This window comes from Arabidopsis thaliana, chromosome 4, assembly GCF_000001735.4.
Source record: "Arabidopsis thaliana chromosome 4, partial sequence".
Taxonomy (NCBI): domain Eukaryota; kingdom Viridiplantae; phylum Streptophyta; class Magnoliopsida; order Brassicales; family Brassicaceae; genus Arabidopsis; species Arabidopsis thaliana.
The window spans coordinates 3,984,071-4,216,197 of NC_003075.7; the positions used below are offsets into that span (position 1 = coordinate 3,984,071).

General features: G+C 36.5%; 9 protein-coding genes and 39 pseudogenes across 52 annotated transcripts; 18 read left to right on the forward strand and 30 right to left on the reverse strand.

Moving 5' to 3' along the window:
- Nucleotides 1-4,778: 4,778 nt before the first annotated feature.
- Nucleotides 4,779-5,189, reverse strand: AT4G06710 (annotated as a pseudogene; the record flags this gene model as incomplete). Its single annotated transcript has 1 exon — nucleotides 4,779-5,189.
- A 1,685-nt stretch (nucleotides 5,190-6,874) lies between these two features.
- Nucleotides 6,875-8,743, reverse strand: AT4G06712 (annotated as a pseudogene; the record flags this gene model as incomplete). Its single annotated transcript has 1 exon — nucleotides 6,875-8,743.
- A 917-nt stretch (nucleotides 8,744-9,660) lies between these two features.
- On the reverse strand, nucleotides 9,661-12,141 carry AT4G06714 (annotated as a pseudogene; the record flags this gene model as incomplete). Its single annotated transcript has 1 exon — nucleotides 9,661-12,141.
- Nucleotides 12,142-13,421: 1,280 nt separating this feature from the next.
- On the reverse strand, nucleotides 13,422-13,685 carry AT4G06716 (annotated as a pseudogene; the record flags this gene model as incomplete). Its single annotated transcript has 1 exon — nucleotides 13,422-13,685.
- A 19,492-nt stretch (nucleotides 13,686-33,177) lies between these two features.
- On the reverse strand, nucleotides 33,178-34,296 carry AT4G06718 (annotated as a pseudogene; the record flags this gene model as incomplete). Its single annotated transcript has 1 exon — nucleotides 33,178-34,296.
- Nucleotides 34,297-35,555: 1,259 nt separating this feature from the next.
- Nucleotides 35,556-37,406, reverse strand: AT4G06720 (annotated as a pseudogene; the record flags this gene model as incomplete). Its single annotated transcript has 1 exon — nucleotides 35,556-37,406.
- A 1,348-nt stretch (nucleotides 37,407-38,754) lies between these two features.
- Nucleotides 38,755-40,929, reverse strand: AT4G06722 (annotated as a pseudogene; the record flags this gene model as incomplete). Its single annotated transcript has 1 exon — nucleotides 38,755-40,929.
- A 1,264-nt stretch (nucleotides 40,930-42,193) lies between these two features.
- On the reverse strand, nucleotides 42,194-42,532 carry AT4G06724 (annotated as a pseudogene; the record flags this gene model as incomplete). The annotated part of the gene is made up of 1 exon: nucleotides 42,194-42,532.
- Nucleotides 42,533-45,050: 2,518 nt separating this feature from the next.
- AT4G06726 lies at nucleotides 45,051-48,041 on the reverse strand (annotated as a pseudogene; the record flags this gene model as incomplete). The annotated part of the gene is made up of 1 exon: nucleotides 45,051-48,041.
- A 1,245-nt stretch (nucleotides 48,042-49,286) lies between these two features.
- Nucleotides 49,287-49,634, reverse strand: AT4G06728 (annotated as a pseudogene; the record flags this gene model as incomplete). Its single annotated transcript has 1 exon — nucleotides 49,287-49,634.
- Nucleotides 49,635-50,605: 971 nt separating this feature from the next.
- AT4G06730 lies at nucleotides 50,606-51,241 on the reverse strand (annotated as a pseudogene; the record flags this gene model as incomplete). The annotated part of the gene is made up of 1 exon: nucleotides 50,606-51,241.
- Nucleotides 51,242-51,244: 3 nt separating this feature from the next.
- AT4G06732 lies at nucleotides 51,245-51,634 on the forward strand (annotated as a pseudogene; the record flags this gene model as incomplete). Its single annotated transcript has 1 exon — nucleotides 51,245-51,634.
- Nucleotides 51,635-52,911: 1,277 nt separating this feature from the next.
- AT4G06734 lies at nucleotides 52,912-55,629 on the forward strand (annotated as a pseudogene; the record flags this gene model as incomplete). Its single annotated transcript has 1 exon — nucleotides 52,912-55,629.
- Nucleotides 55,630-56,038: 409 nt separating this feature from the next.
- Nucleotides 56,039-56,629, forward strand: AT4G06735 (annotated as a pseudogene; the record flags this gene model as incomplete). The annotated part of the gene is made up of 1 exon: nucleotides 56,039-56,629.
- A 430-nt stretch (nucleotides 56,630-57,059) lies between these two features.
- Nucleotides 57,060-59,024, forward strand: AT4G06736 (annotated as a pseudogene; the record flags this gene model as incomplete). Its single annotated transcript has 1 exon — nucleotides 57,060-59,024.
- A 1,741-nt stretch (nucleotides 59,025-60,765) lies between these two features.
- On the forward strand, nucleotides 60,766-61,293 carry AT4G06738 (annotated as a pseudogene; the record flags this gene model as incomplete). The annotated part of the gene is made up of 1 exon: nucleotides 60,766-61,293.
- A 4,539-nt stretch (nucleotides 61,294-65,832) lies between these two features.
- Nucleotides 65,833-67,680, forward strand: AT4G06742 (annotated as a pseudogene; the record flags this gene model as incomplete). Its single annotated transcript has 1 exon — nucleotides 65,833-67,680.
- Nucleotides 67,681-86,478: 18,798 nt separating this feature from the next.
- On the reverse strand, nucleotides 86,479-88,400 carry AT4G06744 (Leucine-rich repeat (LRR) family protein). Its single transcript, NM_179008.2, has one exon. It carries the CDS (start codon nucleotides 88,012-88,014, stop codon nucleotides 86,800-86,802), a length of 1,215 nt encoding a protein of 404 aa, NP_849339.1. The 5' UTR covers nucleotides 88,015-88,400; the 3' UTR covers nucleotides 86,479-86,799.
- A 1,246-nt stretch (nucleotides 88,401-89,646) lies between these two features.
- RAP2.9 (uncharacterized protein) lies at nucleotides 89,647-90,665 on the reverse strand. The gene has a single exon (NM_179009.2). The coding sequence runs from the start codon at nucleotides 90,473-90,475 to the stop codon at nucleotides 90,023-90,025; it is 453 nt and encodes a 150-aa protein (NP_849340.1). The 5' UTR covers nucleotides 90,476-90,665; the 3' UTR covers nucleotides 89,647-90,022.
- A 3,263-nt stretch (nucleotides 90,666-93,928) lies between these two features.
- Nucleotides 93,929-96,438, forward strand: AT4G06748 (annotated as a pseudogene). Of its 2 annotated transcripts, one of them has the most exons (11): nucleotides 93,929-94,036; nucleotides 94,238-94,321; nucleotides 94,421-94,491; nucleotides 94,700-94,730; nucleotides 94,819-94,864; nucleotides 94,974-95,166; nucleotides 95,251-95,337; nucleotides 95,422-95,470; nucleotides 95,592-95,660; nucleotides 95,817-95,885; nucleotides 96,169-96,438. The 2 variants fall into 2 exon arrangements; another variant differs by lacking the exon at nucleotides 95,251-95,337.
- A 4,132-nt stretch (nucleotides 96,439-100,570) lies between these two features.
- On the reverse strand, nucleotides 100,571-102,345 carry AT4G06750 (annotated as a pseudogene; the record flags this gene model as incomplete). Its single annotated transcript has 1 exon — nucleotides 100,571-102,345.
- A 13,145-nt stretch (nucleotides 102,346-115,490) lies between these two features.
- On the reverse strand, nucleotides 115,491-119,018 carry AT4G06752 (annotated as a pseudogene; the record flags this gene model as incomplete). Its single annotated transcript has 1 exon — nucleotides 115,491-119,018.
- A 3,453-nt stretch (nucleotides 119,019-122,471) lies between these two features.
- Nucleotides 122,472-123,421, forward strand: AT4G07031 (annotated as a pseudogene; the record flags this gene model as incomplete). The annotated part of the gene is made up of 5 exons: nucleotides 122,472-122,568; nucleotides 122,658-122,772; nucleotides 122,915-123,015; nucleotides 123,179-123,263; nucleotides 123,361-123,421.
- A 985-nt stretch (nucleotides 123,422-124,406) lies between these two features.
- Nucleotides 124,407-125,419, forward strand: AT4G07310 (annotated as a pseudogene; the record flags this gene model as incomplete). Its single annotated transcript has 4 exons — nucleotides 124,407-124,544; nucleotides 124,622-124,886; nucleotides 125,019-125,121; nucleotides 125,197-125,419.
- A 775-nt stretch (nucleotides 125,420-126,194) lies between these two features.
- On the forward strand, nucleotides 126,195-131,383 carry AT4G07315 (annotated as a pseudogene; the record flags this gene model as incomplete). Its single annotated transcript has 1 exon — nucleotides 126,195-131,383.
- An 850-nt stretch (nucleotides 131,384-132,233) lies between these two features.
- Nucleotides 132,234-135,401, reverse strand: AT4G07320 (annotated as a pseudogene). 2 transcript variants are annotated; one of them is made up of 7 exons: nucleotides 134,793-135,401; nucleotides 134,583-134,710; nucleotides 134,286-134,498; nucleotides 133,827-134,208; nucleotides 133,576-133,749; nucleotides 132,743-132,816; nucleotides 132,234-132,678 (listed from the first exon to the last, which is right to left on the reverse strand). The 2 variants fall into 2 exon arrangements; another variant differs by having other exon boundaries at nucleotides 133,827-134,498.
- Nucleotides 135,402-137,817: 2,416 nt separating this feature from the next.
- On the forward strand, nucleotides 137,818-139,980 carry AT4G07324 (annotated as a pseudogene; the record flags this gene model as incomplete). The annotated part of the gene is made up of 1 exon: nucleotides 137,818-139,980.
- Nucleotides 139,981-140,142: 162 nt separating this feature from the next.
- On the reverse strand, nucleotides 140,143-141,978 carry AT4G07327 (annotated as a pseudogene; the record flags this gene model as incomplete). Its single annotated transcript has 1 exon — nucleotides 140,143-141,978.
- Nucleotides 141,979-143,470: 1,492 nt separating this feature from the next.
- AT4G07330 lies at nucleotides 143,471-144,800 on the forward strand (annotated as a pseudogene; the record flags this gene model as incomplete). The annotated part of the gene is made up of 1 exon: nucleotides 143,471-144,800.
- An 818-nt stretch (nucleotides 144,801-145,618) lies between these two features.
- Nucleotides 145,619-146,878, reverse strand: AT4G07331 (annotated as a pseudogene; the record flags this gene model as incomplete). Its single annotated transcript has 1 exon — nucleotides 145,619-146,878.
- Nucleotides 146,879-148,230: 1,352 nt separating this feature from the next.
- On the forward strand, nucleotides 148,231-148,743 carry AT4G07332 (annotated as a pseudogene; the record flags this gene model as incomplete). The annotated part of the gene is made up of 1 exon: nucleotides 148,231-148,743.
- A 2,653-nt stretch (nucleotides 148,744-151,396) lies between these two features.
- AT4G07334 lies at nucleotides 151,397-155,452 on the forward strand (annotated as a pseudogene; the record flags this gene model as incomplete). The annotated part of the gene is made up of 1 exon: nucleotides 151,397-155,452.
- A 3,442-nt stretch (nucleotides 155,453-158,894) lies between these two features.
- On the reverse strand, nucleotides 158,895-159,770 carry AT4G07336 (annotated as a pseudogene; the record flags this gene model as incomplete). The annotated part of the gene is made up of 1 exon: nucleotides 158,895-159,770.
- Nucleotides 159,771-165,004: 5,234 nt separating this feature from the next.
- On the reverse strand, nucleotides 165,005-169,747 carry AT4G07338 (annotated as a pseudogene; the record flags this gene model as incomplete). Its single annotated transcript has 1 exon — nucleotides 165,005-169,747.
- A 4,062-nt stretch (nucleotides 169,748-173,809) lies between these two features.
- AT4G07339 lies at nucleotides 173,810-176,805 on the reverse strand (annotated as a pseudogene; the record flags this gene model as incomplete). Its single annotated transcript has 1 exon — nucleotides 173,810-176,805.
- A 4,078-nt stretch (nucleotides 176,806-180,883) lies between these two features.
- On the reverse strand, nucleotides 180,884-181,500 carry AT4G07325 (replication-like protein; the record flags this gene model as incomplete). Its single annotated transcript, NM_001340562.1, has 3 exons — nucleotides 180,884-181,002; nucleotides 181,102-181,363; nucleotides 181,462-181,500. The coding sequence occupies 3 exons, from the start codon at nucleotides 181,498-181,500 to the stop codon at nucleotides 180,884-180,886; spliced, it is 420 nt and encodes a 139-aa protein (NP_001327997.1).
- Nucleotides 181,501-184,110: 2,610 nt separating this feature from the next.
- Nucleotides 184,111-186,575, reverse strand: AT4G07340 (annotated as a pseudogene; the record flags this gene model as incomplete). Its single annotated transcript has 9 exons — nucleotides 184,111-184,359; nucleotides 184,531-184,737; nucleotides 184,826-184,949; nucleotides 185,179-185,277; nucleotides 185,565-185,652; nucleotides 185,749-185,876; nucleotides 185,969-186,065; nucleotides 186,160-186,424; nucleotides 186,528-186,575.
- Nucleotides 186,576-188,538: 1,963 nt separating this feature from the next.
- Nucleotides 188,539-191,157, reverse strand: AT4G07350 (uncharacterized protein; the record flags this gene model as incomplete). The annotated part of the gene is made up of 4 exons (NM_116807.1): nucleotides 188,539-188,720; nucleotides 188,778-188,927; nucleotides 189,186-189,304; nucleotides 190,616-191,157. 4 exons carry the CDS (start codon nucleotides 191,155-191,157, stop codon nucleotides 188,539-188,541), a joined length of 993 nt encoding a protein of 330 aa, NP_567311.1.
- Nucleotides 191,158-194,420: 3,263 nt separating this feature from the next.
- AT4G07355 lies at nucleotides 194,421-196,291 on the reverse strand (annotated as a pseudogene; the record flags this gene model as incomplete). Its single annotated transcript has 1 exon — nucleotides 194,421-196,291.
- Nucleotides 196,292-197,390: 1,099 nt separating this feature from the next.
- AT4G07360 lies at nucleotides 197,391-200,113 on the reverse strand (annotated as a pseudogene; the record flags this gene model as incomplete). The annotated part of the gene is made up of 1 exon: nucleotides 197,391-200,113.
- Nucleotides 200,114-201,970: 1,857 nt separating this feature from the next.
- On the forward strand, nucleotides 201,971-204,265 carry AT4G07370 (annotated as a pseudogene; the record flags this gene model as incomplete). Its single annotated transcript has 1 exon — nucleotides 201,971-204,265.
- Nucleotides 204,266-208,358: 4,093 nt separating this feature from the next.
- Nucleotides 208,359-208,946, reverse strand: AT4G07380 (uncharacterized protein; the record flags this gene model as incomplete). Its single annotated transcript, NM_116810.1, has 2 exons — nucleotides 208,359-208,736; nucleotides 208,818-208,946. 2 exons carry the CDS (start codon nucleotides 208,944-208,946, stop codon nucleotides 208,359-208,361), a joined length of 507 nt encoding a protein of 168 aa, NP_567314.1.
- A 2,547-nt stretch (nucleotides 208,947-211,493) lies between these two features.
- On the forward strand, nucleotides 211,494-213,501 carry AT4G07390 (Mannose-P-dolichol utilization defect 1 protein). 2 transcript variants are annotated; one of them, NM_001340563.1, is made up of 9 exons: nucleotides 211,494-211,826; nucleotides 211,902-212,055; nucleotides 212,136-212,208; nucleotides 212,292-212,358; nucleotides 212,455-212,514; nucleotides 212,847-212,907; nucleotides 213,001-213,042; nucleotides 213,144-213,250; nucleotides 213,348-213,501. In NM_001340563.1, exons 1-8 carry the CDS (start codon nucleotides 211,680-211,682, stop codon nucleotides 213,245-213,247), a joined length of 708 nt encoding a protein of 235 aa, NP_001328799.1. In that variant the 5' UTR covers nucleotides 211,494-211,679; the 3' UTR covers nucleotides 213,248-213,250; nucleotides 213,348-213,501. The 2 variants fall into 2 exon arrangements, with proteins under 2 accessions (NP_001328799.1, NP_567315.1); NM_116811.3 differs by having other exon boundaries at nucleotides 213,144-213,501.
- Nucleotides 213,502-213,595: 94 nt separating this feature from the next.
- On the reverse strand, nucleotides 213,596-215,441 carry VFB3 (VIER F-box protein 3; the record flags this gene model as incomplete). The annotated part of the gene is made up of 1 exon (NM_116812.2): nucleotides 213,596-215,441. The coding sequence occupies one exon, from the start codon at nucleotides 215,439-215,441 to the stop codon at nucleotides 213,777-213,779; it is 1,665 nt and encodes a 554-aa protein (NP_567316.1). The 3' UTR covers nucleotides 213,596-213,776.
- A 994-nt stretch (nucleotides 215,442-216,435) lies between these two features.
- PCN (Transducin family protein / WD-40 repeat family protein) lies at nucleotides 216,436-221,286 on the reverse strand. Of its 2 annotated transcripts, NM_116813.4 has the most exons (11): nucleotides 220,908-221,160; nucleotides 220,622-220,765; nucleotides 220,251-220,542; nucleotides 220,094-220,157; nucleotides 219,890-220,003; nucleotides 219,648-219,810; nucleotides 219,207-219,354; nucleotides 218,426-219,009; nucleotides 218,149-218,333; nucleotides 217,817-218,077; nucleotides 216,436-217,728 (listed from the first exon to the last, which is right to left on the reverse strand). In NM_116813.4, exons 1-11 carry the CDS (start codon nucleotides 221,064-221,066, stop codon nucleotides 217,395-217,397), a joined length of 2,448 nt encoding a protein of 815 aa, NP_567317.2. In that variant the 5' UTR covers nucleotides 221,067-221,160; the 3' UTR covers nucleotides 216,436-217,394. The 2 variants fall into 2 exon arrangements, with proteins under 2 accessions (NP_567317.2, NP_001078355.1); NM_001084886.2 differs by having other exon boundaries at nucleotides 217,174-217,728; nucleotides 220,622-221,286.
- Nucleotides 216,525-217,156, forward strand: AT4G07408 (uncharacterized protein). Its single transcript, NM_001340564.1, has one exon. The coding sequence runs from the start codon at nucleotides 216,935-216,937 to the stop codon at nucleotides 217,121-217,123; it is 189 nt and encodes a 62-aa protein (NP_001319877.1). The 5' UTR covers nucleotides 216,525-216,934; the 3' UTR covers nucleotides 217,124-217,156.
- Nucleotides 221,287-226,969: 5,683 nt separating the features above from the next.
- Nucleotides 226,970-229,942, reverse strand: AT4G07415 (annotated as a pseudogene; the record flags this gene model as incomplete). The annotated part of the gene is made up of 1 exon: nucleotides 226,970-229,942.
- A 455-nt stretch (nucleotides 229,943-230,397) lies between these two features.
- On the forward strand, nucleotides 230,398-231,688 carry AT4G07420 (annotated as a pseudogene; the record flags this gene model as incomplete). Its single annotated transcript has 1 exon — nucleotides 230,398-231,688.
- Between the last annotated feature and the right edge of the window lie 439 nt (nucleotides 231,689-232,127).

Sequence of the window (232,127 nt, forward strand, 5' to 3'; positions counted from 1 at the left end):
AAACACTAATCAAGCTTCTTCGTGCTTCTCAAAGCCTTGATGGTCTAGCTGAAGTCCATATGAGTCTTTGTCTGTGTATCTTCTAACAAGGAAACACTACTTAGGGTTTTAGGATAAGGTTGCGGTTTAAGTTCTTATACTCACTCATACACATGACATCAAGTCATATTCGACTCCAAAACACTAACCAAGCTTCTTCTTGCTTCTCAAAGCTTTGATGGATAAGCGGAAGTCCATATGAGTCTTTGTCTTTGTATCTTCTAACAAGGAAACACTACTTAGGCTCTTAGGATAAGATTGCGGTTTAAGTTCTTATACTCAATCATACACATGACATCAAGTTATATTCGACTCCAAAACACTAACCAAGCTTCTTCTTGCTTCTCAAAGCTTTGATGGTTTAGCCAAAGTCCATATGAGTCTTTATCTTTGTATCTTCTAACAAGGAAACACTACTTAGGCCTTTAGGATAAGGTTGCGGTTTAAGTTCTTATACTCAATCATACACATGACATCAAGTTATATTCGACTCCAAAACACTAACCAAGCTTCTTCTTGCTTCTCAAAGCTTTGATGGTTTAGCCAAAGTCCATATGAGTCTTTATCTTTGTATCTTCTAACAAGGAAACACTACTTAGGCCTTTAGGATAAGGTTGCGGTTTAAGTTCTTATACTCACTCATACACATGACATCAAGTCATATTCGACTCCAAAACACTAACCAAGCTTCTTCTTGCTTCTCAAAGCTTTGATGGATAAGCGGAAGTCCATATGAGTCTTTGTCTTTGTATCTTCTAACAAGGAAACACTACTTAGGCTCTTAGGATAAGATTGCGGTTTAAGTTCTTATACTCAATCATACACATGACATCAAGTTATATTCGACTCCAAAACAATAACCAAGCTTCTTCTTGCTTCTCAAAGCTTTGATGGTTTAGCCAAAGTCCATATGAGTCTTTATCTTTGTATCTTCTAACAAGGAAACACTACTTAGGCCTTTAGGATAAGGTTGTGGTTTAAGTTATTATACTCAATCATACACATGACATCAAGTCATATTTGACTCCAAAACAATAACCAAGCTTCTTCTTGCTTCTCAAAGCTTTGATGGTTTAGCCGAAGTCCATATGAGTCTTTGTCTTTGTATCTTCTAACAAGGAAACACCACTTAGGCCTTTAGGATATGGTTGTTGTTTAAGTTCTTATACTCAATCATACACATGACATCAAGTCATATTCGACTCCAAAACACTAATCAAGCTTCTTCGTGCTTCTCAAAGCTTTGATGGTCTAGCCGAAGTCCATATGAGTCTTTGTCTTTGTATCTTCTAACAAGGAAACACTACTTAGGGTTTTAGGATAAGGTTGCGGTTTAAGTTCTTATACTCACTCATACACATGACATCAAGTCATATTCGACTCCAAAACACTAACCAAGCTTCTTCCTGCTTCTCAAAGCTTTGATGGATAAGCGGAAGTCCATATGAGTCTTTGTCTTTGTATCTTCTAACAAGGAAACACTACTTAGGCTCTTAGGTTAAGATTGCGGTTTAAGTTCTTATACTCAATCATACACATGACATCAAGTTATATTCGACTCCAAAACACTAACCAAGCTTCTTCTTGCTTCTCAAAGCTTTGATGGTTTAGCCAAAGTCCATATGAGTCGTTGTGTTTGTATCTTCTAACAAGGAAACACTACTTAGGCTTTCAGGATAAGATTGTTGTTTAAGTTCTTATACGCAATCATACACATGACATAAAGTCATATTCGACTCCAAAACACTAATCAAGCTTCTTCTTGCTTCTCAAAGCTTTGTTAGTTTAGCCGAAGTCCATATGAGTATTTATCTTTGTATCTTCTAACAAGGAAACACCACTTAGGCCTTTAGGATAAGGTTGCGGTTTAAGTTCTTATACTCCATCATACACATGACATCAAGTCATATTCGACTCCAAAACACTAACCAAGCTTCTTCTTGCTTCTCAAAGCTTTGTTGGTTTAGCCGAAGTCCATATGAGTCTTTATCTTTGTATCTTCTAACAAGGAAACACTACTTAGGCTTTTAGGATAAGGTTGCGGTTTAAGTTCTTATACTCACTCATACACATGACATCAAGTCATATTCGACTCCAAAACACTAACCAAGCTTCTTCTTGCTTCTCAAAGCTTTGATGGATAAGCGGAAGTCCATATGAGTCTTTGTCTTTGTATCTTCTAACAAGGAAACACTACTTAGGCTCTTAGGATAAGATTGCGGTTTAAGTTCTTATACTCAATCATACACATGACATCAAGTTATATTCGACTCCAAAACACTAACCAAGCTTCTTCTTGCTTCTCTAAGCTTTGATGGTTTAGCCAAAGTCCATATGAGTCTTTATCTTTGTATCTTCTAACAAGGAAACACTACTTAGGCCTTTAGGATAAGGTTGCGGTTTAAGTTCTTATACTCAATCATACACATGACATCAATTTATATTCGACTCCAAAACACAAACCAAGCTTCTTCTTGCTTCTCAAAGCTTTAATGGTTTAGCCGAAGTCCATGTGAGTCTTTGTGTTTGTATCTTCTAACAAGGAAACACTACTTAGGCTTTTAGGATAAGATTGCGGTTTAAGTTCATATACTCAATCATACACATGACATCAAGTCATATTCGACTCCAAAACACTAACCAAACTTTTTCTTGCTTTTCAAAGCTTTGATGGTTTAGCAAAATTCCATATGAGTCTTTATCTTTGTATCTTCTAACAAGGAAACACTACTTAGGCTTTTAGGATAAGGTTGCGGGTTAAGTTCTTATACTCAATCATACACATGATATCAAGTCATATTCGACTCCAAAACACTAACCAAGCTTCTTCTTGCTTCTTAAAAGCTTTGAAGTCCATATGAGTCTTTGTCCATATGAAGTCCATATTAGGATAAGGTTGCGGTTTAAGTTCTTATACTCAATCATACACATGACATCAATTTATATTCGACTCCAAAACACTAACCAAGCGTCTTCGTGCTTCTCAAAGCTTTGATGGTTTAGCCAAAGTCCATATGAGTCTTTATCTTTGTATCTTCTACGAAGGAAACACTACTTAGGCCTTTAGGATAAGGTTGCGGTTTAAGTTCTTATAATCAATCATACACATGACATCAAGTCATATTTGACTCCAAAACAATAACCAAGCTTCTTCGTGCTTCTCAAAGCTTTGATAGTTTAGCCAAAGTCCATATGAGTCTTTGTCTTTGTATCTTCTAACAAGGAAACACTACTTAGGCTTTTAGGATATGGTTATTGTTTAAGTTCTTATACTCAATCATACACATGACATCAAGTCATATTCGACTCCAAAACACTAATCAAGCTTCTTCTTGCTTCTCAAAGCTTTGATGATTTAGCTGAAGTCCATATGAGTCTTTATCTTTGTATCTTCTAACAAGGACACACTACTTAGGCTTTTACGATAAGGTTGCAGTTTAAGTTCTTATACTCAATCATACACATCACATCAAGTCATATTCGACTCCAAAACACTAACCAAGCTTCTTTGCTTCTCAAAGCTTTGATGGTTTAGCCGAAGTCCATATGAGTCGTTGTATTTGTATCTTCTAACAAGGAAACACTACTTAGGCTTTCAGGATAAGATTGTTGTTTAAGTTCTTATACTCAATCATACACATGACATAAAGTCATATTGATAGTAGGATTTTTGTCAATTAATCCCTAAAACACTATCTTGTTGTTGTAGTATTTTAGGATGTCAATCCAATCCGGTGTGATGCAAACTGATGAGATATGATCAGAAAGCTCTAAGTCAAGCCAAGCAGAAAGTTGGTTGGTTCTAACAGTCCTAGTATGCAATAACAGAAATGAAGTGAAACTAAAAGCAGGAATGGCAATAGCAGGCAAGTGAATGACAAAGCAGAAATGATAACAGGCAATCAAATGGATAAACGATTCCTAAGGATGGGGTAATCGAATAGTGTGGTCTACTTAATCTATTCAGGCGGCTGACAAAACTTCACAGAAGCTATCCCTAGACAACAAGTTCAACAACAGATTAATTCACTCCCGTGATAGAAATCCTCAAGCAAAGCTAGACACTGACCTAAATCCCTTTAGCGATCTCTAACTAAGCAGGCATTATCGAATCAACATGTTAAAGTCAATACCCTCTCTACAGCCAATCCCTTGGGGTAGAGTCAGATATCTCTGGAATTAATAGGATCCAACGCCCATTAAACGCCTTCTGAGCGCTGGACGTCTGGACTCATACTCCACATTAGCCAGTGAAATAAGCAATAAGCGCAACTAATCCAGAAGGGATTCTAGTATTCTAAACTCAACCACCTAAAACGACCAAGTAAACCACAACTATTCTATCCCATCCTCAGAAATACAGTTCACTACTCAGACATAATCAAAGACAATAACAAAGCAACAATTGAAAACATGATAACAGAAATGACGAAAGACTTAAACGAAAACTGAATATCAAATACTTGAAAACGAAACTACAAAGTCGCAGGAGAAACACTGCGGCTATCAAAGTTGCGAAAATGTAAAAGCGAAATAAAAAGGGATAATAGCGGATCCTAGCCGACGCCCTAGGAAAACCCTAAGAGGTAGTTTATATAAGCGAAAAAATGAAACAAATAAGGAAACTAAATATATAGCGAATCTTCACGTCATGATCCTGCGACCGAATGTGTCATTGGCATCTGATGGGCTGAAATGAGCTTCCTAGTGATCGAGTATGTCATTGATCAAACTGGGCTTCAGGGGCTCCGTCTTGCGATCGAGTGAAATGCAGTGAAGTCGAGATTGAATGGTCCAGCGACCTTGTGATCGAGTGCGATCGAGTGGATGTCATGAGGGTGTGATCGAGTGGTTTTGATGGGGTGATTCCTCCGGCTTCGCGATTGAGTGAAACTGAGCTGTTTGCTTCTCCGGGGTTGCGATAGAGTGATTTGCCCTGGCAGGGCTCCGAGGCTGCGATAGAGTACTTTTGCTGAAGGCGTCATTGGGCATTCTGACTTCATGTTCTGTTTTTCCTCTGCTTGAACTCCAAAAGCATCCAAAGTACCTGAAAACACCCAAATATGCCATGCACATGCAATCCTAATGCAAAATCGTCCAAAGTATGTAAAACACACTAAAACGACTCCTAATGAGATGAAATGTGGATGAAACAATGACAAAGTGGTGAAGAATGAATGCCTAAATCATGCAAATTATAGACATATCAACTCCCCCAAACTTAGTCTTTGCTTGCCCTCAAGCAAACAAGAAGACATAAGCAGAAGGAGAGGTTTGAAGTTGGGGATTCAGAACCAAAGCATGAGATATGACAATTAAGATCAATGTACCAGCTAACAGTTCTAAGATGCGAGGTGATCGACTTCTACTCAAAAACTTTAGCCATGCTCTGTTATGATCCAAACCTACACTCAAATGCACAATGCGTCAAGATCAACCAATCCCTTTAACATTCATTAAGTTCAAAAACATGAATCAAGATATGCATCGCTAGTGAACTCATTTGGCTAATGACAGGTTATGAGACAAAGATGGTCCCTTTTTAGTGGTTCAGATTTTAATAGCAGGGGACTCTCAATAAAAAGGATTGAGCTTTAGAAGAATGCTAAAGGTAAGTGCCAACCTATGCATACAAGAATAGCACCCCATCTACCCAATGACATAAACCGTGAATAACAAGTAGATGGTCCTATCTCTAAACCCAATGATGATCCTAAGTCTACCCTTTTGCACTAAAGGCATATTTCGATTTTTTCTTGGATCAACGTTTCCTTTTCTTTTCTTTGGCTCTTGTTCTTAAGGAGAAGCTTTTCTTAAACTCTATGAGTCTAGTCTAGTGAGTTGGGTTTTTCTTAAACTCTTATGGCTCTTATCATTTCTTTTCTGTTTTTTTTTTTTTTTTTTTTTTTTTTTTTTTTTTTATTGCCATCTATTTCTTTAGAGCATATCTTAACAATTCTATGCTTCCCAAACATTCACTAGACCACAATATGATTTTCAGCTTCCTTCTCCTAAAGACTCTAACCCATTTTTTTCTTTCTTTTTCTTTTCACACTCAATCTCAATCCCCAAATAAGTTCCCACCTAGTCCTACCAAGTCCGAAAACGCGGATTGGAACTACATGAGATACTACTCTTGTCGGCTCAAACCTAACACGTTCTACCAAGCTCAATCCTGAAAATAGGCCTCACATGCTCTCACAAAATAACATGGCTTGAAAGAAGGGTTGGTTAAGGGTGGGGGAACTACTCCAATAATAGAAGCAGCTACTTGGATTAACAAGAGTGGTGAATAAGTGAAAGAAAATCCAAATATGTATTCTATCCACGAGTTCAAAAACGATGCAAACATGATAATTATAAGTCAGATTCAAGTTCAAATTGACAGGGAAAGGTGTCATGACATGCATCGAGTGGTTTCTATAGAACATGGTGCGGTTTTACTTCAAAGTCATTCAAATGCCTCAGAGAACTAATAATTCATTTTAGTGAATCATCATGCTTACAAGGCTATTTCCTCATTATCCCCTATGCATATGCAACAATCCTATATGAAACACTCTAGACTCGATTCTAAATGTAATGCAACTAAATGATCACTCTGTTTTTGTGGAATTCATTTTCAAAAATTTTCAAATTTTTTTGTTTTTTTCTATGACTTAGATGATATGCAGACTCAAATGATATTCACAAAAAACAAGTCAAATACGTCTTGAACCCTCCCCCAAACTTAAATTACACAGTCCCTTGTGTAATCAAAATTTGTGAAAGAATTCAAGATAAACACAGAAACAAAAACAAAAGCGATATTTACAAAGGGTTTTGGTGTGTTACCTCAGTAGAATGTCCTGGAGATGTAGTCATCCATATCTGCTTGAGTGTACTCAGCAGGCATGACCGGTTCTTGATGTGGCTCCGCCATCTCCTCGTCATTGTGCTCGATCGCAACCCCAGCAGGTTGTTCAGCACGACGCTCACGTGTTCTCCGCCCCGACATTATCCGACCCTTGCTTGATGATCGAACCATCCTAGCGCTCTTCCGCCTCTTGTGCTCCCTGACCTCATGAGACGAGTGTCGTGCGGGTTCTTGCGGGACAGCGCGTTCTCTCTATTGATAAGCAGATTGCCTTGGCGGGGCAATGTCATGACGCCTGGATGGCATGTCTTCTGGCGGGTTGTCCCTGGTGATCGCACTGGTGGATGTGGTGCAACTGATTGCCTTCTGCATGTTGTCAATGGCCTTGACACACTTATGGATGATCTTGTCTTGAAACTTGCACCACCTTTGGGTTAGACTGAGCTTCCGGTGTGCTTCAGCGAGACTCTTGCTTTCTCGTGAAGGGGGCTTGTGTTCTTCAAAGTGGTAGCGGCTCGTGTCATAGTTCTCCCAATTGGTCTCCTCATTGTCACTCTGACCTTCTACTTCTTCAGCATTCCGGGACGCGGATCCTCCAATCACAGCATGGAGGATTTCTTGTGGTGGCGAGAAGTCGATGTTGTCTCTCACCGTGATGGTTGTCATTTCACTGAATGGGAGAAGAAAAGTTGCTTCGCCTGTTGACGGGTGATCAAACTTGAAAGCGTACCTCCCGTCATAGACCTTATGTTCGATCACATGGGCAAGCTTGAGATGGGCGATATCCATCCAACGTGGTTGGATTGGATCCGGTCGCAGCGGGACGTCGCACGATAGGAGAATTGGTGTGACCACTCCTCCAATGCAAAGGGCTCCTTTCGCGTTCTTCTTGTCATTGGCCATTGCCCACCCTCTATAGCTGCATAAGTGATTGAGAAGATACATTGACGGTGGTGTGTCATTGGTATCTCCCTTCATCGTTTTCCCGTCCTTGGTGTAACGGAGGAAACTTAGCAGCGCCAGGTCTAACGTCTCCATGTCTTGGTTCGTCACAGTGGCAGATATCTCCCTAGCGTAAGGGACATTGGCCATGGCTCTTTGGAAATAGCGAATGGCGGGATTGCGGATGGAGTTGCTCTTGGATCTTGCGGAGTTGAAGCTGGTGGTGTCTCCGATTGTGTTCCACAAAGATTTCAATTCCTCTCGGGCAAACTTCGGTTTCATTCCCGTGCCACTGGGAAACCCAAACATGGATTCCAGCGTCTTGATCGCCATGATATAGTCGCGGTCGTCGATGGTGAAGCTTAAGTAACCAAGCCCTTCTTCTCTTAACTCAACAGCTGACAACCCCTCAAACAATTCCACTTGAAGTGATGAAAGGAATTGAAGTGTCTCATCCTCATAGGTAGGATAGGGATGAGACATGAGTGTTGTCATGTGGCATTTCTCGAACAAGAGCTGAACGTCTTCCAAGATGCCTAACTCCGCCATTGTCTCCGGGTGAGGATATCTTGTTCCCCAAAACGGATTTCTTTTGAGAGCCTTGTAGTAGTCTCCCGGGGTCAGCTTGTCTTCTTTCATTAGGGACTTGGTGGTCTTGCGGGTTTGCTCTGGAATGTACTCAGCATCATCTTCCATCTCTTCATCAATTAGCTCATAATTTTCCGTCATTGACCTCTTCCCTCTGGCTATCTCTTCTCTTCTCCTGTCATTGGCGACTGCTCGCTCTGTTTCCTCCACAAATCGCCTATACTCATCTGCTTCTCTCTCTGGCCTAGTTGACCAAGATTCAGCATCATCAACATTGTAGTCGGCATCCATAGATGATTCGTAGCTGTGTGAACTCATCTTGAAGCTGAAATCGATTTGAAACTCACAACTAAAGCTCAGTAAGTTAGTGAGAAACAAACAAAGACAATGAAAGAAATGACTTCCCAGAGTTGTGATCGAGTAGAATTTGATAGTGACAGCTCAGGTCGCGATCGAGTGAAGCAAGCAAATGAGAGACAGGGTTGCGATAGAGTAGTTTCTGAGGTTCTGTTTTAGTCAATAACAGCTAGCAACAACGAAAGAATTGAGAGCGTTTTTGGTAGTGAAGTAGAGAGATAAACAAGAGAGATGTTTTGAAATCACAAGTGATGAAGAAAAGTGAAGAGTAGTGACACTTATCTCCCTTTGCGATTTGAATGAGTGGAGGAGGTGTGTTGCTTTTAAACGGACGGATGGGATGCAATGCCCGTTATGATGTCGGCAACGTGATAAGGTGACAAAACATGGTGCTTTATGTCGGCAGGATGGGCTTCCTTCAAGTCACGCGCCTTGTGATCGAGTATGGGTTGTTGATCCTTTAATTTCGTGTCATGGGCTACAATTGGACACAGCATGGGCTTTTTGGAGTTTTGGTGGAGATTGAAATCCAGTAGGCTTAATGGGACTGAGGTTTGTCATTGACGTTCTGTGGACACTTTCACTCCTCCTTGCGATCTAGTAGAAAATTGTTATCCCGAATTTACTATATCGCACTCCTGAGCTTTCACTCCTATGTTGTGATCGAGTATTTGAAAAAAAAATTTGGAAAATTTTCATTTTAACACTCGATCACATCCTTGTTGATCACTCCAGCTGTTATTCATTTCCTGAGAATCAAAGACATAACCAAAACGAATCAAAAGTAACAAATAAATAAAAAGTATATACAGGGATAGTCATGGGACTTCCTCCCAAGTGAGCTTGTTTAGAGTCTCTAGCTTGACTCCTCACACTAATCAAGTGGAGAAAATGTGACAGAGGGAACTTGAGAAGTCCTCCTCTTTACTGATATCATCATCATAGTAGGCTGCTTCCTCCTCTGGAGGGTAGTCTTTCTCTTCTGACCAATCCCAGGTGATCTCCTTTCTTGAAATCGTGTCATGGTTGAGCTGGGGCTGAACCTCCTTTTGCATTCGACTTAGTTTGTCTCTAAGCTTTTCAACAGTGTAGCTCAGCTTCTGAATGGTTCTGTTCTGTAGATCAGTCTTCCTTTTGAGTTCCAGCCAATCAAGTGAGGAGGGTATACTCGATCGAGTAGTCGAGTTCGATGGCGGAGTTTGAACCGAAATTTGCTCCTTCCCTCTTTTGATCTCAAGGCCTTCACTTGGAACCGCTCTCTGGACCTCTAAGGTTTTTCCTTCTGTTGGTGACCTTGTCTGAAATTTGTTGATGTCAAACTGTAACTTGACATGCCTCCCAAGGTTGAGATCAATCTTGCCATATCTGACATCTATTACTGCTCCCACTGAGGCTAAGAAAGGTCTTCCTAAGATCAAAGGATCCTTAGACTCTTCATCCATTTCAAGCACGACAAAATCAGTGGGTACCTCAACTCCATCTATCATTACTGGCACGTTCTCTAGAATGCTGAAAGGTCTCCTTGAAGTTCTATCAGCAAGGATCAAGGTGATGTCACAGGGCTTGTACTGAACGAATCCCAGCTTCTTTGCCACAGAGAGTGGCATTAAACTGACTGAGGCTCCTAGATCACATAGACAATTGTTGAAAGTCAATTGCCTAATGGAACATGGCAGAGTGAAAGATCCAAGATCTTCCAGCTTCTCTTGAATAATCCTCTTACCAGCGGTTTGATGCATAATGACATCGTCTTCGTCATCTGAATCCTGACATATGTTGAGCCTTTCTAGTATCAGGTTTCTCACATCTTTGTGAGGGTCTGAAATCAACTTTAGGACTTCTACTAAGGGCATCACAGCTTCCATCTCATCAAGTTGTTTTTCTGTCAGAGATTCATATCTGCTTTTCCAAGCTTTCCTGAACGTCCATGGAAGAGCAAGTGAGGGTGATGGAGCTGGCTTGAATCGTTTTACCATCCTCTCGATTATAGCAGCCTTCTCCTCCAAGTCAGACTGAGCCTGATTGAAAGGTTGAGCTGAATAGTCGATCTCAGCAACAGAGACTTCAATCTGAGTGGAAGCCTCCCCTTCTTGAATTACGCTGTCCTCAGTGTTTGATGTAGAGACATGTTGAGTTGGCAGCTCTCGCTCATGTCTGATAGTGATTGCGTGTGCAGTGGCGTACTCCTTAGGGTTTTGGATTGCTTTTCCTGGAAGCTGGCCTGGGTTGTTTGTAACAGGTGGTGAAGTAGTGACGCCGTCCAGATACCGTACCCTTGTGTTCAATGATTCCAACCTGCTACTCAGTTCATTGAACTGTCTGTCAACTTTGTTGTTTAAGTCAGCTATCTTCTTAGCAGATTCCATTACCCCTGCGGCTTGACCTTGCATGATCTGTTGGAGCATATTCTTGATGTCTGATTCCTGGGGTGCAGAGGCCTGATGTTGTTGTGGTGTGAAACCAGGTGGTGGTTGTTGCTGTTGATACCCTCCTTGGAACTGTTGCTTAGGACCGAACCCTTGGCTTTGGTTGTAAGTAACAAACGGTTTGGGTTGGTTCTGCTGCAGCTGCTGTTGAGGGTAAACTTGGTCCTGAGGATTGGCGACATTTGTGCTTCTGTATGACAGATTTGGGTTGGGTCTGTAATTGTTGTACCCTTTGTTGTAGCCGCCTTGGTTCTGAACATAACTGATTTCAGCGCCCTGATCATTCTCCCCCTCTTGGATTTGGAATACTTCGTCTTCAGAGGCGAAGTGAACATGCTTCTGCTGCACTTGGAGGAGTTTATCGATTTTGTCATGGAGAGCTTTAATCTCTCGGCGGTGCTTGTCATCAGATTCAGTACTGGTGCGGATGCTTCTGTCATAATCCTCGTTGTAATTACCATCCGACTGAGCCAAGTTTTCAACTATCTCCCATCCGTCTTCGACATCCTTGTTCAGGAAATTCCCGTTGGAGGCGGTGTCAAGGAGCATACGTATCTTAGGCAGGACGCCTCTGTAAAGTGTGCTGAGAAGAGATGCTTCCTTAAATCCGTGATGAGGGCATTTGGTTTGATAACCCTTAAAGCGCTCCCAAGCTTCACAGAAGCTTTCATTTTGCTTCTGAGTGAATCCGGATATCTCGTTCCGGAGTCTTGCAGTCCTGGAGTTGGAGAAGAATTTTGCCAAGAAGGCCTTTTTGCAGTCATCCCAGGTCGTGATTGATCCCTGGGGTAGCGTTTTTTCCCACAGATGGGCTTTATCTCCAAGTGAAAATGGGAACAAGCAAAGCTTGAAACCATCTAGCGGATCCTCCATTGGTAGGCCATGAAACTTGTTCCCCTGAACCATAGCAATGAGACCGCTTTTGACCGTGTATGCATGCAACAGATAGCAGCCGTGCTATAACAGACGAATCAGAGATGCGTCTGGAAAGCAGGTTGCAAGGTACCTGAAACACAAAGACAGAAAAGGCACAATGTTAGTAACTTGTGTAACAAAAACGAACTTGATCTTAATGTTTCTAATGATCTCAAATATAGCAAACAAACATCAAACTGGCAACGGCGCCAAATTGATAGTAGGATTTTTGTCAATTAATCCCTAAAACACTATCTTGTCGTTGTAGTATTTTAGGATGTCAATCCAATCCGGTGTGATGCAAACAGATTAGATATGATCAGAAAGCTCTAAGTCAAGCCAAGCAGAAAGTTGGTTGGTTCTAACAGTCCTGGTATGCAATAACAGAAATGAAGTGAAACTAAAAGCAGGAATGGCAATAGCAGGCAAGTGAATGACAAAGCAGAAATGATAACAGGCAATCAAATGGATAAACGATTCCTAAGGATGGGGTAATCGAATAGTGTGGTCTACTTAATCTATTCAGGCGGTTGACAAAACTTCACAGAAGCTATCCCTAGACAACAAGTTCAACAACAGATTAATTCACTCCCGTGATAGAAATCCTCAAGCAAAGCTAGACACTGACCTAAATCCCTTTAGCGATCTCTAACTAAGCAGGCATTATCGAATCAACATGTTAAAGTCAATACCCTCTCTACAGCCAATCCCTTGGGGTAGAGTCAGATATCTCTGGAATTAATAGGATCCAACGCCCATTAAACGCCTTCTGAGCGCTGGACGTCTGGACTCATACTCCACATTAGCTAGTGAAATAAGCAATAAGCGCAACTAATCCAGAAGGGATTCTAGTATTCTAAACTCAACCACCTAAAACGACCAAGTAAACCACAACTATTCTATCCCATCCTCAGAAATACAGTTCACTACTCAGACATAATCAAAGACAATAACAAAGCAACAATTGAAAACATGATAACAGAAATGACGAAAGACTTAAACGAAAACTGAATATCAAATACTTGAAAACGAAACTACAAAGTCGCAGGAGAAACACTGCGGCTATCAAAGTTGCGAAAATGTAAAAGCGAAATAAAAAGGGATAATAGCGGACCCTAGCCGACGCCCTAGGAAAACCCTAAGATGTAGTTTATATAAGCAAAAAAATGAAACAAATAAGGAAACTAAATATATAGCGAATCTTCACGTCATGATCCTGCGACCGAATGTGTCATTGGCATCTGACGGGCTGAAATGAGCTTCCTAGTGATCGAGTATGTCATTGATCAAACTGGGCTTCAGGGGCTCCGTCTTGCGATCGAGTGAAATGCAGTGAAGTCGAGATTGAATGGTCCAGCGACCTTGTGATCGAGTGCGATCGAGTGGATGTCATGAGGGTGTGATCGAGTGGTTTCGATGGGGTGATTCCTCCGGCTTCGCGATTGAGTGAAACTGAGCTGTTTGCTTCTCCGGGGTTGCGATAGAGTGATTTGCCCTGGCAGGGCTCCGAGGCTGCGATAGAGTACTTTTGCTGAAGGCGTCATTGGGCATTCTGACTTCATGTTCTGTTTTTCCTCTGTTTGAACTCCAAAAGCATCCAAAGTACCTGAAAACAACCAAATATGCCATGCACATGCAATCCTAATGCAAAATCGTCCAAAGTATGTAAAACACACTAAAACGACTCCTAATGAGATGAAATGTGGATGAAACAATGACAAAGTGGTGAAGAATGAATGCCTAAATCATGCAAATTATAGACATATCACATATTCGACTCCAAAACACTAATCAAGCTTCTTCTTGCTTTTCAAAGCTTTGTTAGTTTAGCCGAAGTCCATATGAGTATTTATCTTTGTATCTTCTAACAAGGAAACACCACTTAGGCTTTTAGGATAAGGTTGCGGTTTAAGTTCTTATACTCCATCATACACATGACATCAAGTCATATTCGACTCCAAAACACTAACCAAGCTTCTTCTTGCTTCTCAAAGCTTTGTTGGTTTAGCCGAAGTCCATATGAGTCTTTGTCTTTGTATCTTCTAACAAGGAAACACTACTTAGGCTTTTAGGATATGGTTGCTGTTTAAGTTCTTATACTCAATCATACACATGACTTCAAGTCATATTCGACTCCAAAACACTAACCAAGCTTCTTCTTGCTTCTCAAAGCTTTGATGGTTTGGCCAAAGTCCATATGAGTTCTTATCTTTGTATCTTCTAACAAGGAAACACTACTTAGGCTTTTACGATAAGGTAGTGGTTTAAGTTCTTATACTCAATCATACACATGACATCAAGTCATAGTCGACTCCAAAAAAATAACGAAGCTTCTTCTTGCTTCTCAAAGCATTGATGGTTTAGCCGAAGTCCATATGACTCTTTATCTTTATATCTTCTAACAAGGAAACACAACTTAGGCCTTTACGATAAGGTTGCGGTTTAAGTTCTTATACTCAATCATACACATGACATCAAGTCATATTCGACTCCAAAACTATAATCAAGCTTCTTCTTGCTTCTCAAAGCTTTGATGGTTTAGCCGAAGTCCATATGAGTCTTTGTCTTTCTATCTTCTAACAAGGAAACACTACTTAGGCTTTTAGGATAAGCAAGCGGTTTAAGTTCTTATACTCAATCATACACATGACATCAAGTCATATTCGACTCCAAAACACTAACCAAGATTCTTCTTGCTTCTAAAAGCTTTGATGGTTTAGCCGAAGTCCATATGAGTCTTTGTCTTTGTATCTTCTAACAAGGAAACACTACTTAGGCTTTTAGGATAAGATTGAAGTTTAAGTTCTTATACTAATCATACACATGACACCAAGTTATATTCGACTCAAAAACACTAACCAAGCTTCTTCTTGCTTCTCAAAGCTTTGATGGTTTAGCCAAAGTCCATATGAGTCTTTGTCTTTGTATCTTCTAACAAGGAAACACTACTTAGGCCTTTAGGATAAGGTTGCGGTTTAAGTTTTTATACTCAATCATACACATAACATCAAGTCATATTCGAGTCAAAAACACTAACCAAGCTTCTTCTTTCTTCTCAAAGCTTTGATGGTTTAGCCGAAGTCCATATGAGTCTTTGTATTTTTACCTTCTAACAAGGAAACACTACTTAGGCTTTTAGGATAAGATTGCGGTTTAAGTTCTTATACTCAATCATACACATGACATCAAGTCATATTCGATTCCAAAACACTAACCAAGCTTCTTCTTGCTTCTCAAAGCTTTGATGGATTAGCCGAAGTCCATATGAGTCTTTGTCTTTGTATCTTCTAACAAGGAAACACTACTTAGGCTTTTAGGATATGGTTGCGGTTTAAGTTCTTATACTCAATCATACACATGACTTCAAGTCATATTCGACTCCAAAACACTAACCAAGCTTCTTCAGGCTTCTCAAAGCTTTGATGGTTTGGCCAAAGTCCATATGAGTTCTTATCTTTGTATCTTCTAACAATGAAACACTACTTAGGCCTTTAGGATAAGGTTGCGGTATAAGTTCTTATACTCAATCATACACATGACATCAAGTCATATTCGACTCCAAAACACTAACCAAGCTTCTTCTTGCTTCTCAAAGCTTTGATGGTTTAGCCGAAGTCCATATGAGTCTTTGTATTTGTATCTTCTAACAAGGAAACACTACTTAGGCTTTTAGGATAAGATTGTGGTTTAAGTTCTTATACTCAATCATACACATGACATCAAGTCATAGTCGACTCCAAAACAATAACCAAGCTTCTTCTTGCTTCTCAAAGCTTTGATGGTTTAGCCGAAGTCCATATGAGTCTTTGTGTTTGTATCTTCTAACAAGAAAACACAACTTAGGCTTTTAGGATATGGTTGCGGTTTAAGTTCTTATACTCAATCATACACATGACATCATGTCATATTCGACTCCAAAACACTAATCAAGCTTCTTCTTGCTTCTCAAACCTTTGATGGTTTAGCCGAAGTCCTTATGAGTCTTTGTGTTTGTATCTTCTAACAAGGAAACACTACTTAGGCTTTTAGGATAAGATTGCGGTTTAAGTTCTTATACTCAATCATACACATGACATCAAGTTATATTCGACTCCAAAACACTAACCAAGCTTCTTCTTGCTTCTCAAAGCTTTGATGGTTAAGCCAAATTCCAAATGAGTCTTTAGTTTTGTATCTTCTAACAAGGAAACACTACTTAGGCTTTTAGGATAAGGTTGCGGTTTAAGTTCTTATACTCAATCATACACATGACATCAACTCATATTCGACTCCAAAACAATAATCAAGCTTCTTCTTGCTTCTAAAAGCTTTGATGGTTTAGCCAAAGTCCATATGAGTCTTTGTCTTTGTATCTTCTAACAAGGAAATACTACATAGGCTTTTAGGATAAGGTTGCGGTTTAAGTTCTTATACTCAATCATACATATGACATCAAGTCATATTCGACTCCAAACCACTAACCAAGCTTCTTCTTGCTTCTCAAAGCTTTGATGGTTTAGCCGAAGTCCATATGAGTCTTTGTCTTTGTATCTTCTAACAAGGAAACACTACTTAGGCTTTTAGGATAAGATTGCGGTTTAAGTTCTTATACTCAATCATACACATGACATCAAGTTATATTCGACTCCAAAACACTAACCAAGCTTCTTCTTGCTTCTCAAAGCTTTGATGGTTTACCAAAAGTCCATATGACTCTTTATCTTTGTATCTTCTAACAAGGAAACACTACTGAGGCCTTTAGGATAAGGTTGAGGTTCAAGTTCTTATACTCAATCATACACATGACATACAGTCATATTCGACTCCAAAACAATAACCAAGCCTCTTCTTGCTTCTAAAAGCTTTGATGGTTTAGCCAAAGTCCATATGAGTCTTTGTCTTTGTATCTTCTAACAAGGAAACATTACTTACGCTTTTAGGATAATGTTGCGGTTTAAGTTCTTATACTCAATCATACACATGACATCAAGTCATATTCGACTCCAAAACACTAACCAAGCTTCTTCTTGCTTCTCAAAGCTTTGATGGTTTAGCCGAAGTCCATATGAGTCTTTGTCTTTGTATCTTCTAACAAGGAAACACTACTTAGGCTTTTAGGATAAGATTGCAGTTTAAGTTCTTTTACTCAATCATACACATGACATCAAGTTATATTCGACTCCAAAACACTAACCAAGCTTCTTCTTGCTTCTCAAAGCTTTGATGGTTTGCCAAAACTCCATATGACTCTTTATCTTTGTATCTTCTAACAAGGAAACACTACTTAGGCCTTTAGGATAAGGTTGAGGTTTACGTTCTTATACTCAATCATACACATGACATACAGTCATATTCGACTCCAAAACAATAACCAAGCCTCTTCTTGCTTCTCAAAGCTTTGATGGTTTAGCCGAAGTCCATATGAGTCTTTGTGTTTGTATCTTCTAACAAGGAAATACAACTTAGGCTTTTAGGATATGGTTGCGGTTTAAGTTCTTATACTCAATCATACACATGACATCATGTCATATTCGACTCCAAAACACTAATCAAGCTTCTTCTTGCTTCTCAAACCTTTGATGGTTTAGCCGAAGTCCTTATGAGTCTTTGTGTTTGTATCTTCTAACAACGAAACACTACTTAGGCTTTTAGGATAAGATTGCGGTTTAAGTTCTTATACTCAATCATACACTTGACATCAAGTCATATTCGACTCCAAAACTCTAACCAAGCTTCTTCTTGCTTCTCAACGCTTTGATGGTTTAGCCGAAGTCCATATGTCTTTGTCTTTGTATCTTCTAAGAAGGAAACACTACTTAGGCTTTTAGGATAAGGTTGCGATTTAAGTTCTTATACTCAATCATACACATGACATCAAGTTATATTCGACTCCAAAACACTAACCAAGCTTCTTTTTGCTTCTAAAAGCTTTGATGGTTTAGCCAAAGTCCATATGAGTCTTTGTCTTTGTATCTTCTAACAAGGAAACATTACTTACGCTTTTAGGATAATGTTGCGGTTTAAGTTCTTATACTCAATCATACACATGACATCAAGTCATATTCGACTCCAAAACACTAACCAAGCTTCTTCTTGCTTCTCAAAGCTTTGATGGTTTAGCCGAAGTCCATATGAGTCTTTGTCTTTGTATCTTCTAACAAGGAAACACTACTTAGGCTTTTAGGATAAGATTGCAGTTTAAGTTCTTTTACTCAATCATACACATGACATCAAGTTATATTCGACTCCAAAACACTAACCAAGCTTCTTCTTGCTTCTCAAAGCTTTGATGGTTTGCCAAAACTCCATATGACTCTTTATCTTTGTATCTTCTAACAAGGAAACACTACTTAGGCCTTTAGGATAAGGTTGAGGTTTACGTTCTTATACTCAATCATACACATGACATACAGTCATATTCGACTCCAAAACAATAACCAAGCCTCTTCTTGCTTCTCAAAGCTTTGATGGTTTAGCCGAAGTCCATATGAGTCTTTGTGTTTGTATCTTCTAACAAGGAAACACAACTTAGGCTTTTAGGATATGGTTGCGGTTTAAGTTCTTATACTCAATCATACACATGACATCATGTCATATTCGACTCCAAAACACTAATCAAGCTTCTTCTTGCTTCTCAAACCTTTGATGGTTTAGCCGAAGTCCTTATGAGTCTTTGTGTTTGTATCTTCTAACAACGAAACACTACTTAGGCTTTTAGGATAAGATTGCGGTTTAAGTTCTTATACTCAATCATACACTTGACATCAAGTCATATTCGACTCCAAAACTCTAACCAAGCTTCTTCTTGCTTCTCAACGCTTTGATGGTTTAGCCGAAGTCCATATGTCTTTGTCTTTGTATCTTCTAAGAAGGAAACACTACTTAGGCTTTTAGGATAAGGTTGCGATTTAAGTTCTTATACTCAATCATACACATGACATCAAGTTATATTCGACTCCAAAACACTAACCAAGCTTCTTTTTGCTTCTCAAAGCTTTGATGGTTTAGCCAAAGTCTATATGAGTCTTTAGCTTTGTATCTTCTAACAAGGAAACACTACTTATGCCTTTAGGATAAGGTTGCGGTTTAAGATCTTATACTCAATCATACACATGATATCAAGTCATATTCGACTCCAAAACAATAACCAAGCTTCTTCTTGCTTCTCAAAGCTTTGATGGTTTAGCCGAAGTCCATATGAGTCTTTGTCTTTGTATCTTCTAACAAGGAAACACTACTTAGGCTTTTAAGATAACATTGCGGTTTTAAGTTCTTATACTCAATAATACACATGACATCAAGTCATATTCGACTCCAAAACACTAACCAAGCTTCTTCTTGCTTCTCAAAGCTTTGATGGTTAAGCCAAATTCCAAATGAGTCTTTGTTTTTGTATCTTCTAACAAGGAAACACTACTTAGGCTTTTAAGATAAGGTTGCAGTTTAAGTTCTTATACTCAATCATACACATGACATCAAGTTATATTCGACTCCAAAACACTAATCAAGCTTCTTCTTCTTGCTTCTCAAGGCTTTGATGGTTTAGCCAAAGTCCATATGAGTCTTTGTCTTTGTATCTTCGAACAACGGAACAGTACTTAGGCTTTTAGGATAAGATTGTGGTTTAAGTTCTTATACTCAATCATACACATGAGATCAAGTCATATTCGAGTCCAAAACACTAACCAAGCTTCTTCTTGCTTCTCAAAGCTTTGTTGGTTTAGCCAAAGTCCAGATGAGTCTTTATCTTTGTATCTTCTAACAAGAAAACACTACTTACGCTTTTAGGATAATGTTGCGGTTTAAGTTCTTATACTCAATCATACACATGACATCAAGTCATATTCGACTCCAAAACACTAACCAAGCTTCTTCTTGCTTCTCAAAGCTTTGATGGTTTAGCCGAAGTCCATATGAGTCTTTGTCTTTGTATCTTCTAACAAGGAAACACTACTTAGGCTTTTAGGATAAGATTGCAGTTTAAGTTCTTTTACTCAATCATACACATGACATCAAGTTATATTCGACTCCAAAACACTAACCAAGCTTCTTCTTGCTTCTCAAAGCTTTGATGGTTTAGCCAAAACACCATATGACTCTTTATGTTTGTATCTTCTAACAAGGAAACACTACTTAGGCCTTTAGGATAAGGTTGAGGTTTACGTTCTTATACTCAATCATACACATGACATACAGTCATATTCGACTCCAAAACAATAACCAAGCCTCTTCTTGCTTCTCAAAGCTTTGATGGTTTAGCCGAAGTCCATATGAGTCTTTGTGTTTGTATCTTCTAACAAGGAAACACAACTTAGGCTTTTAGGATATGGTTGCGGTTTAAGTTCTTATACTCAATCATACACATGACATCATGTCATATTCGACTCCAAAACACTAATCAAGCTTCTTCTTGCTTCTCAAACCTTTGATGGTTTAGCCGAAGTCCTTATGAGTCTTTGTGTTTGTATCTTCTAACAACGAAACACTACTTAGGCTTTTAGGATAAGATTGCGGTTTAAGTTCTTATACTCAATCATACACTTGACATCAAGTCATATTCGACTCCAAAACTCTAACCAAGCTTCTTCTTGCTTCTCAACGCTTTGATGGTTTAGCCGAAGTCCATATGTCTTTGTCTTTGTATCTTCTAAGAAGGAAACACTACTTAGGCTTTTAGGATAAGGTTGCGATTTAAGTTCTTATACTCAATCATACACATGACATCAAGTTATATTCGACTCCAAAACACTAACCAAGCTTCTTTTTGCTTCTCAAAGCTTTGATGGTTTAGCCAAAGTCTATATGAGTCTTTAGCTTTGTATCTTCTAACAAGGAAACACTACTTATGCCTTTAGGATAAGGTTGCGGTTTAAGATCTTATACTCAATCATACACATGACATCAAGTCATATTCGACTCCAAAACAATCACCAAGCTTCTTCTTGCTTCTCAAAGCTTTGATGGTTTAGCCGAAGTCCATATGAGTCTTTGTCTTTGTATCTTCTAACAAGGAAACACTACTTAGGCTTTTAAGATAACATTGCGGTTTTAAGTTCTTATACTCAATAATACACATGACATCAAGTCATATTCGACTCCAAAACACTAACCAAGCTTCTTCTTGCTTCTCAAAGCTTTGATGGTTAAGCCAAATTCCAAATGAGTCTTTATCTTTGTATCTTCTAACAAGGAAACACTACTTAGGCTTTTAAGATAAGGTTGCAGTTTAAGTTCTTATACTCAATCATACACATGACATCAAGTTATATTCGACTCCAAAACACTAATCAAGCTTCTTCTTCTTGCTTCTCAAAGCTTTGATGGTTTAGCCAAAGTCCATATGAGTCTTTGTCTTTGTATCTTCGAACAACGGAACAGTACTTAGGCTTTTAGGATAAGATTGTGGTTTAAGTTCTTATACTCAATCATACACATGAGATCAAGTCATATTCGAGTCCAAAACACTAACCAAGCTTCTTCTTGCTTCTCAAAGCTTTGTTGGTTTAGCCAAAGTCCAGATGAGTCTTTATCTTTGTATCTTCTAACAAGAAAACACTACTTAGGCTTTTAGGATAAGCTTGCGGTTTAAGTTCGTATACTCAATCATACACATGACATCAAGTCATATTCGACTCCAAAACACTAACCAAGCTTCTTCTTGCACCTCAAAGCTTTGTTGGTTTAGCCAAAGTCCATATAAGTCTTTGTCTTTGTATCTACTAACAAGGAAACATTACTTAGGCTTTTATGATAAGATTGCGGTTTAAGTTCTTATACTCAATCATACACATGAGATCAAGTCATATTCGACTCCAAAACAATAACCAAGCTTCTTTTTGCTTCTCAAAGCTTTGATGGTAGCCAAAGTCCATATGAATCTTTGTCTTTGTATCTTCTAACAAGGAAACACTACTTAGGCATTTAGGATAAGGTTGCGGTTTAAGTTCTTATAGTCAATCATACATATGACATCAAGTCATATTCGACTCCAAACCACTAACCAAGCTTCTTCTTGCTTCTCAAAGCTTTGATGGTTTAGCCGAAGTCCATATGAGTCTTTGTCTTTGTATCTTCTAACAAGGAAACACTACTTAGGCTTTTAGGATAAGATTGCGGTTTAAGTTCTTATACTCAATCATACACATGACATCAAGTTATATTCGACTCCAAAACACTAACCAAGTTTCTTCTTGCTTCTCAAAGCTTTGATGGTTTGCCAAAACTCCATATGACTCTTTATCTTTGTATCTTCTAACAAGGAAACACTACTTAGGCCTTTAGGATAAGGTTGAGGTTTACGTTCTTATACTCAATCATACACATGACATACAGTCATATTCGACTCCAAAACAATAACCAAGCCTCTTCTTGCTTCTCAAAGCTTTGATGGTTTAGCCGAAGTCCATATGAGTCTTTGTGTTTGTATCTTCTAACAAGGAAACACAACTTAGGCTTTTAGGATATGGTTGCGGTTTAAGTTCTTATACTCAATCATACACATGACATCATGTCATATTCGACTCCAAAACACTAATCAAGCTTCTTCTTGCTTCTCAAACCTTTGATGGTTTAGCCGAAGTCCTTATGAGTCTTTGTGTTTGTATCTTCTAACAAGGAAACACTACTTAGGCTTTTAGGATAAGGTTGCGGTTTAAGTTCTTATACTCAATCATACACATGACATCAGGTTATATTCGACTCCAAAACACTAACCAAGCTTCTTCTTGCTTCTCAAAGCTTTGATGGTTTGCCAAAACTCCATATGACTCTTTATCTTTGTATCTTCTAACAAGGAAACACTACTTAGGCCTTTAGGATAAGATTGAGGTTTACGTTCTTATACTCAATCATACACATGACATACAGTCATATTCGACTCCAAAACAATAACCAAGCCTCTTCTTGCTTCTCAAAGCTTTGATGGTTTAGCCGAAGTCCATATGAGTCTTTGTGTTTGTATCTTCTAACAAGGAAACACTACTTAGGCTTTTAGGATAAGATTGCGGTTTAAGTTCTTATACTCAATCATACATATGACATCAAGTCATATTCGACTCCAAACCACTAACCAAGCTTCTTCTTGCTTCTCAAAGCTTTGATGGTTTAGCCGAAGTCCATATGAGTCTTTGTCTTTGTATCTTCTAACAAGGAAACACTACTTAGGCTTTTAGGATAAGATTGCGGTTTAAGTTCTTATACTCAATCATACACATGACATCAAGTTATATTCGACTCCAAAACACTAACCAAGCTTCTTCTTGCTTCTCAAAGCTTTGATGGTTCGCCAAAAGTCCATATGACTCTTTATCTTTGTATCTTCTAACAAGGAAACACTACTGAGGCCTTTAGGATAAGGTTGAGGTTTAAGTTCTTATACTCAATCAAACACATGACATACAGTCATATTCGACTCCAAAACAATAACCAAGCCTCTTCTTGCTTCTAAAAGCTTTGATGGTTTAGCCAAAGTCCATATGAGTCTTTGTCTTTGTATCTTCTAACAAGGAAACATTACTTACGCTTTTAGGATAATGTTGCGGTTTAAGTTCTTATACTCAATCATACACATGACATCAAGTCATATTCGACTCCAAAACACTAACCAAGCTTCTTCTTGCTTCTCAAAGCTTTGATGGTTTAGCCGAAGTCCGTATGAGTCTTTGTCTTTGTATCTTCTAACAAGGAAACACTACTTAGGCTTTTAGGATAAGATTGCAGTTTAAGTTCTTTTACTCAATCATACACATGACATCAAGTTATATTCGACTCCAAAACACTAACCAAGCTTCTTCTTGCTTCTCAAAGCTTTGATGGTTTGCCAAAACTCCATATGAATCTTTATCTTTGTATCTTCTAACAAGGAAACACTACTTAGGCCTTTAGGATAAGGTTGAGGTTTACGTTCTTATACTCAATCATACACATGACATACAGTCATATTCGACTCCAAAACAATAACCAAGCCTCTTCTTGCTTCTCAAAGCTTTGATGGTTTAGCCGAAGTCCATATGAGTCTTTGTGTTTGTATCTTCTAACAAGGAAACACAACTTAGGCTTTTAGGATATGGTTGCGGTTTAAGTTCTTATACTCAATCATACACATGACATCATGTCATATTCGACTCCAAAACACTAATCAAGCTTCTTCTTGCTTCTCAAACCTTTGATGGTTTAGCCGAAGTCCTTATGAGTCTTTGTGTTTGTATCTTCTAACAAGGAAACACTACTTAGGCTTTTAGGATAAGATTGCGGTTTAAGTTCTTATACTCAATCATACACTTGACATCAAGTCATATTCGACTCCAAAACTCTAACCAAGCTTCTTCTTGCTTCTCAACGCTTTGATGGTTTAGCCGAAGTCCATATGTCTTTGTCTTTGTATCTTCTAAGAAGGAAACACTACTTAGGCTTTTAGGATAAGGTTGCGATTTAAGTTCTTATACTCAATCATACACATGACATCAAGTTATATTCGACTCCAAAACACTAACCAAGCTTCTTCTTGCTTCTCAAAGCTTTGATGGTTTAGCCAAAGTCTATATGAGTCTTTAGCTTTGTATCTTCTAACAAGGAAACACTACTTATGCCTTTAGGATAAGGTTGCGGTTTAAGATCTTATACTCAATCATACACATGACATCAAGTCATATTCGACTCCAAAACAATCACCAAGCTTCTTCTTGCTTCTCAAAGCTTTGATGGTTTAGCCGAAGTCCATATGAGTCTTTGTCTTTGTATCTTCTAACAAGGAAACACTACTTAGGCTTTTAAGATAACATTGCGGTTTTAAGTTCTTATACTCAATAATACACATGACATCAAGTCATATTCGACTCCAAAACACTAACCAAGCTTCTTCTTGCTTCTCAAAGCTTTGATGGTTTAGCCAAAGTCTATATGAGTCTTTAGCTTTGTATCTTCTAACAAGGAAACACTACTTATGCCTTTAGGATAAGGTTGCGGTTTAAGATCTTATACTCAATCATACACATGACATCAAGTCATATTCGACTCCAAAACAATCACCAAGCTTCTTCTTGCTTCTCAAAGCTTTGATGGTTTAGCCGAAGTCCATATGAGTCTTTGTCTTTGTATCTTCTAACAAGGAAACACTACTTAGGCTTTTAAGATAACATTGCGGTTTTAAGTTCTTATACTCAATAATACACATGACATCAAGTCATATTCGACTCCAAAACACTAACCAAGCTTCTTCTTGCTTCTCAAAGCTTTGATGGTTAAGCCAAATTCCAAATGAGTCTTTATCTTTGTATCTTCTAACAAGGAAACACTACTTAGGCTTTTAGGATAAGGTTGCAGTTTAAGTTCTTATACTCAATCATACACATGACATCAAGTTATATTCGACTCCAAAACACTAATCAAGCTTCTTCTTCTTGCTTCTCAAAGCTTTGATGGTTTAGCCAAAGTCCATATGAGTCTTTGTCTTTGTATCTCCGAACAACAGAACACTACTTAGGCTTTTAGGATAAGATTGTGGTTTAAGTTCTTATACTCAATCATACACATGAGATCAAGTCATATTCGAGTCCAAAACACTAACCAAGCTTCTTCTTGCTTCTCAAAGCTTTGTTGGTTTAGCCAAAGTCCAGATGAGTCTTTATCTTTGTATCTTCTAACAAGGAAACACTACTTAGGCTTTTAGGATAAGCTTGCGGTTTAAGTTTGTATACTCAATCATACACATGACATCAAGTCATATTCGACTCCAAAACACTAACCAAGCTTCTTCTTGCACCTCAAAGCTTTGTTGGTTTAGCCAAAGTCCATATAAGTCTTTGTCTTTGTATCTTCTAACAAGGAAACATTACTTAGGCTTTTATGATAAGATTGCGGTTTAAGTTCTTATACTCAATCATACACATGACATCAAGTTATATTCGACTCCACAACACTAACAAAGCTTCTTTTTGCTTCTCAAAGCTTTGATGGTTTAGCCAAAGTCCATATAAGTCTTTATCTTTTTATCTTCTAACAAGGAAACACTACTTAGGCCTTTAGGATAAGGTTGCGGTTTAAGTTCTTATACTCAATCATACACATGACATCAAGTCATATTCGACTCCAAAACACTAACCAAGCTTCTTCTTGCTTCTCAAAGCTTGGATGGTTTAGCCGAAGTCCATATGAGTCTTTGTCTTTGTATCTTCTAACAAGGAAACACTACATAGGCTTTTAGGATAAGATTGCGGTTTAAGTTCTTATACTCAATCATACACATGACATCAAGTTATATTCGACTCCAAAACACTAACCAAGCTTCTTCTTGCTTCTCAAAGCTTTGATGGTTTGCCAAAAGTCCATATGACTCTTTATCTTTGTATCTTCTAACAAGGAAACACTACTGAGGCCTTTTTAGGATACAGTTGAGGTTTAAGTTCTTATACTCAATCATACACATGACATACAGTCATATTCGACTCCAAAACAATAACCAAGCCTCTTCTTGCTTCTCAAAGCTTTGATGGTTTAGCCGAAGTCCATATGAGTCTTTGTGTTTGTATCTTCTAACAAGGAAACACAACTTAGGCTTTTAGGATATGGTTGCGGTTTAAGTTCTTATACTCAATCATACACATGACATCAAGTCATATTCGACTCCAAAACACTAATCAAGCTTTTTCTTGCTTCTCAAACCTTTAATGGTTTAGATGAAGTCCTTATGAGTCTTTGTGTTTGTATCTTCTTACAAGGAAACACTACTTAGGCTTTTAGGATAAGCTTGCGGTTTAAGTTCTTATACTCAATCATACACTTGACATCAAGTCATATTCGACTCCAAAACTCTAACCAAGCTTCTTCTTGCTTCTCAACGCTTTGATGGTTTAGCCGAAGTCCATATGTCTTTGTCTTTGTATCTTCTAACAAGGAAACACTACTTAGGCTTTTAGGATAAGGTTGCCATTTAAGTTCTTATACTCAATCATACACATGACATCAAGTCATATTCGACTCCAAAACACTAACCAAGCTTCTTATTGCTTCTCAAAGCTTTGATGGTTTAGCCGAAGTCCATATGAGTATTTGTCTTTGTATCTGCTAACAAGGAAACACTACTTAGGCTTTTAGGATAAGATTGCGGTTTAAGTTCTTATACTCAATCATACACATGACATCAAGTTATATGCGACTCCAAAACACTAACCAAGCTTCTTCTTGCTTCTCAAAGCTTTGATGGTTGAGCCAAAGTCCATATGAGTCTTTATCTTTGTATCTTCTAACAAGGAAACACTACTTCGACCTTTAGGATAAGGTTGCCGTTTAAGTTCTTATACTCAATCATACACATGACATCAAGTCATATCGACTCCAAAACAATAACCAAGCTTCTTCTTGCTTCTCAAAGCTTTGATGGTTTTTGCCAAAGTCCATATGAGTCTTTGTATTTGTATCTTCTAACAAGGAAACACTACTTAGGCTTTTAGGATAAGATTGCGGTTTAAGTTCTTATACTCAATCATACACATGACATCAAGTCATATTCGACTCCAAAACACTAACCAAGCTTCTTCATATTCTTAATCCATGTCTAACTCTTATAATTAGTCAAAAGCATTAGATTGTGACACATTTTGACCATAGAAACACTAACAAAGCTATTTAGTGCTTCTAAGCAATGTTTTGTTAGTTTTAACCTCTTTTGGAACAAATTAGATATAAGTGTTGTTTAAACACTCATAATCCATCTCCAACCCTTATTATTAGTCAAATGCATTGGATTGTGATAGATTTTGACCATAGAAACACTAAGAAAGCTTTTTGCTGCTTCTAAGCAATGTTTTGGGTTTTTATCCTCTTTTGGGATAAAATGGGTATAAGTGTTGTCTAAACACTTTTACTCCATCCCTAACTCTTATGATTAGTCCAATGCATTGGATTATGACATATTTTGAGCATAGAAACAGTAATAAAGCTATTGACTGCTTCTAAGAAATGTTTTGTTAGTTTTAGCCTCTTTTGGGACAAAATGGGTATAAGTGTTGTATAAACACTCCTAATTCATCTCTAATTCTGATAATTAGTCGAATGCATTGGATTGTGACACATTTTGACCATAGAAACGCTAACAAAGCTGTTTATTGCTTCTAAGCAATTTTTCGTTGGTTTTATCCTCTTTTGGGATAAAATGGGTATAAGTGTTGTCTAACCACTCCGAATCCATCTTTAACTCTTATAATTAGTCAAATGCATTGGATTGTGACATATTTTGACCAAATAAACCCTAACAAAGCTATTGACTGCTTCTAAGCATTTTTTTGTTGGTTTTAGCCTCTTTTGAGAGGAAATGAGTATAAATGTTGTCTAAACACTCCTAATCCTTCTTTGACTCTTCTAATTATTCATGTGCATTGGATTCTTACACATTTTAACCAAAGAAACACTAACAAAGCTATTCACTGCTTCTAAGCAAATTTTTTGTTGGTTTTAGCCTCTTTTGAGAGAAAATGGGTGTAAATGTTGTCTGAACACTCTTAATCCATCTCTAACTCAAATAATTTTTCCAATGCATTGGATTGTAACACATTTTGACTAAAGAAACACTAACAAAGATATTGAGTGCTTCTAAGCAATGTTTTGTTGGTTTTAGCCTCTTTTGGAAGAAAATGGGTGTAAGTGTTGTCTGAACACTCCTAATCCATCTCTAACTCATATAATTATTCAAATGCATTGGATTGTGACACATTTCGACCAAAGAAACACTAACAAAGCTATCGACTGCTTCTAAGTAATGTTTTGTTGGTTTTAGCCTCTTTTGTGACAAAATGAGTGTAAGTGTTGTCTGAACACTCTTAATCCATCTCGAACTCTTATAATTATTCAAATGCATTGGATTGAGACACAGTTTGACCATATAAACACTAACAAAGCTGTTTACTGTTTCTAAGCAAAATTTTTGTTTGTTTTATCCTCTTTTGGGACAATTTTGGGTATAAGTGTTGTCTAAACACTGCTAATCCATCTTTAACTCGTATAATTAGTTAAATACATTGGATTGTAACGTATTTTGACCAAAGAAACACTAACAAAGCTATTGACTGCTTCTATGCAATGTTTTGTTGGTTTTATCATCTTTTGGGAGAAAATGGGTATAAGTGTTGTCTAAACACTCCTAATCCATCTCTAACTCATATAATTATTCAAATGCATTGGATTATGACACATTCTAACCAAAGAAACACTAACAACGCTATTGACTGCTTCTAAGCAATGTTTTGTTGGTTTTAGCCTCTTTTTGGACAAAATAGGTATAAGTGTTGTCTAAACACTCCTAATCCATCTTTAAGTCTTATAATTAGTTAAATGCATTAGATTGTGACACATTTTGACCATAGAAACACTAACAAGGCTATTGACTACTTCTCACCAATTTTTTATTGGTTTTAGCCTCTTTTGAGAGAAATGGGTGTAAGTGTTGTCTGAACACTCCTAATCCATCTCTTATTCTTTTAATTAGTCAAATGCATTGGATTCTGACACATTTTAACCATAGAAACACTAACAAGGCTATTGAATGCTTCTCAGCAATTTTTTTGTTGGTTTTAACCTCTTTTGGGAGAAATGGGTGTAAGTATTGTCTAAACACTTCTAATCCATCTCTAACTCTTATAATTAGTCAAATGCATTAGACTGTGACACATTTTGACCATAGAAACACTAACAAAGCTATTTAGTGCTTCTAAGCAATGTTTTGTTGGTTTTAACCTCTTTTGGGACAAATTGGATATAAGTGTTGTCTAAACACTCCTAATCCATCTCTAACTCTTATAATTAGTCAAATGCATTGGATTGTAACATAAAAACTAACAAAGTTCTTTGCTGCTTCTAAGCAATTTTTTGTTGGTTTTATCCTCTTTTGGGACAAAATGGGTATAAGTGTTGTCTAAACACTTTTACACCATCTCTAACTCTTATGATTAGTCCAATGCATTGGATTGTGACACATTTTGACCATAGAAACAGTAACAAAGCTATTGACTGCTTCTAAGAAATGTTTTGTTGGTTTTAGCCTCTTTTGGGACAAAATGGGTATAAATGTTCTCTAAACACTCCTAATTTATCTCTAACTCTTATAATTAGTCAAATGCATTGGATTGTGACACATTTTGACCATAGAAACACTAACAAAGCTGTTTAGTGCTTCTAAGCAATGTTTTGTTGGTTTTATCCTCCTTTGGGACAAAATGGGTATAAGTGTTGTTTAAACAGTCCGAATTCATCTTTAACTCTTATAATTAGTTAAATCCATTGGATTTTGACATATTTTGACCATAGAAACACTAACAAAGCTGTTTACTGCTTCTAAGCAAGTTTTTGTTGGTTTTAGCCTCATTTGGGAGAAATGGGTGTAAGTGTTGTCTAAACACTCCTAATCCATCTCAAAGTCATATAATTAGTCCAATGCATTGGATTGTAATATATTTTGACCTTTGAAACACTTACAAAGTTATTTACTGCTTCCAAACAATTTTTGTTGGTTTTAGCCTCTTTTGGGACAAATTGGATATAAGTGTTGTCTAAACACTCCTAATCCATCTCTAACTCTTATAATTAGTCAAATGCATTGGATTGTGATACATTTTGACTATTGAATAACTAACAAAGCTATTTCTGCTTCTAAGGAATTTGTTTGTTGGTTTTAGCCTCTTTTGGGTGAAAATGGGTGTAAGTGTTGTTTGAACACTCCTAATCATCCTCTAACTCTTATAATTAGTCAAATGCATTGGATTGTGACACATTTTGACCATAGAAACACTAACAAAACTATTTACTGTTTCTAACCAATTTTTTGTTGGTTTTAGCCTCTGTTGGGACAAAATGGGTGTAAGTGTTGTCTAAACACTGCTACTCCATCTCTAACTCATATAATTAGTCAAATGCATTGGATTGTGACACATTTTGACCATAGAAACACAGAGCTATTTATTGCTTCTAAGCAATTTTTTGTTGGTTTTAGTCTCTTTCGGGAGAAAATGGGTATAAGTGTTGTCTAAACACTCCTAATCCGTTTTTATCTCTTCTAATTAGTCAAATGCATTGGATTCTGACACATTTTAACCATAGAAATACTAACAAGGCTATTGACTGCTTCTCAGCAATTTTTTTGTTTGTTTTAGCCTCTTTTGGGAGAAATGGGTGTAAGTGTTGTCTAAACATTCTTAATCGATGTCTAACTCTTATAATTAGTCAAATGCATTAGATTGTGACATATTTTGACCATAGAAACACTAACAAAGCTATTTAGTGTTTCTAAGCAATGTTTTGTTGGTTTTAACCTCTTTTGGAACAAATTGGATATAAGTGTTGTCTAAACACTCCTAATTCATCTCTAACTCTTACAATTAGTCAAATGCATTGGACTGTGACATATTTGTACCATAGAAACACTAACAAAGCTCTTTGCTGCTTCTAAGCAATTTTTTGTTGGTTTTATCCTCTTTTGGGACAAAATGGGTATAAGTGTTCTCTAAACACTTTTACTCCATCTCTAACTCTTATGATTAGTTTAATGCATTGGATTATGACATATTTTGACCATAGAAACAGTAACAAAGCTACTGACTGCTTCTAAGAAATGTTTTGTTAGTTTTAGCCTCTTTTGGGACAAAATGGGTATAAGTGTTGATAAGTGTGTATTTTGCATGTTTCGAGCATCCATTTGTCATCACTTTAGCATCATATCATCACTGTTTTATACCATTTCTCATCATTTGTCATCACTTTACATGTTTAGGATAGATTTGCATGCATGTTGCATATTTGCGTTGATTTCAGGTGATTTGGAGTTGTTGACGAGCTATCTGGAAGAAGCGGACTTGATCATGTCAAACCACTTGACCCCGAGGTCGAGTAGGAGTTTCAAGATCTCAACAGATCACTCTGATAATAGGTTTTTATTCAATTATCCTAAAACACCAATCATGTCATTGTAGTATTTTAGGTGTCAATCCAAATGAGTGTGATGCAAACAGATGAGATGTGATCAGAAGTCACTAAGTCAAGCCAAGAAATAAGAGTTTTGGGGTTTCTAACAGTCCTAAGTGAACATGCAGAAAACAGAAACAATAACACTAAAATCACTCGACCACAACAGGCTGATGCCAGAAGTAGGATGCGGTCGAGTAACAGGCAGGATATGAAACAGATATACTCGATTGCACAGTCTGTTGCCAGACACTGCTGTGATCGAGTATACTGGTCGAGTAACAGACAGGAAATGAGACAACTGTACTCGACTGCACAGTCTGTTGCCAGACACTGGGTGTGGTCGAGTAAGTTGGTCGAGTAATTGTAAAAACTAAGAAACAGGCAATGAGAACGATTAAGCGATAACGATAAAAGAGAGAAATAATATAGACGAGAAATTCCTAAGGATGGGGTAATCGAATAGAGTGGTATCCTAGCCTATCCGAATGGTTAACAAGCGCAATCAAGCTATCCCTAGACAACAGGTTCAACAACAGATCAATTCACTCCCGTGATAGAAATCCTCAAGCAAAGCTAGCCCAGACTAATTCCCATTAACGGAATTTAACTATGCAGGCAATAAGAACAGACTGATAAAGTCAATAAACGGTCTAAATGGCCAATCCCTTGGGATAGAGACGAGTATCTCAGGAACTAGTGGATCAAGCATTCCATCGAACACCTTCTGGGTGCGGGAATGCTTGGGATCGAATTCCAGTTGATCAGAAAGAAATAAGCAGTAAACGCAACTAGTCCTGAAGGGATTCAATTAATTCTAAAACTTAACCATTTTACAGACTACGGATTCCACAACTACTCTATCCAATCCCTAAGAATTCTAAATCACTACTCAGACAACATGCTCAAAGATATAAACGCAGATAAATGATAATATTGCATAAGTAAAGAGATAAAAAGTAGAGAAACAAGATGACAGATGAAATCAAATGTGGAATCTGAATAACTTGGAAAAATCTCGAATTACAGGTTGCAGAAGCAAAAGCGGCGCAGCAGAGTAAAACAGAAAATAAAACTGAAGCAAAAACTCAATGTCGACTAGATGTCAGGACAGAATCCTAAGAAATCTATTTATACAAAACGAAATAAAATGATAGTAGACGGGCCAATAACCTAATCGCTCGGCTCATAGAGTGATAATGGGCCGAGATGGGCTTCGTGATCCGATGGAGGTCCAGGCCGCTTCCAAACACTTTGTCTTCTCCTATTCTCTTTCTTGTGCTCAGCTTGTCTGGTTGAGTGCGGATTTGAGTAGACTGTGAAGACGTGATCGAGTGTCCGGTCGAGTGACGGTGATGGTGGTGAGTGATGATACTCGACCAGGGGGTTGAGTAACATGGTAGAGTAAATGGCCGAGTGTGGTCAGGTGGTGTGGCGAAGTGATACTCGACCAGGGGGTCGAGTGGCGTCATCGAGTGGCCTGAGCTGAGGATACTCGACCAGGGGGTCGAGTAGATGGGAAGAATGGCTCCAAAGTCACTCGACCTGGGGGTCGAGTATGGTGCTGGATGCACACGACCAGGTGGTCGAGTATGTCTTCTGGTTCTGGCTCGTTTCTTCCAATTTGCTCGCAAACAGCTCCAAATCACCTGAAAACAACTCAGAAATGCAATATGTATGCAAAGTTATCCTAATCATGCAAAGTATGCAACAATGATGAGAAATGATATAAAACAGTGATGAATGATACGAAACTGGACTCAAAACGATGATGAATGGACACTGAAAACATGCAAATTATAGACATATCAACTCTCCCAAACTTAGTCTTTACTTGCCCTCAAGCAAATAAGAAGACATAGTTGAAGGAGAGGTTTGAAGGCGGGGACTCAGAACCAAAGCATATGATAGAGCTAATAAAATCAATGTCCAAGTTGGTAGTTCTAAGATGTGATATGATTGAATTTTACTCAAAAACGTTAGCCATGCCTTGTTATCAATCAATCCGTCTCTTATACTCGACCTACACATGCTTTCAAATCTACCAATCCCTTTAACATTCATCAGTTCTGGAACGTGAATCAAGCTATGCATCATCAATAAACTCATTTGGCTAAGGTGAAGCTCAAGAGACAAAGATGGTCCCTTACAGAATAGGCTTAAGTAACAGGGGATCTCTCAAGAATGATTGAGCTTTAGTAGAATGCTAAAGGTAAGTCCCAAGTTATGCATACAGAGATAAGATCCCATCTACCCAGAGTATAACAATGAAGGTCTAATGGTAATCCCAACTCCAGTCCCAATACAAGAACTTAACTCTACCCTTTGCACTCATGAATCTTTCAAACTCTTTTTCATATCATTCATTTCTTTTCTCTTAACTCTAGGAGAAGCTTTCTCAACACTCTGATACACCTAGCGGATTTGGATTTCTTTAACAAATAAGGTTCCTGTTTTTAATCTTTAAAACCAAAGGCTTTAACCCTTCTTCTTTAGCTAACAAGAACCTCATTCTTTTCTTTAACATTCTCAAAACCTTTACTAGATTTTTTCCAACTTCTTTAGCTTACTTCTCCTAGAATTCTTTCCCTTTCCTTATCAACAATGAATTCACCCTTTTCTTTTAAACACATCCCAACCCATGATATAAGCGCCCACCTAGTCCTATCCAGTCCGAAAAATGTGAACTAGAACTACATGAGACACTATCTCTGTCGTTACGAACCTAACACTTTCTACCAAGCTCTATCGAAATAAGACCTCACAAACACTCACAAGTGATATAGGGTTTGAAAGAAAGTTTAGGTTTGGGTTCGGGTTAACTACTCTAATAAGGAGAGTCAGCTACTTGGACTAACAAGAGTGTTTAAAATGAGTAAGAAAATCCAAGTATTTTAGGGTATCCATGAGTTCAAATTCGATGCCAAGACATGATAATTCTAAATCAGATTCAAGTTCAAATTGATAGGGAATGGTATCAGATCCTAATAGTGTGGTCGAGTAGAGCAATCTAGGCATGGTGCAGTTTTACTTCAATTTCAATGGCTACGCATCAGACAACTAACAACGAGGGCACTGAGCTTATCTGGTGAACCAAAATGCTTACAAGGCTATCTCATCATTATCCCCTATGCAAATGCAAAAATCCTACATGAAACACTCTAGACTCGATCCTAAATGCTTACAACTACATGAGCACTCTATTTTTGTGAAATCATTTTCTGAAATTTTTCATTTTTTTTGTTTTTTCTATGCCTTAGATGAATGCAGACTCAAAATTATATACAATGCAACACACACTTCCTGAGCCCTCCCCCAAACTTAAATCACACAGTCCATTGTGTGACCAAATTTGGAAGAGAGTACTCAGGACAAAACACATCACAAAAACAAAATAAAAACAAGAGATGGTATATTACAAAATAAAAACAAGAGATGGTATATTACAATGGTGGAGTGAGGTGCATACCTAAGTGGAAGAAGGAGCGGAGTTGGTCGTCAATAGCTGCCTATGATTGCTCCCAGGCCATCGAAGAATCTCCCTGTTGTGTCTCAGCTTCCCCCTGGGGGTACTCGACCTCTGCTCCTTCGTCGCGGCCAGCACCGCTCAGATGATACTCGACCTCTCTTCTTCTGCTGCGGCCAGCACCGCGGTCGCGTAAGCTACGCGACAGGAGAAGTCGTGTACTCCTACTGCCAGACCGAGCGAGTGCAGCCTTCTTTTTTCTCCCGAGCTCCCGAGGCTCGAATGATGAATGCCTCGCACGGACTGGTGGGACTGCTCGATCACTAGGCTCAGGCCTGTGGTGACTTGGCTCAGGCCTGTGGCGACTTGGCTCTGGCGCATCATATCTCCTCGAGGGCATGTCCTGAGGAGGCTCTCCCTGCGGAATAGCTGTGGTAGAAGAGGAGCAGCTTAGCTTGTCTGTCAGAAACTTGATGGCCTTGAAGCACTTGATGAGTAGCCTATCTTGTTTCTTGCACCACCTCTGCAACTTACTGTTGTTTCTGTGAGCTTCGCTCAAGCTCTTGCTCTCCCGCGCTGGAGGTACGTGCTCTCTGAAATGATATATGCTCGTATCGTACTCCTTCTCCCTATCCTCATCTGTCTCAGCAATCTCATCCTCTGTAGCTTCCGTCGTTTGTCATCAGTCGGATGAGCGCTCTCAATGTAGAGGTAATCACGCGCAGGTTTGAAGTCAATGTTTTCACTCTGAAGTATGGTTGTGGCCTCGATGCAGGGAAGCCGAATGTTGGCTGTTCGGGTCAAGGAGTGCTCGAATTTGTAGCGATAGAAATCGCCAACCATGTCGTGCTCCAGAAACTCACAACGACGCAAATGATCTAAATCCATCATCCTCGGATCAAACCCCGGAGACGTGAGAGGTACACCACATGCAATCAGAATCGGTGTCACAACACCTCCTACACAAAGGGCTCCTCGCGCCCTCTTCTTCCCTTTGGTGTGCGCCCACTTCCTGTATCCACACAGGTGGGTCAACAGAAGCATAACCGGTGGTGCATCATTGAGGTCGCCCTTCAGGACCTTCTTCACCTTTGTTCTGCGGAGAATGCCCTTGAGTGCAGATTCAATCATCTCCATGTCTGTGTTAGACACGGTGCCTGTAGATTCCCTAGAGTACAGAACATTCGCTACAGAGCGCTGATAGTAGCGGATCACAGTGCTTCAAATCTGGTTGCTCTTAGACCTCGCTGAGTTGAGCGCCATATCGTTCCCAAAGGTTAACCACAAATCCTTCAACTCTTCCCTCTCGAACTTGGGTTTAGTTCCCTTTCCACTGGGGAAACCAAACAATCCTTCCAAGCTCTTGATAGATAGCTGGTAACGCTGCTCGTTCACTGAAAAGGTCAAGAACTCCAACCCTTCACTCTCCAGCTCATCTGATGTAAGTCCCTGATACATCTCCACTTGTAGAGTGGAGAGAAACTCTATTGTTTCCTTCTTGGAAGCTATGTACGTCCTCCGGTAGCCCCAGCTGGGCTAAAGTCTCATAACAGAGGTACCTCGTTCCCCAGAAGTCGTTTAGATCGAAAAGTCTTATGTACTCCTCCACTGTAACTTCATCAGGCCTGTTCAACAGCTTCGTCTCTCTGTGCCATGACTCGGGCTCATACTTGACGTCAATATCTTCGTCGATCAACTCATATCTGATGGTCATTGCTCTCTTTCCTCTAGCAATCTCAGCTCTCCTCTCATTGCGTCGAGCTACTGAGCGTTGGGTCTCAGCTCTGAAGCTCTCATAAGCTTGTCGCTCTCTCTCTGGTCCAGTTGACCAAGATTCAGCTTCATCGACGTTGTAATCCCCATCCATGGAGGATTCGCCGCTGTAGTTACTCATATTGATTTCCTGAAAAAGAATGTAACTCAAAGCCAAATATCAATATGTTAGTCCGAATAAAACGCAAACACTAAACCGGTCAAGTACGCGGTCGAGTAAAACGGTCGAGTACAGTGAGATTGTGGCTTCGAGTATAGCGGTCGAGTGAAAGTCAATGAGAGACGGTAATAGCGTGGTCGAGTGAATGGTGGCGAGGCTTGTTCGGTTGATTGCAACGGCGGTTTGAGGAGCGGTCGAGTGAAGAGATGAACGGAGGCGAAGTGAATGGCAAGGTCGAGTGAACGGTGGATAGTTGAGAGATCGTGAAGCCAGTCCGGTGGCTGAGTGAACGGAGGCGACGGAAGCACGGTGAATGGCGAGAAACTCCGGCGAAGATGTTGAGGCGAAGCGTAAAGTGGTCGAGTGAAGGAGAGACGGTGAGAGAGTACGCGAAGCTGGAACGGCGAGGAGCTCCGGCGAAGTCGAGTAAATGAAGATGAAGATGAAGCACGGAGAGGTCGAGTTGCGGTCAAGTGAGAAGGATACAACGGTGAGACGGTGAAGCTTCCGGCGAAGGGAAGGGCGGAGTGGTCGAGTGAACGGCGAGTGGTGAGAAGGAAGAGATGGCAAAATCGAGTACCGTCTTCGAGTGAAGGAGAGAGTGAAGGCGGTGGCGCGAACGACGACGGTTGTTTTGTGGTCGAGTGAAGGAGGGAGACGAAGCCGGAGGGGTGAGATCGAGTGTCTTTGTGTGGTCGAGTGTTTGGAGAGGAAGAGAGATGGTGAGGTTTGGTCGAGTGAGTGTTGTGAGGAATAGATGGCGTCGGTGGGAAGAGATGAGGTTGGATCGAGTGGCTGTGATGAAGCCTTGGGATTTCCTTATCACTAAAAACGCGTGGGGGGGACAAAGAAGAGAGAAGGTGGGCCACACTTGGTCTGTTTGTCCTAAAGCACTGTTCCCTGTTGACTAGAACCTTCTATAATCCTTTGTAAACTTGTTAAACTCCCTGCAACTCTCTGTAGCTTCTGTTGGTCGAGTATAAGTATAATTTCAAAATTTTGGTTTTTTAAAATCATCACTAATACTCGACCAACTTACTCGACCTCATGGCCTCTGAGTGCAACAGAAGTTTTTCAAATTCTTGAATTCTGACATACTCGATCCCCTGTTGCTCTGTAGAGTAAGATTTTTAAATTTTTACTCTACCTCCACGTTGTTTCTCTGTTCCTGAGAATCACAAACACAACCAAAAACAAATCAAAAAGAACAAGAAAATAAAAGTTTTATTTACAGAAACAGTCTTGGGAATTCCTCCCAAGTGAGCTTGTTTAAAGTCTCTAGCTTGACTCCTCACACTCATTAAGAAGAAAATGGGTGATAGAGAACATCTGCATAGTCTTCTCTGATCTCATCATCATATTCAGCATCCTCTCTTGAGAGATGTATAGCAGAATACTCAATTCTTTTCCTCGAAATAGGCCTCTTTCTCTTCTGGTGGATAATTTATCTCCTCAGACCATCTTGAAGTAATCTTTTTTCTTAGGATAGTGTTATTCCCGCATTTTGATTGAGCTATCTCTTGCATCTGATCCAGTTTACTCTTAAGTTCCTCAACCATCTGAGCTAGCTTCTCTATGGTTTCTTCTTGCTCATCAGATTTCTTTTTGAGATCTCGCAAATCAGGTGTAGAGGTTGTGCTTGGTCTGGTGATTGAATTCGAAGGTTGAGGTTGAGCCATCATCTTTTCTTCTACAGCTGTCCTTTGCAAAGTTTCGTTGATGTCAAACTGCAACTTGATGTGCTTCCCAAGGTTAAGATTTATTCTCCCGTCTTTGACATCTATCATCGCTCCCACGGAGGCTAAGAAAGGTCTCCCTAGGATTAGAGGATCCTTAGGTTCTGCTTCCATCTCAAGCACAACGAAATATGTAGGTACTTCCACTCCATTAATCATTACTGGCAGATCTTGTAGAAGGCCAAAGGGTTTTCTTGAAGACCTATCAGCAAGGATCAAAGTCAGGTCGCAAGGCCTGTACTGAGTGAATTCCAGCTTCCTTGCCACGGAGAGTGGCATTAAGCTTACTGAAGCTCCCAAATCACAAAGACATTTGCTGAAAACCAATTGACCAATGGAACATGGTAGAGTGAAAGTTCCTGGTTCTTCCAGTTTTTCTTGAACACTCCTCTTAACAGTGGTCCTAGACGGAATAGCATCACATTCGTCTTCTGAATCTTGATGAATCTTGATCCTTTTCAGAATTGACTTTCTCACATCTTTGTGAGGATCCGGGATTAGGTTGAGAACTTCAATTAGAGGCATCACCGCTTCCATCTCATCAAGCTGCTTCTCTGCAAAAGAGAATTGTATCTTTCTATCCATGCTTTCCTGAATTTCCATGGAAGAGCACGTGAAGGTAATGGTGCTGGCTTGAATCGTTTTACCATCCTCTCAATGATGGCTGCTTTCTCGTCTAGGTTGGACTAGGTTTGAAAACGGGATCCAGCTGAATGGTCGAGTTCAACAACTGAAATTTCAATCTGAGTAGAAGCCTCCCCGTCCTGAACATCACTGTCCTCGGTGATTGATGTGGAGACATGTCGAGTAGGCAGCTCTCGATCATGACAGATGGTGATAGTGTGAGCGGTGTCGTATTCCTTCGGGTTCTGTATGGACTTTCCTGGAAGTCCTGTTACTTTTGGAGCAGAAGTTGACGCTGTTTGTCCTTCCATGTATCTGACCTTAGAGGTAAGTGCCTCAAGTTTGATATTCAGATCGTTGAAAGTGCAATCAACCTTGTTGTGGATTTCTGCCATCTTTTAGGCGAGATTTCTGCCTTCTTCAACGTCTTTGTTGAGGAAGTTCCCATTAGAAGCGGTATCAAGAAGCATCCTTATCTTGGGAGGGACACCTCTGTAGAGGGTGCTAAGAAGTGAAGCTTTGGAGAAACCATGATGAGGACATTGTGTCTGGTAACCTTTGAAGCGCTCCCATGCTTCGCAGAAAGTCTCATTGTTTGTCTGTATGAAACCGGAGATATCATTCCTTAGTCTCGCAATCCTGGAGTTTGAGAAAAACTTAGCCAAGAAGGCTTTCTTGCAGTCATTCCAGGAGGTGATAGAGCCTTGAGGAAGCGACTTTTCCCACTGATGGGCTTTGTCTCCAAGAGAGAATGGAAACAAACTGAGCTTGAAGCCATCCTCACTAACTCCATTGATCTTTGTTAGGCTGTAGAGCCTATCAAACTCGTCCAGGTGATCGAGTGGATCCTCCATAGGGAGCCCGTGGAACTTGTTGCTCTGAACCATGGCAATGAGACCGCTCTTGATCTCAAAGTTGTTGTTCTGCACAGGTGGAGGCACGATGCCATTACGCTGATTGTGGTTGCGTGGTGCATCGCCTGCATTTATGTTGTTCGGTTGCACTTGCTCATCTACAACTACAGCCATTGTGTCTGTTTCTGTCTGTGTTCTGAGTTGGCATGCAATACGGTCGATGTTATCGTTGAACAAGAGATTCTGATTTCCTCGTGACCGTGTTTGCATACAACGAGTACCAACTGGTGAAGCTGGTGATTCGTAGTACCTGAATCAAAATAGACAAACAGAAAAAACACAAAGTTAGTAACTTTCAGAAAAATTGAAAAAGAACTTGATCTTAAGTATTCCGAAATCTCAAATATAGCAAACAAACACCCAATTGGCAACGGCGCCAAATTGATAATAGGTTTTTAGTCAATTATCCTAAAACACCAATCATGTCATTGTAGTTGATAGTAGGATTTTACTCAATTAATCCCTAAAACACTATCTTGTCGTTGTATTATTTTAGGATGTCAATCCAATCCGGTGTGATGCAAACAGATGAGATATGATCAGAAAGCTCTAAGTCAAGCCAAACAGAAAGTTGGTTGGTTCTAACAGTCCTAGTATGCAATAACAGAAATGAAATGAAACTAAAAGCAGGAATGGCAATAGCAGGCAAGTGAATGACAAAGCATAAATGATAACAGGCAATCAAATGGATAAACGATTCCTAAGGATAGGGGTAATCGAATAGTGTGGTCTACTTAATTTATTCAGGCGGTTGACAAAACTTCACAGAAGCTATCCCTAGACAACAAGTTCAACAACAGATTAATTCACTCCCGTGATAGAAATCCTCAAGCAAAGCTAGACACTGACCTAAATCCCTTTAACGATCTCTAACTAAGCAGGCATTATCGAATCAACATGTTAAAGTCAATACCCTCTCTACAGCCAATCCCTTGGGGTAGAGTCAGATATCTCTGGAATTAATAGGATCCAACGCCCATTAAACGCCTTCTGAGCGCTGGACGTCTGGACTCATACTCCACATTAGCCAGTGAAATAAGCAATAAGCGCAACTAATCCAGAAGGGATTCTAGAATTCTAAACTCAACCACCTAAAACGACCAAGTAAACCACAACTATTTTATCCCATCCTCAGAAATACAGTTCACTACTCAGACATAATCAAAGACAATAACAAAGCAACAATTGAAAACATGATAACAGAAATGACGAAAGACTTAAACGAAAACTGAATATCAAATACTTGAAAGCGAAACTAGAAAGTCGCAGGAGAAACAGTGCGACTATCAAAGTTGCGAAAATGTAAAAGCGAGATAAAAACGGATAATAGCGGATGCCCTAGGGAAAACCCTAAGGGGCAGTTTATATAAGCGAGAAATGAAACAAATAAGGAAACTAAATATATAGCGAATCTTCACGTCATGATCCTGCGACCGAATGTGTCATTGGCATTTGACGGGCTGAAATGAGCTTCCTAGTGATCGAGTATGTCATTGATCAAATTGGGCTTTAGGGGCTCCGTCTTGCGATCGAGTGAGATGCAGTGAAGTCGAGATTGAATGGTCCAGCGACCCTGTGATCGGGTGGTTTCTTCGGCTTCTCTTCTCTTCTTTGTTCTTAGCTTGTCTGGTTGAGTGCAGAATGAGCAGATAGGCTTCCTGGTGATCGAGTGGTTCCGATGGGGTGATTCCTCCGGTTTCGCGATTGAGTGAAACTGAGCTGCTTGCTTCTCCGGGGTTGCGATAGAGTGATTTGCCCTGGCAGGGCTCCGAGGATGCGATAGAGTACTTTTGCTGAAGGCGTCATTGGGCATTCTGACTTCATGTTCTGTTTTTCCTCTGTTTGAACTCCAAAAGCATCCAAAGTACCTGAAAACAAACAAATATGCCATGCACATGCAATCCTAATGCAAAATCGTCCTAAGTATGTAAAACACACTAAAACGACTCCTAATGAGATGAAATGTGGATGAAACAATGACAAAGTGGTGAAGAATGAATGCCTAAATCATGCAAATTATAGAGATATCAACTCCCCCGAACTTAGTCTTTGCTTGCCCTCAAGCAAACAAGAAGACATAAGCGGAAAGAGAGGTTTGAAGTTGGGGATTCAGAACCAAAGCATGAGATATGACAATTAAGATCAATGTACCAGTTAACAGTTCTAAGATGCAGGTGATCGACTTCTACTCAAAAACTTTAGCCATGCTCTGTTATGATCCAAACCTACACTCAAATGCACAATGCGTCAAGATCAACCAATCCCTTTAACATTCTCAAAAACATGAATCAAGATATGCATCGCTAGTGAACTCATTTGGCTAATGACAGGTTATGAGACAAAGATGGTCCCTTTTTAGTGCTTCAGATTTTAATAGCAGGGGACTCTCAATGAAAAAGGACTGAGCTTTAGAGAATGCTAAAGGTAAGTGCCAACCTATGCATACAAGAATAGCACCTCATCTACCTAATGACATAAACCGTGAATAACAAGTAGATGGTCCTATCTCTAAACCCAATGATGATCCTAAGTCTACCCTTTTGCACTAAAGGCATATTTTGATTTTTTCTTGGATCAATGTTTCCTTTTCTTTTCTTTGGCTCTTGTTCTTAAGGAGAAGCTTTTCTTAAACTCTATGAGTATAGTCTAGTGAATTGGGTTTTTTTTAAACTCTAATGGCTTTTATCATATTTTTTTTCTTTTTTTGTTTTTTTTGCCATCTATTTTTTTAGAGCATATCTTAACAATTTTATGCTTCCCAAACATTCACTTGACCACAATATGATTTTCAGCTTCCTTCTCCTAAAGACTCTAACCCATTTTTATTTTTTTTTTATTTTTCTTTTCACACTCAATCTCAATCCCCAAATAAGTTCCCACCTAGTCCTACCAAGTCCGAAAACGTGGATTGGAACTACATGAGATACTACTCTTGTCGGCTCAAACCTAACACGTTCTACCAAGCTCAATCCTGAAAATAGGCCTCACATGCTCTCACAAAATAACTTGGCTTGAAAGAAGGGTTGGTTAAGGGTGGGGAAACTACTCCAATAATAGAAGCAGCTACTTGGATTAACAAGAGTGGTGAATAAGTGAAAGAAAATCCAAATATGTATTCTATCCACGAGTTCAAAAACGATGCAAACATGATAATTATAAGTCAGGTTCAAGTTCAAATTGACAGGAAAAGGTGTCATGAAATGCATCGAGTGGTTTCTATAGAACATGGTACGGTTTTACTTCAAAGTCATTCAAATGCCTCAGAGAACTAATAACTCATTTTAGTGAATCATCATGCTTACAAGGCTATTTCCTCATTATCCCCTATGCATATGCAACAATCCTATATGAAACACTCTAGACTCGATTCTAAATGTAATGCAACTAAATGATCACCCTGTTTTTGTGGAATTCATTTTCAAAAAAATTCAAATTTTTTTGTTTTTTTCTATGACTTAGATGATATGCAGACTCAAATGATATTCACAAAAAACAAGTCAAATATGTCTTGAACCCTCCCCAAACTTAAATTACATAGTCCCTTGTGTAATCAAAATTTATGAAAGAATTCAAGATAAATACAGAAACAAAAACAAAAGGGGTATTTACAAAGGGTTTTGTTGTGTTACCTCAGTAGAATGTCCTGGAGATGTAGTCATCCATATTCGCTTGAGTGTACTCCGCATGCATGGCCGGTTCTTGATGTGGCTCCACCATCTCCTCGTCATTGTGCTCGATCGCAACCCCAGCAGGTTGTGGAGCACGACGCTCATGTGTTCTCCTGCCCGACATTATCCGGCCTTTGCTTGATGAATGTACAGTTCTAGCACTCTTCCTCCTCTTGTTTTCCATTGGCTCATGAGACGGGGAACTTGTAGAACGGTGTGATCCCTATGTTTATAGTAAATTGCCTTGGCGGAGCAATGTCATGGTGGGTGGATGACATGTCTTCAGGCGGGTTGTCATTGAAGTCATGTCGGGCATTTTCACTTCTCCTTGCGATTGAGTGGTTTGGGCAATTCCACTAGGAGACCACTTGATCACACCATTGCCATGTTGCGATCGAGTGGTATGACATTGTCGGTTAGAAAGATGTTGTCCCAAAACCACTAGATCGCACTCTCGAGCTTTTACTCTCGTCTTGCGATAGAGTGATTCATCAAAAATTTGAAATTTTTTATTTGAACACTCGGTTGCATCCTTGTTGTTGCTCCAGCTGTTATTCATTTCCTGAGAATCAAAAACAAAACCAAAATAAATCAAAAGTACCAAAAATAAAAACTATATACAAGGATAGGAATGGGACTTCCTCCCAAGTGAGCTTGTTTTAAGTCTCTAGCTTGACTCCTCACACTCATTAGGATCAAGGAGGGTGATAGAGTAGAATTAACGTCTCCTCTCCTTCCTTAAAAATATAACATCTAATTCAGCATGCTCTCGTGACAAGTCTGTAATTGAGTACTCAATGACCCTTTCTTGGTAAGCTCCTTTTTCATCATCTGGATAGTCGTCTTTTCTAGACTGTTTTGATGTGAATTCACATCCTTCTTCTCTAACCATAGGAATAACTTCATCATTTGGGACGTCCTTGATGTCGAGTGGAGCTTGGTTGGCTTTCCCATGGAACTCTTTAACTTGATCCTTCAGCTCTTTCACAGTGTGTGTTAGCTCTCTTATAGCTCTATCGTGCCATTTTGACCTCTCCTTGAATTCTAACCAATCATTTGATGCCCTCACGCTTGACTCTAGCTGTTTGGTTGAGCATTCTAGTCGAGTATTAGTTGAGCCTTCCTCGTTCAATGTAACATCCTCTGTTTCTGACGCAATGACACCTTTAAAGATCTCTGATCCTGGTACTTCGTTGTGTGAGTCTAATGACATCTCATAGCTCAAGGTCTCACTGGAGAGAAATTCAGCTTCACTACTTTTAGTTAAAGTAGTTTGAAGGTGATCTCTGTCAACAATCTCCTCTAGCAGTTCATTACCTAGCTGATCCATTTCCTCAACTAAGAAGGTTTGTCCTTCTATTGTTGGCTTCTTCATAGCGTCCCTGATGTCAAACTTTATTTTGACATCCTTTCCCAGATTAAGATTAATTTTTCCTTGCTTAACATCTATTACTGCTCCAACTAAAGCCAAGAAAGGTCTTCCTAAGATCAGAGGATCCTTAGATTCTTCATCCATCTCAAGCACAACAAAATCAGTAGGCACCTCTACTCCATTAATCATTACTGGCACATCCTCTAAAAGGCCAAAAGGTGTCTTTGAAGTCCTATCAGCAAGAATCAAGGTTAGATCACAAGGCTTATAATGAACGAATCCCAGCTTCTTTACAACAGAGAGTGGCATTAAGCTGACTGAGGCTCCTAGATCACATAGACAATTATTGAAAGTCAATTGCCTAATGGAGCATGGTAGAGTAAAAGATCCTGGATCTTCCAACTTTTCTTGAACAATCTTCTTCTAAGTGATTGCACTGCACTCATGACTTAACACCACCATTCCTTGGACATGTTTGATCCTTTCTGTAATCAGATCTTTCACGTACTTGTGCTCGTCAGGTATTAGCGCGAGATAGTCCACTAAAGGGATATCCTTTATGTGCTTTTCCAGGAGGGCTCTGTATTTTGCAACCAGAACTTTCTTGAAACGACAAGGGAATGGAAGCAGAGGTTTGTAAGGCGGTGGCACGAAGTCTATGTCTTTGGTCTTTGCAGCTTCCGGTTTTTCAACAAAGGGAGTAGCTGGGGGAGCTTGTGGTCGAGTGGGTTGACTGGTGAGTATGGGCTCTTCGATTGGGTTGTCAGCCAACACATCATCTTGATAAAAATTCTCCCCCTCTAGAATTACATTGTCCTCAGTGTTTGATGTAGGGACATATCGAGTTGGCAGCTCTCGATCATGTGTGATAGTGATTGCATGGGCAGTGGCATACTCCTTTGGATTCTGGATTGCTTTCCCTGGAAGCAGGCATGGGTTGTTGTTAACAGATGGTGAAGCGAGGATGCCTTCCACATATCTCATCCTATTGCTCATTGATTCGAACTTGCTGTTAAGTTTGACGCCTTGTCGGTCGACTTTGTTGTTTACTTCAGACAGCTTCTTAGCGATTTCCATTGCTCCTGTGGCTTGTCCTTGAATGAGCTGCTGGAGCACAGTCATTATGTCTGAATTCTGAGGTGCAGGTGCTTGTTGATGATGTGGTGTGAAACAAGGTGGTGGTTGTTGTTGTTGATATCCTCCTTGAAATTGCTGCTTTGGAGCGAACCCTTGGCTTTGGTTGTAAGGAACAAACGGTTTGGGTTGGTTCTGCTGCTGCTGCTGCTGCTGCTGAGGGTAGACTAGATCTTGAGGGTTGGCGACATTGGTGCTTCTGTATGACAGATTTGGGTTGGGTCTGTAGTTATTGTACCCCTTGTTGTAGCCACCTTGATTATGAACATATCTGATTTCAGCACACTGATCGTTCTCCCCCTCTTGTACTTGGAATGGTTCATCTTGAGAGATGAAGTGAACATGTTTCTGTTGCATTTGGATGATTTTGTCTAGTTTGTCATTGAGAGCTTTCATCTCTCTGTGGTGCTTGTCATCAGTGTCAGAACTGGTGCAGATGCTTCTGTCATAGTCTTCATTGTAATTGCCATCCGATTGAGCAAAGTTTTCAACTAGCTCCCATCCTTCTTCAGAAAATTCCCATTTGAAGCGGTGTCAAGGAGCATACGTATCTTAAGTAGGACGCCTCTGTAAAGTGTGTTGAGAAGAGAATCTTGGGTAAATCTGTGATGAGGGCATTTGGTTTGATAACCCTTAAAGCGCTCCCAAGCTTCATAGAAGCTTTCATTTTGCTTCTGAGTGAATCCGGATATCTCATTCCGGAGTCTTGCAGTCCTGGAGTTGGAGAAGAATTTTGCCAAGAAGACCTTTTTGCAGTCATCCCAGGTCGTGATTGAATTCTGGGGTAGCGTCTTTTCTCACAAATGGGCTTTATCTCCAAGTGAGAATGGAAACAAGCGAAGCTTGAAACCATCTTCACTAACTCCATTGATTTTAGTAAGGCCATAGAGCCTTTCAAACTCGTCAAGATGATCTAGCGGATCCTCCATTGGCAGGCCATGAAACTTGTTCCCCTGAACCATAGCAATTCCATGACGCTGGTTATGGTTATGAGGGAAGTCACCAGCACCAATGTTGGTAGGTTGCTCTTGCTCATCTACAACGTCAGCCATTGTGTCGGTTTCTGTTTGTTCTCTTAGTTGACGAGCAATACGGTCGATGTTATCGTTGAATAGGAGGTTTTGATTTCCTTGTGACCGTGTATGCATGCAACAGATAGCAGTCGGGCTATAACAGACGAATCAGGTACGTCTGGAAAGCGGGTTGCAAGGTACCTGAAACACAAAGACAGAAAAGGCACAATGTTAGTTACTTGTGTAACAAAAACGAACTTGATCTTAACGTTTCTAATGATCTCAAATATAGCAAACAAACACCAAACTGGTAACGGTGCCAAATTGATAGTAGGATTTTACTCAATTAATCCCTAAAACACTATCTTGTCGTCGTAGTATTTTAGGATGTCAATCCAATCCGGTGTGATGCAAACAGATGAGATATGATCAGAAAGCTCTAAGTCAAGCCAAGCAGAAAGTTGGTTGGTTCTAACAGTCCTAGTATGCAATAACAGAAATGAAATGAAACTAAAAGCAGGAATGGCAATAGCAGGCAAGTGAATGACAAAGCAGAAATGATAAAGGGCAATCAAATGGATAAACGATTCCTAAGGATGGGGGTAATCGAATAGTGTGGTCTACTTAATCTATTCAGGCGGTTGACAAAACTTCACAGAAGCTATCCCTAGACAACAAGTTCAACAACAGATTAATTCACTCCCGTGATAGAAATCCTCAAGCAAAGCTAGACACTAACCTAAATCCCTTTAGCGATCTCTAACTAAGCAGGCATTATCGAATCAACATGTTAAAGTCAATACCCTCTCTATAGCCAATCCCTTGGGGTAGAGTCAAATATCTCTGGAATTAATAGGATCCAACGCCCATTAAACGCCTTCTGAGTGCTAGACGTCTGGACTCATACTCCACATTAGCCAGTGAAATAAGCAATAAGCACAACTAATCCAGAAGGGATTCTAGAATTCTAAACTCAACCACCTAAAAGGACCAAGTAAACCACAACTATTCTATCCTATCCTCAGAAATACAGTTCACTACTCAGACATAATCAAAGACAATAACAAAGCAACAATTGAAAACATAATAACAGAAATGACGAAAGACTTAAACGAAAACTGAATATCAAATACTTGAAAGCGAAACTACAAAGTCGCGGGAGAAACACTGCGGCTATCAAAGTTGCGAAAATGTAAAAGCGAGATAAAAACGGATAATAGCGGATGCCCTAGGGAAAACCCTAAGGGGCAGTTTATATAAGCGAGAAATGAAACAAATAAGGAAACTAAATATATAGGGAATCTTCACGTCATGATCCTGCGACCGAATGTGTCATTGGCATTTGACGGGCTGAAATGAGCTTCCTAGTGATCGAGTATGTCATTGATCAAACTGGGCTTTAGGGGCTCCGTCTTGCGATTGAGTGAGATGCAGTGAAGTCGAGATTGAATGGTCCAACAACCCTGTGATCGAGTGGATGTCATGAGGTGGTGATCGAGTGGTTTCTTCGGCTTCTCTTCTCTTCTTTGTTCTTAGCTTGTCTGGTTGAGTGCAGAATGAGCAGATAGGTTTCCTGGTGATCGAGTGGTTCCGATGGGGTGATTCCTCCGGCTTCTCGATTGAGTGAAACTGAGCTGCTTGCTTCTCCGGGGTTGCGATAGAGTGATTTGCCCTGGCAGGGCTCCGAGGATGCGATAGAGTACTTTTGTTGAAGGCGTCATTGGGCATTCTGACTTCATGTTCTGTTTTTCCTCTGTTTAAACTCCAAAAGCATCCAAAGTACCTGAAAACAACCAAATATGCCATGCACATGCAATCCTAATGCAAAATCGTCCTAAGTATGTAAAACACACTAAAACGACTCCTAATGAGATGAAATGTGGATGAAACAATGACAAAGTGGTGAAGAATGAATGCCTAAATCATGCAAATTATAGACATATCAGTAGTAAGTTGGTCGAGTAATTGTAAAAACTAAGAAACAGGCAATGAGAACGATTAAGCGATAACGATAAAACAGAGAAATAATATAGACGAGAAATTCCTAAGGATGGGGTAATCGAATAGAGTGGTATCCTAGCCTATCCGAATGGTTAACTAACGCAATCAAGCTATCCGTAGACAACAGGTTCAACAACAGATCAATTCACTCCCGTGATAGAAATCCTCAAGCAAAGCTAGCCCAGACTAATTCCCATTAACGGAATCTAACTATGCAAGCAATAAGAATAGACTGATAAAGTCAATAAACGCTCTAAACGGCCAATCCCTTGGGATAGAGACGAGTATCTCAGGAACTAGTGGATCAAGCATTCCATCGAACACCTTCTGGGTGCGGGAATGCTTGGGATCGAATTCCAGTTGATTAGAAAGAAATAAGCAGTAAACGCAACTAGTCTTGAAGGGATTCAATCAATTCTAAAACTTGACCATTCTACAAACTAAGGATTCCACAACTACTCTATCCCATCCCTAAGAATTCTAAGTCACTACTCAGACAACATGCTCAAAGATATAAACGCAGATAAATGATAATATTGCATAAGTAAAGAGATAAAGAGTAGAGAAAAAGGATGACAGATGAAATCAAATGCGGAATCTGAATAACTTGGAAAAATCTCGAATTACAGGTTGCAGAAGCAAAAGCGGCGCAGTAGAGTAAAACAGAAAATAAAACTGAAGCAAAAACTCAATGTCGACTAGATGTCAGGACAGAACCCTAAGACATCTATTTATACAAAACGAAATAAAATGATAGTAGACGGGCCAATAACCTAATCGTTTGGCCCATAGAGTGATAATGGGCCAGATGGGCTTCGTGATCCGATGGAGATCCAGTTTGTCTGGTTGAGTGCAGATTTGAGTAGACTGTGAAGATGTGATCGAGTGTCCGGTCGAGTGATGGTGATGGTGGTGAGTAATGATACTCGACCAGGGGGTCGAGTAACATGGTAGAGTAAATGGCCTAGTGTGGTCAGGTGGTGTGGCGAAGTGATACTCGACCAGGGGGTCGAGTGGCGTCATCGAGTGGCCTGAGCTGAGGATACTCGATCAGGGGGTCGAGTAGATGGGAAGAATGGCTCCAAAGTCACTTGACCTGGGGGTCGAGTATGGTGCTGGATGCACACGACCTGGTGGTCGAGTATGTCTTCGGGTTCTCGCTCGTTTCTTCCAATTTGCTCGCAAACAGCTCCAAATTACCTGAAAACAACTCAAAAATGCAATATGTATGCAAAGCTATCCGAATCATGCAAAGTATGCAAGAATTATGAGAAATGATATAAAACAATGATGAATAATACGAAATTGGACTCAAAACGATGATGAATGGACATTGAAAACATGCAAATTATAGACATATCACACTCGACCCCCTGGTCGGTTAGAGGACATCACTACTTCACCACATCACTCGACCCCGATGTCGAGTGTCTTCATCTCATCACCTGACCATCACTCGATCACATCACTCGACCCCGAGGTCGAGTGTCTTCACCTTCATCGCCAGACCACTACTCGATCTCGCTACTCTAGCTTGAAGTCAAGTATCTCCATCACAACCACTCGACTACAAACTCGATGGCAAGCTTCAGAGTCTTCTTCATCCCGCACTCAACCAGACACTCGAGCACAAGGAAGAAAAGAAGACTCCAGCTATTCACTCGACCTCCCACTCGACCACTTAGGTCGAGTACAGTTATTAATCCGTCCTAATACTTCGTCGTTTTGAGTATTAGGATTTCAGAATATTTGGCTATAAGTAGCATGTACTTCACATTTTCGCAAACAAGTTTTTATCTAGTTTTATTCCGCAGACACTGTGTTCTAGACCTTTTGTAATCCGGATTTCTCTTTATCTATTCAGTATTCAGTATTTAGCATTTGTTCTTGATTTCGTTTACTGTTGTTCATTCTGTTATCATCCTGCTGTTACACTGTTGTTATCATGTTTTCAACTTGTTCAACGTTTATGGTTTCTGTTATGATGTCTGAGTAGTGAATAGGTTTCTGAGGATGGGTTAGAGTAGTGTAGAATTCTCGGTATGCTAGGTGATTGAGTATTGATTGATAGATCCCTTCTGGATTAGTTGTTCTTAATGCCTATTGCTTTCTAATCAACTGGAATTTGAGCTGAGACATTTCCGCGCCCAAAAGGTGTTCGATGAAATGTCTCAACCACTAATTCCAGAGATTCGTGACCCTGTACCAAGGTATTGATTGCAGGGAGCATTTTGGCTTTAACTTGTTGATTCGTAATGCCTGTTAGGTTAGCTCTCGTCAATGGTGATTGAGTCTGGGACTAGGTTAACTTGAGGGTCTCTGTTGCGGTGGCACTTAGATTTGGTTAATGAACTTGTTATCTAGGGTCAATTTATTGAGCATGTCAATCACCTGTAAACTGAGGAAACGAAACTACTCAATTACCCCATCCTCGGGAATTCTTTATCTGATTGAATTCTTTGTTTACTCTACTGTTGTTTACTGCATCTTGTTATCTGTCGCTTAATTTCTGAAGTTCTTTCTTGTTACTCGACCTCATACTCGACCACCCAGTTGTCTGGCAACAGACTGTGCAGTCGAGTATCTGTGTTTTATTTTCTGTCTTTTACTCAACCTCACTCAGTGCTCTGCAAGGAGCTGTGTTGGTCGAGTGTTTTATTGTTTCTGCTTGAATTTCTATTTTCTGCATGTTCACTTAGGACTGCTAGAACACACCAAAACCTGTTATTGCTTGGCTTGACTTAGTGACTTCTGATCACATCTTGATTGTTAGCATCACACCCATTTGGATTGACAACTTTCAGTACTACAACGACATGATAGTGCTTTAGGTTTAATTGACTAAAAAACCGATTATCAATTTGGCGTCGTTGCCAATTGGGTGTTTGTTTGTTACATTTGAGATTTCAGACTTGCTTAGATCAAGTTCTTTTTCAATTTTCAAATCGGTTGCTAACTGTGTGTTTTTTTTGTTGTCTTCTTGATCCAGCTACACCTCTGCTGTATGCGAACTCAATCAACAGGCAATCAGAACCTCCTTTTCAACGACAATATCGACCGCATAGCTCGCGAACTGAGAGAAAGGAGAAACACAGTCAACCTTGTACCTCAGCAACCACTCGAAATGGCTGACGAACAGAATCTACAAAATGGCCCTGCAAACATTGGTGCTGGAGATGCACCACGTGATCACCGTCAAAGGAAAGGAATTGCACCTCCTGCTATCCAAAACAACAACTTCGAGATTAAGAGTGGTCTCATCTCGATGATTCAGGGGAACAAATTCCATGGTCTACCAATGGAGGATCCACTCGATCACCTTGATGAATTCGAGAGGCTCTGCAACCTAACAAAGATTAATGGTGTCAGTGAAGACGCATTCAAGCTCCGTTTGTTTCCATTCTCCTTGGGCGACTAAGCACACATCTGGGAGAAGAATTTGAACTACCTGGGATGATTGTAAGAAGGCTTTTCTATCAAAGTTCTTGTCCTATGCCAGAACTGCAAGACTAAGAAATGAGATTTCTGGTTTCTCACAAAAGACTGGTGAAAGCTTCTATGAAGCATGGGAGCGTTTCAAGGGTTACACCAACCAATGCCCTCATCATGGCTTTACTAAAGCCTCTCTGCTCAGCACTCTTTACAGAGGAGTCCTACCACGCATAAGAATGCTTCTGGATACCGCCAGCAATGGAAATTTCCAGAACAAAGATGTTGAAGAAGGCTGGGATTGGTTGAGAACCTTGCTCAATCAGATGGTAATTACAACGAGGACTGCGATAGGACCGTCGGAGGCACATCTGACTCTGATGACAAACACAGGAAGGAGATCAAAGCGCTGAATGACAAGCTGGACAGGATTCTTCTTAGCCGGAAAAGCATGTGCACTTCCTTGTTGATGACGAGCAGTTTCAAGTCCAAGATGGGGAGGGTAACCAGTTGGAAGAAGTCAGCTACATCAACAACAACCAGTGTGGCTACAAAGGATACAACAACTTCAAAACCAACAACCCCAACCTCTCCTACCGCACCACCAACGTCGCTAATCCTCAGGATCAGGTGTATCCACCATAGCAACAACAAGGTCAGAACAAACCTTTTGTTCCCTATAACCAAGGTTTCGTTCCAAAGCAGCAATTCCAGGGGAACTACCAGCCGCTACCACCACCTGGGTTTGCAACTCATCAAAACCAAGGTCCTGCTGCTCCTGATACTGAAATGAAACAGATGGTACAACAGCTGCTATAGGGACAAACATCTAGCTCAATGGAAATTGCTAGGAAATTATCTGAATTGCACCATAAGCTGGACTGCAGCTACAATGACCTGAATGCCAAAGTGGAGGCATTGAATACCAAAGTCAGATACTTGGAAGGCCAATCAGCATCTACCTCTGCACCTAAAGTTATAGGACTTCCTGGGAAGTCGATATAGAATCCCAAGGAGTATGCAACTGCTCACGCCATCACCATCTGCTAGGACCGAGAGCTTCCAACACGACTTGTCCCTGATTTCATCACTGAGGACAGTGATGTTCAAGATGGGGAGGCTTCTACTCAGGTTATAGTCTCTGTTGTTGAATTCAACCATTCTGCTGGTTCTCGCCATCTCATTCAATCCACCTCGGAAGAGAAGGCCACCATAATCGAGAGAATGGTGAAACGATTCAAACCTACTCCATTACCCTCACGTGCTCTTCCGTGGACATTCATGAAGGCGTGGATGGAGAGATACAAGTCTGTTGCAGCGAAGCAGCTGGACGAGAATGAAGCGGTGATGCCACTGATGGAAGTTCTCAACCTGATTCCTGATCCTCACAAAGATATGAGAAATTTGATACTGGAAAGGATCAAGATGTATCACGATTCAGATGATGAAAGTGATGCCACTCCATCTTGAGCTGTTGATAAGAGGATTGTTCAAGAGAAGTTAGAAGATCCTGGATCTTTCACTCTACCATGTTCCATTGGGGAATTTGCTTTTAGCGACTGTCTGTGCGATCTCGGAGCCTCTGTCAGCTTGATGCCACTCTCTGTGGCAAGAAGGTTAGAGTTTATTCACTATAAACCTTGTGACCTAACTTTGATCCTTGCGGATAGGTCTTCCAGAAAACCCTTATGCATGTTGAAAGATCTACCAGTCGTGATTAATGGAGTAGAAGTGCCTACAGACTTCGTGGTGCTGGATATGGAAGTAGAGCATAAGGATCCCTTAATCCTGGGAAGACCCTTCTTAGCTTCAGTGGGAGCAGTGATAGATGTCAGGGAAGGGAAAATAAGTCTCAACCTTGGAAAGCACATCAAGTTGCAGTTTGACATCAACAGAACTCCACAAGGGTTAACACAAGATGGAAAAACTTCTGGAAATAATAGAGTGATCTCAGAAGAAGGATATGAGACTAAAAGAGTGAAAGAACTTAAAAAGAGGTCTGATAAGCAAGATGAAACTATAGAGAAGCTAGCCCACACTGTTGAGGAACTTAGAAGTAAGCTGAATCAGTTGCAGAAGGAAGCTCAACCTAAAGGCGGGATTGACACTATCCCGAGAAAGAAGTTCACTTCAAGATGGTCTGAAGAGATAGATTACCCTCCCGAAGAGAAAGAAGCATATTTTGAAGAGAGGAAAATTGAGTATTCTGTTGCAGACCTCTCCAGGGAGAACGCTGAGTATGATGATGATATCAGAGAGGATTATGCAGACCCTCTCTATAGTTCATTTTCTTCTTGATAAGTGTGAGGAGTCAAGCTAGAGACTTTAAACAAGCTCACTTGGGAGGAAGTCCCATGATTATCCTTGTAAATAATTTTTACTTTCTTGTCATTTTTGATTTGTTTTAGTTGTGTTTGTGGTTCTCAGGAAAAAAGAGAAACGTGAAGGCAGAGTAAAAATTCAAAACTTTTACTCTACTGATGGCCTATAGATCGAGTACATTGGTCGAGTATGAGTGATGTTTTAAAATCTGGATTTTTTTTTTTAAATCATCATTTTACTCGACCAACAGAAGCTGCAGAGTCTTACAAAGAGTTTATCAAGTTTACAGAAGATTGCGGGATTTCCTGGGTTTTTTTTACAGTAAACAGAGAGCACAGAAGAAAGACAAGAAAACACAGCGGAACCCACCACTGACGCCCATGTCCTCCATGAAGCAGACCAAGAGACATGGAATCTCTTCACACCCACTCGATCTCCACGCAACCCCATCTTCACTCGATTTCTCCTCCATCACTCGACCTTGTTTTCTCCTCCATAACCCAATAAACTCGAGCCCATTCCTCCCCTTATTCATCACCACCAACAAACCCATCCTCATCAAAGCCACAAAGAACTCGACCTCTTCACCACTTGACCGAGCTCCCCGTTCGCATAAACACTCGACCATCGCTTCTCTCTCATCTATCCAGTCAAAAAATCACTCGACCTCGCCTCCCACTTCACCATCTCCACATCAGCTCTTGTTCTTCGTTTACTCGACCACTACACAGCCTTCTCTAGCTCACGAATCCACTCGACTTCACGCAAGAGCGCCTCCGCTTCTCCACCACCGATTCAATCACTCGAATCACCGCTCCTCTAACAACACTCGACCTCCGCCATCAATTCGCCTTCAACACTTCTCGCTCAAAATCACTCGGCCACAGCTCTCATCACCTCTCCACTACCACAACCACTCGACCCCTTCACACCACCGTCTTCTCTTCTTCCGCGAGCTCCACTTTACTTGATCCCCAATCACCATCTTCTTCATCGTTTCATCACTCGATCGCATCTACCAACTGTCTACAATCACTCGACTTCTTCTCACATCATCTCATCACCAATTCGTGTCTCTACACTCGTCATTCACTACTCGACCGCCTGCTCTCTCCAAGGACACTACTCGACCTTGTCGTTCGGTTTACTAGACCGAAGCTCCTGCATAGCCTCGTCGTTTTCACCACTCAAGCTCCATCGCTTCACTCGGCCTTCCATAATCACTCGATCAACTACCCATAAAACGAAAAAAAAAATAAAAAAAAAATTTCAAAACCGGCTTTGGTATACTCGACCGGTTTACTCGACCTGTTTTTGCTTTGTGTGGTTTGTGTTTTTGGTTTTGTTGGAACTAACGTATTAACGTTTATTTTTGAGTTACATTTGCTTTCAAGTTTCGTAATGAGTAACTACAGTGGAGAATCCTCTATGGACCCTGATTACAATGTGGATGAAGCTAAGTCCTGGTGCGCTAGACCGAGAAAGCAACATGTTTACCAGAGCTTCAGGGATGAATTCGAACGCTCTGCAGCCCGACGTAATCAGAGAAGAGCTGAAATCGCTAGAGGAAAGAGGGCGATGTCAAGTAGATATGAGCTGATTGATGAGGATATCGAAACTGAGTATGAGCCAGAGTCATGGCGCAAGGAGACGAAGCTGCTGAACAAACCCGACGAGGTTACAGTGGAGGAGTATATCAGGTTCTTTGAGATGAATGACTTCTGGGGAACGCGGTATCCGTGCTATGAGACTTTAGCCCAGCTGGGGTTACTGGAGGACGTGCAGCATCTGTTCGAGAAGTGTCATCTGGAGACACTCATGTCTTACCCTTACGCTGCTTATAAGGAGGAGACAATCGAGTTTCTTTCCACGCTGCAAGTGGAGATGTAGGAGGCATTCACAGACTTTGAGCTGGATACCATGGGGTTAGGCTTCTTGACGTTTTCAGTGGATGAACAGCGGTATCAGCTTTCGATCAAGAAGTTGGAAGAACTGTTTGGTTTCCCTAGTGGAAAGGGAACCAAACCCAGATTTGACAGAGAGGAGCTTAAGGATTTGTGGGCCACTATAGGGAACAATCTACCGCTAAACTCGGCGCGGTCCAAGAGCAACCAAATCCGGAATCCTGTGATCCACTACTTTCAGAGATCGGTTGCCAATGTCTTTTACTCCAGGGAGTCTACAGGCATCGTGTCTAACAAGGACATGGAGATGATAGATTCTACGCTTACAGGGATTCTCCGCCGGACGAAGGGAAAGAATGTCTTGAGAGGCGATCTCAACAACGCACCACCAGTAATGCCTCTGTTGATCCATCTGTGTGGATACAGGAAGTGGGCGTTGACGAACGGAAAGAAGAAGGTGAGAGGAGCACTATGCGTGGGTGGCGTTGTGACGCCAATTCTGGAAGCTTGTGGAGTACCGCTCAAGGAACCAGGGTTAGCACTGAGGATGATGAACTTGGATCATTTACGCATATGTGAGTTCTTGGAGTTTGACATGGCTGGCGACTTTCACCGCTACAGGTTCGAGCAATCATCGATTAGAATCGCCAACATTCTTCTCCCCTGCATTGACGCTACTAGGATTCTCGAGGGCAGGAACATTGACTTCAAGTGCTGCGCTTGAAGATCTTTATTTCGAGGGCAGTCCGCCAACTAAGGAGATCAGTCACACAGAAGGAGCTAGAACAGAAGATGTTGATGAGACGGATGAAATAGATGAGGCGGAGTTTGACACGAGTATGTATCATTTCAGTGAGCATATACCTCCTGCGAGGGAAAGCAAGAGTTTGAGCGAAGCTCACAGGAACAACAGCAAGCTGCAGAAGTGGTGCAAGAAACAGGATAAGTTACTCGCCAAGTGCCTCAGGGCTATCAAGTTTCTGGAGGACAAGATCAGCTGCTCCTCTTCCACTACAGCAATTCTGTAGGGACAGCTCCCTCATGACATGCCTTCGAGGAGATATGACGCGCCCGAGCCAAGTCAGCGCAGGCCTGAGCCTAGAGAGCAGGAGATTCGGCATGTCCCTGCGAGGCATTCATCATTCGAGCCTCGTGAATCTGGGAGGAAGAGGAGGACCACACTCACTCGATCTAGCAGCAGGAGCAGACCACTTCTGCAGTCTAGTAGTTTACTCGACCGCGGTGCTGGCCACAGCAGAAGGAGAGAGGTCGAGTATCCTCAGAGCGGTGTTGGCCGCCACAGAGCTGATGAGGTCGAGTACCCACCTGCTGGAGCTGATACAGAACAAGGCGGTTCGTCTATGGCCTGGGAGCAATCACAAGCAGCCATTGACGAGCAACTACGTTCATTCTTCGACTGGGGTAAGCGCCTCAATTTACCATTGTATTATATCATCTGTTGTGATTTGTTTCTTCATTTTGTTTCTGTGATTGGATTTGTCCTGAGTACTCTCTTCCAAGTTTATTCGCACAGTGGACTGTGTGATTTAAGTTTGGGGGAGGGCTCAGGAAGTGTGTGTTGCATTGTGTATATTTTTGAGTCTGCATTCATCTAAGGCATAGAAAAACCAAAAAAATTTGAAAAATTTCAAAAAATGATTTCACAAAAAAAAGAGTGTTCATGTAGTTGTATTACATTTAGGATCGATTCTACAGTGTTTTATTTAGGATTGTTGCATATACATAGGGGATAATGATGAGATAGCCTTGTAAGCATTTTGGTTCACCGGATAAACTCAGTGCCCTCGTTGCTAGTTGTCTGTTGCGTAGTCAATGAATTTGAAATAAAATTCATTTTGTACCACACTGTCATGATCTTATACCATTCCCTATCAATTTGATCTGAATCTGATCTTTACTTATCATGTCTGCATCAAATTTGAACTCATGGATACCCTAAAATACTTGGATTTTCTTATTCATTTTGATCACTCTTGTTAATCCAAGTAGGTGACTCTCCTTATTAGAGCAGTTAACCCAAACCCAAACCTAGACTTTCTTTCAAGCCCTATATCACTTGTGAGTGTTTGTGAGGTCTTATTCCGATTAAGCTTGGTAGAAAGTGTTAGGTTCGCAACGACAGAGATAGTGTCTCATGTAGTTCTAGTTTGCATTTTTCGGACTAGATAGGACTAGGTGGGCGCTTATACTTTGGGTTGGGATGTGTTTAAAAGAAAAAAAGGGTTGATTCATTGATAAGAAAAGGTAAAAGACTCTAGGTGAAGTAAGCTAAAGAAGCAAAAAAAGTATAGTAAAGGTTTTGGGATTTGTAAAGAAAAGAAAGAGTTCTTGTTAGCTATTGAAGATGGGCAAAAGCCCTTGGTTTTGAAATGTTAAAAACAGGAACCTTAGTTGTTAAAGAAATCCAAATCCGCTAGATGTATCAAAGTGTTGAGAAAGCTTCTCCTAGAGTTAAGAGAAAAGAAAAGAATGATTAGAAAAAGGGCTTAAAAGATTCTTGAATGCAAAGGGTAGAGTTAAGTTCTTATATTGGGATTGGAGAAGGGATTACCATTAGAGCTTCATTTGATGTACTCTGGGTAGATGGAAACTTATCTCTGTATGCATAGCTTGGGACTTACCTTTAGCATTATACTAAAGCTTAATCATTTTTTGAGAGATCCCCTGTTACTGAAGCCTATTTTGTAAGGGACCATCTTTGTCTCTTGACCTTTTACCTTAGCCAAATGAGTTCGTTGATGATGTATTGCTTGATTCATGTTCCAGAACTAATGAATGTTAAAGGGATTGGTAGATTTGAAAACTTGTGTAGGTCGAGCATATGAGTCGGATTGATTGATGATGAGGCATGGCTAACGTTTTTAAGTAGAATTCGATCTTGCAGCTTAGAACTTTCCACTTGGACATTGATTTCATCTGGTTTATCTGGTGCTTTGGCTCTGAGTCCCCGCTTTCAAACCTCACCTCCAGCTTGTTCTTCATTGTTTGCTTGAGGGCAAGCAAAGACTAAGTTTGGGGGAGTTGATAAGTGTGTATTTTGCATGTTTTGAGCATCCATTTGTCATCACTTTAGCATCATATCATCACTGTTTTATACCATTTCTCATCATTTGTCATCACTTTACATGTTTAGGATAGATTTGCATGCATGTTGCATATTTGCGTTGATTTCAGGTGATTTGGAGCTGTTGACGAGCTATCTGGAAGAAGCGGACCTGATCATGTCAAACCACTCGACCCCGAGGTCGAGTAGGAGCTTCAAGATCTCAACAGATCACTCGACCCCCTGGTCGAGTAGAGGACATCACTACTTCACCACATCACTCGACCCCGAGGTCGAGTGTCTTCATCCCATCACCTGACCATCACTCGATCACATCACTCGACCCCGAGGTCGAGTGTCTTCACCTTCATCGCCAGACCACTACTCGATCTCGCCACTCTACCTTGAAGTCGAGTATCTCCATCACAACCACTCGACTACATACTCGATGGCAAGCTCCAGAGTCTTCTTCATCCTGCACTCAACCAGACACTCGAGCACAAGGAAGAAAAGAAGACTCCAACTATTCACTCGACCTCCCACTTGACCACTTAGGTCGAGTACAGTTCTTAATCCGTCCCAATACTTCGTCGTTTTGAGTATTAGGGTTTTGGAATATTTTTTTTTTTTGAAAGTAATGTTAAATTAGATTCAAAAGAAAATTGCGTTTTTACAACAAGTGCAACTTATAATTTATACGAGAGAGATTAAAAACAGGAAGTAGAAAGAGTAAGCTTTGCGATTAACTTCGACTTTGAAGCCATCGTTGGAAGGTGGCCTCATATCGATGGTCCTTGTGGCGTTGAATGGAGGTGATTCTGTTGCGCATTTGTTTGTCGATCCATTGAATAAGAATGAGAGCAGATTTTGGAGCTTCATTATGACGTCTTCGATTCCTCTCATGCCAGATGGTATAAACGGAGGTTTGGAATATTTGGCTATAAGTAGCATGTACTTCACATTTTCGCAAACAAGTTTTTATTTAGTTTTATTCCACAGACACTGTGTTCTAGACCTTTTGTAATCCGGATTTCTCTTTATCTATTCAGTATTTGTATTCAGCATTTGTTTATTGATTTCGTTTACTGTTGTTCATTCTGTTATCATCCTGCTGTTACACTGTTGTTATCATGTTTTCAAGTTGTTCAACGTTTATGCTTTCTATTATGATGTCTGAGTAGTGAATATGTTTCTGAGGATGGGTTAGAGTAGTGTAGAATTCTCAGTATGCTAGGTTATTGAGTATTGATTAATAGATCCCTTCTTGATTAGTTTTTCTTAATGCCTATTGCTTTCTGATCAAGTGGAATTTGAGCCTAGACATTTTTGCGCCCAAAAGGTGTTCGATGAAATGTCTGAACCACTAATACCAGAGATTCGTGACCCTGTTCCAAGGTATTGGTTGTAGGGAGCGTTTTAGCTTTAACTTGTTGATTTGTAATGGCTGTTAGGTTAGCTCTCGTCAATGGTGATTGAGTCTGGGACTAGGTTAACTTGAGGGTCTCTGTTGCGGTGGTACTTAGATTTGGTTAATGAACTTGTTATCTAAGGTCAATTTATTAAGCATGTCAATCACCTGTAAACTGAGGAAACGAAACTATTCAATTACCCCATCCTCGAGAATTCTTTATCTGATTGAATTCTTTGTTTACTCTACTATTGTTTACTGCATCTTGTTATCTGTCGCTTAATTTCTGCAGTTCTTTCTTGTTACTCGACCTCATACTCGACCACTCAGTTGTCTCGCAACAGACTGTGCAGTCGAGTATCTGTGTTTTATTTTCTGTCTTTTACTCGACCTGTCACTCGACCTCACCCAGTGCTCTGCAAGGAGCTGTGTTGGTCGAGTGTTTTATTGTTTCTGCTTGAATTTCTATTTTCTGCATGTTCACTTAGGACTGCTAGAACACACCAAAACCTGTTATTGCTTGGCTTGACTTAGTGATTTCAGATCACATCTTGATTGTTAGCATCACACCCATTTGGATTGACAACCTTCAGTACTACAACGACATGATAGTGCTTTAGGTTTAATTGACTAAAAAACCGATCATCAACTGTTGTCTAAACACTCCTAATTCATCTCTAACTCTGATAATTAGTCATAAGCATTGGATTGTGACACATTTTGACCATAGAAACACTAACAAAGCTGTTTACTGCTTCTAAGCAATTTTTCGTTGGTTTTATCCTCTTTTAGGACAAAATGGGTATAAGTGTTGTCTAACAACTCTGAATCCATCTTTAACTCTTATAATTAGTCAAATGCATTGGATTGTGACACATTTTGATCAAAGAAACATTAACAAAGCTATTGACTGTTTCTAAGCAATTTTTTGTTGGTTTTAGCCTCTTTTGGGAGGAAATGAGTATAAATATTGTCTAAATACTCCTTATCCTTCTTTAACTCTTCTAATTATTCATGTGCATTGGATTTTGACACATTTTAACCAAGAAACACTAACAAAGCTATTGACTGCTTCTAAGCAATTATTTTGTTGGTTTTAGCCTCTTTTGAAAGAAAATGGGTGTAAATGTTGTCTGAACACTCTTAATCCATCTCCAACTCCTATAATTAGTCAAATGCATTGGATAGTGACACATTTTGACCATAGAAATACTAACAAAGCTATTTAATGCTTCTAAGTAATTTTTTGTTGGTTTTATCATCTTTTGGAAGAAAATGGGTATAAGTGTTGTTTAAACACTCCTATTCCATCTCTAACTCTTATAATTATTCAAATGCATTGGATTGTGACACATTTTGACCATAGAAACACTAACAAAGCTGTTTATTGTTTCTAAGCAAAAATTTTGTTTGTTTTATCCTCTTTTGGGACAATTTTGGGTATAAGTGTTGTCTATACACGCCTAATCCATCTTTAACTCGTATAATTAGTCAAATGCATTGGATTGTAACTTATTTTGACCAAAGAAACACTAACAAAGCTATTGACTGCTTCTATGCAATTTTTTGTTGGTTTTATCATCTTTTGGGAGAAAATGGGTATAAGTGTTGTCTAAACACTCCTTATCTATCTCTAACTCATATAATTATTCAAATGCATTGGATTGTGACACATTCTGACCAAAGAAACACTAACAACGCTATTGACTGCTTCTAAGCAATGTTTTGTTGGTTTTAGCCTCTTTTGGGAGAAAAGTGGTGTAAGTGTTGTTAGAACACTCCTAATCCATCTCTAACTCTTATAATTATTCAAATGCATTGGATTGTGACATATTTTGACCATAGAAACACTAACAAAGCTGTTTAGTGCTTCTAAGCAATTTTTGCTGGTTTTATCCTCTTTTGGGACAAAATGGGTATAAGTGTTGTCTAAACACTCCTACCCCATCTCTAACTCTTATGTTAGTCCAATGCATTGGATTATGACACATTTTGACCATAGAAACACTAACAAAGCTATTGACTGCTTCTAAGAAATGTTTTGTTGGTTTTAGCCTCTTTTGGGAGAAAATGGATATAAGTGTTGCCTAAACACTCCTAATCCGTCTTTAACTCTTCTAATTAGTCAAATGCATTGGATATCCTGGCACATTTTAACCATAGAAACACTAACAAGGCTACTGACTGCTTCTAAGCCATTTTTTGTTGGTTTTAGCCTCTTTTGGGAGAAATTGGTGTAAGTGTTGTCTAAACACTCCTAATCTATCTCTAACTCTTATAATTAGTCAAATGCATTGAATTGTAACATATTTTGACCATAGAAACGCTAACAAAGCTATTTTTTACTTCTAAACAATGTTTTGGAAGTTTTAGCCTCTTTTGGGACAAAATGGGTATAAGTGTTGTCTAAACACTCCTAATCCATCTCTAAGTCATATAATTAGTCCAATGCATTGGATTGTAATATATTTTGACCTTTGAAACACTAAAAAAGTTATTTACTGCTTCGAAGCAATATTTTGTTGGTTTTAGCCTCTTTTGGGACAAATTGGATATAAGTGTTGTCTAAACACTCCTAATCCATCTCTAACTCTTATAATTAGTCAAATGCATTGGATTGTGATACATTTTGACTATTGAATAACTAACAAAGCTATTTACTGCTTCTAAGGAATTTTTTTGTTGGTTTTAGCCTCTTTTAGGAGAAAATAGGTGTAAGTGTTGTTTGAACACTCCTAATCCATCTCTAACTCTTATAATTAGTCAAATGCATTGGATTGTGACACATTTTGACCATAGAAACAATAACAAAACCATTTACTGTTTCTAACCAATTTTTTGTTGGTTTTAGCCTCTGTTGGGACAAAATGGGCGTAAGTGTTGTCTAAACACTACTACTTCATCTCTAACTCATATAATTAGTCAAATGCATTGGATTGTGACACATTTTGAGCATAGAAACACAAAGCTATTTATTGCTACTAAGCAATTTTTTGTTGGTTTTAGTATCTTTCGGGAGGAAATGGGTATAAGTGTTGTCTAAACACTCGTAATCCGTCTTTAACTCTTTTAATTAGTCAAATGCATTGGATTCTGATACATTTTAACCAAAGAAATCTTAACAAGGCTATTAACTGCTTCTCAGGAATGTTTTGTGCGTTTTAATCTCTTTTGGGAGAAATGGGTGTAAGTGTTGTCTCAACACTTTAGGTGGATAATTTCTTGGCTTTTCCGGTTAGTATTAGCTATAGATATAGGGAGTTTCGCGGCATGCCCACCGGTTATTCTATAATTAGTGTTTGTGTTTAAGAATGGTTCGATAACAACCTAGCTTTCATTAGATCTACTAACTAATAGTTTCCTGAGAATACCCTGTTCCTAGCTCTTTATTAAATCGTTCACAACACAATCATCTTGCTGTTTTCTTACTTTGTTTTCTAACTATTTCACTCATACCCTGCTAGCTTAATCTCAACATTTAACTCACTGTTTGAACAAAAGAACTCCGTGAATTCGATCCTAAAATACTGCAATTAATCTCTTATTTGAGAGAGTAGTTCTAGGTAATTTAAACCATATCAAATTTGGTGCCGTTGCCGAAGTTCTTGGGAATCATCATTGAGTTTAGTTTAGAGATTTCGTCTAGTTTCTACTTTTATTTTGTTAGTCACGCGTTTCTTGTTTTCTTCTTTTCTGTGTTTCAGGTGTATGCCTAGGCAAACAAGGAGCACAAAACAGAAGGAGCTTATCAACTTGGGAAAACTTGAACGCACCAACCGAAAAACTCAAAAATTAGCAATGGCTGACAGAGTCATCAGAGCTGATGCAGAAGAAGTTTTGAGAGATGAGGATGGGCAAGCCTACAATGAGGCTGGTCAGAGATTGGATGATCATGGACTCATCCTACCTGATGACGTCGATGAGAATCAGGCGCGCCTCAACGCGCAAATAGCTGCCAGAGACACAGCAGGGCTCGCTGTCGATCGACATAATAGAGGTGTCGATCGACACCATCGGGAGTAGAATGACGATGGTGATGGTGTCGAACGACACAACAGAGGTGCACAGCAATAATGGAGAAGATGCTCCACACTTTTCCCTAAGGATGCTTCAGAGACATCTTCTGCTTCACTCAACAAGTATGTCAAATGACTTGTTGACAATGAAATTAGCTCAGATGAAGCTAAGTTGCTTACCAGAGACATCAGTGCAATCATGCTGCCTAATGCCAAGAAGGAGAAGGCACAAAGAGTAGACATTGCTGAGTACATCCGCACCATCACTCCTGGTCAGACCACTGAGAAGCTTCCCGATCCAGGTAGCTTTGTTCTTGATTGCTCTATCTCCACAAGCAGGTTCAGCCGTTCTTTGTGTGATTTGGGATCAAGCATCAATCTCATGCCTAAGTCTGTTGCTGAGAGACTAGGCATGACTCACTACATGCCTACTCGCATCACTCTCCTCTTCGCGGATCGTTCCAAGCGAATCCCTGAAGGAATCCTTGAAGATGTTCCTGTTAAAGTTGGTAACTCTATTATCCCATCTGATTTTGTGGTCCTGGATTATGAGAAGGAACCCAAGGATCCTCTTATCCTTGGGAGAGCGTTCCTAGCTACAGCTGGTGCTAGGTTTAATGTGAAAAGAGTGAGAATCTCTCTCAAGGTTTGTGATTTGGAGATGGAGTTTGGCATGGATGGTTCAGAGCTTACTAAGCCTATCAGTTGCATTGCTTCCAGCACAGACACACCTCCTCAGACTGCTGAAAATCCCACCACATAACCACACACAACGCTCCCATTCGCTCAGCTCACAAATGAGAGTTGCAGAGCAACAATATCGATCGACACCCCTACCCCTGTCGTTCAACACCCTCGGGTTTCACAGATGATTCTGCACATTTTCTTCAGCCCACACCACTTGAAGATCTTTGTGATAAGTTCTCTTCTCTCGATTCTCCTGCTTTACCTTTGATTAATTCTTTAGATTATTCGAAGACTTCTTCAGAAGATAACAAGCCTAGAGTTCCTCGAAAGCTTGTTTCTCTTGTTGTTCTTGCAGGTGACGAGAAGAGCGTCAATCGACACACCCCTAAGTGTCGATAGACACCTGCAGCTGCCCCAACCAGATCCGTTTACACACCGCCTTGGAAGGCGAGGAGGCAGCAGCAATCCTCCACCATTCCACCCACATCCTGAACTCCGCCAAGTCAAGCTATTGACTCAAAACAAGCGCTTAGTGGGAGGCAACCCACTGGTTTGATTTTTCTTACCCTTTCTTTTATTTTCTTTCGTTTTGGATTTAGTTTTCCCGCTTTCTCTAGATTTCAATGCCACTGGGAACAGTGTCGTTTAAGTCTTGGGAGGTTCTTACTAATGATGCTTTTATTTTTGATTTTTATTATTTTTCGTTTTTCAGTTTATTAAGTAAAAAAAAAAAAAAAAAAAAAAAACCGTTTTGTTTAGTTTAGTTAGGAATCATGATCTATATTTCTCTTTTTATTGTCTGATTGATGAGTGCAGCAGGTTCGAGTCAATCCGACTAATGGAAAACCTAGATGGCAAACCAACAGACTTGAGGATATCCTAGTTTCCAACTCAACCACTAAGGCTAGAGCTAATCTCACTGCTCTTCCTTTTACCTCTTCAAATGGTTAGTATTCATAGATTTTGACTCCTACTTCATACCTGATATTGAGACCAGTGTGATATAAAGAATATGTTTCTCTCCCCTTATAAAAAAAATATATATATATATATATATAATGAGAGATTGAGACAACTTTCAGATAGTGTATAGGGGTAGGAATGTTTTTTATGACCCCATTATTATACATTATTTGGAATGATCAATTACAAAGGTTGGAAAATGTCGAGGGTGTCGATCCAGTATGCAAGTTCCCCTTTGTTTACTCTCTAAAAAGAATAAGTCTGGGGGAGAGAAAGAACACCGAAAAAGAAAAAAAAAAGAAAAATATATAAAGAATGGTCAATTTATCATGGTAGAGTACAGGAATGAGTTTAGAAGGGATGTTGGCTTGTTTGATGAGACCCAACGATGAAAGCCTGGTGGACATAATTGTGGAACTTAGGTATGGAATCTAGAAATGTTGTGTAAGCTTGCAGAGAAGTACATGTTGGTTAGGATTTGATTAGACTTGTTAGGTATATGGACTTAGTTTGAATGATCATGGCAATAGGCTAGAGAATGTTGGGAGTTCCTTTGTTTTCAAAACCTTTTCCACGGGTTCGGCTTTTGTGTTTTGCTTGAGGGCAAGCAAAAGCTAAGTTTGGGGAGTTGATATAACCCGATTTTCATTGATTTTATCTACGTTTTAGGTATATGATCTTGAGTCTTTATAATATTTCTCGAGTCTTTCTAGTGTCTTTTCAGGTATACTATGCAATGGGACAACAATGGAGATAAGGAGACATTTTGGAGTAAGAGCTAAAGAAAAGGAAGCTAAGGACGATTTTGGATTCAGGAATCAGCGAGGAGTGTCGATCGACACACTCTTGGTGTCGATCGACACCAGTTTCAGCCCAGCAAAATTCTTAGATGCTTTCGAGTTTACAGAAGAGGAATTTACCTCAGAAGACTTCCCTATTTGCATTATTAGTCCGTAGACGTTTTTAGGGTCTTTATATTGTTTTTAGACCTAGTTTTCATTATCAAGTCTTTCATCTAGTTTTTAATCATTAAGTTTTCTACAAACCCTGTTACTGAAAGACATAAGTTATTCATCGATTGTTTTCAGAGTTTCATTCAGATCTTACTACAGTGAAGAGATCCCTTCTTTTCCCTTCTCTATTTACTGTGTTTATGTTTTCACACTCAAATATGTTGCTTCTTTCAATCATTATGTCTGAGTAATCTTCTTGTAAGGAATAGGGTTTCTCATTAGGGATTCATATGGTTTAGTATATTGCCCCCTTGCTAGGTTATCTGTAGAATTCTTCATCTTTAATTATGATTAATGTTAGATGAACAGTAATTAACTAGATTTTGAATCCAGACAATAGATATGTCCGCCATAGGTATCTGTAGTTGGATCTATTATTTGATGAGTCTGGTTTATAGGTGTGTAATAGAATCGGCCTATCTACTAAGATGAACAATTGAACTCGTTAAGAATGCATATTTAGGTTGATAGTTTCTCGGCTTCTCCGGTTAGTATTAGCTATAGATATAGGGAGTTTCGCGGCACACCCACCAGTTATTCCATAATTAGAGTTTGAGTTTAAGAATGGTTCGATAACAATCTAGCTTTCAAGAGATCTATTAACCAATAGTTTCCTGAGAATACCCTGTTCCTAGCTCTTTATTAAATCGTTCACAACACAATCATCTTGCTGTTTTCTTACTTTGTTTTCGTACTATTTCACTCATACCCTTCTAGCTTAATCTCGACATCTTAACTCACTATTTGAACAAAAGAACTCCGTGATTTTGATCCTGAATACTGTAATTTGTCTCTTATTTGAGAGAGTAGTTCTAGGTAATTTGAACCATATACTTATGATTAGTCAAATGCATTAGATTGTGACACATTTAGACCATAGAAACACTAACAAAGCTATTTACTGCTTCTAAGCAATGTTTTGTTGGTTTTAGCCTCTTTTGGGACAAATTTGGTATAAGTGTTGTCTAAATACTCCTACTCCATCTCTAACTCATATAATTAGTCAAATACATTGGATTGTGACACATTTTGACCATAGAAACACTAACAAGGCTATTGACTACTACTCAGCAATTTTTTATTGGTTTTAGCCTCTTTTGAGAGAAATGGGTGTAAGTGTTATCTGAACACTCCTAATCCATCTCTAACTCTTATAATTAGTCAAATACATTGGATTGTGACACATTTGATCATAGAAACACTAACAAGGCTATTGACTACTTCTCATCAATTGTTTGTTGGTTTTAGCCTCTTTTGGGACAAAATGGGTATAACTGTTGCCTAAACACTCCTAATCTATCTTTAACTCTTATAATTAGTCAAATGCATTGAATTGTGGCATATTTTGACCATAGAAACGCTAACAAAGCTATTTACTACTTCTAAGCAATTTTTTGTTGGTTTTACCCTCTTTTGGAACAAAATGCGTATAAGTGTTGTCTAAACACTCCTAATCCATCTCTAACTCATATAATTAGTCAATTGCATTAGATTGTGATACATTTTGAGCATTGAAACATTAACAAAGCTATTTATTGCTTCCAAGCAATTTTTTGTTGGTTTTAGTCTTTTCTAGGACAAAATGGGTATAAGTGTTGTCTAAACACTCTAATCTATCTCTAACTCATATAATTAGTCAAATGCTTTGGATTGTGACACCTCTTTACCATAGAAACACTAACAAATCTATATACTGCTTCTAAGCAATTTTTTGTTTGTCTTAACCTCTTTTGGGAGAAAATGGGTGTAAGTGTTGTCTGAACACTCCTAATCCATCTCTAACTCTTATAATTAATCAAATTCATTGGATTGTGACACGTTTTGACCATAGAAACACTAACAAAGCTATTTATTGCTTCGAAGCAATTTTTTGTTGGTTTTAGCTTCTTCTAGGACAAAATGGGTATAAGTAAAAAATAAACACTCTAATCTATCTCTAACTCATAGAATTAGTCAAATGCTTTGGATTGTGACACATTTTTACCATAGAAACACTAACAAAGCTATTTACTGCTTATAAACAATTTTTTGTTTGTTTTAGCCTCTTTTTGGAGAAAATGGTTGTAAGTTTTGTCTGAACACTACTAATCCATCTCTAACTCTTATAATTAGTCAAATGCATTGGATTGTGACACATTTTGACCATTGAAACACTAACAAGGTTATTGACTACTTCTCAGCAATTGTTTGTTGGTTTTAGCCTCTTTTGGTAGAAAATGGGTATAAGTGTTGTCTAAACACTCCTAATTCATCTATAACTTTTCTAATTAGTCAAATGCATTGGACTCTGAAATATATTAACCATAGAAACACTAAGAAAGCTATTTACTGCTTTTAAGCAATTTTTTGTTTGTTTTACCCTCTTTTGGGAGAAAATGGGTATAAGTGTTGTCTAAATATTCCTACTCCATCTCTAACTCTTATGATTAGTCAAATGCATTGGATTGTGACACATTTTGAACATAGAAACACTAACTAAGCTATTTACTGCTTCTTAGCAATTTTTTGTTGGTTTTAACCTCTTTTGGGAGAAAATGTGTATAAGTTTTGTCTAAACACTCCTAATCTATCTCTAACTCTTATAATTATTCAAATGCATTGGATTGTGATAAATTTTGACCATTGAAACGCTAACAAAGCTGATTATTGCTTCCACATTTTGATGGTTTTAGCCTCTTCTAGGAGAAAATGGGTATAAGTGTTGTTAAAACACTCCTAATGTATCTCTAACTCATATAATTAATCAAATGCTTTGGATTGTGACAAATTTTGACCATAACAACACTAACAAAGCTATATACTGTTTCTAAGCAATTTTTTGTTGGTTTTAGCCTCTTTTGGGACAAAATGGGTAACTGTTTTCTAAACACTACTAATCCATCTTTAACTCGCCTCATTAGTCAAATGCATTGGATTCTGACACATATTAACCATCGAAACACTAACAAACCTATTGACTGCTTCTAAGCAATGTTTTGTTGGTTTTAGCCTCTTTTGGGACAAAATGGGTAAGTGTTTTCTAAACACTCCTAATCCATCTTTAACTTGCCTAATTAGTCAAATGCATTGGATTGTGACACATTTTAACCATCGAAACACTAACAAACCTATTGATTGCTTCTAAGCAATATTTTGTTGGTTTTAGCCTCTTTTGGGAGAAAATGAGTGTAAATGTTGTCTGAATACTCCTAATAAATCTCTACCTTTTATAATTAGTCTAATACATTGGATTCTGACACATATTAACCATAGAAACACTAAGAAAGCTATTAACTGATTTTAAGCAATTTTTTGTTGGTTTTACCCTCTTTTGGGAGAAAATGGTTATAAGTGTTGTCTAAACATTCATACTCCATCTATAACTCTTAAAATTAGTCAAATACATTAGATTGTGACACAATTTGTCCATAGAAACACTAACAAGGCTACTGACTACTTCTCAGCAATTTTTAATTGGTTTTAGCCTCTTTTTAGAGAAATAGGTGTAAGTGTTGTCTGAAAACTCCTAATCAATCTCTAACTCTTATAATTAGTCAAATGCATTGGATTGTAACACATTTTGACCATAGAAACACTAACAAACCTGTTTACTGGTTCTAAGCAATTTTTCGTTGGTTTTAACCTCTTTTTGGAGAAAATGGGTATAAGTGTTGTCCAAACACTCCTAATTCATCTCTAACTCTTCTAACTAGTAAAATGCATTGGATTTTGACATATTTTAACCATAGAAATACTAATAAAGCTATTGACTAATTTTAACTCTTATAATTAGTCAAATTCATTGGATTGTGACATATTTTTACCATACAAACACTAACAAAGCTATTTACTACTTCTAAGCAATTGTTTGTTGGTTTTAGCCTCTTTTGAGACAAAATGGGTATAAGTATTGTCTATACACTCTTAATATATCTTTAACTCTTAGAATTAGTCAAATGCATTGGATTGTGACACATTTTGACACATTTTTTTACCCTCGTTTGGGACAAAATGGGCATAAGTGTTGTCTAAACACTCCTAATCAATCTCTAACTCATATAATTATTCAAATGCATTGGATTGTGATACATTTTGACCATTGAAACACTAACAAGGCTATTTACTGCTTCTAAGCAATTTATTGTTGGTTTTGGCCTCTTCTAGGAGAACATGGATATAATTGTTGTCTAAACACTCTAATCTATCTCTAACTCATATAATTAGTCAAATACTTTAGATTGTTACAAATTTTCACCATAGAAACACTAACAAAGCTATTAGTGCTTCTAAGCAATTTTTTGTTGGTTTTAGTTTCTTTTGGGAGAAAATAGGTATAAATGTTGTCTAAACACTCCTAATCCATCTTTAACTCTTCTTATTAGTCAAATGCAATGGATTCTGACACATTTTAACTATAGAAACACTAACAAAGATATTGACTACTTCTAAGCAATTTTTTGTTGGTTTTAGCATCTTTTGGGAGAAAATGGGTATAAGTGTTGTCTAAACACACCTAATCCATATTTTAATCTTATAATTAGTCAAATGCATTAGATTGTAACACATTTTGACCATAGAAACCCTAACAAAGCTATTTAGTGCTTCTACGCAATTTTTTGGTTGTTTTAGCCTCTTTTGGGATAAAATGGGTATAAGTGATGTCTAAACACTCCTAATCCATCTTTATCTCTTCTAATTAGTCAAATGCATTGGATTCTGACACAATTAACCGTAGAAACACTAACAAAGCTATTGGCTGCTTTTAAGCAATGTTTTGTTGGTTTTAGCCTCTTTTGGGAGAAAATGGTTGTAAGTGTTATCTGAACACTCCTAATCTATCTCTACCTCATATAATTAGTCAAATGCATTGGATTCTGACACAATTAACCATAGAAACACTAACAAAGTTATTTAGTGCTTCTAAGCAATGTTTTGTTGGTTTTAGCCTCTTTTGGGAGAAAATAGGTATAAGTGTTGTCTAAACACCCTTAATCCATCTGTAACTCATATAATTAGTCAAATGCATTGTATTGTGATAAATGTTGACCATTGAAAAAGTAACAAAGCTATTCACTGCTTCCAAGCAATTTTTTGTTGGTTTTAGCCTCTTCTAGGGGAAAATGGGTATAAGTGTTGTCTAAATACTCATAATCCATTTCTAACTCATATAATTAGTCAAATGCATCAGATTGTGTTACATTTTGACTATAAAAACATTAAGAAAGCTATTTACAGCTTCTAAGCAATTTTCTCTTGGTTTTAGTCTCTTCTAAGAGAAAATGGGTATAAGCGTTGTCTAAACACTCCTAATCTATCTCTAACTCATAGAATTAGTCAAATGCTTAGGATTGTGATAAAATTTGACCATAGAAACAATAACAAAGCTATTTAGTGTTTTTAAGCAATTTTTTGTTGGTTTTAGACTCTATTGGGAGAAAATAGGTATGAGTATTGTCTAAACACTCCTAATCCATCTTTAACTCTTCTAAGTAGTCAAATGCAATGGATTCTGACACATTTTAACCATAGAAACACTAACGAAGATATTGACTACCTCTAAGCAATTTTTTGTTGGTTTTAGCATCTTCTGGGAGAAAATGGGTATAAGTGTTGTCTAAACACACCTTATCCATCTCTAACTCTTATAATTAGTCAAATGCATTGGATTGTAACCCATTTTGACCAAAGAAACACTAACAAAACTATTGACTGCTTCTAAGCAATTTTTTGTTGGTTTTAGCCTCTTTTGGGAGAAAATAGGTATAAATGTTGTCTAAACACTCCTAATAAATCTTTAACTCTTTTAATTAGTCAAATGCATTGGATTCTTTCATATTTAAACCAACGAAGTATTATCTAAACACTCAGAATCCATCTCTAACTCATATAATTAGTCAAATGCATTAGATTGTGATACATTTTGACCATTAAAACACTAACAAAGCTATTTACTGCTTCTAACCAATTTTTTGTTGGTTTTGCCCTCTTCTAGGAGAAAATGGGTATAATTGTTGTCTAAACACTCTGATCTATCTCTAACTCATATAATTAGTCAAATACTTTAGATTGTTACAAAATTTCACCATAGAAACACTAACAAAGCTATTTAGTGCTTCTAAGCAATTTTTTGTTGGTTTTAGCTTGTTTTGAGACAAAATGGGAATAAGTGTTGCCTAAACACTCCTAATCCATATTTAACTCATCTAATTAGTCAAATGCATCGGATTGTAACACATTTTGACCATAAAAACACTAACAAAGCTATTTACTGCTTCTAACAATTATTTGTTGGTTTTATCCTCTTCTAGGAGAAAATGGTTATAAGTGTTTGCTAAACGCTCCTAATCTATCTCTAACTCATATAATTAGTTAAAAGTTTTGGATTGTGACAAAATTTGACCATAGAAACACTAACAAAGCTAATTAGTGTTTCTAAGCAATTTTTTGTTTGTTTTAGCTTCTTTTGAGACAAAATGTGTATAATTGTTGTCTAAACACTCCTAATCCATCTCTAACTCAACTAATTAGTCAAATGCATTGGATACTAACATATTTTAACAATAGAAACATTAACAAAGCTATTGACTGCTTGTAAGCAATTTTTGTTGGTTTTAGCGTTTTTTGGGACAAAATGGGTATAAGTGATGTTAAAACACTCCTAATACATCTCTAACTCATATAATTAGTCAAATGCATTAGATTGTGACACATTTAGACCATTGAAACACTAACAAAGCTATTTACTGCTTCTAAGCAATGTTTTGTTGGTTTTAGTCTCTTTTGGGACAAAATGGGTATAAGTACTGTCTAAACAGTCCTAATCCATCTCTAACTTTTGTAATTAGTCAAATGCATTGGATTATGACACATTTTGACCATAGAAACACTAACAAAGCTGTTTACTGCATCTGAGCAATTTTTTGTCTGTTTTATTTACTTTTGGGACAAAATGGGTATAAGTGTTGTCTAAACACTCCTAATCCATCTTTAACTTTTATAATTAGTCAAATGCATTGGATTGTAACACATTTTGACCAAAGAAACACTAACAAAGCTATTGACTGCTTCTAAGCAATTTGTTTTTGGTTTTAGACTCTCTTGGGAGAAAATAGGTATGAATGTTGTCTAAACACTCCTAATCCATCTTTAACTTTCCTAATTAGTCAAATGCAATGGATTCTGACACATTTTAACCATAGAAACACTAACAAAGATATTGACTACTTCTAAGCAATTTTTTGTTGGTTTTAGCATCTTTTGGGAGAAAATGGGTATAAGTGTTGTCTAAACACACCTAATCCATATTTAAATCTTATAATTAGTCAAATGCATTAGATTGTAACACATTTTGACCATAGAAACCCTAACAAAGCTATTTAGTGCTTCTAAGCAATTTTTTGGTTGTTTTAGCCTCTTTTGGGATAAAATGGGTATAAGTGTTGTCTAAACACTCCTAATCCATCTTTAACTCTTCTAATTAGTCAAATGCATTGGATTCTGACACAATTAACCGTAGAAACACTAACAAAGCTATTGGCTGCTTTTAAGCAATGTTTTGTTGGTTTTAGCCTCTTTTGGGAGAAAATGGTTGTAAGTGTTATCTGAACACTCCTAATCTATCTCTACCTCATATAATTAGTCAAATGCATTGGATTCTGACACAATTAACCATAGAAACACTAACAAAGTTATTTAGTGCTTCTAAGCAATGTTTTGTTGGTTTTAGCCTCTTTTGGGAGAAAATAGGTATAAGTGTTGTCTAAACACCCTTAATCCAACTGTAACTCATATAATTAGTCAAATGCATTGTATTGTGATAAATGTTGACCATTGAAAAAGTAACAAAGCTATTCACTGCTTCCAAGCAATTTTTTGTTGGTTTTAGCCTCTTCTAGGTGAAAATGGGTATAAGTGTTGTCTAAATACTCATAATCCATCTCTAACTCATATAATTAGTCAAATGCATCAGATTGTGTTACATTTTGACCATAAAAACATTAAGAAAGCTATTTACAGCTTTTAAGCAATTTTCTGTTGGTTTTAGTCTCTTCTAAGAGAAAATGGGTATAAGTGTTGTCTAAACACTCCTAATCTATCTCTAACTCATAGAATTAGTCAAATGCTTTGGATTGTGATAAAATTTGACCATAGAAACAATAACAAAGCTATTTAGTGTTTTTAAGCAATTTTTTATTGGTTTTATACTCTATTGGGAGAAAATAGGTATGAGTATTGTCTAAACACTCCTAATCCATCTTTAACTCTTCTAATTAGTCAAATGCAATGGATTCTGACACATTTTCACCATAGAAACACTAACAAAGATATTGACTACTTCTAAGCAATTTTTTGTTGGTTTTAGCATCTTCTGGGAGAAAATAGGTATAAGTGTTGTCTAAACACTCCTAATCCATATTTAACGCTTATAATTAGTCAAATACATTAGATTGTAACACATTTTGACCATAGAAATACTAACAAAGCTATTGACCGCTTCTAAGCAATTTTTTGTTGGTTTTAGTCTCTTTTGGGAGAAAATGGGTGTAAGTATTGTCTGAACACTCCTAATCTATCTCTAACTCTTATAATTAGTCAAATGCTTTGGATTATGACAAACTTTGACCATAGAAACCCTAACAAAGCTATTGACTGTTTCTAAGCAATTTTTTGTTGGTTTTAGCCTCTTTTGGGAGAAAATGAGTGTAAGTGTTGTCTGAACACTCCTAATCTATCTCTATCTCATATAATTAGTCAAATGCTTTGGATTCTGACAAAATTTGACCATAGAAACAATAACAAAGCTATTTAGTACTTCTAAGCAATATTTTGTTGGTTTTAGCCTCTTCTGGGTGAAAATAGGTATAAGTATTGTCTAAACACTCCTAATCCATCTCTAACTCTTATTATTATTCAAATACATATGATTATGACACATTTTGACCATAGAAACACTAACAAAGCTGTTTACTGCTTCTAAACAAATTTTTGTTGGTTTTATCCTCTTTTGGGACAAAATGGGTATAAGTGTTGTCTAAACACTCCTAAGAAATCTTTAACTCTTCTAATTAGTCAAATGCATTGGATTCTGACACATTTGACCATAGAACACTAACAAAGCTATTGACTGCTTCTAAGCAATATTTTGTTGGTTTTACCATCTTTTGGGAGGAAATGGGTATTAGTATTGTCTAAACACAACTTATCCATCTCTAACTCTTATAATTAGTCAAATGCATTAGATTGTAACTCATTTTGACCAAAGAAACACTAACAAAACTATTGACTGCTTCTAAGCAATTGTTTGTTGGTTTTAGCCTCTTTTGGGAGAAAATAGGTATAAATGTTATCTAAACACTCCTAATAAATCTTTAACTCTTTTAATTAGTCAAATACATTGGATTCTTTCATATTTAAACCATCGAACCACTACCAACGCTATTGACTGCTTCTAAGCAATGTTTTGTTGGTTTTAGCCTTTTTTGGGAGAAAATGGGTGTAAGTGTTGTCTAAACATTCTTAATCTATCTCTAACTCATATAATTAGTCAAATGCTTTGGATTGTGACAAAATTTGACCATAGAAACCCTAACAAAGCTATTTAGTGCTTCTAAGCAATTTTTTGTTGGTTTTAGCCTCTTTTGGGATAAAATGGGTATAAGTCTTGTCTAAACACTCCTAATCCATCTTTAACTCTTCTAATTAGTCAAATGCATTGGATTCTGACACAATTAACCGTAGAAACACTAACAAAGCTATTGACTGCTTTTAAGCAATGTTTTGTTGGTTTTAGCCACTTTTGGGAGAAAAAGGGTGTAAGTGTTGTCTGAACACTCCTAATCTATCTCTACCTCATATAATTAGTCAAATGCTTTGGATTGTGACAAAATTTGATGATAGAAACACTAACAAAGTTATTTAGTGCTTCTAAGCAATGTTTTGTTGGTTTTAGCCTCTTTTGGGAGAAAATAGGTATAAATGTTGTCTAAACACCCCCCTAATCCATCTTTAACTCATATAATTAGTCAAATGCATTGTATTGTGATACATTTTGACCATTGAAAAAGTAACAAATCTATTTAGTGCTTCAAAACAACCTTTTGTTGGGTATAAGTGTTGTCTAAACACTCTTAATCCATATCTAACGCATATAATTAGTGAAATGCATCAGATTGTGACACATTTTGACCATAAAAATCTAACAAGCTATTTACAGCTTCTAAACAATTTTCTGTTGGTTTTAGTCTCTTCTAGGAGAAAATGGGTATAAGTGTTCTCTAAACGCTCCTAATCTATCTCTAACTCATAGAATTAGTCAAATGCTTTGGATTTTAACAAAATTTGACCATAGGTATGAGTGTTGTCTAAACGCTCCTATTTAGTGTTTCTAAACAATTTTTTGTTGGTTTTAGCTTCTTTTGGGACAAAATGGGTATAAGTGTTGTCTAAACACTCCTAATAAATCTTTAACTCTTCTAATTAGTCAAATGCATTGGATTCTGACACATTTAACCATAGAAACACTAACAAAGCTATTGACTGCTTCTAAGCAATATTTTGTTGGTTTTAGCATCTTTTGGAAGGAAATGGGTATAAGTGTTGTCTAAACACACCTTATCCATCTCTAACTCTTATAATTAGTCAAATGCATTATATTGTAACTCATTTTGACCAAGGAAACACTAACAAAACTATTGACTGCTTCTAAGCAATTTTTTGTTTGTTTTAGCCTCTTTTGTGACAAAATGGGTCCAAATGTTGTCTAAACACTCCTAATATATCTCTAACTTTTATACTTATTCAAATGCATTGGATTGTGACACATTTTGACCATTGAAACACTAACAAAGCTATATACTGCTTCTAAGCAATTTTTTGTTGGTTTTGCCCTCTTTTAGGATAAAATGGTTATAAGTGTTATCTAAACACTCAGAATCCATCTCTAACTCATATAATTAGTCAAATGCATTAGATTGTGATACATTTTGACCATTGAAACACTAACAAAGCTATTTACTCCTTCTAAGCAATATTTTGTTGGTTTTGCCCTCTTCTAGGAGAAAATGGGTATAATTGTTGTCTAAACACTCTGATCTATCTCTAACTCATATAATTAGTCAAATACTTTAGATTGTTACAAAATTTCACCATAGAAACACTAACAAAGCTATTTAGTGCTTCTAAGCAATTTTTTGTTGGTTTTAGCTTGTTTTGAGACAAAATGGGAATAAGTGTTGCCTTAACACTCCTAATCCATATTTAACTCATCTAATTAGTCAAATGCATCGGACTGTAATACATTTTGACCATAGAAACACTAACAAAGCTACTTACTGCTTCTAACAATTATTTGTTGGTTTTATCCTCTTCTAGGAGAAAATGATTATAAGTGTTTGCTAAACGCTCCTAATCTATCTCTAACTCATATAATTAGTTAAATATTTTGGATTGTGACAAAATTTGACCATAGAAACACTTACAAAGCTATTTAGTGTTTCTAAGCAATTTTTTGTTTGTTTTAGCTTCTTTTGAGACAAAATGTGTATAACTGTTGTCTAAACACTCCTAATCCATCTCTAACTCAACTAATTAGTCAAATGCATTGGATACTAACACATTTTAACAATAGAAATATTAACAAAGCTATTGACTGCTTCTAAGCAATTTTTGTTGGTTTTAGCGTTTTTTGGGACAAAATGGGTATAAGTGATGTTAAAACACTCCTAATACATCTCTAACTCATATAATTAGTCAAATGCATTAGATTGTGACACATTTAGACCATTGAAACACTAACAAAGCTATTTATAGCTTCTAAGCAATTTTTTGTTGGTTTTAGTCTCTTTTGGGACAAAATGGGTATAAGTACTGTCTAAACAGTCCTAATCTATCTCTAACTTTTGTAATTAGTCAAATGCATTGGATTGTGACACATTTTGACCATAGAAACACTAACAAAGCTGTTTACTGCTACTGAGCAATTTTTTGTCTGTTTTATCTACTTTTGGGACAAAATGGGTATAAGTGTTGTCTAAACACTCCTAAACCATCTTTAACTTTTATAATTAGTCAAATGCATTGGATTGTAACACATTTTAACCAAAGAAACACTAACAAAGCTATTGACTGCTTCTAAGCAATTTTGTTTTGGTTTTAGACTCTCTTGGGAGAAAATAGGTATGAATGTTGTTTAAACACTCCTAATCCATCTTTAACTCTTCTAATTAGTCAAATGCAATGGATTCTGACACATTTTAACCATAGAAACACTAACAAAGATATTGACTACTTCTAAGCAATTTTTTGTTGGTTTTAGCATCTTTTGGGAGAAAATGGGTATAAGTGTTGTCTAAACACACCTAATCCATATTTAAATCTTATAATTAGTCAAATGCATTAGATTGTAACACATTTTGACCATAGAAACCCTAACAAAGCTATTTAGTGCTTCTAAGCGATTTTTTGTTGGTTTTAGCCTCTTTTGGGATAAAATGGGTATAAGTGTTGTCTAAACACTCCTAATCCATCTTTAACTCTTCTAATTAGTCAAATGCATTGGATTCTGACACAATTAACCGTAGAAACACTAACAAAGCTATTGGCTGCTTTTAAGCAATGTTTTGTTGGTTTTAGCCTCTTTTGGGAGAAAATGGGTGTAAGTGTTGTCTGAACACTCCTAATCTATCTCTACCTCATATAATTAGTCAAATGCATTGGATTCTGACACAATTAACCATAGAAACACTAACAAAGTTATTTAGTGCTTCTAAGCAATGTTTTGTTGGTTTTAGCTTCTTTTGGGAGAAAATAGGTATAAGTGTTGTCTAAACACCCTTAATCCATCTGTAACTCATATAATTAGTCAAATGCATTGTATTGTGATAAATGTTGACCATTGAAAAAGTAAAAAAGCTATTCACTGCTTCCAAGCAATTTTTTGTTGGTTTTAGCCTCTTCTAGGGGAAAATGGGTATAAGTGTTGTCTAAACACTCTTAATCCATCTCTAACTCATATAATTAGTCAAATGCATCAGATTGTATTACATTTTGACCATAAAACATTAAGAAAGCTATTTACAGCTTCTAAGCATTTTTCTGTTGGTTTTAGTCTCTTCTAAGAGAAAATGGGTATAAGTGCTGTCTAAACACTCCTAATCTATCTCTAACTCATAGAATTAGTCAAATGCTTTGGACTGTGATAAAATTTGACCATAGAAACAATAACAAAGATATTTAGTGTTTTTAAGCAATTTTTTGTTGGTTTTAGACTCTCTTGGGAGAAAATAGGTATGAGTATTGTCTAAACACTCCTAATCCATCTTTAACTCTTCTAATTAGTCAAATGCAATGGATTCTGACACATTTTAACCATAGAAACACTAACAAAGATATTGACTACTTCTAAGCAATTTTTTGTTGGTTTTAGCATCTTCTGGGAGAAAATGGGTAGAAGTGTTGTCTAAACACACCTAATCCATATTTAACGCTTATAATTAGTCAAATACATTAGATTGTAACACATTTTGACCATAGAAATACTAACAAAGCTATTGACTGCTTTTAAACAATTTTTTGTTGGTTTTAGTGTCTTTTGGGAGAAAATGGGTGTAAGTATTGTCTGAACACTCCTAATCTATCTCTAACTCTTATAATTAGTCAAATGCTTTGGATTGTGACAAACTTTGACCATAGAAACCCTAACAATGCTATTTAATGCTTCTAAGCAAATTTTTTGTTGGTTTTAGCCTCTCTTGGGACAAAATGGGTATAAGTGTTGTCTAAACACTCCTAATCTATCTTTAACTAATCTATTTAGTCAAATGCATTGGATTCTCACACAATTAACCGTAGAAACACTAACAAAGCAATTGATTGTTTCTATCAATTTTTTGTTGGTTTTAGCCTTTTTTGGGAGAAAATGAGTGTAAGTGTTGTCTGAACAGTCCTAATTTATCTCTATCTCATATAATTAGTCAAATGCTTTGGATTCTGACAAAATTTGACCATAAAAACAATAACAAAGCTATTTAGTACTTCTAAGCAATATTTTGTTGGTTTTAGCCTCTTTTGGGTGAAAATAGGTATAAGTATTGTCTAAACACTCCTAATCCATCTGTAACTCTTATTATTATTCAAATGCATATGATTGTGACACATTTTGACCATAGAAACACTAACAAAGCTGTTTACTGCTTCTAAACAAATGTTTGTTGGTTTTATCCTCTTTTGGGGCAAAATGGGTATAAGTGTTGTCTAAACACTCCTAAGAAATCTTTAACTCTTCTAATTAGTCAAATGCATTTGAGTCTGACACATTTAACCATAGAACACTAACAAAGCTATTGACTGCTTCTAAGCAATATTTTGTTGGTTTTACCATCTTTTGGGAGGAAATGGGTATAAGTGTTGTCTAAACACACCTTATCCATCTCTAACTCTTATAATTAGAAAAATGCATTAGATTGTAACTCATTTTGACCAAAGAAACACTAACAAAACTATTGAGTGCTTCTAAGCAATTTTTTATTGGTTTTAGCCTCTTTTGGGAGAAAATAGGTAAAAATGTATCTAAACACTCCTAATAAATCTTTAACTCTTTTAATTAGTCAAATGCATTGGATTCTTTCATCTTTAAACCATCGAACTACTACCAACGCTATTGACTGCTTCTAAGCAATTTTTTGTTGGTTTTAGCCTTTTTTGGGAGAAAATGGGTGTAAGTGTTGTCTAAACATTCTTAATCTATCTCTAACTCATATAATTAGTCAAATGCTTTGGATTGTGACAAAATTTGACCATAGAAACTCTAACGAAGCTATTTAGTGCTTCTAAGCAATTTTTTGTTGGTTTTAGCCTTTTTTGGGATAAAATGGGTATAAGTGTTGTCTAAACACTCCTAATCCATCTTTAACTCTTCTAATTAGTCAAATGCATTGGATTCTGACACAATTAACCGTAGAAACACTAACAAAGCTATTGACTGCTTTTAAGCAATGTTTTGTTGGTTTTAGCCTCTTTTGGGAGAAAAAGGGTGTAAGCGTTGTCTGAACACTCCTAATCTATCTCTACCTCATATAATTAGTCAAATGCTTTGGATTGTGACAAAATTTGATGATAGAAACACTAACAAAGTTATTTAGTGCTTCTAAGCAATGTTTTGTTGGTTTTAGCCTCTTTTGGGAGAAAATAGGTATAAATGTTGTCTAAACACCCCTAATCCATCTGTAACTCATATAATTAGTCAAATGCATTGTATTGTGATAAATTTTGACCATTGAAAAAGTAACAAAGCTATTTAGTGCTTCAAAGCAATCTTTTGTTGGTTTTAGCCTCTTCTAGAGGAAAATGGGTATAAGTATTGTCTAAATACTCTTAATCCATCTCTAACTCATATAATTAGTGAAATGCATCAGATTGTGACATATTTTGACCATAAAAACACTAACAAAGCTATTTACAGCTTCTAAACAATTTTCTGTTGGTTTTAGTCTCTTCTAGGAGAAAATGGGTATAAGTGTTGTCTAAACGCTCCTAATCTATCTCTAACTCATAGAATTAGTCAAATGCTTTGGAGTTTGACAAAATTTGACCATAGGTATGAGTGTTGTCTAAACGCTCCTATTTAGTGTTTCTAAGCAATTTTTTGTTGGTTTTAGCTTCTTTTGGGACAAAATGGGTATAAGTGTTGTCTAAACACTCCTAATAAATTTTTACCTCTTTTAATTAGTCAAATGCATTGGATTCTGACACATTTAACCATAGAAACACTAACAAAGCTATTGACTGCTTCTAAGCAATATTTTGTTGGTTTTAGCATCTTTTGGGAGGAAATGGGTATAAGTGTTGTCTAAACACACCTTATCCATCTCTAACTCTTATAATTAGTCAAATGCATTAGATTGTAACTCATTTTGACCAAGGAAACACTAACAAAACTATTGACTGCTTGTAAGCAATTTTTTGTTGGTTTTGGCCTCTTTTGTGACAAAATGGGTACAAATGTTGTCTAAACACTCCTAATATATCTCTAACTCTTATACTTATTCAAATGCATTGGATTGTGACACATTTTGACCATGGAAACACTAACAAAGCTATTGACTGCTTCTAAGCAATTTTTAGTTGGTTTTAGCCTCTTTTGGGAGAAAATGGGTGTAAGTGTTGTATGAACACTCCTAATCTATCTCTACCTCATATAATTAGTCAAATGGTTTGAATTGTTACAAAATTTGACCATAGAAACACTAAAAAAACTATGTAGTGCTTTTAAGCAATGTTTGGTTGGTTTTATCCTCTTTTGGGACAAAATGGGTATAAGTGTTGTCTAAACACTCCTAATCCATCTCTAACTCAGATAATTAGTCAAATGCATTGGATTATGACACATTTTGACCAAAGAAATACTAACAAATCTATTGACTGCTTCTAAGCAATTTTTTGTTGGTTTTAGCCTCTTTTGGGTGAAAATGGGTATAAGTGTTTTCTAAACACTCTTAATTTATCTCTAACTCAAAATAACGAGTCAAATGCTTTGAATGTGACAAAATTTTACCATAGAAACCCTAACAAAGCTATTCAGTGCTTCTAAGCAATTTTTTATTGGTTTTACCCTCTTTTGGAACAAAATGGGTATAAGTGTTGTCTAAACACTTTTAATGCTTCTTTAACTCTTCTAATTAGTAAAATGCATTGGATTGTGACACAATTAACCATAGAAACATTAACAATATAAATAACAATATTTTTAAAAATATGAGTTGTTAAAAAGAAAGTATAGATAAGCTTATGAATATAATTCTGTATATAATTTTATTTTTATAAGAGTTATACTAACTAATGAATCAAAAATAAAAGAAACAAAATAGTGAATTTTTGAATACCAATATGAGAAAGTCATCAAAGTTTTTCTCCATAAAACAATTTATTTCATGAGATTCAATTAAAATGTCTTATGTAAAAAGACGCGGTCATCCAATATATCTAAAACTATAGAGAAAGTTATTAACCAAAACAAATTCTCTTGATAAATGTTGTAAAACCTAAAAGTTCTATTAGAGTTATTTTTATTTATGTATTTCAATTATTAATAATAAGTAGATATATAAAATATATATCTCAAAATTTTCAATATATATTTTTATTCACATCAAAATTTATTAAAAATTATAAAAATAGATCACGCGTAGCGTTGCTTCGTAATCTATAAAAGTAAAAATAAAGATGGGATGGAAATGCTCTACATAATACATTAAAAAAATATAGCAATTTAATCGATGAAAACCTCCCAAAAAAAACATAAGTTTTAATAAAAAAATGCCTCAAATAGTTTTTTGCCTTAAGGTATTGAATATTGTTGGGCCGGGGCTGGCTGGATGCAGTGTATATATATGATTGGAAAAAATCGGTTTTGTTTATACTACTAAGTCTTTTTAAAAGTTTTAATAAGATAGTCGATAAAAAATGTCAATGGGTTTGGTAGGAATGGGGTCATCCTCTGCTCATCTCTCTTTATCTTTTTAGTACATTTAATGATATTAACCCATCAAATGCAGTGGACGTGGAGGAATGGTGCCCACTCCACATAATTTATATGATGGTCCCTCCGTGGTTCTACTTACATTAGCACTCAATATAATAACAAATCATCATTAAGATTTTACACTGTTTCTTATAAAACTAATTATGTTTGTTTGTATCCCTTTGTTGAAAGTTTCACAATTATTTCACATTCAACAAATGAAATCATAGGAAAGATTTGAAGAAGCTTGTAGTGATCCTAAGATCATGATAGAAACGTGTGTTACATTAGAGACGTATCCCTAGTGACATTGCTTTTATACTTATAACATTGACCTTATCTTTTCATCATGAGTCATGAGTATGTCATGAATGTATAGGACATGACTCAAGATGGTATTAGTTTACTCATTAATGGACATGTAAACAATACTAGCTACCAAAACAAAAAAAACTTTATACTCCTTATACATGTATTTTGCAACACAATCACCATTATGGCCCTTCCGTTAGCATAATTTTCTTGGTCGAAACATAATCCGATTATTTTTCCTTACAATAAAAGTGATCAAACACGTTTATGATGATGAACATTAAGGAGAGGGAGCCACCATGGGCATGAAAGCACTAGAAGAGGAAGAAGATATGTGAGAATATCTACAAGAGAAAAAACTATGGAACCACATGTGAGGACAGTAGTACTTCTTAGGTTTTACAAAGAACTCCGCACATTCTTGCATCGATCTTTGTCCTGGGAAGAAAGGAATGCAATTGTTACCAACGTCAAGAACACCTTTTTCAAGTAAACCCCTACACCAAGGCCCTACGTGCGTGAAATAGTTATCCGACAACGACAAGTTGACAAGATTGTCCCGGAGCAGCATGCATACTGCCTCCGGGACGGCACCAAACAATAGATTCCCAGCAAAGTTGAGCTGCTCTACTTTCTCTAAACACATTAGGGAAAGCGGCAAAGGACCCGTGAGCTTGTTTCCACCGATATCGATCACTGATGCTCCGGTGAGGAACCCGATCTCGTGAGGGATACAACCCGTAAAATCGTTATTGAGGAAGAGTACTTCGGTTAAAGTTGACATTGATCTTAAGATGCTTCTTGGGAGAGGACCGTTGAACTTGTTGTTTGCTAAAGTCAAGAAGAGAATGTGTGTTGTACCATCACCAGGTATCTCCGGGAGGCTCGCAGTGAAGCCGTTGTCATTGATGAAGAGAACTTCGAGGTTCTGACCGAGGATTTGTGGTGGGATTGAACCAGAGAAAGAGTTGAACCGGATGTCAATAAACGTCAAACCGGACATTCCAACAACAGCTGTCGGAAACTGACCGGTGAATCTATTGTTGCTGATGTCGAGTTCATAGAGATACCGGAGGTTGACTATCTTGGAAGGCACCGTACCTCCAAAATTGTTTGAGTTAACATGAAACAGAGCTAGGTCAGCGAATTGATCGATAAATCCTTCGATGGATGGAGCAGAGAGCTGAAAGCCATTGAAATCGATGGAAGCAACAGTAACTGCGGTTTTGTTGTGAGGAGGATTGTCACAGTGGAAGCCTCTATAACTGCAGATGTCTGAACCAATCCATGTCTTGGTCACGTTATAAGGGTCGAGAGTGATGAGTGACTTGAATCTCTGGATCACTGGGTACACCACTGCAAGTCTTTGGTCTAAGAAAGAGAGTATCTCTCGCCTCGCGCCGGTGAGGCCATCGTTGGTCAATTGTTGAGTTCCTCTATCTGGTAAGGCGATGGTTCCAACAAGGAAAAGAGCCAAAAGCAAATGATTCATCATCTTTGCCACTGAACAAAGCTTTGTCGGCGATACAAGAGAAGTGGTAGTTTTAGTGTTTAGTGCCTTACTATTCTTTTGTTTTGTTTTTCTCTCTTTTTAGGTGGGTAGGTTTCTTGAGAGTATCATATCACTAGCCACTAGGTTTATGAAATTCAAAACGTTATAAAAATTGAGAAATCATTGGGAAGTAAAATACAAAATGATAACTCCCACTTTATATCAAAACCTGCCCAAGATTTTACATGTCACTTTCTCAAAACAAAGTATCAAACACATCTAATTTTTATAACATCAACGAATAAATATTATGCAACGGAATTTTGACATATCCCTTATAGTGTACTTAATTGATAATCATCTAGTTATGTTCATATTATGAATAAAACCTATTACAATTTTTTCATTTACTCTCCATCTTAAGTTTCATTCTGTTTTGCTTTTATAATTTTAAATTAACTTTAATATTTCACTTCTTAAAAAAGAATCATAATATGTTAAAATATATATATATATATATATATATATATATATATATATATATGAATAAGAATAGCATATTTAAAAAATATATATATAGTCTTTAAATTTTTTGCCAATTATTTTTTCTATTTGATCTTTTTTAAGGTTAATCATTTTCTTTCACATAAACAAGTGATAAACACTAGAGATCAAACTGTATTATGTATTTTAAAATTCATTTGTTTTATATATCGTACTATGATCTTTTGGTTCAAACAGAAATTTTGGGTTTGCAAATTGCGATGATCTATGTAACCTTGGGGTGGGCGTACAGTTTTTCGGTTTGATTTCGGTTCTTTTTTTTTTTACGATTTTACAGTTTTACCAAAACTATAACAATGTAAAAACCGTATGTAATTCGGTTTGGTTACGATTTGGTTTTTACGGTTTTACGGTTTCATAAATATTGAAACCATATGTAAACAATGTGTATCTTCGTTCGGTTTGGTTCCAGTTTAGGCCCGCTTTTCTTTTGATAATTTCATATTTTTACCAAGGATAAATAAATTTGATGATGCATAAATAAAAATAAACTTAAAATAAAAATACTATATCAACCAATAAGTAAAATGTAATGGATTTTTTTCTTATATAATTATTTGTTATTTTCTAAAATTACTAAAAGGACAATAATACTAAGCCTGGTGAAATTAATTTTAATAAACAAAAAAGCAAAAAAAAACATTCGGTTTTACGTTTTTTTAACCAAACCAAACCTAAATCGAAATCTTAATAAAATTATAAATGGATTTTTATATAAAACTATAACCAAACCAAACTATTTATTTCGTTTCTATATGGTTCGGTTTTCGGTTTTTGGCTTTTTTCCCACCTGATCGAACCGACAAGAAGTTAATTGTTGGGAGATTAAACTTTGCCAAGAAAGGAATTTTAAGTGCCTCGGAGAGCATCTAAATTAACTTTGCCAACAAACATTTTTCTTTTAATAATTAAACAAGCTAAGCCCAGAATAGGCCTAAAGGCTAAAGGGATTGAACCTTTTTGAATCGTTTATTTCACAAAAGTTTTCGATAAACGGATCACATAATTAAATTTACATCACATGCCCGTTTAGGCCACCAGCTATGGGCCCATGCAAATCCAATTTGGTATCTCATGGATAAAACCCCAATCAATATGTGGAGCTGCCTTTGCTGTTCCATTAGAAGACAAGACTTTACGGTCATGAAACGAAGACAATGGTTTCACTTCTCCCTATTCTAACAAAGTCGGGAAGACAGTTTCATACAACTGTTACACATCATTGGTTATAACAAACCAAATTGTACTTAATCATCCGTTATAATCATTGGTTCTTAGCATTTGTTTCGTTATTTGTTTGTTTTTTCAGGATCCATGTTATGACATAATTACTATGCTCAAAACAAAAATTACTATATTAACTATATTATGCCTCATATGAGTCAGAGAACCTCTGTTTGACTCTGTCTCCGGGCAATCTCCAACCTATAAACTACCAAACTATAAATTACAATCCATATGCCTCCGGCAACTTATTCATGTCTAAGTTCTCAACCATCCTATTCTCTAACCGCAACTCTGCGTCGACTCTAGCTCCCACCTCAGCCGCCTTCTTCCGTATCAACGTCGGAGACATATCTCCTCCTAAGCCTTCACCGCCGTTTCCATCCTTAAAGACCTCTTCAGGGAAATTGAGTCTCGCCGAAGGACCACGTAAGTAAAACACAGCGGTATCGTAGGCCCGTGCCGCGGCAACGGCGGTTTTGTATGAACCAAGCCAGATCCGTGATCGTTTATTAGGCTCTCTTATCTCAGCCACCCACTTGCCCCACTTCCTCATCCTTATTCCTTTGTATCGCTTCTCATTAGAGCTTATGAGATTCCTCTTTGGCTTCTCGGTCATGACCATTCCTTCTTTCACCATAGGAAACTCTTGTTTTCGTTTGTATTGAATCACCATCAAACCCTAACCAAACGTGACATGTCTACGTGTGTAATATATAAAGAGAGGATTACATGAGGGAGAAGATATGTGTCACGTTAGGCGGCTAGAGATATGCGTTATGTGGCTGCGCCGTCACTTTTTTCTTTCCCAAATTTTTTATATTAATTAAAATTAAAATATAGCCGACATAGACAAGAACCGCCTCTCTTTCCAATTTTACTATTGAACCTAAGAACTCTTGTTTGACTTTTAGTGTTGAAGACATCTGACTGTTTGGCAGTGCGGTTTAATAAACGGCTGAGAAAGTCTCTGTGAAGGCTGTCGACATTTGGACACCCGACGTGGCAGCACATTCTTTAGGCTACCACAATGCAACACATTGTATTCTATCAGTTTTGTCTTAACTATATAAATATATTAGGTCCGAACATAATTTTTTAATAACATTTACAGCAATTCACATATTTATATATCTATTTTTGTAATATTTTTCCATTTTTATATATATTTACAAAGAATATTATTAGCATTAAATGTTTTTTTTTTTTAAATATTTAATTTTACTTTCAATTTTTGATTTAAAATATCAATCACATTATCATTCAAATTTAATCCAAACAACAAACTTCAAATCAATTTTTTAAAATTAGCTACACATAATCGTACACAACAATCTAAAACAACTTAGAAGATATTTATTTCTAAAACATTTTCAAGTAAAATATTTGAAATTAATCAAACTTTCCAAAATCAAACTCAATTCAAGAATTTAAAGCAAGATTTACGCTAACAACATTTTCCCCAAATTTCTCCGTATTGACTCCACTAATTTTATTCAAATTTTACATACAAAATTCCAAATCTCATTTACTAACTACAAATTTGTATTTGCGATAATATTACTATCCACATATAAAACACTTCTCCAATTAGATTCATTCTGAGATTTTGTATTATATGTGACGAGATGTTTATTAATTTTAAACACTCTGCATTAACTAAAATAATTCTTTCCTTCAATATACCTAAAAAAATTTAGATTATGAAGATAAATTAAATACTCGAATACACGATTGATCCTAACATATTCCGATCATAAACTAATCAAAATAATTTGTTCCCTAAAATCTTGCATGATATTATATTTTTTCGATCGGTTGCTATGTATTAATGAAACCTATCTAGCTTTCCTATAAATACTATACACATAAATCTCATTTCCCATCACTAAACACAAATATCACAAACGTATTACTTTAGATTGGATTCATGTCTCTTTCCTTTTAGAAAGAGAAGCAAAGTTTGAAGAGAAAAAACATTCACAAGACAGGAAGATGACAAACAATTTAACAGAAAAGTAGTGTGGGGATTTTTTTTTTTTTTTTTAAATACCAATGTGATATATTTTGTATAGTTTTGCATAACATGAATATTCATAACATCGTCACGAAAATACCAATATTATTTCTTTTGTCTTTTCATTTTTTCATATTATTTTTATTTTATTTTTCAAATTATGTTTTATAGTTGGGATGTTCTTGGTAATTCTTGATCATTTTAAAAATATGTTAAGAAGAACAGATTTAGTATTTAGATATATTTAAGAAGAACATATATACAATGTCTTTTAAATAAAAGTATTATTTTAAAAAATAAATAATAATTTTTAATTTCATGGGACAGAGTATTATAATAGGACGGGGTTGGTCGATATTAAAACGAGATTGTACACTACGGGTGAGAGCCTAGAACTAACATTTAAAATAAAATTACAGATATAATTTAAAACATATAACAAAACAAACTATCTTAACAAAATATATCTAATTTAAAATTTAAGTTATAAAAAATCGACTTATGGTGTACCGCATGACAAAATCAAGGGATTGTACACAAATAATATATAGAAATTGGGGTTGTATATTTATAAAATACAAAACAGTATATTACATATAGATAATATATAAACAAATTAAACTTTTAGTTTTTATTAAAAAAATAGTCTCTTAGTGTACCGCAGGTTAAAAATATAGTATCCTATTAGTGAATAAAAAGAAATTCTATATATTATATCTCATTATTTTATTTTATTTTGATGATATTTAGTTTTTAAATAGTAATCCACACTTTTTCAGTATCTAGTATTCTAACTTTTTATTTATTTATCTATTTTTGAATAAATAATGACTTAAGTTATTTTTATTGTTCACTATATAACTACTATTATATGACATAATTTAATATTATTAAAATAGTCCTTAATATTTTACTTAAACAAAACTATATTTAGTTTTCATTTGTCTCCAACACTAATGAGTTTTTCTATTATAATCTTTATCTATGCATTTTACCATTTTATTTGTTTTGTTGACATCTATATTTTAAAGTTATCTTAATAAAACAAAAACAAAAAGATAAATAATTTGACAAAATATACAAACACATATTTGAACGTAGGCTATTTTTTTCTAAAAACCTATTATATTTTGAATTATCTTATTATCTAATATATAATTAAAAACTATGAATATATAATTCCCGATAGGGTTAGTAAATTTTCTATTTTATGTTTTTAAAATATATTCACAAAATTAGATTTGACATATGTCGATATCTCATCAATGTATTTGATATTTGTCGTGATCACGTGAGTTAGCAACTTTGAAAACTCTATTTTATATAGTAAAACTAGATTTTGGCCTGCGGTAAACCGCGAGCCTAATTTGTTTACATAATTTATATATTGAGGATATTTCGTATAGTTAAATAATATATTTTATAATTGGGTTTAATTGTATAATATGTATTTTTTAGTATGTTACGTGGGATTACGGTTGAAATTTACAGTTTATTTACAAAATATATATAATTTGTATTTTGTAAAATACAATTTTCTTTCTATTCGGAATGTAGACAAAATTGGAATGTTGAAGAGTTGTGTATATATGTCGACTTTATGACATTTTTGTAAAATATAATTTAATTTGTTTTCTATTGAATTTTCGAATATCGTAAGAGTGTTTTATAAATAGTGCCTAAATTTTAAAATTTTGGCAGACTAAAAAACTTTAGTAAAAAAAAAATTCAAAATGGTTTTCTAAAAAATTTAGAGAAGATATGTGTTTAGAAAAGAAACAAATTAGTGATCTTCGGCACAAAACAAATTAGTGATCTTAAGCCCAATAATAAAAAAATCCCATATATAGTTTTTTGATTATAAATGATAGTTTTTTGATTATAAATGATATTCTGTTTTGGGCTGGAAGCATGCCTGATATGCATAAAAGGTAATTAATCGGCCCAAACGGAAAAAAACACACACCTTACCTTCCTGAAATTTGTTGTCGGTAAGAGAGATTAAGGAATCTTATCTGAGATCCTGAAAATTCCGCCTTCTTCTTTGTTTCAATTCCAAAAATTCCGACTGACAATTCTGTTGTAATTAGTTATTTCTTGATGTGCTTCCCGCGAGTATAAATCAATACAAAAGACCTTCATTAGATGCTAAAACTCTGTCTGCTTGTTTTCGGATTAGGAACTACAGTTTCCAGCTCCATCAAATCGGGCTAAATTCAGGTGAACATATTAATAAATGTATATTTCTTTTAAATCTCACATGTTGTGACTTAAATCTGGTTATTGAACCGCTTATTATTGTTGTTAATCTGCATTTTGAAGGACGTTTTTTAAGTCCATTAACACGGTTCAGATTCTGAATTTTGATTTTATAAGATTTTGCTTTGTTTATGTAATTGTGTTTTGTTTCTGGGTTTTCAGTAAACCGTGCACCTTCTCTAGCAACAGCTCAGCCTAGTATATGTGGTTCTTTCTAAGGATTTATTGGTGCATCCATAAGTGATGGTTTGTGCTTTTTATCTGTTTCTTTTGGTGATTTTCTAAAGCATTTGTGTTTGTGCCATTGCATTGTAAAACAATTCTGTCTTTTTTGTGTTTGTTTAGGTCGGATCTGTTAGTGATGAATTTTATTAAACATTCGACTTTGTTGGATCAAATCGAACTTGAATTCGAAGGTATCTCAAGATCTTGATCTTATTGATTGTGTTTATGGTGTGAAACATGGAAGCTAAGGCCATTTAAATAAAAACATGACAAATTTTTTTTCACTATATAGTTAATCAGAATTTGGTGTTTAGTAAAGCGTGTGTATACAATTGTCTATCATGATTAATTGTAGCTCATCACAATATTCTTAACTAAGCTGGATCTGATGTTGTAAAGGCTAAATCGAAGAATGATGATGAAGAATTATGTAAGATTTTCTATTTATGAAATTTTCAGATTCTTCAAGAGTTATTTATCATCTGTTGAGGTTGTTGATATATTGTGTCTTGTTTCAGCTGCTCATAGACATCAAATGTTGGAAGAAATCGAACGAATTTGAAGGTTGTCTCATAGATTATATTTATCTAGCAAACGCTATTATTTTCAAGTATTTCACTTATAAAAAAAGGTTTGTTAATCTGACTTCTTTTGCTACTCCTACTTGTTGCAGCTGCTTCAAATAGTCTTAAACGCTAAAGAGTGATGAAATAAACTCCAAAACTGATCAAGAACATTAAAAGACTCTTTCTCTTGAATCCATTTTCTCCTTGCCATAGTATGATACATTGAAACAGGATCCGTGTCACTTGTTACAGGTATAAAGAGGCAATGTTTGTTGGCAGTTATTGAACGTGAGTTTGAAGGTATATATTCTTACACCATTTTTCTTAAATGGTTACTCGGTTTAGAGATTAGCTCTTGAATGTAAGAGTCTGCTTTGTCTTTAGTTCATATCCTACCTTAGCCGCTACACAAGAGCTCGAACAACTAAAGGTTAATGACTTCACCGGGGACAAAGAAAGAAGAAAACTGTAGTAAACATCTTCAATTTCAGATTTCTCTGCTCACTTTGTCTCTATTTGAGTATTTGTGTTACTGATTTTGTGTATTTGTTACAGATGCAAAGAGGAAAAAGTATCTTTGAAGCTATTGAAAGCGAGTTTGAAGGTATCTTGGAATACCTTAGTAGTTTCAATATGTTCTAAGAAAAATGCAGAAACCATTATAAATCAATCTGAGTATCATGAGTTTTTTTGTGTGATTTTCTATTTCAATCTCCTACTTGAAGCTGCTATGGAAGGTATTGAAGAACTTAAGGTTTCTGATTCCATAGGAAGCGGAGACGATGAAGAACAATGTAAAGTCTCATATAGTCTTTTTCGTTTTCTCTTATCCATTTTCACAGAAGTTGCTATCTTGTTACTGCTACAAAGAATTAGCTCTTTTGAAGTAGTACTCATTATACTATATACTAATTGTCATATTTCTACAAATTTTTATCTCTTTCCTTTAGGTGCAAGTGGATTATTGTAAGGAAACTGAATTACACACAGAAGCTGAAATCAAGTTGTAACATCATATGGTTAGGATTCCTACACAATCTATATAGCGTCATTTAGATTAATAATTGAATTTCAGATTGAAATCTAATTGCAATGCTCATTCTCTGAAGTAATGAATATAGTTGTTTTAACCAAATGCTGAAGCTGTAAACCGAATGTATGACATGTTTGCTTAAAACTAAGAGTTGTGATTAAACTTTAAGTGGAGAAAGAGACGTTTTTGAATATAGAACGTATTGCTGCGTTCATTAGAGAAAATGAGCTCAAGTGTTTCACCAGTTTTTTTGTGTATATTGTTTCCAGGAATGGAAAACTTTGACTTGAACTCTCCATGCTGTGGTGTAGCGGCGGACGTCTTTGAGATATGCAAAGGTTGCAGCTATTTTCTGTGGATGGTTTTTTTGTTCTTGCTTTAAAGCTAATGGTAATGTGGGTGGTGATGAGAGAATGCTCGTTGGTTCTTTATATAGTGGAAAGGAAAATAGGTTAAAATCGTGTATGGGGAGTAAAGTAGTCGCTGGACTTTTTGTGGATATTCCTTTATTTGAAGGTTTTGATTTGATTTGATTTGTTGTGATTTATATTTTATGCTGAAAAATTTATAGTATTTAATTCGTATGATTATATAAACGAAGATATGGAATGTATTTAGGTGTGATTAGCTCATTTTAAGGGATTTTACGATACCACCGATTTCTCCTTATAATTTTTGTTTTAAATTCTATCTGAAACTCTAGTTCAAATTTTGGATAAATAAGATTTAGCGAATAGATTAGAAATGTTTTGTTGTGCGTTTGCTCGTTTTAAGGGATTGTAATTGTATTTTGGTTTGAGTTAATAGCGAAGGAATGTTTTGTTGTGTGTTTTGCACATTTTAAGGGATTCGACTTTAATTACGTAATATAGGCATTGGCGCTGTTCTTTTGAAATATAAGTCGTTGTCGCAAATAATTTAGTCGTTGGGACTTCTTTTTTTAAAGCCCAATAGCATTTCGTTTGGCCCAAAAGATTGATATGGCAATCAAAGCATGTATTAAAAACAAATGGCCCAAATGACCGAAAATATCGAACGTATGGAGTTGGTTAAACAAAATATTGCCGAAAAATAATAATTAATTAAATGCTAATGGCAGCCACTGTAAATATGTCCCAATTCTAGGATTTATTTCACAAAGTGGCTGCCAAAATGTATATCTAGATACTAAAATTTAATTTTATATATATAAAAAAAAATTAACAAAATCAGAAATCAAAAATTAATATAATTAGAAATAGTAATTATCGTTTAAAAGTAAATTTTATTTTTAAAAAGTATTAATTTGATATTCTTTCTTTTGGTTTAATATATTAATTTGAATTTCTATACTTTACGACAAAAAGACGAAATGTTTTTTAAATTTCTATACTTTAAATTTTTTGTAACGTGTATTATAATAATTTAGTAAAACAAATTATCAATCACCAAAATTTTAAATTATTTGTCATAATTATTATTGCCACAAAGTAATTTTACGTTCTTGCCAAAAGCTAATTTAACAACTTTCTTAAAAAATAATTTAGATGCAAAACTATATGTTAAATCCTGTCTTCTTGACATTTATTAACAAAAAAAATTATTTTACTTTACAAATAAATTTTTTTATCAAATTTTTTAAAATAATGAAATATGTTTTTAATCCAAAAAAAGACATTTCTTGTTATTGCAAACGATTTATTTCTCTCTCGTTTTTCAATTCCAAAATCCTTAAAAACTAATTTGATATGTATATCCAATTCACGGCTCTTTTCGCCAGTGACCGGAGAAGCTATACACGACTCGGTTGTAAGCCTTGTATCTGATAAAGATGGTCGCTTCACAAGCTGGCGGTCGTTTCTCTCTTGTGAAGGGATGATGGTTGATGATGTAGATCTGACACGATGGCGATCACTTCTCTCGTGTGGGATCGAAAGGAGGGGGAAGTGCTGGCGGATTGAGGTACACCACAGAAATGTGATAAGTCTCTGATACAGTACAAGAACTTAGCCTTGCTGAATCGCACACATAAGACAAAGAACAAGCTTATTCTCTCAAGAACACTTAAACAGAAGAAGTAAGAAAATTTGGTTCTTTATTGATAATCAAGTGTGAAAAATCGTACAACTGCTGCTGGGGGAGTTTATAAGAGTCCTTCAACTATCCCTAGGGCTGAAAATAAATGCAAAAAACGCAACAAGGAAACAAATAAAATCAAAACACAAAAATCATTGTTTTTAGAGAGAAAAATAAACTAAAAAGGAAACTAATTAAATTCTCTTGAGGAGCACGTTTGATGACACGTCTAGCCGTTGTGTGGGCTGCGTGAACCTGCAAAGATAGTATAAATTGAATAAACCTTACCTGCATGCGCTTTAGGCCCAATAGATGTTGCATGAGTTACTTTCTGTAGTACTTCTTGAGGTACTTATGGAATCACGTCTTGTGCTAGTTTCCTGGCTGGTTCCTTGAAGTAGGAGTCTTTCTGGAGTTCCTCTTGAGTAGCTTGATCAGTGTCTTCGAGCTCTTCCATGTCCTTGATGTCTTGGTCTTGATCTTGACTCTCTTGATCACTTTTAGATGTGACAATTGGATCGTCCCCTCTTGCAGCTCCAAAGTCTTCTCTTGGATTCTAAGGGTTCTTGAACCTGTCAAATGAGATTTCATATATGGGGGAGTTGTTCGTTCAAGCATCATTTGGGTGAATGCTTCAACAAACTCTTCTTCGGCAATTAGATCATATCCGATATGGGGTGCTACGGACCAGTTTACTCCTTCTAGCTCTAGAGAGCTCATAATATATTGCACAACTAAGTTAAACCTTTTCTTGAGTTATTTAGCTTTTGAACGTGTCCTGATACCTTCTGGGACTTCTGGTACATGATGTAATTTAGGACGTGGTACATGATGTAGTTAAGCAATTTGTGAAGTAAGGTTGATATCCGCATCAAGAAGACTCCTCTTCCTTTAGTCTTTACCGATGTGATCTCATTTCAATTTTCTTCGTGGGAAAGACCGTAGCATTTGGCATTTCTCCATCAACTTCATCAACATGAGTTTTAGCTTAACTATATTTTAGAGGTTGTGGTGTGAGGAGGTTCATGTCCCTGGCGGTCTGAGTTTCTGCTCGATAAAACTTTCTTCACCTATTAAGCTCAAAATTTTCAATATGTACGTAGCCTTCAATTCTATTTTTGGTTTTGTTTGAAATAAATTAAAATTTAGATAAATAAGTATAGGATTAGGTTTAAGAAAAATAGTTTTTTCATCAAGTAAGAGAAAATTTATTCATGTAAGCTATTTTTTAAAAACAAATTTCTCATGTCCCACTTTCTTCTACCGTTCGATGATAAACGTTTTTGGTTAGCTGAGCTAGAGTTATAAATTCTTTGTTTGTATTTTGAACTTTTATTCACATGTTTTATTTGATAGTAGATATTCTAAAAATTAAAAGAAAACAAATAAAATTAGAGGTAATTAAATTTAAAGAACAACCAAGAATATACGTACAATTCGTAAAAATATGGTCTTAGTTACGTAAACATATGAACAATTATGTATTGACAAAGACTAGTTATGTAAACAAATAAACACTTACAAGAATATATTGACAAAGATTGGCCTCTTAATACCGTTATGACAAATAGATATCAATATATCATCTTCTAGGATTGGCCTCTTAATACCGTTATGAGAAAATATGATACTATCTATTTGTTTATATAGAGGTGAGTATTTATAATCATTTTTCTTTTAGGATTAATAATAAAAATGTATAATTTCCTTAATTATAGTATTTTATTAATTGATTGTATAATTTCATAAATCCCTTCTTAATGTTAAAGGCAAAAATATTAATTTCTTTTAGAATGGTAACTTTAAATTTGAATAAGTAAATGATTATATATTTTTATATTTTATATAAAAGAATAATATCTGAAAATATAACGGATTGGACCTGTCAGTAGTCATCGTTTCTGCAGCTTTTTTAGTAACAGATCCAACAAAGTTTGTTGTTGCAAGGGTCATGCATATTTATGGTGAAATTGGACTTGGCTCAATGTCTTTTGGATCTTTCAATCACTACAGGAAAATTGATTATTCTTAGCGTCTCAAAAATGCTATTTAACGAAACGAGAGCGAAGTATAAAGCGCTATGTCTGCCACCATGATAATAGGTCAACGTCTTATGATAACGGTTTGGAGTGCTGTTATTGTTTGTCTATATAGTATAGCGTTTTTCGTGATGCAATGTCATTAGTTTTTATAGTGTGTATTGTTTGCTATTAATTATCAAATAACAGCGGTTACTTATTGTTATTTTAACTTGTATAATAGTAGTTATGGCACGCTATAACTTATATAGAAAATAGCCGATAAACTATGCAATTATTTGCACTAAAATAGCGTTTGTAATTTGTAATCAATCCAATTATAATAACGTTTATTAGTATGCAATGTGTTTAATCTAATTATAATAACATTTATTAGTATATAATTTATTCAACTAAAATGGCAATTGTATTATGCAATAATTTTTCCTTTTTTGGTCTTTTGCTCTTTACGTGATACCCAATATAGGAGTGAATAGATGAAGACTAACACAATTTTCTTATTAGCCACATTAGGTTCGATACAAAACCAATACTAGTGTAAAAAAAAAAAAAAGTTTCAACTTAAACTACCTAACGTATAGTGACTTGTTTCGGAGAAGGCCTCTTCAATACTTTTCCAGCACCCACCTGCAACTTCCTCTCGCCAATTTTCTTTAACGTCTTGATGTCAAACTCTGCACGAGAGAAAAGAACAATGTAAAAACCCATACCGAGTCAAACAAACATGCTAAACTCAAGTAAGACTAAAGAAAAGAAAACGTACGTACCTTATTTTAATGTACTATTATTCAGCTACTATGACACCTTCACAATCCTCTCTAACACAAAGATTCTCATCATCAGAAGATTGATCCTCCAAATCACCAAAGTCTCGGATTGACACTGATTCAACAACAAACTTCTCTTCTGTCTCTAGCTCGTGATACCCTCTAGGAAGCGCCCTCATAACTACTGACCAAGGTGAAGAGTCATCTTCTACTGAATAGAAAACTTGTCCTGCTTCAGATGCCAAAATATATGGATCTTTAAGGAATACAGATTGGTTTAGATGGAGATTAACAAGAGTGAACCCATCTTCTTCTTTTACTCCATTTCCTTTGTTGGCCCAATTACACATGAATATTGGAATCTGGAACATGTGATAATCTAGTAGAATTATCTGCGTTATTACTTCATAGTATGTAACAATGTCAACCATATGGTTGGTATCACGAGCACTAGACCGACCCATACTAAAAGCTTTACAGACGACTCCACTATTTTGTTTCTTCCGCTTCACGTCATTCGTTAAAAATCGATGACCTTTTATGACATATCTCTTATACGATTGTGCAATATTTCTGGTCCAAATGCCAACCATCTCAACTGTGTGCAATACTCTTTTGAGTTAGTCGGAATTATGTACATGAAAGACGAATATAAAGCAAATTAATAAAATAAATAGCTAAGTAATCAGAAAAACACTTTGAGGACATAATTAAAGTCAGACCTTATCCTTAACCCACTCCGGGAACTTTTCCAAATGAATTTTCCATAAGAAAGTTTGATTCCTTCGCAATCTAACATCATTGTCGTGAAGCTCTTCTAAATGCAACCTAGTTTCATAATTCCAGAAAATTAGTTAAAATTCAGTTACAGTAAATAGTGAATTACACTCCGGCAATTATATATGGATTTATAATTGCCATGTTCATTAAAACATACCCATACGCTATATCATCTCTTTAATACTAAGTGTAACTTTAGTTGCCTTTTGCAAAGGTCGGCCTTTAAGTATGAGTGGATCTACCTCAACATCTTCATTTTGGTTGGTCGGTTCTTCAATTGGTAGACAATCTTTCAAAAACTCTAAACAAAAGGCCATACATTCTCCAACCAAGTATCCTTCTACCATGCATGCTTCTGGCCTTACATAGTTTTTCACATATGCCTTTAGTGTTTTCATGTACCTGCATGTGAATAAAGAAAAATAATTGTAAATACTTATTTAGAAAAGAAAAAAAATATGTAAACACATATACGAGAGTACCTCTCAAATGGATACATCCATCTAAAATGAACCGGTCCACCCAACCGAGCCTCCCTAGCCAGATGTAGTGGAAGATGAAACATGATGTCAAAAAGCAATGGAGGAAAGAACCTCTCCAGTTGACACAATGTCTCTACAAGCTCAGACTCTAAGGTTATCAGCTTTTCAACGTCAATAACACGCTGATACAATCTGTTAAAGAAGTTGCATAATCTACTTACTGCAAACCTAGGTCTTTTTGGAAGCAAACCTCTCAAAACAACATGTAGTAGATTCTGAAGAAGCACTTGGTTGTTAGGAGACAAAAGGTTTATAGAATTAAAAAAAAAATAAAAAATTCCCACCTAATATTTGTTTTCGGTACGCGGGTTTTTAATTTTAGGCGGTATAGCGTTTATTGGGTTGTAATGCAATAAAATCTAGTGTTATTAAAATAATTCAAAATGAAAAAACAGATTCCGCGAAATATTTTCCCACCGAAACAAAGCATAGCGTTTGTAAATTGCCAAATGTTATATTTAGTACATGCTTAAAGCTAATATAGCAGAACCATACAAATTGCTATCTTCTAATGCTATGAATAATACCTATTCTTGTAGTGAGTTGTATATATTCTCCCGAGCCGCATTTACAATAATGAAGTTACCATATTAAACCAAGAGATTATATTGTATATATTCCATATCTTTTCAATTAAGAAATATGAAATTTTATACACAATCTAAGAGAATAATATAACTATTATCTATACTATTATTATTTGAGACGTACGTTAAGTGATTCTGAGTTAAAAAAATTTTACCTTTAAATCTTAAGTTTAAAATGTTAATGTCATGAAAATAACCCGTGTAAAAACACGCAGATCCTTTTGACTCGGATTTAAACTTTTGGGTCATACGTTATAATCTTGGTCATTCGATTGAATTAATTGTAGCCATTGATTTTTTTCAATAAATCCTACAACAAGATTTTTGGAGAGAGAATTTTTATTTATTTCCAATTAATATATTCTCTTATTCAATACTATTCATAATTATGTGGGTTTAAAATTGGAAAACTAATTATACTCATATATCAAAAGGATTTACAATATTTGTTATATTCTAAAATATTACTAATCCAATTAATTTTTTAAAAACATTTTCTATTCAAATCTGCTTTATTTATAGATATAACATTATAAATATCGAATAAATATGTTTGAATTCGAAATTAGGTTAAATATTCTAAATTTATTTAAATAACTGGAAAAATAATTTTAACTAAATTATTTTTTATGTTTGATAATTAAAATAGAAAATATATGTTTAAACATTTAAAAATAAGATTAATTACATTTTTGGTTTATATTAATTTTTGTTAATTATATTAATTGAATTCCTTTTGCAGCAACTGAATCATATTAATTTAAAATATTCAATGCGTATATTCCTTTCTTAAATTTAAATATATCACTTCTCCATAATTATAGCTAATCAAATATTCAGTTGGATATTCATTTTTGAAGTTAACATAAAGTTTCCGGACAATTTCCATAATTAAATAACTACTTATAAGATAATTGCTAAACATTCTCTTATAATTATGAGATTTATTATAATCATTAAACTTGACTTCCACGATTTAATATTTTATTCATATTTTTTACCTAAAAATTTATATCTTATAAATACTGTACGTCCCATTTCAAGAACTCACTCAGCAGTTCCTATTTTCTTTTACTCTCTCGCCTCTTTTTTTATTCAAGCAGAAAAAAACGAGACCATGAAGAAAACTGAGGTTGTGGATCGACTAGACCATGGAGAAAGCAATATATCGAGGTGTCCTCTCACACTCTCTGTTTTTCTCTATTTTTTTCATGTTTTTCTCACATCTTTTTTTTATAATATTTATGCAGGTAATGTGGAAGATTAAAATGTAGACGCACACATGATTTTGTTAAAGTATGTCTTGCTTTCTAATTATTTATCTTTTATGCAAAGTAATATGTTAACCTTTTTTTACCTCTCTATATATTTATAAGATGAGTAATTCTGATTGAATTTTTTGATAGGGATTACGGTCTTTTTCCTGTTAATTTGCAGATACACGATGATGATTTATAATTTGACTACTATCTTCCAATGAACAACAAAATTATAAGGTATGCAATATTTTTTCTTAAATCTGATTGATAAATTCTCCAATTATTTTCCAATTTATAAAGTATGAAGAAAGACATTTTCCAATTATTATTTGTCAAATTTTATAATTCACTTACATGTTAATGACATACACGAAAATGTACAAATCTTCTATGTATACAACTACATATACAAAATATACAATTATGTATCCAAACGTACATACCAACTATAGACATATATTTTTTATGCTACAAACCGAGGAAACTACATATACTAAACAAAATATGGTTTGACCAGACTAAATATATTTAGTTGGTACCAATAATACATGATAAACAACTACATGTTTAAAGATAATGAAAATATAGTAGAGTTTCTGTGGAATACACAGAACTGAGATTTGATGATTGATTAAACCAAAGATACCGTGCGTAGCACGGGTACTGACCTAGTTCCATATTATAACCAACATATTTCCATAGTAAAATTCTAATCTATAACCAATCAGATCTTTCAATCGAATCATAAAACTTGTTTCAGGAAAAAGCTATTGTATCAGCAATAAAATCTTCAATTTAAACCTTAGCAATACAAGAAAAAGCAAGTTGTCAAATTCTTTTGTTGTTACACTTGAATATAAGATATCTTATTTAAAAATTATGTAATTTTTTTTTGTTCTAAATCTTTTGGACACTTGAATAACAAAACAAATTCAAAATGACCAAATAGCAGAATAATAAGAGAGGAAAATCACAAGAATCTAATCCAGCAAGCTTACTATGTACCTAGCGGACACTTTCTCTATTGATGCCGGAACCACCACCTCTTCGTCATTGCCTTATCTGAATCGAAAAAACTACAAAAAAATAAGCTGATATTGCTCATTGAGTATGCTACACTTACAAAATCAAATTCAAATCAAATTATATGTTTATCTCGAGAAAATGATAATTTAGAGTTTTTATCGTTCAATGTATTTATAGTTATCTTTTTATATTTTTAAAATTAATAAAAAAGGTTTTTTTGTTTTACACATGTCAATATATGATTTTAGTTTCTCAAAATTTGCCATTAACATAATTATGGTACATTTTGATTTATTTCCTATATTATCATATTATCCCATATATTAAAAAATCAAAATTTCTTTATTTAATGAAAGAATATTTTTTTCTCATAAAACTAATTTGCATGTATTTTTTTAAAGACTTTTTTTAATATATACTTAGTTACATTTTATATATCGAAAAGTTTTTTTAAAATCTTAACCTATAAGAAAAACTAACAAATGTCTAAAATATGATATTAATGGTTATTATTTTGTTAAAAATAATATAATCAATACTAAAATAAAAATAAAATATTATTGTTATAGTTTTAAAGTGTAAGATATCGTGCAACCTCTTTTCACAAATAGAATGTATAATTTCAAGTAACACATAAATAGAATGAAACAAAATTGGTTCATGCATGGAGTCTAGTTCTATTTTCCACCACCTCCAAGTAATTTTGAATTTGAAAATTTTGTTTTTATTTTGTTTTTAACTAGAAAAATTTGTTTTAAACTAGTAGCTGAATCATTGAGAAAAAAATGCTAAAACCCTATTGAGGTAGGTTCTCTATCTTCTCTCTCTTCAATTTTTCAGAGCGAGGCCGACTAACTTATTTTCGTCTGAATTTTTTCCGATTATCAAATCCTATTTAGGGGGCTCTCTTCCAACATGCACTAGATCCTTTGTAGTATTTCGTTGACTTTTATCTGATATCAATTTGACCTTCAAAGTCAAGATGACTGGCGTGGCCATCGGCAATGCCGCTTTGCTCTCGGTTGTTCATGACTCAATAAAGTTTATGTCGTGGTGGTCATTGATGTGGTCAAGCCATAGACTTTTGAAATCAAATTTGATCCCTAGCTCTTAAGCTTCTTCAAATCCGTCAAATTACTTTCTCTTGCCTTCAACCGATTGATCCCAATCCCTAATCTCTGAGATGGGAGATGTTGTGGTTAGGCGGCTCCTTCACCTTCTTCAAACAAGAATTCACAAACTGGTCAAGATCTAAAAGGTCTACTTTCGCTTATCCGGTTTTCTGTCCAGTGAATCTCAACTTAACGGTGTCAACATATATTTGATGGTTCCAAAGCTTCATCAGCGAAGCCTCATCAAGCTGGGTTTTCAATTAGGTGCTTTAATTTCTTAAGTCTGTTTAACAACAAGAGAAGGCAAGTAGTTCTGAGTTTTCCGGTGGTTGTGGCATTTTTCGTCATCAACAGCAAAATTTAGTTCTTGGAAAAGAAGTAATTGTCTTTCAGATGCTTCTCAAAAGAATTAACTAGATATTAAATATTAGATTTTGTTTGTTTGATTGTGGTTTTGTGCCTATAATTTGTTTATGTTATTGTACTTTTGGTTTGTGTTTTAGCTTCAGGGAATTCTTGTACTAAGGCAAACATAAAATCACCATTCGTACTATTTATCTATGACATCTCTTATATATGTGAAACTAGTGTATTTAAACAAGCATTCCATGTACTTCACATTTTAAAAGAATCAAATATATTTTTAGAAAGAAATTTGCGTAAGGCGTTGATGACTCTACTCACCTCACATGATCTTTATGTGGTGTTATCGAACATGTCTAGATGCAATGTGTATCCATGGGCAAAACTATAGATTTAAATGCTTTACATGGATATGATGAACAATTGAGAGTGGAACTAGAGAAACTCTTTGATCTCAACAGTGAATTACAAATCCCACAATCAATAGAAAATTGTCTTCAAAGACAATGAAGGAGATATGATGCTTGTTGGGGTGATCCATGGTTTTATAATTCCTCTTTATTTCTATATATTGAAAATATGTGAAGGCATTAAAAGAAAATGTTTGAAGTTGAGGGTTGTGCTAATGTAGTTAATTTTGCAACATGGCGAATAAAATAGTCATATGATCAAAGGAGGAAGTGTAGAAAATGAAATTTGGAAACTCGGAGACAGAGATTAGAAAGCGACATGCCACATGCAAGATCATGGTGTGTTAAACACACTACGGTTAATAATACAGGGAGATACAAATAGTCACTATCAAGAGATCATGTGACATTGAAAAGAATTCATTAGTCTCAAGGATCGCTGACACGAACCATGAAAAGTAGTTATGAGTATGCAACAGATTCTTACCTTACGAGTAGGAATCCATGGATAGCTTGGTAAAAGACTTCTCTCCATAATAGAGGAGAGTGGCGAAAGTTTCTCCAAGTAGTAGCATTGTTGTAACAACAGTTTCTTGTATCAAAAGTAAATATGATTATTTTGACCCTCAAGGTCAGGTCAAATAGGTATTGCGATGTTGTGTTAAGTTGTAGCTTGGACTTCCTCAGGAAGATGATTTGAGGGAGTTGGATTTGTAACTGAGAAGAGAAGGCGACTAAAAACATGGTTAACATGGGATCACAGAATGTACAAGCCAAAATATAAACATTTAAGCCGAGAATATTGGTCCCATCCTAAACGAAAGGAGCTTGGGGCAGTTGAACTGATATCCTTCGTGCTAAAGAGTTCTTCAAACAAAAGCCAAGATGAGCTTGCAAACAGGAACCGAGATAAGAAAGATTCAATACCAAACTAGACTCAATGATTTAAGGATATAGTGATGTCATAAGTCAATCAACATATGGAATAGAGAAATCCAATCAAATAATTAAGAATACAAAGGAACTAAATCGGAGATGTGCAAAGTAATCGGAGAGAGTGATGGGGCACAAAAAAAAAGAGAAAGCTTTCTTTGAGGAACAGAAAGGCCATAGTTCTACAGATGAGAATGTGGATCAAACTCATTAAGGACCATCTCTAGAGAGATTAGGGTTTCGTCGAGCCAACTAGTGATCTACTCATTACAAAACTTGGCCAAAACCTAAATAATGGGCCACAACTGGGGAACATGCCAGCTCACTAAAAACTTGGCTTCTTTTTGTAAGTGTGAATGGTGGTCGTTGCTTGGCGGTTGCACTGTAACAAATCAAAGGTCCTAGATGGTTTCATCGATGCTGGAAAGGAAGGCAGTTTTGGGGTTTTAAAACCCTCAGAAAGAGGGACGAAGGAGATGAAAATAAGGATCACATATTGAAACATGCAGTAGCTCTCTAGACAGATTTGGTGGTAACAGCTTTGCGAGGAGGGATGTGAACAGAGGGAGGAAAGAGAGAGGAGTCACTGGGTATCTTCTTTGTCTTCTATAACTGTTGTTTGAGCTTTGTTTGAAGCTTTCCAGGAGAACAAAATATTGAAATGATTGAGATATGGACCAAAACGAGACTAAAGGGGTAATACAATTACAAAAGTTGTGAGCAAGAAGAGACAAATTCTTATGTTGGCGAGCCAAAGCTTCATTGGGTTCAGAAATCAAGGCTAGGGTAGCTTTCTCAATATAAGAGCATGGGAGCGGTTTCTATTTTTTCCTAAAATCTCAATTATTATCTTAAATTTGTTGTTATTTGGACAAAAATTAGAGTTAAATTACCATCATTTTAATGACCAAATTTGTTATTTCGTTCGAATATTTTACTAATTGATTGTTAGCGATTATGATGAATAAACGATAAATTTAATTATTTGAAAATAATATGTCCTATTTACCTGGAATGTAGATTTATTTAAATCAATCTACGACAAATTGATTTTTGTTGTTATATTGATGTAAACCCCATTTATGACGAATTAACAACAAACTGGATCGTTATTATCCATGTATTTCTTGTAGTCCAGAAAGAAAGATAATTCAATCCAAATTTTGAAGCAAAGTTTTATTTAAAAACAGACCGAAATTTGTCGGTTAAGCAGGGAAGATATAAGCATTGTAAGATAACCATGTAGGTTGATTGGTCAATGCATTATCCAGTATCTTCTTTGCCTCATATTTCTCCATATTAATTGTTTTTGCTCTTATAGTTTCCTTTTTGATGATTTCCGCTGTATGAGGTATAAAAATATTGATGAAGAAACAAACAAAACAATACTATAACACATCAAAAGCTGATTAACGAATTTCCAAATATTACTTAAACTCTTGACTTGAAACAGATTTTGAGAAAGTTTTTTTATCCAAATTAAAAACCTCAAAGATTTATTTCCTAATCAGATAACAATTTAAAATTTTCTGAAAACATATTTTGAATAGAGGATATCAAAAAATTTCAATGAAGAAAATAATTATAAATCAACATAAATAAATATTTGAATAGATGGATTGACAGCAAAAGTTTGTTAAGATCTAAAGATATTGTTCCTCCAAATTATATGCTTGCATAAGAAATAATCTATCAAAAGTTAGAAAAATACATAGCATATCTAAAAAATTGTAGTAATACATTGATGATTTAGAAACGAAAAGTTGTTGCAAAAACTGATCTAAAGAGTTTTTAGGCACAAAAACTCATTACATATTAAAAACAAATTATAATTTGATGGACAAAATTTGTTAAAATACAAGAAACTTGAAAAATTATGAAACAAATTTGGGTTTTAAAAACAATTTTATTTATATTCTAAAAAATTGATGCATTTCAAATTGAATATAGTTGTGAACCAAAAGAATTCAAGATACATATATGTAAAAAAGCAATATTATACCAATTCGTGCAACAAAACAAGGATTAATTAATTAGATGGTTTCACGCCATAATTCGTTAAAAACAAATCTCCAACAGACAGTTTACCCATGAAAAAACCGTTGGAAAACTTATAAAACATTTCAGGATAAAGTAATTAAGAAATTTACAATGAATTAAACATGCATGATCTGTTTCTGCTGCCCCAAAATATATTATATACTAATAAATTTAAAAATGGTCAAGGTAACATAATGGCAAGTTGGTCAAAGTAAAATGATCTAATATCCATATTATCTTGGATAATTAATAATATAGAGATTTAGAAGATTTTGGTTGAGATTTAAAATTATGTCTTTTCTATAATTATTGTTTACTTATCTTTTAAAAACGATTGTATACCATGCAAACCTTTTTAAAAATCTCTTGTAAATCATTCTTTGACACTTACTTATGCTTTAAAAACGATTGTAAATCATGTTAACCCCTTTTAAAATCCCTTGTAAATCATTCAAAGCCACTTACTTATGCTTTAAAACGATTGTAAACCAAACAAACACTTTTAAAATCTCTTGTAAATCATTCTATGCCACTTACTTATCTTTAAAAACGATTGTAAATCATGTTTTACCCTTTTATAAGCTTTTAAAATCCCTTGTAAATCATTCCAATACCACTTACTTACACTTAAAGAAACATTGTAAACCATGCTAACCCTTTTTAAAAATCCTTGTAAATCATTCTATGCCACTTACTTATGCTTTAAAAACGATGATAAATCATGTTTTACCCTTTTATAAGCTTTGAAAATCCCTTGTAAATCATTCAAAGCCACTTACTTATGCTAAAAAACGATTGTAAACCATGTTAACCCTTTTTAAATCCCTTGTAAATCATTCTATGCCACTTACTTATGCTTTAAAACGATTGTAAATTATGTTTTACACTTTTATAAGCTTTTAAAATCTCTTGTAAATCATTCAATGTCACTTACTTATGCAAATCTCCCTTAATCTAAAGCGTAAATGTATAAATATACTTGATTAAAATTCGTTCACAAATCAAAACCAAAACCAAAACCAAAGCCTTTAAAAGGTTTATGTAAATTATTTTTCACTCTTTACTAAGGAAAACCCCCAAAAATATGATGTTTAACTAAACCAAAAATCGCATTAACCTTAAACATATTAGGGAAATTTGCAAAACTACCCTTTTTTTACTACCCTTTTGCAACAATACCCTTTTATATTGTTCATTTTTAAAAATATCGCTTTCTTTGAACAGAATGACCAAATTACCCTCATCTAATAAGAACATGTAATTGGAAACTGAATGTTTTCCGCCAATTTTTTGGCGCCAAAATTTATTTTTCCCGCCAAAAAAGAATTTCCGCCAAACTTTTTTTCCCGCCAAAAAAAAATTTCCCGCCAAAAAAAAAATTTCCCGCCAAACTTTTTTCTCGTAAGTTATTTTTTCCAGCCAAAAAAATTGTTTTAAAAAACCTTGTAAATTTTTTAAAAACTCTTTTAAAAAACCTTGTAAAGTTTTTTAAAAACTCTTTTAAAAAACCTTGTAAAGTTTTTTAAAAGCTTTGGTAGTTGCTAAAAACCTTTGTAAATCATTTTAAAACTTCTTAAAATCTTTATAAAGTCTTTAAAAACATAGGTAAATACTTTGAAACCCCTTTTTAAACTTTTGTAAATCATTTTAAAACTTTTTACAATAGTTTTACAAGATTTACAATCGTTTTTTAAGCATAAGTAAGTGGCATTGAATTATTTACAAGAGATTTTAAAGCTTATAAAAGGGTAAAACATGATTTACAATCGTTTTAAAGCATAAGTAAGTGGCATAAAATGATTTACAAGGGATTTAAAAAGGGTTAACATGGTTTACAATCGTTTTTTAGCATAAGTAAGTGACATTGAATGATTTACAAGGGATTTTAAAAGCTTATAAAAGGGTAAAACATGATTTACAATCGTTTTTAAAGCATAAGTAAGTGGCATAAAATGATTTACAAGAATTTTTAAAAAGCGTTAGCATGGTTTACAATGTTTCTTTAAGTATAAGTAAGTGGTATTGGAATGATTTACAAGGGATTTTAAAAGCTTATAAAAGGGTAAAACATGATTTACAATCGTTTTTAAAGCATAAATAAGTGGCATAGAATGATTTACAAGAGATTTTAAAAGTGTTTGTATGGTTTACAATCGTTTTTAAGCATAAGTAAGTGGCTTTGAATGATTTACAAGGGATTTTAAAAGGGGTTAACATGATTTATAATCGTTTTTAAAGAATAAGTAAGTGTCAAGAATGATTTACAAGGGATTTTTAAAAAGGTTTGCATGGTCTACAATCGTTTTTAAAAGATAAGTAAGTGGTATAGAATGATTTACAAGGATTTTAAAAGCTTATAAAAGGGTAAAACATGATTTACAAGAGTTTTTAAAGAGTTTTAAAAGGATTTACAAGGATTTTAAACCTTTGTAAATCCTTTTAAAACTCTTATAAAGTCTTTACAAGCATTTTTTAACTCTTAGAAAAAGAATTGTAAGTATTTAAAACATTTACAACTCTTTTAAAACTATTTTAAAACTGTTGTAAACCTTTACAAAAGGTTTTAAAAAGATTTACATGAGTTTTTAAAGGGTGTAAATCTTTAAAAACTCTTGTAAGTCTTTTAAAGCCCTTTAAAATACCTTGGAAATCTTTTAAAACCCTTTTAAAATCGCTTGTAAATCTTTTAAAACCCTTTTAAAATCTCTTGAAAATCTTTTAAACCCTTTTAAAATCTCTTGTAACTCTTTTAAAATATTTTTAAACCCTTTTAAAATCCCTTGTAAATCTATTTCCCGCTAAAAAAAATTTTTTTTACGGGAAAAATGTTTTCGAATTTTTTTTTTGCGGGATTTTTTTTTTCTAAATTCTTTGGCGGGCAATTTTTTTCCGAAATTTTTTGGCGGGAAAAATGTTTTTGAAATTTTTTTTGGCGGGAAATTGTTTTTCGAAATTTTTTGGCGGGAAATTTTATTTTGAAATATTTTAGGCGAAAAATATTAATATTTTATTTTGTTAACCTAAATCAATTTACAAATATGGGTAAAATGGTCATTAAAAAATTAAATAGGATATAAATAAAAATGGTAAACAGAAAAGGGTAGAATTGAAAAGGGGTAGTGTGAAAAGGACATTAGAAAGAATTTTTCAACATATTATCCATTTTCATCCAACAAAAATATATAAATAAAACAAAAGATTAAAATTTTAAATTTTGAATTGATTTTCTATATGATTCGGATAGATTAGATCAATTTAATTATTATCTATATATAGAGAGACAAAAAGAAAATGTGTTTACAAACTTACATAAATATCTTGCTTGCACATAATCAACACAATAAACACACTACAAGTCTTTCATGTGCTAATACCTCAACTTTTTCAGTTAACCATAACTTGACACCTCTGTAAAATGAATAGTCAATCAGAACATTTCGATTAATACACCTCATTTACATTGACCAATAAGAACTTATTATTTTTCCATGTCATCCCATCAACTAAACTAAAATTAGACATTGGCCTAGCCCAACCAAACTACTTCCAAAACTAAAATCTATATAAAAACATGGGCCTAAACTTCTTTATTTAGAAAATTTAAACCTAGGCAAATAAACTAAACCGAATGTACAAAACCAAAACTGAAACAACCTGACCCGTTTTATTTTTAAACATAAATAAATATTTCCATAAATATTTAATTAAACCAACCAATAAAACAATAATTAAACCGTAAGTCAAAAATACTATTTTATGAATAAATAAATAATTCAACCAACAAAACCAAGAATGACTAACAATCCTAACACAATACTAACCGGTTCTAATAACCAAAACACAAAAATAAACCAAACGAGTTCCTAGATCATCCTCTCTTCCTTGCCATGATTTCACGATCACACTTTATCTTTACCTGCATCAACAATACAATGAGATGCGTAAGTATTATCACAAATACTTAGTGAGGCGATCCTCCCATCTACGAGCTATACACACAAGCAATTAAAAAAGTATAATCACAAATACATCATAAACAAACCTGTCATTGAACGATTCACCAAAAACACATTCACCACACCTACATACCATCACACAAAACAAAACATACAACCCAATCGCTCAGATAAGCTCATGGTCATGCACTCACCTTAACAAATTGATTCTAACAATAATTAAACCCAGAAGAGACTCTCTTTGCGTCTGAAACAGTGCAGAAACGTCATACAACAAGTCACAACCAAAAGCAACCTTGAAACAAACTGGACATGAAAAACAGAAACTACCAGTCTCAAAGACGAAACCCTAAAATACAAACTAACCGTTAACTATTAAATCACTCTGGTAAAACTCTAGCCCTAGACGTCACAAAGCTTCCCACAAAAACGCGTGCCAATCGGAAACCAGATGAGACTACAATCGCAGTTGCAATCCCCGCTGGTCCTAATTCGCGTCTGAGAAAACGGGTCTCAAGAAACTGCGAATAACTCCACCAATTTTAATTCAAAACTAATTTTGTAAACTGGAGAATAACGATAAAAGACTTGGGAATAACCCTACTAAATGTCGTTACCTTTGACCACGATTTGATATGTCGAAACCGTTTCCTTCCAAACCCTAACGATTCTAGTTCTTCTCCTTCTTTCTCTTTTTCTCCTTTATAAAACGAAAAGTGGCTAACTAAAGCCCTAATTTTGAGTTTCCTTCTCATATAGGCACACTCTTCGGTTTCCAATTAACCCAACCGATTAGACCGGACGATTTAAATACAAACCCTAACCGATTTTCCGGTTCACGGGCGTTACAATTCTCCCCCACTAAAATAGATTCGTCCTCGAATCTAGCTTCACCCTTCCACTCCGAGTAACTCCGTGCAACCATCACTACGGTCCGCACTCCCTCCAACCAGCCCCCCTCTAGGTCTCTCTATCTAATCGATATACTCAAGATTTACTAGTCATTGTTGCTCACAACTCACTCTCCACTCTCAGACCGCAATCTTCGAGTATCAACCGTCACTCTCAGGCCTCGGCCTACGGTATCTCGGGTATCATACGTATTATCTTCCCCACTCAAAGTCAAACCCTGAGTTGTGTCGGCTCACTCTCAGCCAAAAAGTCATCGAGTTACGACACTTGGAGAAAATAATACCACAAAACTCGCTCTCGGGTCGTCACCCTAAAGCGTGCTATCGGATTGTCACCCGAAGCCACCGTACCCCTCGCACTCTAAAGACATCAAGTCCCTCGAGTTATCGGTACCTCAGGAGCATACTCCGCTCTTCACGAGTCGTTGGGACCCTCATGTCCCTCGAGCAAACAATACTAAACGCTTCCGAGCATATCTCCAAACTCTCTCATGGATTCGCGTAAGACACCTCTATGCCTCACCATCCATCATATCCCCTCGAGAACATCCTTATGACCAACTCCCGACCATCTCGTAAACACACCTCTCTCTTAGGTTGTTTACTCAAACTTTCCAAAAATAGATAAGTCCTTTTTGGGAAACTTTCCATTTTTGGAAACCACACAACACATTCTTAAATAAGACAGCTCAAGTCAAATCTAAGAAAAAAAATACTCATCTTATAAATCATCGAACGTCATGATCGTTACAACTCCAAACGAAAATACAAATGAAAGAGAAAATAAGAATAACAACTCAAAATCTCAAAAACTCAACAACACTGAAACTGGAAACAAAGGAAAGACAAACTCATGCAGCAACCTGCTTCTCGAACCATTTCTTGAACCTTGCCTTCATCCTCGCCTCTGGCTCCCAAGTCCCCTCTGTCACACCATCGAAGTCCCACAGGACTTTGATCAAAGGAATCTTCTTCCCCTGAAGTTCCTTTATCCTCCTCTCGAGAACCCTCACTGGTCTCGCCTCCAAAGTCATGTTGGGCTGAAGATCCTCTGGAATCTTAGCCAACACCTCATCATCCTTGTGAAGACACTTCCTCAGCATCGACACATGAAAGACCTTGTGAAACGCACGCATAACATCAGGCAACACTAACATGTATGCCACTGGTCCCACCCTGTCAACAATCCTGAATGGACCCATGTACCTCGGACTCAACTTAGTCTCTGAGATAGACCTGTTCGGACCTCGCAACATGGCCATCTTGAGATACACTCTGTCCCAACCTCAAACTCAAACTCTCTCCTCCTCTTGTCAGCATAACTCCGCTGTCGATCATGAGCTTCCTTCATGTTCAGCTTAAGAACCCGGATCCTTTCGGTGGTCTCCTGAACATAATCTGCACCATATATGCTCCTTTCCCCCACTTGGGTCCAGCATAACGGTGTCCTGCATGGCCTCCCATACAACGCCTCGAAAGGAGCCATCCCAATACTCGTTTGATAGCTGTTGTTATAAGCAAACTCTACCAGACTCAAGTGATCCGCCCAATGACCTCCCCAATCCAAGACACACATCCGCAACATATCCTCAAGTGTTGAATAGTCCTCTCAGATTGCCCATCTGTATGAGGATGATAAGCCGTGCTCATCTGCACCTTAGTGCCCATCTCAGCCTGAAAGGATCTCCAAAATGCAGAAGTAAACTTGGAATCCCTGTCTGACACAATACTCACATGTACTCCATGCAACTTCACGATCTCGCCCACATTTTGCTTAGCCAACACCGCCGTTCCATCGGTTTTTCTGATGGCCAGAAAATGTGCTGACTTAGTCAGACGGTCCACGATCACCCAAATAGCATCTTTGGTTCGCGACACATGCAATCCAACCACGAAATCCATTGTGATAAAATCCCACTTCCACTCAGGAATGGATAAACTTTGCAAGAGGCCACCCGGCACCTGATGCTCAGCCTTAATTAACTGGCAAACATCGCATTGTACGACCCAATTAGCTACATCCCTCTTCATCCTGACCCACTGATAGTACCGCTTGAGGTCTCAGTACATCTTAGTCGCTCCTGGATGAATGGAAAACATGCTCGCATGAGCCTCACTCAAGATCTCCCGTCGCAACTCCTCATCCTTAGGCATACAACCTCGCCCATGCACAAGGATAGTCCCATTAGCTGCGAACTGATACTCAGAGCCCTCTGCCTTAGAAGCTGCAATCAACCCCTCATCCTTCTCCTGAGCCAACCGAACCCTACTCGGAAGATCTGCTCGATCCACAGCTTCCAATTTCAATGACTCCCGTGCTACAGCACACAATCACAAAGCACCAATCTCACTCACCAAGGCCTCAACACTCTGCCTTGGAGCCGCACTCACGCGCTTATGGCTCAACGCATCTGCAACCACATTAGCCTTACCAGGATGGTAGGCTATCTCCAGATCATAATCAGCCACCAGCTCCATCCATCGCCTCTGCCTTAGGTTCAGCTCTGGCTGAGTGGAGATATACTTTAGACTCTTATGATCCGTGAACACCTGCACTTTCCTGCCATAAAGATAAGACCTCCAAATCTTCAAGGCAAAGATTACCTCAGCCATCTCCAAATCATGAGTAGGATAGTTGCCCTCATGCTTCCTCAACTGTCGCGATGCATAGGCAATAACCTTCCCACGCTACATCAAAACACAATCCAAACCAACTCTCGAGGCATCAATATACACCATGTAAGGCTCTCCATGCTCTGGCAATGCTAACCCTGGTGTACTCGTCAACATCTCCTTTACGCTCACGAAACCCTCTTTGCACTCCGGTGACCACACAAAAGGAACATCCTTCCCTGTCAGCTTAGTCATCGGCTGTGCCATACTCGCAAACCCCTTGACGAACCTCCTGTAATACCCTGCCAACCCAAGAAAACTCCTGATCTCAGTGGCATTCGTCGGTCTAGGCCAGTCTCTGATAGCCTCAATCTTCTCTGGATCCACTGAAACTCCCTCTGCAGAAACAATGTGACCCCAAAAACCCATCTCTATCTGCCAGAACTTGCACTTGCTCAACTTAGCGAACAGCTTTTGTTCTCGAAGCTTCTCCATCACTCTTCTAAGATGTACCTCATGCTTCTCCGGACTTTTAGAATACGGCAGAATGTCATCAATAAAGATGATCACAAACTCATCCAAAAACTCTTGGAACACGCTGTTCATCAACCTCATGAACGCTGCAGGTGCATTAGTCAACCCGAAAGGCATCACCACGAACTCAAAATGTCCATATCTCGTCCTGAAAGCAGTCTTGCGAACATCTGCCTCCGCTATCGGGATCTGGTGATAACCCGACGTCAAATCGATTTTGGAGAAACAAGTAGCACCCCTCAACTGATCCAACAACTCATCGATCCTTGGCAAAGGGTACTTGTTCTTCACAGTGACCCGGTTCAATCCCCGGTAGTCAATACATCCATTCCCAGAATAACATCATACAACTTTACAGGGCTGATAATCAAATCTGCTGGCATCGACTCCCCTACAATCTGAATATCCACACCCTTCGCTCTCCCAGAAGCGCTAGAAACTGCCCTCCAGCAACCTTGACGGCTCCAAACTGCTCACCAGGATCCCCACAGATATTGCCGCACGAGGCACTCTCTAGGGTAATGAAGCAATGCGATGCTCTAGAGTCAAACAACACATGGGCCTCTCCACCGCCCACTAATAAGGTCCCTACACAAATCTCATGTGCTAAGAACCCTAACATTCGGTTGTACCGCTGGACTCACTGCAACCACCTGCCTCTGAAGGTCCTCCTCTACCTCAGCAACTGTCTCAACCAGTGCCGCCTTCGTGGCCTACTGCGACACTCTACACCGCACCCTCAAATCCGGTCGAAGTCCCCTCAAGAACCTCCTCAATCCGGCCTGGTCATCCTCCATGCCCTAACCCGCATATACCAAGAGTCGGTTAAACTCCCGATTATACTTCCGAACCGACCGTTCACCCTGTGTCAGCTCAAGAAAACGCGCTTCGATACGGTCGAACGCCTCCTGCGGAAAGAACTTGGCATTAAACTCAGCCACGAAATCTGCCCAAGCCATATCCGCCTGCCTCCTCCTGACATTCACACTCTGCCACCACAAATGTACATCCCCCTCTAGAAAATATACTATCATATCCACCTGATACTCCACCGGGCATCTGCTCGAACCGAAGTTCCGCTCAACCTACGACTGCCAACTATCGGCCTCCTCAGGACTAGTACCACCAGAAAAAAATATCCGGTGCCAATATGTATTACTCAATTATAAAAGAAATATATATGTTCTCACATCGACTAAAATGTTTACACAATGGATGAAAATCATATTATAAATAAAACCAATTGAATTCAAAATCCGAGTGCATATGAAGCTTAACTTGACAAGCATCCAAATTTTAAAAGTTTTTGTTAGTTTAGTTTGGTTCTTTAGTCAAATCGTTAATTATACTAGATATAATAAATTTTAAATTCTTAAAAAGTTAAAAATATAATTATTGTAATATTTTTAAAAAATATTACAAGACTCAGGTTGTATGGTAAAATGAGTTTAATTGACATTAATACGGTGTCATAAGATGAAAAATAATTATTTTATTGTTTTGTTAACACCACCGATTTTCAAATATTAGATATGTAGAATTAAGCTGATTCACGTATGGTTGTGTAAGAAATTATATATTGCTCTTTTTCATAACCAAACATACTTTGTATCGTTTTTTTTTATTACCAACCAATCTAATATCAGCTTAAACCGTGTAGTGAGAAACTATCTTTTTATCACAAATACTACTATCATGTGTACTTTGATATTTGTAGAATTATATATTTTAAATACATTCTTTATTAGTAGTAACATATATAACTGAATCTAAATTTGAATAACAGATATCTCTCACTTGAATTTGTTTTTCAGCTTGTAAAGAGACATAGTTTTCAGTATTGAACTCAACTTGAGCTAGGTGCCACAAATGAGCCTCTTTTTCTGCTAGACATAACACATATAACTGATCTTTCTCGACATTTTCAAATATGTTTTCATTACTTGCTTTCCAAATATACCAAATTATCCATGGATATGCGAATGAATCAAATTCTAAAGGGATTCTTGAGAATAAGTGATCCAAATTTGCATAAATAGAATACGTGGGAAAAATCCCTGGGACCATAGGGATCTTTGGTTAAGCTAGCAATGGTTGTTTGGTATGTAATGTTTCATAGTTTTTCTTTATTTGTTGAAGAAAAACAAAATCCTTTATTTTATTATTTTGAATGTGTGCAACTAATCTTCTATCTCATATTTTGATCAAATTCTAATAAACAATTAGAATTGTTTTAAACTCTTTTAGGACATATAAATCCCAAAAAGTTTTCTTTTTTCGGTAAAGGAAGGCGACATTGTCCCCTACTATTTATTCGAACAAAATAAAACAAAAACTAATTTCAAAAACTACGTGAAAACAGAGTTCCACTTGTGTCCTTTAATATCACCGAGCTAACACTCTCTAGACAACGATCAAAAGAATGAGGGTCTACTGCCAACGAAAAAGCATAGTTTGCTAACTCATCTGCAAGACGATTAACTTTCCTATACATATGAGTAACTCGGACTATCCAATCCTTTATGATAAATCTTAAGAAATTGATTATATAAAAAAAACATATAAACTAAGGTTGCTGAATTGTTTTAACCTCTTTTAATTAATTATTGAACTGTCGATTTGACCTCCTAAACACCCTATCTACAGCTCTCTTTTTTTGTTAAGAAGAAAGGTATAAAAGAATATATTCTAAAAGTTCATGTAACGATAATATATAAAGGGTTCTGGAGTTTGGTGTGATTACCAAAGGAAATATATATATATATATATATATATATATATATATATATTTATATGTACTTAAGAATTAAGATTTAAAGGAGAAAGAGGAAATAAATGAGGATATATATACATGCAACAACGTCAACATCATTTTTAACAAAAAAAAGCACAACGCCAACATCTAGCTAACTCTCCTCTTAGTGTATTACTTTCATGATTCGTCAGCAGTTTTGTTTTTATCTGATTTTCGTCTATCAAAATGTAATAAAGTTCTAATTGCAATATGGATGATTGCACAGACATTTTAGCTTAGCCGGCATTCCGTCATCCTCTCCTCAAAGATCATAATGTTTTTGGTTTTATGAATACGCATATAATACAGGAAAGTCAAAGAATCTTCCTAATCTAGCCAAAAAATGGAGATGAACTTACCTGACAGACGTGGCTTTGTATAGGATTGACATGTCTCGAAGCAACTATTGCGATACGGAGGGAGGTTTCTCACGAGAACGGGACTACAAATTCTGGGGCTGGACCAGAATCACCCATGGACACAAGTATCCGACTATATTTTTTCCATTTTACTAAAGTATATGAATTGAACCAATTCATCATTCTGAATTACTCTCTATGTCACGATGGTATTCTAAACTTGAAAGTGCATATTTTTCTTGTTATTTCTAAAATACCAAAATAATAAATTTAAAATTAACCTTTCAATTTTTCTGTAGTTTCAATTTTGATGTAAGTGGCTATTTTATAAATACATATATCTATATATATTTAAGCAAAACATAAGATGAAAAATAAGCAAAAATTAAGCAAAACATAAGAAGAAAAATAAGCAAAAGTTAAGCAAACATAACAAAAAAATGTAACTTGACTAAATGCAAAGCTTTTTAACCAAAAGATAAAACTTTGACACAATGACTTTAATGAAAACGTCTTTTTTAAAACAATATCTATAGAACATATTATTTTACTTTATTTTTGGCTCAACTTCTACTATTCATAATCCAAAGTTCTTACATAACCTGTTCTAAATCACAGAATGTTTTATGTATTGTTCACACAATTTGGTGTATTCAGTACTATTATGCTAAACTACATCTTCAAAATGCATATCAGAGACGATCACATTATTCTTTTGTCTAATAAGGGTTTTGGATTTGTTAAAGTAAAATTTAATTGTGACAAACGGAAAACCCCACGTCTACCAAGTAATTTTTTTCTAGAAAGACCGCCATCAAAGAAAATGCCATTTGGATTACCTTTTTAGCATCATGATTTTGGTGAAAAAATGTATTTCTATAGAATCGTCATATTAAACTTTGATAGATTTGCATTAAGTTACAGACTACTTTTGGTAAGCTACATCTTCTAAACTTAAGTAAGCTACATTATTCTTTGCGTCTAATTATTATTATAAATGAAAATAATTTTGTAGATCTATGATGTTAAATCCACTGATCATTCCATGACAAATGAAATATTTCTTTATTTTTCATTGTATATTTTATAGTTTATAGACATATTGAAAAGGGGTAGTGTTGAAAGAGTATTCATAGCAATTATTCTAGAATTTTGGGTAGAAAATCTTTATTTATTTCTAATTAATTTATTTTCTTATTCAATATTATTCAATATTATTCATAATTAGATGGGTTTAAAACTAATTATACTCTTACATTATAGGATTTACAATATTTATTATATACTAAAAGATTACTAATCCAATAAGATAATTACAATATTTTAATGAGGCTGTTTTAGTACATTAATGTATTAAAAATAATTGTTTAAAAATGAAAAAAAAAGGATAGGGTATTTTTCAAATGAAAACTCAACAACAGGGCATTTTTCCAAATTTACTCTTAAAAATAACTGTAACAAATTTACTCTCAAGTTCCTTCAGACTACCAAAATGACTCTTGTGCCTAATAGAGAACCAAGTAATTTTTTCCGATCTGCTGCCTTCTCTATGATCGAAAACAAGACTATTAATTCTCCAACTGTTCATGGTAACTTTCTTATTTAGATTTTTCACTAATATATAGTCTATTTTTTTGAAAATATTAATCTTTCATATTATCGTTTTTTTTGTTTGTAGATGCTTATGGTATTGTCGTGAGAGTGGGGAATATAACAAGACCGGACTTTGTCCCTCAAGCTTCAGAAAATCCTATACTTTCTCAATTTCTCGAATTTGAGATTAAAAATTCTTGGTTAGTATTTTCCACTATATAGTTCGTCATCTATTTGGTTATATATCTGAATGCACAAACATAGTAAATATTGTTATCTTTATAGTTGGTTTAATTCATAGAACTTAGATGTTTTGGTGAAATAATTTGATATTGTTATTAGGGGTAAATCTCTGATATGTGTTGCAAGCGGATATACTTGTGAGTTGTTTATGCAATTATGGAGGGGACTTGGTCTAGAACTTGGTTATTACTGGAACTTTGGTATGAATCCTACAATCTGTGTGCTACGATTTTGGAATGTTTTTTTTTTTTGGTGATTTACGATTTTGGAATGTTGATGATTATGAAGGTATATTTAAGACTCATTTTATCTTATCTATAATTTATATAGCTACTTCATATAATAAAAACATTAATATTTTAGGTCGTCAATGTCTAATCTCACATAATGGTGCTTCAAGAATTACATTCAATCAAAGTTATCCAGAGATTAACATGGATCGCGTCAGGTAAGAACATATTTACATTATCCCTTAACTGTTTATTATTTTTTAAAAAATTTTGGTCTTGGTTATTTTTAATTTTTCTATTTTCCTACTGTTTCAGAACTCAATTCCTTCAACGAATGCAAACACCTGAGCTACATGAAGTTGTGGACGAGAACTGAAAATGCAACACCAGACCCCTATCTATCGTTTTGTTTAAAAACTTATCTACATATGTTTTAAAGTTGTACTTTTAAAGACTTTGTTTATGTTTTTATTGACTTTCTTATGATTATATCTGTTAAACTTTAACTTTATTATAACTCCTTTTATTTAATGCTTACTAAATAACTATATAAACTTAGATCAAATTATAACTGCTTTTAGATTGGCCAATTATTAGGTTATTTTGATTTAAATAATGTTGATCTTTTATTGATTTTAATAAAATGTATTTGGATTGCAAATTTTGATTACAATGTAATCTAAAATATGAGTTAGATATCTATATTATTAAACAAAGAAAAATAAAAACCAAACCTTAGAGTTTATTAGAAGATTTGTCCAAAGAAATATGTCGTTAAAATTAACATCGTTAGAGAATCTTCTAAGTTGAAAACATTTATTATTTCAACTCTTATATATAAGTGCCATAATAGAATTAAATTATAGATTCTGTTGTAAACAATATATTTCCATATATATTGTTTCCTAATTTGTAATCACTTCCATTATTAAAAATATTTTAAAATTTTGTTACTTATTTCTCTCCATTATTATTAACTTTTATGGAAATTTTGTTATTATATGTCTCAAACATTATAGGATCCTGTGATTATTAGTAATTTATCCACGCAGTTAAGACAATTGGTATTTATATAAGAACTCCAATTAATAATAACGATACAATATTTATATTATTTCCTAAAATATAAGACTCGCCAAATTTTTAATTTTCTTAATAATTGAGTTATTCAAAATATATTTACAGAATCTTCAAGATTACGAAGTGACTTGAAACGTCATGACTGTTATTACTTTTTAAAAAAGTTGCGTCTAAAGCATGCCTCTACGGTGTATTTGTCTCTTATATATATATATATATCGGTATCATTAGCATCTCATAAAACGAATACAAAAAAATAACTAAGAAATTTCTGCCAAAAGATGGAATCGTTTCATCCTCTTTCACTGTTGAAACCGTCTATTAGAGGATGGTGTATTCGTGGGAGAGTTGTGAGGACATTCTTAGTTTCGTTGGTTCCATCTTCAAAGGTTATGGGTTTGATTCTCGCCGAGGAACATGTAAGTATTGACTGTCTTGTAATGATAATTCTAGGTTTGCATGTTTTAGAATTTTGATTAATATGTTTGATCCGTAGGGTATGACTATTGAAGCTACTGTTGGGTATAAGATGTCGGATCACTATAAAGATTTTATTAATGAAGGAGAATGGGTAACGATAACAAATTTTGGAGTTGTTGAGAACTCGGGTTCTGTCAGGGCAACAACTCATAGCTTCAAAATTGGATTTTTTGTTGACATTGTCGTCAGATTAACAAGTCCGCTACCCGCTATTCCTCACTATCGTCTAGCATCCTTCTCTTCGATTATTGATGATGAAATCGATAAATCTGTTTTAGTCGGTGAGATTTTTATGAATTTGTTGTGTTCCTTATTTTATATCATGCATCTAAGTGTTCATTAGTTTTGTCATTTTCAATATCATATATATTTGACTCTGATTTATTTTAATTAATTTATATAATTTTTTGGAGACTTGGTGGGAGCGATCTATGATGTTGGAGAATTGATTAACACAAGACCTAAGCAAAATAACGTCGATGATTTGACGCTAATATTCAAAATAAGTGACAATGAGTAAGTTTCCTTCATAGTTTAATTCGAATTATCTAAATTATACTATTCTAATAATATTTTTGATTTTATGTTTAGAAACCGTGTTTTGGAATGTCTAGCTACTAAGAAGGAAGCTCTTGACTTTGATCATAACTATCGTCGATATGGTGGTGGAGTTATTGTCGCTGTTCTTGGTTGGTGGAAGATTGACCGTTATTTTGATGGTCCAAAGAACGTACGTGTTTGCACAGCAGGCACGATATCAACCGTCTTTCCGGATCCTGATATTCCCGAGTCTAACGAGATCCATGAGATATAAGTTTTTATCTATCATCAAATATTCTTACATTTCGTTATTAGTAATTATATAAACGGAATATCTATACTATTATTTATAATTGCATGCCACATTTGTTTGTTTTTTAGGCTCCGTGATGAAGGTGCAAGGAATGGCGGTTGAACATCTACTTAAAATTTTTTTTTACATGTAGCCTATTGAACTCGGTCTATTATTATTTTTATTTCTGTATGAACAAGTTTCCATTTTTATTTCTCTACGAACAAGTTTACATATTTCGAATTTAGATTACCTTCTAAAACTTGATATCTTACAATATCGCATCGCTATTATTTGATGATTGATTTAACCAAAGATACCGTGCGTAGCACGGGTACTGACCTAGTTCACATAGTAAAAAAAGAAACCAAACTAAGATTTAGTATTCATTTTGGAAATTTTTTTTGTAATGCCCTTTTCATGATGGCCTTTTTTAACTCTACCCTTTTTTTTTAGCCATTTTTATTTCTATCCTCTTTAAATTTTTAATGACCATTTTACCTTTATTTGAAAATTTTTTTATGTTAACAAAATGAAATATTAATAACTTTCGCCCAAATATTTCAAAATAAATTTCCGGCCAAAATTTTTTGAAAAAATATTTTCGCGCCAAATTTTTTTTTCAAAAATATTTTTCCCGCAAAAAATACTTGAGTGTGTGAATCCGTCTTCCACATTTTGGCGCCGTCTGTGGGGAGCGGAGGATTCTTGAGTCGTCAGATTTCTTCCGTGTATTACATACCCGAAGTAAGCCGCAATGTCTGGAGAGGATGCTACCAACGCTTCAATAGCCGAAACCCTCAAGACCATGCAACAAACTATGGCCGATATGGCGCAGAAGTTTTCAAACGTGGAAAAAATCGTCGAAACACTGTAAACAATCCAGGTATCACTTAGCCAAAATGTTAGTACCATTCAGTCTCGTGTCCGTTCTTTAAATGCAGGAAATTCTACTAGAGTTCGAAGAACTATCTTCGGATCCCCAAATTCCCTTCCACGAAATGCAACAAGCGATCAAACGACCCTGGATGGTACAAACGCGAATAGTCAACCGGAAGATGGAGAAACGCATCCTGAAGATGATAACCAGTTCGATGATCAGCACGAGCAAGAAAACTTTGACCAGCTCGAAACCATGAGAGAAGTAAGTCGGGAACTGAAAGAAATGAGGTCGAAGTTCCATCAAGTTACAAGTTCGGAGCCAGACATCAACCGAGTTATCCAGGAGGCTAGGCGAACACCGTTCACCCCACAAATTGCAAGTTTGAGAATCAGAGATTCTCAAAAACTCAACTTAGAACCATATAATTGTTTGGAAGACCCGAAAGGCTATCTCGCAGCTTTTCTAATAGCCGCTGGGCGAGTTGATCTGAACGAAGCCGATGAAGACGCAGGGTATTGCAAGCTTTTCTCTGAAAATCTGTGTGGGCAACCCCTGATGTGGTTCATTCAGTTGGAGCCAGGATCGATTAGCAATTTCAACGAACTATCGAAAGTATTTTTAAAACAATACTCTATTTTGATGGATAAGAGCATTTTGGACACCAACCTCTGAAATCTATCTCAAGGGCCGAATGAGACACTTCAGGCTTTTATCACCAAATTTTAAAACGTGCTTTTAAAACTCCCAAGGATCTCACAATAGTCGGCTCTATCGGCTTTGTGAAAAGGATTATGGCATGATTCGAGGTTTAAGGAAGATCTAATACTTCACAAACCTGATACTATTCAAGATGCATTATTTTTAGCGAACAGTTGGATGGAAGTCGAAGATGAAAAAGAGAGTTTCGCGAAAAGAAATAAGCAAGCAAAACCAGCGGTCACTTTTCCACCCAAGAAGTTCGAACCTCGGGAAAATCAGGGACCAAGGAAGTTTGGTTCGCAACCATTCAATAACAACGTCGGAAAGCAGTTTCAGGGGAAAGGAAGGTCAAATACTTGTGTCCGAGATGAAAGCTCGTATTGCGATATACATAGAGTCACAAGACATCTGACCAAAGACTGCAGTGTCCTTAAAAGGCATCTCGCAAAATTATGGGCCAGTGGAGACCTCTCAAAATTCAACATGGAGAACTTCGTCAAACAATATTATGAATCAAGGGATAACTCAGAGGCTCAAAACTCTAAAAGACCAAGAGCGGCTGGCGAAGAGGAACCAAGAACTTCAAAGGGTAAAATCAATGTAATTCTTGGAGGATCTAAACTTTGCCGTGATTCCGTCAGCGCAATCAAGAAACATAGACGCAATGTTCATCTGAAATCAAGCTTAAGTGAAGAAGTAGACTTTCAAGGCACTTCGATATTATTCGAAGAAAAGGAGACACATCATCTCGAAATACCTCATGATGATGCACTTGTAATTACGTTGGATGTAGCCAACTTCGAAGTATCGAGGATCCTCATTGATACCGGTAGTTCGGTAGATCTAATTTTTCTTAGCACTTTGGAAAGGATGGGGATAAGCAGGGCCGACGTGGTAGGACCGCCATCCCCCTTAGTGGCTTTTACAAGCGAATCGACAATGTCTCTCAAAACAATCAAGCTACCAGTTTTGGCTGGAAAGATCTCGAAGATTGTGGATTTTGTCGTTTTTGATAAACCAGCAGCCTACAACATCATTCTTGGAACTCCATTGATCTACCAAATGAAAGCGCTCCCCTCTACTTATCACCAATGCCTCAAATTCCCAACTCCGAGCGGAGTGGAAACAATTCGGGGAGATCAAGAAGCTTCGAGAACTTGTTATTTAGCTAGCCACCGATTAAAAATTCAATAGCAATTAACGAAGCCCGCAAAGAAAGGAATAATCCCGAGATTCCCTAGCGGACAGAAAGTGGATGATGTCGTGGTCGAAGTAATTCTGGAAGCAGACAAACCGGATCAGAAAGTTCGAATCAGAGCTACCTTATCAGGCGAAGTGAAGGAAGCCTTAGTTGAATTGTTAAAAAGGAACAAGAAGTCATTGCTTGGTCGGCAGCAGATATGCCCGGCATAGATCCAAATATAATATGTCACGAGTTGAACGTGGATCCAAGCTTTAAACCGGTAAAACAAAAAAGAAGAAAACTCGGAGTAGAGAGAGCAAAAGCAGTAAACGACGAAGTGGTTAAAAAGAAGAATGGAAAAGATAGAGTGTGCATTTATTTTACAGATCTCAACAAAGCTTGTCTAAAAGATAGTTTCCCACTTCCACATATAGATCGTCTTGTGGATTCAACCGCCGGAAATGAGTTGCTTTTCTTTATGGATGCTTTCTCGGGATATAATCAAATCATGATGAATCCGGAAGATCAGGAGAAAACCTCATTTATCACGGATAGGGGCATCTATTGTTACAAAGTTATGCCATTCGGGTTGAAGAACGGAGGAGCAACTTATCAACGGCTAGTTAACAAGATGTTCAACGAACATCTCGGAAAAACAATGGAAGTTTACATCGATGATATGCTAGTTAAATCGTTGAAAAAAGAAGACCACGTAAAACATTTAGAAGAATGTTTCGCGATTCTTAACCAATATCAAATGAAGTTGAATCCGGCGAAGTGTACATTTGGAGTCCCATCCGGGGAGTTTCTCGGCTACATTGTCACAAACCGGAGGTAGACGAAAAGCTCTATCTATATGTCTCAGTTTCGAACCATGCGGTTAGCGGAGTCTTAATCCGAGAAGACCGGGGAGAGCAAAAACCAATTTACTACATAAGTAAATCCATGACAGATCCTGAAACCAGGTATACGATGATGGAAAGCTTGCACTTGCAGTAGTAACTTCAGCTCGGAAGCTTCGACCATATTTTCAATCCCATCCAATCAAAGTGTTATCAAATCAACCACTTCGAACTATTCTCCATAGCCCGAACCAGTCCGGTAGATTGGCGAAATGGGCGGTGGAATTAAGTGAGTATGATATAGAGTACAAGAGACGAGTCGCCATGAAAGCTCAAGTCCTTGCCGATTTTTTAACAGAGTTACCGGTACTCGGAGGACAGGAGCAGCCGCCAAATCAGACTTGGAAGTTGCATGTTGATGGGTCGTCATCAAAAAACGGATTCGGGGTGGGAATCAAATTAGAATCTCCCACTTCGGAAATCCTTGAGCAGTCATTTCGATTGTTATTTGCTGCATCTAACAATTAAGCAGAGTACGAAGCATTGAATGCTGGACTTAGGTTGGCACAAGGAGTTGGGGCCGATGAGGTGGTCGCCTACTGTGACTCACAACTGGTTGTTAACCAGTTCAATGGTGACTATGAAGCAAAGGACTCACGAATGGAAGCATATCTTGAGGTGGTCAAAGACTTGGCTAAAAACTTTAAGAAGTTCGAACTCATTTGCATACCACAGGGAGAAAACACTACTGCAGATGCACTCGCAGCCATGGCATCAACATCTGATCCCGAAGTCAAAAGAATCATTCCAGTAGAGTGTATTTCAGAAAGGAGCATTAAGGACGAAAATGAGGCATTCGTCGTCACAAGGTCCCGAGCTGCAGCCCGAGATCGCGGCGAACCTGTTATTGAACCGTACCTAAGCCGACTGTACAAGAAGATACTGGGCTCGAAGAAACTATCGAACCAATAGAAGAAATCACCCCGGACACCACAGCCGAAGCTGGAACCGAACCGTGGGTTGACGAAGACATATTAGCGCCAAATGAGCATCCGAACGAGAAGCTCGGATATTTCACGAAATCGACCAAATTCCGGCTAAAGATTGGGGGGCTGATTGGAGGGAGCCAATAAAGCATTATATCGTTACAGGCGAGCTCCCAAAGAATAGATGGCAAGCTAGGAAAATGAGAATCGTTAGCGCGAAATTTTGTCTATCGAAGAATTCTTTGTATAGACGAGGTGAAAGTGATCCCTACTTACTTTGCATCTTTGGGCCCGAAGTCGAGATCGTTATGAGTGAAGTACATGAAGGTTTGTGTGGAAGTCATTCCTCAGGAAGGACTATGACTTTCAAGATTAAGAGGATGGGATACTACTGGCCTACTATGATCACGGACTGCGTTAAATATGCTCAACGATGCAACCGTTGCCAACTCCACGCGCCACTCATCCACCAACCTTCGGAGTTATTCTCTTTGATCTATGCCCCATACCCATTCATGAGATGGTCAATGGATATCATTGGACCATTACATAGGTCGACCCGAGGTGTACAGTATCTACTGGTTCTAACTGACTACTTTTCAAGTGTACGTAAACATTAAAGAATCGGCGGTAAAGACGTTCATTTGGAAGAATATCATATGCAGGCATGGCGTCCCATACGAGATAGTTACTGACAACGGACCACAATTTATCTCACACGAGTTTGAAGCATTTTGTTCGGATTGGGGGATTAAGGTTAGTTATTCTACTCCGCGGTATCCACAAGGGAACGGTCAGGCTGAAGCTGCAAACAAGACAATTCTAAGCAATCTTAAGAAACGTCTAAGTTATTTAAAAGGGGGCTGGTATGACGAACTTCAACCAGTTTTATGGGCATATCGCACAACTCCTAGGCGCTCGACCGGAGAAACCCCGTTTTCATTGGTGTACGGGATGGAGGCAGTTGTCCCAGCCGAGCTCAATGTACCAGGACTTCGTCGAACAGAAGCTCCTCTAAATGAAGAAGAAAATTTTGCGATGCTCGACGACTCGCTGGATACCATCAACGAGAAGCGAGATCAAGCCTTAATCCGAATTCAGAACTATCAACATGCAACAGCTCGGTACTACAACTCGAAAGTCAAAATCAGACCTTTCTTTGTGGGCGATTATGTTTTGAAACGTGTGTTCGATAACAAGAAAGAGGAAGGAGCAGGCAAACTTGGCAATAATTGGAAAGGTCCTTATATTGTTACCGAGGTGGTCCGGAATGGTGTTTACAGATTGAAAGATTTGGAAGACAGACCAGTCCAACGTCCTTGGAATGTGGTGAACTTGAAGAAATTTTATGTTTTAAAAAAAAAAGGGACACACATTTTTTGATCCCGAAATGGGTACATAGGCAGCTCGGAAACGAGTTCAGCTATTAATAAAATTTGTTTTATTCATGTTGAAAAAGAGTTCGATTATACGAATGAATGGAAACAAGAAGTTCGACTATGCGAACATACAAAGCGGGAAGCAAGGATAAATTTGTTTAAAAAAGAAAAACAAAGAAAAGACGCCGAAATCTTAGAAATACTTCGGATTAGGAAATCCTTCTCGTCTTGCAGAACACTTCGACCCCTTGACTAGGGAGATCAAGAATGGGCATCATACAATCCGGGATGCGGGCAAATTCAGCAATTCCAAGTTCGATCTAATCTCCGGGGTGAGAGTTGAGGGTGTGTAACTCCCTTGATATCACGGTAACCCTCCGCAGCATTTTGTTGATCTTCTTTCGAAGTTTCTTCTTTTCTGTTGAGCGTTTTTTGTGTTGAGCCGCGAGGGCTTTGATAATGGCCATCGCGATATCTTGGTCTCTGCTCGAAAGGTCCTTGGATCTGGGATCTAAAGTTGCGAAGTGGGGAGCGCCCTCTGTCTGGTACATTCGGGATGTCCTTGTCGATCATCCCGATCCTCGAAAAGTCTGGCATGGATTCCGAGCATCGGAGGTTGAAGGCCATAATTGCACAAGAAAAATAAACGATATTGTTAGTGAGGTATGAAGAAAAACCTAGAGAGGTAATTTATAAGGAGGGTTCTTAGCTTTCAAAGATGCGATTCCATTTAAAGCCGGAGTGATTCGCGGAAGCATTCACGTCGTCTTGTTCGCCCTGCATTCAAAGAGTATCTCCAAAACGAATATTTGATGAATCAAGGAAAGCCCAATAAGTAAGTCCATACGAAAAAAAAAAAGTTTAAGTCTCAGGGAACATTTAGGGAAGGGGCTCAGGAACAGGCTCCTTCATCGCCGGTTCAGAGTTCGAGGTGGACGTCTCGTTCTTAGCATCCACATCGGGTTTGTTCTTCACGCGCTTCCAGGGGTTGCTATCGTCCTCTTCGTCATCACCGTCCTCACTGTCAGACAGGATCACTTGGACCGGAGCGTTTACAGGACCAGGGACTTGGCCTCGAGCACGAAGGTACATCCGGAGCATGTGCGGGATTTTTGCCATGTAGTCGAAGTTCCTCCACTCCCATTGATAAGGGTCGCTCTCCATAGCCCTCACCTTTCTTTCGATACGGGCAATTCGGGCCTCGAGCGTTTGCCTCTTGAGGCCCAAACGCTGTCTCTCATCGCATAAGCGGCGATGCTTGTCAACGACCTAGAATACGAACTGGTTAAATACGAATCAAATTTGTTCTGGAAAAGAGAGATGGGCGATTTACCTTATCCATAAAATCATACGCCTCCTTTTTGTCTTTCGAGGGGAAGTGGAAGCAGGCGTGCGGAAAGAGAACGCCGGCGGGCTCAAAGCCTTCGCCGGACAGAAACAATGGACTTCCGGGATCGAGGGGGCAGACGGTGGAGGCTCCTTCGTTTTCCATTCTAAAGGTGTTTACCAAGTAAATTTCTGAGATCATATTTTGAGGGAGTTGAGAGAGTTTCTGCTCTTATTTATAGTGATTTAGGGTTTTACTAGAAACCACAAAGTTAATAATTGTGGCGTGTCCGAATGGGTTTATCCATTTTTGGAAATCGAGGAAAAGACAATTATTGCCTTAGAAGCGTGACACTTTTCCTGATTTCCAAGGAAAAAATGGCAACCGTCGCATTTAAGACAAGTGGGTCATTAAATAAAGGAAAAATAATAAAGGCTCAAAGCCTAGAAAATAAATCGAACTGACTAAACCCGAGTTGGGGAATTCGCGTATTCGAGTCCGCATTTTTTAGGAATAGGTCTGATCAACTTACGAATCCCATAACTTGACCACATGGTTAACGAAGATGCTATTTAAAAAATAGACTTTGCAAATCCATACTTAAATTTAGCACAAATGAAACCCTCTTGGGTTCATAATCTTAAAAAAAGGTTTAAAAGCCTCCTCAAGCAAAGTACTTGTTTAGCCTACTTAGACAGGTAAAATAATTCGAAAAATAATAATAAATTTTGAGTTTAAGGGACAGTCCCCACTAAGTGGACACAGCCATTACAAGTTCTCGGGCACCTCGAGTTCGGGTTAGGCTGGCTCAGGATCTGCGGCAACTGTCTCAGTATCACCCGGCTCGCCAGTAGTAGACTGCTCGCTAGGAACCCCGGAGTCTGAACCATCATCGTCCGCGATGACCACTGTCTCCGAGTTCGTGGATGGAGGAAGTTCTGGCGGGGTGGCTACCGCTTCCGGAATCGTCGCTGGCACGGTGGGTGCTTCGGGTTCCACGGGATCACTAGGACCTGAGACAATTATTTTGGATCAGAAAAAGTACAAGAGTAATTTCCTATGGTTAGGTTTCAAAAGCTTTGAAATGTACCGGCCCAATGTAAACCAGATTCGCTCAAAGGAGGCGATTCGGTGAAGAATTCCTTGAACTGTTGAGGATTGAACGACGAGGAAGGAAGGGCAGCTAAACGACTTCGCTTCTCCTCCAGGACGGTCTTCAACTCATTCCTCTCTTGTTCCTCGGAGAAGTCATCTTCATGGGTTTGGTCCAAAAGGAGGAGATTGCTCTCGTACTCCTTGATGTCTGACTCCAGCTCCGTCCTAGCCTTCTTGGTTTGAATGAAGACGATTGCTCCTTGGATCAATTCCATCCCGCGACCTTTCACTTCTTTCCTGGCCTTTGATGCTGACCTCCCTAATTCAGCATCCCGATAGTTGGCTACCGCTTTGTACTTGAGCTGCAATTCGGACAGCTGGTTGGACAAGTCGTAGGCACTGGATTCTGAAAGTCTATCCCGAGAAGTTGAGAGTTCTTTCGATCTTGTCATACCTCTGGTATTGATCCTGCAACTCGCCATTGGACTTCATGAGTTCGAAGGAGAGATTGTCTAGTTGATCCTCTAGGTTTTTGCCTGGTATCATGTGAAGAACGGAGGTCGGACTCAAGGGAAGAAGATTTGTCTTTCCATGTCAAAGCTTCTTTTTCCCTGTCTAGCAAAAGTTTCTCGTAGTACTCAATCATGTCGTTGAGTTCGTTGATTGCCTGAACCAAGTAGCAAGGAAAGAGAGTTAGCATCTAAGTGAAGGAATAAAGTTTAAAGAATTATTATGGGTGAAGAGAACTAACCCGAGATGAGTGATGGGCGTGGAGTAGGAATCGCTCTCGAATTGCAGGACGCCACCTATCAAAGGCTGGCAGGATGGTGTCTTTTCGAGTTTTGAAGCATCGAAAGACATTTCCCTCTGTTTCCATCGCTGTCAGAATAAAGAAAGGGAGCGTTAAGTCAATAAATTAAAACGATAAGGCCGGAAGACATAGTGGAAGGTAATTTCTAACCCGTGAGCGACTTGGTCTGAGGAACCAGAACAGCCTTAGTTCCGGCATCTCGGACCTCAGCTTCTTCCCGCCGGGGGTTTGAACTCCGATCGGCCTTTTCACCTCCTGATCCAGACGAAGTAGATACGGTGACTGGAGGAGGAGGACCCATAGAGCGGGGTGGTGGAGATGGCCGAGGAGAGCGATCTGTTTGGGCTCTCGTCTTATCTCTTTTGGGGGAGGAGCTGCTGCGGGTTGATCTGTCCCTCTTTTTCCGAATCAGATCAGCAAGCGGCTCGCTGCTTAGTCCATTTCGGGAGGCAGGCCGAGGTGAATCACGACGGGGTGATCGTTCTCTGCGGGATGACCGGCCGCTATGGCTTTTGCGGTGAGGAGTGAGTCTATAGGCACCGGCAGATCTTGCCCCTTCGGCGCTGCCGTCATCAACTAGCAAGGTTCTGCTATATTCTTTCTTGTCGACTGCGGATTGGAGGAATGATTTGTTCGTTTCGCAAGCCTCCACAATCGACTTGGATAGCGTCTTGCGTCAAGCTGCGATGGCCCGAGCAGAAGTCCCTTGAGGTAAGGGAGGGGGCAATGGCAGTTGGAGAAGATGTCCAGGGGGCTCATCCTGAGCTTGTGGTTGGCCTCTACGAATCGGTCGAGGGTAAAGGAGTTCCAGAGGGTATCCCCTTCGATGACGATCTTGAAGAATTCGGCGAATTCAACAGACGGTAGGGTCGGTGCGATGAAAGCTGCGAATTGAAAATTAAAAGTTGGTCAGATAAGCCAAGAAGTAAATAAGGGTCATATGCATGACCTAATATCTAGTAATTGTAGGGGATTCCGAGATCAATGCAATAACATAATTTAGGCGGGAAATAAGAGAGTCATTTGGCGCAATCTTTGCCTTTAGAACATTAAAGCCTTCCGAACTGGAGTGATACTTTGAAAGACTTGGAGGGCTAATTGTTGGTGTCGGATCGCGCACCATGGGCTTGGGTCCGGCCAAAGATTGTTACACAAGTAGGAGAGGCCCATAATAGAGAGGGCCCATAAGTGTCCTCGAGGTGAGAGTATGGGCGAGATGTTGATTTGCGAAGTGGATGCAGCATCGAAGTCAGAACTACTCGGATTGAAGAAGCCGAATGGGCCGGAAGGAGAAGTTCAGAAGGCCCGGAGTGGATTCAAATTCAAACGTCCAAATAGTTAATTCAAAGACTAAAAACGGATACATTTAAGGTAGAATGATTGTGAGTAAATGGGGATTAAATGTATTCTTTGGATATAAATTGGGGGTCAAAGACCATGTAAGGACACACGCATTTTTTGGTGCAAATTAGCTATACACATTTTTTTTACAATACTCATAGTTTTCTCTATAATCATCTATCTATTTTCTAGCATATTTGTCCTCAAGAATAATCATTCTCACTAAATAAATAAATATTTGAGTGTGTGAATCCGACTTCTACAAGAGACCAATTCCCTCTTCCTCCTCTTTGAAGGAGAGACCTTTTTCATCAATCCTCTCCTTTAGGGAGAATGTTTCTAAAAGCTCAGCCCTGGTGGCATCAAGCTTTATTGTTGTTCGCCAGCCTTCAATGGCAAAAGAACTACCAGCACTCTCTTCATTATTTGAAGACCAAGAGTCGACGATCGTATTCAAACCGATCACTTTTGAAATCCTCTCGAAGGAGCTTCCGGTTATCATCCATGATGTTAATCTACTATTTTACTGCTTTCATGTTTTCCCTTTCCTGTTTGTTTCTATTTCAAACTTTCGACAAATGAGTTCTTTGGCAAAGCTTCATGCTGTTGTAATCGCAAGTTAACTTAATATAAGTTGTTTGACAAAAAAAAAATAGATTATTTCAATAGATATTACAATTTTATTTCATTTCACGATATTTAATTACAGATGTTATATACTATATCAGTTGAACAAAAAAGAATTCACATTTTAACATTAAAACTAGAACTTTTAATTATCAATAACATTAATAAAACACAAAACAATGATCATTACACGTACTTTAAATTTGATGAACATTGGAACTTGATATCATAGGGCTATAAAGATTAATATCGAAAAGGAACGGAAGCAGGTAATTTGAAACAATAGAAAGAATTTTGAAAATAATTACTTTGTATATCTAAACAAAAAATAAAACTTAGAAAATATCATATATCTATTCTATTACGTAAAAAAAGTTAGAATATGTTTTATTGTACAACATTTTTTTTTAATGAAACTCATACTAAAAATTTACTCTTTTACATGAGCAAATTGTAGGAATTATATGGAGGATTATTGTTTCCTCTATAGAACCACATCTGACGCATCCTGAATCACAATTTATACCTCTTAACACTTCAAAAAGGCTTGAATTGAATCACATAGATAGAATCAGAAAACTAAATGATAGTATTTTAAATCAATTATTTACAAAACAAAAATACATGGTTTAGCATCAATTATAATAATTGATGTCGTAATTAACTTGTTTGGCATCAATTCTATAAACTGATACAATTTTTATTAGTTTGTATCACTTTTACAAAATTGATTTTAAAATATAATTTTACATCAATTACCTAATTGATGTTTTTAAATTTTTTTTTTGACATCACTTATTAAAATGTTGCAAAGTTTACATTAATAAAAACTGATGCAAATAAAAATTATATTAATAATATAAACAGATTTATGGAAATTAGCTTCACTTATTAAAACTGACGTAACTATTTTCGTCTTTGGCATCAAATTTTTAAAAATAATGTTATTTTAGTTTAGTTTGCATCAGTTTTTTTTCTTTTCTTTTTTATTTTTTTTATTTTTTTAATTTTTTTTTATTTTGCATCAGTTAATACAATTGATTCTAAACAAACCTAGTTCACATCAAAGAAATCTTCACGTCATCCTCATCTCTTCCCCATTATTATTTTTTTTGAGGTTTTTGATCAATCTTTGACCCCTCCCTAAAAGCTTTACCTAAAAGAGTATCTTCTGATATTAATCAAGCTGATTTATATTCAACTTTGAATCTCTTGGATAATCTTTTTCCTGATATTAATACGAATATGTCTAGTGAACACAAACCTGGATCGTGTGAGCAACATGAGGACACTGATATACCATCAACTTCAAGTGGAAATTGTGGAAAAGGAGAAGGTTTTGATGATTTGTTTGCTGAATTTATCCAAGAGCTATATCCGGGATGTAGTAAGTTCACGAAGTTGTCTTTCATATTGAAGTTGTACCATATCAAATGATTGTGTGGGATTAGTGACAAGGGTATATCTATGGTGCTTGATATGCTGAAAGATGCATTTACACATGCCAAATTGCCATGTTCATTAAATGACATGAAAAAGGTTATTCGAAAACTAGGCATGACTTATGAATCAATTCACGCATGTCTAAATGATTGCATGTTATATTAGGATGCAGATGCAGAGAGAGAGAGATTTGCAAAGTTTGTAAAGCCTCTCGATGGAAAAATAACATTTTTGCACAGAGTATGATTTCAAGATCAGAGAATGAGAAAAAGAAAGATCCTCCAAAGGTTTTGCGTTATTTTCCTCTAAAGCCACGACTGCAACGTTTATTTATGTCATCGAAAACTGCTACACACATGAGATGGCATACAACTGCTAATAACAATGATAGTAAACTTCGACATCCAAGATGGAGAGGCTTGGAAGACATTTGATCAAAAATTTCCCGAATTTGCATCCGATCCAAGAAATGTCAGACTAGGATTAGCAACTGATGTTTCAACCCATTTGGTACTATGAGTAGTAGTTATAGCATCTGGCCAGTGATATTGTTTCCTTACAACTTTCCACCGTGGATGTCAATGAATCACACATCAATGATACTCTCTATTGTTATCCCTGGGAAACACATGCCTGGTAATGATATCGATGTATATTTGCAGCCACTAATCAAAGAGTTGACGGAGTTATGGGATTATGGAATTAAAACGCTAGATGCTTCCACAAAACAAACATTTAACATGCGAGCAGCTATCATGTGGACGGTTAGTAATTTTCCTGGTCTTGAAAATTTATCTGGTTGGAATACGTATACAACGTTAGCTTGTCCAAGCTGCTATTATGATGGCATTGGAGAATGATTACGACATAGAAAGAAAAACTGTTTTATTGGTCATCGACGTTTTCTTCCTCGAGATCATAGCTTTCGTCAAGACATGACACATTTTGACGAAAAAGTAGAAACAAGATCTCCACCACTCATATTGACAGGTTCTACAATTATTCATCAACTAGAACAAGTTAATGTTACTCTTGGTAAAAAAATGAATTAGTTGGAGTTGGGAGAAAAAGAAAGCGACGTGATGCAAGAAGATGTGGTAATCAACAATGGGAATTTACAATGGCGCGACATAATCTGGTTTCATGCACATAGAGAAAAATGTGTTCGACAATCTAATCTACACAATGTTGGATGACAAAAAAAAATCAAAAGATAATATGAGTGCTAGAAAAGATCTTCGTGAGCTAGGTATACGTCCTAACTTGTGGCCTGATGATAATGAGAAATATCAAACTGCATGTTTTTCTCTGAACAATCAAGCGAAAGATACTTTTTTAAGTGTCTTCCAGAATGTAAAACTCACGGATGGTTATGCTTCTAATTTATCAAGTTGTGTTGATGTCAATGGTCAAAAGCTATCAGGCTTAAAAAGCCAAGATTGTCATGTGATAATGAGAGATCTATTTTCTGTTGCGATTCGAAATCTATTGCCAACAGACGTGACTTCAGCAATTGTTGAGCTTTTCGGTTTTTTAGAGATATATCTACAAAGGTGCTTGATACCGATGAGTTAGATAAATTACAATACAATATTGTAGTGATTTTATGTCGTATGGAGATGTATTTTCCTCCATCATTTTTCACAGTGATGGTACATTTAGTAGTACATCTCGCAGAAGAGGCAAAATACGGAGGGTTGGTTCCATTCCTATGGATGTATTCGATTGAGAGGTGAGTATTTTCCATTTTATCTTTATATATATGAAACTAAAACTTACTAGATTCAATTATATACACAGGATGCTAGGACACTTCAAATCATATGTTGGGAATCGCGCTAAGCCGGAAGGTTCTATATGTGAGTAATATTTAGCTGATGAGTGTGTAACATTTTGCTCAATGTATCTCAATGATATAGAGACACGATTTACTCGGATTGGCCGCGTTGATGATCGACCTCTAGCTGAGACTAGTGATAAGGTTCAAATGACCTAGAACTACTCTCTCAAATAAGAGATCAACTGCAGTATTTTAGGATCGAATTCACAGAGTTCTTTTGTTCAAACAATGAGTTAAATGTCGAGATTAACACCGTCGATCCAGATCCAGTGTCGATCGACACTAGAGGGGTATCGGTCGACACCGTCGTATTGAGTCGTCTCTGAGAAAAGGGTCCCGTATGGTGTCGATCGACACTGGAGGGTGTCGGTCGACACCATCTCTGCAACTGCGAGCTCAACTCGTCTTCAGTGTCCAATTCCTCCCACACATCATCTCATACTCTGATCAAGATGGCATTACAACTCTTCCTTGGGTTAGCATCCGGATTACCAGGAAGAAAACCCTCTTGTCTCTTGATAGATTGTGCAGTTTGAGCTACCTGTACAACTAGCTTCTTCAAGTGAGAGCTCAAATTCTCGATCTTCCCATTAAGATCTGTGTAGACAGCATCAAACTTGCCATTAAACTCTACAACAAGCTTTGTTTGGCTCTCCAGAATCTGCTCAAGCATCGATTCCATTCTTGTCTCTTCTAAGGGTGGACGGGGGGCTTGGTAAGTTGAATTACCATAATTCCTCTGAAAGTTGCTTTGAGGAAAGGTCTTCTGGAAAGCAGGCTTTGAAGTGTAGTTGGAGGAACCCTGGTTCCCTGTAAACATGTTGCCACTGAAGTTGCCTTGTGGCTGCCCAAACTTTCTGTATCCCTGACCATCTATGTAGAAGACTCCTTCTTCTGACTCAGGCTCAGGCTCAATAATCTCTTCCTCAGCTGCAAAGTGGACATGCTTCTTCCCTGTGAGCAAGTTATGAACTGAATCTATCTTAGCGTTCACCTCTGCCATCTGATTTCCTGAAATAGCTCCGGCAATCTTCTTCCTCTCAAAATCAGCATTCTTGGTACTTTGCTGCAAGCGAGGTTCTCTATCAGGGCTGTAGCATCAGCTGGGTAACGTGTGTTGAAATTACCATTGCTCGCTGCATCTAGAGCCATCTGGTATCTCCAATCAACTCCTCTAAAGAAGGTACCTAGAAGTTGTACCTCACTGAAACCATGATGTGGACAATCTCGTTGGTACTCCTTGAAACAAACCCAAACAGCCTTGAAAGCTTCAGCTGGACCTTGTGTGAAGGTAGACAGCTTGTTTCTCAACTCCTCAGACTTAGCATCATCGTAGAAATTGTTTAGGAAGGCTATCTTGATGCTTCTCCAAGTCTTGAGGGAACCTGCTTTAAGTTGCTTTAGCCAAGAAGCTGCTTCCCCAGCAAGTGAATAAGGGAAGAGCTTGCACAGTAGGTAGTCCTCTGAGACTCCATTAGCCTTGATGCTCAAAATAAGATCCTCAAATCGCTCGATATGATCCATTGGCTGCTCACGAGATAAGCCATGGAAAAGATGGTGGCCAACTAAAGCAAAGTAGCCAGGCTTCAGCTCATAGTCGTTCCTCTGGAATGGTGGGGGTACAATCGCTGATCAATTAGCATAGAACAGGTCTGGCCTGTTGAAATCTCCAAGAGTACGACGTAGTTCCGCAGCTGGAGGAATAGCTGCAGGAATCTGGTGTTGGTGTCGATCGACACCTCTGTTGTGTCGTTCGACACCGATTGCATCCGCATGCTGCTCCCGATGGTGTCGATCGACACCAAGCCCTGCTGCGTCTCTAGCAGCTAATTGCGCATTAAGGTGCGCCTGATCCTCATTGGCGTCCTCAGGTAGGATGAGTCCATGATCATCCAATATCTGACCAGAATCATTGTAGGCTTGCCCATCCTCATCTCTCAAAACTCCTTCTGCATCAGCTCTGATGACTCTGTCAGCCATTGCTAATTTCTGAGTTTTTCGGTTGGTGCGTTCAAGTTTTCCCAAATCCAGAACAGACAAGTTGATAAGCGCCTTCTGTTTTGTGCTCCTTGTTTGCCTAGGCATACACTTGAAACACAGAAAAGAAGAAAACAAGAAACGCGTGAGTAACAAAATAGAAGTAAAAACTAGACGAAATCTCTAAACAAAACTCAATGATGATTCCCAAGAACTTTGGCAACGGCGCCAAATTTGATAAGGTTCAAATTACCTAGAACTACTCTCTCAAATAAGAGATCAATTGCAGTATTTTAGGATCGAATTCACGGAGTTCTTTTGTTCAAACAATGAGTTAAATGTCGAGATTAAGCTAGCAGGGTGATAGTGAAAATAAAAGAGAACAAAGTAAAAAGACAACAGATTGATTGTGTTGTAAACGATTTAATAAAGAGCTAGGAACAGGGTATTCTCAGGAAACTATTGGTTAGTAGATCTAATGAAAGCTAGGTTGTTATCGAACCATTCTTAAGCTCGAACTCTAATTATGGAATAACCGGTGGGCGTGCCGTGAAAATCCGTATATCTATAGCTAATAATAATCGGAGAAGCCGAGAAACTATCAACCTAAATATGCATTCTTAATGAGTTCAATTATTCATCTTAGTAGATAGGCCGATTCTTATTACACACCTATAAACCAGACTCATCAAATAATAGATCCAACTGTAAATACCTATGGCGGGCATATGTATTGTCTACATTCAAGATCTAGTTAATTACTCTACATCTAGCATTAGGCATAATTAGAGATGAAGAATTCTACAGATACCTAGCAAAGTGGACTACTCAGACATATTGAATGAAGCAAACAACATAATTCAGATAGAAAGCATAAACACAGTAAATAGAGAAGGGGAAAGAAGGGATCTCTTCACTGTATTAAAAACTGGAATGAATCTCTCAAGAACAATGGATGAATAGGGTTTTGCAAAAGTTTGATAAAAGACTTGATAAAAGAAACTTAGGTCTAAAAATAATATATAGACCCTAAAAATGTCTAGGGACTAATAATGCAAATAGGGAAGTCTTCAGGGGCAAATTTGATTTTCTGAAACTTGAAAGCGTCTAGGTTTTTGCTGGGCCGAAACTGGTGTCGATCGACACCAAGAGTGTGTCGATCGACACTCCTCGCTGATTCCTGAACCAAAATCGTCCTTAGCTTCCTTTTCCTTAGCTTTTGCTCCAAAATGTCTCCTTATCTCCATTGTTGTCCCGCTGCATAGAATACCTGAAAAGACATTAAAAAGACTCGAGAAATAACATAAAGACTCAAAATTCTATACCTAAAACATAGATAAAAATCAGTGAAAATCGGGTTATATCAACTAGCATAAACCCAAATTCAGAACTCTTACTTATGTTCCCAAACCTTGGAAGAGTTGTTGGAGCGGGTAAAGTTTATACTCTTAATCATGTAGAGCGGCAACAAGCACATCGACATGTATTGGTCAACTGCCAACTACTAGATCACCTACGAGAGTAAGTTATCTAATTCAAGAACAACTAATTATATTTATGTTTTATCGAAATTCTCTAATGTAGACGTTATGGTTGTTGTATGTTTAGAAAATATAAAAACGAGTTGTTGAATAAACAATCTCATCAAAGTAGAAGGAATCGTGTTATCGATATTGACAGAGATATGCATCTTAATTTTGCAAAATGGATCAAGCAGAAAGTTGAGACGAATGAGTTAGATGAGCTAACTGATGATTTACAATGCTTAGCTCAGGGTCCATTTGAAAAAGTTGTAAAGTATACAGCTTATAATGTCAATGGTTTCAAATTCCGGACAACAAAAAGAGAATTAGATCTAAAAACACAATATAGTGGTGTGTATGTGGCTGCTGAGACTACGAGTTATGCTAGTTCTTGTGATTCTAACCCAAGAACGAGAACTGTAGCTTACTATGGGAATCTAATCGAAGTTATGGAGTTAAACAACTATGAAGTTTTCAAAGTTGTATTATTCAAGTGTAAGTGGGCGGACACTCATACAAAAAGAGGATATAAAATAGATGCATATGGTCATCATATGGTTAATTTTTTATGCTTGTTACACACTGGAGATAATGAAGAGGATGTACCATATATATTGGCGTTTCAAACAAAAATGGTATATTACGTACAAGATCCTTCTGAGACTGATTGGAAAATTGCATTTCATATTCAGCCTAGAGAAATATATGACATGGGAGATTCAGAACAACTGAATGATGAATTTGGTACTCATAACTCCACTAATGCTTCCTAAGAAGATATTTATAATGTTAACATATGTCGCTACTGGTAATTGTTTCTCCATAATCATAGTATTTGTTGATATGTTGGCATTAGTTTGATGGTTGTCTTATTTTCTAGGATTTATCTGCATATTATAAGCTTGTTAAAATAAGGGGGCGAGATTATCATATATGATTATTCTACTAAAAAGAAACCGCATAACTTATATATATTTTTATTCACTATTTTGTTGCTTATTTATATAACCAGAGACGTGACATTTTGCGTGAAAAAACTGCTGTGATGGAGGAGAAGTTGTGTAATGCTGGACAAGATTCTTTTAAGTATGACTTTTATTTAGCCTATCATGCTTTGGCAATATTTTGTTTCTTTGTTCTAATAAGAATTATTCAGAATTATTATGATCTTCAACATTTTAAAACTATTATTTATTAATTTTCTTTTTAAATTGTTTTTCTATATACACTTGATAAACCAGTTGTAGGTAAATTTTGGATAATATTTGTAGCTACAACCACATTCCGGACAAAGCTAATATCATTTGGCTCGATACCGGTCAACTGTATTGGACTAAATCACCATTTACGCATCCGGTATTGCTCACATGTGTTGGAGCAAAACGTTTTTTGTGTCATCCAAAATAACATTTGCATGTTTCCCAACGGACGCACGTAACGGCACGTTGAATTTTTTCACACGTCCAACACATGCATGTAAACCGGTTTGAACCAGTCTTAACCAAGAAAACCACAAAATTGATTTTATTTTTTTGGTTAAGGCAAGTGTAAACCGGTTATACCATATCTTAATTAATCGATTACTTTAATTTTTTACTCAAAAAAGGCAAAGAAATATTATTAACCCAAATCGATAATTGCCTTTACATTCTTCATCTTTTTTATCGTCGTTTTACGTTTCTCTCTACAAAGAAACAAAAATCTCTTCACGGTTCTAGAACTCAAGAAAACAAACATAGGTGTGGTTGTGTTGCTCTATTCTAATTCAATCTGAGGTAAGTTCTAGAAACCCAAATCTCATGGTTAATTTTGAGGTATTTCTATATGAGCTGTTTATATTTGACATGGAAATTGAGATATGAGCTGAAACGGAATTAGTTCGTATCACATATATCTCCATGATTATTCTTTCAATTTACATAATTTAGCTGCTTTTCTTGATGCTCACATTTATTTTCCCTTTGGTATGAATAAAGTTCTTGAGCCCAAATTGCTTCACGTTTTGAGCCGGAGAAGAATCTGAAAGCTGACGATTTTGCACCTCCACTGATAGAGAACATGAATCAAAGAGATTGTGAAAGGTTTTCTGTATTTCTCAATCGTAACAGAATGTACAATGAAGTGTTTATGTACTCTACACTAAACCAAACTAAACCATATACAATGTAATTATATACTAAGTTAACCGGCTAAACCGACTATCTATATACATACTCTAATAGTCCCCCTCAAGCTTGAGCTTCATATATGTTGAGAACTCCAAGCTTGGTGTTGTTAGCTCGAAAGAGCGCCAGATAAAGAGGTTTAGTTAGCATATCCGCAAGCTGATTATCAGAACGAACAAACATGGTTTTGAGAATCCCAGCTTCAATACATTCCCTAACCTTGTGACAATCACGCTCAATATGCTTCGTTCTTTCATGGAAAACAGAATTGCTTGCAATGTGTAAAGCTGCTTCATTATCACAATATAAGTAAGCAGGAGCCTTGAAAGGAACCTTAAGAGATGTCAACAAGTAACCAATCCAAAGATGCTCCTTAGTAGTTAAGGGAAGAGTGAATACCTTTAAAATTATTGACTACTTTAGACATAGTTAAGGGAAGAGTGAATACCTTTAAAATTATTGATTTTAGCTAAGCATATCAGAACCACTGTCTTCTCGTCATGCTTTACACTTTTTAAAGCACTAAATACTTTCTCTGCAAACACACCCCACAAAGTACAAGACAAACCCTCATTGCTTTAATACAGTAACAAACGATTTCAATATTACTTGTTTGAAAACATAGTTATTATGAATCAAAAATTATATGAAAACAATGTTCTACTTGCCTTGCATCTCTTATTTGAATCTCTAGTTTTTTGTTTGGTTTGTTTTGAGCCATAATATCTTCTCACACTCACCACTTGACCTAATATGTCTGCCATTGTAAAGAATACCCTGTTAATATTAAAATCCGTAACAGACATATAGTTTGAGTTAAACTAATGATAGGGAATTTAGAAAATACGTACCAATTAGAACATTTTCATCATAACTCTCGGTCTTAACCCCTTCAAAATATGCTAGATCCAGAAAAACACTATCCGATACAGGATCACATTTAATCACATCTGTGTTGTGGTTAAAAGCCCATTCGATAGCTCAAACTCGATATCTTGTACTTGCCATACGAAGGACTCAAAGTGAAGGTATCAATGATCATCCAATCACCAACCTTTAGTGACATGTTAAACTTGCCAATATAATGCTTTCTAATGGTAATCTGTATCTTAGATCCCTATATCAAAACCAAATAAACAAAAACACATAAGAACATGTTAAATGTTTCAAACAGAAATATATATAGATTCATATATTTAATCAATAACATTCTCTCATACATTTTCATCACATATAATGACATCTAACGTCAATTTGTTTGCCTCCTTAGATGAAGGATCTTGACACGGACACGCCAATTCGTTTTGAAAGGCTTGACATCACTAAGATACGTTAAACCTGAAGGTAAACTCATTGATTATGTGTATAGATGAGAAAGAAAAGTGATGCTTTAGAATTGATGATATTGCTTGAGTATTTATATTGTTAGGACTTGATTCTGAAACCCTAGTTTTAAAGTATTTATCAATACTAAAATAAAAATAAAATATTATTGTTATAGTTTTAAAGTGTAAGATATCGTGGAACCTCTTTTCACAAATAGAATGCATATTTTAAAGTAACACATAAATAGAATGAAACAAAACTGGTTTATGCATGGAGTCTAGTTCTATTTTCCACCACCTCCGAGTAGTTTTGAAATTGAAAATTTTGTTTTTATTTTGCTTTTAACTAGAAAATTTTGTTTTAAACTAGTAGCTGAATCATTGAGAAAAAATGTTAAAACCCTATTGAGGTGGGTTCTCTATCTTCTCTCTCTCTTGAATTTTTCAGAGTGAGACCGACTAACTTATTGTCGTCTGAATTTTATCCGGTTATCAAATCCTGTTTAATGGGCTCTCTTCCAACATGCACTAGATCCTTTGTAGTATTTTGTTGACTTTTATGTGATATCGAATTGACTTTCAAAGTCACGATGACTGGCGTGACCAACGGTAATTCTTGCTGCTTTGCTCTCGGTTGTTGATGACTCAATAAAGTTTATGTCATTGATATGATTCTGGTGAGGAATCAATCCCAATTTTGGCACTTGGAAGATCTAGAGTGTATATTCTCAAAATAGAGACGACACACGACTCAAAGACGAGATGATGGATTGAATGACGCCACAAAAGGATGCGGAAAGCCTTTTGATAAGTCGAGAAAAGACATGGGGCTCATTAAGGATGGTGCCCTGGACGTACACTTGATATCCATAGAAATAACATACATTTCAATCCAATCCATTTCTCAAGGAAACATTAGAGTCATATAACTGAACAAGTTTATAGTCACTTCTTAAAACTCCTATGAATCATTTTTAAACAAGTAATTTTTAAATAAATTGTGTTGATTCAAGTTATTTTTCATCGTTTTCTATCAAAAATAAAACCTCGTATATACATCGCTAATTTCCGTCGACTTTACAATAAATACATCTAAAGAAGTATATTTTTCGTTGATTCAAACAGTAATTTAGGATGATTTAAGTTAGAATATTTCTATCACCAATTTACGACAAATTAACGTAGTATTTTATATTTGTCAAATGCCTTGTAAATGGACGTAAGTTTACGAAACAATTTCATCTTAAAATATTGATGGTTAATCTGTTTTTCTTAAGTGAAATTAACTTTCCAATTTTACGTAGATTGGTTTTTCAAGTCTATATATTGATTAATTATTTAAAATAACTACATCTAATGCAGTGCCATGGCACAAAGGAGTGTGGTTTTCTCATGAAACACCGAGATACTCCTTTTATGTATGGTTGGCGGTTCACGACAAGCTTGCTATAGGCGTTAGGATCCTAAGATGGAATAGGGACACAACATGGGTCTTCTATTTCTGCAAAAGTTGCATCGAATCTAGAGATCGTTTCTTCTTCTCTTGCACTTTTACTTCGGTTATCTGGGACATGCTTGCTAGAGGTTTGTTCAAGCGGGAGTATACAAGTGATTGGTCTCAGCTCATCAATACAGTCTTAGCCCCGTGAAGTAATCGAGTTGACAGGTTCCTCATGCGATACTTATTTCAAGCCACCGTCTATAAAGTTTGGAGAGAAAGAAACAGAAGGCTTCATGATGAAAAACCAAATTCTGGAGCTATGCTTATTCAATAGATCCATAAGGAAATATGAAATCAATTATCCACCATTCGAAGGATGAGACCGACGATACGACACTAGCTATCAAGGCTGGCTCTAAAGTCAAGCTTAATCACAATACATCTCAAATAATTCCTGTTTTTCAATTTGTTTCTATCAAACACACGAAGCACTAGAGTAATAACTTTATAATTTTCTAGCTATAGAGGAATAACTATCAGCAAAATTGAATATATGTGTTTATATTTCATATAAAAATAAATCACAAAACATGTAGCAGAAAAAAAAAATCAAAGCCGCATAGTAGTAAACTCGTTTGAAACTGAATCCTAAAAGTGTGGTTGAGGTTCAATACTTATAGATTAATGTCTAAAAAATACCCGTCTTTTTTGTGATAAGATATTATTAAAGGCTCAAATGAGCAAATCTTGGGAGAAATTGTTTACATAAGTGATATGTAGCGGTTATGTACAAATTTTCCGTACCAAATAATCCGCCTTGACCTTTGCATTACGAGAGATTAAAGATAAAGAAAAATAAGAGAATTCTTCCGTGTTGCTTTGAAACTCCTCAAAATATGTTGAAAAGACTGGCCATTCAATTGGGAAAGACACCATCTTCCCCAGGTCTGAACAGTCTGCAAAAAGAATTACTTCTTGGTTGTCGGCATTGATATGTCCAGGTTTTTACTGATTTCTAACATAGTTTCAGAATGGTTTTAGAGTCTTTCTAGTCTTTTTGTATGTTTTGAGTCATTTCAGGTACACTTACACATTTGGGAACTATGGAGCACAATAAGGAATTTTGGAAGCTTTTCAGCAATGAAGATCTTAAAAGACGTTTTTCAGAAGTTGGTGTCGATCGACACCACACCTGTGTCGATCGACACTCTTATTGCTGCCTAGGGAATTCTCGTTTTCTACCAAGTTTTTGCGAAGCCCTGAAGTCTTCCTTATTTGCAAAGTAGTCCCTCCACGTTTTTAGTCACGAATATACCTAATTGTTTGGTCATTGTTAGACCTAAGTTTTGTTTTAGAGATTGTTACACACTTTGAGAGAAGAATCCAATCCTTTTAGAGAGGATTCTGAACTCCCTTACTTGCATTCTTAAATCATCAATGCAAACTATTTAGATTATGACTCAGTAATCACCTTGTTGGGTTTAGGGAGTCTCAATAGGGATTTAGATGGATTAGTAGATCGAAAACCCCTTAGGATTATTTTTAAAGTTCTTCATCTTGATTATTCTTATTGCTAGTTTTAGATTGATCATCTAGAACTTGATATTAGATAATAGGTATGTCCGCCATAGGTACTTGTTATTAGAACTATCATAAATGAGCCGAGGTATTTAAGAAAGAACAGGTAGTCTCATAGAAGGGCTCTGGTTTAGATACTAGGTGAACTTATCAAGCTTATTAACAATGCATGCTTTAGCATAGGATTTCTAGACTTCTTTGGTTATCTAGCTTTAAGTATAGAGAGTTTCGCGGAACGCCACTGGCTACTCTAGAATCATAGTTTGAGTTCGAGAACGGTGCGTTAACAATCCTAATATTAGCTACATCTACGATTTATCTATCTCCCGAGACCATTACTTAGACCCGACGCTTAAATAACTTGAATCTACAACTCGTTTACTTGCTTATTTGTCTTTTACATTCAATTACTTCATCTAGCTTATTAAACAACATCATAAGTCTATTGTGTGAACATCGAGAGTTCAGTGGAATTCGACCCTTAAGTGCTAACGACGATCTGTTATTTGAGGAAGTAAGCTTAAGGCAGTTTAAGCTATATCAAATTTGGCGCCGTTGCCGAAGTTCTATTTTAGTTCACCATTAGACTAGGTGTCATTTTAAGTCTAGATACTACTTTTCTACCACCTATTAACGTGTTTCTTTGTCTTTTGGTCTCTTGTGTTTCAGGTACCTTCAGATTGAGAATCACGTTCCCATGGCAGACTTTCACGGTTGTGTCGACCGACACTATTAGGGTGTCGATCGACACCCTCTACAGAACTAGACGGCTACAATAGGCGATTTAGCAGAACTGACCTCTTCTACACAAACCGATCAGCATTCAAGCTACCTCCGATGAATCACCATTAGATCATTTGGAAGTCTTAAAAGACATCGTTTCCTCTATTAAAGCAGAAGGTGTACCAGCTGATTACCTTCTTTGCAAACTCTTCCCCCCACTCTCTCGCGAGCAGAGGAACATCATGGTTGCGTCAACTGGAACCAGGTTCATTAACCAATTGGAGTGATACAAAGAATGCATTCATGAATCACTTCTTCGTTGAATCCGTGACAAAGGCAATTCGTTTACAAATCTCTTCGTTCACTCAGGCTCCAGTCGAGTCCCTTAGAGCATCTTGGCTCTGTTTCAGGTCTTATCAGCGTGAATGTCCCCAACATGGCTTCCAAGAGAGGCCAACTCATCAACATATTCTACAAAGGAACAGACAAGCCAAACCGGAATCAACTTGATGCAGCGAGCTACTGTAACTTCATGACAAGAACTACTAGTGAAGCATTACTTCTCATCACCAATGCTTTAACTTGTCTTTCAACGCAGGGATTTGACAAAGAACGAAGAATTTCAGCTGAGATAGCCACCGCGAGCAAAGAGACTCTCGTTTCAACAATTTCTGCTCCTATCCAAGCCCCCCCCCCCTCCACCCTCATCAGAGACCAGAATGGAGTCTATGCTTGCGCAACTTCTTGCAGGCCAAACAAAGCTTGATAGCAAATATGATTCTCTCTCCATAGATCTCAATAGCAAGATTGACACTCTACGCTCTCAGGAACGAATTCCAAGGAAGCTACTTGATCATGGAACTTTTGTACTTAGTTTCACCATCAATCACGATTCTTTCCCAAGAGCTTTATGTGATCTCGGTTCTAGTGTGAATCTGATGCCTCGTTCAGTTGCTATGCGTCTTGGGTATTCCAATCTTGAGCCTACCTTTATTACTCTTGTCTTGGCATATCGTTCTACCCGAATTCCAGATGGAATTCTTATTGATGTTCCCATGATGATTGGAAAGAGCATGATTCCTATACACTTTGTAGTCTTGCCTTATGAGAAGGAAGCTAAGGATCCATTAATCCTAGGGAGATCCTTCTTGCAGACAGCTGGAGCAATCATAGATGTTCGACAAGGGAGGATAGGGCTGAATGTTGGCGATCTTACTATGCAGTTCGATATGAACACTTTGGTCAAGAAACCGATCATAGAAGGGAAAACCTTCTTGATAGATTCTTTCACTTCATCAGCTTTAGATAGTATTTCAGAGATGGAATGAGAAGACCCACTAGAGCGAGTTTTGGTCTTTTCCATAGAAGATAGTGCAGATTTGGACACTGAAACTTCTACATATACTAAGCTGCTAGATGAGACCGAACATGTGATGCAACTTACGGTTGAAGAAGCTCTTCCATCTATGACTCCAACGCCGACTACTAATTCAGATTGGGATCCAGCAAAGGCTCCTAAAATCGAATTGAAACCATTTCCAACAGGGCTAATGTACGCTTTTCTTGGTGAAAATTCTACTTATCTTCTTATTGTGAATGCTTCTCTTATTCCTGCAGAGCTCACCTTATTGCTAAGCAAGCTGCGCAATCATCGTAAAGCTCTTGGCTATTCTCTTGATGACATTGCAGGTATATCTCCAGATGTATGCATGCATAGGATCCACCTTGAGGATGAGTCTAAGTCTTCAGTTGAACATCAGAGAAGGCTGAATCCGAATCTGAAAGAAGTGGTGAAGAAGGAGATTGTGAAACTGTTGGAAGCAGGTATTATCTTTCCGATTTCAGATAGTAGTTAGGTTAGTCTAGTTCATGTAGTTCCCAAGAAAGGAGGTGTTACAGTAGTCAAGAATGAGAAAGACGAGCTGATTCCTACTCGGACAATCACAGGCCCCCGGATGTGCATCGATTATAGAAAGATGAATGCTGCTACCAGGAAAGACCATTTTCCCTTACCATTTATCGATCAGATGTTAGAGATGTTAGCAAATCATAAATACTATTGTTTCCTTGATGGATACTCAAGATTCTTTCAGATCCCGATTCATCGAGATGACCAGGAGAAAACGACTTTCACTTGCTCTTATGGTACATTTGCTTATCGGAGAATGTCATTCGGTCTTTGTAATGCTCCTGCAACATTTCAGAGAGGTATGATGTCTATCTTCACAGACATGATTGAGGATATCATGGAAGTTTTCATGGATGATTTTTCAGTTTATGGATCGTCATTTGAGGATTGCTTAGCGAATCTCTACAGAGTGTTAGCAAGATGTGAGGAGAAACATCTAGTTTTAAATTGGGAGAAATGTCACTTTATGGTGCAGGATGGGATAGTTCTCGGACACAGGATTTCTGAGCATGGTATAGAAGTTGATAGAGCTAAGATTGAGGTTATGACAAGTCTTCAAGCGCCTGATAATGTTAAAGTAATAAGGAGTTTCCTTGGACATGCTGGTTTCTACAGGAGATTCATCAAAGACTTCAGCAGAATTGCAAGACCATTGACTGCTTTACTCTGTAAAGAAGTCAAATTCGAGTTTACACAAGAGTCTCATGATGCCTTTCAGTAGATAAAACAAGCCTTGATCAGCGCACCAATTGTTCAGCCACCAGATTGGGATTTACCTTTTGAGGTAATGTGTGATGCGAGTGATTTTGCAGTTGGAGCTGTTCTAGGAAAGAGAAAGGATAAGAAACTTCATGCCATCTACTATGCAAGTAGAACTCTTGATGATGATCAAAGGAATTATGCAACTGAGTTGTTAGCTGTTGTGTTTGCTTTCGAGAAATTCAGATCTTATCTTGTTGGATCCAAGGTTATTGTTCACACAGGTCATGCTGCCATGAAATATTTGATGCAAAAGAAGGATGCTAAGCCAAGATTTTTGAGATGTATTTTGCTTCTTGAGGAATTTGAATCGACAAGAAATTGGTCACCAACTGAGAATTGCGCCGTCACAGTAGTCGAGAAGGATTACCCATGGTATGCTGATATTGTTAATTACCTAGCTGCAGATGTGGAACCGAATAATTTCACAGATTACAACAAGAAAAGATTCCTAAGAGAGATTAGGCGATATTATTGGGATGAACCTTATCTCTATAAGCATTGTTCTGATGGAGTTTATAGGAGATGCATTGCTGCAACAGAGGTTCCTGATATACTATCGCATTGTCACAGCTCTAGTTATGGTTGTCATTTTGCAACCTTCAAGAGAATATCCAAAGTTCTTCAAGCAGGCTTTTGGTGGCCTAGAATGTTTCGGGATGCTCAGAAGTTCATATCGCAATGTGACCTTTGTCAGAGAAAGGGAAAGATCAGCAAGCGTAATGAGATGCGTCAGAAATTTATCCTCGAAGTCGAAGTCTTCGATTGTTGGGGTATAGATTTCATGGGACCCTTCCCACCTTCCAACTAGAATCTCTACATCCTACTAGTTGTGGATTATGTCTCCAAATGGGTAGAAGCTATAGCTAGTCCGAAGAACGATTCAGCGTTTGTCATGAAACTCTTCAAGTCTATCATCTTCCCTCGTTTTGGAGTGCCACGCATAGTCATTAGTGGCAGAGGTAAGCATTTCATTAACCATATTCTTGCAAAATTGCTTTTACAAATATGGAGTTCAGCATCGGGTTACTACTCTCTACCATCCACAAACGATAGGCCAAGTTGAAGTTTCAAACAGGCAAATCAAAGAGATTCTTGAGAAAACAGTGAGTAAGGCGAAAAAGGAGTGGTCCTACAAGTTAGAAGATGTACTGTGGGCTTACAGGACAGCTTTCAAAACTCTGCTTGGAACCACACCTTTTCATCTTCTATATGGTAAAGCTTGTCATCTTCCAGTGGAATTAGAGCACAAAGCAGCTTGGACAGTCAAGATGATGAATTTCGACATCAAATCTGCTGGAGAAAGGAGACTTATTCAGTTGAATGAGCTTGATGAGATACGAACTGTAACAACCCGCCCCGTGAGACCCGCACACGTGGCCACTCTCTGCCACGTGGCATCCTGTTGGCTCTGCAGCGCATCTACCCAAACATCGACACGAATTCATGCTTATGACAACTCGAAGCTCTACAAGGAACGCACAAAAGCTTACCACGACAAAAAGATCCTCACTCGGACCTTTGAGCCTAATGACCTACTTTTTTATGATTCTAAGTTGACAATATTTCCTGGAAAATTATCTTTTCGTTGGTCAGGTCCCTACACAGTCCACTTGGTTAGGCCATCTGGAACAGTCATTCTCAAAAACAACAATGGAAAACCATTTGCCGTGAATGGATAGAGAGTCAAACATTACTGGGCTGAAGCCAAATTCCAGTAGAAAAGCCTTCGGATCTTCAGGACCCATCTGTTGATTAAGCAACTGTAGAGTCAAGCTATTGCCTATAAACAAGCGATTAGTGGGAGGCAACCCACTGGTAAGTATTTCTCCTTTTTATTTATTTCATTCATTTGATTCTTAACTTAGGATTTTTGATTTTATAGGATTTTTATTCAGATTTAAAAAAAAAAAAAAAAAAAAAGAAGAAGAATAGAGTGTTGACCAAAAACGCGATGGTGTCAATCGACACTAGGGTGGTGTCGATTGACACCCTCATTCTCTAGATCCTTCTCTTCTGCATGCCGCACCACGTACCAAGAGTTGGATTTTCCTCGTCGGCTCTTCCATATCAGCTGCTTTCTCCTCCACCCATCCCGATGGAGCCACATGTCTTTCAGCAGTACGTCGTCGGCAGTTTCAAGAGCGTCTAGAATGCCATAGCTACCCTTTCTCGCTGCGGTTGTGTTTCTCCCACTCGTCGTCGTCGTCGCTCTCCCGCACCCACCTCCGGCTCAGAGCATGAGGACTAGCCATCCTCCCTATCTTTCTTTGTTTTCTGACTTTGTTTTTGCTTTATTTCAGACTATTGGTTATTTGTTTTGAAACTTGTTACACTTATTTTTCTATGCTTTGTTGGACCTATTGATGTGTGTTTTAGTGATTTAACAGTCTAACCGGAGGATCCATGTGAAAACACTAACCAAGGCTCTATAACAATGAGCTGAATTCGCAAAGCTAAGCAAAAGGACCAGAGTGTCGATCAACACCAACATGGTATCGATCGACACCACTCTTAGGTAGGAACTCACGTTTCTCTAACTTTTAACTTTTGATTATTTTTCCTTCGATTTCTCTAGCTTAATAACACTGGGGACAGTGTCATATAAGTCTGGGGGAGTCAGTAACTAACTTCATCTTTTCTTTTCTTATGAGTCAGTTGTGTCATTTTAACTTAGATAGTTGTTTTATTGAGTCAAATTTTTTGTCTGAAATTATGATCTATCTCTCGAGTTTATTGCATGGATTGCTTAAGTACTGCATATTCAAATCAATCCGACTAATGGAAAATCCAGAAAGCCAATCAATAAAATTAAGGACATCCATTCCCAACATAATCCACAAAGGCTGGAGCTAATCTCACTACTCTTCCTTTTACCTCATCAAAACGGTTAGTGTTCATAGGACTTGACTCCTTGTTCGTACCTGATAAGTCGACTAATGTGTTAAAAAGAAAATGTTCATCTCCCAAAAAAAAAAAAATAATAATAATAATAAAATAAATAATGAGAGATTGAGAAGACTTTCAGATAGTGTATAGGGGTAGGAATGTTTCCTATGACCCCATTATTATAAAATTATTTGGAACGATAAATTACAAAGGTTGGAAAAATACTGAGGGTGTCGATCCAATATGCGAGTTCCCCTTTGTTTACTCTCTAAAAAGAATAAGTCTGGGGGAGAGAAAGAACACCAAAGAAATAAATATATAACGAATGGTCGATCTATCATGGTATAATACAGGAATGAGTCTAGAAGGTTCTTAAGCATTTACTTGATTGATGAGACCCAGCGATGATAGCCTAGTGGATATAGTTGAGTGCTTTGGTATGGAATCTAGGATGTTGTGTGGGCTAGCGGAGAATTACTTGGTGGTCAGGATTTGATTAGAACTGTTCAATACATGGATTTGGTTTGTATGATCAAGGTAATAAACTAGAGAGATTGGGAGTTTCTATGTTTTCCAAACCTCTTTCACAGATTCAACCTTTTGTTTGCTTGAGGGCAAGCAAAAGCTAAGTCCGGGGGAGTTGATATGTCCTGGTTTTTACTGATTTCTAACATAGTTTCAGAATTGTTTTTAGAGTCTTTCTAGTCTTTTTCGTATGTTTTGAGTTATTTCATGTACACTTACACATCTGAGACCTATGGAGCACAATAAGGAATTGTGGAAGCTTTTCAGCAATGAAGATCTTAAAGGACGTTTTTCAGAAGCGATCGACACCACACCTGTGTCGATCGACACTCTTATTGCTGCCAAGGGAATTCTTGTTTTCTGCCAAGTCTTTACGAAGCCCTGAAGTCTTCCTTATTTGCAAAGTAGTCCCTCCACGTTTTTAGTCACGAATATACCTAATTGTTTGGTCATTGTTAGACCTAAGTTTTGTTTTAGAGATTGTTACACATTTTGAGAGAAGAATCCAATCCTTTTAGAGAGGATTCTGAACTCCTTACTTTCATTCTTAAATCATCAATGCAAACTATTCAGATTATGATTTGTGTTTCTATTATCATGTCTAAGTAATCACCTTGTTGGGTTTAGAGAGTCTCAATAGGGATTTAGATGGATTAGTAGATCGAAAACCCCTTAGGATTATTCGTAGTGTTCTTCATCTTAATTATTCTTATTGTTAGTTTTAGATTGATCACCTAAAACTTGATATTAGATAATAGGTATGCCCGCCATAAGTACTTGTTATTAGAACTATCATAGATGAGCCTAGATATTTAAGAAAGAACATGTAGGTTCATAGAAGGACTATGGTTTAGATACTAGGTGAACTTATCAAGCTGATAAACAATGCATGCTTTAGCATATGATTTTTCGGCTTCTCTGGTTATCTAGCTTTAAGTATAGAGAGTTTCGCGGAACGCCACTGGCTACTCTAGAATCATAGTTTGAGTTTGAGAACGGTGCGTTAACAATCCTAATATTAGCTAGATCTACGATTTATCAATCTCCCAAGACAATTCCTTAGACCCGACGCTTTAATCACTTGAATCTACAAATCGTTTACTTGCTTATTTATCTTTTACATTCAATTACTTCATCTAGCTTATTAAACAACATCATAAGTCTATTGTGTGAACATCGAGAGCTCAGTGGAATTCGACCCTTAAGTGCTAACGACGATCTCTTATTTGAGGGAGTAAGCTTAAGGCAATTTGAGCTATATCAGGCATCAATCATACGCTTCATTGCCCAAAGTAAAGCTTCGACTTCTGTATGGAAAGGAGAAAACTTCTACGCAGATTAGCAACTCCCATGGTTGACGCCCCTCCATTTAATCATGTGCAAAGCCACCCTAGACCTGAAAAGTTTTCGCTTTCTTTCCATGAACCGTCCACAAAGGAAAGAAAGCATGAGTATATATTATCTTGTGAGATATCTCTCACCCGAATTTGTTTTTTCGCTTGGAAAGAGAATTTGTTTTCAATATTGAACTCAAATTGAGCTAAGTGCCACGAATGAGCCTCTTTTTCTGCTAGACATAACACATATAACTGATCTTTCTCCACATTTTCAAATATTTTTTCATTCCTTGCTTTCCAAATATACCAAAGTATCCATGGATATGCGAATGAATCAAATTCTGAAGAGATTCTTGAGAATAAGTGATCCAAATTTGCATAAATAGGTGGGAAAAATCCCTCGGACAATAGGGATCTTTGAAAGAGCCCATATGTGTCTCGCCGGATGACACTGGAAAAGAGTATGGTTTATTGTTTCCTCTATAGAACCACATCTGACACATATTGAATCACAATTTATACCTCTTTTCTGCAAATTCTCTGTTACAGGCACGCAACTTGATAATATTTGCCATAAAAAAATGCCGTAACTTAGGCGGACATTGCACTTTCCACACATGTGCTTTCAGAGCTTTGATCTCTGGACAAATGAAAGATGAATTAAGATCCTTGTTAACTATTCGTGTTGTATGGTAGCCGGATATAACTGAATAATTTTTGGATTTTGTGAAATGTCAACCTAGGATATCCTCCCTTGTTGACGCACCCAAGTGCAGTGCACTTATCAGCTCGACATCTTCCGGCTCAAAAAGCTCCTTCAAGAGATCAATGTTCCAAAAATAAAGCCGAATTAAAATCATCTACATCCCTAAAACCTAAGACACCTTCCGATTTACTACTACACAATTTATTCCAAGCCATCCAGTGCATACCTCTAGATTCTCCATTTAAACTCCACCAAAATCTTGCGACCTCACTTGTTAGTTTAAAAGTAATTGTTTTCGGAAGCCTAAAGCAAGACATCACATAAGTTGGTAATGCCAAGGCTACCAATTTAATCATCACTTCTTTCCCTCCTTTCGATAAGAATTTAACCGACCACCCATTTAATCTAGTCTATAATCCATCTCTAACAAAGGAAAAATTCTTTGTCTTAGAGCCCCCTAAACTCTCAGGTAGCCCAAAATAGGATCCCATACCTCCGATATTATGTATAGCCAAGGTTGATTTTATTTCTGCCTTTATAGCTTCGTCTACTTTATGCCTGCTGAATCGATGATTTCACAAAATTTATCATTTGTCCCGAAACCGCTTCATATTGTTTTAGGATACCCAATATTATTCCGCAACGGTCTTTATCAGCTTTACAAAAGAAAAGACTATCATCCGTAAATAACAAGTGAGAAACTGAAGGAATCGATGTTGCTACTTTGATACTTGTGATCAATTTTCCTTGTTTTGCCTTCCGGATGTTCGCTATTAGCACCTCTGTGCAGAGTATGAATAAGTAAGGAGAAAGTGGATCTCCTTGTCTTAATTCCCGTTATGGTATTATTAGTCCTTTAGGTTGTCCATTAAGAAGGACTCTATACTGAACTGAAGTAAGACACCACATTATCCATGATATCCATTTTACGCAAAATCCCTATTTCCTTAATAATTCCTTAACGAAATTCCATTCAACCCTATCATACACTTTAATCATGTCTGTTTTAATTACCATGTATTTTTAAAAGCAAATTTTTTGTGTCCCACTTTCTTCAACCGTTCGACGATAGACGTTTTTTGTTTAGCTGAGCTAGTGTTATATATTCTTTGTTTGTATTTTGAACTTGTATCCACATGTTTTGTTTGATGGTAGATATTCTAAAAATTAAAAGAAAAAAACTTAAATTAGAGGTAATTAAATTTAAAGAACAACCAAGAGTGATATACGTATAATTCGTAAAAATATGGTCTTAGTTACGTAAACATATGAACAATTATGTATTGACAAGACTAGTAATGTAAACATATAAACACTTAAAAGAATATATTGACAAAGATTGGCCTCTTAATACCGTTATGACAAATAGATATCAATATAATGTATCATCTTCTAGATATTAAAATAGAACATATGACCTATAGATAAGATTGCTTTCCCAAAAAATAGCTTTACCAATAGAACAAAGTTGAAGCAATGGTAGTATTTTTGAAAAAAAAACATTTTTGTTTCCCAAAAGATTGGCCTATTTGTTTATATAGAGGTTAGTATTTATAATCATTTTTCTTCTAGGATTAATAATAAGAATGTATAATTTCCTTAATTATAGTATTTTATTAATTGATTGTATAATTTCATAAATCCCTTCTTTATTTTAAAGGCAAAAGTATTAATTTCTTTTAGAATAGTAACTTTAAATTTGAATAAGTAAATGATTATATATTTTTATATTTTATATAAAAGAATAATATCTGAAAATATAACAGATTGGACATGTCAGTAATCATCGTTCCTCCAGTTTCTTTAGTAACAAATCCAACAAAGTTTGTTGTTGCAAGCGTCATGCATATATATGGTGAAATTGGACTTGGCTCAATGTCTTTTGGAATCTTGCAATTGTATGGATTCACCCCAGCCGCATTTACAATAATGAAGTTACCATATTAAACCAAGAGAATATATTGTATATATTCCATATCTTTTTTAATTAAGAAATATGAAATTCTATACACAATCTAAGAGAATATGATAACTACTATTCTATATTATAACCAACATAATTCCATCATAAAATTCTAAGTTTCTACCCTATCAGCAATCAAATCTTTCAATAGAATCATAAAACTTGTTTCAGGAAAAAGCTATCGTATCAGCAATTAAATCTTCAATTTAAACAATAGCCATACAAGAAAAAGCAAGATGTCAAATTCTTCTGTTGTTACACTTGAATATAAGACATCTTACTTTCAATTATGTAAATTATTTTTTTTGTTCTAAATTTGTTCGACACTTGAATAACAAAACAAATTCAAAACAACTAAAGTTTTTAAGACCATGTAAGATCAAATGACCAAATAGAAGAATAATAAGAGAGGAAAATCACAAGAATCTAATCCAGCAAACTTACCATGTACCTAGCGGACACTCTCTCTATTGATGCAGGAACCACCACCTCTTCGTCATCGCCTAATCTGAATCGAAAAAGACTGCCAGAAAATGAGCTCATATTGCTCATTGAGTATGCTACACTTACAAAATCAAATTCAAATCAAATTATATGTGTATCTAAAGAAAATGATAATTTAGAGTTTGTATCGTTCGATGTATTAATAATTATCTTTTTATATTTTTAAAATTAATAAAAAAGTTTTTTCTTTTACACATGTCAAAATATGAGACACAATCCTATAATTTTTTAACTTTAAAAACCAAACGTTCATACTTTATATAATAAACCTAGATTGATAACCCGTGCTTCGCCCGGGTGTTAAATGTTGATATATAAATACATGTTGCGGGGATTTTTGGAAACTATTGTACTATGACATTTTAATTGTATTATCGTATTTTTTTTTTTTTTTATCTTATGATTTTGTTATATTTATAATAATAAATTATTTTAATATATATGTGTTGACACTCATTATTTTTATATAGAATAATGTTGTAACAAATGGTTGAAATGTTAGATTTATTAATTATAGTATTTGAGTATATTTTTTTTGATATGCATTTATTTATTGGAAGGAATTTTATATATGAATTTAGTATAGTATTATATATTATAATCTATGTTTGTCAAGTGTTAGAGATATTTTGTTTATTACATTTTGTTATTTTATTAATAATGAAAATAAGATAATTTTATTGTGAATAATTATAATATGAAACTGAATTTATTTTTTCCTGTGTATTATAAATTTCAATTAAGAACTCTTTATGTTCAAAACAAAATCACAAAATAAAATAAAAAATATGTGATTTACAAATGTAAAAGCCTTTTATTCTTTTAAATTTTCTAAATCATCCTACTATATTATTTGGGAAGTACATTTTAAATGTAACCTTAATTTTTGTAAGTAATTACATATATATGCCATTAGAAATAAAAATTTAAAGAGTAAATTAATTTATCTCTTTAAGGATTAAAAAGTCAAATACTAATTTAATTAATTAAATTTAATTAAAAAACGAAATACATTATTAATTTCTAAAAATTATAACCAATCAAGATAAAAATATAAGATTTGATATCTAAATTTTAATTAATTTAATTTAATTAGAAAAACGAAATACATTATTAATTTCCAAAAAAGTAACCAATTAAATCAACAAATTATATTTGATATCTAAATTATCATATTAATTTTTTATTAATTATTATAGTTCACTTCTCATCTTTATATGATTCTATTTTTGCAGAAAAATAATATCATCATTATAAAAAAATAATTAGAGTTTTTTCGCATATGCCATGATTTGAATTTTTAAAAACAAATATAAACTGTTCAATAGATGAAAAATATTATAACGGGTGAAAAATAGATTTAAGAAAACTTTCTACTGAGTAACGGGTCATAATTTGAAATATTTATATTCAATTTCATACATATTATATTGGAAATTTATAATCTTATATACTACAATAATTAATAACATATTAGATGTGATTCAATTTTTAATACAAGCTGGAAAATCCTAGAATTGACGGGTTTAAATCGATATTAATACAAGATGGTATACTACATGTGAAATTCTTAAATTAACAATCAAACTACAAGTGTATAATCTTAAACACTAAACAATATAGATAATATCAACAAAACATATACAACTCACAATTTACTATACATTTAAAATCAAATAAAATAATATCATATATTTTTAAATCATCTTTACAATAAAAGTTTTTAGTTTAACTAAAATATAAGCTTACCTGCGGTATACTGCAGGTTAATATCTAGATTATAGGGCTTACTAGATCTAAAGACGGGTCATCAAAGATTTCCTAAACTGAAGCAAAATATATTGAATATTCAAATATCTATCTGTTTTATAAACAAATAAGTCAATTTAATATTTTATATACGAAATCAATTAAATCTTAATCACATAAAAATTAGCACAAAAAAAAAGTATTCAACAATTAAAAAATTATCAAATCTTTGTGTTATATAAGTTTTGATACTATATTCGAATAAAGTGTAATATACCTTTTCAATTTGTATTCTTTAACTAATTTAAGCTAACTAATATATTTGCTAATCTTATACTTATCAAAACCGACTATAGTTTCTTATCTCTATAGTATTTTTGCAAGAAGTTTTTGGTGGATTTGGATAGGGTCATATGGTACATTCCCCTATTAAATAAATATAGTGCACTCCTATGTTATTAGCTAAAATGTTTAGAATATAATTCAGAGTCATATCATTAATAAAATTAATATTAATAAAATAAATGGTTTTTTGGCAAGACGGATTTGGAGGCACGGGTTTTTGAATCAACATTAATAAAAAAAGTAAAATATAATTAATCTACCGTTTCAATACGGGTTAAATCTTTAATTTAGTATTTTCTAAGACCACTAATATTAAATATATCAAATCATCCTAATTTAGAAAAGATTATATAAAACCAAAAATGTTATGTGTTATGTATAATGTTACTATATATAAAATTCAACAATAAAATATAAATGTATTAGAGAATGATTCAATTTGCAAAGCTTTTATATATAAAAAATAAATCTTAAATTTTAAAAATTAGTACTTTAAAAAAAACATCACGGGACGGGTAAAGAAATTACAGAACGGGTTTTATTTTGGAATTGGATTATATGGTGGATGTATTTGAATAAATATTTATAAAATTTTAAATATTATTAATATGTTGTTTTAATAAGGATTAAAACTTCAGTTTTTTAACAATTGTCTCATGGATTCGTGGTATAGCGTTACTTAATAACAATTATAAGCTGTAAAATATAAATATTTTATAAAAAATAAAATTTGCAAGTTTTAATATATATTACTTTTAAAAAATAAATCGTCCCGCGGTATACCGCGGGTTAAAATCTAGTCTATACTTAATTAAAGATAACAAAAAAAAAACAACCTATGTTTAAGGACACTTTGACTAACCAATAAAAAAACAGTGTGATATAACCTATAGCTGTTAAAAAAAATGCTATTCGGAAAAAAAAATTGTCGAGCTTAAATTCATTTTTTTGACATTGAGCTTCCTTCAATTCGATTCTAATGTCAAAAGCTTTACTGGGTTTTTCGGATGTCAACAAATATTATCCTACCATTTCATCAATTAATCACACAATTTCAACAGATCTAATCGAATTCGATTGAAATTTTGATAAGTGGAGAAGGCGGAGGATAATGGTTTTTTAAAGTTAGAATCTGGTGATTGGAGTCTTGATGTTTGGAGTTGTCCGAATTCTGATTCATCTTCCGCTGATCACCTTTCGTTATGTTCAATGTGATATTGAGAAGGTAAACAAACTTTAATGAAATTGAGAATCTTGATTGTTTAATGAATCTTGATATATATATATATATATAAGCTTTAATGTATTTTGGCGAATTGCATATATATATATATATATGCAATTCGCCAAAATACAATAATGAGAATTGTTCTTTCACTGTAGTACGGAAACACTGAAGTTTGGAGGCCATCACAACGGATGTTTCATTGTTGCAGTCATAGAATCGTTTTGATTCTTCACAAACCTCTCAGACAATAACAATCCTGAAAAGGTACATGGTTCTTAATCTTTAAGCAAGTAATATTTCTGCATTTGTGTGATATGGTTGATATATAGATAATCTAAGTAACATCGGTTAGAATCTGTATATGATAGTGTAAACTCTTAGATTGAAGAAGCAAATATTCAACGAATATTGTAGATATAAGACGGCTGTAATAAAAATCCAACATAAGTAAAAAACAAATGGAAACTAAAGATTCTTAAAAACTTCTTTGAAAACTACATTTTTTGTTTGCTTTTGTGGCTTACCTTCATCATCCACAATCAGAATCTTTAATCTTGTCTTTGATGTAACTCTGGATATGGCAACATAAAGTTGGTTGTGTGAAAAGCATGGCCTAGGTAGAAAAATTCCTACTCTTTTCAAAGATTGACCCTGGCTTTTGTTGATAGTCATTGCAAAGCAAACTGCTAAAGGTAGTTGTGTTCTTCGCATTCTAAATGGTAATTTTGTGTTTGATGGTGCTAGCTTCAATCTTGGAATCAATACTCAATGACCAGCTCTGTCATCGGTTAGAATCATTGCTTGCAAAATGAATGGACCCATTTGCGTGATCTGTAACTTTGTGCCATTCATTAGACCACCTACAGGATCAATATTTCTGGGCAACATAAGAGGACAACCAATCTTTAGACGAAGCCTATGGTTAGGCAACCCTGAAACTTTAACACTATTCAAAAAGTCAGGAGTCAATGCCGGATTATTGTTACCACCAATGTCATCTGGGTCTACACTGTCTGAACTTAGGAATATAAACTCCTCTCCTGAAAATTAAAATTTTAGTTAGTTACAGTTAAAGAAGGAAAAGAAAATAGAAACACTATTCATAAAAGTAAATAAAGTTACAAATCAATGCTTCTGAATTAGTAAATACATTGGAGGTTATCAAGCATAGTTTTGGTTGACATCTTCGTTTGTGGGACATAATATTGCTCTTTCTTCGAAAAAACTGGATCATTTTGTTCATGTATCTTTGTAATATCTCCATATATCTTTATGCATATGGCTTCTATTGGATCTTTTGCTTTCGTAATCAGAAATTCAGAACGAATATCGATCAAAGCCTCCCCATCATTAGGCTCAACAATTCTACCATCACCTACTGCTAAAATCCACTTTGAAAACTCTTTAATATCTTCAGCTTCACTATCACTCAAACCTTCAGAATAAAGACGCATATTCTTTGTCAGAGTCAATACTTTGCAATGACACCAAAGGTAAGATGAATTAAGGGCATACATAACTATGTCTACCCTATCAGCACCGGGGATTTCTGGTAGAACTTGTCGGAAATCACCTCCAAAGACAACAACCTTGTCACCAAAAAGTTTATTATCACCATTCCCACAAATATCTGACAAACTCCGATCCAATGACTCAAAACAGTGTCTGCTCATCATTGGAGCTTCATCCCATATAATCAGAGAAGCTTCTTTGACTAAATTAGTCCTATCTGAACCAGCTTTCATATTACATGTAGTAAACTCAATAGGATTAAGAGGAATTCCAAATCTAGAGTGAGTTGTCCTACCACCTTCTAAAAGGAGAGAAGCAATACCACTGGAAGTAGTGAGTGTTTTCCAAAGAAATGTTTTATCTGTTCCTCCAAAGCCATAAACAAAAAATACTCCCCCAACATTTTCATTCACGGCACCATTAATGTCGTCGTAAATAGACTTCTGCTCTAGAGTAAGCATCTTAATCCATTTGGCATGTTTTTCTGTCAAATTATCACGATCATACCCTCTCTCATCTAAAATCAAGACATTAGTATCAAATCTCGGATCTCTAGGTACTTGTGGCATAGTCTTATAATATGTAAGTGAACGACCATTCCTTCTTAAAATGTGATCTATCTCTTGTAGAGCATATAATTTTTTCTCCTCATCCGACAAAATTAAATCTATAAACAACATTTAACTAAATGAGTTACAACCAAGCAAAGCAAGTTTATGTGAATATTGCATTGTAAAACAAAATGAGATAAAATTGAGGTTTTGAAATGATATTAGATGTTACCTGGTCTGTTGAAATATTACCTCTTATTGTTTTGAATATCTTCAGAGAGATGTGGCCACGTTGCAGCCCACACATTTTCAGGAATTATCATAGCATCTAACATTATTACGAATAACTGACGTAAATACCATCCACTGCTCCAAAAACTTGTTCTCTTTAAATCATCAATGTATTCATGATCATTATCTAATAAGCCTTATGCTTCACAAGCATCTTTCCACTCTTCATATAGCATACCATTAACTGTCCTGAGCTCTTCAAAACATCTTGGACCTGATTGAACATTGAGGAGTATTCTCAAATAATATTCATCTTCTATATCACGAGGAACATAGTTTATTCTTCCTATAGCAAAACCTTTCTTTCTGATATTAAATTTTTTTTCTTTTGAATCATAGGTAAATCTAGTGGGGATGTCTACATAAGTTAGCTTCCTAGCAATCCTACTAACTTTATTTAATTCGAACCAACAAGGAACATAGAGCCATCTAGATCACTACGATTTAACACTGTTTCTACTTCTTCATGGCCTTTAAAATAAATAATTTGTTCCCCTGGCAAATGGAACGAAAGCTTCATCACAGCCGTAGATCTATAATGTATATGATATTTTAATATTCTCCAGGATGCTTCGCAAGCAGAAACATATCTGAAATTCAAAATTATACAATCATATGGAACACAAATATATGTATTTTATAGTAATAATACTATTAACTTTTTAATTAAACATACGTGCAATTGAAATAGTCTTCGACTTCATTCTTCTTCTTTGTCTCTGATCAATCTCGATCAGCATTGTCCTTCTGTTTACCCTTTCCTTTACTTTTCGAATTTAAAGACGATTTAACAACAACAGTAACACGATCTGGTATTTTATGAATATACATGAATATGTATTTCACAGAACCTGATTGGTTACACCATTCCACGGTGATGTGAGCTATGTATCTCAGTGATAGGGATCTATTATAAAGAATGACATATCGGTTATCGCATTTAAAGTCTTTCTTCTCAACAAAGTTATTTGTTCTTCTCTTTCTGTATTTTGCAAATCCTTCTTTATCAATAATGGTCTTTTGAACATGATCTTTCGGATAAAACTTTGAACACTTTCCTTTTTCCATACTATGGACATTTCGGGTTCACCACACGACAAGGACCAAGAACCATAGATTCCTTTATCACTTCAAATAGCTCAAAGTCTTTCAATTTGTCAGGAATCTCTACTGATATAACTTTATCAATGTGCTCTGCTTTGGTCAACTTACACTTTGAATCCAGCCAAATTAGTATATGAGCATGAGGGAGTCCTCTTTTTTGAAACTCTATGGTATACATAGCTGCAATTACACAGAAAACATAATAATTATTATAGTTATCAAAAATAATAATAGAAATCATATAAGAGTAAATGAAACGAATTAAAAACTTCTTACATGTTCTTGTCTTTCCAAATAGTTTTTTTTTAGTTAAATCAAGCATTAGAGAATCAAGTTTCATTTTGAAGATTTTGCATATAATCCCAGGTCTATCATCAGCTCTCAAGTTTCGCTCACCACAAAACCTAATCACCTCTGGCCACTTTGGATTGCACGTGAATGTGATAAAATAATCTGGAAACCCAAAATGTTTACACAATGTCATCACATCCAAATACATGTTCCTCATATATCTAGGAGCACCTGTAAAAGTAGCTGGCAAATAATATGCTAATCCTTGTTCTTTCAAATCACTCTTTCCTTCCTCTGAAGCCTTTTGCACAGAATTGTAATTATCTACCTCATACTACTCTAGTTAAGTTTGATGTAACCAAGCCGGTTAGAAGCTATTTCTGTATAAGAATCCACCAAGAATTGCTGCCACAGCCTTATCGACCTAAGTAAAATATGCTTCTCATGTTTTCTTTCGTGAATTCTGAAGGCAAACCATGGCCTTATAGATATGCACTTGTTCTTGGTTTTTTTACCAGACCTTGTTTGATGTTTCTCAATGCCTGTTCTGAATCCATCTTCACCATAAGGGAACAATAGAGGATATTGTAAAGGAAGATAACACGAAAGGATTTCACTAATTCTTTGTAGTTTCCCTGATTTATCTTGCACAACTATATCTCTACTTGGCATATCTATAGTGAAATCTCCTGGAATCAACATGGCTACCTCTGATGATGTTGGTACATTATACACCCTGCCATCCTTTTCCCGTTTACTAACTATTCTCATATAAAAAGTCTCTTCTGGATTAGCATTGAGCATGTCCCTAGCAGTCCGTAAGTGTGATAAATAAGGGTTGATACTATTCAGCAATTTGATCACAACATCAATAATTTTCTTTCTCAAGTCTTTCTTTTTATACTTGTTAGCATTAACACCATTACTATTAAGAATCAAATAAGTCAAATTTAGAACATTAACCAATATTAAAACAACATCAATGTTATATACCAAAACATTAGTAACACTATAAGGAATGAACTCACCTGAGTACTTCCGATCTGTTATCAACTTCATTCTTTGTGTCTACAATATATGATTGCATGAACTTTGGAGGTATATCATTGTTTGGTTTCAAACTCCCTATCCTATGGTGATTCTCTCCGTGAATCTGGAACATTTGAGGACAACCACTGGCTGTAACACTATTTTCTGTATCACCACCAAGTGATGTAAAAGAAAATATCATATTGTAAGCTAGCCCTGACATTTTCTCTGAAATGTCTACTGATTTCATCGTCATTGGTTAGCAATGCATAAAGTAATTCTAGTGAATTATTAAGAAAAGATAACTTCACTTGACCTTGCAAACAACATGATGTAAACTTGGGCTACTTATTCTTGACTGTCTTTTCAATACGCTCACCATGCCACATTATAGCTCCATAATATTCACATGAGTAAATAGGATCACCATGATCAATGTATACTGCATTTGAAATTATAAAATGTTAAATATAGAGGATACACAGAGTACTAATATATAGTCATACCTGTTTTGTTTTTTCTTGAATTTATATCAAATTGACGCTCAAAGTCTTCATGTTCTTTTCATGTGAAACATAGATGTCATTAGAGCTTGTAGATTTGTTACAACCTTGATTGAGCATTTGCAAAATGTTTATTATAATTTATTTACAAAGTTTATTGAATATAACACACCGTAAGAATGTTCCTCTATATTTTCATTAGAGGTACGACATCCCTGGCCAAAAGTGGCAAGCAAACTCTTCTCAAGATTATCGAAAACTGATAAAATTTTTTTAACTAGTTCAGTAATCTTGACACTTTTTTTTTGTAGTTGGTATATGAATCATAATCAACTTCATCTTGAAAACCATTTTCAAGATCATCATATATATCAGACTCTGAACCTAAAAAATAAGAAAAGTTTATTATACATCACATAATATAGTTTATTTTAACGGTGAAGAATATGTAAATAATTCAGTTATGTTTAATCTTTACCATCTGATTCTCCATTACTGTCACATTCTCCTAAATTCTTTTGATTTCTTGATTGCAGAAATTCAGGAAGAATGGTATCATCGGTTTTGTCTCCTCGTCCACAATGTGTGACGCCATTTATCTGAAGAGGAATGTCATTGGTAAAGTTTCTAAACAATCTTTTATCTTTAGACGGGTTTGATGTCTCTCCTTGTTCCAAATTAGTTAATGTGAATGAAGAACTTAGGTTGGAATTTGGTCTATGATTTCCTGAATATAACAAAATGTTAGATAGTATTAAACAACATGAGACTTACCAAGTTGTAAACCATGACTTACCAAACGGATACTGAGAATCATTTGCATCTGAAGGTAGATCATCATCATATGTTAAATGCTTTCGATATGATTAAATAGAACTTGAAAGATCGATTCCTGCTGGCATTGTTAACATTTCATAAATAATTCTTGTTAAATGTAGTTATGTTATAGAGGACAACCTCTAAAGCTTAAATATATATTATAGATTAATCAGTAAACTTAACTTGTTTTTGATGTTAAAGATGACTCCAAAGTGCCAGGCGTTTGGCTAATGCTTGGTGTATGAACTCTTTGATTTGTAATATCACTTAGAACGCTCTTAAAAACATAACTAACTGGCACTGATTTCTTCACACTTGGTGCATTGAATGACGGGGGTGTATTTTCAGAAGTTTCTTCATGTCTGAACCGCTTATCAGTTGTGTTTTGAATAACATTAGACAAATCTGAAGATTGAGTTTCTTGAATTTTTTTTCTTTTTGACATGAAGAACAAATAAAAGATACCAGTAAAAACGTGATAGCTAAACACTCAAAACTTTATGAGAAATGACTTTTCTATAATATGTTAACCTAGTTATGTGCTCGTTTCTTTGTTCTCCGGCCAGAAAAGATTGACAGAATATTTGCAGTGATGTTATTTAATTAAATCTATTAAGATATCAACTATTTATATGGAAACATTTTTAAACTTTGTTATTTCGTTTTCTTAAAGAGTATTTAAATTTTCTAATCTATGAAGATCTTTTTTTTCTATTTAACAAAACTCAAGCACTAAAGGAAATATTTGTGATTGGGAGAGTCTTTCTTGGTATGAATTCTCTCAAGTCTCTAAGCCAATGACTACTTATTTTAAGGTAAATTCTGGTTTTTTTATAAGAACTAAATTATTAACTGATATGGTTCAAATAACCTAGAACTACTCTCTCAAATAAGAGATCAATTGCAGTATTTTAGAATCGAATTCACGGAGTTCTTTTGTTCAAACAATGAGTTAAATATTGAGATTAAGCTAGCAGGGTAATAGTGAAAATAAAAGAGAACAAAGTAAAAAGACAGCAAATTGATTTGGTTGTGAACGATTTAATAAAGAGCTAGGAACAGAGTATTCTCAGGAAACTATTGGTTAGTAGATCTAGTGAAAGCTAGGTTGTTAACGAACCATTCTTAAACTCAAACTCTAATTATGGAATAACTGGTGGGCGTGCCGCGAAACTCCCTATATCTATAGCTAATTATAACCGGAGAAGCCGATAAACTATCAACCTAAATATGCATTCTTAACGAGTTCAATTGGTCATCTTAGTAGATAGGCCGATTCTTATTACACACCTATAAACCAGACTCATCAAATAATAGATCCAACACCAGATACCTATGGCGGGCATATCTATTGTCTAGATTCAAGATCTAGTTAATTACTCTAGATCTAGCATTAGGCATAATTAAAGATGAAGAATTCTACAGATAACCTAGCAAAGGGGGCAATCTACTAAACCATATGAATCCCTAATGAGAAACCCTATTCCTAACAAGCAGATTACTCAGACATATTGGATGAAGCAAACAAAATATTTGAGATAGAGAAAGGGAAAGAAGGGATCTCTTCACTGTATATAGATCTGAATGAAACTCTCAAGAACAATGGATGAATAGCTTATATCTCTCACAATAGGGTTGGCAAAGAACTTGATAAAAGACTTGATAAAAGAAACTTAGGTCTAAAAACAATATATATAGACCCTAAAGACGTCAAGGGACTAATAATGCAAATAAGGAAATCTTCTGGGGCAAACTTGAGCTTCTGTAAACTCGAAAGCGTCTAGGTTTTTGCTGGGCCGAAACTGCTGTCGATCGACACCAAGAGTGTGTCGATCGACACTCCTCGCTGATTCCTGAACCAAAATCGTCCTTAGCTTCCTTTTCCTTAGCTTTTGCTCCAGATAATGTCTACTTATCTCCATTGTTGTCCCACTGCATAGAATACCTGAAAAGACACTAGAAAGACTCGAGAAATAACATAAAGACTCAAAATCCTATACCTAAACATAGATAAAATCGGTGAAAATCGGGTTATATCAACTCCCCTAGAATTTGCTTTTGCTTGCCCTCAAGCGAAACACAAAAACCGAACCCGTGGAAGAGGTTTTGAAAACAAAGGAACTCCCAAAATTCTCTAGCCTATTGCCATGATCATCCAAACTAAGTCCATATGCCTAACAAGTCTAATCAAATCCTTACCAACATGTACTTCTCTGCAAGCTTACACAACATTCTAGATTCCATACCTAAATTCCACAACTACACCCACCAGGCTTTCATCGCTGGGTCTCATCAAACAAGCCAACATTCAAGATCCTTCTAGACTCATTCATGTACTATACCATGAACATTTGACCATTCTTTATATTTTTTTTCTTTTTTGGTGTTCTTTCTCTCCCCAGACTTATTCTTTTTAGAGAGTAAACAAAGGGGAACTCGCATACTTGATCGACACCCTCGGCATTTTCCAACCTTTGTAATTGATCATTCCAAATAATGTATAATAATGGGGTCATAGGAAACATTCCTACCCCTATACACTATCTGAAAGTCGTCTCAATCTCTCATTATATTTTTCTTTTTATAAGAGGAGAGGAACATATTATTTTTATCACATTGGTCTCCATAACAGCTATGAACAAGGAGTCAAGATCTATGAATACTAACTGTTTGAAGAGGTAAAAGGAAGAGCAGATTAGCTCCAGCTTTAGTGGTTGAGTTGGAAACTAGGATATCCTCAAGTCTGTTGGTTTGCCATCTAGATTTTCCAATAGTCGGATTGACTCGAACCTGCAGCACTCATCAATCAGGCAATAAACAAGAGAAATATAGATCATGATTCCTAACTAAACTAAAGAAAACGTTTTTTTTTTTTTTTTTTTTTTTGAAAAAGGAAATAAAGGAAATAACCAAATGAACTACAAAACGAAAAATGATAAGAAACAAAAATAAAAGCATCATTAGTAAGAACCTCCCCCATACTTAAACGACACTGTCCCCAGTGGCATTCAAATCCAGAGAAAGCGGGAAAAATAAATCAAAAATAAAAGAAAATAAAAGAAAGCGAAAAAAAAAATCAAACCAGTCAGTTGCCTCCCACTAAGCGCTTGTTTTGAGTCGATAGCTTGACTTGGCGGAGTTCAGGATGTGGGTGGAGTGGTGGTGGAGGATTATTGCTGCCTCCTCGCCTTCCAAGGCGGTGTGTAAACGGATCTGGTTGGAGCAGCTTCTGGTGTCGATCGACACTCATTGGTGTGTCGATCGACACTCTTCTCGTCATCTGCAAAAACAACAAGAGAAACAAGCTTTTGAGGGACTCTAGGCTTGTTATCTTGTGAAGCAGTATTCAAATAATCCAAAGAAGTAATCAAAGATAAACTAGGAGAAGAGATAGAAGAGAACTTATCACATAGGGCCTCAAGTGGTGTGGGCTGAAGAGAATGTGCAGAATCCTCTGTTTGTGAAACCCGAGGGTGTCGATCGACACCGTTCCTCTGCAACTCTCATTGGCGAGCTGAACGGGTTGGAGCGTTGTGTGTGGCTCTGTGGTGGGATTCTGATCAGTCTATGGTGGTGTGTGTGTCTTGGAGGCAATGCAACTGATAGGCTTAGTAAGCTCTGAACCATCCATGCCAAACTCCATCTCTGAATCACAAACCTTGAGATAGATTCTCCCTCTCTTCACATCAAACTTAGCACCAGCTGTAGCTAGGAATGCTCTTCCAAGGATAAGGGGATCCTTGGGTTCCTTCTCATAGTCCAGGACCACGAAATCAGAAGGGATTATGGAGTTACCAACCTTAACAGGAACATCTTCAAGGATACCTTCAGGGATTCGCTTGGAACGATCCGCGAAGAGAAGAGTGATGGTAGTAGGCCTGTAGTGAGTCATGCCTAGTCTCCTAGCAACAGACTTGGGCATGAGGTTGATGATTGATCCCAGATCACATAAAGAGCGGCTGAATCTGCTTGTGGAGATAAAGCAATTAAGAACAAAGCTAACTGGTTCTGGAAGCTTCTCAATGGTCTGACCAGGAGTAATGGTGCAGATGTATTCAGCTATGTCTACTCTCTGTGCCTTCTCCTTCTTGGCTTTAGGAAGCATGATTGCACTAATGTCTCTGGTAAGCAGCTTAGCTTCATCTGAGCTAATTCCATTGTCAACAAGTCGCTTGACATACCTGTTGAGTGGAGCAGAAGATGTCTCAGAAGCATCCTTAGGAAGAGTATGAAGGATCTTCTCCATTATAGTTGTGCACTTGGCAACATGAATCTCCTGCTTAGAACGACGCCTCCTCGGATAGGGGACAGGAGGAGTGTAGACAGACTCGAGCTGCATAGGTACTTGCACCTCACAAGGTGCAGTTCGGATCCAGTGTTGATCGACACTAGAGGGGTATCGATCGACACCGTCGTATTGAGTTGTCTCTGAGAAAAGCGTCCCATATGGTGCCGATCGACACAGGAGGGTGTCGGTTAACACCATCTCTGCAACTGCGAGATTCAACTCGTCTTCAGTGTCCAATTCTTCCCACACATCATCTCCTTCTCTAATCAAGATGGCATTGCAGCTCTTCCTTTGGTTAGCATCAGGATTACCAGGAAGAAAACCGTCATGTCTCTTGATAGATTGTGCAGTTTGAGCTACCTGTACATCTAGCTTCTTCAAGTGAGAGCTCAGATTGTCGATCTTCCCATTAAGATCTATGTAGACAGCATCAAACTTGCCATTAAACTCCACAACAAGCTTTGTTTGGCTCTCTAGAATCTGCTCAAGCATCGATTCCATTCTTGTCTCTGATGAGGGTGGAGGGGGGGGCTTGGTAAGTTGAATTACCATAGTTCCTCTGAAAGTTGCTTTGAGGAAAGGTCTTCTGGAAAGCAGGCTTTCGAGTGTAGTTGGAGGAACCCTGGTTTCCTGTAAACCTGTTGCCACTGAAGTTGCCTTGTGGCTGCCCAAACTTTATGTATCCCTGACCATCTATGTAGAAGACTCCTTCCTCTCACTCAGACTCAATAGTCTCTTCCTCAGCTGCAAAGTGGACATGCTTCTTCCCGGTGAGCAAGTTATGAACTGAATCCAGCTTAGCATTCACCTCTGCCATCTGATTTCCTGAAATAGCTCCAGCAATCTTCTTCCTCTCAAAATCAGCATTCTTGGTACTGTTGCTGCAAGCAAGGTTCTCTATAAGGGTTGTAGCATCACTGGGTAACGTGTATTGAAGTTACCATTGCTCGCTGCATCTAGAGCCATCTGGTATCTTCAATCAACTCCTCTGAAGAAGGTACCTAGAAGTTGTACCTCAATGAAACCATGATGTGGACAATCTCGTTGGTACTCCTTGAAACGAACCCAAGCAGCCTTGAAAGCTTCAGCTGGACCTTGTGTGAAGGTAGACAGCTTGATTCTCAACTCCTCAAACTTAGCATCATCGTAGAAGTTATTCAAGAAGGCTATCTTGATGCTTCTCCAAGTCTTGACGAAACCTGCTTTAAGTTGCTTCACCCAAGAAGTTGCTTCCTTAGCAAGTGAATAAGGGAAGAGCTTGCACAGTAGGTAGTCCTCCGAGACTCCATTAGCCTTGATGCTCAGAACAAGATCCTCAAATCACTCGATATGATCCATTGGTTGCTCATGAGATAAGCCATGGAAAGGATGTTGGCCAACAAAAGCAAAGTAGCCAGGCTTCAGCTCATAGTCGTTCCTCTGGAATGGTGGGGGTACAATCGCTGATCGATTAACATAGAACAGGTCTGGCCTGTTGAAATCCCCAAGAGTACGACGTGGTTCCGCAGCTGGAGGAATAGCTGTAGGAATCTGGTGTTGGTGTCGATCGACACCTCTGTTGTGTCGTTCGACACCGATTGCATCTGCGTGCTGCTCCCGATGGTGTCGATCGACACCGATTGCATCTGCGTGCTGCTCCCGATGGTGTCGATCGACACCAATTGCATCTGCGTGCTGCTCCCGATGGTGTCGCTCGACACCGAGCCATGCTGCATCTCTAGCAGCTAATTGTGCATTGAGACGCGCTTGATCCTCATTTGCGTCCTTAGGTAGGATGAGTCCATGATCATCCAATCTCTGACCAGCCTCATTGTAGGCCTGCCCATCCTCATCTCTCAAAACTCCTTCTGCATCAGCTCTGATGACTCTGTCAGCCATTGCTAATTTCTGAGTTTTTTGGTTGATGCGTTCAAGTTTTCCCAAGTCTAGAACAGACAAGTTGATAAGCTCCTTCTGTAAACAAAGGGGTGAGTAACAAAATAGAAGTAAAAACTATACGAAATCTCTAAACTAAACTCAATGATGATTCCCAAGAACTTCGGCAACGACGCCAAATTTGATATTGTTCAAATTACTTGAACTACTCTCTCAAATAAGAGATCAATTGCAGTATTTTAGGATCGAATTCACGGAGTTCTTTTGTTCAAACAATGAGTTAAATGTTGAGATTAAGCTAGCAGGGTAATAGTGAAAATAAAAGAGAACAAAGTAAAAAGACAGTAGATTGATTTGGTTGTGAACGATTTAATAAAGAGCTAGGAACAAAGTATTCTCAGAAAACTATTGGTTAGTAGATCTAGTGAAAGCTAGGTTTTAAACGAACTATTCTTAAACTCAAACTCTAATTATGGAATAACTGGTGGGCGTGCCGCGAAACTCCCTATATCTGTAGCTAATAATAACCGGAGAAGCCGAGAAACTATCAACCTAAATATGCATTCTTAACGAGTTCAATTGTTCATCTTAGTATATAGGCCGATTATTATTACACACCTATAAACCAGACTCATCAAATAATAGATCCAACTACATCTAGTTAATTACTCTAGATCTAGCATTAGGCATTATTAAAGATGAAAAATTCTACAGATAACCTAGCAAAGGGGGCAATCTACTAAACCATATGAATCCCTAATGAGAAACCCTATTCCTAACAAGCTTATTACTCAGACATATTGGATGAAGCAAACAAAATATTTGAGATAGAACGCATAAACACAGTAAATAGAAAAAGGGAAAGAAGGGATCTCTTCACTGTATATAGATCTGAATGAAACTCTCAAGAACAATGGATGAATAGCTTATATCTCTCACAATAGGGTTGGCAAAGAACTTGATAAAAGACTTGATAAAAGAAACTTAGGTCTAAAAACAATATATATAGACCCTAAAGACGTCAGGGGACTAATAATGCAAAAACGGAAATCTTCTGGGGCAAACTTGAGCTTCTGTAAACTCGAAAGCGTCTAGGTTTTTGCTGGGCCGAAACTGGTGTCGATCGACACCAAGAGTGTGTCGATCGACACTCCTCGCTGATTCCTGAACCAAAATCGTCCTTAGCTTCCTTTTCCTTAGCTTTTGCTCCAAAATGTCTCCTTATCTCCATATATATATACTTACCTGAAAATTGGAATATCAATTTCTTCAAATTTAGGATCGGTGTATAGCCTTGAAAAGCCAAACTCATTAAGGAGAATATGCTTACCTGTAAAATTTTAAAAACATGTTAACATTATAATGAAGACAAATCTTTATTATTATTTAGAAGTCAAATCCAAAGTAATGACCATGATAATTTGTGATTCTCCAGTTTTGGAGAAGAGCGACAATTAGTTCATAATTTTAAGTAATCAAACTGATTCTATTTGACCAGTAGTTCACAAACCACTGGCACATCTTTCCAACAGAAATACACCTTACCTTTCTTCCCCTAAAAAGAAACTCAATATCATCACTAACCACATTACTAATGATTATCTTTTAAGAGTAGAAATAGACTACAATATTGTTCCTTAAGAAAAGACTTACATGTTGTCCGCAATCATGAATTTCACAAATCTTGCTTCATAATCTGTCTCTCTTTGACGACAAACAAATGGGAATCTCCTAATGTTAGAAACCCTTGTAATAATACCCATTGCATCTGAAACGTTTAATATAATGTAAGTTAAGAGAATAAACAAGATATAAAGTTGAAAAATAAGTTATAGAAAACAGAGTACCGTATGATCTCAAATAGAAAATAAGAGCGGAGCCACAAACTCAAAAAATCTACTTATTGAAAGAGAAGGAACATGCCACATGTTTGTTCTTCTCATAAACTTGATATGTTTTGAACATAATGAGTATCTAACAGGCATGGTATTAACCACAACTTGAAAGTCGGACATGTAATACCAAAACCCCTCTTTTAGTACATCCTTGTACTTCCAATGAATGATGCCTTCTTGAATAGTTGCATCAATTCGATTATACTACATAAAAATTATAAAATTTAAAAAATAGGGTTTCAAATATAATCAAGTCAGAGGGTAAGCTATGCTAATTTATAAACTTACATTTGAATCGACATGCATCATCGTGGTTACAACAACATCTTGGGGTGGATTATGATGCCAAAGAACAAGAATCTTCACATAGACTCTCCATTTAGTACTGTGAACTCCTATGTCAGATAAGAGGTTCATCATCTCCATTGAGATTGATAAGCCGTGATAGTTTATATTAGGGGAAAACTCAAAGAAAAATAAAAGTAAACTGTAAACACAAAGTCGGAATTATCTAGTTTATATTAGAGGAAGAGTTGCAATCATTGAGAAAACAGTTCTAGAACCACTAAAAATCGAGAAACTCAAACGTTATATATTGATTAAATATTATAAATACTAATTTTAAGTGTAATCGCCAAGTTTGTTATTTATACGAACTTTATATATTAGAGAGTGTATTCTAAGAATATTGTAGTTAAGATATCATATATTGTTATGGAAAGAGTATATACATATTGATACTATATAGGTAATTTGAATTTTGTCTTCTATTGGAGGTTGCAATGTATTGTAATTTCAATTTTTATGTAATAGAACTTGAATTAAATTTACTAATTTATTAACATATTTTTCCTTTCTAACAGAGAAAGAGCTAAAGAGTGGAACTCATCATTTCCATGTAAGGTTAGATACTAATTACTCTTAGATTGTATAAGAAAATACTCTATAAATATGAACTAAGTTATAACCAAAATTAAATAACTGGAAATTTAATATTTTTAACAGAAATTTGAAACTCAAACGCTTATAAGTCATACATGCTTAAAGAAAATACAAAACATAGGGAAAATAAACATAGTTCATATGTGTATTAACCATTATATGTGAAAACTATCTACTCAATTCATTTTTGGCTCAATATACATTCTTTTTGCGATATTGTTATATAGTCTAAGTTACTCTTTACTTAATTACGGAATTATATCAATGAATCTAATTAAGGCTAATATTTATATGTTTTGTATCAGTTATGGAATCTTTAATTGAGAATCTGGAGCCATTGATTGGTCTGATTCAACACTAATAATGAGCAGGTAATATTCTAATAGTTTCAGCTATGGTAATTGTTTAATAGCTATAATATTCATTTCGAAAAAGTAAATTCTTAAAACTTGATAAAGTGCAATAAATTAGTAACTTGAAAACATCAAATATGAGAATAGGAAACTGAAACCATAAAATAAAAAAAATAACACAATGTATGATAATTCAAACAAACATTTCAATTATACTTCATCAGATAAAACCAAAATCAACTTAGAAACAATAAGTTTGATTTTTAACAGCAAAGTAAATTGCTTCTACAAATCATTGAAAAGACGAATCTGACTCCAGGATCAGTTCTCAACAACATACTCAATCTTCCTTCAACAGACCCATCATCTTCACATTCAAACCAACAGCTGTAACAAAAACAAAATCATGGCTTTTTGACTTGAATAGTTAGTATCTAATTGACAAAAATAATTTATTTAATGACTTTCACATACATGTATTGTGTCACATCAAAGTTTGGAAAAGATTTATCAATGAAGATCCTTGAACACCCATGCTCGCTGATTAAGACCTTAGATCCTAGAACATTTGTAAAGACTTCTGGTGATTAGTTATAGGTCACAGGGTTTAACATCATAAAGGAATGTGACTAACATATTCATGAATTTTCACTAACCTTTAAAATTAGAGGCTCTCCAGAACCAGAGGACTGTAGTGATTGACTCGTAGTTATAAGTTACGAAACCAATAAATAGCTAAAAACGTTTTCAGAAACGACTCACACACACTCCCTCTAGCAACACATGATATGATCCTATCACTACAACCAACCAAAATACAAATTTACCATACTACAAATATAAGTATGTTCCTAACGAATTTCAATATCAATATACATATTACTTGTTAACTTACAAATTATCTCTGATGGTAAATGTCACATATATGGCCTCATAGTCTGTTTCCCCTTCACGACAGACATATGGAAACCTCGCCACAGTTGAGACACTTGATATGACTCTAATAGCATCTAACAATAACAAAAGAGCAAACAAATACTTATAAATCTTAGTACTAAGGAAATACAATTGCAAGAAAGCATAAGCTATATAAATAAATCTTAGATTACCAGTTACATAATCCTCATATTCATATTCGACTTCATCAGCATGGATGAATTGGAGAGAACTTTCAGTAGATATATCACTTACAGGCCACATTTTTGTGTGCCACATAAACTTGATTTCAAAAGTAGATGATGAGTACTTAGGTATTGAAGTTGATCTCTTCAATCGGAAGTCAGCAATGTAATACCACTTGCCTTCAAATAGGCTAGGCTTGAAATTGTTCAAATAATCCCCCCAAGGTACTCTATCGTCGATTCTGGTTCCCTGAATAAAAAGACAAACATATCAAATTCTTTGAACTATAATAGAAACCAAAAACCAAAATAGGAATCCAAAAAGATTGTTTACGCACAAATCTTCACATCACAGAGGATCATGGTAGTATGATTTCCAAAGATCATAGACTGATTTTCCCAGATGCTTAAGATTTTCACGTATAGGACCCAGTTGTTCCTGTGTAAACTTAAGTCACGAATATAGTTTGTGTCGGCCATAAGAAGTTTCTATGGTTTGATACAGTTTTCAGAGAGAGAGTAGATTGACTGAAGTTAACCTAATCTTTGTCTTATATATATGGAGAGGAAAGTTGTAACGATTCAATGAATCTATATGAAAGGTTTCCATATAATATAATTGTTCAAATCCTTTAGTCAATATATAATTATTTGCTAACCGATTCTGTAGCCAATAAAAAAATAGCAAAAAAATTTGCTAATGATTGCTGCGATGTTAAGTAGATAATGATGATAAAGTATTTGGATTCAGTAGACATATAAATAATGGTTGCTTATGTTTTTGATCCCAAACGAATTCTTCAGTATTTAATCTAAATAATTTAGTAAATATACTAACTTTGTTGTCTTACTATAATCTCAGGCATTTGAAGTCGGAGAGATAGCACACTGCATTAAGGTAATATGATTCTTCTTTTACTTTAGTCATTTTAGTTATCATGAGTTCTAATCCATGACATTTTTAGAAGTTGGTAAAGTAAGTAGTTTCAGAGACAAGTAAAATAAGCAAAATAATATAAAGTACTCACATGAAATCCAACTTATAACAGAAGAAAATAAACATAGTTCATAAAGCATAGCACAATTGTTTTCTCATAATTCAAATTGTAAATCGATAACTAAGAAATTGGACTCCACACTCTCAATGAAAATGTCAACATCTTCATCATCAGATCATGCAAAGTTACGCCTACGAAACAGAAACCAAAAATAAACAAAGTTAATATCTATATATACAACATATAGACTAAAAAATGCTTAAGAATAAGGCTGTAGATTACAGATATTTGTTCTTGTCGATTCCTCGGAAATTTGGATCAATGTGAACCTTTGAACAACCATAAACACTTTTCAAACATGGATTTCCTGTTAAACAATCACACGATTTAGTAAATCATAAATCTTAAATGGCTTGAAAAAAATCTGACGAATAAGTAATAAGAAAATAACCTTCAAACTCTAAAATGTTCCAAAAACACAGAATAATCATCACAAGCTCCATCCTAAAATTAACATCACTTATTTTCTTGTAGCATTTCCTTTCAAACTCATCACAAGACCTTCCTACAACAACGCACTTCATGTACTAGGACCTAAAATATGAAGTGAACTAAATAAATAAACCAAAAGATATATATATCATACTGAATGTATTATAGTTTTAAAACTTACACAGTATCTTTAATTGTAAAAGTAAGGTATCTGGATTCATAGTCACTTTCCTATTCCCTCTTCACCCAAGGTATTTTCCCGATTGGTGAGACTGATTCAATGAAAAATTATAATAACCAAATGTTAAAAATACTTTGTTTTGAGTGGTTAGCCGAGTATTGTACAAAACAAAAACTAAAATACTCACCAACAACAAAATTTTTTTCAACAGCTGCATTCTTGATCCGGTAGAAATCAAAACACTCAATGAAATGACATCTTACCTTAGGAGCAACATGTTCCACTGTAGTCTTTCGTAAAAACTTAATTTGGAACACATGAGAAGAGAATCTTTCAAGTGTGTTAGCTACAACCACTTCAAAGTATGAGAGTAGATACCATTGTCCTTCTCTTAGTGTAGAATTCATTTCTTCTTTGTATGCATGTAGAGGAGATAATGCATCGATTTGATGTCCATGAGACCATATATAAAATCTCATCAAATCTTTCATGGAGGTTTATATTTGTATGATCCGGTAAATAACAACAATTATAGAAATAAAAACTGTAAATATAAGTTTCATACCTTCTCATCAACTAAAATTATAATACGTTCTTCCCCGAAGTAATTAGGAGGCCAATTCCACAACTTCAGTAGCTTAACAAAGACAAAATATTTTGTTTTTTTAGGACGCCAATTAGAAAAGTTCTTGAAGTTTGACATTGAAGAAAAACTCTTTTTTGAATTTAGACAGCTTCTTTTGAGGGTTTCTACTGTTTTTTCTTGTGTGGAAGATGAATAAGATAAGGAGAGAATCTATTGATCTTTCCAATATACAGAACTTCTTATTTTTTCAAAAATAATTATATCAGAAATGAATTTCAAATTTTTGCCAATGAATGATTACTTTTTTGAATTTAGACAGCTTCTTTTGAGGGTTTCAAGATCCATTGATTTGGTTTATTTTTGAAAATTCAGATTTAACAATTATATTTTTGATATATCACATCTTACTTTTCAATAATATACCATGCAAGTATATTGACTATAAAATTCCAAAGATCTTCTGATGTTTTCATTTGTTTCAGTATAATTTCGAAACCGGTTATTTGCTATTCAATAAGAAAATAGAGTTAGGATAAAAAGTATAAATATATAGTAGAACAAAGATAGTGAAAACCAGAAATAAAATCTCTAACAAAAATAGCAATACATATAAATGTATAAAGCATCATAAAAATTGAAAATGTTGTTAATACTTATTAAAAAATATAAACGAAGTCAGAAAAATCTGACTTTTATTAGATCCAAAACCAAAAAACAATTGTGAAAACATATAACTAATTTTATTCCTTGTATCTTTCTGTCGTCATTTTTGTTGATCCTTTAGCTTTTGAGGTTTGGGGCTCAATCTCTTTAACTACTCCTTTTATCAGTAGACTTCCAGCATCATCTGAAATAACTTTAACCTCATCAACATTTTCTATTATCACATTTGTTCCAATCTCATCATCTCCATTTTCTGAGTTAACCCTAGAGTATAACTTCTTAGTGGTACTCGATTGATCAGCCATATCAGACAACTTAGAACCACGCTTAGATGAAGGAGTAGACAGTTAAGTGTTTTTATCATCAGCACAGTTCTCGTTGCTATCAGTTAACATCAATTGACCCTATACAATAAAAATTGAGAAATATAATTTGTTATATCAGTACAAAACACTTAATAAGCAGTTTGAATTGTATTAAGGTGAATATGATCATACTTGTTCCTCAGACCCAATTGTTGATGAATCATATTGAGTGTCTTCAAGCAAACCTGATTCTTCTTTTGCTATGTCTGTTCCAAAATGTACTTTTGTAACTTTGTAAATATCTTTACCACCATAAATATTGGCTTTCTCAACACTGACCAGAAAATGGAATGTCTTTCCACACAAATTTGTGATGACATCAGGTATGATCGTAGGATCCTCAATCTATACACATGTCTCACGTTAGTACTCTTCATTCTACCATAGACATATAGCTAATACTTGAATGATAGTATATATTTAATACCTCTTCATATTGTCCATCCACTAACACTTCAGAAGTTTGCCCAATAAGTTTGGTTGCATTATTTTCAAACACCATGAGTTTAATTTCAGCTGTCTGGTCCATTACACGAACCTCAAGCTTGTACCTGGAATAAAATGTATTGTACATATCAAATTAATATACACTTAAAAACCTTTAAATTTTCTGTATACCAATAGAAACAATTTTTTTTTATCTTGTACAAGATAAAAGAGTAATAGAAAACATTCTGACATTGCCTCCACATTTGTGATGCTCTCTTGACATTTGTCACACAAGAACTTAGGTTTCATAGGTGTCTTAACCATCTTACCAGTGCTGGTAGATTTTTTAACCTGCTCAGTTTTTCTGTTATATTTAGGACATCAAAAATAGAAGCAACCCAAATCGGTATCAATGGCAAAAATAGAACCAAGTATTCTCCATTGCCCAACCTGATTCCAAAAACAATCACAATATTATAGGTACTTCAACTAAAAGCAGTAATTTAGGAATTAGTGGAAATATACTTACCTCTTTCCCAGCAAGTAAATCAACAATCATTTTGGCAGGATAATCAAAAAAATTATCCGTTTTCACCTTAATTATGTCACGGTTCCATAATTATCTTGAATAGTGAGAGCAAGACCATCACTTGGGAGTCTGCAAATCCACATTTGTCTGTTTAAAATGTTTGTGAATTTAAACAGAACAAAGAAGGTCATAATATATTTGCACTTACGATTTCACGAACAATTCAACCTCATGAATATGAACTGGATTGATTATGACATTCGAAACATCAAAAGCACTTGTAATACTAATCTCACCTTTATAACAGAATTAGACAATATATGTTAACTAAGACATGCACATATACATCCAATATTGACTACTTTAGACATAGTTAAGGGAAGAGTGAATACCTTTAAAATTATTGATTTTAGCATAGCATATCAGAACCACTGTCTTCTCGTCATGCTTTACACTTTTTAAAGCACTAAATACTTTCTCAGCAAACACAGCCCACAAAGTACAAAACAAACCCTCATTGCTTTAATACAGTAACAAACGATTTCAATATTACTTGTTTGAAAACATAGTTATTATGAATCAAAAATTATATGAAAATAATGTTCTACTTGCCTGGCATCTCTTATTTGAATCTCTAGTTTTTTGTTTGGTTTGTTTTGAGCCATAATATCATCCACTTTTCCCACACTCACCACTTGACCTAATATGTCTGCCATTGTAAAGAATACTCTGTTAATATTAAAATCCATAACAGACATTTTGTTTGAGTTAAATTAATGATATGGAATTTAGAAAATATGTACCAATTAGAACATTTTCATCATAACTCTCGGTCTTAACCCCTTCAAAATATGCTAGATCCAGAAAAACACTATCCGATACAGGATCACATTTAATCACATCTGTGTTGTGGTTAAAGCCCATTCGATAGCTCAAACTCGATATCTTGTACTTGCCATACGAAGGACTCAAAGTGAAGGTATCAATGATCATCCAATCACCAACCTTTAGTGACATGTGAAACTTGCCAATATAATGCTTTCTAATGGGGATCTGCATCTTAGATCCCTATATCAAAACAAAATAAACAAAAACACATAAGAACATGTTAAATGTTTCAAAGCGAAATATATATAGATTCATATATTTAATCAATAGCATTCTCTCATACATTTTCATCACATATAATGACATCTAACGTCAATTTGTTTGCCTCCATAGATGAAGGATCTTGACACGGAAACGCCAATTTGTTTTGAAAGGCTTGACATCACTAAGATACGTTAAACCTAAAGGTAAACTCATTGATTATGTGTATAGATGAGAAAGAAAAGTGATGCTTTAGAATTGATGATATTCTTGAATATTTATACTGTTAGGACTTGATTCTGAAACCCTAGAGCAACACCGGATATTTTTATATATGAAATCATAACTAAATATACTATCTCAAAAGAATATAGGAATCATACATAATTGGTTGTGATTTGTAGAATATCTTCAAGAACTAAGAATATCTTGGAAATGAGGCAAATTATTGAGCAATAAATGTTTGCTAAGACTGGTGTTTAACGCAAATGGGCTAACTGCTCTCTTTGACGCCAAATGAGAAATAGAAGTGAGGCCCATTGCACGAGAAAGAGGATCCGCGCGTCATTGAAACGGGTCGGTTACGGTCGCGGCTCGGGTCGGCTGCGAAGAGCACAAATAATGACGGTTTTACCCTTAATTTGTTTTGTTTGTTTTTTCTTGTAACGTGTTTTTGTAAAATGGCTTAAATGGCTTGAAAATTTTTGTCCCCCATTCTCTCTTAATAATATATATATATATATATTTAAAAGACGGAGTAAAGAAAAGTTTAGCGTAAAATGATTTTAGTTTCTCAAAATTTGCCATTAACATAATTGTGCTACATATTGATTTATTGCCTATATTATCATATTATCCCATATATTAAAAATCAAAACAATTTTGTTTAATTAAAGAATATTTCTCAAAAAAACTGATTTGTAAGTATATCTTTTTAAAGACCTTTTTTTAATATATACTTAGTTACGTTTATATATCTAAATTTTTAAAAAAAATCTTAGCCTATAATAAAAACTAACACATTTCTAAAATATGATATTAATGGTTATTATTTTGTTAAAAATAATATAATCAATACTAAAATAAAAATAAATATTATTGTTATAGTTTTAAAGTGTAAGATATCGTGGAACCTCTTTTCACAAATAGAATGCATATTTTAAAGTAACACATAAATAGAACGAAACAAAACTGATTTATGCATGGAGTCTAGTTCTATTTTCCACCACCTCCGAGTAGTTTTGAAATTGAAAATTTTGTTTTTATTTTGCTTTTAACTAGAAAATTTTGTTTTAAACTAGTAGCTGAATCATTGAGAAAAAAATGTTAAAATCCTATTGAGGTGGGTTCTCTATCTTCTCTCTCTTGAATTTTTCAGAGTGAGACCGACTAACTTATTGTCGTCTGAATTTTATCCGCTTATCAAATCCTGTTTAGTGGGCTCTTTTCCAACATGCACTAGATCCTTTGTAGTATTTTGTTGACTTTTATGTGATATCGAATTGACTTTCAAAGTCACGATGACTGGCGTGACCATCGGTAATTCTTGCTGTTTTGCTCTCGGTTGTTGATGACTCAATAAAGTTTATGTCATTGATATGATCCTGGTGAGGAATCAATCCCAATTTCGGCACTTGGAAGATCTGGAGTGGATATTCTCAAAATAGAGATGACACACGACTCAAAGACGAGATGATGGATTGAATGACTCCACAAAAGGATGCGGAAAAGCCTTTTGATAAGTCGAGAAAGATCTAAATTCGACATACGAAAATGGATCAATGATCTATTTTTAAGAGAGAGTTTTTGATAAAAAGATATATGAGTTCTCATAAGAGATTACAAGAGGTTTATAAAGAAGAAAGAAGTATTGGAACACACTCTCAAGACTACCATGGAAAATGAAAAGAAATAAAAACTAGTTTGAAAGTTTAAAGATAACCCTTCCACTTCTTCGCTCCAAAATGACTCTTGAAATGCTATTTTCGTCACTCCTCTTGACCAGCAAATTACCCACTTGGTTTGGGCTCTTCTTGGGCTTGTGATGGTCATAAAATTGACTGGACTTCATATATATTCCATTGGGCCAACTTCTAAATGTTATACCATGGTTCGGTTCCATGGACTTCAAAATGCTCCTTAGGTTCAAGCTGCTCCTCTGCTTCAAGCTTTTCCTCGGCTACAAGCTCTTGATCAAATTCCAAGTCCTTTGTGCTTTCTATGATTACATCATCCTCTCCCACTTGAAAAGGATTTGACCTCAAATACAATTCACCTACAATGAAAAGAACCAAGTAAGATTCATTGATATTGGAACTCACATTATACTTACCTTGCAGCTCAAGTTCATAAGCATTGTCGCTTTTTCTTCTTCTTCGGTTGAATGGACAATCGATCTTTGGCATCAAAACAACTCCAATTCCAGTCCTCTTAAAGAGATTGGACGAGAGAAGATCTAAGTCTGGTGGCTCCTCTTTTATACCTGCAATGTTGTCAAACCCTTTGGCAAAAAACAAGTGCGTTATCGTAGTCATGAAATCACTATAAACAAGTAAACATGGCTCAGCTTTAATCAATGCACCATTCTTGAAATGTTCATGTTTTTCTTTTATCCTAAGACAAGAGTTTGATTCCAAATATTCTTTAATTAAATCTAACTCTTTCTCAATGTTTCCTAAATATGATAAACTCATAGTAACAATTATTGAAACATGAGAAACAAATCGAGTTAAAGAGTTACTTACCTGAGTAAGGTTCACAGTGTGTTCGGTGCTTGGTATCATCATGACTAATGGAAGTGGCGTTGGATCGGGGGGTTCATTTTGGATCAAGACATTGTTGGTGACCAACTCATTCTCCCTAAAGGTATCTAAAAACTCTCCTGGCCGCCATAGATAAGTATGAAATGAACCAAGTGAAGAAAGATCAATTTTAGGCTCTTCACGAAAAAGTGAAGTAAAATGACCAAAATCTCATGTGGTATAAGATTTGAACGTCCTAGATAATCTCCTGGTCTCCAAATGTTACTTTGAGATACATCATGTATGGATGGTAGTCCTATAGGTTTATCCAGTGAGAACATGACCTTATAATCCTGCAAAAGAGACATCATCTCACTCGGCAGCACCGGTGCACAGTTAGTCAAGCTCATGAGAGCTTCTTCATAGTTAAGCAATAAACATGGGTGTTTTGATAACAAATAATTTTAACCTTACTAGCCCTCACAAAAAAAATTGATTGCTTGCCTATACATTTTCCCATGTGATTTAGCCGAAGTTGATTTTGATAATCTTCACGAGGATCTCTTGATTGACTCATATGATGAGTGTTTATCTCCCGATCATTAGTCTTCTTGATTGGCCTCCAAAGTGTACAACCTTCACCAAAAGAAAGCAAATTAGCTTTCATTCGTTTTTGGGAGTTTAGATAATTACCTCGAGTTCTAAATGGTGGTGTAGCATCTGGTGGTTTATCCTTGAAAAAAATATTGCATTCAGCTCCAGGTGATTGTTTGTGAACAATGACAGCCTCAACTTGAGTTTATCCTCCTAATTCACGTGGTTCTTCTTTAGGTAACTCTCGGTTTAGAACTGGTTGAGATACATATGGCGGTCCTTTCTTGTTCAAGATGGTGATCTTTGAAACATAGTCAACTCGACAAGCTTGTGAAGTGGTTGACACCAAATGATGATTCTCCTCTTTTGTGCTTCATTCAGTTTTGTCATTCTCATGCTCCATAGTATGACCTGAATCAACATCCTTTGACAAGAACAAGTGCATGACACAAGAACTAGAATTTTCTAAACCTTGACTAACTACTTCACTACTTGAGTTAGGTGAGATCAGTTTCGATTCTAATGAAGTATTAGTTAGCTCAAGTTTTTTAGGGCAAGTTGCAACTAAATGTCCTTTCTTACGACAATTATAACAAGTGAATCCCCTGGATTTTAAAAGATTACAAGACTTACAGTGCATTGGCTCAACGCTTAATTCAAGTGATGGTTTTAAGCTTTGCTTCTGAACTACAACTTTTTCGGTGACCATTTTTGGTTGAGATGTTGACTTAGCTTTCTTGGGTTTGTTGTAAGCATTGAGAATCTTCAGAATTTCATCCTTCAACTGTTGTTCCGCTATGGGGCTAAGGGTTCTTTCTTTTCTTGAACTGCTAACCCTTGGGCTGTGACACTGACTTTTCGAGAGCGATTTGATGCTTGTAGAGCATATTTATTCCTTAGAAGTTCCTTAAGATCTCTCCACAAAGTGATAGGTGGCTCCTTATAATATAAACGATCATCAACTTCTTGCAACCACCATTTGTAAGCGTCTCCCGTGAGGTGGCTAAGTGCACAAACAAATCTCATCTCGCTCAAGAAGTTTTTGTAGGAAAACCACTCGTCCATGTTTTTCTCCCACTCTAGGTAATCTTCTTTTCCTGAAAATTTAAAAAATGCATTAGTCGGTTTATAATCAGAATGAAACACAGATTTGGATTTGGGAGTGTGAGGGATTTTCTGTGGGCTGCTCTGTGTTGATCTCAGTGAGTTGTCTGGTGGCTTAGAATTAAGCTCTTGTTCCTTCCTTTTTCGTGCTCTGTGATGCCCTTGACGAATTTGATCTAAGTGGCTGTCGAAAATTTGTTCCATTTCAATGGTAAGAGCTTCAATTAGACGATTGTTGCGGTTGTGGCTTGATCTCTCCTCAGTTGTTGACATTGCGACCTGAGAAACAAAGCAAAAATACACCAGTAACAAGTGCTTTTTGTAATAGAAAGGATTCAACACAAGAAACACAAAATGACCCTTCAACTTACACAAAACTCTCCTACAACCCTAATCACGACTGTTCGACTTAATCGGACGCTAAAAATTATCAAATAGTTTCTAAAAATTCTAAAAACAAATTTACAAAATACTAGACTCTTTTTCGAACCCGTGACAAGTGATTTCGCAAATTCATGACACACCAAATAATTATGAAAATTAAAACAAGATGACAGACAGAAAAGACTCAACCTCCAAGTGTTCTCTGATACCACATGATATGATCTTGGTGAGGAATCAATCCCAATTTCGACACTTGGAAGATCTGGAGTGGATATTCTCGAAATAGAGACGACACACAACTCAAAGACGAGATGATGGATTGAATGACGCCACAAAAGGATGCGGAAAAGCCTTTTTATAAGTCGAGAAAGATCAAAATTTCACATACGAAAATGGATCCATGATCTATTTTTAAGAGAGAGTTTTTGATATAAAGATAGATGAGTTCTCATAAGAGATTACAAGAGGTTTATAAAGAAGAAGGAAGTCTTGGAACACACTCACAAGACTACCTTGGAAAATGAATAGAAATAAAAACTAGTTTGAAAGTTTAAAGATAACCCTTCCACTTATTGGCTCCAAAATGACTCTTGAAATGCTATTTTCGTCACTCCTCTTGACCAGCAAATTACCCACTTGGTTTGGGCTCTTCTTGGGCTGGTCATAAAATTGGCTGGACTTCATATATATTACATTGGGCCAACTTCAGAATGAACAACAGTAAACGAAATCAAGAACAGAAACTAAATACTGAATAGATAAAGAGAAATCCATATTACAAAAGGTCTAGAACACAAGGTCTGCGGAATAAAACTAGATAAAAACTTGTCTGCAAAAATGTGAAGTACATGCTACTTATAGCCAAATATTCCGAAATCCTAATACTTAAACCGACGAAGTATTGGGACGGATTAAGAACTGTACTTGACCCACGTGGTCGAGTGGGAGGTCGAGTGAATAGCTGGAGTCTTCTTTTCTTCCTTGTGCTCGAGTGTCTGGTTGAGTGCGGGATGACGAAGACTCTGAAGCTTGCCATCGAGTATGTAGTCGAGTGGTGGTGATGGAGATACTCGACTTCAAGGTAGAGTGGCGAGATCGAGTTGTGGTCTGGCAATGAAGGTGAAGACACTCGACCTCGGAGTCGAGTGATGTGATCGAGTGATGGTCAGGTGATGGGATGAAGACACTCGACCTCGGGGTCGAGTGATGTGGTGAAGTAGTGATGTCCTCTACTCGACCAGGGGGTCGAGTGATCTGTTCTGATCTAGAAGCTCCTACTCGACCTCGGGGTCGAGTGGTTTGACATGATCAGGTCCGCTTCTTCCAGATAGCTCGTCAACAGCTCCAAATCACCTGAAATCAACGCAAATATGCAACATGCATGCAAATCTATCCTAAACATGTAAAGTGATGAAAAATGATGAGAAATGGTATAAAACAGTGATGATATGATGCTAAAGTGATGACAAATGGATGCTCAAAACATGCAAAATACACACTTATCAACTCCCCAAACTTAGTCTTTGCTTGCCCTCAAACAAATAATCAAGAACAAGGTGGAGGTGAGGTTTGAAAGCGGGGACTCAGAGCCAAAGCACCAGATAAACCAGATGAAATCAATGTCCAAGTTGAAAGTTCTAAGGTGCAAGATCGAATTCTACTTAAAAACATTAGCCATGCCTCATCATCAATCCGACTCATATGCTCGACCTACACAAGTTTTCAAATCTACCAATCCCTTTAACATTCATTAGTTCTGGAACGTGAATCAAGCAATGCATCATCAATGAACTCATTTGGCTAAGGTAAAAGGTCAAGAGACAAAGATGGTCCCTTACAGAATAGGCTTCAGTAACAGGGGATCTCTCAAAAAATGATTAAGCTTTAGTAGAATGCTAAAGGTAAGTCCCAAGCTATGCATACAGAGATAAGATCCCATCTACCCAGAATACATCAAATAAAGCTCTAATGGTAATCCCATCTCCAATCCCAATATAAAAACTTAACTCTACCCTTTGCATTCATGAATCTTTTAAGCCTTTTTTCTAATCATTCTTTTCTTTTCTCTTAACTCTAGGAGAAGCTTTCTCAACACTTTGATACATCTAGCGGATTTGGATTTCTTTAACAACTAAGGTTCCTGTTTTTAAACATTCTAAAACCAAGGGCTTTTGCCCATCTTCAATAACTAACAAGAACTCTTTCTTTTCTTTACAAATCCCAAAACCTTTACTAGATTTTTTCTGCTTCTTTAGCTTACTTCACCTAGAGTCTTTTACCTTTTCTTATCAATGAATCAAGCCCTTTTCTTCTTTTAAACACATCCCAACCCAAAGTATAAGCGCCCACCTAGTCCTATCTAGTCCGAAAAATGCGAACTAGAACTACATGAGACACTATCTCTGTCGTTACGAACCTAACACTTTCTACCAAGCTTAATCGGAATAAGACCTCACAAACACTCACAAGTGATATAGGGCTTGAAAGAAAGTCTAGGTTTGGGTTTGGGTTTGGGTTAACTGCTCTAATAAGGAGAGTCAGCTACTTGAATTAAAAGAGTGATCAAAATGAATAAGAAAATCCAAGTATTTTAGGGTATCCATGAGTTCAAATTTGATGCAGACATGATAATTAAAGATCAGATTCAGGTTCAAATTGATAGGGAATGGTATCAGATCATGACAGTGTGGTCGAGTAGAGCAATCTAGGCATGGTTCAGTTTTATTTCAAATTCATTGACTACGCAACAGACAACTAGCAACGAGGGCATTGAGTTTATCCGGTGAACCAAAATGCTTACAACGCTATCTCATCATTATCCCCTATGCATATGCAACAATCCTAAATGAAACACTCTAGACTCGATCCTAAATGTAATGCAACTACATGAACACTCTTTTTTTTTTGTGAAATCGTTTTCTGAAATTTTTCAAATTTTTTTTTGGTTTTTCTATGCCTTAGATGAATGCAGACTCAAAAATATACACAATGCAACACACACTTCCTGAGCCCTCCCCCAAACTTAAATCACACAGTCCACTGTGCGCATAAACTTGGAAGAGAGTACTCAGGACAAATCCAATCACAGAAATAAAATGAAGAAACAAATCACAACAGATGGTATAATACAATGGTGAATTGACGCGCTTACCTCAGTCGAAGAATAAACGTAGTTGCTTGTCAATGGCTGCCTGTGATTGCTCCCAGGCAATAGACGAACCACCTTGTTCTGTATCAGCTCCAACAGGTGGGTACTCGACCTCATCAGCTCTGTGGCGGCCAGCACCGCTCTGTGGATACTTGACTTCTCTCCTTATGCTGCGGCCAGCACCGCGGTCGAGTGACCTTCTCGAGTGAATGAGGCGTGATATGCTGCTAGATCGAGTGAGTGTAGCCTTCCTTCTTCTCTTGTGCTCCCGGGATTCGAATGACGAATGCCTAGCCGGGACATGTGAGACTCTCTGCTCGCTAAGCTCAGGCCTGTGCTCAGGCTCATCAAATCTCCTCGATGGCATCTCCAGAGGAGGTTGTCCCTGTGGAATAGCAGTGGTGGAGGAGGAACAACTCAGCTTATCTGTCAGAAGCTTGATAGTCTTGAAACACTTGGCGAGCAGCTTATCCTGCTTCTTGCACCACTTTTGCAGTTTACTGTTGTTCTTATGAGCTTCAGTCAAGCTCTTGCTCTCCCTCGCTGGAGGTACATGTTCACCAAAGTGATACATGCTAGTGTCGAACTCCACTGCTCTGTCTTCATCCATCCCATCCGAAGCAGCTTCTTCTAGAAGATCATCTTCATCCAATGACGGAGCGTTCCCATAGTAGAGGCGTCCAACCTCAGGCCGAAAATCAATGTTATCTCCCTCTATTATCCGTGTAACCTCAGGGCTGGGGAGAAGGATGCTAGCTCTCTTGTCTGTAGAATGCTCAAACCTGAACCTGTGCAAGTCGTCAACCATTGCAAACTCCAGGAATTCGCAGTGACGTAGGTGCTCGATATCCATTGCTCGCGGCTCGAGTCCATCAGAAGTGATTGGGACTCCACAAGCGATCAGAATCGGTGTCACAACACCACCTATGCACAGAGCGCCTCGTGCTCTCTTGTGGTTATTGCTGACAGCCCAGCTCTTATATCCACAGTAGATGGATCAGAAGAAGTATCGAGAGAGGTGTGTCATTGATTTCACCTTGGAGAGACATGCCATTCTTAGTTTGGCGCAGAGTTCCCTTGAGAGCCATTGCGATCATCTCCATATCAGAGTTAGTAACCGTCCCTGTGATCTCTTGGGAGTAGAGTACATTGGCTATAGAACGTAGGAAGTACTTGATGACAGCGCTGCGTATCTGATTGCTCTTTGACCTGGAAGAATTCAGCGGTACAGAGCTGCCAATGGTGATCCACAAGTCTTTCAACTCTTCTCTGTCATACTTGGGCCTTAGATCCCGTTCCACTGGGGAAACCAAACAATTCTTCCAATCGCTTGATTGATAACCTATACTCACGACCATACACAGAGAATCTCAAGAATCCCAATCCTTCACAATCCAACTCATCAGAGGTCATACCTTGGTAAAGCTCCACTTGCAGCGTGGAGAGGAACTGAATTGTCTCATCTTCATATGCTACATACGGATAAGCCATCAGAGTGTCCATATGACAACTCTGGTACAGGTGCTGAACATCCTCCAACAATCCGAGTTGTGCAAGTGTGGTCAGGCAAGGATACCTCATGCTACAGAACTCATTCAGCTTGAAGAGCCTAATATATTCCTCAGCAGGCAATACGTCGGGCTTGTGCAGAAGTTTGGTAGCTCTGCGAGTATGCTCAGGCATGTACTCATCTTCCAGATATTCGTCTATAAGCTCATACCTCTCTGTCATCGCTCTCTTCCCTCGGGCTATCTCAGCTTTTCTTCTAAAGCTTTCATATTCTCTTTGTTCTCTCTCAGGCCTTGAAGAAGACGACTCTGTGTCATCCATGTTGTAGTCAGGATCAACAGAAGAACTGCCACTGTAATTGCTCATGATTCCCCTGTAGAAATTTAGAACTCAAAGCTCAAATGTCAATAGGTTAGTCTCAAAGATAGCAATGAAGCCAAAATTGTTATCAATATGCAATGAAATAGACCCTATTGATCGAGTACAATTCTGTACTCGAGTAGACTGAGCTGTTCCTGAGTTCCCCTTAGACGAATTGGATCGAGTATCTTCTCCGAATTTGAGTTGGAATGCTTCAGTAGGTCGAGTGAGTCGTGAAGCCTAGAGGTCGAGTAACTTCTCTGAAGTTGAAAGGCTCTGTTGAATTCAAGAACAAGAAACCGAGTTGCTTTTGTAGGGGTCGAGTGCTTTATGGTCGTCGAGTGAATTGTTGAAATCGGTTGAGGCGGCGTCGGTCGAGTGCGGCTACGAGACTGGGAAACAAGGTCGAGTAGCTTCTTTTGAAAGAGACGGCGGTTGATGTGGATGAATTTGTCGAGTATATAAAAGGAATCGAGTGAAGTGGTCTGGTCGGGTGACGGAGGGAATGAACTGGTAACGGCGGCGCGGAGGTCGAGTGGCTCTAGGAGGTCGAGTGAAGTTATCTGGATCGAGTGGCTCTTTGAACGGCGATTCGTGGTGTAGAGAGATTGGAGTGTCGGTGGTGAGATGAAAAGAGGTAGGTCGAGTGGATTTGTTGAAGTCGAGTGAAGCTTCAAAAAGAGTGGTTGAGGTTGAGTTTTAGATTCTCTCTCCAGTTTATCCTAAGCGCGTGGCCCACACTCTGTTGACTGAGAAAATTTGCAGAAAACCTACTGTAAACTGCAGGAAATCCCTGCAAGTCTCTGTAGCTTCTCCCTGCAAGTCTCTGTAGCTTCTGTTGGTCGGGTAAAATAATGATTTAAATTTTTTTGGGTTTTAAATATCACTCACACTCGACCAATGTACTCGATCTCTAGGCTCTCTGTAGAGTAAAAGTTTTGAATTTTTACTCTAGCCTCACGTTATTCCTCTAATCCTGAGAACCACAAACACAACAAAAACAAATCAAAAATAACAAGAAAGTAAAAATTATTCACAAGGATAATCATGGGACTTCCTCCCAAGTGAGCTTGTTTAAAGTCTCTAGCTTGACACCTCACACTTATCAAGAGGAAAATGAACTATAGAGAGGGTCTGCATAATCCTCTCTGATACCATCATCATACTCAGCGTCCTCCCTGGAGAATTGTGCAGCAGAATACTCAATTCCCCTCTCTTCAAAATATGCTTTTTTCTCCTCTGGAGGGTAATCTGTCTCTTCAGACCATCTTGAAGTGAACTTCTTTCTCGGGATAGTGTCAATCCCGCCTTTAGGTTGAGCTTCTTTCTGCAACTGATTCAGCTTACTTCTAAGTTCCTCAACAGTGTGGGCTAGCTTCTCTATAGTTTCATCTTGCTTATCAGACCTCTTTTTAAATTCTTTCACTCTTTCAGTCTCATATTCTTCTCTTGAGATCACTCTATCATTTCCAGAGGTTCTTCCATCTTCTGTTAACCCTTGTGGAGTTTTGTTGATGCCAAACTGCAACTTGATATGCTTTCCAAGGTTGAGACTTATTTTCCCTTCCCTGACATCTATCACTGCTCCCACTGAAGCTAAGAAGGGTCTTCCCAGTATTAAGGAATCCTTATGCTCTACTTCCATATCCAGCACCACGAAGTCTGTAGGCACTTCTACTCCATTAATCATGACTGGTACATCTTTAAGCATGCTGAAGGGTCTTCTGGAAGACCTATCCGCAAGGATCAAAGTCAGGTCACAAGGTTTATACCGAATAAACTCTAACCTTCTTGCCACAGAGAGTGGCATTAAGCTGACAGAGGCTCCGAGATCGCACAGGCAATCGCTAAAAGCTAATTCCCCAATGGAACATGGTAGAGTGAAAGATCCAGGATCTTCTAACTTCTCTTGAACAATCCTCTTATCAGCAGCTCGAGATGGAGTGCATCACTTTCATCATCTGAATCATGATACATCTTGATCCTTTCCAGTATCAAATTTCTCACATCTTTGTGAGGATCAGGAATCAGGTTGAGAACTTCCATCAGTGGCATCACTACTTCAATCTCGTCCAGCTGCTTCGCTGCAACAGACTTGTATTTCTCCATCCACGCTTTCCTGAATGTCCACGGAAGAGCACGTGAGGGTAGTGGAGTAGGTTTGAATCGTTTTACCATTCTCTCGATTATGGCGGCCTTCTCTTCCGAGGTGGATTGAGTGAGATGGCGAGAACCAGCAGAATGGTTGAATTTAACAATAGAGACTTCAACTTGGGTAGAAGCCTCCCCTTCTTGAACATCACTGTCCCCAATGATGAAATCAGGGACAGGTCGAGTTGGCAGCTCTCGATCATGGCATATGGTGATGGCGTTAGCAGCTGCATACTCCTTTGGATTCTGTATTGACTTCCCAGGAAGTCCTGTAACTTTTGGTGTAGAGGTAGATGATGATTGTCCTTCCAAATATCTGACTTTGGTATTCAATGCCTCCACTTTGGTAGCTGCAATCCAGCTTATGGTGCAATTCAGATAATTTCTTAGCAATTTCCATTGAGCTAGATGATTGTCCCTGTAGCAGCTGTTGTACCATCTGTTTCATTTCAGCATCAGGAGCAGCAGGACCTTGGTTTTGCTGAGGTGCAAACCCAGGTGGTGGTTGTTGTTGGTAGTTCCCCTGAAATTGCTGTTTGGGAACGAAACCTTGGTTGTATGGAACAAAAGGTTTGTTCTGCCCTTGTTGTTGCTGTGGAGGATACACCTGATCCTGAGATTAGCAACGTTGGTGCTGCGGTAGGAGAGGTTGGGGTTGTTGGTTTTGAAGTTGTTATACCCTTTGTAGCCACCTTGGTTGTTGTTGATGTAGCTGACTTCTTCCAACAGGTTACCCTCCCCATCTTGGACTTGAAACTGCTCGTCATCAACAAGGAAGTGCACATGCTTCTGCTGGCTAAGAAGAATCCTGTCCAGCTTGTCATTCAGCGTTTTGATCTCCTTCCTGTGTTTGTCATCAGAGTCAGCTGTGCCTTTGACGGTCCTATCGCAGTCCTCGTTGTAATTACCATCTGATTGAGCAAGGTTCTCAACCAATTCTCAGCCTTCTTCAACATCTTTGTTCTGGAAATTTCCATTGCTGGCGGTATCCAGAAGCATTCTGATGCGTGGTAGGACTCCTCTGTAAAGAGTGCTGAGCAGAGAGGCTTTAGTAAAGCCATGATGAGGGCATTGGTTGGTGTAACCCTTGAAACGCTCCCATGCTTCACATAAGCTTTCACCAGTCTTCTGTGAGAAACCAGAAATCTCATTTCTGAGTCTTGCAGTTCTGGCATTGGAGAAGAACTTTGATAGAAAAGCCTTCTTACAATCATCCCAAGTGGTGATTGAGTCATGGAGCAAATTCTTCTCCCAGATGTGTGCTTTGTCGCCCAAGGAGAATGGAAACAAACGGAGCTTGAATCCGTCTTCACTAACACCATTGATCTTTGTTAGGTTGCAGAGCCTATCGAATTCATCAAGGTGGTCGAGTGGATCCTCCATTGGCAGACCATGGAATTTGTTCCCCTGAATCATCGAGATGAGACCACTCTTAATCTCGAAGTTGTTGTTCTGGATAGCAGGAGGTGCAATTCCTTTCCTCTGACGGTGATCACGTGGTGCATCTCCAGCACCAATGTTGGCAGGGCCATTTTGTTGATTCTATTCTTCAGCCATTTCGACTGGTTGCTGAGGTACAAGGTTGACTGTGTTTCTCCTTTCTCTGAGTTCGCGAGCTATGTGGTCGATGTTGTCGTTGAAAAGGAGGTTCTGATTGCCTGTTGATCGAGTTCGCATACAACAGAGGTGTACCTGGATCAAGAAGACAACAAGGAAAACACACAGTTAGCAACCGATTTGAAAATTGAAAAAGAACTTGATCTAAGCAAGTCTGAAATCTCAAATGTAACAAACAAACACCCAATCGGCAATGGCGCCAAATTGATAATAGGTTTTTAATCAATTAAACCTAAAACACTATCATGTCGTTGTAGTACTGAAGGTTGTCAATCCAAATGGGTGTGATGCTAACAATCAAGATGTGATCAGAAGTCACTAAGTCAAGCCAAGCAATAACAGGTTTTGGTGTGTTCTAGCAGTCCTAAGTGAACCTGCAGAAAACAGAAAATCAAGCAGAAACAAATAAACACTCGACCAACACAGCTCGTTACAGAGCACTGGGTGTGGTCGAGTGACAGGTCGAGTAACAGACAGAAAATGTAACAGGGATACTCGACTGCACAGTCTGTTGCCAGACAACTGGGTGGTCGAGTACCAGGTCGAGTAACAGTAAAGAATTGCAGAAACTAAGCAACAGATGACAGGATGCAGTAAACAGCAGTAGAGTAAACAATAAAATCAATCAAATAAAGAATTCCCGAGAATGGGGTAATCGAGTAGTTTCGTTTCCTCAGTTTACAAGTGATTGACATGCTCAATAAATTACCCTACACAACAAGTTCATTAACCAAATCTAAGTGCCACCGCAACAGAGACCCTCAAGTTAACCTAGTCCCAGACTCAATCACCATTGACGAGAGCTAACCTAACAAGCATTACGAATGAACAAGTTAAAGCCAAAACGCTCCCTGCAACCAATACCTTGGTACAGGGCCACGAATCTCTGAAATTAGTGGTTCAGACATTTCATCGAACACCTATTGGGCGCGGAAATGTCTGGGCTCAAATTCCAGTTGATCAGAAAGCAATAGGCATTAAGAACAACTAATCCAGAAGGGATCTATCAATCAATACTCAACCACCTAGCATACTGAGAATTCTACACTACTCTAACCCATCCTCAGAAACCTATTCACTACTCAGACATCATAACAGAAAGCATAAACGTTGAACAACTTGAAAACATGATAACAACTGTGTAACAGCAGGATGATAACAGAATGAACAACAGTAAACGAAATCAAGAACAGAAACTAAATACTGAATACTGAATAGATAAAGAAAAATCCGGATTACAAAAGGTCTAGAACACAAGGTCTGCGGAATAAAACTAGATAAAAACTTGTCTGCGAAAATGTGAAGTACATGCTACTTATAGCCAAATATTCCGAAACCCTAATACTTAAAACGACGAAGTATTGGGACGGATTAAGAACTGTACTCAACCCACGTAGTCGAGTGGGAGGTCGAGTGAATAGCTTCTTTTCTTCCTTGTGCTCGAGTGTCTGGTTGAGTGCGGGATGAAGAAAACTCTGAAGCTTGCCATCGAGTATGTAGTCGAGTGGTGGTGATGGAGATACTCGACTTCAAGGTAGAGTGGCGAGATCGAGTAGTGGTCTGGCAATGAAGGTGAAGACACTCGACCTCGGGGTCGAGTGATGGTCAGGTGATGGGATGAAGACACTCGACCTCGGGGTCGAGTGATGTGGTGAAGTAGTGATGTCCTCTACTCGACCAGGGGGTCGAGTGATCTGTTGAGATCTTGAAGCTCCTACTCGACCTCGGGGTCGAGTGGTTTGACATGATCAGGTCCGCTTCTTCCAGATAGCTCGTCAACAGCTCCAAATCACATGAAATCAACGCAAATATGCAATATGCATGCAAATCTATCCTAAACATGTAATTAAAGTGATGACAAATGATGAGAAATGGTATAAAACAGTGATGATATGATGCTAAAGTGATGACAAATGGATGCTCAAAACTTGCAAAATACACACTTATCAGGGACAAGTATCTAGCTCCATTGAGATTGCTAAAAAGATATCTGAATTGCACCAAAAGCTAGACTGCAGCTACAATGACCTGAATGCAAAAGTTGAGGCGTTGAATTCTAAAGTCAGATACTTGGAAGGAGAATCCGCATCTACCTCTTCTCCCAAAGTTACGGGACTTCCAGGGAAGTCAATTCAGAATCCCAAGGAGTATGTTAATGTTCATGCTATCACCATAAGGAGTTATCCACTAGAGAGAGACCCAAGTCAGTCACTGAGGATAGTGCATATCAAGATGGGGAGGATTTTAGTCTCAATGAAGATCAAGTTGACAAACCAACTGAAGTACTCGAGCCCATACTCGACCGTGATACTCGACCAACCAATCCATTAACATCATCCGCTGCTCTAAAACTAGTTGCTGCTAAAAACAATGAGATAGCATTCATTCCTCCTCCTTACAAGCCTCCACTTCCATTTCCTGGTCGACACAAGAAAGAGGTAGAAGATAAGTATAGAGCTATGTTTGCCAAGAATATCAAGAAAGTCGAATTAAGGATACCTCTTGCTGATGCTCTCACGCATATCCCGGATTCCCAAAAGTTCCTCAAAGACTTGATCATGGAGAGAATTCAAGAGGTTCAGAAAACAACAGTTTTGAGCCATGAGTGCAGTGCCATCATACAGGAGAACGATGTCTCAGAAAAGCTAGGAGACCCTGGTTCATTCACTCTACCATGCTCCCTAGGTTCATTGACTTTCAATAAATGCCTTTGTGACCTAGGACCATCAGTAAATCTCATGCCACTCTCAGTAGCTAAGAGGTTGGTTTCAACAAGTATAAAAACTGCAATATCTCCTTGATCTTGGCTGATAGGTCTGTTAGACTACCTCATGGGTTATTAGAAGATTTGCCTATCAAGATTAGAAATGTGGAGGTGCCTACAGACTTTGTAGTGCTAAACATGGATGAAGAACCAAAAGATCCCTTGATATTAGGAAGGCCGTTTTTAGCTACAGTTGGAGTAATCATAGATGTTAAGCAAGGAAAGATTGATCTTAATCTGGGGAAGAATTTTGAAATGAAGTTTGATATCAATGATGCTATGAAGAAGCCGACAATAGAAGAACAGACCTTCTTAGTTAAGGAAGTGGATCGGCTAGCTGGTGAACTGCAAGTGGAACTTAAAGAAGCAAATAATTAAAAAACTGTTTTGACTAAGAGTGGTAAACCTGGGTATCTCCCTAGTGAAACTTTGAGTTCTGAGAAGTCATTAGAGTCACACAAGGCAGCAGTTGGCTCACAGGTTTACAAGGGCTTGATGGAGTCTGACACGAAGATTATAAAAGCTAATGAAGTAAGTTCAACACATGCTCGACCAAATGATTCCACCAACAACTCAAAGAAGCCTCCAACTTGTCCTGAAAGCTCATGCTCGACCAAACAACTCAAGGCAAGCATTCAGACGTCAGATGATTGGTTAGAACTCAAGGGGAGATCTAAATGGTAGGACAAAGCCATACAAAGGCCAACACATATTGTGAAAGAGCTGAAGGATCAAATCAAGGAGCTCAATAGAAAACTCAACCAAGTACCACTCAACATCAAGGACGCCCCTGACAATGGAGCCACTATTCTGGTCAGCAAAGAAGGATGTGAATTCACATCGGAATGGTATAGAGGAGAAGACTATCTTAATAAAAAAAGAAGCTTACTATGAGGACATGGCCACTGAGTACCCAATTGCAGACTTGTCAAGAAATCCTAATGAGTATGATGATCACTCTACTCAAGAAGGAGAGGAGACCTCATTTCCTCTCTCCAATCCACCTTGAGCCTAATGAGTATGAGAAGTCAAGCTTAGAGACATAAAAGAGGCTCACTTGGGAGGGAATCCCATGTCTATCTTTGTACATATCTTTATTTTTCCTTATTGTTTTTGATGCATTTGGTTAGTGTCTTCAGGAGAAAAGTATAAAGAGCTGAGTGAAGTGGATTCTGGCTCTGAGAGTACAGAAGTATACTCGACCACAGAGCAATGAAAAATACTCGACCATGTTTTAGCTTATCCACGCTAGGAGATCACTCGATCACGGTGTTGGCCGCAACAGAAGAAGGGAGATCGAGTATACTCATGGCGGTACTGGCCGCCATAGAGGCAATGAGGTCGAGTACCGACATGCTAGAGCTGAGACAGAACTGGGCGACTCTTCACTAGCCTGGGAGCAATCACATGTAGCCATTGATGACCAACTCCGTTCATTCTTCGACTGAGGTAAGCGCCTCACTTCAACATTGTACTATATCATCTCTTGCTTATATTTTGTTTCTGTTATGTGTTTTGTCCTAAGTACTCTCTTCCAAATTTTGCCACACAGAGGACTATGTGATTTAAGTTTGGGGGAGGTCTCAGGAAGTGTGTGTTGCATTGTATATACTCTTGAGTTGAGTCTGCATTCATCTATAAAAAAACAAAAATTGAAAAATTTCAGAAAATGATTTCACAAAAACAGAGTGTTCATGTAGTTGCATTACATTTAGGATCGAGTCTATAGTGTTTCATTTAGGATTGTTGCATATGCATAGGGGACAATGAGGAGATAACCTTGTAAGCATGATGATTCACTAAATGTGTTATTAGTTCTTTGATGCATTTGAATGACTTTGAAGTAAAACCGCACCATTTTCTATAGAAACCACTTGTTGCATATCATGACATATTTCCCTGTCAATTTGAACTTGAATCTGACTTATAATTATCATTTTTGTATCGGTTTTGAACTCATGGATAGAATAATATTTGGATTTTCTTTCATTTATTTACCACTCTTGCTTATCCAAGTAGCTGCTTCTATTATTGGAGTAGTTCCCCCACCCTTAACCAACCCTTCTTTCAAGCCATGTTATTTGTGAGAGCATGTGAGGTCTATTTTCATGATTGAGCTTGGTAGAACGTGTTAGGTTTGAGCCGACAAGAGTAGTATCCCATGTAGTTCCAATCCGCGTTTTTGGACCTGGTAGGACTAGGTGGGAACTTATTTGGGGATTGAGATTGAGTGTGAAAAGAAAAGAAAGAAAACGAGTTAGAATCTTTAGGAGAAGGAAGCTGAAAATCATATTGATAAGATATACTCTAGTAAAAAACTGGCAACAACAACCGAAAAAAAAAAGAAAAAAGAATCATAAGAGCCATTAGAGTTTAAGAAAAACCCAATTCACTAGACTAGACTCATAGAGTTTAAGAAAAGCTTCTACTTAAGAGCAAGAGCCAAAGAAATGAAAGGAAATGACTTGATCCAAGAAAAAAATCGAAATATGCCTTTAGTGCAAAATGGTAGACTTAGGATCATCATTGGGTTTAGAGATAGGACCATCTACTTGTTATTCACGGTTTATGTCATTGGGTAGATGAGGTGCTATTCTTGTATGCATAGGTTGGCACTTACCTTTAGCATTCTTCTAAAGCTCAGTCCTTTTTCATTGAGAGTCCCCTGTTATTAAAGTCTGAACCACCTTAAAGGGACCATCTTTGTCACATAACCCGTCCTTTGCCAAATGAGTTCACTAGCGATGCATATCTTGATTCATGTTCCTGAGCTTAATGAATGTTAAAGGGATTGGTTGATCTTGACGTATTGTGCAACTGAGTGTGAATTGGGATCATAACAGAGCATGCTAAAGTTTTTAAGTAGAAGTCGATCACCTCGCATTTTAGAACTGTTAGCATATACATTGATCTTAATTGTCATATCTCATGCTTTGGTTCTGAGTCCCGGCTTTCAAACCTCACCTCCAGGTTGTTCTTAATTGTTTGCTTGAAGGCAAGCAAAGACTAAGTTTGGGGGAGTTGATAAGTGTGCATTTTACACATTTTGAGCATCCATTTGTCATCACTTTAGCATCATATCACCACTGTTTTATACCATTTCTCATCATTTATCATCACTTTGCATGTCTAGGATAGTTTTACATGCATATTGCATATTTGTGTTGTTTTCAGGTGATTTGGAGCTGCTGGTGAGCTAATTGGAAGAAGTGGACCAGATCAAATCAACATACTCGACCACGAGCTCGAGTACAGTCATCCTGGAGTTCCTAAAGTACTCGGCCACAACCTCTACAGCAAATCACTCAACCGCGAAACTCTATCCACCACTCGACCACGAGGTCGAGTAGATGACTTCCCCACTTCACAACACCACTCGACCCCCTGGTCGATTAGCTGCCTGCACCACTTCGATTCACCACTCGACTACTAGGCAACATGGCCGAGTATCACCATCATCATTCACTCGACCAATCACTCTACCACCAAGTCGAGTTCCACCATCATCCACCACTCGACATAATACTCGACTGCCAGCTTCAGAGTCTTCTCGATTCCGCACTCAACTAGACACTCCACCATAAGGAAGAGCAGAAGACTCCAGCTGATCACTCGACCAGTCACTCGACCACCTGGGTCGAGTACCGTTCTTAATTCGTCCCAATACTGTGTCGTTTTTAGTATTAGGGTTTCAGAACATTTTGCTATAAGTAGCTTGTACTTTATATTTTCGAAAACAAGTTTTTTTCCGTAGACACTGTGTGTTCTTGACATTTTGTAATCTGGATTTCTCTTAATCTATTCAGTATTTGCTTTTCATTTTGTTTACTAAGTTGTTCATCCTGTTATCATCTTGCTATTACTCTGTTGCTATCATGTTTTCAATCTTATCATCGTTTATGCTTTCTGCAATGATGTCTGAGTAGTGACTAGGTTTCTGAGGATGGGTTAGAGTAGTTTAGAATTCTCAATATGCTAGGTGGTTGAGTTTGATTTATAGATCCCTTCTATATTAGTTGTTCTGAATGTCTATTGCTTTCTAATCAACTGGAATTTGAGCCCAGACATTTCCGCACCCAAAAGGTGTTCGATTAAATGTCTGAACTACTAATTCCAGAGATTCGTTGCACTGTACCAAGGTATTGGTTACAGGGATTGTTTTGGCTTTAACTTGTTGATTCGTAATGCATGTTAGGTTAGCTCTCGTCAATGGTGATTGAGTCTGGGACTTGTTTATCTTGAGGGTCTCTGTTGCGGTGGCACTTAGATTTGGTTATCGAACTTGTTGTCTAGGGATAATTTATTAAGCATGTCACTCACCTGTAAATTGAGGAAATGAAACTACTCAATTACCCCATCCTCGGAAATTTCTCATCTAATTGATTTCTTGTTTACTATGCTATTGTTTACTGCATCTTGTAACTTGTTGCTTAGTTTTTGCAATTTTTGCCTGTTACTCGACCTGATACTCGACCACCCAGTTGTCTGGTAACAGACTGTGCAGTCGAGTATCTCTGCTAGCATTTTTGCCTGTTACTCGACTTGTCACTCGACCACATCCAGCGCTTGGCAACAAGCTGTGTTGGTCGAGTGATTTTACTGTTCTGCTTGAATTTCTGTTTCCTGCATGTTCACTTAGGACTGCTAGAAACCCCAAAACCTGTTATTGTTTGGCTTGACTCTGTGAACTCTGATTGCATCTTAATTGCTAGCATCACACCCATTTGGATTGACAACCTAAAATACTACAACGACATGATTGGTGTTTTAGGATAATTGACTAAAAAGTAAAAACCTATTATCTAATATCACCGTGTTAACCGTTCCCAGATTTGATCTCTATTTTTCGGTAATGGATCTCCATATACAAAGGTAAGATTAATAGTTTTACCTTTATAAATGGCTTCAATATCGATTAACCGGTTACTTTGATAGATGATTGAAACATTAAAATCATTGTTATAAAACAGAGCTAACCTGCCACTATAACCAATAAGGTCAACCTTTTTTAAGTTTTTATAGCCAAAATGACCAACAAATGTTTCCATATATCCTATAGATTGTTTTTTTTCTGAGAGAAATAATAAATCTAGTCGATGTTTTTTCTATAAATCCCTTAAATAACCAATGGTTGCCTAAGCTGAATTCTTAGATTATAACCGATAATATAATCATAAATGGATACTTGTAAAATTAACCATAAGAAGACTCGATAGTCCGCCTTAACCGAAGCAAAACACATAAAAAAGGAAAAGACTAGTTTTTTTTTATTACAACAACCTCACAAACACCAATGATCTCCAAGTGAGAACCAACCCCACAAGAAAAAATTGAAACCTTACAATAGATCTTCGGTTCTACCGAATACAAAGTTTTAAAAATAATAAAAAATTGCAAACCATGTTCATAGAACGAACTTATTTGACTCACACTTTCCCTCCTCCACTCCAACCAAAGTAGCTTACAACACATATTTATTAGTCTTTTGGAGGATCTCGCTCTCCATAAAGAGAGCTTGTGCCCACCGTAGGGCCACCAGGCTTAGATACAGTCCGCTTCCAAGGAGAAGTCAGGGTTCCTTTTCCTTGAGTTAACCCCCGGAAGACCAGCCTTATTTTTAACCACTCTCTTCTTTGCAGGCAGCTCAACATCCGCAATCTCTGGATTTATCACTTCAGTACCATTGTCTTCTCCATTAGTTTGTGTTTCTTCCTCCATTTTATCAACCTCCTTAGTTTCCTCATTAACCATTACCTCCTCCTGTGACACTTCCTCATTAGACTGCTGAGAAGGATCTGTTATCTGAAATGTATCCTCTTTGTTTTCCATAATAGTATCCAAGAAACTTAAAGAGTTTTCCTCAGCAAGTGTGTAATCTTGAACCATGAGCTGATTCAAATAATCCGAGAAAAGATCACGCTGCTACAATAAATCCGTAGTAGCTTTCTCACTCTCCTTACCAACAGTTTCCTCATCACCATGAAACAGATTTTTACGCACCGTCTTTACTGCGACCGCTTCCAGCCCCAAGGTGGAGGAATTGTTCGCAGCAATTTCTGAAACATCAACCCCCAAATCACCAGAAACTGCTTCAAGCTTACCTGAATATGATCCTAGGAAAGCATCCATCATCTGTTGATGATCTGAGAGGCTATGACTCGTCTCACCAAAATCACAGTACCAACCCGTCCAGTGGGACCCAGTCGGTGCTGCAGCGCATCAACCCTAACCTCTCTCATGTGGGCCCTTCTAGCCCACCATGTAAATTATTGTTGCGCTTGACGTTTCTCAAACCCAAGACCTCACCCTTTAACAATCTTCCCATAGGACAAGTTGTTACCAATTAACCCACATGAGAGAGATTAGGGTTGATGCGCTGCAGCGCCAACCGAATCCCATAGAGTGGGTTGTTACAATCACCATCTTACATTTTATATTTTTTTAATTAGAAAATTTTCAAATAAAACAATTTGCTGCAGGATTTAAATTTTATAACCATCATAATTATCTTTTTAAATTTTACATTTTTAATTTAAATTTCCACATAAAAATATTTGCAGCATAATTTAAATTTAGTTGCAAGTTTAATAAATATACAAAAATGAATATTGTCAAATAAATATTTTTGCTACATAATTTAGATTTATCTACAAGTTTTATAAATGTAGAGAATAAAACATTATAACTTCAAAAGTATTAACCGATGAAGTGGCTAACCGCGATTGGTCGTTTAAAAGCTTAGTTGGACAGCCTGAGAAGCTTATAGCTTCTACTTTTCTATTTTTTAAATAGTAAGATGATTAAAATATTAATTAGTGAGATGGGTAATCGTGATTGATCATTTTTTGTAGAAAAATAAGAAAAATAACAAAATAAGAATAAAAATAGAAATTTCTAATTAAAAAATAAATAAAAATTGACATATTTGCCATCTTTGTATAAAAAATATTAAAATTTAAAAATATTAGTCAGTGAGATGACTAAAAATATTAATTAGTGGAATGACTAATATTACATAGATTCCATATATTTTTCTAAGTTTACATAATTACTATATTTTAATATAAAAAGTAATTATAATTGTAAAAATGTTAATTTGCAAGTTTCTCCATCACATGATGCGTTAAAACTTTTAAAATAAAACATAAGTATTTATAACATTATTATTATAACCTCATTAAGTTTTTAATTTTGTTTTTATGGTTGGTTTTAAAGAATGAAAACACTATATTACAAAGATAAATAGAGTTTTATCCAATTAAATTAATGTTAAATAAGTTATATAGTTATTTTAAACTTCAATGGGCTTTTTAATTATTATTATTATCTACACTAAATAATTTTTTTTTTTAATTACATGCTAATTTAATTGACCAATAACAAATATTAAAAGAAATTTGTTAATTTTCCTTATTGTTAATAATTTTTTCCCTCTTTTATATATAGACATATAAATTAGTATATTTAGACTTATTACGCTTTTTTAGTTTTTTATACGGTGATTTTGAAAATTACCCTATTTTTAAGTTTTTATTTGAAAAATACACTTTTCCATATTTTTAATTAAAAATACAATTTTAAATATGTGAAATGACAATTATGTCCAGATTTAAAACAAAAGAATTATTTTAAATTAATTAAAATTAAATACGAATTTTTGAAAAAGAAAAGAAAAAACTTAATTTAAATCTTAATTATTATTTTTAACTATTTTTTATATATCTTAAATATTAAATTCTAACATATTTTATCAAAAAATATTTTAAAGTTTATCACTTCATATTTATCACATTATATAAAGAAATTAATCTAACTCCAAACACATAATTCTTTATTTCTTTTGCTTCTTCTTTTTCTTGTAACAATATTTTCCTTTAAAAATTTATTCAAGATAAAATTATATGGAAAATTGTTAGTTAGTTATTAGCAAATATTTTTAAATTAATTTTTTTTTTGTGTCGACAAATAAACAAAACTGATTTTATTTTAAATATAAATGTTTTCAAATTATTAGTAAATTTTAGTAAGGATATTTTTGTAATTTTATATTCCATTTATCTCTTAGAAATTATATTTTAAAAGAGAAAATATGGATAGGTTATTTTTCAAACAAAAACTTAGAAAAGATCAGGCATTATTCCAAATTTTCTCTTTTTATATCCAATTAAATTAATGTTAAATAAATTATATTGTTCTTTTAAATTTCAAGGGCATTTTTTAATTATTATTATTATCCATAGTAAATGATTTTCTTTTTAAAATTACATGCTAAATTGAAATGACCAATAACACATTTAGATCTAAATTTCTTAATTTTTCTTTTTTGTTTAGAAAAACAATTTTTATTTTATTTTATATATAGATATATAAATTAGTATATTAGATATTTTTTTTTTTTACTTTTTGTATTTTTTTCCAAAAAACAAAACTTAAATCTCTTCTGACACATGTCAACATCTGATCGATTTATTTGACATGTGGTGCAATCTTATGATTGTTTTGTTAACGGAAATTTAACGGCATGTCTTAAACGGCCCAATCAACGAAACTTAGCTATTTTATTGAGAAGTCAACAAAAACTTCATGATTATTCTAAATTTAAAAGTTGAGGCTTTTTTTTTATATTTTTTCCTCTATATAAGAAAGAAAATTATTGAGTCTATTGAAAATTGAAGCAAAAAAATGGAAAACCGAGAACGACGTAATTGGGCTGAGTAAGAGGCCACGTATTAAAGCCCAGATTGTTATGGTCGGAAAGTTTAAGATTAGAGACCACTTCACGCGACTTAAACAACGAACCAAACCTCTCTCTGCTCAGCTTTTCCGACCAAAAGATCCAAGCGCAAGATCAACTCAAAATCAATGGATTATCTCGGAATCGACATGAGCTGCGCGATCGGATCTCTCCGGAACGGTGACTTCCCGGAGAAAGATTGTCTTCTTCCTCTAATTTCAAAGCTTCTCGGTTATTGCCTCGTTGCTGCTTCAATCACCGTCAAGCTCCCTCAGGTATTACAATCAAACTTCGTCTATAAACTCTTACCCTAATCTCAAAATTGTAAATTTTATTGGTTTTTATTGTAGATAATGAAAATCGTTCAACATAAGAGTGTACGAGGCTTAAGTGTTGTGGCATTTGAGCTTGAAGTTGTTGGTTACACAATTTCACTTGCTTATTGTTTGCATAAAGGTCTTCCCTTTTCGGCTTTCGGCGAAATGGCTTTTCTTTTGATCCAAGGTATACGAATTACAATCAAGAACCCTAATCTTGAACCCTAATAATTGACACTAATATGATTTCTCTTATTACCTTTGCAGCTTTAATCTTGGTGGCTTGTATCTATTATTATTCACAACCAGTACCTGTCACAACTTGGATTAGACCACTTCTGTATCCTTTTTGGTTATAGGAATTTCTCAACTTTGATTTGAGACTCTCTGTTTTAGTTTTTTCTTAATGTTACGCCGATATAGATATTGCGCTGTGGCGCCAACTGTGCTTGCTGGACAGATTAATCCGACGCTTTTCGAAGCTCTTTATGTGAGGAAGAAGTTCTTGTTTTATTTACTTTAGGCTCTGTGTGTGTGTGTGTGTGTGTGTGTGGATAGATTGTGATAGTGTATATTTGTGTTGTAGGCTTCACAACATGCGATATTTCTCTTTGCAAGACTCCCTCAGATATGGAAGAACTTTAAAGTGAGTCTATACTACAATACTCATTTTCACTATTTTTGTGATTGATGTCTCTTCTTGTTGAACTTGGTGTTTTGAGCTTAAGTCACGTGTTAATGTTCAGTCATGCCTTTATGTTCCTGTGATCAATCTATAGTTAAACTTTTATAGTATAGTTTACCTTACAATCTTTTGCTGGATACAAACACTGTTATTATTGTTCATGATTCATAGATACTCGTTTTAGCCATATATATATTTCTATAGATTCTGCAGAAGTATACTTTCAGAAGTATATATGTATGAAGTCCACCGGGCACTGCTTATGATTAACATTACTTTATCTCTATCTACAGAACAAAAGCACTGGAGAACTTAGTTTCTTAACTTTCTTCATGAACTTTGCCGGGTCAATAGGTACGAAGGCTCCTTCGTCGGATGTCTCTTCTAGTTTCCAGTGGATATGTAATAATCTGTAATCTCATAATACTTTTTCTGTTTCCCTCGCAGTGAGAGTTTTCACCAGCTTACAGGAAAAAGCTCCAATTAGCAGTATCCTTCTCAGATAATATTTGCTTCCTATTATGAATGCTGAGCATATATGGTTTTGTAGGCTTTATAGAAAGCTGTTGTTTTCCTCAACCTTTTTGTAGTTCTTACGGGTTTCGCTCTTGGAGTCGTCACCAACGGAAGCATCCTGACGCAGATTCTCTTGTACTCGAAGCCTGCTGCTGCAAAGGAGAAGAAAGCCAATTGATAGGTAGAAAGATATCCTAAATCAAATACTGGTGTTGAGGCTCCAAAAAGAGATTAGTCAATGTTGCATTCACGCCTTTTTCTCTTTTAATATGTTCAAGGATGTTCAGACTTTAGCCGGCTACTGGCTTCGACTTGATTCTGATAGTGAAGTGGCTGTTTTAAGTCTGATTGATTATTTATTTTGTGTTGTGATCATAGCTAAAATCTGAAACTACACGAAGTTGCATTGATGTCATTGGTCTGATTACCAAGATCCAAATCTGATGGAACTTTGGGTTTGGTCTAAGGTCAGACTATATGTTTACGTTTCATTTAGATATGCATCAGATCAACTCTGGCGACAAGTTGTGAAGACACACTCTTTGACAAAAGAACAATTTCTGAATCAATCAATATGACAACAAACAAACAACTGCTACACAATACGAAGCACACTATCAAACAGACTAAACAAGAAAGGTAAAACTCGGTTAAATACCGTCTCCAACGTGTTAAGGATTGACTGGTTTCCACACCCTTTGCATAGTCTATTCATTCCGGGACCTGCTTCGACTTCCCAACCTTCTCAGTGCACAAGAAACAAAGTTCCTCTGGCTCAAAAACCCCAATCGTAACTTAAACGAGGATGACCGGCTGGTGCTACCAGATGCAAGGCCTATGGTTGGAATTTGGAGTCTGGAAGGAGGGAACTCAACTGCATTCTCCTGTGCTCCACCTTCACCGACACTACCCTCAACAATTGGTGTCTCGGGCGCATCTAAATTGACAACAAGCAACGCCCTTCTTTTCCTTAACAAATCAGCTCCTTGAGTAGTCACTCCTCTACACTTCTTAACCTTCACTTTTAGCAGATTCGGACATCCGTTCCCAAGAGCTTTGATGCCATCATCAGTAATAGGACAGTTCTTAATACAAAGCTTCCTCAACGCCAAACATTTCTCAGCAATACAACATAACTCAGTGTCACCTACCGTATCACTTCCACACAATGCCAATCTCTCCAAGTTAAGACAATTCGAAACAATCGCTTCCAAACTTAACTTAGTAGGATTCACACCAATCAAAACCAACTCCTGCAAATTCCAACAGTACTTAGCAACAACTATAAGCCCCTCATCGCCTATTCGATTCGTCTTCCATCCATCAATATGAAGCTTCCTTAGCAATTTACAACGCTCAGCCACCAAAGCTAAACCAACATTCGTACAATCAGGAGTTTTCACAAGATGCAGAACCTCAACACCCGAACATTTCGATAACGCGGTTAAACCCAAATCACTCATCTGAATCCTCTCTAAATGTATCTCAACAATAGCGTTAACCTTATCACGAACCGCCTCAAAAACCCGATCCCAATCCCCTGAACACCTGAAAATCTTCAAAATCCTAAGTCCTTTAGCTCCACTTAACAATGGAGCAAAACACTGACCATTATGCAGCTCCTTTAAGCAAATAACCTTCAACGAACCCGCAGCTCCCCCAGGTCCTATAAGCTCAGCACCAGCACCGATTCCGCGTAACCGTTTAACCGACAATTCCTCTAGACCTAAACAAGTATTCAACAAAGCATTCATTCCTTTAACACCAAACCCACAAGATCCAAATGAAACCTTCTTCAAACTCCTACAATTCTCAGTGAAACCTATAATCCCTAAATCCGAAATCTCCGGACAACCGCGTAACTTCAACCGCGTTAAATTCCGACATCTAACAGAAATCATAACGAATGCGTTGTCACATATACCAAGTGATCTACGGTCACTTCTAAGAACAAGTTTAGTAACAGAATCAAACCGAGTAAATAGAGATGGTATCACTGAAATAAGATCTGATTGTGCTTTGAGAGAGAGACGATGACGACACTGTCCTTCAATTGTTAACCACCGACGACACACCAGTGAGCAACGTTTTAGGTCGGCGCAAGTTAGCGATTGGAAAATTAAAGATAAGCATTCGTCTGGTAAGTTAGAAATGTAATCGTACGGCTCATCGGCACCAGAGTTTTGTTCCCGTAAATTAGGTAGTACCGGAGAAGTGAAGGTAGTTTTAGATCGCCGGAATTTGGAAGTGGATTGGCCCATTCGACGGCGATGCGGTTCACAATGTTCCCGCCTACTCCCTCTGGTTTTGGATAAATTGTCGCAAACAACTTTTTTTCTTTTTTTTTCTTTGCTAAAAATGTAAATATTCATTTTTTTCTTTACAAGTTTTAATATACTTCCTACTAAATATTTATAATTTAAGGTTTTTGCACATAAATTAAAAAAATATATAAATTTCATTTAATTTATCTCTTTTCTATAAAAACATCATTAATTATAACCAATCCAACCAATAAACAAATATGATGTAAAATATAATTGGTTAAAAACTATTAAATACATTTAATATTTACATAGAAAAGTGAAAACAACACTTATATTGAAAAAAATAAAAAACCTTTAAACTACATTTAATTAAAAACAGAGAGAGTATATATATTTTTTGGGATGTGGAGAAATAGGCAAGAATGCCACCCTCGAACCGTAGCAAACAAAGATTTTATGGAGGCTGAGGATTAAAAGCCGAATGGATAATGTCCAAAACCAAATAAGACCACAATGATGTAAAGGCCAAATAAGACCGCGTCAAAATAAGACCAAACCCAAATAGATTATATTTAATTGGATAGTCATAGAATCTAAATAATATATTTTTTTATTTTTTTGTTAAAATCACAGAATTTATTTTCTAACAAAATTAAAGAATTATATTTTCTGCATATCAGAAAATTTTATTTTTCCCGCAAAAAGTGTAGAATTAATTTTTGTAGTAAAAATGTCAATGTAAACCCTAATTTTTAAAAAAATAAAGAAAAACAAGTATCTAATATTTTTTTTTAAATGACCACTTTGAATTTAGACATGACTAGACCCGGACCATTTTAATTTGAACTGATTTAACCCATGATTTTGGATAAATTGTCGCCAACTTTTTTTTTTTACAAGTTTCAAGATTTTTCTATTGGGATTTGGGGATATATGAGCAGGCTGAGGATTAAAAACCAAATCAAACTGTACCAAAAACCAAGATTTTATGGTTTTGGTTCTAATTCGGTTAATAGATTTAACCAATCAATAATTTCAGAACCAACGAGTCTCAAAAACAAGAAACTAGTTAGTATTTGAATTTTTAGTTTAGATATTTCCTCAGGAAAAACTCTCTCTCTTCTCTCTCAAAAACTTTAGAGAGAGAGAGTTTGATTTTCGGCAAAGTCCGATCATGATCTCATATGGCCGTTCTAACCTCGCCGTCCGGTTTATCCGGCTCCTGTACAGCATCGACTAGCTTCTAAAGTAGTGTTGGCTGGCTTTTGTCCGGCAATTTTGCCGTCCTGTTTACGATGTCTTCGGCTGGCTTTATTATCTGAGTTGGTGATGCTGTTTTAGGTGTTGTGTCACTTAAAAGATGGATTTCTCCGGCTTGTTTCTTTTGAGTTCTCGGTTTGTAGAAGTCTTTACAGAGATAATGTCTTAGTTTGAAGGAAAGAAGAATCTTTCAAAGCATATTATGATTGTCTTAAAGCTATTAGTTTCTTTTTAGAGTTTCGATTAACTTAGCAACGGTGACAAACAAAGGATTCAACGACCGATTGTATTTCGGCGATGATATTCTCACCGGAATCGATGCTCAACGGCGAAGGTTGATGTCGGAATTCTTACGATTACTCATCCAGCAGCATGTGTCGCGTTTGTATCCAGTTGCTGACACGTGGGCTTGGGTGGAGTACAAACGAATTTTCTTATGCAGAAGGCAGTTATCGGATAGGCTCTTGTTGGGTCTCAAATATTTCTGTAAACTTTTTTGTGGGACTTTTAGTATAGCCCATGTATGATCCAGTTATGTTTAATACGATACTACACTTGCGAAAAAAAAAAAACAATAAACTTAAAATGAAACAAAATTCATTTTCTTAGGCGGCGACATTACACAACATATGGATTCATCAAAGAGTTAAAAAGACCAAAAGAAAAAAAGGACTAAAAACAGTTTGCTTCATTCACTCTCAACATCTCTATCAGTCTTTCTACCTAGTGTACCATTTCACCAGACAAACAAAAAATTGGGCATTGATCATCTTCTTCAGACAAACAACTCCATTGTCTTCAAGTTCCAAAAATATGTCTGTCTACTGGTTGATTATCCAAACTCTTGACAACATCCATCCATGGTTTCTCTATCACCAGGATTGAGTTTTTAGAAAGGTGACCCACGAATAAAACAGGGTGGTTTGAAGGTAAGATTTCGAAGTTCTTTCGTTCATTACTCTTACCCTCTAACTGATACTCATCTAACCGACGTTTTCGGTTTGTACCCTTTCCCTTTTTCAAGCCCAAGTTGACAAGTTTACCTTCTAGCGTTTTAGACAAATTGCCGTTTGGTAAATCATACTCTTCATCTTCTTCCACAGGCTTCCCGAAGTCGATCAAACATTTCGCTCTGATATGTAAACAGTATTTGAATTATAAAGGGTTCTATGTATAAAAGGCAGTTGTGGACTGACTAGGGTAAGTAGTGTAACCAGTACCTGGAACTGTAAACTATCACAGATGATGAATTTGGTGACGGGGAGAATGAGAGTCCAAGGACCTCCCCAGGAAACTCTTGATACCTCTTTGGCAGAACATAAGTGTTTAGCAACGACCACTTGCCTAACTGTCTAGCTTCTACATCAAAAGCAAAGACCTGATTCGAGGAGGTTGAGATCACAAGTGCATTGTTATTCCAGGGATGAAATCCAGCAGCGGTAACAGATGCACCATCGAGTCTTGAAATGAACCAGTGCTGCCTGTGATTTAAAACCAACATCAGAATACAAATGATAAATATTAAGCAAGCAAAGCTTCACAAAGTTCTCACCTTTGTGTTTCGAGGTTGAATACATAGATGTCCCCAAAGCAATTGATAGCAGCTAGCCACTGACCATCTGAGCTAGTAAACAATTTTGTTATTGGAGGCTCCTTAGGTGTTGGAGCTTCACCTTCATGCTCCTCCCTAGATGGTGTAAATGCATATACTAGTTCCAAACTACTTATGTCAATAGTCTGCAAAGAAAATATGATACAGAAGTTAGGGTAACTTCAGAACAATACACATAATTTGAACATAAGAATTAGATTACTAGCAAAGCACGTACATATATCCTTCTATCATGCCCTGCTATTATTAGACGAGAGCAGTCCGAACTGAAAATCATGGAATGTGCAAATGGAAGTTCAGGAAGTCGCCTTCTACTAACACTCCATGGACACTTTGTAAATTCATTTTTCTTCAACTCGAACAGACTGGGGCCAATTTGGTCAGAGTAAGCAAAATGTGATCCGGTGTTAGAAATTGCACTGCATATGATCTTTCGGGCATCTCTACTTTTAACACGAACCAATGACTTTGTTGAGGCACGACCACTAGAATCACTGCTTATATTAAGTCGAAGAATATCTAAAGTACTAATACCCTGAACCAGTAGAAGAGAAGTCTTATTGAACATCGAATTATGTACCATTTGCATGGGTATTCTCTGAGGCGCAGGACATATATCATGTGGGGAGAACTTAGTAAATTCCTGAATTGAATATGCAAAAAGCTTTGCATCATCACCAGCAGAAATAAGCATCGGAACACCCAAATGAGCCCATTTATGATAAGTGAAGTCAACCGGCTTCCCCTTTTTGCGATGTTTACGACTCGCTTTATCTGGCAGTATATCATCCGGAAAAGGATCTGCAAAAAAAAGGGGGGACCTAACAGCTGTATGTATGTTCGTGTGTATAAGAATTAAAGACCAACCAGCTTTTAGATATATGTGTTTGTGTGTATATTGGCTAAAGTGTGCATCAAAAACGAAATTTGATTGCAGAGCATATTTAAAAAGGCATTCTCAAACTTTGAATAAACATAAATCGCAATAAGACTCTGACCTTCTCGACTAATTGGTACAGCAACTGTAAGAGCTCTGATGTCATGTGTATGAGCCTTGACATAACCAATATAGTCCCATTTCTGAGAGGAAGAAGGCTTCAAATCTTGAGAACCGTTAGTACTACCAGAGAGCTTATAAAGGATAACCTACAGAGGATGACCAGAGAATTAGAATGTTGAAAACCATTGCAATGAAACAAACACAACAAACATTTCAGAATAGTACATATATTTAACTTCTACAATTTGTCAAAGTATCTGTCTCTAGTATAGTGGTACAATAATAGATCCCATATATTGTCAACACGAAATATTTCAATCAGCAAAAAAAATCTACATTAAAAACAGGTCTTCACAATTACCTTGATAATCTGATCCATCATCAACTATATTCTAAAATCATTGTATAACAGTTACTGCATTCTAGTAATTTCATTTACCTGTCCATCCGCACCAGCAGAAAAGACTCGATTATGGCTGGGGGCTGCTGCAAGAGTATTGACATCACCTTTGTGATTAGAGTGTGCTTCCAAAAGGGTTCCATGCTCACTATCCCAAAACTGGACAGTTCCTGTACTATCTCCACTCACAAGAACTGAACACCTAGAGTAAGCATGTAGATACTCAGCAAGAGAAAAACAAAAACAGACACAAAGTTAAAGCTGAACATTACAATCAGTACCTCAACGAAAGAAGTGACCAAACACAGATCTCAGAACTACTTCCTAGTCCACCAAGACCAGCTGTAATTCTGTATACCTCATGACACGAGGTAGCGTCCCAGCATCTTATCAGCCTACAAATGATTGTTGCAACAGAAGAAACAGTTACTCAGAATAAACTTAACACGTATATCCAAGTAAACAATGAATCTACAAAAACTCACCCATCACTGCTCCCCGAAAAGATCCTTTTTGCATCTGGACTCCATGTTACACTTAAAGCACGTCCTGTGAAGATAATATTCTATGAAACTAAGTAAACGAAACAAAGATTGACGATTGATATAAATACCATAACAGAGGTGGTGAAAGATGACTCACCACTGACCCTAGGCAATGATCTATAGTAAGTTAACTTTTCTAAATTAGAGATACGGTACAGTCTCACACAACCATCATCACAAGCAGCTGCAAGAATCCTATCTATCTCCTCCTCTGACTTCTCATGAAACTCATCGGAATCAGAACCATCTTCTTCACTCCCAATCTCTTCCTCATCATTCGATTTCTCACTCAAGTATCCATTCTTAATACCTTCTACATCACTCGAGAATCCGCTAATCGGAGCCAATGCCATTTGCCATATCGAGATTCCAATAGACTCAAGCACAATCTACACAACATAGAAAGACACAAAACACTGAGTATCACTCTCAAAATGTGAATCGAAAAACTGAGAGATATTTTTGAACCTTCTGCTTCAAATCGAAAAGATCCCATTCAGAAATAGAGCCATCGATGCTAGAGGAGAATAACCGACCAGAAGGAAGCCCTATAGAAGGAGAACAGCACCACGCAAGAGACGAGATTCTCGAATTTGGATCGCCATGGATAGTCTAACCCCGGAAAAATCCGAAAGAAGGCAACGGTTAAATTAAAACCAATCAAAAAACCACAAATCAACTCGAACATACTTCACGAGATTCCGATTCGATTGAAATCGGAATAGAGAAGAAGCTACTAGCGTAGAGTACGTACGAGTTGACAGTGCCATCCGACGGCGCCGGGGGAGACGAGCCAGATTTCAAGAGAACCGTCCTCGCGAGCGGCGGCGACTTGAGAGTCGTCGGAGCTGTTAGCTAGGGCTACCACCGGTGATGGTTTCCAGTCAACGGAGCTGCAACGGTACTCGAGCATGACGGAAGCAGAAGGAGAAGTGTACACTCTCTGAGAGACGGAGATGAGAGAAGAAGAAGAGGAGGCGATGAAGTATTAGGTTTTTGAGGATTTTACCTAAGGACCTTATGGGGGCGGCAATTTAAAATGGGTCTGGGTCCGGTTCCGGGTCGCCCGCACACGATTCGACCCGACCGGAATCATTCATTGGTTTGAAATTTATTTAATCCCTATGAAAAGTACATATTCTAAACCCGTCTAGTTAAATCAAAAATTAAGTTTCAATTTAAGTTAATTTATAGGTAATGTTTTTAGATAGATTTTTTTATTTCAATTCGATTTCAGATTGATTATATAAGGAAATATCTATCAAATAAAAACTCTTAACAAAATCTAAACAACTCCGCTAATTGGTTTTAAAAAATCGAGTCATATACCACGCAATCATTCCTACAAATAAGGTAATTACTAGATATTGTAGTCTTAATATTCTCTAAACTATAAAATCTCCATTCATATCTACAATATATGTTACTTAACGCTGCCGGAGCGGCAGCTACGAAGTAAAACGACATATCATGAAAAGTAACAACTAAGTAAAAAACGATACCAAAACTCGAAAATAACAGATTTAGATGATTCGCGGATGAATGGTGATGAGTACCAACGACATCAGATGAGTCGCTGAAATTTAACAGCAGCATCTCAATCTTCATCGGCGTTCATCTTCTGCGACAGTTTTTCTCTCATCACTGTACTTTCTTCTCTTTGCCTAATTGTTTTTCTTCTTTTTTGCCGTTGCCGCTCCGTTAAGTAAAAGAACATAGCCTATCTTTATATATGACAACTAAAACTTTGTCATTCAATTAGTATGAGTGAACATTGTACCAACTTGAGGAACACATTATTCTCCATTTTCAAACTCGGCAACATTTAATTACGATAATAAATTTATACATTAAAGAATTTTTAAGAAACTAATCTTATTCGCAAAATCATAATACGGAATATGCTTCCTAACGATTATAAATTGTGACCCAATACTAAACACTATAAATATATGTTTCGTAAAAGAAACATAATTCACATCAATCAATACCAAAAAAACACTAAGAATCTCTCATGTGCTGAAAAATAGTAAGTTTGAATTGGACAACGTAAATGAGGTGTATTAATCGAAATGTTCTGATTGGATTTTGATTTTAACGAGGTGTCATGGCCTATCTCCACCAAAGTACTTTCAAAACTAAAATCTATATAAAAACATGGGCCTAAACTTCCTTATCTAGAAAACTTAGGCCGGAGCAAATAAACTGAACTGAATGTACCGAACTGAAACCGATGCAAACAAACTGAACCAAACCAAACCAAAAAGTTGAAAATAACCAAATGGATATTAAATTCTATAACTGAAAGAACCGAAACATTTTGGGTACAACAGAAATATTTTGGGTAACCGAAAATATCCGAAATATAATTATAATTTCAAAAATATTAGTTATTTCTAAACTAAATAATTAAATATATATACAATAGTAAAAATACTCGAAAGTAACCGAAAATATATGAAAATAACAAAAATAACCAAAATATCTAAAAATATTCATAGAAAAATAACCGGATGGATATTAAATTTTAAAAAAGCAAAAGAACCGGAACCAAACCAAAACCGAACCAAAATTTCAAAATAACCAAATGGATACTATACTTTATAACCGAAAGAACCGATAACCGAATGGATACAAACTGAAACTGAATGGATAACCGAATGCCCATGACTAAGAAAACTTATCTAAGGGCCTGACTTGTTGAAACGCAGCGGTTACGGTTATGACTGCAAGAGTTTACGGAATCGAACGGTTACGGTTTCAAGCTTTATAAAATATTTTGAACGACTAGTTTAGCGATTAAAAATAGGTGCGATTGCGGGAGCTTTATGATTGACTAACGGATTTACGTTTATGGTAGGAAAATTACGGTTTTATGTTTTTGGCGGGAAAATTATGGGTTTATGTTTTTGGCGGGAAAATTACGGGTTTATTTTTTTGGCGGGAAAATTATGGGTTTACGTTTTTGGCGGGAAAATTACGGGTTTACCGGTTTTTGGCAAAAAAATTAAGAGTTAATGTTTTTGGCGGGAAAATTAAGAGTTTATGATAATGTTATCATCATGATGATAGCTATCATGACTATGATATGTTGATATGATTATGATGAAGATAATATGATGATGATGGTGATGGTAGTATGATATTATGAGAGGGTAATGATGATGATGATATTTAGTTGATAATAAATATACGGATGGGTGGATGAAGCCATTTGAAAAAAGATTTTTGATATTCAATCGGTTTAGAAATTTTGTGAAACTCAAATTGATATCGGTTTAGAGATTTAAGTTTGTTTAATTCATTTTAACCAAAATTGGTGGGTTCATTGCAACCCAACTTATTTGATCAATATAACCATTTGACTCAATAACTTATTTGAACCATCAACTCATTTGAGTCAAATATTTCAACTAATTAGATTTCATGGATTGAGTTGAATTGGGTTGATCCATGAAACTTAAACCATTTTGACAACCCTAAAAATAGCCTATAAAAAACAATTGAAAATAGAGTAAGTGTATTTTTCCAATGTGACCTTTTTTTATTAGATACTTATTAACTTGATAAACAACCTGCACTATATGCAGGACAAAACAGTTATTAAATAATTTTAATGTATTGACGATAATGAAGGTGTTCTATTTTTATATTGTTACATAAACGATAGTGTATTAATGATTATCAAGATTAGGTAAATTTTTATTTTATGTATTTCTAATGTTTATGTTTATTATGCTCTCTATATATATATATATATATATCTTAATAGATACACAAAATGTTAAGTATTTCCTTTTGTATAGATTTGTATATTTTAATTGCATATATTAATCCTAGTTTTGTTTTAATATAATTGAGTAAATTTAAAAGCAGAAATTAATTGGAGAAAAAAATCATAAGTAAAACTAAGGGAATATTAGGCTATGAGACACTTTTTTAAAACTTAATTTGGCTATGGGGTACTTTAGAGGTAGTGAGCATTTATTTTAAGTTTTTTTACTACTACACCCTCAACCCAACCTAACTAATCCAAACTAACTATGGTTACCAACCTTTATTTTTTTTCTCTCTTCATTCATTTTTCTTTCTCTCCACTTTACAAAAGTAAATACAAAACATTTGCAATATTTATTCTTAGAAAAAAGACAATTGTTCCATACTTTTTCTCTCTTCTCTCTCATCAAAAACACCAAAAAGTAGATCTAAGTTTTTCTTTTCTTTTCTCTTCTTAGATCTTAAAAGCTGAAGATTTTCCAGATTTCGATTCAGTTTTTCCTTTAATTTCATAAAGTTGAAATTTTCATATATTTTTTCTGGGTTTCTTCTTCTCTTATTGTATCCATCATAGTCTTAGTCAAATTCCGTCTCTTTACAAATTTTAGATTCGTCCACAAAGTGTTTGTTGAAATTCCTCAGAGAGAGAGAGAGAGAGTTGAATTAAAGAACCCAAACATATATTCTTACTATAAATTTGTAACTTAAAGGTAGTTTTTGTGCGATTTTCATTAAAACACATTAGCAAATAATGATAAAATGGAAGAAATACGAAAAATCATAAGCAGAGTGATAGGCGACTAGGGTTTCAAGAAAAGGATGATCTATAAGCAAATTACTATTTTTCCCTTCTCATTTGTATGCAAATTACTATTATGCAAACAACGTGGTCAGAGTTAGGTGGATGTGCATGGATGGTCGATAATTCCAAATGATTGAAATGACCACATGGTCAGAGTTTGGTGGATGTGTGTTGACGGTCATTAATTCAGGAACATATTTAGGGTTTTCACAAAAGAGGCTAGAACAAAGGAATAAAAGAGGAATATTCATTAGGTAAAGGGATGGGGTCTATTTATAGCAAATACTAGGTTGCCCTAATTCGCTAGAAGACAAAATAGAGAGGCGGTTTGGTCGAGCAGGTGCAAATCTTCAAGACTCAATTTTCTTCACTTGCTCGACATACAAGTCAAGTATAAAGGCCGAGCACAACATAAATCTTCAAAATGGCTCCTGCTGCACATTATGTTGTAACTGTTGCACTGCTGAAACTTCTGATGCACCACTCGACCTTATCCCGTGCGTAGATCTCGAGCATAGCTTCATTTCTTTGTGTGGCATCTCTTTGGCTTGACCACTCGACCACATCCCGAGCATTGACCCCGAGCTCAACTTCTTAGGTCCAAAAACTCCCAAAATAGGTCCATACCCACCTGTTTTACCTGTAAATCACTCCATATGCAAATATGCTATGCAATGCAATGCAAAACATGAAAAAGAAGGAAAATGGACTATGAATGCATAAAAAGAGACGCGAAACTACGTTAAATGCATGAAAAACAAGGGCTTAAACTGGTAAAATCTAGCGTTATCAACACCCCCAAACTTAGCTCTTTGCTTGTCCTCAAGCAACAAATAGAACTAAGGTAGGAGTGAGGTTTGAAGGTGGGGATTCAGAGCCAAAATATGCATGTAGAGTAAATGGGTTCAATGTCCATATTGATAAGTTGAATGATCTTTACTTAAAAACTTTAGCCATCTTCTTCACAACACAACCTAACTTCTTACTTAGTCCATTCAAGCATTCAAATAAGCATATTCCCTTTAACATTCATTAAGTAAGAACCATATATCACACTATGCAATGTGTATTGAACTCATTTGGCTAAGGATAAAGGGTCAAGAGACAAAAATGGTCCCTTAAAGAATAGGCTTAACTAACAAGGGATCTTTCAAGAATGATTAAGTTTTAGTAAAATGCTAAAGGTAAGTCCCAAGTTATGCATACAGAGATAAGATCCCATCTACCCAAAGTATAACCTATGAAACTCTAGTGGTAATCCCATCTCCCGTCCCAATAAGAACTTAACTCTACCCTTTTGCATTCATGATCTTTTAAACTCTTTTTCAGCTCATTATTTTCTTTTTCTCTTAACTCTAGGAAAAGCTTTCTTAACTCTTTGATACTTCTAGCGGGTTTGGCTTTCTTTAACAACTAAGATTCTGTTTTTAATCTCAATTAAGCTTAGGGCTTTTTACCCTTCTTCATTAGCTAACAATAACTCATTCTTTTCTTTAACAATCTCAAACCCTTTACTAGACCTTTTCTAACTTCTTTAGCTTACTTCTCCTAGAATTCTTTTTCCTTTTCTTATAAACAATGAATTCACCTCATTTTCTCTTTTAAACTCATCTCAACCATGATACAAGCGCCCACCTAGTCCTATCTAGTCCGGATAACGCGAACTAGAATTACATGAGACACTATCTCTGTCGTTACGAACCTAACACTTTCTACCAAGCTTAATCGAAATAAGACTTCACAAAACACTCACAACTGATATATGGCTTGAAAGAAGGCTTAGGTTAGGGTGTGGGGAAACTGCTCTAAAGATGAGAGTCAGCTAATTGGATCAACAAGTGTGGTGAAATGAATAAGAAGATCCAAATATTTTAGGGTAACCATGAGATCAATAAGCAATGCATAGTATGATAATTACAAGTCAGATTAGGGTTCAAATTGATAGGGAATAGCTTCAAATCACAACAAGTTTCGACTAAAGAAAATCAAGTATATGAATTCAAAAGATGGTTCAGTCTTACTTCTAGTTCACTCGATTAAGCATTAGACAACTAATAACAAGGGCATTGAATCTATCTAGTTAACATTGCAAATTTACAAGGCTATGATCATCATTATCCCCTATGCAAGTGCATGATGCAACAACCTATATGAAAACACACTAAAAGCAGCTCTAAAATGTAAATGCAAACTATATGACACTTTATTTTTTTGGAATCATTTTTAAAAAAAAATCAAATTTTTATGGGTTTTCTATACCTTAGATGATGCAAAAATTTGAATTAGAAAACAGAAAACAATGTCAAATACTTCCTGAACTCTCCCGCAAAGTTAAATTACACGGTCCTTTATGTAATAAAAATTTGATGGAAAGTTCAAGAGAAATAACAAGAAAATCTAATATGCAATGGTATTTACAAAGGTTTTGGAGTTGATACCTCATGTTTTAAGTGATTCTAGATAACTAGTGGAACAGAGGCGGCTATCTCGAGTGTTGCACTAAGACATTAATGTCTTACTCGACCCTTGGTCGAGTTCGTGCTCTGACTCTTTTTAAAACCTATAAACTGACACACTTAAACAGAAATATCAAAAATAACAAGAAAATAAGTTATATGTACAAAGATAGACATGGGACTTCCTCCCAAGTGAGCTTGTTTTAAGTCTCTAAGCTTGACTCTCATACTCATTAGGCTCATGTGGTTTGTTAAATGGAAATGAGGTCCCCTTTGGAATGATCTTTTCAACTATAAAGCCTGAATCTTTGTCCATTCATTTTGAGTTCAGCTTTTGCTTTGCTGACCAAGGTGGTGGTTCCATCAGGTGGAATGTCTTTGATGCTGAATGGTACCTGGTTGGATTTCCCATGGAGCTCCTTGAGTTGAACCTTCAACCCTCTCATAGTGTCATTTAGCTCTCTTATGGCCTTTTCCAGTCATTTAGACTTCTTCTGAAGCTCTAACCAATTATCAGATGGGAAAGTGTTTTGCTCTACATGCATGTCGAGCTTAGAGGTCGAGTGTGAGCATTTTGAATGAGTAGAGATTGAACTTGACCTACTGGTCGAGTTTGGTGGTCGAGCATGGGTTGGACATGCCTCTTTTGCTGCCATAACCTGTGTTTTTGACTAAAGCACACCTTTAATGACATCTGTCCATGCTACCACCTTGTTTGAAGCAAATGCCTTCTTTGAGATCAAGGTCTCACTAGGAAGAGACTTAGCTTCAACTCCCTTAGTTAAAGAAGTTTGGAGTTGATATTCAACTGCAAGCTCTTCTAACTTTTCTGGAACACTCTCCTTCTGTATAGTAGTATTGCACTCTTCGCTCTTGGTTAAAGGAGTTTGGAGTTGATCTTCAACAACAAGCTCTTCTAGTTTTTCTGGAACACTCTCCTTGTGTAAAATAGTATTGCACTCTTGCTCAGCACAACCATTTCCTGAACTTCTTGGGATCTTTCTTTCATCATCTCTTTGTGATGGTAAGCATCAACCAAGGGTATCTTTGCTTTTAACTCTTTGATGCACTTGATGAACATCATCTTGTGTTTCTTAAAGATCCTCTCTTCAATCTGTGCAATCCTTCCTGGAAATGGCAGTTTAAGTTCATAAGGAGGTGGAATAGGGATTGGGTTACTCGGGTCATGTGCTCGTTCAACAAGCCGAGCAAAGAAGTCGAGCTCAATTTCTTGAGTCGTTTTTGCAGTTAAAACCTCCCTTTCTTGATCCTCACTGTCCTTTGTGACAAAACTATGAATTGTGGAGATAGCATGAGCCTACTCCTTGGGGTATTGAGTAGCTTTCGTAGGGAGTTGGCTTAGATGTTGTGGTACTGAAGTAGAGGCAACTTGCCCTTCCATTGTCCTGAGTTTGGAACCTAGTGATTCTATTTGATTTTGGAGATCAACGAAAGTAGAATCCATCTTGGTATGCATCTTAACCAAATGCTTTTCTAACACTGTAACACCATTGTTCTGAGTTTGGACTAGTTGCTGAAACATAGCTGTGAAGTCAGGAACAGCTCGAGGTGGTGCTGGTTGAGGTGGAGGTGGGATAGGTGGTTCAAATTGTTGTCTCTGGCTGAAACCTTGGTTGAAGCTGTTGTTGAATGGAACATAAGGTTTGGATTGAGGTTGTTGTTGTAATTGAGGATATACGTGATCATGTGGATTGGCCACATTGTTGTTTCTGTATGAGAGATTGAATGAGGTGGCTTGTAACTGTTGTAGCCACCTTGTATGTAGCTCACTTCCTCATATGGGTAAGTCTCTCCTTCTTGAATCTGTTGTTGCTCTTCATCCGTAATGTAGTGAATATGTCTCTCAACGATTGGTCGTGGTAGAGCAATGACCAACTTATCAATCTTTGCATGTAGAGCCTGGATATCCCTCTGATGCATTTCCTCCATCTCAGTGTTGCCTCAAATTGAACGATCATACTCATCACAATAGTTCCCATCAGATTGAGCTAAGTTTTCTACAAGTTCTCATCCCGATGCTACATCTTTGTTGAGAAAATTGCCATTAGAAGCAATATCTAATAGCATCCTTATCTTGGGCAAAGCTTCTCTATAAAGTGTGCTAAGCAGTGAAGCTTTCTTGAAACCATGGTGAGGGCATTGAGTAGTGTAGCCCTTCAAGCGTTCCCAAGCTTCAGAAAATGATTCAGAATGCCTCTGTGTGAAACCCGAGATTTCATTCCTCAATCTAGTTGTTCTTGAGTTAGCGAAGAACTTAGCTAGGAATGCCTTTTTACAATCAGCCCAAGTGCCTATAGATGAAGCAGGCAAAGTCTTTTCCCAAAGATGAGCTTTATCTCTAAGTGAGAAAGGGAATATCCTGAGCTTGAAGCTGTCCTCACTAACTCCATTGATCTTGGTTAGACTACATAATCGATCAAGACTATCAAGGTGATCCAATGGGTCCTGCATTGAAAGTCCATGAAACTTGTTCCCTTGAATCATAGAGATAAGACCACTTTTCATCTCAAAGTTATTGTTCTGAATAGGAGGGGGGACAATACCAGCTCTCTGATAGTGGTTTCTAGGTGCATCTCCAGAACCAATGTTGCCTGGCAACTCATTAACATTCGCCTCATTAGCCATCACTATTGGATCTGAAGTGGCTTGTTATTCTTTGAGTTCACGCTGAATCCTGTCGATGTCGTCTCTATACCGCAAGAGATTATCAGAACCTTGAGAACGAGTTTGCATACGTTTTGATGTTGCGCGGCTGTTATACTCGACGTGCTAGTCGAGTATGAGTACCTACAAAACAAAAACAAGCAAATGAAGAAAGAAGTTAGTAACCAGAAAGAAGTAAATAGAACTTGAAATGGATACAACAGAAATATTTTGGGTAACCGAAAATATCCGAAATATAATTATAATTTCAAAAATATTAGTTATTTCTAAACTAAATAATTAAATATATATACAATAGTAAAAATACTCGAAAGTAACCGAAAATATATGAAAATAACAAAAATAACCAAAATATCTAAAAATATTCATAGAAAAATAATCGGATGGATATTAAATTTTAAAAAAGCAAAAGAACCAAAACCAAACCAAACCGAACCAAAATTTCAAAATAACCAAATGGATACTATACTTTATAACCGAATGTTAGTGCATTGTGATCTCTGGTTTTGATGTGTGAGTGTCTTATGCATTTGATCCGTGTTTTCTTGTCATGTCTTTGCAGGTTTACTCGTGACACATCTTCGAGGCTGGTTCGAAAGATTACTAGAGTATGGTCAAACAAATTTGATGGTGTCTTCTATAGCTGGTCATGTGTTCCTCGGGATCGACGAGAAAGATATTTCCTCGAGTTTGCGGTATAGTTTTTTTCTCTTGCATTCATTTAAATGTTTAGCTGTGAATTATCTTCACTAACATCATGTCTTTGTTATTTGTAGAAAACACACCATTGGGATCCTTTGATAACAAGAACAGTTCAATACTATTTTGAAAATATATATCGCCGACGGATGAAAGATATGATTAGCACTGTGAGGACTAGTCGAGAGTGTCCTAAATGGATCATCGATTCCCATATCTGGGAAACGATGTGTGCATATTGGGATACTGAAGAAGTAATTGCAAAGAGTCTAACATATTCCAAGGCTCGCATGTCTGACCGTAATGGGTTCGGTCCTCACATCCATTTATCAGGGCCAACGTCGTATCAACAAATCCAATCAGAAATGGTAAATTAATTCTTGTTCTCTCTGTTATTTGTTTTACATAGTCCATTGCAAGTTTAGATGTTGTCTTAGTCCTTGTTCATTTTTAGCATTGTAGGAAGAGGAATTAGGAAGGACGGTAGGTTTTGGTGAGGTCTTTGTCAAGACGCATACCAAACCAGATGGCACTTATGTCGATAAGAAGACGGAGAAGATTGTTCCGAACTATGAGCAGAAATTGCAGGAGAAGTTGTCTGAAATGGAGGCAGAGACTTCAAATATTTTAGACGGGGAATCATGACCTCGGCAGCTCACAGCAGATGACTGTGCTCTCATCTTCCTATAGGTAAAGTTTACATTTTCATAATTATGGTCTGCATATTCTCATGCTCTTTAGTAATTGTTTGTCTCTTTCTTTTCACAGTCTATAAAGACAGATTCACGAGGAAATTATTATGGAGCGGGCAACCTTAAGGAGCATCTTCCGGATCTAGTCACTGGAAAACGCAAACACTTAGGAGAATCTTCTTCTTTCGTGGCATTGAAAGTGCAACTGAAGGAAGCTCAACAAAAAATTGAAGAGCAAGCTGCTTATAATGCAAAACGTGAGGAAGAGCAAACCAAGGCTGTAGCTGAGCAGAAGGACAAGTTGGCACACTTGTCTTTGGTTGAGAAGTATTTGCGCCAAAGTGATCCGGCCTTTCTCCACTTCATCGAGTCTTATTCACCTGAATCAACTATAGAGCCTATCTCATCTCCAACTACTTCTTAAGGTACTTCTCCCTCTTTCAAAACTAGCATGAACTTGTCAAAACTTGTTGTCTTTTGAGAATTTAGTGTAATCTGAATCTTGTATTTTGGTTACAATATAAATGAATTTGGTGTTTGTTTGAATCATGAGTTTGGTTTTGAAATTTAGTTAAGAATTTAGAGAAAGCATTACAAGATTAAGCAATATAAATCAGAAATACAAAATAACGTTTTTTTCTTTTCTCTGAAACCGTAGTCGTTACTCAGTCACAGATTAGTCGCAGACTAATCCCTACAATAATCGAAGTTTATATAGTTTAATCGTAACTTAATCGTAACATAGTCGTAACATATAGCGACTATTTTACGACTAATATTACGACTACGTGCATTAGTCATAATTTAGTCGTAAATTGGCGACTAAAATTACGACTATTGAGTTTAGCGACTGTGGATGTGCG

Coding starts and splice junctions, on each gene's coding strand:
- AT4G07390 (NM_116811.3), top strand. CDS start 211,680: ATGGATTATCTCGGAATCGACATGAGCTGCGCGATCGGATCTCTCCGG. Junction 211,827..211,901: donor TCACCGTCAAGCTCCCTCAG/GTATTACAATCA, acceptor TTTTTATTGTAG/ATAATGAAAATCGTTCAACA. Junction 212,359..212,454: donor CGCTTTTCGAAGCTCTTTAT/GTGAGGAAGAAG, acceptor TTTGTGTTGTAG/GCTTCACAACATGCGATATT.
- AT4G07408 (NM_001340564.1), top strand. CDS start 216,935: ATGTCGGAATTCTTACGATTACTCATCCAGCAGCATGTGTCGCGTTTG.
- PCN (NM_116813.4), bottom strand. CDS start 221,066: ATGCTCGAGTACCGTTGCAGCTCCGTTGACTGGAAACCATCACCGGTG. Junction 220,543..220,621: donor TTTTCGATTTGAAGCAGAAG/GTTCAAAAATAT, acceptor TATGTTGTGTAG/ATTGTGCTTGAGTCTATTGG. Junction 220,004..220,093: donor TTTTCGGGGAGCAGTGATGG/GTGAGTTTTTGT, acceptor AATCATTTGTAG/GCTGATAAGATGCTGGGACG.
- RAP2.9 (NM_179009.2), bottom strand. CDS start 90,475: ATGGTGATTCAATACAAACGAAAACAAGAGTTTCCTATGGTGAAAGAA.
- AT4G06744 (NM_179008.2), bottom strand. CDS start 88,014: ATGATGAATCATTTGCTTTTGGCTCTTTTCCTTGTTGGAACCATCGCC.